This window comes from Carcharhinus amblyrhynchos, chromosome 5 (assembly GCF_965287045.1).
Source record: "Carcharhinus amblyrhynchos chromosome 5, sCarAmb.v2.hapA, whole genome shotgun sequence".
Classification (NCBI taxonomy): Eukaryota; Metazoa; Chordata; class Chondrichthyes; order Carcharhiniformes; family Carcharhinidae; genus Carcharhinus; species Carcharhinus amblyrhynchos.
The window spans coordinates 94950299-95219592 of NC_137328.1; the positions used below are offsets into that span (position 1 = coordinate 94950299).

The 269294-nt window shown below is 40.1% G+C and overlaps 6 protein-coding genes across 15 annotated transcripts; 2 read left to right on the forward strand and 4 right to left on the reverse strand.

Moving 5' to 3' along the window:
- Window positions 1–12812: 12812 nt before the first annotated feature.
- fam151b (family with sequence similarity 151 member B) lies at window positions 12813–29494 on the reverse strand. Of its 3 annotated transcripts, XM_080189209.1 has the most exons (7): window positions 29412–29430; window positions 28588–28693; window positions 23210–23335; window positions 21085–21250; window positions 19571–19788; window positions 15226–15361; window positions 12813–14869 (listed from the first exon to the last, which is right to left on the reverse strand). In XM_080189209.1, the coding sequence occupies exons 3-7, from the start codon at window positions 23226–23228 to the stop codon at window positions 14704–14706; spliced, it is 705 nt and encodes a 234-aa protein (XP_080045335.1). In that variant the 5' UTR covers window positions 23229–23335; window positions 28588–28693; window positions 29412–29430; the 3' UTR covers window positions 12813–14703. The 3 variants fall into 3 exon arrangements, with proteins under 3 accessions (XP_080045335.1, XP_080045333.1, XP_080045334.1); XM_080189207.1 differs by lacking the exon at window positions 28588–28693 and having other exon boundaries at window positions 29412–29494; XM_080189208.1 differs by lacking the exon at window positions 29412–29430 and having other exon boundaries at window positions 28588–29241.
- Window positions 29495–35078: 5584 nt separating this feature from the next.
- On the reverse strand, window positions 35079–110675 carry LOC145343190 (zinc finger FYVE domain-containing protein 16-like). Of its 4 annotated transcripts, none has more exons than XM_080189212.1 (18): window positions 110624–110675; window positions 106179–106287; window positions 102888–105178; window positions 94190–94289; window positions 81592–81774; window positions 68563–68729; window positions 68095–68344; window positions 64863–64979; window positions 61418–61573; window positions 60396–60620; window positions 54537–54619; window positions 50608–50712; window positions 47856–48006; window positions 47682–47762; window positions 45802–45964; window positions 43358–43463; window positions 41732–41908; window positions 35079–37425 (listed from the first exon to the last, which is right to left on the reverse strand). In XM_080189212.1, exons 2-18 carry the CDS (start codon window positions 106246–106248, stop codon window positions 37264–37266), a joined length of 4587 nt encoding a protein of 1528 aa, XP_080045338.1. In that variant the 5' UTR covers window positions 106249–106287; window positions 110624–110675; the 3' UTR covers window positions 35079–37263. The 4 variants fall into 4 exon arrangements, with proteins under 4 accessions (XP_080045338.1, XP_080045337.1, XP_080045336.1 ...); XM_080189211.1 differs by having other exon boundaries at window positions 64863–64982; XM_080189210.1 differs by having other exon boundaries at window positions 64863–64988.
- Window positions 110676–118044: 7369 nt separating this feature from the next.
- ccdc125 (coiled-coil domain containing 125) lies at window positions 118045–153327 on the reverse strand. 5 transcript variants are annotated; one of them, XM_080189217.1, is made up of 12 exons: window positions 152826–153327; window positions 147767–148126; window positions 144258–144316; window positions 141403–141489; window positions 138729–138806; window positions 134866–134951; window positions 133712–133794; window positions 131221–131336; window positions 130242–130349; window positions 126171–126345; window positions 125345–125481; window positions 118045–120749 (listed from the first exon to the last, which is right to left on the reverse strand). In XM_080189217.1, the coding sequence occupies exons 2-12, from the start codon at window positions 148074–148076 to the stop codon at window positions 120495–120497; spliced, it is 1494 nt and encodes a 497-aa protein (XP_080045343.1). In that variant the 5' UTR covers window positions 148077–148126; window positions 152826–153327; the 3' UTR covers window positions 118045–120494. The 5 variants fall into 5 exon arrangements, with proteins under 5 accessions (XP_080045343.1, XP_080045341.1, XP_080045340.1 ...); XM_080189215.1 differs by having other exon boundaries at window positions 147767–148108; window positions 152822–153327; XM_080189214.1 differs by having other exon boundaries at window positions 152822–153327.
- Window positions 153328–154272: 945 nt separating this feature from the next.
- Window positions 154273–168172, reverse strand: ak6 (adenylate kinase 6). The gene is made up of 5 exons (XM_080189220.1): window positions 168113–168172; window positions 161597–161689; window positions 160692–160750; window positions 157317–157462; window positions 154273–155083 (listed from the first exon to the last, which is right to left on the reverse strand). Exons 1-5 carry the CDS (start codon window positions 168141–168143, stop codon window positions 154894–154896), a joined length of 519 nt encoding a protein of 172 aa, XP_080045346.1. The 5' UTR covers window positions 168144–168172; the 3' UTR covers window positions 154273–154893.
- Window positions 168173–168407: 235 nt separating this feature from the next.
- rad17 (RAD17 checkpoint clamp loader component) lies at window positions 168408–212997 on the forward strand. The gene is made up of 17 exons (XM_080189221.1): window positions 168408–168661; window positions 173497–173611; window positions 176931–177212; window positions 179009–179089; window positions 184449–184611; window positions 186076–186212; window positions 186590–186642; window positions 188934–189059; window positions 192202–192271; window positions 195497–195608; window positions 197222–197416; window positions 202429–202514; window positions 202798–202944; window positions 206904–207050; window positions 207498–207618; window positions 209102–209159; window positions 211878–212997. The coding sequence occupies exons 2-17, from the start codon at window positions 173567–173569 to the stop codon at window positions 212131–212133; spliced, it is 2079 nt and encodes a 692-aa protein (XP_080045347.1). The 5' UTR covers window positions 168408–168661; window positions 173497–173566; the 3' UTR covers window positions 212134–212997.
- A 10477-nt stretch (window positions 212998–223474) lies between these two features.
- On the forward strand, window positions 223475–256996 carry marveld2b (MARVEL domain containing 2b). The gene is made up of 7 exons (XM_080189222.1): window positions 223475–223602; window positions 230802–232028; window positions 233849–233884; window positions 241068–241222; window positions 248774–248945; window positions 251510–251560; window positions 256366–256996. Exons 2-7 carry the CDS (start codon window positions 230817–230819, stop codon window positions 256480–256482), a joined length of 1743 nt encoding a protein of 580 aa, XP_080045348.1. The 5' UTR covers window positions 223475–223602; window positions 230802–230816; the 3' UTR covers window positions 256483–256996.
- Window positions 256997–269294: the final 12298 nt, after the last annotated feature.

The following is a 269294-nucleotide window of genomic DNA, read 5'->3' on the forward strand; positions in this document are numbered from 1 at the left end:
GAATGTGGGGCCCCAAGCCTGTGCTTATTCTCAAAGTGCAACTTTACATGAGATGTGCTCCTAATTATGCCATCATTCCTTCAAAGGGATTGATAAAGGGGAAAATAGAGTATGAAAGTAAGCCAGTGGGGAACATAAAAGCTGACTGTAAAAGTTTCTATAGGTATGTGAAAAGAAAAAGATTGACAAAAACAAATGTAGGCCCCTTACAGTAAGAAATGGGAAGATTCATATTGGGGAACAAAGAAATTTGCCTGGGTTGGGTGGCATGCCTTATGAGGATAGGTTGAGGGAGCTTGGTCTTTTCTCCTTGGAGAGAAGAATGATGGGAGGTGACCTGATAGAGGTGTATAAGATGTTGAGAGGTATTGATCGGGTGGATTCTCAGAGGCTTTTTCCCAGGGCTGAAATCGTTGCTACGAGAAGACACAGGTTTAAGGTGATGGGGAGTAGGTACAGAGGACATGTCAGGGGTAAGTTTTTCACTCAGAGGGTGGTGAGTGAGTGGAATCGGCTGCCATCAGTGGTGGTGGAGGCAAATTCGATACGGTCTTTTAAGAGATTGCTGGATGAGTACATGGGACTTAATAGGATGGAGCGTTATAGGTAAGCCTAGTAGGTAGCAATATGATCGGCGCAACTTGTGGGCCAAAGGGGCTGTTTGTGCTGTAGATTTTCTATGTTCTATGTATAGTATACAATTTATCACATTTCTCCCTCTCTTTAACTCTGAGGAAAAGTCATCCTGACTTAAAATGTTAACAGTCTTTCTCTCTCCACAGGTGCTGCCAGACTGCTGAGTTTTTCAAGCATTTCATGCTTTTACTACAGCCAAGTGGTTTGATCATTCTACCTTTGATATCCAGATTCCTTGCAAAGTACAACACTGAACAAGAACTATGTCAAAAGACAAATAATGCAAACTTTAGATAACAGCGAAGAAGATAACTCATTTTCATGTGATCTAGTTTCAATCACTTTATTACTATAAACAGTGACCAAATAATATGTCCCAGATCCTTAAGACATGAATGAGTGAACTTACCATGCCATCAACTTGTAAATTTAGCAAAAGCTTTCCTGTTCAGCAGAACTGAAATTTGTTTTCACACGTCATGCACTGATCCCACAAACAGCTCAAGACTTTGCAACACATTGGTAGTGTGAATTCACATCCCCACAGCCACCTCTGCATTTTGATGTCTTATTAAGGACGTTGGGTGTGTTCCCTGAGGCAAGAGGCCCATTTATTAGAGCAAGAAGGAAATGCCTACACAGAATAAGTTTAGACCCTGCTTACAGGCTTTTCAAACTTGCGGTTCATTGGGCCAGTGACAGGAAAAAACAAAGGTCCTTTAGGTTGTCACCTCCAACTTCTGCTGGCTTTCGGACTCACCAGGGGACCACTCCAGGGAAAATACCATCTGCAACTGAAAGTGGCCCACAATTGTGGCCCTATTTCCCTGCCCTGTTCTGTGGTGGGCTGCCAATTCCCATGGCAGCCTATCCTGAGCAAGTCAATCACAGGTAAGACAGTGTCAATGAATTATCCCAACAGGTAAGAAAGGTGTAGAGATGGAGAGATTTTGACAGTGAATTCCAGAGCTAAGGAGTTTGGCAGTTAATAGAAATAAATGGGGTGTGAATAGTAGACTGTGATATCTAAGCACAGATTATCTGAAGATGAGGTTCAAATGAATTGCATCAACATACATTGCAGAAAGAATGTGATCCTCAATGCTGGTGTCATAAAAGACCAAATAATAACATCTTTGAGTTTTTAGCATAGTAGAAGTGGAGGATCATCAAGTAGAATTAGATATTCAGCCAGATGGGTAAAGAACTGCAGAGATTTAGGCAAGGAATAATATAACAAGACCACAAGAGATAAGAGAGATAGGCCATTCAGTCCTTCAAGCCTGCTCCACCATTTAATAAGATTGTGGCTGATCTAATACTCATCAAGTCCACTTTCCTGCCTCATCTCCGTAACCCTTAATTTCCCCAACTGATTAAAAACTTATCAATCTCAGCCTCTAAAATGTTCAAGGACTGGAAGGCAGGCATAATAATGCTAATATTGCTGCAAGGAGCAATTCAATATCAAGAACTATCTATGAACATTTCTATCACACTGCCAAGGTCATAGGATGGAATTGAAAGTCTTGCAGATGTATCCTGTAGCATCAATGCCTGAGGCAAAACATTCAATTGCATTGCAGCCCCTCTGCTGTGCCAGCCTCTGAAACAGTTAATTTTGGGCTCCGCTGGATAGATCAAAACCTACAATTTATAAACTAACCATGAACCAAAAGACATTGTCAATAAGTTAGATATTACATAATAGAAATCATAAGAAGACACAAAAGACCATTGCAAGCAGCATTATTTCTACAGTGACTCATATCTGTATGTATAACTGTCCTGTTAAAGGAAAATTATATAATTCCTGTGGGAAGGTCAATCAATTTTCACATTACTTTCACTTGTAAAGAAAAAATACGATGGGCACCAGAAAATTAAGGTGAAACCATAACCAGAGCATCAAAGAAAATGATGCTACTCAATCAGAAACATTACAGAAAATAGCTTAGAGCTGATGGACAAAGAAAAATTGTGTGTTTCAAGTAAAAGTGAAAACAAGGTAATAACAAACTGAATCAACTAAAGTTAAGATGGAATGTTACTCTGTACTTAAGTTGAGTGGGAGAGAACAAACAGATAAGTATATCAATTTGAGGTCAGTTTTGAGGAATGTGCCATTGGGGATAGAATAACGAAACACTTGAAAAAATATATGTAACCAGAAAGCTTTGTGAAAAGTGTGTCTGTGTAATTTAGTTTATTTTTTGAAGTCACTAATTAGATACAGAATACTGCAAGGGTCAGAATTCTCTCATTTTGAGACTAAGTGCAGTGGTGGGCAGCTCCAGCCGTGCTCGTCTCACTGACCAGAATGATGGAATTCCATGCCAGATTCCGTGCTTGGAACCTCATTCATTATGCCCAGCAAGTTCCCTTGCGAGTCATCTGGTCAGCTGGCAGCTGATTCATCTGCCTGTGATCAGCTGGCAGGTTTGAAGGTCCCAGCATCATATTTAATCACCGGTCCGGCACACACATATCACTCTCTCCAGCCACCTGTCTTTAACCAGACTGCACAGGATGTCAGCAACCCAGAGGAAAACAACTAGCAGCTGTCTTGCGCTGCTATCTTCTTCTTCATGCTGCCAGTTACCTCAGTGCTCAGCAGGGCACTGATCAGCATTATGTAGATATCACATGGATATTCCTCTTAAAGAGAAACTGCACTGAATAGTATTGATGGCATTTAAATGAAGGAAAATTGAACACCAGGATAAAGAGATTGTTCCATGCTGGTGCATGAGGTACTGATGGAGCTGGGCAGATGGAATCTCTATTGATTGCACATGACAAGGAGGTCCTTGAGGACCACATTGAGAAGGCAGTGGGAGCAGGAGGTCAGGGAGGTCAATACCAGCATCTGGATCAAAAGGCCAGGCAGCATGGCTACAAGACGTGACTTCACATGGGTGGTCAAGGTCACTGGAAACAACTTCCCACAGTGTCTCCAACCTACCACACAAACCTCTGACCCTGCTCAATGTACCACAGCATTGTTTGACAACATCACAATAGGTAAGAATTAAAAAAAAAACAAGAAAATTACATTTAAATCAGAGGCAGTTTCATCAAGTATTTTACAATCTTTGTTTTCATGGATTCAGCCCATTTAGTTTCCTAATGATGGTAAAATGTCACACTTAAAATCCAGTTCTATATGTAACCCATAACTCCTTACAGTACCAGTGAAATCTTCAGTATTAATCTATCATAAGTTATATTCAACTCTTGACCATCTTCTTGTCATAGATGTTTATTTCATTATTCCACATTGGCAAGCAATCGGAGAAATTCTCCTGTGATTGTTGAATCACTGGGGAGAATGAGAAAAATAGAGTAAATTAGCTTTAACCCCCATTTCACTGTTTGACTTGAATTTCTCTTTCCCTCCCTTCTGGCAACAAGACTGCACATTCCTTTCCTGCTTGCTAAATATCTTTTCCCAAGACATCTAGCCTGTATAATTTTTGCTGATAGCTATATATAGTTCTTAATATTGGAAATAATAATATTGGAAATAATTTCTCAATTTGCACATGACACCAAATTGAAGGGTGTAGTTCATACAAAGGGCAATAAATACAATAAATGCAATAAATACAGGAAGACATTAATAAACTGGCAGCTTGGGCATTTAATTGGGAAATATAAGGTACTGTATTTTGGTAGGAAGAATAAGGTGATCACATACTGTTTGGATAATATAAGTTTAAATGTGGCAGAGGAGCAAAGAAATTAAGGGGTAAGGGTACATAAATCATTGAAGGAGCAACAGAAATTAATGAGACCATGAAACAAAGCACTATTAATTTCTAGAGGGATAGAATTGAAAAGTGGGGACAGTGTTTTAAACTTGCATGGAATCTTGGTTAGACTACTCTTGGAGTACTGTGAAGAATTTTGGGCTTCATACTATAACCAGGATTTAGAGCACAGGAGAAGGTGCACAAAAGACTCACCAGAACTGAGAGGTAACATTGAAGAGGTTGGGTTTGGGACAATAATGACTTCAGATTTTGGCCAAATTTAACATAGTCCTTTGCTTCATTGATGTTCAATATAAGCAATTTTTTTTTGGTGGGCTAGCAATTACAGGTTAGACTATCCCTTAATATGTCTCACTTGACTGCATAAATTACCATTCAGTGTTCCTATAGGAACCAGATTGGGAGCAGTGTCCTGAATAAAATCATAAATAGGGTTATTGATAGATCTCTAGACCAGTAAGGGATTGGTTGAGGCGGGGGGACTTGTTGAAAATTATCTAAGCTAAAGACAAAAACATTTTGAGATTACAGTAATTCAACAGTCTCTAAGGTCATTTTTAATACAGTTAATCAATACATCTTCATTACTGCTTCGGAAGAAGGTTAATTTACAATTTTCATTTTGTAGCTTTCTGAAGATTTAAACTGGCAACTGATTAGCTCCACCATCCATGTCTTACACTGTTTCAAGTCCTGGGTTTTTTTGCCTCAATATCTTTCTTCAGTTCAAAAAAAAGGAAGCGTTTACAACCCAAGAGAATTAACTCTCATAAGAATCATACCCCTTGCCCTTCTTGCCTGATATCCTTTTCAATATACTATCTATAAATGTTACAACCAGCCTCAGGTGAGGTTTTCCAAAAGTTGTTGATTTGGGAGAAATCCCTCAATTTGTCACAATCTGGCTGGGTTACCCAAAAATTGCTACGAAGCCAAGTAAGAAGGGCTGACTGGATCAGTGTCTTTATTCAACCTGCCCTCTGCTGGCAGCAACAAAGGTTTGATCTAACAAGACTTCCTTTCCCTTGGATACCTTTACCAGACCCAATAGTTATTTTTAAAAAGGAACCAATTTAACCTGGCTTTCTTGAGTTAGAATAGAGTGAGTTTCAGGACTGCTAAAAAGATAAGGAGAAATGGAGTAACACAAGCATCCACATTCATATGGATTAGAAGAATTGAATCCAACAGTAAGTAAATATAAATAAAAAGCTACATAGAACAGTCCTTCAGTTGTGAATAGATGATGAGCATTGCAGCCATTATGAATTAATTCCTGTATAATTGACTTTTGCAGGTGAATAGTTGATTCTTTGATTCAGATGTGCTGTGTTTGAGAGAGAGATTTCAGTTCTTTTTTTCCAATTGCAACCCTTTTGCTGAGTAATTCCATAGTAAGGAAGAGTTTTAGATATTCCTGCAAAGGGTGTCTGTTTTTGCAGGGTTATTGTGTTAATTATTGGATCACACGTCTTCAGAGTGGAAAACATCCAGCTGTTTTTCTTTTCTTTTACACCATTCTTAAAGTTACAAAACTAATGTATAGAGTGGACCAGGCAGACCCAAATCCATTCCTTGTTTGCTCCTAAAACCAAAATTCAAATTTCAATTGAATTCAATTCAGAATCCCTAGAGGAGAGACAAACATGATCCAAGCTGACAAGCTAAGGCATTTCACCCCATCTTGGGTTTGATCTTAGCCCAAAGGCCAAATATTCAGATGCTTTTTCCACATGCACGCACGCATACTCACACATAAGCACGCACACAAGGACACACACACCAACAGCCAGCAGGTTTTTAATGTCCTCTTCTGTGTATTTCAAGAGGTGGAGATGCTGGCATTGGACTGTGCTACCAAAATAAATCTGTTGGACTTTAATCTGGTGTTGTGAGATTTCTTACTGTATTGCAAGAGAAGCAGAATGCACTCGTCTTGTCTAGACAAGAAACCCAGGGTCTTGGAGATGGGATGGCAATAATGTTCCTTTGCCCTCACCAGAGACGGTAATCAGTTTTTGGATGCTTTTAGAAGTGCCATGTTTGGAAACACAGGACAAAATTCCATCGTCACCTAGAGAAACACACTGTAGCCATTCCTATCAGTGTCTAACTGCAAGCTCTTGACTATTCCTAAAGTTAGTGTCAATTTTAAAATATAAAACCAGGTTTACAGAAAATGAGGTTGAAGTAACACACAACAGTTTCGACATTGTTATTACTTAACTTTCATTAATGGCAAGTACAACTCCAAGTTTGTCTCACCAAAATTGGTTTCCCAGTAATATCCTTAGACAGCACCTTCCAAACTGACAACTACTATCATCTAGAACAGTATTTTTCAAACTTTTTTTTCCCAGTGATCTACTTTTACCAAACCACCATTCCTCATGATCCACACTATGTTCACTTATTCCTTAATGTGACAGGTGAGCCCTCGTGGTCCTCACTTTTATTCATTTAAAATTGATATAATTGATCTTCCTCACTTATGAAGATAAATTGCATTTAGTTTTGTATATTTAAAATCAAGATATCGCATGGCAACATAATAATTCCACCTTGTATATTGCAAATTTTACTTACCAAAACTGTTTTACATCTCTGACACTGATATTGCTATCTGGTATTCTGTGGTTACTAGTCGAGAAATTAACAAGGTATTGATTTTGTCCAGTCAGACATTTCCAACTTGAACCTGAGATTTAACTGTGGACTCCAAAGAACCAAAAGGCTGCTTAATTGATCTAAGGATTTTACATCCTGTGGAGCAACCCACCTACCTAAACAGATTTACTGATGCGGTAGTGCTGTATCAACAAAGATGCAAGAATTCAACTTTAAAAAATACCATAAACATTATTCCTTGCAGAGCTGTTTGTCATCAGAAGGCAAGAAAAATTGTGGAATGAAAGATGATTTTTCCAATCTGTACTAACATTGATTGCTAAAATTTAGTCTATTAAACTTCAGGGAGTCCATTTCAGATCCATTTTCCAATTTATTCAGGCAATATTCCAGCACAAAGGAAATTGGTGCCAGTATTTTGCATAATCATCTCGTCAACATATACATTCAAACTAAATGTCCAAAATCAAACAATGCACTTATTTACTATGCATCAGCCATCCACAGAAAATTGACTGCAGTTTATATATGACAGACTTCTCATTTAAAATGCACCTTTGGAATGCAGAGCTCACCAGATCAATGTGCTGCTTTTAGGTGGAAACTTAAGAGGGTAGTCTCCAATTATCTTTATTTGTTACTACCCCATCAATAAACTTCCCTGGTAGCTGGGATATGTCACATTAATAACTACATTTTGCTGCATTTGTTTAAGTCACTGGTTAATGTGTCAATTAACCTTTCTTACAGCCATATTTTAATAAAATATCTCAATGGTTTTCCTATTTTTTAGACGTCATCTCATTTTGAAATTGATTCAGTGACAAAATATTTTTATGCACATGGGCACTACATGCATGGGTTCACCAGCATCTGGAAGTTCCCTTCCAAGTCACTCACCATCCTGACTTGAAAATGCATCGCCATTCCTTCACTCTCACTGGATCAAGATCTGGGAACTCTCTCCCTAACAACACCGTACCTATACCAGATGAACTACAGCAGTTCAAAAAGGCAACTCACCACCATCTTCTCAAGGACAATTAGGGATGGACAATAAATGGACAATTAGGGATGGACAATTAGGGATGGACAATAAATTAAATTTTCTTGCAATACTCTATTTTCTAATTTTTTTTCCTGTTTGTCACAACTGAGACATTAAGATAGCCAGTCTGCTCAATGCTACTCTTTATAAACAGGCATGACAAGATTTTTCTCAGTGTGGAATTATCTAGCTTCTGTTTCTAACCTTTCCTTAATGATATGTTTGAAATGAAGAGAGTACTACATAAGCAATTGTCTCAAATTTTAACTTCAATTTAAGTTGCCATGTTGCTTGATTCATTCTTTTATACTTAACCACAAGCATAGAACCATAGAATCCCTACAGTGCGGAGGTGGCCATTTGCCCCATTGACTCTGCACCAACTCTCCAAAACAGCATCTTCCCCAGGCTTACCCCATAATTCTGCATATTTACCATGGCTAATCCATCTAACCTACAAATCTTTGGACACACCATTTATCATGGCCAATCCACCTAGTCTGCATATCTTTGGGTCCTTCAGTTTCTTCATGTCCAAAGAAAACCCACGGAGACACGAGGAGAACACGAAAACCCCTGACAGTCAATCGCCCAAAGCCAGAATCGAACCTGAGTCCCAGATGCTGCGAGGCAGCAGTCTTAATTATTATGCCACCAAAATCTGCTGTTACAAGACAAACAATAATGCTTTTTATATATGAAGTGTGACTGGCATAATTGAGTAGAATGTCCAAACTAATAAAACACTAATTTCCGATTTACCACATCCTACCTTCCATCAAGATCCTTATGTGTCCTCTGCAGCAGAACTCATGTGGGAATGAGGTGAATCTATGAATGTTGTACATCAGTTGCTATTGTTAGAAATTATTGGTTGGTGAGTGAAGTTATGGTGAATTGAGTGGTGTTGCAGTTCAGTGATTCTGTGCTGGAAGATGCATTTACTGATCTTGACTGTTCACGTGAGGTCATTGAATTTCTTGTGGCACTGCACTTGGGACTATTCTAAAGGTATTGCAATGGCAATCTGTTGACACTGCCTTTAGCAATTTCTCTTTGAGGACCTCATGTCCCTTTGTGAACTGAGGACATCTCTCCTCCTGCACTGAGGCCGACAGTGAACCTTTGAGAACCTCAGAGGAAGCGTTTTGCCCACCATCAGTCACTCTTCTTACATTTCAGACTCTCTTTCCAGCCACTGCTGCAACTAGAACACATCGAGGTACAGGCTAGACTTAGGCAATGCAGGCTGGCTTTAATTTGTGTTAAATTTGCGTGAACAGCTACTGGAAATACAGTCTTCAATATTCTCTGAGATTGCAGTTGTGACTGTAAAAACAAGCAGATCTTCACCTCCTTAGTGAAAGAGACATATCTGTCTACTGTTTCTCACCGAGGCTAAGGCTAACAGCCTGGGCAGATATGGCCTCTGGCTGTTGAGATCTTCTCTCTTTCTCCTTCCTTCTCCAGTGTCTCTTTTTATACTCCTTGTCATGCTGTAGTCAAAGGGAGCAAGTGGATTGTACACAATCCTTCAAGGCAGGACCAGCCATTCCTTGCTGACTTTAACAACTTTAAATAATTGCACAAACCACCAAACACTGCTACAAATTCGGCAATAGCCAGTGGGAATTAATCAGCCACAAACTGGAGACAAACAGTGCTTCTGGGAAGGTCCTTGCTGCTGATGAATGCAAGTTCAGCTGCGCGTGTTGAGACGCAGCATTAGGTGGAGTTCAAGCTCTGAACTGGCAGTGTTGGTGTCAAATCACATTGAGATTAGTGTCACACTCTGCATACTTCCAGTGCCAACACCCTAACCATGATGGTGACAGGCGCAGTCCACAGCAATGGTTGTCATTTTGAAACTTGTAAAATTCAAAGAATAGGTAGAACAGGATCAAATTTTGCTGCCAAGGATTTCATCTCATGAACTACTGCCTACTCCACAAGGTGGTGTTGCAAGCAAGCAGTAAAGTAGCTTCAGATTAAAATGAGTCAAGACATTAGACTTCTGCAAAGCATCTTTGTATCTTTCTCACATTCTGTTGTCTAGTTGTATGACTGTTTCACACACAGTAAATTATGCAATGGCTTCAATAATGCAGCTAAGCTGGGAACAAATTTGCCACAATAATTAATTAATCCTAGAAAGGACCTCATTTGTATCACAGTCATCGGACGTTGTGCTTCTGAAATAGCTTCCAGCATTTTAGATGCTTTATGTAGATCTTCATCAATAACATGACCCAAATACTGGACTGAAATCTGGAAAAAGTCACTAATTAGAATATCACCCAGGTAACATCAGGCAATAGTTGAGTTTCAGTATCGACATTCATCTGTAAATATGAAAGATCAATCCTGCTGAGTGAAATTTCTTAGAATCCCTGGAGTGCAAGAACAAGCCATTCGGCCTGTCGTGTCTGCACTGACTCTCTGATGGAGCAGCATACCCACGCTCTATCCCCATAACACAACAAATTTACCCTGCTAATCCCCCTAATCTACACATCTTGGAACAAAGGGGCAATTTATCATGGTCAATCCATCTAACCTGTAGTTTTGGAATGTGGGAGGAAACCAGAGCACCCAGAGGAAACCCACGCATACGTGGGGAGAATGTGCAAACTGCACACAGCCACCCAAGGCTGGAATTGAACCCAGATCCAGGGTATGGTGACGCAGCAGTGCTAACTGCACTAGCAAGCTGCCCCAAAATTTCTGCCCATCTGAAAACCCAGCAAACAAATCTTTAATTAAAGTTTATAAGTTTAAGTGTATTTATTAGTGTAACAACTAGGCTTACATTAACACTGCAACGAAGTTACTGTGAAAATCCATTAGTCGCCACACCCTGATGCTTGTTTTTGGTGCACTGAATTAAGCCTTGCCAATGCACCTTACCATGATGTTTTTCAGATGGTGGGAGGAAACCAAAGCACCTGGAGGAAACCCGTACAGACACGGGTAGAATGTGCAGAGTCCGCAATGACAGTGACCCAAGCTGGGAATCAAACCCAGGTCCCTTGCAGTGAGGCAGCTGTATTAACCACTGTGCCACCCTCATACTGATCTGCACACAACACCAGATTATGGTTGTTTATTGAATATAAAAGTAGGGAGGTCTTGCTGCAGCTGTATAGGGCATTGGTGAGGCCGCAGCTGGAGTACTGTGTGCAGTTTTGGGCGCCGCACCTGCGCAAAGATATTTTGGGCTTGGAGGGAGTGCAGAGGAGGTTTACTAGGCTGATACCGGAGTTGAGGGGGTTGAGCTATGAGGAGAGGCTGAATAAACTGGGCTTGTACTCGTTAGAGTTTAGAGGAATGAGGGGAGATCTCATTGAGACGTATAAGATGATGAATGGGATGGACAGGATAGAGGTGGAGAGACTCTTCCCGCTCAAAAAAGACAGTAGGACTAGGGGGCACAGCCTCAAGATAAAAGGGGGGCGGTTTAGAACGGAGTTGAGGAGGAACTTCTTCACTCAAAGGGTGGTGAATCTCTGGAATTCTCTGCCCGTTGAAGTGGTGGAGGCTGCCTCGCTAAATATTTTTAAGACGCGGGTTGATGGGTTTTTGATAAGAGAGGGGATTAAGGGTTATGGGGAGAAAGCGGGAAAGTGGAACTGAGCAGTGACAGATCAGCCATGATCTTATTGAATGGCGGGGCAGGCTCGAAGGGCTAGATGGCCTACTCCTGCTCCTATTTCTTATGTTCTTATGTTTAATATCACTGCAAATAACTGAACAATCTTGTTTTACGACAGTTATGATGGAGATAGCCCAGTCACTTATTGTAACTAACTCTAACACATCTACATTAACGAGTTGTACCAATTCTTCAACCTTTGAACGAATTGTATATGGCACTGCTCTGGCTTTGAGACTTTAGTTGATGATTAGGCTTTATCTTGAACATCCTTCCTTGAGCAAAGTGTCTATTTGAATATGCTTTTGTATTTATCCAAAAGGTGCTGTAGTTTGTTTTGACATTGACCAATCGATTGGTAGCATTCCAGTTAAGCTTCATCTTCTCCAACCCCATGACCTTCCAAATAGAGCTGGGAAGTTACCACGGACCAGATGGAGATGCAACTCCTCTGTTTGTCCAGTCAACTCTACGTTGATCATGATATAACTTTTTAATGTACTAACTAACAACTTGAGACTGCTCAGAGATATATTTTTTTTTACCGTCTTCCCAGTACTCCTCTTTTTACCCCAGAGTCCACCAACTAGATGTATTTTTTTTCCAAATGGTCCCAGCCATAAGCAGAGCACCCCTCCTTTTCAAATATACCAGGTACTGCCTGGAATTTCACCCTTATCTGATTGATATAGCCCCACCTTTTAAAACCAGAGCATTCACCCTTTTTCAATTGCCTAGTGAGTCTCCCATTCTGCCACGACACACTACAACATGTGAAGATCCTTCAGCTTAAAAGGAGTCTACTCATTTTTTTTTCCTCCAGTAAGGAACGCTTTTTTTCCTTTTTCTAAATTGGTCTTCGTACACTGGCATTTCAATTTTTAATCCTTTTGTTGATTTTCCCCAGCCTAACATTCAAAGTGCAAGAATCCACAATGTTTTTTTCTCCCTCTTAGGATCTTTTCCTGATGAAAAAAATCTTAACCTCATCAACAATTTTCTTTTTTTAACGTCCCAACTATGTTAGGGGTGGTGGGTTTTTACACAAGGAAAAGATATTACCGCACCTAGATTCAAAATAACAACGAGGTTTATTGAAGGACCTGTTGTTATACAGAGTAGATATTGAAATTAAGTAGGAGCCTGTGAAACACCGCCAATGACAGCACCATCAAATCATATAACCAGCTCTTAAAGCAATCATGCAACCATTTATGACAAACTTATTGAATTAAAGTTGTAGTATTTTAAATAAAGTAATTAATTTTACTGATGCAATTGGCCACTTCTGCACTTCCAAGATAGATATTTAACATCAGCCTCCTTGGTCAGTGACAATTGTATCTAGTTTTAAAACTCATTTAACATGTTTATAGTTCCAATAAAAAATGAGGACTGGACAGAGGAGTAGATTCATGAGAAACTTGTTTCACTGCTGGGCATGGTGGAATGAAAAATGTTCTTTTGTGCAGCAAAGCTATATGAATTGATATAATCAATTGGATCAATGATCAGAAAATAAATTAGAACTAAAAGTAAAATCCATTTGTATTTCATATCTAACTCCAAAGCAGCTTCTATCTGACATCTGTATAACTTTGATATTAAGCACTTCAATCTCCTCAGACCAATTTGTTCTTATCTGTAGGATTATATAGGATATGTGGCACAAAAACAGCCATTCAGCTCAGTCACTCCATGCCAGTGTTTATGCTCTACTTGAGTTTCCTCTCATCTTTCCTTATCTAATCTACCATCATAACTCTATTTCCTTCTCACTCTTACACTTGTCAACTTAAATGCACCTACACTATCTGCTTCAATCACTCTGTGGTAGCAAGTTCCATTTTCTTAGCACTCTAGGTAAAGAGGTTTCTTCTGAATTCGCTGATGAATTTCTTGATTATCTTATACTGATGGCCTTTCGTTCCCTTCTAGACTTTTGTGTTTTTGAATCTGTTGCCAACTGAGTGTAGGAGAACATCCACTATCCACCACCTTAAACTTTCACTCATTGCACCTTTGGTGAACAGTGGGAGAATTATGTACCATCTACAAGACACGTCGCAGCAACTCACCAACCTAGCTTTGACAACACCTTCTAAACTTGTGACCTCTTTCAACTAGAAGGACATGGGCAACTAGATATCTGAGAACACACCATCTGCAGATTCCTCTTCAAGTCACACACCATTCTGACTTGTAATTATGTCACCATTCCTTCACTGGTGCTGGGTCAAAAAACGTGGAACTCCTTTCCTAAAAGCACTGTGGGTGTACCTAAGCCACATGGACTGCAGAAGGTGGGTCATTACCTACTTCTCAAAGGAAGCAAGTGATGGACAACAAATACTTACCTGGTCACATCCAAGAACTAATAAGAAGATAACTTATTCTAAGGTTTTGCAATTATTGCTAAAAATAGGGCAAGTGAGATCAAAGTTCACAGAATCCTACACTGCTGAAGGCGGCTATTCGGCCGATCGAGTCTGCACCAACCACAATCCCACCGAAGCTGTATCCCCATAATCCCATGCATACCCTAGCTAGTCCCCCTGACACTAAGGGGCAATTTTGCATGGCTAATCCACCTAATTGGACTGTGGGAGGAAACCAGAGCATCTGGAGGAAATGCATGCAGACACGAGGAGAATGTGCAAACTCCACACAGTCAGTGACCCAAGCCAGGAATCAAACCTCGTCCCTGGTGGTATGAGGCAGCAATGCTGACTGCTGTGCCACCTGTTCCTGAGCTTCCAATAATAATGGAAAAAAATCTAGTCTTTTATTGAAGCAATACACAAATCAATTAATCCAGTTTTGGAGCTACTATTCACCTGCTAGGTTTCAAAAGGGTCCAATGAGTGCAGCAACATCAAAATACAGTCCACTGATGTGTGGTGACATTTGGAAGTCACTGCTATGTTAAAAGTGCCATATAAATTAAGGCTGTTATAAAAATATTATCTCTGGTCTGTGACTTTCATGTTTACTGCCTGCCTTAATTCACTGTTTTGAGGTTCAAAGAGATCAAAGTAGATTCTTGACTTGTCAAAGTTCTCCCTGACATACAGCATATCTTCCACAGTGTGCAAATCTTCCTTTGCCGTCCATACAGTCAGACTGTACCTGTATTAAAACAAGATTACTCAATTAGGATAGACTGACAATATAGGCTGTCAATAAAACACATCAAAACAAAAAGATATAGAACAGATTTGATACTAAGTTGCTTAGTTCAAAATGTACTCATCCAGAATCTGCAATATGTGGATGCAATTATCTTTTAACACCATTTCATATCATGTTCTGTCTCTATCACCTCCTTATGGGTTAGAATCAACGTTCTGTTCTTTATCTCCTTTTTCCTATCATTTTCGTGAACAGATTTAGAAGTTAACTATGTAAATAAAACAAAAGAAAAAATGCTTGAAATCTGCATTCAGAGACATTTAGAATTTAATTGAGCTGAAGAATTATTTTACCTTTCTGATTGTTGCAGCAACCAATGCAGCTGTGGCCAGGATGGACGAACTAGTGCTGCTCTAACTGGGAATGTTACTGGCTGGGAAAGCGTCTGACAAATTTGCTCCATCTCCTTCACCATCTCCCAGGTGTAGCCTGTTTGCAAAGGTATGTCCAATTTTAAAGATTTTCTTCTTTGGTTTTAAATTATGTTTACACTTTCAACAAAATGATTTGGAAAAAGTAGCAAAATTAGAGTTTTGAGAAAAACTCAAAAAGGCAAAAGTAGTGGGGTTTTGGTGCTCCTTAGCAGAGAAGAATGTCACATTGTAAATATGGTCTCATACGAATAGTTGGCGGGAGGTGTAACTATAGCATAATGGTTTACAATGAGAGTTTTCATTATAAATGTACAGACAGGAATTCAGAAACATAAAATTTAACTGTGAGTGTGCACAGTGCAGCACATTTAACACAGGTGGATCAATCGTCAGTTTTTTATGGTTTTGCTATTAACTGAGGTTAGGATGCACCAAGAGACTTAAGACAGATAGCTGGATTTGTGGATGGATTTACACATTTATTTCTGAATGGCATTTGAATAATCATGTAATAACGATTAACACATTTATTTACTCAAAACTCGAGAGGACAGTACTGAAGATCTGCCAATTGTGCACAGGTTATGGCAATGTTTAACAGACAGTAATTCCCCCCAAATATTAATCTTCCAACCACCTCCAACATAGCAATCCTCTTGGAAGTCTGGGTTCCTGTAACTCTCGCCTCTAGAGCATCCCCACTTCTTTTGCGCTTCCATTGGCATTAATCACATGCCTTCAGTTGTCCAGGACTAAGCTCTGGATTCACAAGTAAACAAGAGTAGGCGATAGGGCCAATTGAGCCTGCTCTTCCATTCAATACGATCAATGTTGGTTTTGGGCTTCAACTTGACTTTGCTACCAATGCCCTTTGTCCCTTAATACCCTTAGACACCAAAATCTGTCTATGTCAGCCTTAACTTATTCAAAGAAGGAGCAGCTAAAACCCTCAGGGCTCAAGAATTCCAATTGTTCACAACCCTTAGGTCTAGTAATTTCTCATTTCAGTCCTAAATGATTGAATCCTTATGCTGAGACTGTGCCCCCATGTTTCAGATTCCTGGACCAATGAAAACACACTTTCAATGTTTACCCTATTCAGTCCCTTCACGGTCTAGCATGTTCCAATTAGATCGCCTCTCATTCTTATACACTCCTGAGAATATAAGTCTGATTAACTATGTCTTTTACCACAGTAAAACTCCCTTCATCCAAAGGATCATGTTAGTGAGCCTATGCTGTACCATCTTCAATGCAAGGACAGCCTTTCTTGACAATGGAGGCCAAGACTGCACACAGCATTCCTTTTCTAAACTTTGCTATCGCTCTCTGTCTTCCTTTAGATGCCTTCTGCAAGTCTGTAGGGACTTACCAAAGATACGTAGACAGCACCATCCAAACCCACGACTATGAACATCTAGGAGAACAAGAGCGGGAGACTCATGGAAACATAACCACCTAAAGTTCCATTCCAAGCTGCTCACTATCCTGACCTGGAAATAGATCGCCATTCCTTCACTGTTGCTAGATCCAATGTCTCCTCCTTTGGTGTGGTGTAAACGTTTGGGCAATTTCTCCACCATCCCCACCAACTCCAGCCTCCAGCATGTCACTATCAAACACATCTTCCTCTATCAGCATTCCACAGGGACTGCTCCTTCCGTGACACTGTAGTCCACTCCTCCCTCACTGTCCAGGTCCTCATCCCTTTCCCATGCAACTGCAGAAGAAGCAACAGCTGCCTCTTTAGCTCCTCCCTCCTCAATGTCCAAGACCCTAAACACTCCTTCCTGGTGAAGCAACATTACACTTCCTTCAATTTGGTCTAACACATTCGCTGCTTCCAATGAGGTCTCCTCTAAGTTGGGAGATTAAACAGATTGGATGACCACTTTGCAGAAAACCTTTGCTCATTCCATAAGCATGTCCCCAACCTTCCTGTCATTTGCCATTTCAACTCACTATTTTGCTCTATATCCACATGTTCACCCTCAGCCCGCTGCAATATTCCAGTGGAAGCCCAACACAAACTGGAGCAGCAGCAACTTATTTTCTGAGTAGGCAATTTCCTGGACTTAACATCTTTAAGCATCATTTGACACTGAATGACATTACCATCACTGAATTTCCCACTATCTACATCGTGGGGATTACCATTGATCAGGAAGTGAACAGGATTAGCCATCTAAATACTGTGGCTACAAGGATGCGTCAGAGGGTAGGAATCCTGTGGTGAATAACTCACCTCTGGTTGCACCCTCACCCCCCTGGATGCAGATGCAGGGACTAAATGAGGCTGCATAGACAGCACCATCCAAACCCACGACCACTATTGTCTCAAAGGACAGACGCATGAAAACATAACCACCTGGAAGATCCCCTCTAAGCTGCTCATCATCCTCACTTGGAAGTAAATCACCGTTCCCTCACTATTGCTAGGTCAAAATTCTGGAATTTCCTCTCTAACAGTGCTGTGGGTGTCCCTGCACTACATGAACTGCACCAGTTCAAGAAGGCAGCTCACCAACGCCTTCTCAAGGGCAATTAGGAATGGGCAATAAATGGGCCTAGCCAGAGGTACCCACGTCCCATGAATGAATTAAAAAAGATTATCACCGCATTGGACTAAGTACAGATCAAAAAATATGTAGCATGGATGACACAATAACTGTGGAAGACTATAATCTTCTTATGGACTGGACAAGTCAAATTGGAAAATGTAGCTTGGAAGACTAGTATGTCAGATACATTCAGGACACAGTGGTGAACAACTGCTGAATTGGAAGCGATGTGATTAAATTGAAACAAGGAAAGGAGTATAAATGTGGAAGATGGGGAATTGACAAAGTTTATTTGGAAAATCAAAATACAGAAAATGATAAACACCAAGGTCAAATAATGGCCCATATTGAGATAATGAGAAAGTTGCTGAGGTAAATGGCATATACGTTTAAATACAACAGGGATAAAGGGTCACAAATTAGAAGTATGATAAACACATCAATAAATGACCTCAGCATTTGCTGTTGTGTATAGGTGCAGACTGAGGCAGTCAAATAGCATAAGTATAGATCATGTATACTTTTAAAGTTAGAGTGCTCTTCAGATATTAGAAGACCATTTGCATGGATGGTGATCAATGATGATCCATGAAGATTATAAATCTGATCAACTTGAACAAGATTTTGTAAAGTTGTATTAACATAAAATAAACAGATTTCCAGTAATTTGCTATAATTTAGGTTGTATTAATTGCTTGCCATTAAATGCAATATTGAAGAACAGTTGTCATACGTTAGTCAATGTATGTTAGAATTTGTTTAAACCCACTAGGCCTGAATCATCTGGAGATTTTGTTGCCAGATTGACAATACTTTTGTTACAAGCATAACCAAAGATAATCTGCTAACATCAGATTATGTTAGCAAGGATTATGGGAACTGGGTTATCAAATGCCTTTTGGGTGATGGGATAGATGGTTAACAGTGACCTCAAAATTTATGCATGAATACTTATGATAAAAAAAATTACATTTCAACCAAACTAAATATGGAAAATCAGGTCTCCCTGTATCTGAGAAACTATGGAACTTAACTCAACGAATTTATATCACTAGCCATTACTTCCTGATTCATCAAGTCTTTGTTCCTATTCCTTCTGTAATCAATAATATCCTGTATCAATAGTACAGTTAGCATGTATGACTAACAGCTCATTAAGATTTAGTAATGTAATAAAAGAATGAGTATTTTAGACAGTGATAACTATATCCAAATAACAATCTGAAGCTAAAGAGTCTGGTATTTGACCGTTATTGAAATGAAAACAACAAACAATATGATATCATATTCAAAGTATCTTTCAATGAACTAATTTCTCAAACGCTAGCTGCATATTGCATTCATGGTGCACCCTGTTAGAATATAACCAATGATAACATTGGATCTGTTAGTGTGACTAATAACAAGCTGCAAGGGTCAGCTGACCCAGTAAACTATGTAACCAATGACAAAATGTGGTGGTCAGCTGACTCAGTATAAATATAAAATTGAGAAGAGCTTGGAATAGCCCACAGTGAGACCTCATGTGTTGGAGTAGTTAAATTTCTTTAGTAAACTTTCTCTTTGATTTATAAGTTGGAGTAAGTCTTTTATTTCATTGCCTACAACACTGGATCAACATTCACACCCATATATAACCATATGAATTCCACATACTTGGCCAATAATTATGCTAATTATTTTTATAAATGTACTATCCTTACCATTATTTCTTTGGTCATCCAATATTTCGGTTGTCCATCCCAGAGACAGTGTTACATCTGTTAAATATGAAGTCACTGTGCGTAAAAAGTCATTTGCAAGTGTTGTAGTACTGCTTTCATTTGGTCCAGGAAGAATATCTGCATTGATCCAAACTGGTCGTGTGAGAAGATCCTTCATTGATACCAACATTTTCATTGCGGGTTCCACAGCCAATATACTGCCAATGACAAAGAACATAATTTTACTACCAAGTAGTTTAATCTCTCAGTAATGTCACAAACTCACTCAAAAGATGCAGCTGATGGTTCTTTCTACAAGATAAAATGGAGGAAAACGCACTTCCTGCCACAGCAAAAGGAATCAAATAACTATAAATCTGGAGAAATGAAGAACGATACTTCAAATGATCTCAGGACCTATTCATATTACATTATTTTATTTGTTCATGTGACATTGGTGTCACCGGCAAAGCCAACACCTACTGCTATCCCTAATTGCCTTTGAGAAGGCGTTGGTGAGTGGTAAGTACAATAACAATGCTATTAAAGGAGAATGTTCTAGGATTTTGACCCAGTGAAGGGATGGAGATATATTTTCAAGTCAGGATGATGTGTGACTAGGAAAGAAACTTGGAGTTGGTTGTGTGCAGGTTATAGGTTAGGAAAACATGTCAAAGGAACTTGGGTGAATTGCTGCAGCACACCTTGTGGATGATGCCCAATATAATGGCGCGGTCTGGGAGGAGGGACTGAATGTTTAAGGCAGTGGATGGAAAACCAATTAAACGGGTTCCTTTATCTTGAATGGTGTAGGCTTCCCCAGCATTGTTGGATTTGCAGTGCAGTAGAAAGGTTTTAAGAGTCAGGAAGTGAGTTACTTGCCACAGGATTCCCAGTCTCTGACTTGTCTTGTAGGCATATGGCTTATCAAGCTGTTTCCAGTCAATGATGATTTCTAGGATTTTGATGGTGGTAATGCCATTTAACATCAAGTGGAAATTGTTAGATTCGCTCTCATAGGAGATTATCATAAACTGCTACAAATGTTACTTGTTGTTTATCAGATCGAGCCTGAATGTTTTCCAGGTCTTGCTGCATGCGGGCACAGTCCACCTTCCCAAAGGACAGCATCATTAATAGACAAGGCCACTGGATATCAGTTGATCATTTTTGAGAAACTCAGTTACACTATAGAATAAGGTCCTGTTTTAAAAAATAAGATGGCTATCAACAGCCACATTGGGCAAATGTCCAAAACTGCACTGCTTCCTTTTCAGTTATTGCTAAATTTGCTATCCTAAATAGAAAATAGGATTTAAAAATTAAGTTTTTAGAACTCATTTACACAAATAATGTTATCTGATGACAAAACAAGTGTTTTCAATATAAATGCAGCTCAGTATCATCTTGAGTAAATACAGCCTCCAGCTGCCTTCTGCTACATTGGATGGAAGAGGGTTTGTTGTCAAAAATCAGTGATCTCTAAAATTAATAAAGTGATTTCATGGTTGTACCTTTTGAAATCCAGCTTGATCCCTTTGTCAGATTGCAGTACCTCATTCAACCAATTATGCAATGTGTTGTCACTATCAGTTTCAGGTGGATGGGCCATGATTGGTTCTCCTCTATGTGACCCCTGGCTCCCAAAAAGGACATCTGCTTCAATCATATGCGCATCACCTGCGTGTTCATTTCAAAATAATGCATTATTTAATAGTGGATGCCCAGTACAAACCTAATTTATACATTTAAGTTACAGTCAGCCACAGAGACCACTGCAGCAATCTAGGATTCTAATGCTACAAGGAAGCCTTCCAACGTCTTCCATTTTTCTGTTTGAAGTAGAGAATCCAAGCGGTTTATTTCCAATACCAGGTATGCCAGCAATGGTGTGAGATTTGCTTGAAAAACTTGTAAGATGTTAAATCTGTGAGAATTGATCATGAGTGGAATTTCCAGATCTGACTTCTGTCTATATCTCTGACGTTTCTTTTTAAAAATCAACATCATATCGACTACACAGTATTACAAAAGCAAAGTATTGCAGATGCTAGAAATCAGAAATAAAAACAGAATCTTTTGAAAATATTCAGGTTAGGCAGTATCAGAGAAATACAGAGCTAATACTGTAGGCTGAAAAGGTCATCAACCTGAAATCTTAACGTTGTTTCTTTCCTCACAAATGTTTTGTTTTTATTTTAAGCTACAGTATCGGTGGATGGATTCTGAAGTTCCTTTAGCAATTCAAGGTACTATAGTGGATATTAAGAGCCACAGGGACACTTTGTAAAAATAGAATTTATGAAACAAATGCAGGTTAAGATTATAACCATCTAAACAAAATAGTATAAACAATCATTCAGTTATATTTAAAAACAAATTGCAAGATAATTTGTAGGTACAACATAAATTTCCACTTAAAAGTTTTCAAAAATTATATTGTAGGCCTTAAAAACATTGAGGTATTCAGAAAATCTCGATGTGTTCTCATTTATAACACTTGTATTTCTGAACATGCATCAAACAAATATCTCAAATAATACTGAGAAATTCAATATTTTTATTTTGCTTTCTACAAGCAAGGCATTATAGAAGAACATTAATGTTGTAGTAAATATATCTGAATGTAAACAAACATACAAAATTAGGCCCCTCGAGCCTGCTGCACCATTCAATAAGATCATGGCTGATCTACTTGTAACTTCAACTCCACATTGCTGCCTATCCCTGATAACCTGTCACCCCCTTTAATCAAGAATCAATCTAGCTCTGCCTTAAAAATGTTCAAAGATTCTGCTTTCACTGCCTTTTGAGTTCCAAAGACTCTCAACCCTCCGACAGAAAAAAGTTCTCACTAGTCTTAAATGAGTGACCCTTATTTTTAAAAAAGTGACTCTAGTTCTAGATTCTCCCACAAGAGGAAACATCCTCTTCACATCCACCCTGTGTCAATACCTCTTAGGATCTTAAAGGTTTTGATCAAGTTGCTTCTTATATTTATTCTTCTGAACTGGACTGGATACAAATCCAACTTTTACTTGTAAAACAACCTGCCCATTCCTGGTATTAGTCTCGTTATCCTTCTTTAAATTGTTTCTCACATATTTGCATCTTTCCTTAAATAAGGAGACCATTACAGTACATAATACTCCAGATGTGGTCTCACCAATGCTCTGTACAACAGAAGCATAATCTCCCTACTTTTGTAATCAATTCCCATCACAATAAGCCATAACATTCTATTAGCTTTCCTAATTACTTGCTGTACCTTTATACCAGCCTTTTGTTATTCATGCACTGGAACAACCACATCCTTCTGCACTCCAGAGTTCAATATGAGTCTTAAGGTTTGACTTTTCATCCCAATTGAAGTTAAATTTTTATTCATCCATCTACACCTTGCCCTTCACCCATTCACAGGGGTTGCCATAGCAGTTAACAATCTCAATCGTCAAGCCACCAAGAAGATCAATGAGCATTTCTGGACACGTCATCCCCTTGGTAAAAGGGTGCTGGAACTAATATTGCCTTGCTTAGATTAGTGTAGCGAGGAATTCACAGAGAACTGGACATTTTCTTCCATGGCAAAAGAACAATGGTATACATCAAAATAGCTTTTCCTCTCTGATATTATCATACCCTTCAATGCTTCTTCCATTTGTGCTTTTCTGTTGGCGGCATGATACCAGATGATTTCCACTGCATCTTTTGAATGGATTCTTCTCTGTTTAAAGAAGTACTCCACTGCATTTTCACCACCACCATCTAACAAACAAAATAGTTTCACTTTAGCATATGATGAAGTAATTTGGAAGAAAATAACACTGGCATTTTTTTTCATGTCCTTATGTCATGAATGCTGAACTATAAGATAGTAATATGAATTTTAAAACATACATTTAAACAAAAAATAAAACAAATAGTTCTAAAAAGGGAGGTGGTGAATTTCTGGTAAACACCTTCACTTGGAGAAATGCCCAAATGGCTTTGGGTTGCCATGGTTGAGAAGGGATAGAAAATCAAATAAAAATCCATTAAGGTGGCGAGCTGCAGTTTTCAAAGACCTTTTTGAGAAGGTCACACTCAGAACAAAAGCTACCACTATAGAGCAGAAAGGATTGCTTGTTTTTGTTTAAAAAGAAAGGAAAAAGAACAGATGGGGCTCCTGAAGATTTAGGAAATGGGGCTACAGTTAGAAACTAAAGGCTTGTAATTGTATAGTCCCTTCAACGGCTACAGGACATCCTAAAAGGTGTTACAGTCAATGAAATATTTTTAAAGTGTAGTTACTATTGTGGTGGCCAATTTGTGCACAGCAAGGTCTCACAAATGACAATATGATAATGAACACAATCAGTTTTTGTGACAAAGGTCATCCAGACTCAAAACGTTAGCTCTGTTCTCTCTCCACAGATACTGTCAGACTTGCTGAGATTTTCCAACATCTTCTATTTTTAGATCAGTTTTCGAAACGTTGATTGAAAGAACTTTCAAAACAGTGCCGGGAAAACTTATGTTTATCTGATGGTGATTCAAATGAAAGGTCATGACCTGAAACGTTAATTCTTTTTCTTTCTCCACTGATTTGACTAGCATTTTCTGAATCTATTTTACTGTAGATGGGAACTTGGTTTAATTTTCGATTCCAACTTGTGACACTAATAAACTTTAAACTGAGCTACAGCCGTACACAAGAATGGGCACAAATACAGGTGATGGGCCCCTTCTGTGGTGGAATCTCTTGAGAAATACAGGGAAAATAAACAGTGCTTTAAAATTTCTACACTGATTAAGCTCCAAAATAGTTTTAGGTTGACCTACAGCAGGGACGTAAGGATGCTGGTACAGTAATTAGTTAGTAAATCCCAATATATTTATTTTTGTTAAATGATGAGAACTCAAGTATTTGAAATGGTCACAAAGGCCTGTGAAACCTGAGCAACTCACACCTGGAACCTCTAACGGTCCAACTGACAGTGACCCTACTATTTACATACTCCAATGCACTAGTGCAATCTTCAGACACCTAAGGGACAGAGTGTTTGAAGCCTGAGACCTTAACTCCTGCACCATACTTAAGGTCGACAGAGCAACCGTGGCTCCCGCCCTCCTTTAAGCTCACAAAACAAGGTGTATTGCTGAAGCACAACTTAAGCGCAAGCTGCGCAAGTCCAAAGCCACCAGCGCAACAACTACAGTGTCTACACAGGTCTGTCCAATACGTGCCAGGACATTCCGTGCCTGAATTGGCCTGATCAGTCATCTTCGGACACACTGCAACCAGCCTCAAAATGACTAATGGTGTCGAGGGTCGAAGTCCTCATCGATGACGATGGATGAACAACAACAAATGCATCAGAAACATGGACAATGTACAGCAGACACCACAAATCCCTGGAAAGGTATCACCAACATTGTCTCCGCAAATTCCTGGAAATCCATGACAGAATAGGTCTACCAACATGAGCACCCTCTCTCAGGCCGATATCCCCAGCATCGAGGCACTGATCACGCTCGACTAGCTGCGATGTGTGGGCCACATTGTCCACATGTCCAACACAAGACTCACAAAACAAGTGCTCTACTCCACAATAGCAAGTGATCACTAGGACAGAGGGAACGCTGCAAGGACACTCTAAAAATTTCCCTCAATAAACACAACATTCCCATCGACACATGGGAATCACTTGCCTTAGACCATAAGACTTGGGAACAGAATTAGGCCCATTAAGTCTGCTCTGCCATTCAATCATGGTTGATATTTTTCTCGTCTCCATTCTCATAACCCTTGATTAAGAACCTATCTTAAAGACACTCAATGACTTGGTCTCCACAGCCTTCTGTGGCAAAGAATCCCACAGATTCAACACACTTTAGCTGAAGAAATTCCTCCTCATCTCTGTTTTAAAAGATCATCCCTTTAGTCTGAGGTTATGCCCTGTGGTTCTAGCTTTTCTACTAATGGAAAAATCCTCTCCATGTCTATTCTATCCAAGCCTTGCAGTATCCTGTAAGTTTCAACAAGATCCCCCTCATCCTTCTAAACTCCAATGAGTACAGACCCAGAGTGCTCAGCCATTCTGCTTAACGCAAGCTCTTAATTCCAGGGATCATTCTTCTGAACCTCCTCTGGATCCTTCCCAAGGGCAGCACATCCTTCCTCAGATACGGGGCACAAAACTGCTCACATGACTCCAAATGGGGTCTGACAAGAGCCTTATACAGCCTCTGTAGCTCAGCCTTCAACACCATTTTTCCCACAAAACTCATCTCCAAACTCCGTGGCCTAGACCTTGGCAAGTCCCTCTGCAACTGGATCTTGAACTTTTTAACTCACAGATCACAAACAGTAAGGATGGACAACACCACCACAATCCTCCACAATCATCCTCAACACCAGTACCCCAAAAGACTGTGTTCTCAGCCCCCTTCTATACTCCTTGTACGCCTATGACCGTGTGGCCAAATTCTCCCCCAATTTGATTTTCAAGTTTGCTGACAACACCACCGTAGTGGGTCGGATCTCAAACAATGACAAGATAGAGTACAAGAATGAAATAGAGAATCTGGCAAATTGGTGCAGTGACAATAATCTCTGCCTCAATGTTAACAAAACAAAGGAGATCATCATCAACTTCAGGAGGCGTAGAGAACATGCCCCTGTCTACATCAACGAGGTCAAAGAAGAAAGGGTTGAGAGCTTCAAATTTTTAGGTGTCCAGATCACCAACAATCTGTCCTGATCCCCTCAAGTCAACACTGTAGTTAAGGAAGCCTACCAATGCTGCTACTTTCTCAGAAGACTAAGGAAATTTGGTATGTCAGCGACAACTCTCATCAACTTTTACAGATGCACCATAGAAAGCATTCTTTCTGGTTGTGTCACAGCTTGGTATGGCTCCTGCTCTGCCCAAGACTGCAAGGAACTACAAAAGGTTGTGAATGTCACCCAAACCAACATGCGAACCAGCCTCCCATCTATTGGCTCTGCCTACACTTCCCGCTAATTCGGCAAAGCAGCCAGTGTAATAAGGACCCTACGCACCCCGGATATTCTCTCTTCCACCTTCCTTTGTCAGGAAAAAGATACAAAAGTCTGAGGTTACATACCAATCAACTCAAAAACAGCTTCTTCCCTGCTGCTGTCAGATGTGTGAATGGACTTATCTTGCAATCAGTTGATCTTTCTCTACACCTTAGCTATGACTGTAACACTATATGCTGCACACTCTCGTTTCCTTTTCTATGAATGGTATGTTTTGTCTGTATACCGCACAAGAAAAAATACTTTTCACTGTATGTTAATACAATAATAAACCAAATCAAATCAGAAGTACACCCCTGCTTAAAAGCAAATTACTGCGGATGCTGGAATCTGAAATCAAAAGAGAAAATGCTGGAAAATCTCAGCAAGTCTGGCAGTAAGGAGAAAAAAGAGCTGGCGTTTTGAGTCGAGATGACCCTTTGTCAAAGCACATACGTCCCTGGTCTTGTATTCTAGTCCTCTCGCCTCTCAACATGAATGCTAACATTGCATTTGCCTTTCTAACTGCCGATTGAACCTGCATGTTAACCTTAAGAGAATCTTGAACAATGACTCCAAGTCCCTTTGTGCCTCTGATTTCCAAAGCATTTCCCCATTTAGAAAATAGTCTATGCCTCATTCCTCCTTCCAAAGTGCATAATCTCACACTTTTCCACCTCATTTAACCTGTCCAAGTCCTTCTGCAGCCCCTCTGCTTCCTCAATGCTACCTGTCCCTGTACATACTTTTGTATCATCTGCAAACTTAGCAACAGTGCCTTCAATTCCTCTTCCAATTGTTAATGTCTATTGTGAAAAGTTGTCATCCCAGCACTGACCCCTGAGGCACACCACTTGCCATCCTGAAAAAGAACCCTTTATCCCCACTCTCTGACTCTGCCAGTCAGCCAATCCGCTATCCATGTCTGGATCTTACATAAGAACATAAGAAATAGGAGCAGGAGTAGGCCATCCAGCCCTTCGAGCCTGCCCCGCCATTCAATAAGATCATGGCTGATCTGTCGCTGCTCAGTTCCACTTTCCCGCCCTCTCCCCATAACCCTTAATCCCCTCTCCTATCAAAAACCCATCAATCCGCGTCTTAAAAATATTTAGCGAGGCAGCCTCCACCACTTCAACGGGCAGAGAATTCCAGAAATTCACCACCCTTTGAGTGAAGAAGTTCCTCCTCAACTCCGTTCTAAACCGTCCCCCTTTTATCTTGAGGCTGTGCCCCCTAGTCCTATTGTCTTTTTTGAGCGGGAAGAGTCTTTCCACCTCTATCCTATCCATCCCATTCATCATCTTATACGTCTCAATGAGATCTCCTCTCATTCTTCTAAACTCTAACGAGTACAAGCCCAGTTTATTCAGCCTCTCCTCATAGCTCAACCCCCTCAACTCCGGTATCAGCCTAGTAAACCTCCTCTGCACTCCCTCCAAGGCCAAAATATCTTTGCGCAAAATATCTTACCCTTAATACCATAGGCTCTGAACCTATTTAACAGTGTCCTACGTGGCATCTTATCAAAGGCTTTCTGGAAATCTAAATCACATCTACTGGTTCTCCTTTATCTAACTTCCTATTACCACAAAGAACTCTAACAGATTTGTCATACATGACTTCCCCTTGAAGAAGCTGTGCTGACTCAGTCCTATTTTATCATGCGCTTCCAGGTACTCCACGGTCTCATCTTTAATAAAGGACTCTAAAACCTTGCCAATGACCGAAGGCTGGTTAACCAGCCTATAATTTCTCATCTGCTGCCTCTCTCCGTTCTTAAACAGTGGTGTTACCTTAGCTACTTTCCAGTCCTCAGGGACACTCCCTGCCTCCAGTGATTCCTGAAGAATCGCCACCAATGCCTCTACAATTTCCTCAGCTATCTCCTTTAGAACCCTGGGGTGTAATCCATCCAGTCCAGGTGATTTATCCACCTTCAGGCCTTTCAGTTTCCCCAGAACTTTTTCCTTATGATGGCCACTACACTCACCTGTGGCCCCTTATTCTCCTGTAGCTTTGGCATCCCGCTGGTATCTTCCACCGTGAAGACTGATGCAAAGTAACTATTCGGTTCCTCTGCCATTTGTTTCCTATTCCTCAGGCACAAAAATGGGAGAAGAAGCATCCGCGAAGGCGTCAATTACCTTGAACATCACCAGGTGGAGTACACAGAGGCTAAGCGGAAAGAGGTGCAAAATCCAGAGTGACCCACCCATCCATTTCTCTTCAAACACCATCTGCTAAACCCAAGGCAGAGTCTGTGGCTCCAGAATCGGACTACTCAATCACCACTGAACCCACTCCCTAGAGTGGAAGCAAGTCATCCTCGAACCTGAGGGATTGCCAAGGAAGAGGTATTTACATAATATTCTCCCTCCCCAAAGGCCACTGAACAGAGTTCTAGCCACAGTAAGAAGTCTTACAACACCAGGTTAAAAATTCCAACAGGTTAATTTGGCAACAAACACTACTGGCTTTCAGCGTGCAGCTCCTTCATCAGGTAAGTAGATCTCCCACTCACTGTCCACAAACCTGAAGAAGGCACAGCGTTTCTGAAAGCTTGTGGGTTTACTATCAAATAAACTGGTTGAACTTTAATCTGGTGTTGTGAGACTTTTTTTTAACTGTGGTTACCCCAGTCCAACGCCGGCATTTCCACGACTACCACGGAGTGCTAGCCAACAGGCCTCCTGAACGTCAATTTTAAAGGCTGGACTTCCGCTGTTAGTTTGAAAATATGAACAAACTTTTTAAAAAGCATCAATACACAGAAGCATCAGCTTCAACTGTGGGAAGGCATTGGCCACCAATTACCTCCTTTCAGGTCCGCCATTAGGAACCGCTCACTGCGTGCGCAGCTCAAGGCGAGGAGTAGAACTGCCGGCGACCGGTTTTATCCATTGCACGCGCAACCCATACCCGGTAGGCCGGCTGCCGGCAATGAGCTATGCGTGCGCAGCTTAGGCCGGCTGCCGGCACTGCGCACCCTGGCAGGCTGGCTGTCGGCTGCGCGCGCCGCTTAGGCCGAGGCGGAGCAGGCATTTTCGTTCCCTGAAACAAAAGCGAAATAGTGCGAATGCTGGAAACACTTAGCAACTTTGGTAGAGAAAGAAACAGACGACGACGACATGATTTTGGGCATGAAATAGTAACCCAGTTTCTCTCATTATCATTCGACCCTCTGAATTCTTACAGAATTTTCCTTCTCGCTTCTCAGTAACTGATTGGGCAGGAGGCTGAGATTGGTTAATGAGGGAGACACACTTTGATTTTATTATTGTCACATGTATTAACATATAGTGAAAAGTATTGTTTCTTGCACACTATACAGACAAAACATACTATTCGTAGAGAAGGAAACAGGAGAGTGCCAAACGTGGTGTTACCATCACAGTTAGGGTGTAGAGAACGATCAACCTAATGTGAAGTAGGCCCATTCAAAAGTCTGACCGCAGCAGGAAAGAAGTTATTCTGGAGTCAGTTGCTATGACCTCAGACTTTTTGTCTCTTTGTCGGGGCAGTAGGAAGCATGGATAGAGTCAACGCATGGGAGGCTGGTTGTGCATGATGAATTGGGCTACATTCACAACCATTTGTAGTTCCTTGTGGTGTTGGGCAGAGCAGGAGCCAAATCAAACTGTGATACAACCAGAAAAAATTGCTTTCTATGGTGCATCTCAAAGTTGGTGAGAATTGTAAATGACATGCCAGATTTCCTTAATCTTCAAAGGAAAGAGAGGTATTGCTGGGTTTTCTTAACTGCATAATGGGGACCAGGACAGGTTGTTGATCTGGACACCTAAAAACTTGAACTCTCAACCCTTTGATGCAGACAAGGGCACGTTCACAGAATCACTGAAACCCTACTGTACATAAAGAGGCCATTCGGCCCATCGAGTCTGCACCAACCACAATCTCACCCAGGCCCTATCCCCATATCCCTACTTACCCACTAATCCCTCTAATTTATGCATCTCAGGACATTAAGTGCAATCTTTAGCATGGCCAGTCAACCTAACCTGCACATCTTTAGATGTTCTCCTTTAGGCTTCCTCAATTCGATGACAATTGCCTTTGTTTTGTTGACATTGAGGGAGAGATTATTATTGCCATACCAGTTCACCAGATTCTCTACCTCATGCCTGTACTCCATTTCAGCATTGTTTGAAATCCGACCCAGTACAGTGGTGTCATCAGCAAACTTGAAAATCAAATTGGAGAGGAATTTGGCCACAGAATCATGGGTGTATAAAGAGTATAGTAGGGGGCTGAGAACGCAGCCTTCTGGGCTTGAGGATGATTTGGAGGAGCTATTGTTGCCTAATCTTACTGATTGTGGGTGTAAGTTAGGAAGTTCAGGATCCAGTTGCAGAGGGAGGTGCCAAGGTGCAGGCCATGGAGTTTGGAGATGGGTTTTGTGGGAATAATGGTGTTGAAGGCTGAGTTGTAGGCAATAAATAGGAGCCTGACATAGGAGTCTGGAGTCCGTGTTATCTAGGTGTTCCAGGGTTGAATGCAAAGCCAGCAGGATGGCATCTGCTGTGGACCTGTTGCGGCAATAGGCAAACTGTAGTGGATCCAGGTAGTCCAGGAGGCTGAAATTGATTCATGCCATGACTATCCTTTCGAAGTACTTCATAATGATGGGTGTCAGAGCCACCAGCTGAGTCATTAAGGCATGCTGCTTGGTTTTTCTTAAGTAGTGGGATGACGGTCGACTCCTTGAAGCAGACAGCGACCTCAGATTCTTGTAAAGAAAGGTTGAAAATATCTGCGAATACACCCGCCAGCTGATCCACGCAGAATCTGAATGCTTGTCTCGATACCCCACTTGCTTTCAGTGGGTTGACCTTCGAGAAAGCTGCTCTGACATCTGCAATGGTGACCCCAGATTTATTCATCCAGGGCTTCCAGGATGGAGGACATGCTCTCGCTGACCTCTTACTCAAAATGGGCATAGAATGCATAGAGCTCATCAGGGAGGGATGCGTTGGTGGTGGTGATTTTATATGCCTTCATCTTGTAGTGTTATATCTTGCAGACCTTGCCAGTCAGCAGGGGTTGGTGTGACTAGCCTGGGGCTGTAGCATGGTCCGGTACTGTCTCTGGCATCTTTGATGGATCTCCTTAAATCATATCTGGCTTTCTTGTATCAGTCAGTGTCACCTGACTTGAACTCCTCAGACCTGGACTTCAGCAAGCAGTGGCGATCCCTGTTCATCCATGGTTTCCAGTTGGGGAACACATGGATTTGCTTCTTTGGCAGTCTTCTACACACTTACCGAAGAAGTCAGTTACTGAAGTGGCATACACGTTCAGGCTGGTCGCAGAGTTTTTAAAGACTGACCAGTCCACTGATTTCAAGCAGTCCCATAGGAGATTATACAATTCCTCAGACCAATACGGCATGATTTTCTTTGATGGATCCTCCTGCTTCAGTTTTTGCTTGTAAGCCGGGAGCAGGAGCACAGCCTCGTGATCTGATTTGCCAAAGTGTGGGTGGGTGATAGAGTGATAGCCATGTTTGATATTTGTGTAACAGTGGTCTAGGATGTTTGGGCCTCTGGTGGAACAAGAGACATTTTGGTGGTAACTTGGTAGTACGCTCTCAAGCTTGGCCTAATTGAAGTCCCTGGCCACGACGAACAAAGCCTCAGGATGTTTTGTCTCAAGGCTATTCATAGTAGTATATATTTTGTCCAGCGCATTCCTTGCGTCTGCATGGGTTGGAATGTAAACTACCATCAGGATAACGGAGGTAAATTCCCAAAGGTAGTAGGGGGCGGCAATTTAGCGTCAGATTTTCTAGGTCTGGGAAGCAGAAAGTTGCCAATGTTGCTACATCTAGGCACCACGAGGTGTTGATTAGGAAGTAGACCCCACCTTCCCTAGTCTTACCTGAGACTGCTGTGCAGTCCATTCAATTGAGAGGCCCTCTGGTTGTAGGGCACTGTCCAGTGAAGCACAAGTGAGCCACATCTCCGTGAATCAGAGTCCCTCAGTTCTCTTTGGAAAGTGAGTCTGGCTCTAAGTTCGTCTAGCTTGTTTTCCAGAGATTGGACATTTGCAAGCAGTAAGCTGGGGAGGGGGGCCTTGGGACCGCGTTGCTTCACTCTCACCTGCAGGCCTGCACGCTTTCTGGAATGTCTGTTTCTTTTCGAGCCTGGGAGACGGTGAGAGTGGTTTGTGGTGTAAAGGGTTTGGTTGTGTCCAATGAGGTTCTTCGCTCTGGTCGGTGTATGGATGGAGAATTTGTTGCCTTGCTTGCAGTCGGTAAATGGGTCTGCGTGGTTGGGCATTCCAGGTTGCTGTCAGGCTGCGATTTGACTTCGCCGGTCATTGGATATCCAGATCACGCTCCGAAGTGTACGGGTCAAAGGCAGGTAAGTGGATGATGTCCCTGGGGTCATGGTCCCAGATAAGTCCATGTATCGAAGTCCACTGCCAGTTTGAATGGAGACTCCCATTTTGCTGGGTTTAATATTAAATCACTTTTCACTGACGTGTATAGAAATCACACTTATACAAATTGCCAGCTTTGATTCAAACACAATATGTTTGAAACAATAGGTAATTATGGGAATATTGGTAGATCACTACATTGATTAGTTTAACAGGGGAGAGAGAGAAGGTATGAAGGGGGCAAGAAAGTGTGGCAAGGGGAAAAGTAAGAAAGGAAAAAAGTTTATTTATTAGTGTCACAAGTATCGACCTTCTTCCGTCGGGAAAAAGATACGGAAGTCTGAGGTCACGTACCAACCGAGTCCAGAACAGCTTCTTCTCTGCTGCCAGATTTTTGAATGGACCTACCTCGCATTAAATTGATCTTTCTCTACACCCTAGCATGACTGTAATTCTCCACTGTCTCCTTTTATACCCTACGTACAGTATGCTTTGTCTGTATAGCACACAATGTATCTGAGGTGGAGATGCCAGCATTGGACTGGGGTGGGCACAGTAAGAAGTCTCATAACACCAGGTTAAAATTCAGCAGGTTTATTTGGAATCATGCACTTTCGAAGCGCTGCTGTGAGTGATAAATCAAAGTAGGCTTACGTTAACAATGAAATGAAGTCACCGTGAAAATCCCCTAGTGGCCACACACCAGCTCTGTTCAGGTATACTGAGGGAGGATTTAGTATGGCCAATGCACCTATCCAGAACATCTTTCAGACTGTGGGAAGAAATCTGAGTATTCAGAGGAAACCCACACAGAAATGAGGAGAATGTACAGCTTCTGTAAAGATAGTGACCCAAGCCTGGAATTGATCCTTGGCACTGAGGCTGCACTGAACAACTCCAAAGGGGGAGAGCATACAAAAGGGGTGAGGGAAGGGGAAAGAGCAAAAACGTGAAAGGGGATAGCAGATAAGAGGGAAGTGAGTGGAAAGGGTGGACACTAAATGCTGGCCTTGCCAGTAAAGCACACATCCACTGAAGCAATAACTACTGAGTAGCTCCATCCAAAAAGGGAGGTTTTTTCCCCTCATTATAAAATGTCTTTAGAAACAGTTTATTTCAAAATGCGTAATACTGGACAAAATTGCAATGTAATTTTATTTTTCAGATGTTAAAATTAACATTTCAGCATTTTTATTTGCATATTATTTTCTATTGCACAAGATGTTGAATAAACATAACTAGAAATACCTTTTGTAGTTTATCTAATTGGTTTTTGGATCATGATTCTTCTTATGAAATGGCAGTTTGCCAATTACTTACGTATCCTTTGCCTTTCATTTATTTATGCATTAGAGGCAAGGTGGCAATGGATTTCTTTGCAGCACATGTACTTCACAATCTCTGGTGGCAAGAGAATCAATCTCAAATTTTTTTTCAAATTGGACGTCGTCTGATTATTTATGCAGAGAGTAAAATGACTAGAAAAAGTTCAAATTAATCTCCAAAAAGACTAAATCCACTAGCACCAATGTATGTAAAACATGTTCCAGTAGAATTCCCTCTAGTCATGTCCATTTAAAAAAAATACTTAGTGAACAGAACACTGAAAAATTATTCAAATATCTTGAAAAGGCTTTGAAAACTGATATTAGCTGACCTACAGGTAAAACTTGGATAGCACATACATATAATTGAGTTTCAATAAGTTATAATGGATTGATTATGATCGTTGCACCTGCAGCAAATGGGCAATTCTGATGTGAATTGATTTTTGATGCTTAATTAAAGCTCTTACAATGGTGCAATATTTCAATTAAAAAAGAACACACTCATTTAACCTCATTTTATGGCTCTTGCAAATCATAATACACAAACCATACCTGTAGTTGACTTATTTACAGATGTTCAAAACATATCGGGCCTATTCTAGAACATAAAATGAATATACACAAAACTAATAATACATTGGAATTTAAGATTGAATCTGATCTCTAAACAGGGTAGTCACGTCTTCAGGATTTCCCTTTATTCTGCTTATTCTCATCCGTTTGAATACTGTAAAAGCTGGCAACAACTGAATTAGATTGCCTTAATTTTCTAGTGATTTATTTTTGATCATAAATATACATGGGTACATATAAATAAAAATATGCAGGAAATTAATGATCATCGTTTTACAAAATGCAGATTGACATTTTAAATTGAGCATTCAGGGCATTCAAATCTGATTTTGTTTATGCCAATAAAATGTTACCTGATACATCCATTATGTGGAGCACATTTTATTACTTTAACCTTTCAAGCACACAGCATTGAACAGGTTTGAATGGCGAGTGCAGACACATCTTTCCCTGTGCACTGGCAGTAAAAAGAAAAACATTATATTTGCAAAGACAAGGATTAGTGATGCTACCGACGTTTAACTGAATACAAAACCTACAATAAGAAATTAGGCAAATATACATTTTAACACTTTTCAGAGACGCAAAGGAATACAGTCCACAAGTCCTATGGCAGGGAAATTGCACATTTCTTATCTGAGCTAAATATCACTTACAGGATACAGCGACTGTACCTAACAGCCTATGTATTGCCTGTGTTTTCTTTAAATTAGCTGTTCATATATCTCAAAATGTGAAGCTACTTTAACATCCCATAAATGTTCCCAAATTGATATTCTACTTGAAACTAGAATTTTTATCCCCGTTTTATAAAATGAATAAAAAAGTACGAAAGATAAGTATGCTTGAAATATCTTTTCAATTGATCCAAGCATTCGTGAAAATTTAAGCTGCAGTCATAAAACCGAGTGTTACTACATATTCAGACAGTGTAAATCTTTCATAAACAAATCTATGAAAATTTCCATTTGTTATAAAAAAGTTAATCAGTATACATAAAGGTCATTATCATCAATTCTTTCTGCAGGTTCATATCCTCACACAGGAATATCAAATGCATGAAATATGCCAAAGCATAATGTGATTTGACTCAGAAATCCTGTTATGACTCAGTGGTTAGATCATATGTCAAGTGGGATATCTAAATATCTTAAAATAATACTGGTTAGGAGATTACTTTTTTTTATACGCAAAGTTACCAGAGGGGTCAATATTATTTTATATCATTTCACTGGGTTGAACGAGGCGACAACTCTCATATTTCTCAGATTACCGTTAACAACTTGCCCTCATGCATTGCTTTATTCTCTCCATAATAAATGGTGCCAACTATAGCAGAATTCAGGCACGTCACACAAATGAAGTGCACTGCCTAAAGGGCTTCTTAAACTCTAACATTTCCAACCATCACAGGATATTGTGCAAAAATGTATATGTGCCGTGCTCCTTACTTTTCTACCAAATTTAATTTAGCAGTTCCGAAACATCTTTCGATCACTAACTCTCTTGAGAGATAGCTCCAAAATTCTGACACTTTCATAAATATCACTTACAAATTAAACTGCTGTGCAAGTCTTTCAGAGGCAAGGGGGGTGGGGTGGTGGGGTGGTGGTGGGAACGTGCTTCCCTTCCTCTCTTGTCATCCGTCTTTAGACAGGTAGCATTTAGGAACACGTTTCTAAGATACAGAATCGATGCATAATAATGACTCAAATTCCATTTGTTGCCAAACTGTTTCCAGCTCATTATATGCTATCTCACTCAGTTACATTGAGAAATTTTGAATTAAATTTTTTTTTAAGATACGGTAAGTACTGCTATTCCAGTTTATCTTTCAACTTATCACTCAGCCTATTTCCGACATTCAACTGGAACATAGTTGTACAAAAATGGACAGATACTGGCAATTTGATTTAACATACAAATAAATTAGTGCCAGTATGTTTTTGTGGAATTAGAAAAAGTGAATTGCTTTACTTTGGTGTTCTCAAAATCCAATCCAGCCATTCACCCACGCTGCGATACTACAAATAATATCCACTATGGGACACCAAATTCTGGAGATCCACTAACATTGAGCAAGCAGATTTCATGTCAAGACTCTGAGTGAGGATACAAATGGGTTCCAAATGGAAACTCAACCATTTTGTCAAAGAATGAAGCCTAACCTCAGAAAAGATACTGATGTGCTTGTTAGCACAGCACCTGTGAAAAAAGATTATCTCATAATATGGATCATTATATCTTTTAGTGAAGTCACTGAAGTAAAGATTTTGGGAAAGCTTTTTTTTGATACTTTTTTCCAGGAACAAAGGAAACTTCTACGCTGAAGAGATCCATCAATTTTTTATATCCCTTCGTCCTCAGACAAGGCTTTCCAAAATGAAGAAGAATAATTCAATCTCTAGAGGACCACTGCTAGCGTAAGAGCTCCCATTGTGGATTACTGGGATTAACGCACTATCCAGGTCATTCATGTAGTGTTGTGGAAGAAGTTGGCCCCCTGATCCTGCTTGATATTCAACCTGTAAAGCACAGATAAATACAAGAGCATCAAATCCCTAAAATCTGAAGAAACTCGAAGGATTACTTTTAAATTGGCTTCACTGATTAACTAAATCGTGAGCAACCAAGAAAATCAGTTTAATAAAATGTAAGAGGTTGGAATTTCCACCCTCTAAACCTCAGCTCAGCCAAACCTGCCTCAGCCTGTATCCGAACTTGTTTTAAGTCTTGTTCACTTATCACCCATGTTCATTAATGTGCATTGGCATCCAGCCCAGCAAAAATTAAAATTTAAAACTTTCATCTGTGTTCAAATCCCTCCCATTGTCTCCTTCCTCCCGATTCCTGTTTTTTTTCAGCCCTCCAATCCTAGGAGATGCTGTACTTCTCCAATTCTTGTTTCTTGCACATTCCTACTTTCTAACTACACTGATATTAGTGGCTGTGCTTTCAGCTGTACAGCCGGTGAGATTCTTAATTCCCTCTCCAAACCTCAATTATACTTTTAAGACTATCCTTAAAACCTATCATTCTGGCCAAGCCTTTGGTCAGCTATTCTACTGTTTCCTTACTTGGTTTGGTGTCAAATTTTGTTTGAAAATGCCTCTGTGAAGTGCCTTGGGTGGCTGAGCATGTCAAGGGCATTATATTAACGCAAGTTGTTCTCATTGTTAAAGATGTTGAACCGTGGCAGATGACATTGAAGTATAAAGCAAAAAAGGGAAACTAAAATAATTTAAGCAGTCCATGAAAGATGTTGAACAGAAACTAAGAATGACATTTGGACAGATATATAGATCCAAAGAAACATGAGGAAGTTTACTTAATCTATACAGTGCTACTTTTGTATCAAACTTAAATGTAACATCTAATCACTCAAGGAAAAATGAAGAAATATTGACAGAGTCCTCAAGTTTAAATATATAGTTCATCCAATCATAGAATCCCTACAGTACAGAGGGAGGTCATTTGGTCCATCGAGCCTGCACCGACCACAATCCCACCCAGGTCCTATTTCCGCAGCCCCAAGCATTTACCCTGCTAATCCCCTCACAATAGGATCAATTTATCATGGCCAATCAACCTAACCTGTACCATCTTTGGACTGGAGGAGGAAACCGGAGCACCCGAAGGAAACCCATGGAGACACAGGAAGAATGTACAAACTCCACACAGACAGTGACCCAAGGCCAGAATTGAACCTGGGACCCTGACGTGTGAGGCAGCAGTGTTAACCACTTTGGCACCATGCCACCCTATTTAAAAACTTAAAACAAGTTTGGATATAGGCAACGGTTTTGGCTGAGTGAAGTTTAGAGCGTTGAAGTTCCAACCACTTAGATTCTATTAAACTGATTTTCTTGGTTGCTCGCGATTTAACTGGTTTGTATTGAACTCCTAAAGCTGACGTAATAGCCCAAGTGAATGTTCTACAAATAGCTAGCCCTATAAAGACTGAAGTAATAAGACCTTGTCATTATTCAAGATGTAATTATGACCCTACAGCTCCAGAAGGCAGAAATTTATATGAGATTAAATCCAAATATTAAAAGGGTTAAGTCTCCAGAGACGAGGCCTGGGCAATTTTCCACAATGTCAAGTAAATGCTAGCATAGTTAGGGATCTTTCAGGAAACTAGCCTCGGCACTTCATCTGGGATGTTGTTATCAGGGCTGTGTTCCATGCACTCAGGCTTTTCCCCTATGCAACAAGGATTGAACTGGATTGACAGCTGTGGTGATGGGAAACCAGAAGATGATGAGAAAGATCGTCCACTTCTACCTCAAAATGAAAATATGACAGGTGTTTTTGCATTTACCTTCAACGTATTATAACTCATCACAAGAAACCATTTGTCTCAGTGCCATGAGAATCAACTAAACTTGTCAAAGAGACCACAAATCTCATGCCCGTGCACTACTTCCTTCACATAATCAATCCATTGGTACTAAAAGTTAATCTGTGTTTTCTCTCCCCAAAATGGATCAAGAGCAAAAAAATTGTAATAAAACTAGACCATTTAGCCCATTAAATCTGTTCATACATTCATTAAGATCACAGATGGTGTTACCTAACTCCATGCACCCACCTTAGCCATATATCCCTCAATACTGCCAGCTAACAAAAATCTATCAAAATAATAAAAGCAAAATGCTGCGGATACTGGAATCTGAAACAAAAACAGAAAATGCTGGGAAATTTCAGCATCTGCAAATAGAGCCAACATTTCGTGTCTTGATGACCTTTCATCAGAGCTGAGAGCAAAGAGAATCAGCAGAGATTAATACTATGGACGGGGGGGTGCGTTGCTGCTAAAAATGCTCATAACGTGATCAGAATGCATGAATGGCAGATCAGAGGTACAAATGGTTAAGGGACTGCCTGAGGAATGTGGCAGTTGTCTTGAGGATGGGGGTAGCGGGAAGGGAGCAAGAAGGACAGCTAGAACGAAGAAGTGGAAAAATGGAAGTGAGAAAGGAAGATAAGATGAAACGAAAATAAAATAAATGGAAATGGGTGACAGTGGAGGAGAGAGTTCAGTTCAGTAGGCTGTAAAAGTGCCTAGTCGGAAGATCTCCTCCAGTTTGCGCTGGGGTTTGCTAGAACACTGCAAAAGGCCAAGGACAAACATGTGGACAGGAGAGCAGGGTGGTGTCTTAAAGTGGTAAGCAATAGGAAGGTCTGGGTGTTGCTTGCAGATAGACCAAAGGTGCTCCACAAAGCAGTCACCCAGTCTGCATTTGGTCTCTCTGACATAGAGTAGACCCGCATTGGGAGCAGTGAATAGACCAGATCAAAGGAGATACATGTGAAACACTGCTTCACCTGAAAGGAATGTTTAGGACCAGGGTCGGTGAGTAGGGAGGAGGTCAAGGGGCAGGTGTTACCCCTTCTATGATTGCATGGGAAGGCGCTGTGGGCAGGGGGGAGGTATTGGGCATAACGGAGCAGTGGATCAGGGTGTCTCGGAGAGAATGGTCCCTGAGGACTGCTGACAGCGGGGGAAGTGAGGGGAAAATGTGTTGAGTAGTGGCATCATGTTGGAGTTGACAAAAATGGCAGAGGATGATCCTTTGAATGCAGAGACTGGTGGGGTGAAAAGTGAGGACTAGGTGGACCCTATCCTGATTCTGGGAGGGTGGCGTGGAGAGAGCAGTGACCCAGAGGGGTGGATTGGATGCAGATGAGAATCCTGTCAACCACATTAGGTGGAAAACCACAGCTGAGGAAGGAGGAAGACATATTTTGGAAACTGGCATCATCAGAATAGACACGTGGAGGCGAAGGAATTGAGAGAATGTGACTGTCCTTACAGGACAGGAGAGCAGGTAGTCAAGGTAGTTTGATTAGGACTGGAGTAGGGAATGGTCCACATAACCCATAAACAGACAGGCATAACTGGGACCCATGCACATGCCCACAGTCACACTTTTTATTTGGAGGAAGTGAGACGAGTTAAAGGAGAAATTGTTGAGTGAGAGAACCAGTTCAGCCACACGGAGGAGTGGTGGTGGTGGTGGATGGGGATTGTTCTGACTTCTGTTTGAGGAAGAATCAAAGAGCTCTGAGGTCATCCTTGTGGGGAATGGAGGTGTGGAGGCAGTGGTTTGGGCCAGGGACCTGGAAGTCATTGATGTGGCTCAGGGCACATCAGTCTCAGTTTTAACATTAGCAATTGATCCTGTGTTAATTCCTACTTATGGAAGAGTTCCACAAGTCTACCACCCTTTGAAATGTTCCCTAACTTCAATCTTAAAAGGTCTGGCTCTAATTTTCAGCCTATGCCACAGAGTTTTAGACTCCCCAACCACAGGAATAGTTACCCCCAAGCTGCTCTGTTTCCATTAATATCTTGAAGACTTCAATCAAAGCATCCATTAATCTTTTAAATTCCAGGAAATACGGCCTCAGTTTGTTTAATCACCTCTTGTAGCTTAAGTCTCGGAGTCCGGTCAGTATTCCCTGTAAACTGTACCACTGTGCAGCAATCAGAAATTCCCCATGCAGGGTGTATTGCATTTTGGTCCCTATAAGTTAATGTGCTTGCATTTTGGTCCAAGTATGATTGTAGTAAATATAAACGATACACCCTTCAAGGCCAAATATGGTCACATGGACAATTTTCGTAAGCTGATAGATTTTCCAACTTTGTTGTGCGTTCTTGTTTCTGACCCAAGCCTACTTGATCAAAGAACAGCGCCAGCCCCACCACTACTGTGTGACCAAGTTGTGCCATTAATGAGTACACCATCAGGAAACCCAATAATGTGGATGAAGAAAATGGAAGTACTTGTTAAAAATAGTTATGCGTTTTGTCATTTTTACCTTATCAGTTTCAAAAGAGACCCTGAGACTCAGCTTGTTTATTCCAATTTCTTTCAATGCTTTTAGGTGAGGGCACAGGGCAGCACAGCAAGCATTGGTGATCTCCTCAGTTAGTTCACTCTGTACAGCTGAAACTGTAGGACTAAGAGGATCATGATTTCTTTTCAAATAGAATACCTAGAATAATAAATGCATTTTTAAGTTAATGAGTTTCATTACTATTTGAATCAAAACAGACTGTATATTTTCCAAAAGTGACATCTCCAATTTCATAAAACATACTAGAATATTTGTCATTCTTTCAGTTACAGTACCATGCTGACTGAGACACAATCAGCGTGGATACTTGCAGCCCAACAGATTTGAGTGTAATCTAAAACCTGAAGGTTAAGCAGCAGTGAGAATGATACCAACTAACTGCAACACACACAGATAGTCTTGCAGAATAGGAACATAGGAGCAGGAGTAGCTGTTCAAGCCTGCTCCACTAAGATTCGCAGAATAGGAACGTTAGAGCAGGAGTAGACCATCTGGCCCTTCAAGCTTGTTCCACTAAGCCTAGCAGAATAGGAACATTGGAGCAGGGTAGGCCATCTGGCCCTTCAAGCCTGCTCCACAATCCACAAGATCATGGCTGATCTGGTTGTGGTCTCAGTTTCACTTTCCTGTCTACCCTCTCATTATACTTGACAAAAATCTGTCAAACTCTGCTTTGAATGAATTCAATGACCCAGTCTCTAATATTTTGAGGGAAGAGAATTCCACACACTAACAACCCATTGGGAGAAACCATTTCACGCTCTGGTATCTGAGTCAGAATGTGTGGGTTCAAATTCCACTTTGAGGACTCAAGCACAAAATTCACAGCTGACATTCCAGTGAGGGAGTGCATTATCAGAGGCTGCAGAATGTTAGGCTTTGGTGAGTACGCATATACATACATAGCGAGTTGGAAAGGAGAAAGCAAGGGAGACAGAGTGGAACGGAAGAACAAAGAGACAGAAGCACAAATAGAGACAAAGACAGAGTGGGAAAGGAGACAGAGAGCTGAATTTCAGAAGTGCTGTTGGTGAGATAATGAAGCTGTGTTACTCAGGCTTTGTTTGTGCGATTTTGTGTCATTCAATTTCAATGTATGGTGCATTTCTGTTATAGTTAGTGATATATTTTATTTTGAAAGTTATTCGAGCTAGGAATGCACATTGCTGTGTACATACAGTACAGTACTTCAACTTACTTTTCCGGACAAGAAATGTCCGAAGGAACCCAATTCTGGTTTTCCTGCCAGAACCCATGAGTCACTTTTCAAAAACACACAACTAATTGTGCAGTGTAAATACAAAAGGCACTACATAAACATTTAAGATTAGCAATGACCATGCAAACTATTCTTGGTTGAGAAAAGCATGCACATGGCATGATTGCTATGTTGAAGATAATTTGAGACAATACAAACACAACCCAGCTACTTTTCTTAGGGAAAAGGTGAACTTCCCCTTGAAGCACTGTCCTGGGCAATTATTAATTTGATAAAAGTACTGAATGTGGAAGAGTTAGAAAGTACACATTGTTCCATTGAGCAATCTGAGGTTTTAGTAATATAGTTCTAAATAAATAGCCACTTACCTCTGTACACTTTACAACAATGCCAGCCGTTTGAACTACATTTTCCTGCAGGATTTTGATGCTAGGAATGCCTTCCATGGACCGCCCGTCAACAGGACTTAAAACACTGAAAGCAGAGTTTTAAGAAAACATTAAAGTGTGCAGTAATCTTGAAAACAATTATGTACTCCCAAGATTCATTGTGCAAGGGTGAATTAATAGATCCAGTGAAAGGAGGAATAGATCTAATACCCCTGCATTAGAGTAAAATTCCATGCCAGTCAAATGCTTATACCTCAAGGTCTTATCATCAGCAGAACTTGCGGCAAGGTTGTGAACTTGTTAGAAAAACACGCAGTTCCTAGCTAGAAGATTACAAACAAGATTTTGGGACAATGTTTAATAATAAACCTACATAGTCAAGGTTGGAATGACTAAGTGGATATGAAGTCTGTATCTATAGCTTGGAACTGAGAGCTGTATTAGAATGCTCCAGTGAGGGCTGTTAGAGCTGAGAGAGCTGTATCAAAAGGAGAATGCTATCTTCAGAGGTTTCTCTGGGGTAGTTTCCTCTGTGATTAAATCATAAATAAATTATTGTAACCTGTCCCTGGGTTTCCTATCCTTTGTTGGAAGACCACCACAACAACAGCAGAGGAAGAAAACATTGAAAACAACTCAAATTTCTATGCAGTACTCAACAGGATATTGTTATCACCAAATAATCTGATTGTCGTGTAACTGAATCATCAAGGGAATCTCCAAATGGAGATCACTGTCACAATGTACATCGAGATGAAGTTACTAAAGTCTAATTTCTTGATTTGCCTTGTGGACAGTTAGTTACACGGCATGATTTGTAAATTTCTCAACTGTGTCATAGAATGGTGTCATGAGCAAGACAAAAACAAAAACAGCAGTGAAGCTCCACCTGATCTTTTTCCAATTCCCCTTGCAGGTATCAATCTAATCGAAAACCAAAATCTTACTCTTCCAATTCTTAGAATTGGCAATAAAGATTGAAGTCTGATTTTGATTAAACTCTAAGTTAAAAGTTATTCCTAGAAAATCATAAGAACATAAGAAATAGGAGCAGGAGTAGGCCATCTAGCCCTTTGAGCCTGCCCCGCCATTCAATAAGAGCATGGCTGATCTTAAGTGAATCAGTTCCACTTTTCCCCCTTTCTCCCCATAACCCTTAATTCCCTTGTCTATCAGAAATCTATCTACCCGTGACTTAAATATATTTAATGAGGTAGCCTCCACCACTTCAACGGGCAGAGAATTCCAGAGATTCACCACCCTTTGAGTGAAGAAGTTCCTCCTCAACTCTGTTCTAAACTGCCCTCCCCCCTTATTTTGAGGCTGTGCCCTCTAGTTCTGCTATCCTTTCAAAGTGGGGAGAATCTCTCTACCTCTACCCTATCTAGCCCCTTCATTATCTTATATGTCTCTATAAGATTCCCCCTCAGCCTTCTAAACTCTAACAAGTACAAACCCAGCCTATTCAATCTCTCTTCATGAGCTAACCCCCTCATCTCCAGTATCAGCCTGGTGAACCTTCTCTGTACTCCCTCCAAGGCCAATATATCTTTTCGCAAATACGGGGACCAAAACTGCACACAGGACTCCAATTGCAGCCTCACCAGTGCCCTGTACAGTTGCAGCAATTTCTCCCTGCTTTCATATTCTATCCCTCTCGCGATAAAGGCCAACATTCCATTCGCCTTCTTGATCACCTGCAGACTGGATTTTTGCGATTCGTGCACAAGGACCCCCAGATCCCTCTGCACAGTAGCATGCTGCAGCTTTTCACCCTTTAAATAATAATCCCCCCTACTATTATTTCTACAAAAGTGGATAACCTCACATTTGCTAACGTTATACTCCATCTGCCAGGTCCTCACCCACTCACTCAGCCTATCCAGATCTCTCTGCAGACTTTCCGTGCCTTCCACGCAATTTGCTTTTCCAATCATCTTTGTGTCATCAGCAAATTTTGTTACCCTACACTCAGCCCTCTTCTCCAGATCGTCTATGTAAGTGGTAAACAGTTGAGGCCCCAGCACTGATCCATGTGGCACTCCAGTTGTCACCAACTGCCAACCAGAAAAGCACCCATTGATTCCAACTCTCCGCTTCCTGTTAGATAACCAATCCTCAATCCACGCTAACACCTTACCCCCAACTCCGTGCACCCTAACCTTCTGCAGCAACCTTTTGTGAGGCACCTTATCCAATGCCTTCTGGAAATCTAAAAACACCACATCTACCGGTTCCCCTCTGTCTACTGCACTAGTCACATCCTCATAGAAATCCAATAAATTCGTTAAACACGACTTCCCCTCAGATTACAAAATGCTTCATGGATTCTTACTGTCAAAAGTTGCTTTGACATTTTACAGGAAGACTATTTTGCAAATGAGTAAGACCATAAATAGGTTAGCATTGTTCAAAAATCATACCCTTTATTTACAGGTTCATCACCATCCACCCACTGAATATTTACAAATTCTCTTCTGTCATCTGGATCCAATTTTCCACAAATGATTTGAAAGTCTCTCTTTTCCCGTAGAGCTCGCCTTAAACCCTCCATTGTTTCTGGAGTAATTTGTACCATAAGTCCATCTGCAATCAGAATTAATCTCATTAAAGGAACAAGGGAAAAATAATTTCTGGTCTATAGAAGCAGGAATCAGACTCTCAGGTTTGGCTGAAGGCTACAGAAGAATTTTTAAAACAAATTTCCTTTTTCTAATGCCATAACTTTATTTGGGGTTGAAAGTTCACACAAAAAGAGAAAGATGTGATTGGCACATGGACATTCAAAGAACAACATGATTTTTTCCAGGAGTTGCCTGTATAGAGTAGAAAATTAAACTAAACAGGAGTCTGTGACACACTCCAATGGCATCACCATCAAATCATGTGACTAGCTCTTAAGGTAATCATGCAACCACTTAAATATATAACAAAGCCTGTCGACAATACAAGGGAGGAAAAGCAGGAGTAGAGCCACCATGAGAAACAATGACGGTATAATTCCTAACAGAATCAAATATAAGGTGCAGGCCATTCGGGTCGTCGGCTTGCTCCACAAAATCCGGTGTTTGGATCTGTCATCATAAGGCAGACGGTCTCATCCTTATTAGAATGCAGCACCTGTGTTCATATTTGGTCCAGACGTTGGGACTTTACAGAACACTGACTCCATAGGGTAGGCACAATGCAGTCTAAAGACGCCAACAGATTTAGTCCTGCCCAAGGAAGTCTGTCGGGGAGGGTGGGGCAGAGGGAAAAGGTGGTGCCAGAACCAAAATAACGTAAATTGTTCAAAAACAAATGTGATGTAAATAGTTGGGATTAGTTAAAAATTAATAAGTAGATAGAATATTGCAGGGAAAAGGGGGTGGTGTAAAGGGTTAATAGAACAGAAATGCTAATGAATAGTGTAGACAATGTTGCAACTATAACATCAGCGGGCTTGTGCTCAAGTCTCTGTACAGCAAACAGGCAATTCAGAAGAGATATGCCTGCTCAGTAGCCCACTTTGTACATAACATACGTGGTGTAAATGCCCAAGTCTGGCTACAGTTTCTCTTTGTATGACTCTAAACATGGAACATTCCTCAAATACGGTAGCAGTGGTGGTGGCGGCGGCATGAATTAAAGCAACTATAGGTGCCATACGACAAATACATACAGTCCACAATTGCAATGATTCATGGGCAAACTGACATCTCTCAAGTGTCAGCTACATCCTTACCCAAGAAGGGTAGTGACACACAGAGTTTGCTGTTGCAAGAAGTACCAAGCAGCCTCAGGTCTCCTTACCAAACACAGCAGCTCAGTCAGTTCATTCCTGTACTTCACTGGCCAGCCGCTGACCATATCATTAGCACTCAGAGGCTTGTTAAAACGTCTGCAGAATTGGATTCCACGTTGGAGGCCTTCATGGAGGCCCACTAGGCATTGCTAAGTTTTTCACTGCTATAAGGCAGTTACAACTACAGCTCTCATAAATCAATGCCAGTCGCTGAATCACTTCTTACTACTCCATGATCTCTAGCTAGTCCTTGCCAACAGCATCTCGGGACAGACAATCACTTCAGTCAGGCTATCCCAACTATACAAATTCATCCCACCCATTATACACAGTCCTCTACAAGGCCCACTCATCCTGCAGGGTCAAATGGAGTAGCCCCAAAGTTAAAAAGCAATTGGACGTAAAAATTAAACATATGAAGGCCACAAGGTGCAACTGTCTGAATAATACTTCAATTGGACTTAACTTACAATCTGAACGACAGACTCTAGCTTTGTATTTAACTATTTGTTTTCTTACCTTCCACTATACTGGATTTAGCAAGAAAGCCCGAGGTAGATTTCAGAGCTCCATTAAACACCACAAAAGAGGCTCCTGTAACTATAGCACATTGGAAAACATAAATTACTTAACACTGAGCTTCATAGTATTTCCCAGTTTCCGCCAAAACTGGAAGACCAAAATGCAAATTACCTTTCCTGGACTTCCCAGCAATTGTGTTTGCCTGAGTTTGATAATTGTTATCATCATTCTGTATGCAGACCAGGTGAGAGTCAGCATCCAAACTAAAACACGTTCCCATGGTAATCACATGTTCATTAGATGAAGATACTACCTTCATGACCTGAGAAACAGGAATGGCAAAATTCTTGGTTGGTATAAATCATCACCAGTTTTAAAACAATACAGAATGGATGCAAAGCCAAGATATCCAATTGTACAATGGCTTATAGAGAAAAGAAATTCAAGAAAATAAAGCACGCAGAGAAATTGAACAGAATGAAGTTATGAAAATATTACTAGTCATGTAAATGTGAAGAGTTTAAATGGGATATTCATGTGTCTTAGAGAATTTGAACATAGGCCAAGACTATGCACATTAAACATTAAATCTGGAAATATTGGAATATATGTATAGGAACTTTAAACATATGAAACAAACACCAAAGCTCTGAGTAGTCAGGCAGAAGTGACTGAATGCTTTCCTGGAAAAATGGATATTAGAAGGGATTTTAATAGCTTAAAGGTAAGCATGTACATGCCCAGGTAGAGAGTAGAAAGGAAACTGTCATAGTTGAGTATATAGTCAACATGTCTGAAGTTGAAATTTTTGACATCAGATAGACAGCATTGCACAGGAGGCCAGAGTTAGCACACCATACAGGATACAAAGCTGGAGGAGTTTGGACAAGGATTTTCAATTTGGTTAATAGGAAATTGGTGTTGGAAGCGAGGTATTCGAAATAGGATTGTCAACAGGACAAATTCAGGTGATAGAATTTGAAGGATTGTTAATTATGGAAGAAAGTTGGGTTCTAGCCAGGAAAAATATTGAATGTCTTTAATTGAAAACTGATTCAACATTGTTGAGTTGAGCAGGCTGGATAAATGGTTATAAACAGGGGTGTGCTGACTATAGTAGCATGTGGTTTTACGACAGGGAAAAGCAATTTCTTATTCTTCACGATGATTTTACAGTAGTAGGATAACTTAGCTGTGTAATGCTGGAGCTAAATCTTAGTGAATGGCACTGAATGTGTCATTCATCTGTTGCATTGTGGCTAGTGCCTTGTGTAATGATGAGCCAGAGGAGAAGGAAAGAGTTTGGAGCTGCTGGGGTGAAAGAAGAAACAGAAGCACAGGACAAAAGTTTCTTTTCCAAAGGACATAGACTGAGGATATGTGGGATTAAGAACACACAAATGACAGATGAATGGTAATGAGACAAGTAAATGGTCAGAGTCAGCCACAGCGATGGAGGGAGGTAGTGAGGCAGTGAGGCTAAAAGTAATGGAAAGATTAAGAAAATGGTTGCAGACGAGGGATTTTATTAAATTACTGTGGAATTAGGAACGTTGCGTAAAAATGTGCATGGAGGGATTGAAGAGGAGAGATGTGCAAATGCAGAAAAGCAGCCATAAAAAATGAAGGACTTAGGTAAGATTTAGTGACAAGCATTTCATCCCTGCCAATTCAGTTTGCTGGGGCTGATAGACAAAAAGATCAATTTTGGAAATTGAAGCAAATGAGGTTACAACTCAAAGTACTAGTGATAGATATTACAACTCTAGCAGAGGACATGAACAAATTTATTCTGTAAGCAAGGCTTAATTGTGGGATGGGGATGATAATAGGAGGCTGGGAAGGACATAATGTACAAAGATAGGATGGTGGTTGAGTGAGTAGCTGCCAAACCAAACATGTGAATGGATAAATCAGAAATAAACAAAATTCCATGAGCAGGTAGCAGAAGCTTAACTAGTGATATTGTCCGAGTTCGAGCTTGTTAAGCGGTGGTACAGTCTGATGCTTTTGAATCTATGCCTACCTCATCTATGAATTCAGATTGGTATATTTATCATAGATTTGTGCCTACTTGGTAATCAGATAAGGAAGTCTGAAAGTTGGTGTAATAGGTGTCATTTGTGGGGACTGGACTATAATGTTGTCAGCCTGGCTGATAATGCTTAGTTAAAACTAATTTCTGTGATTTTAAAATAGTTAGACAAAAAAAAAAGAATTATATCCAAAAAAGGCGCACATCAGTTCATAGCATCCAGAAAAGGTTTCAAACTTAGAAAATACATTGAGCTTCGCTCTAAGTGGAAAAAATTTTAAAATTCAGACAACAGGAGATGGGAAGTGGATTTAGATACAATAGTTATCACTATAGATCATCTCCCTAAATGATCACTGTCAAAATGGTAATCTGATAATGGACAAGTGATTGTCATTCTAAGGGGAAGTCTTTTGCAACTATCCATTTCTAATAGCAATAATTAAAAAAGCATCAAGTAGGAATAACTTCTTCAAAAGCGCATACAGAAAGCACAACGAAAGAAGAGAGATGCATCAAAACCCAGTTACATAAATTTGCACATTTCAGAAACAACTCAAGTGCGCCTTTCTTTTTGGGAGGCATTTGGAACAAATTGCTTAGCCAGCCACCTTTGAGAGCAGTACTCAACAAAATATATATTGTACTGCTTGGCTTGATTTTTAACTTTTGAAAGTTGTTCTATTCAATGCTGTGTTGTGAGGTTTTAAAAACCTGGCAGTAATCAGATTATCTCACAATTTCAACATTCATGACCTTGCCAAGAAAGTTTAAATCTTTTGTTCTGCTTATGATATTAAATACTCAGTGATGGATACAAAGAAAGTAATTCAAAAAATAAGCTTTTCTTCCTACAAGAAATGGTTCAGTTTAATTCTTACTACTAACCTCATTGTACCTTCTCTTCGGTATTTTAATAGAGCTTTTCCCCATCTCCACAAGTAGTATTAATCCCTCAATTGTGGGCAGAGTATATTGGTAATTTCGAAGATCCTGCAAAGAAGAGTGAAAAACGTGAGCACAAATGGCAAACAAAGAAGCACTTATAGAAGTATTTTTGGCCATAAGTACTTAAAATCAGCACAAAACTTTCTTGAAAAATATGTAGAAAATATAAGCAAGAGTAGACTACTTGGCCCTTTGAACCATTCAATATTATGGCTGATCATCAAATTCATCATCTGATCCACCTTCTCCCATATCCCTTTAACCCCAAAGGCTATATCTAATTCCTTCTTGACATCAGACAATGTTTTGGCCTCAACTACTTTCTGTGATCGTGAATTTCACAGATTCACCACTCCCTGGGTGAAGAAATTTCTCCTCATCACAGTCCTAAAAGGTTTACCCCATCCTCAAACTATGACCCCTAGTTCTGGCCTTCCCCACCATCCGGAACATTCTTTCTGAAACTATCCTGTCTAATGCTGTTAGAATTTTAAGTTTCTATGAGATCCCCTCTCACTCTTCTAAACTGGAATGAATAGAATCCTAACCAACTTAGTGCCCTCTCATAGACCTGCCACCCCAGGAATCAGTTTGGTAAACCTTTGCTGTACTCCCTCTAAAGCAAGGACATCCTTCCTCAGTTAAGGACACCAAAATTGCACACAATACTCCAGGTGTGGTCTCACCAATACACTATGCAATTGCAGAAGCACATCCCTATCCCTGTACTTAAATCCTCTTGCTATGAAGGCCAACACATCATTTGCCTTCTTTACTGCCTGCTGTACCTGCAGGCTTACTTTCAGCGACTGATCACAAGGACACCAAGGTCTCATTGAGAATCCACCTCTCTCAATTTACACCCCTTCATAATAATCTGCCTTCCTATTTTTGCCACAGAAATGGATAATCTCACATTTATCTGCATTTTATTGCGCCTGCTATGCATATGCCCACTCACTCAGCCTGTCCAAATTGCTTTATCAGTAACGTGGCTATGATTCGGGACGAGTGAATGTTGCAAGTTAAAACTCTTACAACAATTTGTATAATTGAATTTGATTTGGCCAGCAAAAGGAAAATAACTACAACTGCTCACTAACCCAAACTGTTCACTGAATATATTCCAAGGAAGTTTGCTTGTCCAGCAACTCTGGGACTATAATGTAATGTGGGACCAATGCCCAAGTTAGCAAGTTACTCAATTGTGAGGAAAATACTAAATTGGTAGAAAACCAATAACAAACTAGGATAACAGATGGGTCAGATCTGATGACCTTGGTAAATCCTCGTAATTAGCAAACTGCCTCAGACTAATCAAGCAACATTCCAACAGTCATACTCTCAGAATCATGCCTATCACTCAACATGACAGATTTGTCAGGTTTATCTTATCACAGCAGCCAATACAGTTGGATGGGAGTTGCCCTAAAATTTCTGAACATTGACTCTGAAGTTGTGCTTCAGGTCAAATCAAAAATAAAACCTCATCAAAATTCTTCATAATTTTGAACACCTGTATAAGCACCCTGTTAAGCTGTTTTAATAACTTGATAACTGAAGCCTCCCAGAACTTTTAGCATCTTAGTAATCTTTTCATTTGTAACTTAACCAATAGCTATCCGTCCAATCTTGCACCACGTTCTCCTGTAATTGCTTAGAAACTTAAAATAATCACACTCCTAAGCTGTGTTATATTAATAGCACAAATGTCCACATAACCATGTCTGAAGTGACACAAAAGCATGTCTGATCTTTCTTGGGGTGGGGGTGCATCATTACAGTAGAGTCTCAATGAGCCACTGAAACTTTGTGATAACCAAGAAGGCCCTATTTTCATATGGATGCATTTCTATGTAACCCAAAATACGTGCAACTGTAATCTATGTCAGGGCAGCACAGTGATTAGCATTGCTGCCTCACAGCGCTAGGGGCTCAGGTTCAATTCCCAGCTTGGATCACTGTGTGTGGAGTTTGCACATTTTCCCCACGTGGGTTTCCTCCTACACTCAAAAGATGTATGGACTAGGTGGATTGACCATGCTTAACTGCTGTTTAGTGTCCCGTGATGAGTAGGTTAGAGGGGTTAGCGGGATAAATATGTATGGTTGTGGGGACAGAGCCTGAGCAGGATTGTTGTCAGTGCAGATTCGATGGGCCAAGTGGCCTCCTTCTGCACTATAGGATTTCTGTGATTCTTTCTATTTCTATGTCAAAAAAGCACATTCATGTGTCAAATGAAAGCACATTAAAATAGTGTGTGAATGGCTTCATTCTATTTGTTCACACCTTACAATGGCTTGACTTTGTAAAAACCTTGGGCTTAACACTGTAAAATGTCAGGAATTAGCACCAGCTTAGCATATTGTCTTCAGATGTGCATGATACAATCCATCATATCAACACAGTCAAACACGTTTCAGCATTTTCATGTTGCAATGCATCTCCATGGCTTTTGCAGCATTGGGTCGGGAAACACATAAGCAAGCTAGTGGGCATTCATCAGACTCGTCTCTCAGTTGAAGAGCACGCTGCGTTTCTGATTGCATCATCTATCAGTTCCATTTTGAAGCAGACAACGTCATCCACTGCCACATAAGTTTTCATGGTTGCCTCTGCTGGAATTGCCATACCAACGTCCAGCAGGTGAGCAAAAAGTGCTTCAACGGATTTCTTGGCCTTTCTCAACATCTTGTGCAGTCGTAACACGTTTAATCAAGCATTGTGAAAGCAGTTGGCAATAGTAGTTTCTGTTACCATCTTCCATGCCTTTTTCATCATGAACACAATCTTTACAACAATTGGATTTTACTCCTGCTTCTTACTGATGGCCTTGAATCTACATTAGTCCAAAATGTTTGCCTTGTGTTTAATAACAGTGAAGAAACTCAATGGTAGAATCTCCCAAATCTTTCACAATGTCTAGTTTCTATTTCATGCCATAGTTTTCCATGTGCCGTAGCAACTTCACCTTCTCTCTGATCAACAGCACTTTTAACTCTCTCAGTTCAGCCAAACTTGATGGCTTTGCATGTCCTTTCACAGGGAAATCCTGATGTCAAATAATGGCTTGCTCAGCACTCCATGGTTTTGAGCTTGTTTGGTTGAACTCTGCTCGGATTAGTCAGTAGTCATATAGCAAGTTTAGATACATTTGGCTAATCAAGATTTACCCATGCGAATTTCAGTTTATCATAGGTATTTTTCTATGGGATTTGCCATTCTGTTGGCAGGTATGGTTGATGGCTTTGACATAACCAGAATCATTCGAATTCAACTCAGAGGTTTCACTATATTTAGATCCTTTCAGTCTGAAAAACCTCCAATCAACACAACTGTTTGCTTTCTGTCCATTAAAGTTACCACTTTTCCCAAATACCTTAATATCAGTAGAAATCCTTACTTCCAGCTTCTTATGCAAATCCATATGCAACATCCACTTAATTTCCTTTATCAATATACTGTTATTGCCTCAAATATCACAATTAAACCTATCAGACATTACTTAGCTTTCACAGTTGCACCTTGGCTGTCCTTAATTAAGTCATGTTTCCAAACATGTTTCATTACTGTTCAAACAAGTTATGTTTCATTACTGTTCTACAATCTATTGGAACTCTGCAAAAATTAACACTTTTTGTTTCACATCTACTAACAGAACACTCCTAAAGGCAAATATTCAAATTCAATAACATCCTGCAGTCTCGAATGCATCCATCCATCTGTGTTGAGTTTACACAACTTTGCATTCTTGCTTGCAAGTATCAGAAGCAAGAGTGAGCCTACTATTTTTTGAACACATATGCAATAGAGAACAGGAGGACGTAGAGAGAAAATACAGAAAATAGAATATTAACCAAAACACTCACTGCTAGCAAATTCATGATGGTATGACCCGTTTCTCCAAAGAGTGCTTTACGGAAGCGAACACTCATTAAAGGACAAGGATAAACTGCAAACAAAAGTATTTATCAATTAACAACTCTGATGGTTAGAAATTGATAATATTGAATTGTTGCCACAGTAGTAGAAATAGAAAACATTGGAAGAACTCAGCAGGTCTGGCAGGGTCAGTGGACAGAGAAATAGAGTTAATATTCAAATCAATATGACTTCTTCAGAGCATTTCTTCAAACAACAGAAGCCTCATCAGTGTTATAATGCAACACACTTAAGACACACATCATGAGCGACATAAGATAGAATTATGACACATGACTTAAGTGATTTAAAAAGTAACCAGCTTAAAATGGAAGACATTTTGTTGTCTCAAAATTTGTCTAATCTATTAGGATATGTATATGCTGCACATATTCTATTACAAAATACTGCAAAAACAGTGTTATGAAGGTCATGTTAAAATACCCACCATTGCATTTTGAGTCTGTGAAACTCTTCTCCAGAAAGTAGTGGAGGCATGGTCATTGAATATTTTAAGGCAGAGATAGAAAGATTCTTGACTAACAAGGGGACCCAAAGGGTAAATGAGAAAATGGCAGTGAGACCACAATCAAATCAGCCGTGATCTTACTGAATGGAGGAACAGGTTTGGAGACCGAATGGCCTCCTCCTGTTCCTATACTGTATGTTTATATCCTTAGTGACATACGTTAAAATGGGAATTGTATGCAATGCCTGTAGTTGGCAATGTTAATATCATTACTGAGCTGTTGACAGTTCCTTGTAACACCACAAATAGATCAGTATTTTCCACCAGTTAACTGAAATTCATGTCCAAAAGGAGATTTCAAATAAAACTAAAATATTAATGACTCTGCAATTAACATTATGTAATTTATTTTTGGAATTATCTGTTGGATTTCTTAATTCCTTTATTGAAAATTTTGCTTGAAGATCTCAGCCTGACAAAAAAGCCTGGCTTGAATCTAATACTTTCTCCCAGGATTGGGTGTAGGGATTTGGATTGTATAGGCTCTTTATTTTCCTGAATGAAAACACTAATAGTCAATTGATCAGACACTAAATTTCAAAAGCCTATTCTGTAAATCAGTAACTGCTGAGAAAAAAATGTTTTGTGCATTCTGTGAAAGAGACAGGATGATAGGTACAGAGTAGACGGAGTCATAGATGTCTTTCTTCCTCCAAGTTTGATTTTGTTTTAATGACTGAAGGAAATGAACACGGAGTAAGTCGAGGGTATGAGGTACTGCTGCTAATGAAACAATGCCAAATTCACATCTTACGCATAAAATTTCGCAACAGTCACTATAAATGACACAGCACTTGTTAGCTTCTTTCCTACCAATCAATCATGGTGTGTGGGCTTTGTACGATAATATACCGTGGATATCGTTGTTTCACAAAAACAGAAAACTACAAATCCTACGATATACCTAACTCTCACACACACTATACATTAAAAACATCCAATGTAGATAGAAATTGCACTTGCAGCACTCAAGTGATATTTCCTATTCAGACTGAAGCAGAGCTGAGCATTAGGTTTCAAGTGATCACTTTCATGAGTAGACAGTTTTCGTGCAAATTTAACTTCTGCATGCGTAATTTTATGCAGATACACATTCAACTGAATCAGAAATACAAGATGACACATGAAAGTACTGAAAAAATTAAATGTAAGTGTTATGGAACATTTTAAGTCATTGTTTTTCTGTGGAATCTGTCATAACCAATCCAGCAAATCAGTTCTCTAATTGACCAATTAAGAAAGAATCACACAAAGAACATATTATTTCATAGGACTCATGTCACAGTGGAGACTAAACTTTACTCTCCTGGTGAGAAACATGGGAAAGTACAGTTCTGGAAAAGACTGCAATAATTCTGGTTCAGCGGAAAAACTAATATGTCCCCAAATACACATATCTATCTCTACACCTCCAGGGGCAGCCCACTCCACACATACACCATCTCCTTCAATTAAATTTAAGTGTCTGTATCAGAGCAGTTTGGATGGGCTGAACCAATCCACTTCTGTTCTTCCATCATTCTCAAGTTTGTGGCCATTATGAATATGTTACTGGGTTCAATTGATTTATTCTCTTCAGAGTTTTCCCTTCTTAAAAATAAATGATCTTCAACTTCCTGAGATTGCTGATGGCTTCAACAGCTATTTTTGCACTATTGTCAAAGTCAAAATATCTTTGGACATCCAAATTGAGTACAGCAATCCGAGGTTGTGATTGTAATTACGCAAGGATATTTTGGCCTTGGAGGGAGTGCAGAGGAGGTTTACTAGGCTGATACCGGAGTTGAGGGGGTTGAGCTATGAGGAGAGGCTGAATAAACTAGGCTTGTACTCGTTAGAGTTTAGAAGAATGAGGGGAGATCTCATTGAGACGTATAAGATGATGAATGGGATGGATAGGATAGGGGTGGAGAGGCTCTTCCAGCTCAGAAAGGACAGTAGGACTAGGGGGCACAGCCTCAAGATAAAGGGGGGGCGGTTTAGAACGGAGTTGAGGAGGAACTTCTTCACTCAAAGGGTGGTGAATCTCTGGAATTCTCTGCCCGTTAAAGTGGTGGAGGCTGCCTCGCTAAATATTTTTAAGACGCGGGTTGATGGGTTTTTGATAAGTGAGGGGATTAAGGGTTATGGGGAGAGGGCGGGAATGTGGAACTGAGACACGACAGATCAGCCATGATCTTACTGAATGGCGGGGCAGGCTCAAAGGGCTGGATGGCCTACTCCGGCTCCTATTTCTTATGTTCTTATGTTCTTAATTCCCAAGATTTGTACTGAATGCCTTCAGCTCAAATTTGGTTAGCTTTCATAATCGCAGATATCAGCCAGCTGTTCACCAATAACTCCAAAATCATTTTTTGCTGCATTCTTTATTCTTCTGCACCTACAGCCACTTTTGCTATGTTTGCAAAAAAATCCCTTTTCCCTACTCTAGATACAAGTATAATATCTAAATCCTATTGTCTGTGGTTTACCTATTCCTTCAGTTCTTTTTGCAAAAGGAACCATAATCATTAAGATGCAAGTTCTTGCTGTTTGAACGCCTGCCCCAAATTTGATAGAATCTACAAATTTGATCAACTTTGGTCCTGTCCCTTGGTCCCAATCAGATCTATACAATCCACAGAATCCTGGCACAGATATTTCTGGTAACTCGGAAGAAAATACTTGTCACGTCAAAGTAGTTATATTCATAATCATGCTTTGCTTTCTCTGGCTTAGCCAATATCAATGCACCGCAGAATATTTCATTCTATTTCAGCACCTTTCTCCCTTGTTGACTTACTTCTTGCATGTCATATTAAAAGCTGAAATCTTCCTAAATTGCAGACATGAAATTTGTTTCCCAAAAGGTCCATTGGTTCCTCCAAGTAAACTTGTTAGACAAGACTTCATTCCCAGTCCATAACAACTCCCCCTTACAACTATAGCTTGGTTTGGTTCCTGTTCTGCCCAAGACCACAAAGAACTACAAAAGGCTGTGAACGTAGCCCAATCCATCAAGCAAACCAGCCTCTAATCCACTGTCTATGCTTCCCGCTGCCTCAAAGCAGCCAGCATAGTTAAGGACCCCATGCATCCCAGTCACACGCTTCCACCTTCTTCCTTCAGGAAAAAGATACAAAAGTCTGAGGTCACGTACCAACTGACTCAAGACTAGCTTCTTCCCTGCTGCTGTTAGACTTGTGAATGGACTTATGTTGCGTTAAGTAGATCTTCTCTACACCTTCGCTATGACTGTAACACCACATTCTGCACTCTCCCATTTCCTTCTCTACGACGCTATACTTTGTCTGTAATGCGCGCAAGAAACAATACTTTTCATTGTATGTTAATACATGTGACAATAATAAATCAAATCAAACCCTTTTTCCAGGATGCTTCACATACTTCACCTACTGTTGATTTCACTGGACTATATATCCCTGGATTATCCAATGCCCCTTCTAAAATATTAATAGAAACATAGAAAAACTACAGCACAATACAGGCCCTTCGGTCCACAAAGTTGTACCGAACATGTCCCTACCTTAGAGATTACTAGGCTTACCTATAACCCTCTATCTTACTAAGTTCCATGTACTTATCTAAAAGTCTCTTAAAAGACCTTATTGAATCCGCCTCCACCACCATTGCCAGTAGCCCATTCCACTCACCCACCAGTCTCTGAGTGAAAAACTTACCCCTGACATTTCCTCTGTACCTACTCCCCAGGACCTTAAACCTGTGTCCTCTTGTGGCAATCATTTCAGCCCTGGGAAAAGGCCTTCTGACTATTCACTCGATCAAAACTCTCAGCAACTTATATACCTCTATCAGGTCACCCCTCATCCTTCGTCTCTTCAAGAAGAAAAGGCCGAGCTCCTTCAACCTATCCTCATAAGGCATGCTCCCCAATCCAGGCAACATCCTTGTAAATCTCCTCTGCACCCTTTCTATGGCTTCCACATCCTTCCTGTAATGAGGCGACCAGAACTGAGCACAGTACTCCAAGTGGAGTCTGACCAGGGTCCTGTATAGCTGCAGCATTATCTCTCAACTCCTAAACTTAATTCCTCCATTGATGAAGGCCAGTACACCATACACATTCTTAACCACAGCTTCAACCTGCACAGCTGCTTTGAGCATCTTATGAACTCGGACCCCAAGATCCTTCTGATCTTCCACACTGCCAACAGTCCTACCATTATTATATTCTGCCATCCTATTTGACCTGCCAAAACGAACCACTTCACACTTATCTGGGTTGAACTCCATCTGCCACTTCTCTGCCCAGTCTTGCATCCTATCAACGTCTCGCTGCAACTTCTGACATCCCTCCACACTATCCAAAACACCTCCAACCTTTGTGTCATCAGCAGAAAATTAGCTCAGTTTCTGGATTAATAGTCTAGCAATAATACCATTAGGCCAAAGCCTCCCCTAATGTTTCTATGTACAGCTGAAGGCATGAAGTACAAATGTTAGGAATTAGAATGTATATAATCACAACCTAGGATTGCTGTACTCAATTTGGATATCCAAAGAAATTTTGACTTTGACAATAGTGCAAAAATAGCTGTTGAAGCCATCAGTGATCTCAGGAAGTTGAAGATAATTTGTTTTTGAGAAGGGAAGACTCTTAAGGGAATAAATCAATTGAACCCAGTAATGTATTCATAATGGTCACAAACTTGAGAATGATGGAAGAACAGAAGTGGATTGGTTCAGCCCATCCAAACTGCTCCAATACAGACACTTAAATTTAACTATTTGAAGGAGATGGTGTATGTGTGGAGTGAGCTGCCCCAGGAGTTGTAGAGATAGGTATATGTATTTGGGGGCACATTAGTTTTTCCGCTGAACCAGAATTATTGCAGTCTTTTCCAGATCTGTACTTTGCCATGTTTCATTAATGTTCTATTATCTGCAATACAACATATGGGCATTATTCCAATTTTCAATGATTTTTCAAAATTTAAAGGAAAACCTGTGTTTGATTTTGCTAGCCTTTTTTTAAAACTAACCTTCTGTGAAATCCATCCATAACTGCAATTTAATTATCTTCATTACATCAGTTGGTCTCACTTTGCTATGTGTTCATTTCAACAATCTAAAATTCAATACCAGATCTGCTTCACCTGAGTTATAAGTAGAGGTGAATACACAAATTGAATATGTAGTCAATCTATGGTCAAAAGGGACAATGCACTACTGTCATTAACCATTGCATCAAATTCCAGGCATGTACATAAATATCAGGATTAGTTCACAAGTTATTTCCAAACCAGTAAAAACTCACCATTATATTCTGCACCCAACCTTAGCATGAGTCGTATTGGAAAGACCTTTGCCCAAGGTACTTCTAGTTTCTGAATGAGGATTCCAAATAAAAATGGACTACTTGGAAGCAGTACATCTGCTAGTGACTGGACAGTGGGTACAATGAATAGAAATCCACCATGATCTTTACTCCCCAGAAAATTTTCAGTGAAGGAAATATTTCCTAAGTTTCCAATGGTTTTTCCTGTTTGACCAAAAGGGAATAATTAGCAAGTTTTGGTTTAAAAGGCTTAAAAGTAAGCAATATTTACGACTTATACTTCTACTGTACCTGTAATGTAATAAAATATCTCACAGCAGCATTAAGAGAAGTATTATACTGAGTCACGAGAGATATTTAAGTCAGATGACTAAACATTTGGTCAGAGATAGATTTTGAGGATCTTACAGGAGGAAACAGAGGTACAGGGGCTGGCAAATGTAGGAGGGAATCTACATTTCGACACCTACAATGTGCCCCTATATTTGAGTGTAAATTATTAATATAAGCCACTTTATTGTTGGCGATGAAGATGGAGCAGACGGTGAAAAGTGGCTTAGAATGGAGAACTGACTGGGAATTATCATTGCATTCTGGGATGATGTTGGACTCGTGAGCAATTTTAGCATGGGTGGCTAAACCTTTCAGCTCTACATCCCTTGGACTTAGAAAGCAGGGATGAGGGTTAAAATCAAGAGAATAAATAGGATGAGGGAAAAGACAGAATTTGGGAAAACACATTTCTTTAGAAGATTTTAACTTGAAACTGGGATTGCAGCAGTTTATTTCTTTAAAACGCAACTTTCATATGCCCTGAACTAAGTTACTTTCACATTAACTTCACAACTTTGTTTGTTACAGAAGCTCCGTAATAAATATATTTTTCAAATTAAGTTGGCTATAAATATCACTTACAAAATCCAATAATCAAGTAAATAATGGTATATTATTGCAGGAATTTGTACATTGATTATTTATATAATGGGGCATTATAGTCATACCTTTAGTTGCATCCTGGTAAAGTGTAATAAAAATGTTAAAGATGTCTTTGGGAATTGTATTTTCATCAGGCAAACACACTAAAAGAATGACAACTTCTGCCTGGCCCACACCATGTAATCCATTGGAAACAAAGCACCAGCATTTATTTGCAGCATCTAGGAATCAGAGATAACAAAGAAAAATGCAAATTTCTGTGAAAACTGAGTCCATTAATCATGTTGGAATACACTTCTGACAAACCGATATAAACACATTGTTAAGTGTTAGAAACATTGTCAGCTAAAGAAAGATGTCAGAAAGAAGCACTGGGAGAAAACTGAGACGAGGCAAGCTTGTCAGAATAGCAGGAAGCAACTAGAGGTCAGTACCAGTATTGTTGCTAGTCGCGTCCTTAGACTGTGGGAGGAAACCAAAGAACCCAGACAAAACCCACACAGACATGGGGAGAACATGCAAACTCCACACAGACAGCTGAAATTGAACATGGGTCCCTTGTGCTGTGATGCAGCAGTGCTAACCACTGTGACACCATGCTAGACCATGAAAGACTGAAGTGAAGTAATGCAACATGGTCACAGTGGAAGCGATGTTTGAATTTGATTAGGGCCCTTACAAAATGAAAACCTCATTGGGGAGTTCAGAATTTTAGGCAAACTAGACATAGATTGGAGTAGCTAAACATTCAAAGAGAAAGTAAAGTGGTTGAAAATGGGGTGATTATTTGAACAGATCAGAAAAAGTCAAGAACCATTTTATTGAGCAGCAGGTGATGATTGTGATTTTGAAAATGCTGGACAGTATTAGAGAGAACCTTTTTTTAAAAAAAACAGCATGGGAGCCAGTAGCGAAGTTTGGTAGTCAGTAGTTTAATATGAATGGGACCAAATGAGCAGGTGGCAGCTTCTGTACACCAAATTAATTCAAAAACACCAGGAAGAGAATGGAGACAGAGAGACATAGTTTCAAGGAGAACCTAAAAGAGAGGCAGCAGAAGCAGCTGAATAGATGATCATAATCACAGCAAAGAAGCAGCTCACAGTCCCTGCACTAGTTGTTGGAGGCAAGAGTGGCAGGGATATGAGAGAGGACCTTTATGAGGCAGTTAGTAGTGCAGAAAAGTTCATTGTGGATCTCCAGGAGTAATGAATGGTTTGGCAGAGGAGGGGGAAGGGTTGATAGCACTTATGACCCAGCCAATTAGTTAACGGATATTTAGTTGTGCTGCATGTACCCTTACATTTGTACCCTCACACCTGATGGCCAAACAAGGGATGGCAGTCAGCAAAGATTCTGCAGGGCCAAGAGCACAGATGACGTGAATGTGTGAATGAGCAAATTGATGGCCACAGATATATTGTGGTAAATAGAGAGACAAAGGTTAAAAAGGTGGTAATTTGGCTGTGCAGTTATAAAGAAATGGTCAGAGATAATTTTGTCAGTAACCATCTGCTATCACGTGGCAAGACTGAGGGTGGCCACGATAATGGATAAGAAAGATTATATGGAGGTGTAAGTTTAGAGAATGTTGGGGGACAGTCAATTCAGATGAGAGATTTGCTCAGATGGAGGATTAACACCACTCAGACTGGTTGGGCCAAATGTCCCATTTCCTATTAGAAGTTCTAAATATTTCTATAGGAACTGAAACTGAAGTCAGTAGATGAGAAATCGCTCCCTGTTGAGTGAAGGAAGAAAAGTGGGAAAGTATCTTAGGAGAAAGTTGAATTGGAGCTTGGCAAAGTCAGGGGTGGGGGGGCGCGAAGAGATAATCCAAGGTGTGACTTGGTGATACTGACTAACCACTACCAAAGTACTTTGGTCAGGGTAGGTAATTCTGCCTAGAACATATAGCAGTAAGTGACTGGGCGCTGCTACCAGTAAGCAAAGTTTCAGTCAAAACTTTGGTTGTCAATACAATCACCCACACTAAAGTTATGGATAATCTGCCCATGAATAAATAGACATTCTGCAGGGAAGTTCAAGAAACGGTGAGGATTGCTTAATATTAAAGCTCATTATAGTAGAGGTGGACTTGGTAAGGATACCATGAAAGGGGCTGGGAAGTGTAACCCCAGCAAGTAAAATAGGCAACATTTGGGGTTCAAAAGGAGACAGTTGCAGGTGCCTTGACAGGCCCTTCAGAAAATGACAAGGGAAGCAAAGGGTAGAAGTAGTTTAATACGAATGGGATCAAATGAGCAAGTGGTGACTTCTGTATACCAAGTGAATTCAAATGCACAGGAAGAGATAGGAGATGAGGAGACAGTTTCAAGGAGAACCTAAAAGGGAGGCAGCAGAAGCAGCTGAATAGATGACCATAATCTTAGCAAAGAAGCAGCCCAGAGTCCCTGCACTACTTGTTGGAGGCAATAGTGGCAGGGACAGGAAAGAGAGGAGCATTATGAGGCAGTTAGTAGTGCAGAAAAGTTCATTGTGAATCTCAAGGAGTAATGAATGGTTTGGCAGAGGGCAGGAGAGAGGAGCTCCAGCCTAAGCTAGTAGCCAAAGAGTAGAAATGCCAGTGATATAAACAGATGTGAGTTGATTAACTGGACAAGTATAATATTGTGCTATTATACACAAGGAAGGAGTTCATTAAACTTTTGTACCAAAGCAAATTTCTACAGTACTGGACATATTATTGTACTCCTTGAATGAGTTAATCACCTAATGCGTGATGTAGTTTAATGGCAGGGATGCGAAATTCTCTACTGATCTCTGTGTAAACTAATTACTAGATTAGTTGAGACCAAATGTATATTACAGAATCAGATAAAGGATTTTGATCAACGGATTCACACTGTTGATTAACGACAGGAGGAATGTTCTGAGAGATACAATCAGGAGTGACGTAAACTAATTTCATTAGCTCAACAGCAGAACTGTTTGTTTGCAAGGTAAAAATTCATCTCTCTAAATGATTTATAGACCAAAACATATTTATACTAGCTTATCATTTAGCTTATAATATTGATCAGGTATAGCTTTGCTAAATATATTCCATTTGTTTGGAACTGTCTTAGCTCAGTCATGTCACGGCAGATGTGCCAGTGGTAATACACACTTGAGATTGTGGGATTTAAAAAAAGAACTTTTGAAAACCCACCAAGAAGCACACAAGATATATTTGGTCCAGCCTGTGTGTCCCAGATTGATATAAACAAACATACAGTACCTATCAAATAATGTTTACAGAGGGTTTTTTGGTGATAAGTGTCACAAAATGGGGTATCAAGCTTAAACTTTAAAATAAGTATTGTAATATTCAAATGCAAGTAACATGATCATGGACTGAGGTAGAGAATAGAGCAACAAAGCACTGAGAATAAGAAATGAAAAACTGCACAAGCAAGACCTGAGAGAGCAAGCTGAAAATAGAAGCTACAGCCTCAGATCCAAATGACTACCTAGCATACAACTTTATGAAATGGAGAGTGTACTTACAGTTCACAAGTTTCACATTTACTAGGAGGTTGGCATTTAACACAAAAGTCAAGGGATTCGGTCCACCATCCTCTAGCAACAACATGGCTTGGTCCTGAGTTGGATGCTCGTCCACCACTACTGGACCTCCAATTAAGGAGAAAGTTAATTAAATAACATAAGTGAATAAAGATGACACTTGTCCATTTGATCACATCCTTCTAGAATACTAACTCTAAGATTTTCCCACTTACAGTTTTAACATCCACCAAAAAAAACTTTGCTTTTATATCTCAAAGAATCAAATTAACATTGAAATAACAGTCAAGTATTTCAGTTTAGATTGTGCTTCAAGTTCCAGGTTTGGGGATTGACCTCAACTTCACACTCAGAATTGAGCATTCTATCAATGGAGCCAAGCAGACATACAAGTGATAGCTTTACCACACAGAAACCACCAATTTAGCTCAATATTTACAATATGTTTAATTAACAAGTAAAATTACAATTGTAGTCTGACAGTCTGAAGAGTTTTACACAAATTGCACATATACATGAACAAAGGAATTAGGAGTAGGAGGCCATTTGGCCTCATTAGCCTTCTCCATCAATCAAAATCACAGCTGATACAATTGCAGCTTCATTTGGACTTTCCAGCCCCCATAACCTTTGATCCCTTGTTCCATAAGAATCTTTCTATCTGAGCCTTAAAAATTTTCAAAGATCCTGCCTCCACCACTCTTTGGGGATGAGAACTCCATTGGCTCTCAACTTCAAGAGTAAAAAATTTTCACCTCTGTCTTAACGGCATGTTGGCACAGTGGTTAGCACTGCTGCCTCAGCGCCAGGGAGCCGGGTTCGATTCCCAGCTTGGATCACTGTCTGTGTGGGCTTTGCACATTTGCCCTGCGTCCGCATGTGTTTCCTCCAGGTGCTCCAGTTTTCTCCCTTGGTCCAAAGATGTGCAAGTTAGGTGGATTGGCCATGCCAAATTGCCCCTTAGTATCAGGGGAACCAGCTAGGTTAAATGCATGGGATTATGGGGATATGGCCTGGGTGCGATTGTGGTCAGTGCAGACTCGATAAGTCGAATGCTCTGCACTGCAGAGTTCTAGATTCTACGAACTGAGACCCCCCCTTATTTTTAAACTTCGTCCCTTAGTTCTGGTGTCTCCCACAAAGGGAAACATCCTTTCAGAATCCACTCTGTCAAGCCCCCTGAGGACCTTCTATGTTTCAATAAGATTGCTTCTCGTTCTTCTAAACTTCAGCGGTTACAAGTTCAGCTTGTCTAACCTTTACACTAAAGATAACCCCCTCATCCCAGGAAACAGTCAAATAAACCTCTGAACTTGAGACCAAAACTGTTCTCCCCAAAACCCTGTACAATTGTAGCAAAATTTCCTATTTTAATATTCCAATTCCCATGCAATAAACAATAACATTATATTTGCCTTCCTAAGGATTTATTGTATCTGCATACTAACTTGGTGATTCATGCACCAGGACACCCAGATTCCACTGTACCTTAAGAGTCCTGCAATGTCTCTCTATTTGAATAAAATGTTGCTTTTCTGTTCCTCCTGCCAAAGCAGATACTCCATCTAACAATATTTTGCCCACTCTCAACCTATCTATATCCCTTTGCTAACGCCTGATGCCTTCTTCACAACTTACTTTCCTATCTATCTTTGCTTCAACTTAATTTAGTAACGACTCATTTGGCCCCTTCATCCAAATCATTGATACAAACAGTAAATAGTTGAAGCCCCAGCAGTGATTTCTGCGGTACTCCATTTGTTACATCTTGCCAATCCAAAGATGACCCATTTATGCCTACAATGCTTCCTTGTCAGCTAACTAATCTTTTCATGCTAAAATGCCACCAGCTACAGCATGAGTTATTTTGTGTAGTAACCTTTGATGTAGCATTCTCTCAAATGCATTCCAGAAATCTAAATACCGCACATACACAGGTTCTATTTACCCACATTACTCATTACTTCCACGAAAAAACCTCAATAAGTTAGTCAAACACAATTTTCCTTTCACAAAACCATGTTGCCTGGTTGCTTTGAGATTTTCTAACTGCCCAGACGTAACCTTCTTAATAATAGATTCCAGTATTTTCCTGATGACAGATGTTAAGCTAAGGGGCCTGTGATTTCCTGTCTTCTGTCTCCCTCCTTTCTTGAATAGAGCAATTACTTTTTCCAATGTGATGGGACCTTTCCAGAACGTAAGGAATTTTGAAAAATCAAAACCAATGTATCTAATATCTTAGTTACCACTTTTTTAAGACCGTAGCAAGAAGTCCATTGAAACCTGGGGACTTGTCAGCTTTTCATTCTAATAATTTTCTTAGTTCTCTTTCCATGATGTTTTTAATTGTTTTAAAGTTCCTCCCTTTCACCTCTTGACTCAATTATTTACGGGATAAGAGTTGCATCCTCTACAGTGAAGAGGGATGCCAAATATCTATTCAGCTGCCATTTTCTTCTTTTCCATTTTTAATTCCGACCATTCTATGGAGGGTCAACGTCCACTTGAGTTACTCTTCTCCTTTTTGAATACCTGCAGGAACGTTTGTAATCTAACTTTATATTTCTCCCTCAATATTATTTTCGTCATTATTTGGGTTTTTTTTAAACATCCTGTTCAATCTTTTGATCTGCTACTAATCTTAATGGAAGTGGATGATTTTTCTTTCCATTTGATACTATCTTTAATTTCTTAAGTTAGCCACAGGTGGTGCATTCTTCTTTCTCACTGAATATCAAAACTAAGGGTATTTCTAAAAATATCAATGGTTGAAACCGTGAAGCCCAGGTCACATCCTAATTGGTTGTTACTTATTGCTTTACTCAGATAATTCCACAAATCAGGTAGACTCATTTAAACGTGAAATTTGCAACAAATGTAAGGAAGTATCATTTTGATTCTAGAGTTTTTTTTATGGTAAGTTAAGACTTGATGAAAGGCCAATCAATAAGTTTAACTGGCCAATTATTTCATCAGTTTGTCTGAACTTACTGTACATATTGCTACAACTATCAACTACATATCAATGATTGATCCTTCAAAGCAATTCAATATAGGCAAAGCACATTAAGACTTTTAAGAACCATGATATAGCAAGTTTTTTTCTAATTTCTACTTATATTACAAACATAATACAATCTTCTTTATGCTTTTACCTTTTAAATGTGCACAAAAAGCTTTATTGAAAATATTATATATCATTATCAAATACCTTCTTGTTCTCCTATTGCTACAATAATGGGAGGTAGACCATGCTCGTCATCTGGAATGAGGCTGATGACTTTTGCAACAGACTTGCCAACATTAGCCAGCGCTCTATAGTCTGCTCGACAAGTAATGTCAGACTTGACATCTTGAAGACTTGTTAAAATTGTCTTTGTTAGAGCTGAGTCAGTCCTCAAAGCATCAACTTGACTTGTAACATCAGAATGGATTTTATCTCCTGTGCTACAAGACGAAGGCTGCAAATTGGGGAAAAAGAGGACCTCTAAAGCTTAAAGTAATTGCAAACTTTTGTAAACATTTTTAAATTCTTTTAAGTGTTATATAAATGCTGTTTGTTTATCTCAATAAAAGGGTGCAAGACATATAACTAGCCACTGTTTTAGGCTAAGAAATTTCTAACACTAACAATTGGATTTGCTGTTTTAAAAGGAATTAATTTGGCATTCACTCATACCATTTTTGGTTCCTGTGAGGGAGGAGTCATCTGGCATACTTCATCTGGTGCTCTTTTGCCTACTCCAACTATTGAACTTCCTGTCATTGTTGTTGTGTCTGCCACTTCTCCATTTGGCAGGATACCATCTGCAAACCAGACCCTTTTCTGCTCTCTGGAACAGATGCCTGTGGAGAAAAAAAACCTGATAAAATTAATACATTTATCACTAAGAGCTACAAACATTTTAGGACTACAGCATCAATTCTATTTTCTTTAGATCACAACTTAAAACTGATGCAAATTTTCATAGAAGCAATGTGCTGATGCCAGCATTAAAGAATAGCAATCCAAATATAGCATAAAGAGTGATAAAAATGCTTCATGCTCAACATTAAACTGAGGAATGATTCACATAGACATTCTGATACAAATTGGTTCAACAGTCAATGGATCAAAACATAAATAAATATAATTTATGCATACATGGATATTTCACTAGCATAAGCTTTTGTATGCAGCCAATTAAGATATTATAGTTTGTGTTTCAGAATTGGTTAGATCACACTTGAAGTACCGTGCAGAATTTTGGACACAATTTTATAAAGACCACAGAGAAAAATTACATTTTCATTCACAGAATAACTTAAAAGATTTCCTGAATAGTCTTTTGGGTGAAGGCCAACATGAAGTACTAAGATCGCAGAACAGAAGGTTTGATTCCCAATCTATACTGCTAGGTGACTTCAGCTAGACAGTGTTATAATTCAGGTCAGAAATTCCAAAGTGTTTTATGGAACCCACCTGGATCATAAGTTTTGCACTTTGAATTTGGTGAGGATAAGCATGATATGTTTCACCTCAGCTTTGATTGAAATGATCCACTAGGGAGCTTTTCTCTAATAAAGCTGATTTAAGAATATAGTTAACATATATGGAAAGAAAATTACCAATAACTTTTATCAATTACAAACAAAAAACTAACCATAAAATGTATAACCCTTAACAAATATATCTAAGAACAGTCAAGGTGCCTTTGCCTGATCCTTATTTGGTGACCTTCAGGCCAATATCACAGGACGACGCAAAGAGACTCCACTGTGGATCACTGGCCTTTATTGTAAGGGTGCTGATTAGAGGATTGATACAACTGAAGTGTATCTTCAGTTGTATCAATCCTCTAATCAGATCCCATCCGGAGTATAACATACAGTTATGCGTACCGAAGCTCAAAAATTACATTGGCCTAGGAAGGGGAACAAAGATCATCAAAATAATACTATGACCTAAAGAGTTAAGTTAGGGGGCTAGTGGCATAAACAGTCCGTATTCCCTTCAGTTAGTTATGAGGTGTAACGGGATGGAAGAGAAAATACTTCACTTTTACTTTACCAAATTAGATAAACCAAATCTAACTAAAATAACTGATACAATTAAAAATTAACTGATCAGATAAATAAGGTCTGATACATATTGAACAGCAGGTGACGTGCTGTAATGGCAGCACATGGAAGTCTGAAGAGAAATGTGATCCTGGCCAGCCAAATCTATATTAATGGTGTGTGTTCCCAAAAGAATGGTACGGCTAAAGCAGAACAACATTTGGGATAAGCAGCAACAAAAACAATCAGGGAGGGAAAATTTCTCAGCTCAGAAAAAAAAGTAGAATCAATTTGAAAAGATTTCTCATCCCAATGAGATAAGAAATAGCAAGGGGCAGGAAATAGGTGGGTGGGAATTTGTTAACCCTGCCCAGCCCAAGCAACAGTTGCCGTATAGGGTAGGGTGTAAATCAGTAAATTAGAAATGCAATAACAAGAATAATCATCATCCTGGGGTTCCTTAATCTTAATTTTGACTGGGCAAACCGAATTGCAGTAACGAGGAACAAAGATAGTTTTCTAGATTAGTAGGTCAAGCAACCAACTAGGAAACAGGCTATTTTTGAAGCTAGTATTGTGCAATGAGAGGGTTAATCATTAACCTTGGAGTATAGGAGACAAGATTTGGAAGGTCGCAAATGTAACACTTCTATTTAAGGAAGCATTAGATAAGGCATCACAAGAGGTTATTACATTAAAATTAGGAGTCATGGGATTGGGGTCAATTTTAGGATGGATTGAGCATTGGTTATTGGATAGAAAACAGTAGGAATAAACAGAACTTTTGCATTATGCAATGCAAGGATCAGTTCATGGGCCTGAGCTTTTTACAATCTATGTTAATGACCTAGAGAAGTGAGACTAAATTCAACATATCCAAGGATACTGATGATATCAAGTCAGGTGGGAAAGTAAGCAATGAAGAAGACGCTAAGAGGCTGCTCAGGTATATGAACAGGCTGAACTACTGGGCAAGAACATGGAAGATGGAAAATCATGTTGCAATTTGGTAGGAAAAATAAGAAGAACATTTTGAATGGCAAAAATCAGGAATGTTTACATTCAGAACAATCTGGGTGTCCTTACATTTTATTCACAGAAAGTTAACATGCAGATGAGGCAAGTAATTTGGTGAGGCAAGTAATTAGGTAGGCAACTGTTAGGTTAGCTTTTGGTATCTAGGGATTGGAGTACAAGAGGAAAAAGAGGTCTTGCAACAAATTTTATAAAACACTGCAACGCCACATTTCTGTACTTGATTGCAGTTTTCATCCCCTTATCCAGGAAGGACATACTTATCCTGGCAGGAACACAAGATTTGCTAAACTGGATCCAGGATAAGGGGGATTGCCTTACAGAGAGGGATCGAATAGGCTAGACCAAGGTCTCTTGCAGTTTAGAAGAATGAAGTAAGCAAATTGAAACACAAGTTTCTGAAGGAGCTCAACAGGGTGGACACTGAGATAAAGTCTATCTTGTGAGATAAAGCCTGAGACAAAGCCTTGTAAGCCTTACTTGTGACTAATAAATAAAACTTTTTTTATGGTGGCAGGTGGGAGACTACACGTATAGAGTCTCCCACCCTCCAACCTCCTCTAACCTAAAAAGCTTTGGTGTGAGAGCAGGTAAGCATTTTTCTTTCTTTTCTCTTTCACTTCTTAGTATGGGAAGTTAGCAGGGATGGCAGTGCAGACAGTGCAATGTTCCTCCTGTGGGATGTTTGAGGTGAGAGACACCACTAGTGTCCCAGCTGAGTACACCTGCAGGAAGTGCACCCAATTCCAGCTCCTTGAAGTCCATGTTAGGGAACTGGAGCTGGAACTGGGTGAACTCAGGATCATTCAGAAGGCAGAGACAGTTATGGAAAAAAGCTACAGGGAGGTAGTTACTCCGAGAAATGAGGATACTTGGGTGACTGTTAGAAGGGGTAAGAAGCAGTCAGTGCAGCAATCCCCTGTGGCCTCTTCTCTGTTTAACAAGTATACCATTTTGGATACAGTGTGGTGGTGGTGTTTGGTGGGGGGGGGAACCTCACCAGGGTAAGCCATGGGGTACAGGTTTCTGGCACAGAGTTTGCCCCTGTTGCGCAGAAGGGAAGGGGGAGAGGAGTAAAGCATTAGTCATTGGGAACTCCATAGTTAGGGGGACAGATAGGAGATTCTGTGGGAACAAGAGAGAATCGCAGTTGGTGTGTTGCCTCCCAGGTGCCAGGATCCGTGATGTCTCGCATCATATTTTCAGGATCCTTAAGGAGGAGGGGGACCAGCCCCAAGTCATGGTCCACTTAGGCACCAAAGACATAGGTAGGAAAAGGGATGGGGATGTAAGGTAGAAATTCAGGGAGTTAGAGCCGGAACAAACAGAGTTATTATCTCTGGTTTGTTACCCATGCCAAGTGCCAGTGAGGAGAGGAATAGGGAATGAGAGCAGTTGAACATGTGGTACAGGGATGGTGCAGAAGGGAGGGATTCTGATACCTGGATAATTGGGGGTCATTCTGGGGTAGGTGGTATGGTCTACACCTGAATCAGAGGGGTACCAATATCTTGGGGTGGGGTTGGGGAGGGGGAGAGAATTTACTACAAGCCTAGTTTATTCAGCCTCTCCTCACGGCTCAACCCCCTCAACTCCGGAATCATCCTAGTAAACCTCCTCTGCGCTCCCTCCAAGGCCAAAATATCCTTGCGTAAGTGCGGCGACCAAAACTGCACACAGTCCTCCAGCTGTGGCCTCACCAGTGCCCTATACAGCCGCAGCAAGACCTCCCTACTTTTATATTCAATCCCCCCTCGCTATGAAGGCCAGCAGCCCATTTGCCTTCCTGATCACCTGCAGGCTGGGTTTTTGCGACTCATGCACAAGGACCCTGAGGTCCCTCTGCACCGTCGCATGCTGCAGTTTTTTGCCACGTAAGTAATAGTCCTTCCTACCATTATTCCTAACAAAGTGGACAACCTCACATTTGCCAACATTAAATTCCATTTGCCATTTCCTGGCCCATTCACCCAGCCTATCTAGATCCTTCTGCAGACTCTCCACACCCTCTGCACAATTTGCCGTTCCACCAATCTTGGTGTCATCAGCAAATTTCGACACCATACACTCGGTTCCCTCCTCCAGATCATCTATATAAATGGTGAATAGCTGAGGTCCCAGCACCGACCCCTGGGGCACTCCACTAGTCACCAACCGCCAATCCGAATAGCACCCACTGACCCCTACTCTCTGCCTCCTATTTGACAGCCAATCCCCTATCCACGCTAACACCCTACCCCCAACTCCATGCCCCCTGACCTTCTGTAATAACCTCTTGTGAGGCACCTTGTCAAACGCCTTCTGAAAATCAAGAAACACCACATCCACCGGCTCTCCTCTATCCACCGCCCTAGACACATCCTCATAGAACTCCAATAAATTCATCAGACACAACTTCCCCTTAACGAAACCGTGCCGCGTCTGCTCTACCAAACAATTCTCCTCAAGATGCCTCGCTATTTTCTCCTTGATCACAGATTCTAACATTTTTCCTACAACAGACGTTAAACTAACCGTCCTATAATTCCCCGCGTTTTGCCTGCCACCGTTCTTAAACAACGGCGTAACATTAGCCATTTTCCAATCTTCTGGCACTTCCCCGGAATCCAGGATCAAGGAAAACCCTAAAGCTTTCTATCAGTATGTCAAGAATAAAAGAATGACTAGGGTAAGATTAAGGCCAGTCAAGGACAGTCGTGGGAAGTAGTGTGTGGAGTCCAAAGAGATAGGAGATGTGCTAAATGAATATTTTTCATCAGTATTCAGACAGGAAGAAGACAATGTTGTTGAGGAGAATACTGAGGTACAGGCTACCAGACTAGACTGGATTAAGGTTCATAAAGAGGTGGCGTTATCTATTTTCATACTTTTCAGAATTGTTCAGTCCCCTGGGTTGGATGGGATATATCCTAGAATTCTCTGGGAGGCTAGGGAGGAGATTGCAGTGCCTTTGGCTTTGATCTTTATGTTGTCATTATCTACAGGAATAATGCCAGAAGACTGGAGGATAGCAAATGTTGTACCCTTGTTCAAGAAGGGGAGTAGAGACAACCCCAGTAATTATAGACCAGTGGGCCTTACTTCTGTTGCAGGCAAAGTTTTGGAAAGGATTATAAAAAGATAGGATTTATAATCATCTAGAAAGAATAATTTGCTTAGCGATAGTCAACATGGTTTTGTGAAGGGCAGGTAGTGCTTCATAAACCTTATTGAGTTCTTTGAGAAGGTGACCAAAGAGGTGAATGAGGGTAAAGCAGTTGGTATGGTGTACATGGATTTCAGTAAAGCATTTGGTAAGATTCCCCATGGTAAACTATTGCAGAAGATATGGAGGCATGGGATTGAGGGTGATTTAGCGGTTTGGATCAGAAATTGGCTAGCTGCAAGTAGACAGAGGTTGGTGGTTGACAGGAAATGTTCATCCTGGAGTTCAGTTACTAGTGGTGTAAGGCAAGGATCTGTTTTGGGGTCGCTGCTGTTTGTCATTTTTATTAATGACCTGGATGAGGGCATAGAAGGATGGGTTAGTAAATTTGCGGATGACACTAAAGTCAGTGGAGTTGTGGACAGTGCGAAAGGATGTTGCAGGTTACAGAAGGTCATAGATAAGCTGCAGAGCTGTGCTGAGAGGTGGCAAATGGAGTTTAATGCAGAAAAGTGTGAAGTGATTCACTTTGGAAGGAGTAACCGGAATACAGAGTACAGAGCTAATGGTAAGATACTTGGTATGTGATGAGCAGAGAGATCTCGGTGTCCACGTATATAGATCCCGGAAAGTTGACACCCAGGTTGACAGGGTTGTTAAGGCGGCATATGGTGTGTTAGCTTTTATTGGCAGAGGGATTGAGTTTCGGAGCCATGAGGTCATGTTGCAGCTGTACAAAGCTCTGATGCAGTCGCACTTGGAGTACTGCGTACAGTTCTGGTCGCCGCATTATAGGAAGGATGTGGAAGCATTGGAAAGGGTGCCCTGCCTACAACAGCAGTGGATTTGCCAATATTAGGGGCATTTAAAAGGTCTTTGGATAAACATCTGGATGATATTGGAATAGCGTAGGTTAGATGAGCTTTAGATTGGTTTCACAGGTCAGCGCAACATCAAGGGGCGAAGGGCCTGTACTGCGCTGTAATGTTGTATGGGTTCAATAAGTATCATAATTTATTCTGATGATTCCTAAGTCTAACATTCACAATGTTGTGTAGATAGAAAGATTTATCTGCAAAGGCCTAGAGGATGCTCCTGCAGCCATATTGCTGCATGAGTTAGCAAAAATCAATTGAATAAAAGTTGAAATGTTCTTTTTGAATCAAAACCCCACATATCTCCACATACAATTAATCCTAAGTGTGGTGAATGCTGATGAGCAGAAAAATCAATGCTAATACTTCAGTACAGAATGGAGGAAGGGCTGCCAACTTTCAGATGAACTAAGGCCTCAACTGCCCTTTTAGGTAAGCATAAAAGATTATATAGCACCATTTTGAAGAGGAGCAATGGAGTTATCCCTTGTTATTTGGCCAATATTTAGCCCTCAAATCAAAGCACAGAAACACATTAATACTTATCATTATCATATTGTTGCTTGCTAGGTCCTGCAGGCCTCAATTGCCTGCTGCATCCCCTACATTAAAACAGTGGCAACATTTGAAAAGTTCTTTAGGGTCCTCAAGTCATAAAAGATTTCATGTAGAAAGCTTTCTCTATGGAGTATCAATCACTGGCACTACATAGATAAGTACAGAACCCAATTTGTGTATAGGAAGATTCCACAGCTAATGATTTTTTGTGGTGGTTGTTGCACAGAAGGATACTGGTTGGGATATCAAATGAACTGCTTGCGCCAGTGCTGCAGGATTTTGCAAGTCCACTTCAACAAACAGTTCAGAACATGGTTAGTTTCTTCTAAATGATGGGTGCCTGATAAAGAATTGCTGAGGAACGACAGCATTATGAACATAGACTGTGTATTCAGGAATGGTTTTTACATCAATTCAAGCTACATGCGTCACTGAAGGATAGCAAATGTTTTCATGTTGCAGCTGTACAAAACTCTGGTGCAGCCGCACTTGGAGTATTGTGTACAGTTCTGGTCACCGCATTATAAGAAAGATGTGGAAGCATTGGAAAGGGTGCGGAGGAGATTTATCAAGATGTTGTCTGGTATGGTGGGAAGGAAGGTCTTATGAGGAAAGGCTGAGGGACTTGAGGTTGTTTTCGTTAGAGGGAAGGTTGAGAGGTGACTTAATTGAGGCATACAAGATGATCAGAGGATTAGATAGGGTGGACAGTGAGAGCCTTTTTCCTCGGATGGTGATGGCTAACACGAGGGGACATAGCTTTAAATTGAGGGGTGATATATATAGGACGGATGTCAGAGGTAGGTTCTTTACTCAGAGGGTAGTAAGGGCGTGGAATGCCCTGCCTGCAGCAGTGGATTCGCCAACTTTAAGGTCATTCAAATGGTCATTGGATAGGCACATGGATAATATTGGAATAGTTTAGGTTAGAGGGTCATTAGATTGGTTCCACTAACCAGCGCAACATTGAGGGCCAAAGGGCCTGTACTGCACTGTAATGTTCTACGTTCTATGAAAATCATTTAACAAAAGCATCAACAAAGTCAAGGGGATTAATACAGGAAGTGCAAAGACAAAAATCACAACTTCACTTTTCACAGCCATGTTTAAGGAATGTCACAAACAGATGAAATTCAAGAATGTCAATCAGATTCTGCTGAAGATTGTCATTTGTCCTTAAGGAAAGTAATTCATTTCTTGCTCAATGTTAGTCTGTTTTGAAATGACACTCTGCACTCAGAAGGATGAACAATTTAACTTTAAAAGCTAAAACGTTGAAGTTCCGTGGTTAATATTTTACATTAAATTCAAATTCGAATGCTGGAAGTCATTAATGAACCCTAGTATCAGGACTGTGGTTTCTTGAAAATACTGTTGTACACTTCCAAATAAAGCTTGTAACCATGTTTTTTTTCTTACAAGGCCTTATAAACTAGTGCTTTTATGATTTGCAAGAAATTAAATTACAATATTGAATGCACAAGATCATTTCTAAATACATTTAACAGCTATCAATTTGAAGAGAATGTTGTAATTTAATGTAACTTAAATATTCCCTGAACATTTTTTTTGGGTAAAAGCCAAATACTAAGCAAAAAGTTCATTTGAATTTGGCTGGTCGTGTGTCCAATGGTTTCTGTATGAACATTTATATTTACATTTGTTGTGCAATAACTTTAGAAATGCAGTCCTGAAACTATGAGCATCTGACTTTATAGTTCTATTTATGCAACTGTAAGGATAGCTTTGTTTAAAATACCACATTGAAGATTTTGAATACTTTCATGTCCTGAACAAAACAACAAGTTCAATGGCCCCACTACTGCTGTCCTGCGCTGGATCACTGCCTGACCATTAGGTACCAATGTAAAATTATATGTTATATTGCAGCTACTATAGGTTAAAAATATCAAAATATCATGCGTTGCCATTTTTGAAGTTCTACAATGTTTGTTACTGGGAAGTTTGTTGTGCCTGGTTTTCACATTTCAAGTAGAGAATTACAATACTCTACAAAAAACTAAAAGAGACACTTGTCCTGATGCAATTAGTAAACTGTATCTTTAGACAAAAATTAATGCCATGATAGAAATTCAATAATAATCATTTGCAAAAAGTCAATTTGATCACTAATATCCTTCAGGAAAAGAAACCCACTCCACAACCCAGTCTGGTCCACATTATCCTCAGCAGGTAACTAAGGATAGTCAATACATGGACTATACCTGGTGTTGCCAAATCCAGGATAACAAAAAAAATTCAATGAACAAAGAATCCTAAATCCTCCCAAAGACACCACCATGCTTACTTAACAATAACCAACATTTTAATTGTTTAAGCACCTGACTATACTCAACTCTGCTGTGCATAAGGTGCAAATTATTGGCTAAAATGGACAAGTGAGGAAACATCTTATGGCTCCTTCTTAGAATTAAACTTCACATTTTATTTGTTTTGTGAGACCGTGCTATTAAATTCAGCTGTGGCATAACACACTTTTCATCGCTCCTTAAAAGAACCATGCCATTGCTGGGAAATCAGCTTCAATTCCATCTTTGACATTGGTGCAATTTCATGTTTTTGTATCTGAGACAAACATGTAGCAAGATCATCTGATAGAAATGGCCTCATAGCCCTAATTAATGTGCAATGAATGCAACTGTGTAATCTGATATTTTACAAAAATTCAATGGGAATATGCAATTTGTTGAAGACTAATGAACCTGACGTGCTTGCCTGTTGGATCAGACTTAACTGTTCCTCCACAGTTGAGCAGTCTACCAACACTCACTGTGTAAACAGTTAACAGTACGTTATACTGGAAGACTGCTGGTGGCAGTTAGACCATAAAACTAACAAGTGCTCATATGGAATCAACATAGAAACATGGTTAAAAATTAGAAAAGATAACTGAGCACAGTGCATCAGCTCAGTGGAAGTCAAATTTAAAAAATTTTTAGAACAATTTTACATTTCTATTAAGAGATGTAACTATTCTTTCACGTTAATCTGGATACTGGAAACCAGGCACTATTGAGCACAGACACAGATCCATTAAGCATGCATCAATCAGTCTTACTTTACCTGAAGAGGAAGCAGTATATTGGAGTTTGTGACTTCACCTGCCCAGCTGTACTGCTCTCCAAGGCTGTCTCCTCCTTTAAGGTTGTCCTTTAAAACCTACCTTTTTTACTAAGCTTTTAGCCTTCTGTCCTAATATGTTGTTCAATTAAAAATTCTGCTTGATAACAGTCCTGTGAAGCACCTTAGGACAGACATTTAACTACATCAAAATATGTTATATATAATGAAAGTTGTTCTTCCTCCTTGGCATATTTGGGGAAAGATTGCTCAACTCACGAAACACAATATAAAGTTATGCCAAGCCAATTTTTCCAAAGGTCAATTCAGCCAAAGCACTTGAGTACAAAATTTGATTTTATGATTGTTGCACTCCACCTACTGGAAATTTAACCTGACCAGATGTCAAAGAACTCCCTGAATGTGGTTCAAGGGATGAAGCTGTACAAATCATTAAGCCACAAGCTTGATGCCCTGTCCTCACTAAGTCAGCTGGAAGCAGCATCGGCAGCTTTAAATCCACTGCTATACCTCAGGTTAGCGAGCACAGTATGTTAGCACTGCTGTCTCAGCGCCAGGGACCTGGGTTCAATTCCAGCATGTGTCACCATCCATGCAGTCTGCACGTTCTCCCGTGTCTGTGGGGGTTTCCTCCGGATACTCTGGTTTTCTCCCACTGTCCGAAAGACATGCCAGTTACGTGCGTTGCAGTTAAATTCTCCCTCTGTGTACCCAAACAGGTGCCAGATTGTGGCGACTAGAGGATTTTCACGGTAACATTGTTGCAGTGTTAATGCAAGCCTACTTGTGACACTAATAAATAAGCTTTAATCTTTTAAAAGTGAAACATAGAAAGTAAAGTCATAGGAGTGAAGGGGACATTGAAAACAATGTCAACCAGAGTTCATGCATTAATGCTATCTAATCAACACCGCAGTGCTTGCCTGTTGAGATCAGGCAAGAACCAGGTCAGGCTTGGCTACAGTTCCATTCGAGCTGTATCTTCTTCAGTCGATCATGGGATGTGGGCTCGGCCGGCATTTAGTGCCCATCCTTTATTGTTCAAGGTGGTGGTGGTGACCTGCCTTCTTGAATACCTGTAGTCCATGTGACGTAGATACACGCACAGAGCTGTTAGGGAGGCAGTTCCAAGTTTTTGACCCAGCCACATAAATTCAACTCACTGCATAAACAGTTAACTGCACATTGTAGTGGGAAGACTACTGTCATTAATTGGACCATAAAGTTGATATGTACTCTCATAGAGCCAAAAAGAAAGTACCTTTAGATGCTGAGCAAAGGGAGGTGCATGGGAGGGGGTGCTTTGTGGGAAGAACACAGGTAAAAATGACAAAACAGGTCATCACAATAATTAAGGCACTGGTCTTTTTTCAAAACCTGTCATTCAGTTTCAAAGCCAGCCCATGTAGATGATATCAAATGGCCTGGTGGCCACTGGGAGCCTATTTAACATTATATTAATCATTTAGATCACATTATTCAGTTTTTAATGCCTGTAGGCTTACAGTACAAAACTATCAGGAATTGACATTTTCACTTAGAAAAACAGAATCGTTGATGTAACAAATTTGAGCAAAAAGCTGGTGCAATGGAGGAACTTCCAGAAGCAATACCTGGCTGGCAATAGCACAATGTAGCTGACCATACTCTCTGGTCAGGTGACAATAGAGGAAGTTAAGATTATTAAAGGTGTTTCATTGGTGAGTAGCCCTCACCTTGCAGAACATCAAGAAATTTTAAAAATTCATCAGGTCACGGTGAGAAACTCAAAAGTGAATCAAAATCGAATAATATCGGAAACAGCATTTTAGGGGATGCATTTACTCCCCCTTGTGTTCACTGATGCTGAACTGGATTTAAGATAACTCAATAATATTTATAAATCTTTCCTTGCTGAAACTCAGGTGCATAAATTTTCAAGCAACTTAATGTTTAAAGCTAGCCCAACTGTGTAATAAAAGGAACGAGGAAATGCAATTCAAATCTGAAGTCACAAAATCTTAATTTTTCTTTCTTTCATGTTTCTTTCAGTTACTGGTTGTAACAGGCTTGCATTAAATTAGAGACAATAAGTAAATGGAGTCTATTAGGCAAAGAGAAAATTCAGAGAGGAAATGGCTAATTTTCAATTATTTTTCATGGAAAGCCAAAAAAGCCTTCTAGCAATTCTACGAGTAACCAAGCCAAGACTGGAATTCAATTTGTGGGAGATAATGGTAGGGAATAGAGACGTGTGGATAAATTATTTGTGGTATAATGCTTTATGACATCAACTAGATGCAACTCTATCCATGAAAAAAATATACTGATGATGCAGTATGGATTTTAATGAATGAGTGCCGAATTATTTATCCCTTCATTAAATTTTTACAACTGGAAGCTGCAATAGATAAGCATGCTGTCTTTATACCACCAGTTGAAGTTCAGCCTAGGTCAACATGATGAAGTTTTTTCCTCTTTGTTGATTTCAATGATTCCCCACTTGTGGTAAATTGAATTGTCTCAACCTATAACCTAGTTAAAATAGGCAATGGTCAGCATAATTTGCCAATCATATCAAGGACAGAGGGCATGGTTGGTGCACGACAAGAACAAATTCATATTGGTACAGTAAAGGAATTCTCTTGAAATTGGAGGAATATTCCTGGATCAGTGATTTGCTTACTTGGAATCTGGCCATAGTTGCCCTGACCTGGGAGTTCTTCAAGTTGACATTGACTGATGAAAGTGGGAAGGGAGAAGAAAACAAAAGTGTTCTATTCTTAAGTAGTAGCATAATATTTGAAATGAAGATCCCACTCCCAAAAAAATAAAGTTTCGGCAATTAATGGCTGTACAAAGGTAATCTCAACAGCATACTGAAATAAAAATCAAACATAAAATTTTCACAGTATCTGTTTCTACTAGACAAATAAAATGAAATCTAATAAAACTAAAACAAATTAACAAATACCTGTGCTTTCGTTTCTTGGGTGTTTTAGTACCGAGACTGGTACCATGACAGTGGGGGGAGGGGAGTTGAGAGTGCCAGATGCCTGAGCTTGCTGCAGAGGTGGAACTGTGGAACAATATTCTGATGGGATATTAGGGTTAGGGCTTGGACCAGTTGGACTCATCATTGTCTTAAATGCTTGAGCTGCAAAAAACCAAATAACATGCACTGGTTTATGAACAGTTGAGCTGAAATTACCCAACTCTTCCCAAAATCACTGTGCAAAATGCTCCTAGCAATTGTTCACAGTAATGCATCAAATCACTACCTTAGTTGAAGTTCAACTCATTCAATGTCTTGCATTCTGAACTGGTTTCAAATGAAAAATGGTGCATCCCTTTTAGGTTCCCCATAAATTGGTATCAGATTTACTTTTCTTCCACCCAGTCAAAATGAAAAAGCAATATTTTAATCATGGGGTTAAAAGAACTTACTAAATATCTACATCTTACACCGCAAGTTGTAGAATTTATAATCCAGCAGTTTAGCACCCAATTAACATATTTAGATTGTAACAGTTAGATTATTCTGAATTTTTTTTTACAATTTTATAACCTATCAGAGCGTTCACCATGCTAACAAAGTGCATGAACTTGTAACTAGTTTTTCTGGTCAGATGTATCTCAATTTGTTTCATAATGTTTTCTCATCAGCACCAATAGAAATTGGAAAGCAAAACCTACTTACCAAGAGAAGGACTGAGTATATGCTCCACATTTTCCTCCCTAGCTCTTTTCTTGCAGAGCAAAGGAAAATTATGATCATTTACACACATAACTCGTTGTTGAATTCATACTCTTCCTTTCCTTCTGATTTTTTCTACTCATGATTCTCAATGCTCTCCAGTTCCAAGGGAACTAGAAGCTATTCACTGACAGGATGCTCAACTTGGGAAGCATTGCAGTAATCAGTTATCACCGCCAGTACCTACTTTGCTAGGTTCTGGAAAAGGTGATATGAGCTCAAAACATTAACCCTGCCCATCACCAAAGAAGCTGTTTTACTAATTATGTTCCACTGGTTATAATCCACTTTGCATGAGTCATTAAATATATCATAAATGGAATGACGATGAATTGTTTCTGCTGCCTCACGTTAATGGGCAATAAGTATCAACATCACAATTGCCCATTCTGAGATTCTATATTGCATTCCTCGCACGCTTGGATGGACTCAACTGAAAAAGCTGCAGTTTTATGCTTCAAACATTTACTGGTGCTCCCACTCTTCTGCAACAACTATCAGCATTTCTAAGCTAAATGCTCTATCCTTGTTAACAGGGACAGTGACTTCAATAATATGCATTCAAAATAAAAACTAAATTATAACCAGTTAAAGGGAGCATTACAACTGAGGTGTGGATTTAAAAGTACTCATCAGCTAACTCATTAGAAATTTGATTTCCACATTAACCCTTTAAAAAGATTTATTAGGACTTCTAAGTAGACTAAATAAATTTCACAAAATTAAATGGTCCAGTGTTGAGTCATGATCTGATGCAAATCTTCTGTGAAAAAAGGCCTCCTAAGAAAAAACATGCCAACCTTCACTTTAGGAAGCAGTTTATGAGTAACTCAAGCAAACCTATTGAAGTTAATCATATATTGCACAATTCGTAAAGAACTGGGTTGGGCAGTGATTAAACATCAACATTTCATGAAATGCTTTTCGAACTGGTGAAATTAAAGCCTCCACCAATCTAATTTTTTTTGTTAAGAGTGCGTAGGCGATTTATTTATATACACAGCTGCGCATACATGGTTCCTTAAAGGGGTCAAATCAGTGCCTAGCCAGCATGGAGTTAATCAGGATTTAAGAGGGGACATGGGATCTTCACAGTCAACAGTAAGACCAATGTGAAATGAGTTTGAGCACAACCAAGTCAACCATTTAGGCACAAAATTTCTTCAAATTCAACATTAATTCTCAGGCACTCATTCCGGCCTCAGCATGTTTGAATATGGAAAGCATCACATTTGTGGTCAAGGTTGGAGCAGAGTAAAGCGAAATTTGTTCTGCATCCTATCGTGCCATGCAATCTAGGAGCACATGATAACAACACTGGAGTTCCCTGCACCAACATTTATCTCCAAAGTGACCACAAATATTCCACATTTAGCAGCTTTAACAGAGGCGCTGTAATTGAGCACAGGACTATCCTGCAACAGCGTCACTTCTTCTGCCGCCTGCGAAGCACAAAAGTATAGGTTCAAGTGACAAGCAGATGCACTTCTGAAGGCAGAAGAAATTGAGATGCGTGTGGAGCTGATATTATTTCTTTACCAAGAAACAAGCTTCAGGATGCTTCATACGTGTGCACTTTCAAGGCAACATGACCTTCACGGCCAAGAGTAAAACCAATATGTAATGAGAAAAAGCAGTGCCAATTAAACTACCCGCGCACTAATTCAACACTAATTCTCAGTCACTCATTCCGACTTTTGTATGTTTGGATATGGAAGTTTCAAACTTGCACCCAAGCTTGTTGGGCCATCACTTCTACAGCGACAAATTTCTTGTGACTGCAAATTAGCAGCAGGAAAATTAACTGCTAGGAAATTAGCTGCGCTGGGACGAAAAATAAATTACTACTTTCGCATCCAAATTTTGGAAAGGAGAGATGGGAAGAAAAGACAAAAGGATTATCTTTTCCACTTTCAATTCAGCAACGAATGCAATTTTTGAACCAAATCTCTAAAACGTGGAAAGACAGTATAGTATGAAATGCTTCTCTTACAGAGCTGAAGAAAATTCCTTCTGTAACATTGAAAACTGCAGAACCAGGTGTTGCTTCAGTCAAAAGACATCCCACTTGTACAACAGAATATTGCAATGCAAAGAAGAGCATGCATTTACCTGCTTTGTATTGGCATCCAGAAAAAAACAATACAGCTGAAAATCTAATAGCCTAAGATACATCTTGTATCTGGATGGTAACTTGGAAATCACTAATTTGAATATTTCACAAATGAGCCGAAATCCCATTCTCTCATCTCAATCTGGTCACAACATATGGAAATATTTCGCCATTGCTTTGCTGTTGCTGAATCCAAATCCTGGAAGTTCCTCCCTAACAGCATTGTGGGTCAACCTACAGCACATAGATTAGTGTTGAGAAGGCAGTTCACCACCATTACCTTCTCAAGGCCAACAAGGGATGGGCAATAAATGGTGGCCAGCCAGCGATGCCCACGTCCCACAGTTGAATTTTTAAAAATATTGTCGGAAAAATTAAGATTCCATCCCAATAAGCTCATTACAAATGATTTCTGCTGTGAAACTCTGATTCACAAAAATCTTATGTTTCATAACATAAATTTTAATTTCAGGAATAAAATTTGTAGGCTGGAAGGCAAATTCCACTTTAACCTAAGTGCAAATCTGATCGAGAAACTGACTGATTAACAACTCTAATGTGAAGACAAGATCCAGCAAGGTTTAGATTTAATTCACCTGTGTTTGTCTTACAAGGTTAAGGGTGATGATGGAAAAAAAACAAACAATAGATGTCCCATTTGTGGACCTTGATTGGAGCAAAGCAACTATTATCTCCTTAAAATCCTAAAAACTAGCAATTCTGGGAAAGTGGGTTGTACAACTCGATTACATATATATATTATTCAAATAGATTCCAGAATCAAAAAGAGTTGTTTTCAAGGTAAAACAATTGAGTTGCATTTAATGTTTGGACTATTTCAAGGCATGTGATAGAATAGAATCACAGAATCCCTACAGTGGAGAAAAGAGGCCATTAAGCCCATCAAGTCTGCACCAAAAACAATCCTACCCAGGCCCTATCCCCATAACCCCACATATTTACCCTGCTAACCCCTGTAACCTACACATAGATATTATAGAGCCCTACAGTGCAGAAAGAGGCCCTTTGGCCCATCGAATCTGCACTGACCACAATCCCACCCAGGCCCTACCCCAATATCCCTACATATTTTACCTGCTAATCCCTCTAACCTAAGCATCTCAGGACACTAAGGGACAATTTTAGCATGGCCAATCAACCTAACCTGCACATCTTTGGACTGTGGGAGGAAACCACACAGACACGGGGAGAACGTGTAACTCCACACAGACAGTGACCCAAGCCAGGAATCCAACCCGGGTCCCTGGCACTGTGAGGCAACAATGCTAATCACTATGTCACCACACCACCCAGATCATGTCACCATAGAGGTGGTGATTTAGAGTGGAACCTTGTTTAGAAGGTTCTTTTGTTTTATTTATTTGTGTGCTGACAGAAGCAAGCAGTTAACTTGGGAAAAGACAGGCAATTGCAGCTCTGTTTTGGTGCAGACTGCATCTCACCAGACTGAGATGGTAGTCAGTTAGGCCTGCACTTCAAGCAGAGAAATATTAACTTCATCATATATTGTCTGAAATGTTTGGATTTTGAAAGAAAAGCAGCTGGGAGATTGGCTCTGGCTTGCAGTTAGTGGATGAAATCTAAGTGGCCCTCACAGAACCTTTTGGCAGAAAACAGTTTTTGGAGTTACTTTGGAAAGTTCTGTAAAGGCAGTTGACCCCCATAAAATCTTACCTTGACCCCCTTGAAATCTTACCTGGAACACAAGAGAAATCAAAGTGAGGGCAGATTGCTGGCTCAACCCAAGGAAAACTGAATGAACCCACAAGATTTCACAAGATAATTCTTGGAAAAAGTAAAAAGTAGAAACAAGTACATAAGCATAATTAGTTACGAACTGCAGTGTTAAGTTCATTGTGCTTGCTTGTTTAATTTTTATATTGTTTGCTTTTATTTAAATGAACATGAAACCTTGTGATGTTGTTCGAGTAAGTTAATTACTGGGTGTTCAGGTTTCTCTTTAGAGTCCCTTATGGGATTGAAACACTTCAAAGGTATTCATTCTATTTTAAGGAAAGGTTAGGGGAAAAAAAGGCATTTTTCTCTTCTGGTGCATAGAATATTGTGAAATTCAGCTAAAATTTTTTAAAAAAGAAAATTAAAAACAATGCTATTTCAAGAATCAAATCATTTAAATGATTAACATCTCCCCACCCACCCAATTTTCTCTCGATTCCCTTTAACTCCTGAAGCAAGCAACATTTGCTAAAGGATGGTAAATATAGTAAGTAGTCTCACAACATCAGGTTAAAGTCCCAACAGGTTTATTCGGTAGCACAAGCTTTCAGAGCGTTGCCCCTTCATCCAGAGAGGAGGAGTTTGGTTCACAAACAGGGGATCTAGAGACATAAACTCAATTACAAGATAATGTTTGGAATACAAGAACCTCTCTCCACTCACATTATCGGCACCTGTAAAGACTTGATTACCTGTTAAGACTTGCATTCCAACCATTATCTTGTAATTGAGTTTATGTTTCTATATGCCTGTTTGTGAAACAAACTCTTCACTCACCAGATGAAGGGGTAACGCTCTGAAAGCTCATGCTACTGAATAAACCTTTTGGGACTTTAACCTGGTGTTGTGAGATTGCACTGTGCCTACCCCAGTCCAATGCCGATAACTCCACATCATGGTAAATATAGATCTTAAAGGAAGCATTCCTCAGAGTAGTTAAGAGTGGTAAGCATCACAGTTGAACTTAAAATGTAAAATTATAAGTATTTTTGATTCTTTAGTTCCTACACTTTCCTAGGGAATTTACTTGAGGCTTTGAACGTACTGATATGAGTTGACTCATATGTGATATCAGTACTGATATGAGTACTGATATCACTGCCTACAGACCCATATTTATAAACAGAGCTACTATACAACAATCAGAAGGAGGCCTACCTGATCTTTCTCTTCCCTAATTCAAACGTGTTGAAACCAACTGCAGAACTTCCATCACCACTCAAGCAGAAGTCAGGTGCCAGCATAGACCAGATAAAATTCAAGGAGAATTTCTGATCTGTAGAACTCCAGTACAACAGTGCAACAACCCATAGGCAATTTAAAAGTAACATTGTACTCTTAGTCTGTAGTTATGTTGCCTCCTGTTCTAATCTGCATGATTTAATGCCGGCAGTTGGTCTCAGTTGCATGTTGAGTTTGCATACTGTTATTACTATATTATGTGATAATTGGGGTTACAGGAGATTGAAAAATTTCATGCCACTTTTGTTATACAAGTATTTTGGCATTGCTATCAAACTTATGCAGTGCAAACTGTATAATCGCATTTGAATTGGGAATGGTGGTGGGCAACTTCCTACAAGGCTAGGGGTAAGTTTAAAATTATGGAAATTAATTATTTTAAACAATGAGTGAGGACTAATTGAATGTAAAGCAACTTATTTTTGGACTTTGTTGTGACAATTTAGAAAGATCTGTTGCGAATATTTTTGTTGTAAGCTTCCATTGTTATTTATTCTCCATCACAAGACATTATGATCGCAAGACATCATGATCATGAGTTAAATGAACTAACACTTTATTGTGATCAGAGTTATTCAGCTATTCCCAAGACATGTAGAAAACCAAAGATACTTCACGTAATTAAAATGAGGATATATAACATGGTGCAGTGTTATACCAATGTAGACTTTAGCTAGTTATAGAACATGGAGACATTCTCATATGGAACAATGTGCATGAATTCAGAAAAATCACATAAAACTAATCCACACAGGAAATTTGATCCCTGAAAAAATTAACATAAACCTCAAAATTGATATATCACAGATGAAGCTGGATCAGATAACCTGAATTTAGAAATATGCAAATATACAGACAAAATGCTGAAATTTTATCCAAAACATTTCAGTGACTGAATTGAAAAATCAGTGTTAAAACTTACAAGTTGGGCAATTGTACCCTGGTAAGAACACAGCCCATTCCAAGGTACAGTAAATTGAGCTAATTGACATGTAATTTAATTTTTTTTGTTTAAAAGTAGTAACAAATTGTACTTTGCATGTTTGAAACACTTCTGGACCAATAGCAGTGTTTATGCAGTTAACAGTTCTGGTTGTTTCTACAAAATGAAACCGTGATCCAGTAAACCACCATTGCAAATTCTGGCTTCAGATAAAAAGCCAACTGTCTCAACTAAGAAATTATCCTCTAATAGCTCAGCAGGTCCCAGTTTTGATTGGGAGTCTGAAAAATTTGCCACTCTGGACAGCAGAGATTTTTCAACTTTCAGTTCTGAGAAGGTACATCCAAATCGTTTCCTCTTTCCTCTTTACAGAAGCTGATGGACCTATTGTGTATTTCTATTATTTTGTAGTTGTTTCAGCATCTTCAACATAGGTATCATGAGTAAGGAAGGAGATAGTCGCTGAGAGCTCCCATTGACTTTCCTGATTGAGCAGCATCTGTGCTGATATCAGGCAAGGTCAATGTTAGATTGTACAATGCTGACCCCCACATGGTTAAACAGCCTCTCCTCACTTAATCAAGGATCAAACATAACCTCTGGAATAGGGTTCCGGAGTACGCGGTATCATACCTAACAATGATTAAATCCTTCAGAAAAGAAAGATGGAAGATAAAGTTGGCATCAAAAATGTTCTGCATTTCAAATTACATCTGTCATGATAAACAACTAGTGCAACAACAAATTGGACTGTAGGCCGAGCATAATATCCTCAAGAGACAATGCTGCAATAACAAACTCAATTTTCATCACCTCTCACAGAAATTGTCAAATCATTGATGACACGATGGCCCAAATTTCATGGTCAGTGGTACCAAAGGGAGAGAGAGAGAGAGAGAGAGCTAACATGCATCCCTTGACTTCAATAACATTACCATCACTGAATCTCCCACTATCAGCAGGCTGGAGATTATCATGGACCAGAAACTGAACCAGCCAAATAAATAGTGGCTATAGGAGTAGTCATGTTGTGGAGATGCCGGCGTTGGACTGGGGTAAACACAGTAAGAAGTCTCAACACCAGGTAAAAGTCCAACCAATTTATCTGATAGTAAACTCACAAGCTTTCGGGGTTTGCTCCTTCATCAGATGAATGGAGAGTTCTGGCCTCAGACAGAGCATATAATATAATTATATTATTTTATATGCTCTCCATATATACTCCATTCCCTCCATTCACCTGACGAAGGGGCAAACCCCAAAAGCTTGTGAGTTTATCAAATAAATTGGTTGGATTTTAACCTGGTGTTGTGAGACTTCTTGCTTTAGGAGTAGGTCAGAGGTTAGGAATTCTGCAGTGAGTCACTCACCTTCTGGACTGCAGTGGTTCAAGGCAGAGCTCACCATCAACAGCTCAGGGAGAATTAGGGATGGGCAATGAATACTGGCCTAGCCCATGAATAGATCAAAAAAATCACCACTGGCCTTGAAAAAATTGTCCACAAAGGCCTAGCTATGTCTGACATGGATTTTCCTTTACCCAATGTTAGCTTAAATCTGGTATAAAATCAGGGGTATCTCCAGGCATTCAGCAATGCTAAAGCGATCAAACAGGGTAAGCTGATCACAATGAGGTATTCTCCCTGCCAGCAAGCCAGAATATTTAAAGCACTGACAATCATTCATAAGAACATAAGAACATAAGAAATAGGAGCAGAAGTAGGCCATCTGGCCCTTCGAGCCTGCCCCGCCATTCAATAAGATCATGGCTGATCTGTCGTGGCTCAGTTCCACTTTCCCGCCCTCTCCCCATAACCCTTAATCCCTTCTCTTATCAAAAACCCATCAACCCGCTTCTTAAAAATATTTAGCGAGGCAGCCTCCACCACTTCAACGGGCAGAGAATTCCAGAGATTCACCACCCTTTGAGTGAAGAAGTTCCTCCTCAACTCCGTTCTGAACCGCCCCCCCTTTATCTTGAGGCTGTGCCCCCTAGTCCTACTGTCTTTTTTGAGCGGGAAGAGTCTTTCCACACTTTGTCTGATTTTACAAAGCAAAATAAGGCAAGAGTAAAAATATAACTGGACAAATTCTTGTTGAATTCAGTTATTTCTAATTGCTTGCAGTCAGCAGGGATTTTAAAAGTACACTCTAAGAACAGCACTGACAGCAATTTCTAAATTTCCACATCTCCCTGCACACAAGAAATTGAAGCAAAGAGAAGACCACACAGCTTTCAAGTCTTTTCCACCAACCAATACTTAGCTGAACTGATCTTGGTCTCAAATCACCTTTCCTGCCTGTTCCCCATAATAAGAACATAAGAAATAGGAGCAGGAGTAGGCCATCTAGCCCTTTGAGCCTGCCCCACCATTCAATAAGATCATGGCTGATCTGAAGTGGATCAGTTCCACTTTCCCGCTTTCTCTCCATAACCCTTAATTCCCTTGTCTGTCAAAAACCTATCTACCCGTGACAAATATATTTAGCGAGGTAGCCTCCACCACTTCAACGGGCAGAGAATTCCAGAGATTCACCACCCTTTGAGAGAAGAAGTTCCTCAACTCCGATCTAAACTGCACCCCCCCCCATCTTGAGGCTGTGCCCTCTAGTCCTGCTGTCCTTTCTGAGCGGGAAGAATCTCTCTACCTCTACCCTATCCATCCCTTTCATTATCTCATACGTCTCTATAAGATCCCCCCTCATCCTTCTAAACTCCAACGAATACAGACCCGATCTCTTTAGTCTCTCTTCGTAGTCCAACCCCCTCATCTCCGGTATCAGTCTCGTGAACCTCCTCTGCACTCCCTCCAAGGCCAAAATATCCTTGCGCAAGTGCGGCGACCAAAACTGCACACAGTACTCCAGCTGCGGCCTCACCAGTGCCCTGTACAATTGCAGCAAGACCTCCCTGCTTTTATATTCTATCCCCCTCGCTATAAAGGCCAGCATTCCATTCGCCTTCTTAATCACCTGCTGCACATGCAGACTGGGTTTTTGCGATTCATGCACAAGGACGCCCAGGTCCCTCAGCACCGTAGCATGCTGCAGCTTTTCGCCCTTTAAATAGTAATCCCTCCTACTATTATTTCTGCCAAAGTGGATAACCTCACACTTGCTAACACTGTACTCCATCTGCCAGGTCCTCACCCACTCGCTCAGCCTATCCAGATCCCTCTGCAGACTTTCCACACCCTCCGCACAATTTGCTTTTCCACTCATCTTTGTGTCATCTTCAACTCCTCTATGGCTCAATAACCCAAATATCTTAAACCTGAATATATTCAATGACTCAACCTCCACAACACTCTGGGATGGGGAATTCCAAAAGTTAACAACCCTCAGAAGAAATTCCTCATCATCTTGCCTTAAACGGTGGCCCCTTATTCTGGAATTGTACTCCTACCACAAAAGGGAAACCAACCTCAGCATGTACTTTGCTAAGCCCCATCAGGTTGCTTACGTTTCAAGATCATCGATATCTCATTCTTCTAAACTCAAGTATAAGCCCAACCTGCTCAGCCTCTTCTCATGAGACAATCCTTCACCTTCTGAAATTCTGAACATGTGCAGCAAGTGATAAAAATGGAAAGAGCAATGGAATAATTGAATCAAACAACACAAAACAAATTAGGCCATATCATGCCTGTGCCACTTCTGTGGAAGAGCTACCCAATAGGTCCCAAATCTTCTGCTCATTCCCTGTGGCTCTACAATTTATTATTGTTCAAATATTTAAACAGTACAAGTTGGGCGTTTGCGGTAAGTGGTGCTTTTCATAACCGTTCGATTAAAATCGAACCAAAGTGACCACTCAGCTTTAGCAAGACAACATTCCAACATGCTGCCTGACGTTGGCCGTTCACATCAGATTAACTTGCGCTATATGCAAATGTATTTGAATCGAAACCTGCAACACAAAACGGCAATTTCCATCCAGCCGACCAAGTGCACCCAAAGCGGAAGACAATGCAGAAGAAACCACAATATTGCACTATCACAGTACCGTGCTCTCGAATTTGTATTTTACAACAAAATCATTTTACATAAACATCGGAAGCTTGAAAAAAAATACAGAAGTGAAAACTAAAGCCAGAATAAACATCTGTTGCGGATTTATTTGCGCTGACCACATGTCCTGCTTTTTAACCACAATACAGATAAACACAAGACAATGCAATCTCCACTACTTTCAGCAGTACTGCATTAATTTTTAGTGATAGCTTGTTCAGCACTGTTGGCCGGTATACTTGCATGGGGCATCACCCCATTATCAAATTCCTAATCGACAGCAATTGGGTGGTGATCTTGCCTAACTTTCGTCTCCTGTCTCCAGAAACAGGCTAAAACAATTTCCAACAATCATTCTATTCAAAAGTAATTAATAGCGTATGAAAAGTAAAAAATCACAAGTCCACTTGTAGAAACCCACTGACTTCACATCTCAATAATACCTTATATTTGTGCATTCCATTAAAATTCAAGTTCACCATTTACTTCACAAGTGAAGTAAAAAAGGAGATCCTGTTTTTTGCAGAGTTAAACATATTAGGCTCATAACATTAAAAAACACATTAGACAGTGATTAGATTTGAAATGTTAACTCTGTTTCTGTCCATAGATGCAGCCAGAATTTTCTTTTATGCAAACTTCAACATGCTATATTTGTCACTCTACCAAGTGAGATTTTTGTAGTTTTTTTTAAATTGAAATCCTTCTAATTGGTGCTATGCCAGCCCTAGTGCTAGCTGAACAACTCAGAACCTAATGTCCTAACACGTCGTATTTTATGTTAATTGGCTCCCCTTTTCTCCCTTCCTAAAAGCTATGAAAGGATCAATAGTCAGGTATCTGTTACTACTACACTGCTCAATTTTTGATTCTTTGTGAATAAGCCTTATAAAGTTAGTGCTAGCACCCTATTTGATTAAGAGATTTGTTGGTTTATCCTCATCTCCTGAGGTTCATTCATGATATTTTAAGAAGCAGTCATAGGACCAAGAACGTTATCATAAAGATACCCATCTACTCTAGCTGAGATCAAATCACTTGGCATAAATCAGGAGTTGAATTTTGAACACGATACATATTGTCTTTATTAACTCAAATCAGGGATGTCAAAATAATTTATACTTCACAAGAAACACAAGTCAATCATAAGTACAAGGTCTGATAACCAGGTTATTCTAGAAATCAGTAGTATACTAACTTTTGTGTACGTACAGTGGGATTAAAACAAGTAGCTAGTTTTCCTTCTTTTTGGTCAGTGCAAACACAATGGGCTGAATGTCCCCTTTCTGTACTAACATTTCTATGGTTCTAGACACCAAGTGGTGGTTCCAAGCTGCAGAGGAAACTAAGCACCCAATATAGAAGTCAATAGAAGAAAAACATACGTAAGAGCGCAAGGGGGCATATATCATATATGTCAAAATCCTACCAATGCCAGGCTTGTGACTAACGCAGGAACACCAGAAATAAAAGTGCCATTCAAATCAAGGACAGAGACTGTGAATCAGTTAGTTAATAATCTCCTGATGCTGTTCCCACAGGTTTCTTTTTGAACAAATCTACAGCTGGAATGAGGAAGAGGGCTTTGAAAATGTTTTGTTGCTCTGTCTTTCAAAGTGATTTCCCTGTAGAAGGAAGGAGCTCATCCAACAAAATAAAGGCATATTTCTAACTAATGGATAACTTTGTTTAGAGTTGTGAAAAGACATTATAAGAAGGCCAAGTTTAGAGTCACTTAAATATCTTACCTTTCTGTATGCTGCTATAGCAGATAACACAAACTCGAGCTTCTTTATTTTCCAAATACTGCAGCTTACATTTTTGATTACAACAGGCAGCACAGAACACCTAGAAAAGTGACTGTATTAGTGCCATTGGTAAAACAAATAACACAATAAAAACAAAGAATCACACTCATTTGGCATTTTTAAAACAAAGTTAGTATGTATGGTGGACTCCAAAACAGAAAACTCCATTATTACATTAAAAGTCAATATTCAACTTCAAGTTATGATAGAAAGTGCGCAAAAGGAAATGTGTGAAGATGAGAGCATAGGACTACAGAGAAGATATTTCGGCCATTCATGTCTTCTCCACCATTTGCTAAAATCAGCCCTGTGGTCTTTTCCTGCTCCTTGAGACTGAGCAATCCCTCCACAATTCTACTGGGGTGCCTCCGTGGTATATACATGTACACGGCTGAAGAACAGTAGGTCGCCATTTTAAGAGGGGCACAAGGTGAAATCTGTTCTCTCAGAGGGGTGTTAGTCATTAGAATTCTCTTCCTCAAAGCAATGGAGGTTGGGTCACTGAATTTATTCAAAGAGAAGTTAAGTTAAACAGATTTTTGATAAAAAGGGAGTCAGGCATTATGGATGGCAGACTAGAAAGTGGAGCTGAAAACAAAATAGATTTCAATGAAAACTTTTACAGTTTCACAATCTATCACTGGTTGTGAGAGATAGTGAAAGCTATTTCACCAGATATGGGGGCCTATGTGGAGGCAGCAGGATCAGAGCTAGCAGGAGAGAAGGTCCAGGACTATATGCAGATCTGATATATTCAGCATGTAAAATGCAGCTTACAGATGCAGATGTGACAGGGCAAGACAGCTGGGCAACAAATTTTTCACACAGCTGTTATTTCTTTTCTCCAAGTTAAAGCAGAGGGTTAAACAAGGAAATGCAATTGAGCAAAAATCAATTGATCGATACATTAGGGCAGCACAGTGGCATAGTACTTCGCACTGCTGCCTCACAACACAATGACCTAGGGTTGGGTCACTGTCTGTGTGGAGTTTGCACCTTCTCCCTGTGTCTGCATGGGTTTCCTCTAGGTGCTCTGGTTTCCTCCCATAGTCCAAAGATGTGCAGGTTAGGTTGATTGGCCATGATAAATTGCCCTTTAGTGTCAGGGGGATTAGGAGGGTAAATATGTGGGGTTACATGGATAGGAGCTGGGTGGGATTGTTGTCAGTGCAGACTTGATAGGTCAAATGACCTTTTCTGCATGTAGATTCTATGATTAGTTCTACTCTTCTCTCCACAAATGCTGCCAGACCTGCATATTTCCAGCACTTTGTTTTTAATCTCAGAAATATAATTACTAGCCTAATAATGAGGCAAGACTGGGCATCTCAGTCTCATCGAACACACATCCACTCACTATACCGACTTGGAAATATTTTGCTGTTCCTCACTGCCGCTGGCTTAAAATCCTGGAAAACCCCTCTCAAACAGCACTGTGGTTATACCTACGCCATATGGATTGCAGTGGTTCAAGGTGGCAACTTCAAGGGCAATGAATGCTGGCCTAGCCAATGAATCCTATAACCCCTGAATGTACTTTTAGAAACAGGAAAACTCCAGAATGTTTCTTGGGTTCTGGATAACTACACGTGAAGGAAGATTGTCAGCTGGAGCATCTTGAGCTTCCAACTTTAGAACTTGAGCAACAGCTGACATCACCGCAGTCTATTTGTGGGGCAGACAGCCAAATGGATTCTAGGTCACTCTGCAGTTTGAGTGTGTGAAGGTAGAGACTGGATTACTGCCTGACAAGAAAAGAGGACCTGATCAGTATTCAAATGTGAATATTGGTGCAGGTAATTGTTCTTCTGGGGTTAATGTTGATTTATTAGTCACAAGTAGACTTACATTCACACTGCAATGAAGTTACCACACTCCAGCACCTGTTTGGGTACACTGAGGGAGAATTTAGCACAGCCAATTCACCTAACCTGGTGAGCAGCCAGAAACAAATCCACTACATTATGGGTGGCTCAGCTATACACAGGCAAGGCGAGGAGGAAAGGAAGGATATTGATAAGAACAAAGGGACAAGAGCAGGCCATACAGCCCATCAATTCATTTTGATCATGGCCGATTATCTATTGCAATGCCACTTTCCCCTGCACTGTCTCCACAACCCTTGATGTAATTTTCTCCAGAAACCATTTCTGTCTTAAACATGCTCCATAATTGAGCTTCTACATTCGTCTGGAGTAAAGAATTCCAAAGATTCACCAACTCCAAGTGAAGAAATTCCTCATTTCAATCTTACGTAGTCTGAAATTATTATCCTGAAATGATGTCCCTCTGGCTTTGGACTCACCAGCCAGGGAAACATCTTATCTACATTCAGCCTGTCATTCCTCCTGCAAGAATTTTGTAAGTTTCAATGAGGTCATCCCTCATTCTTTGAAACCACAAACCTAGACTTCTCAATCTCCCCTCACAAGACCATAAAAGCATAGAAATGTTACAGTACAGAAGGCAGTTGTTTGGCCCATCTTGTGCATGCCAACCCAAAGACACCCTGTTCTAACCCCATCTTCTTGCACATGGCCTATTGCCTTGAGTTTATAGCATTTGAGATGTAGATCAAGGTACTTTTTTAAAAAAAAGTTTAGGGTCTCTGACTCCAACACCAACTCAAGCAGCAAATTCCAGGCACCCACCACCCTCTGCATAAAAATGCTTTTCCTCATGTCCCCTCTGGTCCTTCTGCCACTTAGTTTGACCCCTGGTTTTTGAACTCGCTGCCAAGAGAAACAGGCTCCTCCTGTCTACTCTCTCCCTATCCCTCACAATTTGTATATCACAATCATAAGAACATAAGAAATAGGAGCAGGAGTAGGCCATCTGGCCCTTCGAGCCTGCCCCGCCATTCAATAAGATCATGGCTGATCTGTCGTGGCTCAGTTCCACTTTCCCGCCCTCTCCCCATAACCCTTAATCCCCTCTCTTATCAAGAACCCATCAACCCGCTTCTTAAAAATATTTAGCGAGGCAGCCTCCACCACTTCAACGGGCAGAGAATTCCAGAGATTCACCACCCTTTGAGTGAAGAAGTTCCTCCTCAACTCCGTTCTAAACCGCCCCCCCTTTATCTTGAGGCTGTGCCCCCTAGTCCTACTGTCTTTTTTGAGCGGGAAGAGTCTCTCCACCTCTATCCTATCCATCCCATTCATCATCTTATACGTCTCAATGAGATCTCCCCTCATTCTTCTAAACTCTAACAAGTACAAGCCTAGTTTATTCAGCCTCTCCTCATAGCTCAACCCCCTCAACTCCGGTATCAGCCTAATAAACCTCCTCTGCACTCCCTCCAAGGCCAAAATATCCTTGCGCAGGTGCGGCGCCCAAAACTGCACACAGTACTCCAGCTGCGGCCTCACCAATGCCCTATACAGCTGCAGCAAGACCTCCCTACTTTTATATTCAATCCCCCTCGCGATGAAGGCCAGCATCCCATTCGCCTTCCTGACCACCTGCTGCACCTGCAGGCTGGGTTTTTGCGACTCATGCACAAGGACCCCGAGGTCCCTCTGCACCGTCGCCTGCTGCAGTTTTTCGCCACGTAAGTAATAGTCCTTCCTACCATTCTTCCTACCAAAGTGGACCACCTCACACTTGCCAACATTAAATTCCATTTGCCATTTCCTGGCCCATTCGCCCAGCCTATCTAGATCCTTCTGCAGACTCTCCACACCCTCCGCACAATTTGCCTTTCCCCCAATCTTGGTGTCATCAGCAAATTTCGACACCCTACACTCGGTTCCCTCCTCCAGATCATCTATATAAATGTCATGTCACTCAACCCTCTCTGTTCCAAAGAAAACAACCCCAACCTCTCCTCATAGCTACAATTCTCCAGCCCTGGCTACATTCCAGCACCTTTGAAGGGTCATCTAGACTTGAAACATTGCTCTATTCTCTCTCAACAGATGCTGTCAGACCTGAGATTTCCCAACATTTTCTGTTTTTAACATGCCAAGATCTCTCACTTCATCTACCCGTCTTAGTATTTTCCTGTTTATTGTGTATTCTTTCGTGCTGTTTGACCTCATTAAATGCATCACCCCATTTATTAATCTGGTCCATTGCATTCTTTCTTAGATAAGGGGACCAAAAACTCTGTGTAATATTCCAAAGAGATCTCACCAAAGCGCTATATACAGGAGTAGGGGTTCAATAGCGAGGAAATAGACAGGTTTATGCAACCTCAGACATGACTCTTGGATGCTAGTTTGCCTTCCTGGTGTCAGAATCAAGGATGTTACTGAATGGTTGAAGCACATCTTGAGGGAGGAAGGTGAGCAACCAGAGGTCACGGCCCATTTTGGCCCTTTACCCTAAATCTGTGCCCCTAGTCACTGATCCTCCACTAAGGGGAAAGGTTTATTTTTGTCTACTCTAGATATGCCCCTCAATTTTATACATATGTCCCTCCTCAGTCTTCTCTGCTCCAAGGAAATCAGCCCAGTCAATCCAATCTCTCTTCATGGCTAAAACTCTCCAGCCAAGGCAACATCCTGGCAAATCTCTGTTGCACTCTGTCCAATGCTATATCATCCCTTTTATTTTCCAGAATATTCCTGGATTCCACATCTGCATACACCACTGTAGCTGTGGCCTACCCAACATTTGTACAGATCCAACATAAATTCCCTCCTCTGAAACTTGATGCTCAGCTAATAAAGGCAAGTATACCAAATACTTTCTTAACCACTTTATCCGTCCTGCTACCTCAAGGGACCAATGTTCATGAACACCAAGATACCTCCAGTCCTTGGTACTTCCCAGAGTCCTGCCGTTCACCATGAATTCCCTTGCCTTGTTTGTCTTCCCCAAGTATATCATCTCACACTTATCTAGATTGAATTCCATTTGTCACATGATCAGCCCAGCTGACCAGCCTGCCAATATAGTCCAGTAATCTAACGCTACCCTTCTATTTACACTCCACCAATTTTCATATCATCCAAAAAATTACTGATCAACCTTCCTACATTCAAGTCTAAATCATTTATAAAACCATAAACAACAAAGGCCCTAACACAGATTTTTGCAGGACCCATTGGACACAGTCCACCTGACAGAAAAACACCCTTTAAACATCACCCTCTGGTCCCTGCTTCTTAGCTAATTCTGGATTCAATTTGCCAAATTTCCTTAGATGCTAAATACTCTTACCTTCGCTATCAGTCTTTCATGTAGGACCTTGCTGAAGTCCCAAGTAGACTATGTCACAAGCATTGTTCTCATCTACACACCTGGTCACTTCTTTGAAAAATTCAATCAAGTTGGTCAGACACGACCTTCCCCCTTAATAAAACCACGCTAACCGTTTTTGATTAAATCACTGCCTCTCCTAATGCAGATTCATTTGTTTCTCAGAATTGCTTCCAATAGTTTCCTTCCCAATGAGGTTAGACTGACTGGTCTCTTCCTCCATTCTTGAATAACGGTATCACATTGGCCACAGGAGAGGGGGCCCAGCTCTGGCCACAGGACAGGTGCCGAAGGACTCAAGGACAGCTAGAGAGGAGTTTAAAATTATTGCTTGCACCCCTATTTCCTCTCTTGCCTCACTCAACTGGGATACGGTTTGTCTGGTCCTGGAGATTCATCTACTTTTAAGCCTGCCAGACCACTCAGAATCTCCCCTCTTTCTATGTTAATTTATTTAATTGTATCAGAGTCCTTCTCTCTGATTTTTATACCCACGTTGTCTCCCTCATAATGAATATTTTCAGTGTTCACAATAGAACCCTACCTATGTCCTCTGGCTTCACACACAAGTTACTACTGTGGTCCTTATTTGGCCCTATTTTTTCCCTAGTTATCATTTCACCCTTAATGTACTTCTGAAACAACTTAGGATTTTCTTTATTCCACCTGTCAGTAACCTTTCATATCCCCTTTTTGCTCTCCTAATTTCCTTTTTAAGTTCTGCCTTGCACATTTTATACTCGAGGGGTCTGCTACTGTGAGCCCTCGGCGTCTGCCACAAGCCTCCCCTATTCTCTTTATCCAATATTCAATTAACTTGGTTTAATTTGAGGTAATAACAAGGATGGTTGATGAGGGTAGCTTGGTCAATGCAGTCTACATTTATTTTAGCAAGGTTTTTACAACATTGACAAAATAGCAACTCACTTTTGACAGCACCTACTAAACCTGCGACCTCTATCACCTAAAAGGACAAAAGCAGTTGATGCATGGGAACACCACCACTTGCAATTTCCACTCCAATCCCCACATCATCTTGACTTGGAACTTTTTTGGTGTTCCTTCACTGCCATTGGTTCAAAATCCTAGAACATCCTCCCTAACAGCATTGTGGGTGTATCTAAATCACATGGACTGCAGTGGTTCAATAAGGCAGCTCACCATCACCTCAAGGGCAATTAGGGATGGCTAATAAATGCTGGCCTAGCTTGTGACACCCACATCCTATGAAATAATTTTTGAAAGGTTCCACATAGCAGAGGATTTAAAGGCAAGTAGAATCCAAAATCAGCTGAGTAGCTAGGAGCAAAAGATAGTGATCAGCAAGTGTTTATGCGACTAAAAGCAGTTTTCCTTGAGGATCTGCAGTGCTCAAAGTGGCTGTTTTCTATAGGGTCCTGCAAGGCTCAGTGCTGTATCCTTTTCTCTCTGGTATATGTATCACTGATTAGATTTAAATATAGAAGGCATGATTAAAAAGTTTGCAGGTGATTGAAAAATTGGCCATGTAGTTATTAGCAAGGAACAAATCTGTAGACTGCAGGAAGAAAGCAATGGATTTGGCAAGTGGATAGAAAAGGGGCAAAAGGAATTCATTCAGGAGAGGCATGTGATAATACACTTAGGGAGAGTAAGAGACAACTGAATGCACAATAAATGATAGGATATTGAAATGTTAAGAAAAACAGAGACTTGGAATACTTGTCTACAGACCTCTGAAAGCAGGACAGATAGATAAGATGATTCGAATAGCCTAAGAAATACTTTCCTTTGTCGTGATAAAAAATATAAGAACAGAGAGGTTATGCTGCAGTTGCATAAAACCCTCGTTAGACCACAACTAGAAAATGATCGGATCACATTGCAGGGAGGAAGTTATTAAACTAGAGGGGGCACATGAGATTTGCAAGGATATTCCAAGAATGGAGAATTTCAGCCATAAGAATGAATAGGTTGGCGTTGGCTTCTTTGGGCAGGGGAGTCAAAGAGGAGATTTAATTGACATTCATAAAATCTGAGGGGCCTTCATAAAGTGGATAGGAAAGATCTATTTCCATTAACAGAGGGTGAATAATCAGGGGCACAATTTAAAGTAATTCACAGAAGGACTAGAGACGAGTTGTGTAAATTCTTTTCATCTACAGGACAGTGGAGTTCTGGGTCCAAATGCCTGGAAAAGGGTGGTAGAGACAGAAATCTTCATTGCAAAGGTACAAAATATTTGGATATGCAAAGCCCTGTAACCTATAGGGCTACAAACCAAGAGCAGGAAAGTAGCATTAGGCTGCTTAGATCATTTTTGGTTGACATGACCATAATGGACCAAGTCTCCTTCAATGCTATAAAACGTTTAAAAGATTCCAAGAAAGAAGTGAACACAAATCAAATCTCATGAAACTCAAAACGTACTATCATATGGATTGGCAAGACAAACAATTTTCAGGTGAAAACAAAACAACTAGTTGAGAACCATTTTAAATGAACAGGGGGAGAGCAGGAGAATTATTATTACCTAAGAAACAGACCTTATGCCTGTTCTCCCATTCAATATAATCAAGGCCAATATTCTGCCTTAACTCCACTTTCTCGTCGGCTCCCCATATCCCTTGATTCCTTAAGATGCCATAAATCCATCAATCACCATAACAGCGTAAGAAATAAGAATAAGCCATTCAGCTCTTTTCAGCCTGTTCAGCCATTTAATAAGATCTCAGCCTGGAATATGCCCGTTCCAAATATTCGTAACTATGAGTGAAGCAATTTCTCTATTTTAGTCCTAAATGATCACCCCATATCTCCAGATACTGTGCCACATGAGTTTATCCAGCAGGAGGACACAGCCTCGATTTCTTCCCCCTTTTCAGAATCTTATACATTTCAATAACTTCACTTCATTCTTCTAAACTCCGCAGGCTATGAATTGAGCCTATCACTGGACATCCCCCTCATCCCAGGAACCAATCTAGAGTCACTTCATTAACACCTCCAAAGCAATCTTTCCTTAGCTGTAAAGAACAAAACTGCACAGAGTATCCAAGAGTGACATCAATATCACCCTAAACAACTGTAGTAAGCATTCCTTATTCTTGTAATCCAATCCCTTTGCAATAAAAGGCTTACACATGCCACTTGCCTTCAAATTCAATGCTGCACCTGCATGCCAAGTCCCTCTGAAAATCAGCATTTAGAAATTTCACACCTTTTAAATAACATTCTGCTGTTCTATTACTTACTACCAAAGTCTCTCACTTCTCCACTTATACGCCATCTGTCACCTTGCTGCCAGCTCACTTAACCTGTATCTTTCTGCAGCCACCATCTTCCTCACAGCTTACATTCCATCTTAGCATATCAACAAACTTGGATACATTAACTCTTGAAAAAAAGAAAAAAAATCTTGCTATTGCATAAGTTGACACAGAAAACTTACTTTTCCACATGCTCTGCAGTGATGTCTCCTTTTTGTGAAAGTGAATCTAGCTTGGCATTTTGCACAGTTTGGTGCTTCAGAATCTGGTATCCATTGTGGCTGGCTTTGTCCAGGTATTGCCACTTCTTTGATAAACTGTTCAGCGACATCAACACCTTCATCTGCAATTCCTTCATAATCATGTGTAATCGAATCATATGATGGTCCAAATACTTGTGTCCCATCTTCTGTACAAATGCCATAATTCGAAATGGATGGGCTTTGGACTGTTTCAGAAACAGCACCTTTTGATTCGACATACACTGTACACTGATCCAAACCATCAGTTGCATCCTTAGGATTATCAATAACTGAATCATTTAGATTTCTATTTGGTTGAATTCCAACTTGAGAATTGAGTTTGGGTCTCGCACCTCCAAAATTAATTTGATTATTAACTGTAGAGTTGGCTATATGATCAGGGTCAGTGAGGGACAATGACTGACCATCTTTGGTTCTGCCTAGTTTCTGAGTTATCCCAAACAGCACTTCACTTACAGCAGGGTTGACTGAACCATTTTCCATTAGGGATGGAGCGCTCCCAGTATTTAATGTCAGCCTTCCTTTTTCATGCTCAGCTGATTTGGGGGTTTCTTCTTCCCAAGGACCACAACTTATACCAATAGCTACATCATCTTCAGGAAAATTTACAGAACTATCTGTTTTAAGCGAATTAGTTTGGCTAGTAGTGGGCCCCAAAAAGCTTGGCACTGAATGACCTACCATTGAATCTTTTAAGCAATTTGGATCACTTTGTTCCATTAAGAAGGCATCAAGCTCAGAGTCACTAACTAACATATCATTTATATCAAATCCATCTTGATCAATGTCATTAACAAAAGAGAACTCTGCTGTAAATTCTTTGTAAGTCAATCCTGCTTCCACGTCACTTACATTATTCAATACCTCTTCAAGTGGTTTAGCTACTGTTTCTGCATGAGCACCTGAAGATAGCAAAGTACTTTCATGTTGCATCCACTCATTATTTGGATGTGTTTCATCCTTTCCCTCAGACTTCTCTCCATCTTCAAAACATATGGGTTCCTCAGAAGAGCTATCACCATTATACTCCAAATTCTGACTGGTATCATCCACAAAAGGGAGATCTTGATCACATAGTTTGGAGCTCAGTTTAACAGAGTCTTTAATCACACACATGGACAAGTCACAGTCTAACGTTTCATTATAATTTTTTGGAGATTGGCTGACCTGTGAATCCTGCTCTGGGTCCACTGAGTTTATGACGGAGTCTGCTCCAGGAAGTGGAATCAGCAAAGAATCAGCAGATTTAGTAGAGTTATTCATATGACCTGTCTTATTTGCATTTTTTGTTAATGCAGCATTACACGTATATCTTACTTTTAAAAATTCCTTTTCAACCTCTAAACCTGTTTCAGCATCCTCTGACTCACAGGATGTAACAGTGGCTACATTGTTCAAATTTACATTAACAGGCAAACTGTCAGGATGCTCTAGCCTTTTGTTGGTGCAATCATGGCATCCAGTGGTGTTGCCAGAACTGATTTCTTTGGTTTGTTTTGAAACAAATGAAAACTCTTCACTTTGTTCAGACTGAGGCAATTGTTCAACATGTGCTTCTTCCTTTTCAGGCTCATTATCTTTGAACTCATCTAGACTTTTGTGCTCTATTGGATATTCCTGGTTCCTTATTTCTGCATCAAAGTGTCCTGGATGCTGTGACTCAGGGCCTGTGCTATTTTGAAAGGATATATTCAACTCCAATAGGCTTGTAATTCCTAGACTCTCTCCCCCTGGACATACCAATTCTCCAACAGGAATTAATGGAGAAGGCTGGGTAAAATCTATCAGCAGGGAGCCACTGGCCTGGTTCTCACTGGGTTCAATTTCAGCTTCATTATCAACCTCAGGGACATTTGTTTCATGGGTCACACTTTCAGTGTCACTAATTAAGTCACAGATAGGTCCACTCCCTCTGTTATGATTCAACTGCTCAGAATCACCAGATGCTCTGCTATCGACAGTAGACAACAGGTCCAATTCTGTTAGAGTTTTTTGCGATTGTGACAACGTTGAAGTTTCTCTAGGATCAGCAATGCAGGACAATGAATCTGATTCGAGCTGACTATCAGATGCATCAAATGAGAACGTGTTGAGTGTAGTCTGTGAAGTGGATGCAGGCAAATCTGTTAAATATTTGGAGTTTGATTGAAGAGATGGATAGTCTGAAGAGATGGGCTCTCCTAAAGCTGTCTTGCAAAAATCATTTTCATCTTTAAAACAAATCAGGACAAATCCCAAAATTAAAATTCCAAAATTAACAATCAGGAAATTTTCAAAACACGTGAAAGAGTGTACCAAAAATGAACAGCTTAATCGCCTAGGAAAAGAAATCATCATTAATAAATGCACCTACCAAATGCTAAAGAAGTTTTTAAACATGAGTTTAACTTTTAAATAAAAGGTACTACAGAATACATAAATTAAGTGAAATGAATTGTGTAGTTAAGGACATGGTCGTGCATACTCGGACAAATCTAACGTAGTGCTGCTCAACAACCAGTATCAGGACTGGATGGGTGCTGTGTGGTGGCAAGGGGAAGAATTGCACAGTGCTTTGAAAAGACACATCTCATTAAGAAAGATGCTGGGTTGAGGTCAAACACTTCCTTACAAAGGGGTTCGGAGAAATGAGCATTAGGAAAATAGAAGCATCCAATTTCAGCCTTCATAGACGGTCATCATTTTCACACACTTTTCAGCCATTATCCACAGGGCAGAAGATTCCTGTTTAACTACAGGAAAGCTCAGGCACATCAGGTTGAGTCCAGTAAAGAATAATGGAACGGAAGCAGAAACTTGATGACTAATAGAATCCAAAATTAAATGAGATCAAGCAATGATAAGCTTTATGCTGCACAAGGTCTATGCAGTACCTGGTCTGGGCGAATTTAACCATACCCACAAACAACATCACAAATTTCATCCTTTAGCACAAACAATCTTAAAATTTGCAGGCAATATCACAGAGGAAAAACTTCCAAATTGTTGCACAACAGTTTGGTCATCCCACCCAAGTTCTTAACCTCTGCAACATTACTGCAAGGAATCATCAAAATAAATGCCAAGCAGTAACACTGAGGAAAACGGAAAAATTCAAAGTCACATTCTCAGAACTTTTCTCAAAGCATCAGGTTAGTTTAGGGCCCCAAAACAGTGTGCACACTCAATAAGAGGGGAAAATAAATGTCTGAAAAGAAAAATACAACCAACCTGGATTTTGCTCAAATTCATCAAGTAATTTGTCCAAGTCACAAACTGCTGACTTAAAGTAGCTGTCCATTCTGGGTACTTATAATTCAAGTATTAAGCCTTTGTGCTCCTGTAAGAATGAACAGAGTAGCATTTTTGATAAAGGATTGTTCTTTTCTTGGTCATGGTTAAGTTTTTAAGTAATTAAATGTTGCATTTCATACATGACAACAGTAAACACTTGAAAAATATTTCATTGGCTGTAAACCGTTTTGGGACACCTGTGGTTGTTATACGTTCTGTATAAATGCAAGTCTTTGCTTTTGTTTCCTCTGCTTTACCATCATACACAGGTCATATTAACAGGCCTACATAAGTATGCAAGTGAAAAGGTAACTCAAAAGTAATAGACTTTTTAAAAAACTGGAAAAAGAATCAGGACAACATGTAATTTTTGTACATTTGTCACATCCACAATTTCACAAAATTAAAAGCCGACCAAAAAGTAGGAAAAAGGACAATAGAAATGCTTAACCAAACGCCCCACCAATAACAAAGGGTCATCAGACTCGAAACATTAGCTTTGTTCTCTCTCCACAGATGCTGTCAGACCTGCTGAGATTTTACAGCATTTTCTGTTTTTGCCCCGTCGCTGATCTGTGCTGATTATTCAAATGAATTTTGTTACTGACAAGATTAATCAGAATTTACCTGAAAAAATTCAAAATGAAGCAAAAAAGTGGGACTTTAAAAACATTAGTGAAATAATCCAAAACCTGATAAACAAGTAAAATTATTTAAAAACTGCCACTGCTGGACAGTAGGGAAGGGTAAATCAAGGATGAACAATTTATAAACCTACAAACTATAAAACAAGCAAATAATAAACGGAAGAAACTTTAAATTACATTGTTAATATTTGGAAAATGGAGAAAAAATGTCCATTTTCTCAAAGGCTGAAACATGAAACGAACAAAACCAATAGCCTACATAAAAATTCTCTCTCTAGGGAGAGATTAGGGCCTCTTAAGGATCAATAAGGTCACCTATGTCCGGATCCACAAGAGATGGATGCGATCCTAAATGAATATTTCTCATCAGTATTCACTATTGAGAAAAGCATGGATGGAACTTGGGGAAATAAATAGTGATGTCTTGAGGTGCGTACATATTGCAGAAAATGTGGTGCTGGAAGTCTTAAAGTGCATCAAGGTAAATAATTCCCCAGGACCTGAAGGAACATGGGAGGACATTATGAGAGGCTAGGGAGGAAATTGCAGGTCCCCTAGCAGAGATATTTGAATCATTGATAGTCACAAGTGAGGAGCCCTAAGATTGGATGTGGCAAACATTTGTTTAAAAAGGGCTGCAGGGAAAAGCCTAGGAACTACAGGCCGGTGAGCCTCACTCCATTTGTGGGTAAGTTGTTAGAAGGTATTTTGAGAGACAGGATCGACAGGCATTTAAAGATGCAAGGACTGATTAGGGACAATCAGCTTGGCTTTGTCAATGGAAAAATCATGTCTCACAAATTTTTTGAAGGGGTAACCAAGAAGGTAGATGAGGACAATGCAGTTGATGTTGTCTACATGGACTTTATCAAGGCCTTTGATAACGAACCGCATGGTAGGCTGTTGCATAAGGTTAAATCTCATGGGATCCAGGGTGAGGTAGCTAAATGGATACAAAATTGGCTTGATGACAGAAGTCAGAGGATGGTTGTAGGTGGTTGTTTTTCCAAACCAGCCCCATGACCAGCAGTGTGCTTCAGGAATCAATGCTCAGTGCACTGTTACTTGTCATTTAAATTAATGATTTGGATGAGAGTATAGGAGACATGGTTAGTAAGTTTGCAGATGATACTAAGATTGGTGGCATAATGGACAGTGAAGGTGGTAAACTGGAATTGCAACGGGATCTTGATCAATTGGGCCAGTGGGCTGACGAATGGCACATGGAGTTTAATTTAGATAAATGCGAGGTGATGCATTTTGGTAGAACAAACAAGGGCAGGACTTACTCAGCTAAAGGTAAGGCTTGGGGAAGTATTTTCTTTCCCAACCAAATAAACAAAATCAAATTAATTTAGGGACAACTCAAGAGGAGCAACTGCTTAAAAGGAAGGGAACTGCCTAAAACAAAAGACAAAACAGAAAGGAAACTTAAAACATTAAATTAAAATGTGATTAAACGGGTCAATAATACACCCCAGTCCCTCTGGTGCCCAACAGGCATTGAAGGCATCAACTGTGCCCTTGGACAGGTATAGAACAAAGAGATCTAGGGGCACATGTTCATAGTTCCTTGAAAGTAGAGTCACAAGTGGACAGAGTGGTGGTGAAGGCATTCAGCATGCTTGGTTTAATTGGTCAGAACATTGAATACAGGAGTTGGGATGTTTTGTTGAAGTTGTACAAGGCATTGTTAAGGCCACAATTGGAATACTATGTACAGTTCTGGTCACCCTATTATAGGAAGGATATCATTAAACTAGAAAGAGTACAGAAAGAAAATTAGGATGCTACTAGGACTTAGTAGTCTGAGTTATAAGGACAGGCTGATAGACTGGGACTTTTTCCTCTGGAGTGTAGGAGGCTGAGGGGTGATCTTACAGAGGTCCATAAAATAATGAGGGGCATAGATCAACTAGATAATCAATACCTTTTCCCAGAGGTAGGGAAGTTTAAAACTGAAGGGCATAGGTTTAATGTGAGATACACAAAAGGGTCCAGAGGGACAATTTTTCACACAGAGGGTGCTGAGTGTCTGGAACAAGCTGCCAGAGGTAGTAGGAGAGGCGAGTACAATTTTGGCTTTTAAAAAGCATTTAGATAGTTACACAAGTCAAATGGGTATTGAGGGATATGGGCCAAATGCGGGCAATTGGTTCTAGCTTAAAAAAGAGCAGCATAGACACATTGGGCCAAAGGGCCTGTTTCCATGCTGTAAACCTCCATGACGCTAAGCAGAAGTAGGCCATTCAGCCCTTTGCAACTGCTCCACCATTCATTTTGAACATGGCTAATCAGTGAATTCAATATCCTGATCCCACCTTCCCCTCCATATCTCTTGATCCCTTGAGCCCCTAGAGCTATATTTAATTTCTTCTCAAAATGAGACTATATTTTGGTCTCAACTACTTTCTGTGGTAGTGAATTCCACACATTCACCATCCTCTGATGCTGGAAAATGGGATTAGGATATATGTTTGATGCCTGGCACATACAGAGACTCTTATTGTGTTGTAGAACTCTTGACTATACAAGGCAAACTATTGTGTTTTGACCTGGAATAACATTCATTTTGCAGTCATTTAGGGCCCCTATTTCTACTGGGTAAACCTATCAGCGGACACACTCGTGATCCGATGCAATTACTGCCTTTGTTTCTCCCAAGGCTCTAAATAGGAAAAGAAGATAGGAGAAATACTAGGACACTGAATACTGAAATTTATGGACTCTCTCATTCTCCATTTCAAACTGATCCCCACAGCGACATAAGAGTTATATTGCAGTGCTTCTAGATACAATTCAAGATGTTCATGCAAAACAAAAGTCAGAAAATAGTTACACTGTGGGGTAGTGTTTACAGTTTAAGGAAACATGAATAACAATACTGAACAGAAACTTGCTGCAGGGCAGAAAATAAAACATAAAGTTTATTGGTCACAAGTAAGGCTTACATTAACACTACAATGAAGTTATTGAGAAATTCCCCTAGTCGCTACAGACCAGCGTTCAGATCAAAGTACCTAACCAGCACGTCTTTCAGAATGTGGGAGGTAACTGGAGCACCCGGAGGAAACCCACACAGGCACGGGAAGAACATGCAACCTCCACACAGTCAGTGACCCAAGCCAGGAATCAAACCCACATCCCTGGCTCTGTGAAGCACCCGAGCACAAATCTCCACCCTAACTCCAATGTAAATTGATAACAGTTAAATATCTCAAAAGTACACCTCCAATAAACCGAGTTAGAACCCTGCCAAACCCACCAACTGTGATAAAGCACCAACCCCCCTTTCAACAGGGATCAAAATTAAAGCAGAGACGATGTAGGAGACAAAAGGCCAGGTTTTCTCTCCTTCACTACCCCTGCGGGCCCCTGTGTGGAGTTCAGGAAAAGCAGGATGAGCTACACCCAACTGCACCTATAACCAGGAGAATGAGGAGGAGGAGGGAGAGGAGGAGGAAAAAGAGGGAGGGGGGCAGCTGTTGGGGGGGGGAGTGGGAAGGTCAGAGAGAATGGATCCGCCTGCCGGCCTGCCCCGGGAGGACGGTGGTCGGGGGGGCCACTTCTATCCGGGGTTGCGCCAAGGAAAGGCCGGAGAGCCCACTTAATCCCCTGCCTCCCGAAGCAGAGACGGTAAACCGGAGCCCGGTTAAGTTCGCTGCCGTTACCACGCTTGGCTCCGGCAGGGCGAGACCTGAGGACGGGACCGACCGACCGACCACACTCACTCACCATGTCCGAGCTTCAGCTCCTTCCAACCGCGGCGAAACACCCCGCCCCCAACGAGCTCGGCACAGTGCGCGTGCGCAGCAGCAGCACCAGCTGACCTCTCCTGCTGAGGTCAGGGGTAACCATGGAAACCGGGCGTGGCCACAGCCCCAGTCAGGCTCAGCCCAAACTCCCCACTGCCCTGCTGAGCTCAAGCCCAGCTGTGGGGATGTCGGTGTTGGACTGGGGTAAACACAGGCGGCCTTCATGATACACGACAGCGCACAGTCGCTGAACAGAGTCTGATAGCCAAGTTCTGCATACATGAGGACGGCCTCAACTGGGAAATGCGTTCATGTCTCACTATTTGTAACCCTCACGACTCGCCTGGGCGTGCAACATCTCACTTACTGTCCTGTCTGGAAACGATACACACCTCTTTAACCTATGCTTAATGCTACCTCCACTCACACTGTGCTATTTGTCCTGACGGTTTGCTCCTCTACGGCAGCTACATTTGTGACCAGGTGTCTCTGGAGAGGGACCATGCAATGTCAATGGATGCAGTTGACGCCTTCTGTGCACACAAGCCAAGCACCAGCTCTTCCTCCTAAAGCTGGGGTTGCTAAAAGAGGAGGCACCTCAAGGGTTAACACAGTAACCTGGTGTTGTGAGACTTCATAAAGTCCAATAGGTTTATTTGGTAGCAAAAGCCATTAGCTTTCAGAGCGCTGCTCATTATCTACAGAATAATGATCGGAACGCAATTATTTACAGCTAATCAAACATACAGACGTGAGTGGAGAGAGCATTAAGCACAGGTTGAAGAGATATGCATCATCTCCAGACAGGACAGTTAGTGAGATTTTGCAAGTCCAGGCAAGTAATGGGGGTTATAGATAGTGTGACAAGTATTCTCCAAGATGGCATTCATAACACACGACAACGCAGAGTTGCTGAGCAGAGACTGATACCCAAGTTCCGCACATATGAGGATGGCCTCAACCGGGATCTTAAATTCACATCACACTATCTGTCGTGGGGACCCCACTTCTTGCCTTCAAACAATTGCACAACCTCAGACCATTCTCCTTCAGGAGAACAGAGACCATGACACCACAATCCTGCCACAGCAACCTCTGCAAGACATACTGGATCATCGACACAGATGCCATCATCTCACATGAGAACACCATCCATCAGGTACACGGTACATACCCTTGCAACTCGGCCAACGTTGTCTACCCTATACACTGCAGAAAAGGATGTCCCGAGGCATGGTACATTAGGGAGAACATGCAGACAGTACGACAACGGATGAACACCGCTCGACAATCAGCAGACAAAAGTGTTCTCTTCCTGTTGGGGAACACTTCAGCGGTTATGGGCATTCAGCCTCTGATCTCCAGGTAAGCGTTCTCTAAGGTGGCCTTCACAACACATGACAGCGCAAAGACACTGAGCAGAGACTGATAGCCAAGATCCGCACGCACGAGGACAGCCTCAACTGGGATCTTGAGTTCATGTCACACTATCTGTAACCCCCACGACTTGCCTGGACTTGCAAAATCTCACTAACTTTCCTGTCTGCAGACAATACACATCTCTTTAACCTGTACTTAACCCACCACTCACATTATCTATTACCTTTAAGACTTTTATTATCTGTAAAAACTCACATTCCAATCACTATTTTGTAAATTGAGTTTGTGTCTTTATATGCCCTGTTTGTGAATAGAACTCCCACTCACCCGACGAAGGGGCAACGCTCCAAAAGCTAGTGACTTTAGCTACCAAATAAACCTGTTGGACTTTAACCTGGTGTTGTGAGACTTCTTACTATGTTTACCCAGTTCAATGCCAGCATCTCCACATCATAACTCAAGGGTTAAACAGGCCATAGTGAAACTTGGGTGGTACAATGGTTAGCACTGCCTCAGTGGCAGGGGCCCAGATTCAATTCCCAGTTTGGATACTGTGTGGAGTTTGCACATTCTGTCTGTGTCTGTGCGGGTTTCCTCCCACACTCAAAGATGTGCTGGTTAGGTGCATTGGCCATGCTAAATTCTTCCTCAATGTACCCAAACAGGCGCCAGACTGTGGCATCTAAGAGATTTTCACAGTAACTTCATTGCAGTGTTAATGTACGGCTACTTATGACACTAATAAATTCACTTAAACACCTTATAAAAGCAAAATACTGCAGCAGCTGGGAATCTGAAGTAGAAACAGAAAATGTTGGATAAATGCAATGTCTGGCAACATCTGTAGATGCAGTGTGAAGAAAAACAAATGATCCCCATCTACAGAATCTTCTTGCTGCTGGCAGTGGGGTTCAGGGCTGCTACCCTCATATACCATTCCCTGTGCAAACAGATTCAGATGGAAGGTTGCCAACATCCCAGAATTGGCCTGGAATTTCCAGCAATTGAAGCCAAGTTCACTGCTGCGAGCAACGCTAGAGATAAACCATAGAAATGTGTTACTTGCATTTTCTTGGAACAGATGTTCATCCGTTATTCACAAAAAAAATTAGAACTGGGAAACACGGTTGTTTAACTGAGGTAAGAATTGGGGAATGAAGTGCCTTTTTCACTTTCCAATTGAAACTGAAATTGGGAGTTGATGGTACATAGGCAGAGGATGGATGTGGCACCAACCAAAGATGAGAATGTGAGCACAAAATAGTTTGTCATTTCATGAAACCTCCATGAATGTATTCAACCAGCGTTGGTAACCCAACAATAAATCACGTCCAATTCAGGTCATTTATATACAGTACATCAAATAGGATAGTGATCTTAGTACTGATCTTTGCAGAAGCAGCACTACATACCACAAGGAACTACAAAAGGTCGTGAACATAGCCCAATCCATCACACAAACTAGCCTCCCATTCATTGACTCTGTCTGCACTTCCCGCTGCCTCAGCAAAGCAACCAGCATAATTAAGGACCTCACACATCCCAGACATTCTCTCTTCCACCTTCTTCCATCGGGATAAAGAAATAAAAGTCTGAGCTCACATACCAACCAACTCCAGAACAGCTTCTTCCCTGCTGCTGTCAGACTTTTGAATGGACTTATCTTGCATTAAGTGATCTTTCTTTACACCTTAGCTATGACTGTGACACTACATTCTGCACTCTTTCATCTTCTCTATGAATGGTATGCTTTGTATAGCATGCAAGAAACAATATTTTTCACTATGTTAATACATTTGACAATAATAAATCAAATCAAATATACCTAATGTGAATGATTGTTCAATTTGATTCTCTGTATTCTGCTCCTTGGCCGATTTCCTCTTTAATCCCGTAGGACTGGATTTTACACAATAAGCCTTATTACATGATAAAAGCACATTACTGCGGATGCTGGAATCTGAAACCAAAAGAGAAAGTGCTGGAAAATCTCAGCAGGTCTGGCAGCATCAGTAAGGAGAGAAAAAAGAAAAAAGTTGAGTCCAGGTGACCCTTTGTCAAAGCTCTCACGAAGGGTCATCTGGACTCGAGATGTCATCTCTTTTTTCTCTCCTCACTGATGCTACCAGACCTGCTGAGATTTTACAGTACTTTCTCTTTTGGTTTCAGATTCCAGCGCCTGCAGGAATTTACTTTTATCCACTGTTTAACTCACTGCCATCTCTCTTCCAGGAATGCTTAGCCTGAAGAAGTACTGCTCTTCTCTCTGACAGGATTTTCATTTGTCTCTCCCCCACCCCACCTCCCCTTCCCCTGCCCTGCCTCACCTCAATCCATCATCACTGCTTTCCATTTCTCTGTGTGTTGGATAGCTTTGACAAAGGGTCATCTGGACTCAAAACATCAGCTCTTTTTTCTGTCCTTACAGATGCTGTCATGATGTGGAGATGCCAGTGTTGGACTGTTGTAAACACAGCAAGAACTCTCACAACACCAGGTTAAAGTCCAACCAGCTGGACTTTAACCTGGTGTTGAGAGACTTCTTACTGTGCTTACAGATGCTCAGTAAAAAGTTTGACAACACGAGATTTTAGTCCAACCGATTTATTTGATAATAGACTCACAAGCTTTCGAGGTTTCCCTCTTCGTCAGGTGAATGGAGAGTTCTGGCCTCAGACAGAGCATATAAAGCACAGACAGTTTAGAGATTACTGATTAGAATGCGAATTACAGATGCTGCCAAGACCTGCTGAGATTTTCCAGCATTTTCACTTTTGGTTAAGTCATTAACCAAACATGACCCATTATCAATTGCTTCTTAAAAGTCCATGTATGTGTCACGTACGTTATTCATTAACTGTCTCTTATTTTATTGATAAGTCCTATCAGATTTGTCAGACATGATTTGCATCAAACAAATTTACATTACTTTACATATATTAACTGATGTTATTTCAAGTGACCATTAATTTTACCTAGATTTTCTCTCGCAGTTTCCTCACCATTAACAAACTTATAGTGACTTGACTTAGCTCCTTTGGGAAATATGTATCTTCAAAATCCAGCTCAAGGTTTATTATACTATTTTGGGGTGAACCAATTACCAAGGTTGATTATATAACACTGACATTCAGACCAGCAAAAAATCAGGTGATTAACACATTGGCTAACCTTCAATAACAGAACAGGAATGTCAAACTCCATATTCCTTAAACAGGAGTAAATAGCTTCAACGAACACTTTACTCATCTGTTTGTTGCAATTTTTTCCACTCAAAGGCACTGGCTCCTTATGGTAAAATTTAGGTCATTTTTGCAGTGTCATTCTTGCACACTTGCACCATCTTATGGCAATTATGTATCAATGTTTCAAAACAATTTTAAACATTTAGCCTGTCATTGTATCTCAATGATGGATTCTTGCAATAAATAAAAACTGAAAGTGACTCTTAAATGAAGAGTCATTTGGACTCAAAACATCAATTCTGTTTCTCTCAGCCCAGGTGGCGCAAGACCTACTGTGTTTTTCCAGGATTTTTGGTTTTTATTCCATATTTCCAGCATCTGCAGTATTTTGCTTATTTATGGATTCTTGGGATATTTCTCAGGTGATGGTGAAGGCATTGCTTGAGCTGCTGCAGCATGCTTGCATAGACAAGAGAAAAAGCCTTGCATATAGCAGAATGAATACCTTCTATAACTTGACAGTCCTGAGGTACTTCACTGAGTAGAAGGGGATCAGCAACTTAGCCTTTGCAGTACGGTCAGAGAACACCAAAAGATTGATCAAAAACAGCCCAGTTCAGAAATTTTCAAAAGGGGTAGGAGATGGAGGTAAAAGGAGGTTTGATGGGCAGTTCCAGGAAGTAGGGCAATTTTGCTTAAAGCTAGTCGCCAAAGAAGAAATGGAGATGGTAGCTGGAGGGGCATGCATATTCAGGAAATCAGCCAGATGACTGGAGATCAAAAGAATAAGATTGTAGAGGTAGGATGGAGAAAGTCCATCTAAGAATTTATAGGCAAGAACAATTACTTTAAATTCAAAGCATTAGGTAATGGAGTATCAGTACACGTTAGTAAGGCAAGGTCACGGATGAGTCTGACTTCATGTGAAAACAGATGCAAGTGATAATTTGAACAATTTGGAATTTATGGAGGTGGATGTTAAGTGGCTGGAATTAGGGAGTAAAAACAGGTGAGGGTAATATGAAGGTTGACAAAGTTGCAGAACTGGAATTAGCAGTGAAATAAAAAACACAAATACAGAACTGCTAGAAGCAAGGTGACGAAAAAACTTTTCTTTAACTTAAACTTCTGCCTCTGACAGCAGAATTTGTTGAACATCACAAACCATCTAAATTTCAAGACGCACAGGTAACATTTTCACAAAAAACTAGCTAGAATACAAGATCCCTTTTGTGGTAATTTACAAATTCAAGTTTTATCATATTCAAAGAAAAGTACATGATGTGGAGATGTTGACATTGAACTGGGGTGGGCACAGTAAGAAGTCTCACAATACCAGGTTAAAGTCCAACAGCTTTATTTGGTAGCATGAGCTTTTGGAGCACTGCTACTTCATCAGGTGAGTGTTTTTTAAAGAAAAGTACAGCACAGGAACAGGCTCTTCAACCAAGGAAACCAGTGCCAATCACGATGCCCTAACTAAACTTAAAAAAAAACCCTGCCCTTTGTTGATCCATATTCCTCTACTCCTTCCCTATTCATGTACCCATTCAGATGCCTCTTAAATGTTACTGATGTGCCTGCTTCCACTTCTCTGGCAGCAAGTTCCAGGCACCCACCACTGTGTGAAAAACTTTCCCACCCATCTCCCTGAAACCTTTTCCCTCACCTTGAACCTGTGTCCCCTTGTAACTGACACTTCCACCATGGGAAAAAGGCCTTTGACTATCTACCCCATCTATGCCTCATAATTTTGTAGACCTCTATCAGGTCTCCCCTCAGCCTCCATCTTTCCAGAGAAAATAATCATAGTTTATTCAACCTCTCCTCATAGCCAATGCCTTCGAGACCAGGCAACATCCTGGTGAACCTTCTTTGCACTCTCGCCAAAGCTTCCACTTCCTAAGAAATCTTGAGGAAAGGAATTAAAAAGAATCTAAAAAACATGTTTGTTCAGGTTTGTTCCGTGTGTTTAATCCGTCACTTCAAAATGTGTTTGCATTGTTAATGTAGGAGAAAGGTCTTTGAGGCAGTAGAACACAGAACAGCGCAGTACAGGCCCTTCGACCCTCGATGTTGCGCCGACCAGTGGAACCAATCTAATGACCCTCTAACCTAAACTATTCCAATGTTACCCTTATGCCTATCCACTAACCATTTGAACGCCCTTAAAGTTGGCAAGTCCACAACTGCTGCAGGCAGGGAATTCCGTGCCCTTACTACCCTCTGAGTAAAGAACCTACCTCTGACATCTGTCCTATAATTACCACCCCTTAATTTGAAGCTATGTCCCCTCGTGTTAGCCGTCACCATCTGAGGAAAAAGGCTCTCACTATCCACCCTATCTAACCCTCTGATCATCTTGATGCCTCAATTAGATCACCTCTCAACCTCCTTCTTTCTAAAGAAAACAACCTCAAGTCCCTCAAGCCTTTCCTCATAAGACCTTCCCACCATATCAGGCAAGATCGTGGTAAACCTCCTCTGCACCCTTTCCAATGCCTCCACATCCTTCTTATAATGCGGCGACCAGAACTGTACGCAATACTCCAAGTGCGGCCACACCAGAGTTTTGTACTCTGTGGACAACCCAGTGGGCTATCTATAGTTACAAGCTGATTACAATTAGGCTGCATATGAAATAGAAGAAAATTACAGCACAGAAACAGGCCCTTCGGCCCTCCAAGTCTGCACTGATCATGCTGCCTGACTGAAGTAAAACTCCCCACCCTTCTGGGGCCCATATCCCTCCATTCCCATTCTATTCATCTATTTGTCAAGATGCCCCTTAAAAGTCACTATCATAACTGTTTCACTACCTCCCCTGGCATCCAGGCATCCACCACTGTCTGTGTAAAAAGCTTGTCTCGTACATCTCCTTCAAACCTTGCCCCTTGCACCTTAAACCAATGTCCCCCAGCAATTGACTCTCCTATTGTAGGAAAATGCTTCTGACTATCCGCTGTCCACGGTCCTCATAATCTTGTAGACTTCTATCAGGTCGCCCCTCAACCTCCAACATTCCAGTAAGAATAAACCAAGTTTCTCCAAACTCTCCTCATATCTAATGCCCTCCATACCAGGCAACATCCTGGTAAATCTTTTCTGTACCCTCTCCAAAGCCTCCACATCCTTCTGGTAGTGTGGCAACCAGAATTGAACACTATATTCCAAGTGTGGCCTAACTAAGATTCTATAAAGCTGCAACATGACTTGCCAATTTTTAAACTCAATGTCCTGACCGATGAAGGCAAGCATGCCATATGCCTTCTTGACTACCTTCTCCATCTGCATTGCCACTTTCAGTGACTTGTGTACCTGTACATTCAGTCCTCTCTGCCTATCATACTCTTAAGGGTTCTGCCATTTACTGTACATTTCCTATCTGTATTCGACCTTCCAAAATGCATTACCTCACATTTGTCCAGATTAAACTCCATCTGCCATCTCTCTGCCCAAGTCTCCAATTGATCTATATCCTGCTGTATCCTCTGATGGTCCTCATTGCTATCTGCAAGTCCACCAACCTTTGTGTTGTCTGCAAACTTACTAATCAAACCAGTTTCTCCAAACATTTTCCTCCAAATCATTTATATGTACGACAAACACAAAGGTCCCAGCACTGATCCCTGAAGAACGTAATTTGTCATAGTCCTCCATTCAAAAATGCGCTCTTCCACTGCTACCCTCTGTTTTCTATGACCGAGCCAGTTCTTTATCCACCTTACTAGCTCACCTCTAATCCCATGCGGCTTCACCACCTGCACCAATTTGCCATCTTTTTAATTGATCGTTTAGTTGTAATAAACTTTAATACATTGAGAGTTCTCACTTTAAACTTAATTTTTCTATTTCTTACCTGTTACCAAGAAGTCTCAAACATTTCCGAATGAGGAAATGACAGGAAGTATTACAAAATGCAAAATGTGATGAGGAAAATTAAATTAGACTAGGTCTGATGCCACACCTACTATCTATTCTCCAGCAGATTTGTAATTTGATGTTATTTTATTTGATGGGGGGGTGAGGAAACGCATAGCTAAAATATACAATTCTATCAGTGAAAAGTAAGAGAGATTGGCAATAGAAAGTTTCATTTCATATTATGCTGTATTTTCCCAAATCAGCAAATTAGGTAATCTATTCATATAAACTGCAGTTTTAAAAAAATATATTTGCTAATTACTGTCATTATTATAACATTATTCTCCCATGATTTGCAACTTCTATGACACAAGTACAATTTATCAAATTGCATCTAGGCAAGGCTTGACACTACCAACTTTCTTTTCCTAAAGTTCTATCTGTACCATTTTCTCAAATCAAATTCCTTGTTGCAGTTATATGACACAAGGTAATTTCAGATAAGGTTAAAATGGACAAGATGATCCCAAAGTTTAATTTGAAGCTAAACTTAAAGTGTATCTTTCACTCAATATTAGCAAAAACTGATCATTTATTTGATTGTTGTTTGGGGGACCTCAGTAAGTATACCAGCGTTTACTTAAATAACACTCAACAAATAATTCATTGACATGAAGCCCGATAGCTCATATACAGTACAAATGATTTATTTTGTGTGATGGAAGATTTTCTGATACCAATTCTAAATTTGTTTCTCACCTGCATCTTTCACTTGCAATTTAATCTGAAATAATTTTCCAGATTTACCTTTTATAATGCTACAAAAAAGAAAATCTCTCAGGAGACTTTCTTTCAAGGCTGAACAGCCCAATTTTTTTTCATAACCTGCAAGATTAGGATTATCTGTACGGCAATTCCCTGCACTGTTTCTCTTGTGTCTTGACGACCAGAACGGAACATTACTCAAGGTGTGCTCTGGCTAGACCGTTGTCAGTCTGATAATTTAGTTTAACTTGTAATCCTCATTCATGTTATAAATTAAATAATGTCATTTAACAGTCAAGAAAGATAAGTGCTAAATTATATCCATTAACATTAAATGCTGTAATATGTTTAGATTTGGTAAGTCAGTCACATACTCATTTTCTAAGGCAAACTAAACCATGTAAACAAATTGGATGATCAACATTTCAGTAAAAGGGAAATGAATGACTTAAGCAGTCCATTTTTAAAAGAATACTTACAAATTAATTTAAACAATAGATATAACATAACGTTCCCTTTGAAAGGTTGCCCTTTTGACACTTTATGAACAGAAGTCATTCAAAGTCAAGTTTCTGTTTGCTGCAGTGAGATTCATCATCTTGTCCCACTAAACTTCTTGCCACAAAAATCAGTGTTTTTATAAACTCTCATGAATTCTCAACTGTCCACAAAGTAACCTGCTGGGGAAGAGTTTGCCCTCAAAATAGTTCTGCGTTCACTTTGATTTTTATCAAATGGTGAACAAGATATATTTTTTAATTTGTGCCATCTTTTTTGACAATGATCAGATTCAGATCTTTCAATAGTTGGAGTGTCCATCCTGGAGAGATTTCGTTCTTGTTCCTCAACACTTCGGGCCAACATGTAGCTAACCTTCCGCTGATGTGCCAGAGCTTCCTCTTTATCATTTAACTGTCATTGAAAGAAATAAACAGATTTAGACTCTTAATCAATTATTAAAACCTTAATAAGTGACTAAATATCTGATGAATACTTCAAGCTGGTCAAATAATCACTTAGAGCAACACATTTCATAAGACAATGATGAACAAGACAGATCATTAAGCCCGCCCCAGTTTATCCATCTTGAAAGACCCTAAAGTTGATTATCTAAAACCAGGATTTTCCTTTCCATTTATAGCATCCAGGAGTCCATTTTATGTGTTAGTTGTATCTCTCTCATCGGAGTTAAGCTGAGAATTTAAGCCTTCCTAGGGAGCCTCAGCACAATATAGGCTGACACTTCAATGTAAGACCAAAGGGCACAAGTTTTGTAGCCCTTTTCCATCAGAGAGATCTTTTAGACTCGGATCATCCACGAGTATTCTTTGTCTTCCTTGTGACTTAATGACCAGACGTTGGCAGAATGCTTGAAGTGTAATTAGGCTAAAACATTGTCTAGTGTGATGACTCACGCTACCTTGTATTCTACAGCTTTAAATATATAGTGCTATACTTTAGGAAGGATGCAAGGGTCCATGAGACAGCGCAAAGGAGATTTATCAGAATCGTTCCAGGGATGAGGAAATTACAAGGTTAGATTGGAGAGGGTTCACTCGACTGATAAGGAAGTTCACTTGACTGAGATCTATGATGAGAGGAGTTATCTTACAAGGAAAGGTTGGAGAGGCTGGGCCTGTACCCATTGAGTTTAGATGATCAAGACGTGATCATATTAAAACATACAAAGATCCTGAGGGAAATGCTCTGAATTTGAATGACCGTTCTGAGTTGAAGTATTGGCTCTATTCTCCCTCCACAGATGCTATCAGACCTGCTGAGATTTTCCAGCATTTTGTTTTGTTTCAGATTCCAATATCCATACTATTTTGCTTTTATCTCAAGATCTTGAGGGGACTTGACTGGATGGATGCTGAATGGGAGAGACTAGAAGTAAAGGACACAATTTAAAAATAATGAATCTCCCATTTAAAGTAGATGAGAAGAAATTTTTCTCTGAGGATCATGAAACTTTGGAACCCTTTTCCCCAGAGCAGTAGAGGAAGATTCTAAGAATGTCTTTTAATGCAGAGGTAGGTAGACTTCTGACTAATAAAGAAGTCAAAATTATTGGGGGTAGGCAGAATGTGGAATTGAAGTCATAATCTGATCAGCCATGATCTTACTGAATGGCAGAGCAGACCAATGGCCTGCAGCTAATTTTATGTTTGTATGTAGGTGGGGTTGTTTTCCTTGGAGTAAAGGAAATCAAGGGGAGATTGTTAAAGGTGTACAAGATTATGAAATATCCAGACAAGATAGATAATGGTAACAATTTTTTCCTGTCTAATAGTACAAGGACTAGAGACATGGATTTAAGGTTTTGGGCAAGAGATGCAAGAAGATGTTAGGTAGAACTTTTTTTAATGCAGCTAGTGGTAATGTTCTGGAATTCATTGTGTATGTGGGTGGTGGAACCAGACATGATCAATGATTTCAAAAGGAAACTGGACGGACACAAAGGAAATAAACTTACAGAACTATAGGGATAGAGTAGAGAAATGAGACTGACTGAATTGCACCATAACGGGCCAGCAGACACTGGATGGGCTGAATAACCTATGTGCAGCAAATGACTTGGATTTAATTCATTTTTGTCACATGTATTGAGATACAGTGAAAAATGGTTTCTTGCATGCTATATAGACAAAACAATGTTCACAGGGGAGACGGAAAGAATAGGGTGCAGAATCTAGGCTGAAGAGAAAGATCAACTTAATATATGATAGATTATTAAAAAATCTGATGACAGCAAGGAAGAAGCTGATCTTGAATCAGTTGATAAGTGCTCTCAGGCTTTTGAATTTTTTCCTGATGAAAGACAGTATGTCTGGGGTGCGTGTGGTCATTAATTATGTTGACTGCTTTTTCAAGGTAGCATGAAGCACAGACGGAGTCAATGGATGAGAGGCTGGTTTGCATGATGGACTGGGCTACATTCATGATCCTTTGTAGTTTCTTGCGGTCTTGGTCAGAGCTGCAGCCATACCAAGCTGTGATACATCCAAAAAGGATGCTTTCTATGGTGGATATGTAAACATTTGAGAGTTGCAGTGGGCATGCCAAATTTCTTTAGCTTTCTGAAAAAGTAGAGGCGTTGGTGGGCTTTCTTAACTACCGTATCAGCATACAGAGACCAGAACAGGTTGTAATTGATTGGAAATCTAGAAACTTGAAGTCCTTGACCATTTCTAGTTCATCATTGTTGATGTAGACAGGGGTATGTCCTCCATTATGTTTCCTGAAGTTGATAACTAGCTCCCTCATTTTGTTGACATTGAGGAAGAGCTTGCCGTCATCACAACAGTTTACCAGATTCTCTATCTCTTTACTACGTCTCGTCATTGTTTGAGATCTGACCCACTACGGTAGTGTCATCAGCAAACTTGAAAATGGAGCTGGACTGGAATTTGGCCAAGGAGTCATAAGCATATAAGGAATATAGTGACATGAGTGATTTTGCTGAATACTGCTTTGCATTGACTGGACATTGATTTCAAATCTACTAACACTCCTGGATTTTTTCATCCTAAGGATAAGATCCTGGCATGGATAGAGGATTGTTGACTGGCAGAAGGCAGAGACTGGGGATAAAGAGGTCTTTTTCAGGATGACAGCTGGTGACTAGAGGTGTGTCTCAGGGATCAATGCTGGGACCACAACTTTTCACAATATAGGTTAACGATTTGGAAGAAGGAACTGAAGGTACTGTTATTAACTTTGCAGATGATACAAAGGTATGTAGAGGGACAGGTAATATTGAGGAAGCAGAGGGGTTGCAGAAGGACTTGGACAGGTTAGGAGAGTGGGCAGAGAAGAGGCAGATGGAATACAATGTGGAAAAGTGTGAGGTTATGCACTTTGGAGGAGGAATGGAAGCATATTTTCTAAATGGGAAAATGCTTAGGAAATCAGAAACATCAAGGGACTTGGGAGTCCTTGTTCAGGATTCTCTTAAGGTTAACGGGCAGGATCAGTCAGCAGTTAGGAAGGCAAATTCAATGTTAGCATTCATGTCAAGGGGGTTAGAATACAAGAACAGGGATGTACTTCTGAGGCTGTATATAGCTCCTGTCAGACCCCATTTGAAGTATTCAGTTTTGGGCCCCATATCCAAGAAAGGATGTGCTGGCCTTGGAAAGGATCAGAGAAGGTTCGCAAAAATGACCCTTAGAATTAAGAGCTTGTCATATGAGGAATGGTTGAGGACTCTGGGTCTGTATTCATTGGAGATTAGAAGGATTGGGGGGCAGGGGGGGAATCTTATTGAAACTTACAGGATAGTGTGAGGCCTGGATAGAGTGTACGTGGAGAGAATTTTTCCACTACTGGCAAAAACTAGAACCAGAGGACACAACCTCAGGCTAAAGGGAAGGTCCTTTAAAACAGAAATGAAGAGAAATTTCTTCTGCCAGAGAGTGGTGAATCTGTGGAACTCTTTGCTGCAGAAGGCTGTGGAGGCCAAGTCATTGAGTGTCTTTAATAAATAGGTTCTTGATTAATAAGGGGATCAGGGGCTATGGGGAAAAGGCAGATGAATGGGGATGAGAAAAATATCAGCCATGACTGAACAGCAGAGCAGACTCGATGGGCCGAGTGGCCTAATTATGCTCCTATATAATATGGCCTTTGTTACATTAACCACATTCTCATTGGATGTACTTTTTAAATAGCATCTGCCATTTTTCTGACCACTTTATTGCTGTTCAGATGATTTCAGAGTAGCAATGAGCTTCATGTTATTGTGCAATGTCATAATAAATTACCAAAGCCAAGGAAAGATTTCATTGCAACCAAGTCCCCACTTCTAAACAAAACATATAAAAGGACCATGACAAAAAAATTTGCTTTACACCAACTTTCCACATGCTACAAATCAGCTAATTCTAATAACAGTTTTTAATTAAGAAAAATAACCTGGATTTTCTAATAGCATTTTTTAAAAATAATACTGTTCCATCTTGTTTTGAGAGTGAAAAGTCTGACAACACCAGGTTTTAGTCCAACCTATTTATTTGATAATATACTCACAAGCTTTCGGGGTTAGCCCCTTCGTCAGGTGAACCTGACGAAGGGGCTAACCCCAAAAGCTTGTGAGTATATTATCAAATAAATAGGTTGGACTAAAACCTGGTGTTGTCAGACTTTTCACTCTGTTTACGCCAGTCCAACGCCAGCATACCCACATCATGACTACCATCTTGTTTTGCCAGGGAAAGGTGACTATAATTCTGAAACAATAGTTTCAACAATTACTTAATTCTTAGGAAAGAGCACTGAAGAAAGAAAACAGCACCTGATATTTTGTACTGCTTTCTTTTTACTTGCACCATCTGTGTAGACTATTTTAGTAATAATCATATATTCCTTTTAAATATTGTTTGAACAGAATATACCATTTCACAAGCACTAATTGGGCACATGAAAGTTTGATCCAAGATTCTACTGAATCCACCCTCCCCACAAACTTAGGCATTATGTGGTAATATATTAAAAGCATCACCAACCAAGTCTATAAGTATCTTTAGCACTTCCTGCGGATCCTCTAGGAACTCCAGTTTCTTGTCGTCTATTGAAGAATTGATCAGGCCCTTCAACTTTTGTCCAAGTGTTGCATGCATCACTTTTGTTTTGTTAACAGGATCTGAAATGATGTGCAAAATAAAGAAAATTATTACACATTCAACAAAGATCAGGAATTCATGTCAAATCAGTATAGTATTGGGAACACACTGATCTATGCAGTGGTGGGCAACCTGCACGTGGCACTTCTTGGTTCTGAATGTGGCCCATGAGACATTTTGACTGTTGCCCACCCACAAAATTCCACGTTCCGCTCATTTCCGTCCGCATGGATATTTTTCCCCTACCAGAATGACTGAAGTGATGCTCTTGTAAAGCAAGGGAAAGCGACGTGAGGTGAACACTGATTTCACACAACATTGACTGAGATAGCCTATATGCTCCCTCTATGTCCAAAGTGTAAATATTTAGTTTGTTTATACCATTTGAAGTTGATGCTAGTTCTATTAATACATAATGATTAAGCATTTTCTATAAATTACAAAATATGCGGCATGTACTAAACATATTTAATCTTATTCATGGGGTCATGGTTAGTGAACAAGCCTAATTTCAATCTTGCACCTCACTGAGATGAATGAGAGCCACTCATGCGGCCCACTCACCAGCATAGGTTGCCCATCACTGATCTAGTGGACTGATCAACAAGTTCAGTTTAAACCTATTTATGACTGAACTCTTCAAATGCATTTATATATAACGTGACTCAGTTAACATATAAAATTAACAGGTCATACGCCAAAATTTTACCTTCTTTTGTTCGTTTCCAAACAAGTCCTTTCTTGGTATCTTTTCTATGCAGTTTTTCTGCTTCAGTAATTCGGAGAGCTTGATCATTTGTCCTTTTTAATTGGTGTTCAAAAGCAATTCTAAATGCATCAACCATTACGTATGCCTCTTCCTCCCGCTTTCTCTGAAGATCAAACTAATGATTCAAGATTACACACAGAAAACAATAACTTAATTGATAAGTTCTGAAATTACACTTGTGTCTTGTTACAGAAGTCATGACAAGAAAACAATAAGAACAGTAGGTGTTTAGAAATAGTATTTGCTTTGCAACTTTCCTACAAGCAAGGTAAGCAGAAAACCTTGGATGTAAATCACACACAAACCTCAAGGTAGCACTTTGAAGCATCACATTGAGCCTGAGTTTCCAGATCATTAATTTGATAGGCATTCTGCATTCAAGTTGTGGAACTACGCTGGCCAGTTTCAAACATATCTGTCACCTTGCAGGTAGGACATCCAAGTGCAATGCCATGAAGCAGATTAACTGATCATACATACTTAATGAGCTAACATACAAGGGGCATTGAAAAGGGGCACGGGGGAGGCGATGGCCCAATGGTATTATCATTGGACTATTAATCCAGAAACTCAGCTAATGTTCTGGGGACCTGGGATCAAATCCCACCAAGCAGATGGTGGAATTTGAATTCAATAAGAAAAAGAAACACACTCAAGATGCTGAGCAACAGATTGAAACTTTTGTTCTGTCACAAATTCACCTCTTAGCTTTATCCTGGACATTGCTTAGAGACAGAAGGAAGCTTTACTGTTGATTGTGTGTAATGAATTATGAACAATTAAGTAAGAACATTTGGATACAAATGTTATAAGTGATACACTGAGTTGGGTCTTTGTAGTCATTGAACAAAGATAAGAAAGACAAATAGCTCCTTCTCAACAGTTTCCAAAGACTCAGTCTAAAGTTGATATTCTAGATTAATACCTGGCCCATCATGCTTCTAACAGGTTTATGAAACAGCTGTCCATTTAGTCCCACTCCCCTGCTCTTTCTCCATAGTGTAGAATATCTTTTTTTTCAAGATTTAATAAATTCCGTTTTAAAAGTTATTACTGGACTTCCACTGCCCTTTACAAGTCATGTATTGCACATGGTAACATCTCACTGCAGCGATTTTTCCTTACGCCATCTTTGATTCCTTAATTTGGAGTCCTCTGCCACTAAAAACAATTTTATTTACTCCGCTCAATCTTCTCCACTAAGAGGAGGAAACCTAGTTTCTGTAATTACTCTGCACAACAAAGACTTTCATCATTGATATCATTCTAATAAATTTCCTCCAAAGCCTCTCAAGCTCTGGTATCAGACTTCTAAAAAAATGACAGATGGTCCTGGTAAACTCTGATTTATATTTGTGATCTGCTCTTAAGCTATGCACAGTCATAATAATTACTTAAAGGCACACATCATCATATCCTAGTCGGGTCATTGTTCTATTAGGATCATTATTACTTATCTGCACAAAGCGTTGTAATTCTTTCAGCTGGCCTTGTGACAGCCATTAAGGTCATCCCTTCTGTCATTCATTTATTGATGAATTCATCATATAATGATGATAGAGAAGTTTGAAAGACATGCTTTGGGAGGTTCTCAGTATTGGAATCAAAGTACACATACAAGAGAAAATCCGAGACTCACATTCCTATAATTTCAAGATTCTTCAGTCAGCAAGTCAAAGATTTTCAACAGTTAAAGAGAAATTCAAATTCCTCTAACCTTTATGACATTATAAGATCTTGGGTAAAGACATACTGTTTCACATTTTTCATAAAAACTAAATCTAGTTTTTGTGATTTATTTATTATTATGGATTATTTTCCTTAGAGCAAGGAATATTTAGATGAGACATGACACAGAGATTCAAAATCATGAATGGATTGGTAGTGTTTAAGTTAAAGTTTATTTATTAGTCACAAGTAAGGCTTACATCGCAATGAAGTTACTGTGAAATTCCCCTATACATAAGGATAAACTATTTTGAGAGGCACAGGTCTAGCAACCAGGTGATTGGCAAAAGAACCAGAAGTGACATTGATCTGGAATGAATTGCCTGAAGAGGTGATGGAAGCAGATTCAATATGAACTTTCAGAACAGAATTGGATCATTACTTGAACAGAAAATATTTATAGAGTTTGGGGTGAAGATCAGAATTGAGATTAATTCGAAAGTTTCAAAAAGGAGCTCGCAAAGTATAATAGGCTAAATAGCCTCCTGATCTTCTATCTCTGCTGTATCATACTATGATGTACTGCAAAGTTTCAATGTATGCAATAAATGCACTGCACTGACCCAAATACAAATATCATCAATGTGGATAGAAATTATCAAAGAAGCAGATCTAAGGTGACTGGGTAGCAGTCATTTCATTAACATTATCACTTCTCATTTTAGGCACAGAAATTTTAGGAATTCAGCACAAATGCCATTATATCTGTCATCAGTACAGTCCAGCTGCTACTTCCTCTCAAACACGTTTGGCCTTCTATCTGTGCTGCACACTTTGCCAGCTAACACAACATTTATGAAGATGATCATTATCTCTTCTACAGTCCATTGATCATACGTCAACTCAGTATGATCAACAAAGGCCATTCAGTCTGTGCTGGCTGCACCAGCTCTCCATTTGAACAATTAACTTAGTGCCATTCTCCAGCCTTCTCCCCACAATCCTGCAAAATCTTCCTTTACAGGTAACAATCTAATTCCGTTTTGAATGCCCCGGTCGAACATGCCTCCACCACACTAATGCAGTACATTCCAGATGTTAACTGCTTGCTGCATGAAAATGTTTTTTCTCATGTCACTATTGTTTCTTATGTCAATTACTTTAAATCTGTGCCCTTTGTTCTTGATCCTTCCAACAATGGGAAGTTTCTCCCCATCTACTCAATCCAGATGTCTCTCAATGTTGAGCACCCCTGTCAAATATCGTCTCAACCGTCTATTCTCCAAGGACAACAGTCCCAACTTCCCCAATCTATTCTCATAAACGAAGTTCCTAAACCTTGAAACCATTCTCATTAATCTTTTCTGCACTCTCTCCTCTGCCTTCAAATCTTTCCCGAAGTGCAGCACCCAAAACTGAGTGCAATACTGCAACTGAGGCTGGAGTTCAACATAACCTCTTTCCTATTGTACTCCATGACCCTGCTAATAAAGCTTAGGATACTGTATGCTTTATTAACCACTTTCTCAACCTGTCCTGCCACCTTCAATAACTTATGCACACAAACACCCAGATCCCTGTGCTACTGCTCCCCCTTTAGAGTTGTATCCTTTACTTTATGTTGTCTCTCCCTGTTCTATCAAGAGGAATCATTTCACCACACTGAACTTCATCTGCCACTTGTACAGCCATTCCACCAACTTAACCATATCCTTTTGAAGTTCTTCACTATCCTCTTCACAGTTCAATAATACTGTCTCCAAACCGTAAGGTGATTTTTAAAAGTACTGTAATCATCATTCTAGCAAAATCCTCATGCCTTTTTAACCTCTTAAATTGGAATAAAAGGCTCAGTAAAATACTGAAGCCACATGATTTATTAACTGAACAGAGTTGTCCTAGCTCTTCCGTGTGTTCATTAGATACATGATTTACCAACCTTATACCAAATGAGAATATTAAGAGAATGAAATTCCTCAGAATTTGTGCCATTGTAACAATGTCAAAGATTTAGCAGAAATCCTATTTGTGCCCTTATTTGAAGTTTCAGCTTAAACTTTCTACGTTACAGTAGGGCAACAGTAAAAACACCAAGAAAATTCACTTAAGACAGATAATTTTTTGTTTCAAGTGGACCTTAGGCCTACATTAAGCTCTACAATAATGTTAAACCGTTCTGTTTTTTTTTTAAGGGCTCATACAGTCCAACATGTAAAGATAACTGCATTAAGAATCTCAAGCATCACAGTGGTAGAATAAACTCGTTTTAACTGATCAACAACTGATAGATTTATAATATCAAACTATTTTTTAACCTAATAACAAATTTCAAAAGTAATGAACCTCTTCCTCCAGCTGCAGCAGTTGTTTGCGGGTGGCAGCAGCCATTCTGGCACACGCACAGGGCTCTGCTCCGTTACCATTACAGTGACATGCTCCAAGCACTCCCAGCTGAAGGAAAACAACAGAAATCTGGATTATAATGGAGAGGTACAGTCAATTAAATACAATAATCAAATGTTTATCTAAAAATTCCAACTAACTTAGAAGTACAGTTCATAAGCTTCACTGATCTAGTGCAAGGCTCCAAATTGCAGAAGGTGAGCAGCTTGTTTAGTGACACAGAATCATTCCCCACATAGCTTGTAACAGAATTCATGCCAAAACAGAAGGAGCCACATTAGTATTGATCGATAGGGCAAGCCGCAGCTAGTAAAATAATTCTTGGAGCATCAATTCGACTCAGTTGGTTGCGTTCTCACCTGAGTCAAAAGGTTATGGGTTTAAGTCTCACTGCAGAATTTCAGCACGTAACTTAGGCTGACACTGTGGCGTGATGCATTGTAATAGGTGCTATTTTTCAGATGAAAGATTAAATCAAGGCTTCGTCTATCTTCCTGGACAGACACAAAAGATTCCATGGTACTAAGTGGAGGATAGGAGATGTTCCTGAAGTGAAAATTTGACAGGCTTACAGTGTTCGGTTTCTTTCCTCTTCTCCCGGCCTTTACCTCCCTCCCTTCTATTCCGTCTTCACCACGATTATCAGCTTGAGTGACCTGCCACACAATGTAGTCTGAAATCTCTGCCAATGTTGTACCCCTTTTGATCACTGTTTCAAGTGAATAATTTAGTCTTGACACTCGTTTCTGCATAGCATTCCCAAAAGTATGAATGCACCATCACACAACCACTGTTAAGAAAATAAATCTTTTTTTTCAATTTCATATGCACTGATCAACCTGGATAATTTTATAAATTAAATGTAGAATAAAAACAGAGGTCATACACAGGAAGTAAAGGGGTTTGCTGGGATTTTTACCTCCAACGTTGTAACCTCAGTGAAGTGTTTCTTGTTTACCGGCAACGTTCTTTGGAATGTGTGCTTATCTTTTGCATCTAGCATGGCCAGTAGTTCTGAACATTGTTGATTCAAAACTAAGAAAATAAATATAATGAGATATATGAAACAAATAGATGTGTTTAGTTAAAGGGTTGCAGTAAACATTTTAAAGCAACAAAAAGATGCCACAAAATCAACTTTCAATGTTTCCAAATCTGGTCACTTTGACATTGTTTTGAACAAGACTCAAATAACTTATAAAACATTTTGGTTATAAACCAAATATTTTAATGCATGCACAAATATTATGTTTGGATTTTGCAAGGAGTTACGCCAGTGGACTGGCTGACTGACCAGAAAGCTGACTTGTAATTATAAAGCTACTGTTTTCCATTTCTCGTAGTAAAAGTAGAAAAGTCAGAAGTTGGTATTCCAATTGCTAAATCTAATTGGGACAAAAAGCCATTGATTGGTTAAAGCAGAGGGTAAAATTACATCAGAATATTCTTCTGTTGAAATTCAAATCCAAACCTTCAGACAGACAAGTATGTTGGTGATGCAATTTAGCGTGTGCCAGTGCAAGACTTCTTTGTGAAGTGAGGCTATCATATCAGGGAAAAGGCATATTTAGGAAAGGGTAGACAGCTGATGGAATTTAAATTCAATTAATAAAAAAACGTCAGGTAAGTAGAGTTGAGGCCACAATCAAATCAGCCATGAATCATGGAGCAGGCTTGAAGGGTCAAATGTCCTGGCACTGACAGCCCTAGGCTAGAAACAAGAAAGATGATAATTCCATGTAATCAAAGAGTGTGCCAAAACTCAAGAATGTCATTACATGAATAATCATTTAGAAAATCTAACAGAAGTCATGGTCCATAAAGGAGTCACCACCTTGAAAGATAGAGTGTATAGGAGCATATAAATGGGAATAAGAAACTTTAAAAATATCAATACTACAGGACATGAAAGGTGGCAAATCTGATCTTTAGTCTGCTAGGTGAGTCAACTCACCCAAAAAGCTTGCTGCAATTGAGCTCAAGGCCGGGTTTAGGGAGGGAAAAACTGGCACAGGAACTCCAATTTGCTTTCCAATGTGTATTATGGGTATCTGGTGAGAATGCAAGCAAGAATCTGACTCTGACTGTAACATGAACACAGTCTGCCAAGACTCACCATCAAGGATTAAAAATGAGTAATGATCATAAGAACATAATAACATAAGAAACAGGAGCAGTAGGCCTTCTAGCTCCTCAAGCCTGCCCCGCCATTCAATAAGATCACGGCTGATCTGATTCCACTTATCAGCCTGCTCCCCATAACCCTTAATTCCCTTATTGATCAGAAATCTATCTACCTGTAACTCAAACACATTTAACGAGGCAGCCTCCACTGCTTCAATGGGCAGAGAATTCCAAAGATTCACTACCCTTTGAGAGAAGAAGTTCCTCCTCAACTCTGTTCTAAATTGGCTCCCCCTTATTTTGAGGCTGGGCCCTCTCGTTCTTGTTTCCTTTCTAAGTGGAAACGATCTCTCTGCTTCTACCCTGTCTAGCCCCTTCATTATCTTATATGTCTCTATAAGATCTCCCCTCAGCCTTCTAAACTCCAATGAGTACAGGCCCAGTCTACTCAATCTCTCCTCAAAAGCTAACCCCCTCATCTCCGGTATCAACCTGGTGAACCTTCTATGTACTCCCTCCAAAGTCAATATATCCTTTCGCAAATAAGTGGACCAAAATTGCACACAGTACTCTAGTTGCAGCCTCACCAGTACCTTGTACAATTGCAGCAAGATCTCCCTGCTTTTATATTCTATCCCCCTCGCGATAAAGGCCAACATTCCATTTGCTTTCTTGATCACCTGCTGCACCTGCAGACTGAGTTTTTGCGATTCATGCACAAGGATCCCCAGGTCCCTCTGCACAGTAGCATGTTGTAATTTTTCACCATTTAAATAACAGTCCATTTTATTATTATTCCTTCCAAAGTGGATAACTTCACACTTGCCAACATTATACTCCATCTGCCAGATCCTCACCCATTTGAGTGAGAGAAAAATACAATGGGTCCAAAAACGTTCCGGGGCAATTCATCATTGGATCAGCAATTAGTAGCTGGACCATCCAAACAACAAAAGTATGCGGGTTAATCAGTTGTTTATTAGCCTCAGCTGAATTGTGGTAGGATAACTACAATTGGTCTTGGTGATACAAGGTTAAATTGCAACCCTTGCTTGAAGCCTGTTGGTTTGAATATTGGAGGGTATAGGAACAGTCTTTGCTGTAATACACCCTTCAGTCAAATAGTCTGCCAGCATTCAACATCAAGACTCTCATATGATGAATGACCAAGGTACCCTCAGATTTTTAACATTTTCACCACTGGAACTGGCATCTGAATCTATCCCAGACTGATGCAATGGAGAGCTCCTTCACCTTGTCACAATACAATAAAGTACTGTACTCACCAGCATTTTCTGATTTGAGATCCCGAATCTCAGCATCTTTTGCCTCCAAAGTTTTTGTAAGTTCAGCATTTTCGACATACATCCTGTGAAGGAAAGGAAAATTGAAGATTTCCTTGTTCGTATGCAAGCACTTAAGGAAATAGAATTTCAAATAAAGACCTTTCAACAATCATGAATAGTTATTTGACAAATAGAAAAGTTAGTTCAACAAAAATTTAACTAGTGGCATGATATTGCAGTATCCACAAACATGACTCAACCAATGAAGTGTTGATTGATCTTTAATCTGTGGGGGAACAGGGGGCTGTACAGAACTATGGAAGATAACTGCAGCTAATTTGAGTATTCCCATTGAATATTACAGAGGGGACAAGAACGGCAAGAAATTAAGTGGAAAAGCCTTGAAAATTCAAATCAGAAAGGTTCAAAGTGATTGGGATTAGTAATTAACAAGAGACAAAGAAAAGTCTATTTGCCCAAGTCATAGGCCTTCCTCCTGTGAACACAAGAATTCGACTCAAAAACTGCCCATCACCATGATCACTGAGATCATTATACACTTGACATATCAACATAGATGTTTGATTTTTCTGACATCACAAACATATGCATACTGTTACTTTGCAGGAAAAGATAATGTGATGTACAGTAAATATATGCAAGATACCACTGGACAAGTGAAATTTGCAAGAGACTTTCTAACCACAGCAAATGCCCTAATGAATCAGAATTTATGCCAGAAGTTAATCAGTCAGCTGAATGAAAATTACATAAGCCTTGAGCGATTCTATCCCCGTCACCCCACACTGAGTATGAATTCATTCTGCAAGGGAGCAACAAGAACTTACATAGGAATGAGAAACCAAATGGGGAAACATACAAAAGGAAGAAAAACAAATAAATCAGGTGGGATTCGAGTGAACACAAGGACTGACAGGTCATAGCAGTCAAAAATTCAAGATCAAAACAAGTTGTCTTTAATATATCCCTCCCCTCTCCCCACCACCATCATACCATCCTTCACCCGTGACCTATTAAGGGAAATTTAAATTAACTGGCTTGATTACAGAATCTTCATGTTCGTCAAAGGAAGGTTTTATCATCTCAAAACATGGAGTTATCATGACAAATTGTTGCATTCTTAGTCTACTAACCGATCACATCTTGTAATCCAGAACTGTTCTAAATTCTTAAATTTATCCTGTTTCAAGTCATTTTCCCACTGTAATACATTTATCTCCTGTAAAAAGAGCAACAAACTGTTAAATATTTATTTACCAATGTCAAAGTAACATTGCACAAGGTTTTCTGAATCTCTGCATCCTCTTTCAATAATCCTGAGGGCAGCAGTTATGGACACATTGGAGGCACATAAGCATTGATAAGACATTGGAGAAAGATTAGGATTTTTTGAAAAATTCAGATTTCATAGCCAAAGCACAGTGAAAACTCTTCTGGCTAAGATCAGCTACCTTTGTTTAAGGAATTAATACTTGGATTTGTAGGGCTGGGTCAACTACAAGAGGGCACAGGTTTAAGATGAGAGGAAAGTTTTCACCCAGAGGGTGGTGGGTGCCTGGGACACAGTGCCACTGGAGGTGGTGGAAGCAGGTGCATTAGCAACATTCAAGGGGCATCTTCATAAGACACATGAACAATACCCTCAGGTTTTGAAAAACATGGATGCCTTAGTTATGACTTTTGTTAGGGATCAGACCAGAAAATCCAAGCAACATTATGAAGTTAACTAAGATTTAAATTTTTCTTTTGATTTTGGCATTCGGGTGAGCATAAGGTGTTTTGCTCCAAGTGTAATTCAACTGGCCCACAAAGAAGCTTTTATGAAAACAAACTTTATTTAAGAACACAGATGAAATATAACAAAACAAATTAATATAATCTTTACCAATTAAAATACTTAAATTTGACAAAGTAGAATTCTTAATAGCTATCCATCTCTATTGTTCTAATTTAGCAGTATCTCCACAAACATAAATCTCTTCTTAAGAAGCAGTTAGCACCAAAAGTAGATGTCATCAGCAAACTCAAAAATCGACACCACCATAGTGGGTCGGATCCCAAACAACGATGAGATAGAGTACAGGAATGAGAGAGAATCCGATGAACTGGTGCGGCGACAATAATCTCTCCCAACAAAACGAAGGAGATAGTCATCGACTTCAGGAAGCGTAGTGGAGGACATGCCCCTGCCTACGTCAATGGGTGTGAAGTAGAAATGGCTTCAAGTTTTTAGGTGTCCAATTCACCAACAATTTGTCCTGGTCCTCTTATGCCGACACTATAGTTAAGAAAGCCCATTAACACTTCTACTGTCTCAGAAGACGAAGGAAACTTGGCGGGTCTGCTATAACTCTCACCAATTTTTTTTACAGATGCCCCGTAGAAAGCATTCTTTCTGGTTGTATCACACCCCCGTTATGACTGCCTACACCCTAGCTATAACTGTAACATTACATTCTGCACTCTCTTGTTTCCCTCTCTATGAATGGTATGCTTTGTCTATATAGTACACAAGAAACAATGTTGTCATTAGATTTCCAGCCTTTTAGTACCTGTGAACTACAATCCAGACAGTTTTCTGACTCTCATACAGCAGAATCTCAGAGCAAGATCCACTGCCAAACAGCAGAATCTCATAGAAAGATACTTATTTCCTAGTAGATTCCAGTCTTCAACTTCTGAGAGGAAAAGAGAGGCAGTGTTCTTTAACAACTCCAAGCAGCATCTGATTTGAATATTCTGTGTAAGCCTAGCTTTATCCAGTTGCATGATTTGTTCCCTGTCAATCATCCTAATCAAGTTCCGATCTGCAATCCCCCAGGGGAATCACTAAAATCAGTAGAACTGCATTAGTTCAGATTAAAACAAATATTCTAACAATTAGGGGCGATTATGCTGCTGCAATATCCATAGAGGATTTTGATTGTAGACCCAACAGCACTGGTTAGAACAAACCATAAAAGAAACAATCCTGCACAAGATAAATGACTTAAATACATTTCTTAAAAATATTGTCACACTTTTCAGAATTCCACAAATTCTAGGACAGTCGCTATGGATTAGAAAAGTAGCAGATATCATTTCAGAAAGGAAAACAAGTGACTTCCAGCCAATTAGTCTCACATCAGAAGTAGGAAGATTGCTGGAATCTATTGTTAAATGGTAGCAGTGCGCTTAGAAAATCACTATGATTGAACAAAGTCAACCCGATTTTACGAAAATTACGCTTAACAAATCTGTTGGAGTTTTTTTTGAGGATATACCTAATATGATAGTCAAAAGGGAAACCAGTGAATGGAGTATATTGGATTTTCAGAAGGCATTCAATAAGGTGCCACAAAAGGCTGATGGGGTTAATGTAACATTTGGCCAATAGACTGAAGTTTGGTTAAAGGACATAAATGAAGAACAGAAATAAAAAGGTCATTTTGGATTGACAATTTGCAACTAGTAGAGTGCTGCAAAGATCAGCCTGGGCCTTAAATATTTATATTAATGACATGGAAAGAACAAAGAACAATACAGCACGGGGACAGGCTCTTTGGCGATTGTCAGTTTTTATTCTGCTGTTCACCTCCCGTTCATGTTACGTCCCCCTAAAGTCTATTTCTGTCCTCTTCACCATTCATAGTATGTCATCTGTAAACTTAAAATTGCTCCCTTTTTAACACAATCCAAAACATAAAGAGCAGTGATATGAGTACTGACCAGTGTGACCACTAAACACTTCCTTCCAGTCTGAGAAATACCCATTCAATACAATATTTAATCTGCACTTTTCATTCCTTTTAGCCAATTTTGTATCATGTAGCCACTCTCTTTTTGATTCAAAAGGCTTCAAGTCTATCATGTGGTGCTGCATCATATGTCTTTTTAAAATCCATATATAAATCAGCTCTACTATCCTCATCAACGCATTCCATTAAATCAAAGAATTTATTAATCAACTGAGATTTGCCTTTTAAAAAACCTGTACTTTCATTTACTAACTAATTTTACAAAATTCCAATTAATTTTGTCTTGGATTATTGTCTCTAAATGTTTCCATACCACTGAGATTAGGCTGACAGTTGCCAGATTTTTCCCACTCCCCTTTCTTAAAATAGGGATATAACAATTATTATCTGCTAGTCATCTGGCTATACTCCCATATCCAAGGACGACTGGAAGATTATGACCAGAGATTCCACAATTTCCACCCATATTTCCCTCAGCAAGCTAGATTTCATCTGGTGTGGACTGGGTGACTTTACGAACCATGCATTATTTTTGGTATCTTTGCTTTATTTTTATTCGGTCCAATTTCTCCAATACCTTTGTTTTTTATTGTGACATTGGCAACATCTTTTTCTTTTGCAAAGACAAATGCAATGTACTCATTTAGTACATCAGCCACGCCCTTGGCCTCCACAAAATTCTCTCCTTTTTGGTTAATTAATTGATTCTTTTCCTTGACTTTCCTTTTACTAAAGAGTATATTACACAAGGATAACATGCCACGGTTGTTCTGATGATGCTCTCCCAGATATCAAATCACAACAAAAGCAAAAAGTCCTGTGTAACTGAGAAAAGGAGGAAGATTCCACACAATTATCCAATGGAACAAAATATAAATGAAACTGAAACACGGTTTAAAGATAACATTCGGACCATCCTGATGGTCATAAGTCAACAATACAAACATCATCCTGCAAGATAATTGGAGAAAAGGTACACCAATCAAGACAGATTCATTAAAAGAGTAACGCATGTTGTGCACAAACTTATTAATGCAAAAAATTACAATTTGGAAAAGAATAGTTATAAACTTGATTTGAAAAAGGTAGAATCTCCAAACATATTTTATTTGTAATATAAATTATTTAATTTTAAACGATTTGTCCTTAGCTGGACTTCTTAAAGAAACATACTTTAAATTGAAATGAAAATGTTTCTACCATAACTAAGAAGAATTGGAAAATAAATAAACATTTGCACTTATCTACATGCGATTTACCTTCTCTAAAATCTTATTTCGTTCTCCTGTTTTTTGAAGTAATGTCTTTGTATGTGTAGTAGCTTTATCAAGCACAGCCTGTTAAATATAGAGTGACACAATCGTAAGTACTTTGGAACATATACAGGACATAATTCATTTTCCATATTTAGAAGAAAAGCACTTTGAAGAAAGCTGACAAATGAATAGTAGAAAACTTCAAATACTCTTACAGTATGGGCAAAAGAAATTTGTCCCTTTACTTGGATAAGTTTTAAGTAATTTGGTTCACTCAAAATAGTATTGGCCAGGTACGGCTCTGGCACATTAGGAAATTCTCTCAGTTTTCTGTGTTGCCAATGCTGATGTTCTTTGTCACAAGGGCAAAAACCTTTGTTTAAAAACCACTCTCAGAACGTGGGCATCACAGGCAAGGCCAGCATTTTATTACCCATCTTAACAAGCCATTTTTTTGAACCACTGAATGCAGTTTAGTAATAGAATGCTTGCTATACCATTTGACTAAGCAGTTAAGACTCAATCATGTTGGCTATGGGTCTAGAATCACATAGACCAGTCCAGTTAATAATAATAACAAATTGCATCCCCTAAACAGATTGAATTTTTACAAAAATCCAGTTATTTTGTGGTCACTATTACTGATATTAGCTTTTAATTACAAATGTATTTAGTTATTTGAATTCAAATTCCCCAGCTGCTGGTGGAATTTGAATGAACCTCAAAATCATTTGTCCAGGTGCATGGGATTACCAGCCCAATAACATAAATGCAATGTGACCACTATGGTCATTTTTTTTCCCCTGAATCTTAAATTACTTGCTCCATTACATTCACATCCTTTTATTCTTTTACGCATTTTCATGGCCTCATTCATATAATCTTTCTACATCATAGTTATTGCTTCCTTTCAGTTTTTCCAAAGCAAAAATCCAGTTCATTTTATACATTAACTCCTGACGGAGCAGTATAAATTGTCAGCTATTTTGAGAGGATAAGAAAACATGGTTGGCACCCTGCAAGAAATTTACAACTGTTGCTGGGTCAAAATCCTGGAATTCCCTATCAGCACGGTGGTGTACCTATATCTCAGGGACTGCAGCAGCTCAAGAACACAGCTCACCACCACCTTCTGAAGGGTAATGGAATACAAAAATAAGTAAGACTTGCCAAAACTTTACAGCACTAGTTTAACCACACCTGGAATATTCTGAACAGTTTTGGTCTCCTTACTAAAGGAAAGACATACGAGCATTGGAGGCAGGCCTGAGAAGGTTCACAAGGTTGATCCTAGGAATTTTTTATGAGGGGAAGTTGAGTCTGTACTCGTTGGAGTTTAAATGGGAGGTGACATTATTGAGATATCTAGGATTTGCAGGGAGCTTGACAAGGTAGATGCAGAGAGGCTGTTTCCCTTGTGGGAGAGTCGAGGGCCAGAGAGTACGGGAATCTCAGCGTACGGGAATATCTATTTAAGACAGAGATGAGGAGGAATTTCTTCTTTCAGAGGATAGTGGATCTATGGAATTCTTTACAGCAGAGGCTGTGGAGGCTAGGTAGTTAGATATGTTCAAAGATGAGATAGACATTTTTAATTAGTAAAGGAATCATGGGTTATGGGATATGGTGGAAGTGTAGTTGAGTATTATCATTTCAGACCCGTCATGATCTCAAATGGCAGAGCAGACTTGATGGGCCAAACAGCCTACTTCTGCTCCAATGTCTGATGGTGAGATTTAGTAGTCACATCTGGATGGATGGAACTTCAATCCTGGATCACCCTTCCTAACAGAACTCTATATGTACCTTCCCATATGGACTGCAGCTGTTCAAGGCAGCAGATCACCACCAGCTTCTCAAGGGCAATTAGGAATGGTCAATAAAAATGCTGACCTGGTAGGTGGCACCCATGTCCCAGGAAAGAACAAAAAAACTGACTGAAGTCCAACAAACTTGCTTCATTATTGCCCTTTAATATTCATTCTCCAAAAACCTGAAAAATATGGTCACTGTCTCTTGTCTACAGGATGCACAACCAACCTTACTTGAATAGCACACATTTCTCTGCCACTGAGAAGGGGGAAGAAATGTCATGGAGAAATCACCTCCAAGTCATGCACCGTATATAGTAATTTCTTTGTTGTTTAGTTAATATATGATTCATGGTCAGGAATTCAATTTCCTGTGCAAAGCAGTCAATAGTAGCTAAGGATAGTCACCAACGAAGCATCTATAATGGGCTTCAAAACAATAGCTATTCAATGGAACTGTCTTCCTAATTGCACTCTGGGTGCCACCACACCACATGAACTGCACACCAAGGCAGCAGCTCACCACCACCTTCTCACATGCAATTAGGGATGGCAATTAATGCTGGCCTTGCCAGCGATACCACATTCTGCAAAAGAATAAAAATTATAGAAATCTTAAACTTTTATTTTTCTATTCATAAATCTAGGAATCATATTTACTTTAACAGTTTCTAACAAAATCTAGCAACCAAACTATTTGTTTGAATGAAAGCTAAACTTTCACTAATGCTGAGTTATTAGTACGAATGTGGTAGGACTATAGTCACATCAGGTTTCCTCTTCCACTGCATGAGGCCCAGCTATTCAATGGCATTAAAACATCGGAGTCCAGTGTTTGTGATAAGTAACATGGACATGCAACTCACCATGCTCTGCAGTATTTTTAATGCTTCATATTTTCCCTCAAGTTGTTGTTGTGTTACTTCAAGCTCAGATCGTAGAAATTCTGCTTCCTGCACAATATAAAACGTAGAAATTAAACACAGTTACAGTTCTTGAAATAAGCAATAAAAATTGCATGAAAAATCAGTACCAAGAGTTGGAATGGTGCTTCATTAACTCTTCTTAGAATGTTCCATATTAATCAGTGCCATTTTTTTTATATGAGATATGGCCATCACTGGCGAGGCCAGCATTCTTACTACCCATTTATTGCCTAATTGCGTTTAAGAGTAAGGTGAGTGAGTGCTTTCTTGAACTGCTGCAGTCCATGCAGTTTAGGTACACCCACAGTGCTGTTAGGGAGGCAGTTCCAGGAATTTGATCCAGCAACAGTGAAGGAACGACAATTCCAAGTAAGGATGGTGTGAAGTTTGTCGGGGAACTCGCAGGCAGCAATGTTCCATGCATCCATTGCTCTGGCCTCCTCAGTGGTAGAGGCTGCAGGTTTGGGAGGTGCTGCTTTGAAACCATGGTAAATCTCTGCAGTGCATCTTGTAGATGGTGCACACTGCTGTCACTTTACATTAGTAGTGTAGTGAGTGAATATTAAAAGTGGTGGATGGCTGCCAATCAAGAAGGCTGCTTTGTCCTGGAAGGTGTCAAGCTTCTTCAGTGTTGTTGGAGCTGCACACACCCAAGCAAATGGAGATATTCCATCACACTATTGACCTGTGTCTTGTAGATGGTGGACAGGCTTTGTAGAGCTAGGTGGTGAGTTACTCATTGCAGAATTCCAAGCCTTTGACTTGGTCTTGTAGCCACTGTATTTATCTGGCTAGTCCAGCTCAGTTTCTGCTCAATGGTGACCCCCGGGATCTTGATAGTGCGGGATTCAGAGATGGTAATGCCATTGAAAGTGAGAGGGAGATGGTTGGATTCTATCTTGTTGGAGAAGGTCATTGCCTGTCACTTGTGTGGCGCAAATGACACTCAACACTTATCAGCCAACACCTTAATTTATCCAGGTTTTGCTCCACAGTCTGATTCAGAACTTGAGGGGTCTTGAAATGGTGCTGAACATTGTGCAACCATTAAAAAAAAAATCCCCACTTCTGACTTTATGATGGAGTAAAGGTCATTGATATAGCACCTAAACATGATTGGGTCTAGGACACTACGCTGAGAACTCCTGCAGTATATTCTGGAACTGAGGTGGTTGACCTCCAATAACCACATCTGTGCTCGGTACGACTCCAACGGTTTTCCCCCCACCAATTCCCATGAATTCTACTTTTGCTATGGTTCCTTGATGCTATACTTGGTCAAATGCTGCCTTGATGTCTATGGCAGTTACTCTCACCTCACCGCTTGAGTTCAGCTCTTCTGTCCATTTTTGGATTAAGACTGTAATGAGATCAGGAGCTGAGTGGTCCTGCAAAACCCGAACAAGGCATCAGTGAGCAGGAGGTAACTGATGAAGTGCTGCTTGATCACATTGCCAAATACCCCTTTCATCACTTTGCTGATGATCAGGAGTACAATGATGGGGTGTTAATTGGCTGGGTTAGAATTGTCCTACTCTTTGTTAACAGGACGTAGCAATTTTCCACATTCCCGGATAGATACCGGGTGCTTTCTGGGCACTGCAGGGGCTGGGGTGTGTTGTAGAACCTTAAGACATTAAATCAAAACGTGATTGTAAGTTTCCTTCCGACTTTGGTTTTTGTTCGGGCTGTCCCGCCTTCCTTTTTGGGGGGGCTGCTCCTTCTAATTTGTCCCGAAGTTAATTTGAGTTTGTTTACTTGTTGGGTATGCAAGAGAGCTACCAGTGTTGAAGGTGAATTGTAACAGCTTGACTAAGGGTGCCGTTAGCTCTGGAGCACTCGTCCTCACTGTTATTGCTGGAATGTTGTCAGGGCCCATAGCTTTTGCAGCATCCCATTCTTTCAACCATTTCTTGATATCACATGAAGTGAATCAAATTGGCTGAAGACTTATATCTATGATGCTGGGGACCTCTGAAGGACGTTGAGATAAATCATCCACTTGGCACTTCTGGCTGAAGATTATTGCAAATACTTCAGCCTTACCTTTTGCACTGAGGTGCTCCCCATCATTGAGGATGGAGATATTATGAAGCCTCCTTTTCCAGTGAATTGTTTAATTGTCTAATTGTCCTCCACCATAATAATTGAAGAAAATTTTATGCACCAATATTCACATTACAATAGAATATGCATTATATTATGATAGGATAGACATGTGAACTTATACTTTCAGAGAAATACAGAATCATTACTTTTGTGCAATGACTTTCATCAAAGTAACTTCATAACACACGATACATGTCACTGGAAAAAGTGTCATCTTTTCCAAATTTGACAGTTATAAAGCATTAACATGGTTTTCTCATGTGTTAAACCAAGAAATGAAAACTGTGTGAAGTAAATTGAGGGGGGTCATCTTCACCTCATTATGTGCTTAATTAAAAATACTCAGCTGGCCTCAGGGAAACTTTACAATTTAGATCAAGTTTTCATGAACTCAAGAAATCTCTAAGCAAGCACTTCACACACACACAGTTGATTTTTCCCTTCTTTTTATATTTTGTTTAAGTTGAGCAAAAAAAAGGAGCAAGTTACTTTTTTTTTTAAACTTGTTCAAAACATCCAATTTTTGGAAGCATTAGTTTCACGTAGTCTCTCATTGTCATTTTTTTTTACAAGTTTACCTTCATGCTTAATTTGCTACTTCTTGCGAGAGCCCAATGTTTTTTTTAAATGAAGAATTAATTTCAAAATACACAGTCAGTCAGTCATTCTTAACTAAACTACATTACCTCCACAGCTTCCTGAAGCCGGCATTTTAGCTCTTCATTTGACATTTCAACTTGTGAGCCTGCAGGAATAACATATGTTTTATAAATTTAACACATCGCAGTATTCAAAGTAAACAAACTTCAACTTCAGCTAAATATGCAATATTGACCTATTGTATGTCACTTTGCACCATCTAAAAACTGATGATTTAGGGATTTCTTTAATTTCTATTTCTAGATCTGCACAAATTGGCTGTTGCATTTCCTACATTAAAACATTCAGTCTGGAACTTTCTCAGATTATGAAAGATGCAATATGAATACAAGGTTGTTAATCCTTTTATTGTTTGTCAGGTGATTTCTCAAATCCATCAATAAAAGGAACAGTTGGTTTCACATGTTTCAATTGGTCTTTTGCAGTTCAACTATAAAGGACAATTCTCAAGAAATGTTTGTAAATTAGTTTGTATTGGAAAATAATTAAAGGAACACCTATCTTGAGAACAGATTCAATCATTGTACACACCACGCATAGCTAATTTGCACCTAATGTCCCAAGGCTCTCTACAGAAGCATTATAAAACAAGTTACGAAACTGAGTCAAAAAAGGAGATATTAGATCAGAGAGGTAGGTTTTTAAGGAGCACCTTGAGAGGAAAACTAGGTGGAGCTGTAAGGATCTTCTAGAGCTTTAAGGCAAAGGAACTGAAGGCAGAGTTATCAAAGGTCAGAATTCAAGGAATGCAGAGACAGGGAGGGGTGAGGCCATGGAGGGATTTGAAAACAAGGACTTTTAAAATCAAAGTGTTGCTTGACCAGGAGTCAATGTATGTCAGTGAAGGCAGAGGTGACAGTAAATGGGATTTGGTGCGAGTTAACATATGGGTGGAGTTTTAGATTACTTCAAGTTTATGGAGGTTAGAATTTGCAAAACTGACCAGATTTGCTTTGTCAAGTCTAGAGCTAATAAAGGCATGAACGAGGGCTTCAGCAACAGTCCATTGAGACAGAATGAAAGTGGGCAATGTTATAGAGGCAGAGTGATGGTGTGATATGAGACCAGAAGCCCATTTCAGGGTCAAATATGACACCCATGTTGTAAACAGGCCAATTTAATCTCAACAATTGACAGGAAAAAGGATGAGGAAGTGGCTAAGGAAGAAAATTTGATGCTGGGACCAAAAAAACAATGCTTTCAATCTTCCCAACACTTACGTGGAGGAAACGTCTGCTCATGCAGTATTAGATACCAGATAAGCGGCCCGATAACTTAAAAGCAGTGGAGGAGTCAAGAGAGGTGGCGATGAAGTGGAACTGGGTATCAAGGGACAGTACGAGGATGTGAATAGGAGGGGTTGGGGCTGGTTAGCTTAGTTAGCTAGCATGTGCTTCAAAATAACTTCAAAAATGCTGAGTTCAAACCTGCTCCTGACAAGTCAGACCTGGGGCCTGATTTCTAGCCCTGCCCGAAGTAAAAATCAGTGACCCTCAAATAATTCAGGATGCAAGCTGACGGAGATGAAAGGTGGCCTTCGATGCTTGGGGGACACAATAGGCATGTTGCAGGAGCAGGAACAGAAGTGATTCTCTGGTTCCCATTAGATAGATAACAATGAAATCTGGTGAGAGCAGTCCAAACTAGCTGGACCACAGAGGAGAGGCATTGGAACAGGCTGGTTTGTTCAACCATGTAAAATGCTGCAGATAGGCTGGCAAGATGCTCTTTAAGATACATTTCTTTGACTTAGCTTTTGGTTATCCGCCCTGATGTCTCCCTAACCTGGATTGGTATCAAATTGTTTGATAATGCCACTGCAAAATGACCTGGGATGCTGTGCAGTACTACGTTAAGTATTGTATAAAACTGTTATATCTCATTATTCATTACGTGAGTAATGTCTCATCATTCTAAACTATTTGTGGGACAGGAGGATGGCAAAAAGGAGAACTCTTTCTGCTGTTGTATTCAGCCTGTAATAAAAGGGTTTAAATACTAGGGAATCCAAAATACTAGAAGGGAAAACAAAAAGACCATATATGTACATCCTACATTTAACAGAGCTGTGAAATAATTTTTTGGGAAAACCCTGGGTACGTGAGATCAATCAAAATTGTGTTGAGCTTTTTAAGGATAAAGTCATGAGACCCAAGAGCTCTGCCCTTTTTTTTAAAACAGAAAATTACTTCTTTCTCACCATATCCTTCATAAGAACATAAGAAATAGGAGGAGTAGGCCATTTAGCCCTTCAAGCCTGCCCCGCCATTCAACAAGATCATGAGTGATCTGAAGTGGATCGGTTACACTTTCCCGCTTTCTCCCCATAATCCTTAATTCCCTTGTCTATCAGAAATCTATCTACCTGTGACTTAAATATATTCAGCAAGGTAGCCTCCACCACTTCAATGGGCAGAGAATTCCAGAGATTCACCACCCTTTGAGTGAAGAAATTCCTCCTCAACTCTGATCTAAACTGCACCCCCCCCCCACCTTATTTTGAGGCTGTGCCCTCTAGTTCTGCTATTCTTTCTAAGCGGGAAGAATCTCTCTACCTCTACCCTATCTAGCCCCTTCATTATCTTGTAAGTCGCTATAAGATCCCATCCCTCTTCAATCCCATCCCTCTCCACAAATCTAATTGGGAGTCAAGCCCACTTCAAATTTCTGCTTCAGTAGAGTTCCTTTATAACTTATCTCAAGTATTACTTGCCCCTAATTTTTCACCCAGTGCTATTCTGCACAGTTTACTTGAATGAACAGTAGGTACATGGGAGCACTACTACATGGAAATTCCCCCTCAAATCACTCACCATTCTGAGTTGGAACTGTATTGTCAATCCTTCACTGTCATTGGGTCAAAATCCTGGAACTCCCTCCCTAATAGCACTATGGCTGTACCTACACCACAGGGACTGCAGGGATTCAATAACTCACCACCACAATCTGAAGGACAACGAGGGATGAGAAATAAATGCTGGCCTCGCCAGCAATGCCCTTACTTCACAAACTAATTTTTAAAAACTTAAAGGACAAACTTTGATTTGTACTCTGTCCATTTGTTAACAAAAATTGCATTATTTACCATAGAAACATTTTTTTCTTATTTTATTATTTGCTTATTATTTTACTATTTTTGCTATTATTGCATTGTTACAAGGATTTATCCACTTTTAAACCTAGATTGTACAGGTATACATAAATGTGCTTTTCACCCCTTTATAGCTCACAGCTCATCCCTTAGGAACAGTAAATTTTACTCAATTTTTAGAACAAGTCATAACACTAAAAATGTTCAGGATGTCAAAACATTGCATTTAGGTTGAGGAGCACGAATAGTTACCAAGCCAGAGTTTTCAACCAAGCTAAGAATGAGGCTCAAAAAACATTATAATCACTACAACTGAAGTGCTATGCTTTCATTCAAAATGGATTACAGGTATTTAAAACTTGAAAAATTGAACAACTTATCAAACCTAATCTTCATAGTTATGCACATTACAAGCAGTCATAATCTTAAAAAAGTGAACTTTACCATTACTGAGCAACCACCTGCTAGTACTCATCCCATCAGAAGCTGTTCGTTTATGGAATGAATTATAGAGGCTGCTGTATTTTGTCCAATGGGAAAACGTAAACCCATTCTTTTCATCCACTTTTACACTCCGACTAGAAATAGAGTCATCAACATCTGCTCCTTGTCTTGATCTTGTGGTCTCAGCAACCGATCCACGTTTCTGTTCATAAATTCCGCCAGGTTTTCTGCAGAGGCCATCACCCAAATCTCCACTTGACATATCATCCTCCTCTTGCACGTGTACCTCAGTTCCATGTCTCTCAGACATGAGGAGCTGTGCTGGTCCAGCTGCCCAATTATCTGCAGAAAGAAAACTAGCTGATGGAGAAAACAAGCATATTTTAAAATAAAGCAAAAGATAAGTTATTTGGTATTATGTTGAGCTGACAAATCGTGTTTTAAAAGAAATTAACTCCAGAGTACTAGTTTTATCTTCTGAGGTATATTCTAATATCAGCTATTGCAGGTACTTGAAGTTTTAACAAATGGAATTGTAAAGAGATTTCATCTGCTCTCTATATTTCACTTACAAATCTTTCAACCCATTTAATTTTACAGGTTTAGGGTGGCTATGGAAAAGGACAACGAACAATTCAGAGTAAGAATAATTAACCGGAAGAAAGGAACTGCAGTGGAATATGCCTGTGTCCTCAGCCCCTTACTATACTCCTTATATACTTATGACCGTGTGGCGAAATTCCACTTTTGCATTCATAGTAACCATCATAAGAACATAAGAAATAGGAGCAGGAGTAGGCCATCTGGCCCTTTGAGCCTGCCCCGCCATTCAATAAGATCATGGCTGATCTGTCATGGCTCAGTTCCACATTCCCACCCTCTCCCCATAACCCTTAATCCCCTCTCTTATCAAAAACCCATCAACCTATAGATTTTTAGGGCAGAGCATTCAAGTTTCACTGCATCCCAATTTTTAACTTTGCTTCTATTTTCAGAGCAGAGATAGTGAAAAAAAACAGCCCTCATTACTGCACTACCCAACCATTTTGAGTTATCCCCTCACTCCTGAAGACACTGACTGTCTCCACGAAGGGAATTCCAACAGGTAGCAGTCCTACCTGCAGGTACCTCACCCAAATGATCATTATTATTGAAACTGACAGCGAACATGCTCTGTGACTATGACACATTTCAAAATGATGTTTGAACTTCCAGGCTTACCCAGTAAGCACAAGTCAACAAATCAGGCATTCCAGCTACAGGTAAGCCAACACATTTAAACATTGAAATTACTGCCAATATGGAATATCATTCTAACATATTTGATCACTGACATTTGCATCAGCAACAAGCTGATTTGGCCCATAGGAAAATCCAGACCTATTACATTTCAAATATGCCCTTTTGATCTACCATGCCCATGCACACAGGGAGTCAAGACCAAATACAACACTCAGGAAAAACAGGGTTATGGAATGGGGTAGGTAATTGGACTGAGGAAGGGGAGCAGGAAGAGAAGGGCAACCAAGTCAAGTTCCATCCATGCCCCAGCTTTCAGATTAATTGATTTAATGTGAACACCCAATAAAAGGAGGTGAACAAGTTAATTCCATAAAGACTAATACAAGACCACGAGGTTAATGGAAATAAACTATTGGAACTGTTTATTAATAATCGATCTTCTAGTAGTCAGCACAAGACTGGCTAAGCAAGCTCCACTCAGGGTGGTGATTGAATCTATTCTCTTAAAGGGGCATGCTACAACATGCATAACAGTGCTCTGCTGTTTTTGTTGAGTATCAACTCCATCTTTTACAGGGTGGATGTTTTCCCATTCAAAAGCCACCCATTTTCCTGTGATTACTTGTCAAGTTTGCCATTTATCTTGTCAGGGTTGGCAAACTGTATGATCTGTAAATTAGCACATCAAAATTTATTCCACTAAGGACAATCCAAGGAGAACAGCAATCTACCTAACACCAACTATAATGGGTTCTTATCGCATTGAAGACACCTGTCTGCTTTTGAAGAGTGTTTTATCAGCAATTAGTAGCTTCTCAGACAGGTTAGAACTGTTAATGTTGAATCCTATCACAATGACACACTTCAGCTGTACATCAGAACAGCTGTTACTAATTGGGGAGATGTACAGGCATTTTTCTTAAATACACACAAGGACTGGTTTCTGCCTGTGTCAGGGGAAGGAAAAGAAAGCCTGTGCTCTTTGGGTTTTGAGAATAAATCTATGCTAAGCAAAGACGAGCTTCAGATTCCTCCTTTACTTGGTGAATTATAACAAGATCAAGGACTTGTTCCACAATTATCACTCACTAAAAGAAGTGGATTATATTAAGTCTGCAACAGAACATCATCTGTCAACTACTGATAGCTGTGCAATGGGGGCTAGATGGGGCGATTTCACCATTAAAACCAAGGTGATGTTAAGGGGTTTTCACCCAGTATCATCTGCTAGGCATTAAAGCCCTGAAATAGACCCATTCAATAAAGTAATATAAAAAATCCTTGTGCTTATGCCTTTAACTAGGGAGTCTCTAATAATTCAATAAAGCCATTCTTATGCTATAATTTTACTTAATTAATTCTACTAATTCCCAATGTAATATTTTTCATCAGTCAACATCTTAATAAACCGTAAAACCTAATAACACCAAATAATAAAGCACAACCCAGGTGAGCTGTGAAATGGAGAAATATCTTTAATGAATATATTACTGATAGAAAATTCAACCAGCGTTAATAAAATGAAAACAACTCTTACTTCCTTAGAACTCAACTAAATTCCAAATTTGTTTGGTGTTACAAATTTGTTGAAACAATATCAGTGCTCTCCTAGCATCCAGGATTCAAAAGGATTGTCAACATCAGAGCCCATATTCAAGTTTCAATCATTTGGAAACAGAACATTCTGCATCTATAGCCCAATAAAGGCACGTTAACCTTCTTTTGCGTATGATGTAATACATTAGTAAAACTTGTTTACATGTGATCCATTGCTAACAGAAGACATCTAAACTTATGTAAAACTTAGAATTCAACAGACAAACAAAAAGAATGGCAGCCTTCAATTAGCAGCATCACAGGAACAGAAAAAAATCAAGTATTGTGAAAACCCTCCAAGGGGAAAGGCAATAAAATTAGTTGTGGTATTACAAATAGGAACAAAAAAAACACGATCTAAAGTACTCCATAAGCTTGAGATTGTTCAATTTACTGTCATGGTCTCACTCAAATCAAGTCCCATTCCCCATGTTTGTTGACCTACATTGACTCCCACTCAACGATGCCATGATTTGAAAACTCTCATCATTGTTTGCAAGTCCTTCCCTTCCTTTCAATGTAATTTTCTCTAGTCCCACAACCTTCTGAGATAACCGGTCTCTAAGCATCCTCTACTTAGCACTTAGCAATGTCTAGGCTCTAAGTTCTGGACTTAATAAGAACATAAGAAATAGGAGCAGGAGTAGGCCATCCAGCCCTTCGAGCCTGCCCCGCCATTCAATAAAATCATGGCTGATCTGTCGCTGCTCAGTTCCCTAAGTTTTTCCACCTTTCTTCCTGCCTTTAATTAATCCTTAAAAGCTACCTCTTTGACCAAGTTTTTGGCCATCTGCCCAAATGTTACCATATGCAGCTCACAGTCAAAACATTATGCTTTGTAACATTTCTGTGAAGCACTTGGAACATTAAAAGATGCCACTAAAGTTAATAGCATCATTGTAAAGGAGGGATACAAAAGATAAGCTCATTAAATCTTAGGCAGAAATGATTGTGATATAATTAACAAAATGGTCTATTTATTTCCATGAGTGAATAATCAATAGAAAAGCACAAAAACTTTTGAGAAAGTTTTTCAGATAGAAAGAAATTATAGAAGAAAGCTAATTTTCACACACTGGGGATAAAGTTTGAGTGAAAATAAATTTAAAAACATTTCTGAAGTAGAGCTTTCTCCACTTGTTAACTAAACTGCTTCACTTTTTTTTGCAATATCTAAAACAGTAACCACTGCAAAGTTGAGTTGTTTAATCTAGATTTCGAACAAGAAATGATTAGCATCTTGATGAATAAAGATGAACAAAGCCTTTAGTTCATCAAGGGGCAAAAGAATCATAGGTGATTTCAATGTTTTAAGAATCCAGTGGCAGACTGTAGAAAACTGAAAATGTGAATTACTGTAGAATAAAGAGCTGCACCTAGGCATGTTATAACTTAGCCTGGGCTTTCTGATCAGTCAATATTAGTTTAATGATCCTATCCCATTGGCAGTGCATAATCACACACATATTATAAAGCACAAAAGTTGTATTTTTTCCTGTCTTTAACATAGTAAACCAACTCAAATGCTACACAGGCACACAATCAGAAAAAAATGACACTCAAAGAAGTAGCTATTAGCACAGGAAAAAAAGGTTTGGTCAAAGAGGCAGAAGGGGCCGTGAGGAGAGATTTTGCAAGGTAATTTCAGAGTTTAGAATCAAGGCATTTGAAGGCACTGCTACCAAGTCAGGTTTGCACAGTAGGAATGTTGGATGAACATGAAGCTCTTGTCAGAGTTTTAGGGTTAGACAAGGTTACAGAGAGATACAAAGGAGCAAGAAGGCTATCACGAAATTTGGGCACCAAATCGAAAATTTTAAATTGGAGATTAACGTGGATCAACAGCCAGTCAACACTGACTAGATTGATTTCTCAGACATACATGTTAAATTTACATCCCACATTCCTAATAATCTGGTGAATTTACACCACTGATCTACAGGCAGTGAGTGGGGTTGTTTGGGTCAATCTCAATGTCAGATGCAGAAGCAGCAGCACACATCAGAAAACCTGCTCTACAACTCCCGAAAACTAGTGCCTTTTTTTACCAGGACAAGAAACCAAATGTCCATCTTCATAACAGCCTGCAGGCGGAAGGAAGCAGCATGTTGGTCCTGAATGGATGTTATAGTAATTATAGGGCGCCGCCCACCGAGCGGAGCCTCACTTAGAGACCGGCTCACACAGAAAGAAAGCCTCCCTTCAGCCCGCTCTTACCGACCCCGATCAGCCGATTCCCACTTGCCGGATCCGGGTGGAAACTTACTGCCTCTTTGCCCGGAAAACAAATGGCGGAAATCCAGACTCACGTGACCCGGCCTTGACGTCACCTCCCTCCAGGTAAGAGCTCAGCTCACAGAGCCTGAGCAAACTTGTGCAACTCCACCAGGTGCTGCAGTCACCACACCACTTGCAGTACACCCTGCAAACCAAAAATATTCATTTCCGCCCACAGGAAATGTGGAATCACATTGTTCCTGGAACAATTGAAAAAAAGCGAACCCTACGCCTTGCCTAAACTTCGAATTACTTGAGAAACTTCATCGGGCTGAACGGCAATCTTATACGGTAAGTTACAAACCAGAATTGGTTAATTTATAATTCGTCCAAACGTTCCTCTCAGTTGATTTAAAAACAGTTTGTGAAGCAGAAACTAAACAAAACAGCACTGTACCTGATCAGGGAGTCATGTCCGATACTTTTTTTAATTGGAGAAGTTTTATTAAAAACAGAGAAAGTAAGATGGATATGCCATGTGTTTTGAGTACTATTTTGATTTTAACTTTAAAAACAAACTATCAAGAGGACAACAATTAGTGTAGCTATAAATAAGTGAAATTAAAATGTATTCAGTTTAATTGAATCGTCACATCTCTTTTGGGCATATACCAAGTTGCATTTCACATTGGTGCAGATGTACGTAAGCTTTTCTGTCCAAATACATTCGTGTTAAATTACTGCTGCCTTTCTCCTTCCAGATGGGAGTGTGTGTGTATGTGTACCACTCCCATCAATCTACAACTCCCATTAATGCTACTTCACATTTGTCCATAAACTATTGCAATGGTGAGTGGGAAATCAGCACTGAAAGAAGTTAGTTTTGCCCCTCCTCCATATTATTCAGTGCTATATTGCAACTCATGCCATTAGTTTAAGGACTAATTTTTTTTTTAAATTACATTTCAATAGCACTTTATGATCTCAGGATGCCCCAAAGCATTCCACAACCAAATGAAGTAATTTTAAAGTTTAGTTACTGTCGTGAAGTTGAAAAACAGCAACAAAGCAAGCTCCCACAATCAACTAAATAATCTGTTTCAGTGTTGTTGATAGAAAGATAAATATTGGCTAGGAAACCAATGCACTGTTCTTCTTCAAAATAGTACATTGGCATCTTTTACACACATACAGAAAGCAAAGAGAACCTCAGTTTAATGTCTTATCTGATTAAAAAGTCACTTCTAACAGTACAGCATTGCTCTGGGGTTGTTGACCTACATTTTGCACTCAAGTCTCATGTGGGTCTTGAACTCTTCTGAGGTGAGTATGTTCTCAATCTAATCACAGCTGACACTATCATGTTCATTTAGCTAATGCAAGGAAATTCAAAATCATATGCAACCCTGGGCCTATAACGTAGCTAGGACTCAATTACCCATTCTAAATCATTCTTTCAAATAACTTTATTTACAACAGCCAACTGGTAGTATAGAACTTGAATATTGCCAAAAATGGAGAAATGTAGCCAAAGCTTTCAGTCTTGCACTCATCAGGACAAATGTAAGACTACCAGTTGCCATAGAGAAAACAACAAGAAGCTGTAAACCCACCCCCCTGCCCAAATGATATAAATTGTTGTAATAGTTTGAAATTTGGTATTCTTGCCTTTGTTTTGATGAATGCAAGACAAAAAGGTGCAGCAATACATCTCGCTTTGCAGCAATTTTACCCAAATTTTTCTCAAAATAAAATCTAATTCATTCGAACTATGTATTTTTTTAGACACTTATTCAATTTATAAATTAATACTTTCACACCCTTCAGCATATTCATACATTTAATGCAAGGGAAAATATTTACAACGAGCATCACTGAATTTTGTTTGTAAATATTTGGCAAATCTTTAAACAGCCTGAAAGTTGTGTGTTATTTACTGCTTAAAATGCCAGTGATATTTCACAAATATTACCAAGTCAGCTGAATGAAAATCAGCCAGCTCCTTAGATTACAGTTGGCATTTGTACATAAGTCTGTTTTCTTGGCACAAGCCCATCCATCATAGCCAACATTTAATTGTTATCTTTCATCCACTGTTCAATCCACTGTATAATTTGTTCCAAATTCCTTTCCAAGTCCTCGGGCGTGTTGCTGGGTAACTGATGCACAATCTCCTCTCGATATGACTCCATGGCTTCTTCATATATAGTCTGAAAAATCTCACACTGTATGTTGTCCTGAAGCTTCTTTCCAGTGTAACTCCTGAATAACGATGAAAATAAAATGTCAATTGTCATTTCAAAGTTTCTTCAGCACTGAAAGCAGTTAGCAACATCAAGGAAATGGGAAGAAAACCTGACACCTTTTCAAAAACCTATAGAATGGTGCATTTATTTTGGTTCAACAATGCAAGATAAAAGAACAGTTTGCACTAAGATCCATAATGAGTTATGTATCACAGAATGCCTATTAATTTTGTTCAAAAGTAAATACAAGAGTAACGTTGATCTTGCATTGGTAAAGATGAGACCAAATATTCTGGAGCATGTGGACTGAGAAGGGAAAGGTAAATCGCCAAGTTCAATTTTGAACTTGTAGTCATTCAAGCCTGGCAACTTTGTATGCAATTTATTTGTTCTTGACTGGGTCAGAGGGAAAGGAAGATCAGTAGAAATATTAATCTACTATATTAGGTGAATTTGAGTTGACCAAGGTGGAAGAGTATGACTGCTGAATGTGGAGATATAGAAGCTTGAACTATTCTGCCTTCCAAGCTTAAGTATAATTGTGAGTCAACCACAGCACATGGATTGTAGCGTTTCAAGAAGGCAGCTCACCACCACCTTCTCAAAAGCCAATTAGGAATGGGTAATAAATGCTGGCCATCCAGCAAAACCCATGTCCCATGAATAAATTAAAAAAATAGTTACTCCATTTCAGATTATTATGATCCCAGATTTGGTCTCCAGTTTGTACTGGATTAGCCAATTTCAGATAGAGGAGGAGAAGTGCTACAATTGACATCAATGTTCCTGGGACAGGAAAGGGAAACAGCAGGAGCAGCAGAACATCTTGCATTTATACAGCACCTTTAACACAGTAAAACATTCCATGGCACTTAAAGAATTTTAGTGAACAAAATTTAACAGATTCACAGAGATATTAGGATTGGTGATCTGAAGTTTAGACAAATGGTTAGGTTTTAAGGAACATCTTAAAAGGAAGAAAATTAAAAGAGAAAGGAGGTATAGAAAAGGAATTCCATATTTAGAGCCTGGCAGTTGAGAGCATAGCTGCCAAATAGCAGTGTGAAAATTGGATGCTCAAAAGTGCAGAACTGGGGGAGCGCATGTATTCAGGGGTTGTAGGGGAAGAGGACATTAAAAAGATTTGGAGGGGTTAGGCTATTAGAAGGATTTGAAACGTTAATGAGAATTTAAAATTGAGGAGTTACTTAAATGAGAGCCAGTGTAGGTCAGTGAGAATGGGGTGATGATCAACAAGTTTAGATAATCTCCAGTTCATGGGGGAATAGAATATGGGAACCAACTAAGAATGCACTGAAACTGTAAAGTTAAAGTATCAAAGATGGGGCGTAAAGTTTTAGCAGCAGATTGCCTGACTCAGGTTCTGTCTCAGGTTATGTTACAGGAGGTGGAAATCAGCAGTCCTGGAGATGGATGTGACCAGAAATTCTTCTTGGGGTCAAATATGGCAGCAATGTCGTCAGATAGAGGGATGGAGCCATTGACTAGGGAATGGTGTGTGGTAGGGCCTGAAAACACAGACTTCAGCCTTCCCAATATTTACATGGAGGAAATTTCTGTTCATCCAGAACTGGATATCAAGTCGTCAAACATTTGAGAGACTGTGGAGGGATGCAGAGGTGCAGCTAGAGTTGTCAGCATACATGTGGAAACTGATGATGGGTTTTCCGAGGATGTCTCCGTGAGGCAGCGTACAGATGAAAAATAGGAGGTGGTCCAGGATAGATCCTTTGGGAGTGGTATAAGGGAAGGAAGAGAAACGATTGCAAGTGATTCTTTGGCTACAATGAATAGAACCTGTTAAGAGCAGTTGCACCCAGCTGGATGAAAGGGGAGAGGTGATGGAGGAGGATGGTTCAATGAACTGAATATCAATGAAAAGGAGAGGGAGTGTGAGGGAGATCCCTTCTCTTGACTGCTATCCACAACATCTTCTACAAACCGTCTGAATGGAAATTGGGTTAAAAACAAGATTAGGTTTAACTGAAATTTACCATACAGTTCAAAAGGCCTGCCAACATTCAGAGCAAAAGCTCATAGTGTCACTCAAATGTGACCAGCCCCCTCTTTAAAAAAAAGAGTTGATTCAATTGCTGAGTCAGTAGGATGATTTTTTTGGAGGTGGGGGAGAAATGGACATAATGTATACAGCATAAATGTGCACTAAGAATATTTTGGGTGTACTGAATTTTAATTGAACAAAAACATCAAGACAAATATTTTGATACCTGTTTTCCAATCGGTCATATAAAATTGAATTATCCGTACGAAGAACAAACACAATATGGAACCAGCGCTCAGGAAAGAAGTCGCAGCCATGGTAATCAACAATTATCCCACCTTCACTCATCTTATCATCAAGTTCATCAACCACCTGCATAACAGATTGCTCTATTAGGAGTTAAATTTATGTGAACATACCATAATAGATATCATGCAAGCATGCACACACTGTCAAACATTTTTGTTCTGAAAATAAAAAATGCGCTCATCAGGACATTTGGAAGAACATCAAAAGGTAAAGGGAATAACAATTTATATTTCATGAGAAGAGAGTACTGATTGGTTAGCAAGTGAATTCCAGTTAATAGATTGGCAGTTAACTGTTACAGCCTGCCCACAGCTTCAACCCAAACCACCAACATTGGGCACTAGACTATAGGCCACCAACATGTGGGAAGAATGCAGAGGAAACAATATGCACGAAAATTGCAAAGTGGTGCAAAAATTATAGCGTGGTTATAATGGAGGACTTTATCTGAAATATAGACTGAGCTAGCAATAGCTTCTAGGTTCAGGAACATGTTCTGCAGCAATACATATCCAGTTTGTGAAAGGGTGCACTGTTAGACCTAGTTCTTGGAAATGAGGTGGACCAAGAAGATAAAGTATCAGTAGGAGAACATTTAGGAAACAGTGATCATTGTACTATCAGATTTAAATTGACTGTGGGGGAAAAAAACGAAGAACAATCCAGAACAAGAATAATTAACTGGGGAAATGCCAACTTCAATCGAGCAATCTCGACCGAACAAATTGGAATTAAAGACTGGCAGGAAAAATAGTAGCTGAACAATGGGCTACTTTCAAAGTAGTGATTTTTCAGACACAGTCATGTATATTCTCTCTAAAGGTAGGGAAAGCATATCCAGAGCTCCTTGGGTGAGAAAAGAAATAAAAAGTCTGCTGATGACATCATGTAGAAAATACAATTGAGAAGGCTCAGAAAAGAGGTGAAAAAGCAAATAGAAGCAGCATGAAGAGAACATACAAGATCAGCAGCTAACTGAAAAGGGAAATACAACATAGGGTGGGAGCATATCGTCTAGCCCCAGTACACAGGTCATACCATTAATTTAAAAGTTGAATTCACTCATCAAAATGGCCAACCATTTACTTTCTCCACTGCTACCCAGAATAAGAGACACTTTAACCAGGCTTATTTCAATAAAATTATAAAACAAAACTTATTTAGCAGACTACAAGAGCTGGTTAACACACACTTGTACTCAAAGAATAATTTCCATCAGTCCTTAGAAATTCCCCTAGCACATGTGCACACATACGGCACAAAGGACTTGTGTTCTGTCATTCCTGATAAGTGGCAATAGTTTCCCTCATCAGCCCACTGGCTTCCACATTCAAAGGATACCATTTCTACCAACTCCACCATGAAACACATCTTCCCCAATCAGCATTCTGCAGGGGCCACTCCTTCTGTAACACTTTGATCCACTCCTCCATCATCCCCAATCCCTCATCCCCTTACCATGTAATCACAGAAGATGCAACACCTCCCCCTTTACCTCCTTCCTCCTCACTGTCCAAAGCTCTAAACACTCCTTTCAGGTGAAGGAGCATTTAGTTTGCACATCCTTCAATTTGTTCTGCCATATTTGCAGTTCCCAATGTGGTCTCCTTTATACCGGGGAGACTAAACGCAGACTGGGTGATCACCTTTCTGAATACCTTTGGTTAGCCCCAATCCTCCTTTTGCTTGCCATTTCAACTCACCATCACAAATCAGAGAAACAACACATCATCTTCCAATTCAACACATTATAGCCTTCTGACTCAACACTGAGTTCAACAATGTTAGACTGTGAACTTTCTTCTCCATCCTGACATTTATTAATGCAAAAGAAATGTTGCCCCAAGCCCTCCATCCTCACAAGGACATCTATCACTTGTTCTCAAGTTTTGTTTTTATTGAGCACTGACCATTATAAACCTTCTGGTTTGTGTTGGGTTGCACTGGAACATTGCAGCAGGCCAAGGAAGGACATGAGAGCAAGATGGTTCCAGGACATAGGCAGGAAAACAGTTCTAAATTATTCATTTGGAGAGCTCGTGCTGATGATGGGCCGAATGGCCTCTTTCTGCACAGTAATAATTTTTATGTCTACTCCTGTTACTGTTGAGCAGTTTAAGCCTATAATTTAGAATTTAGAAGTATGAAAGAGATCTAATTGATGTATACAAGATGGTGAAGGGAATTAACACAGCAGACGTAGAGAGGATGTTTCCTCTTATAGAGCAATCTAGAACAAGAAGTCATGGTTTTAGGATAAGGGATGACAGATTTAAAACAGAGATGAGGAGAAATTACTTCTCCCAAAGGGTCGTGAATCAATGGAATTCATTACCCCAGGTTACCAGGACATTGAATAAATTTGAAGAGATAGACAGCTTTTTTATTAATAATGGGTTGAAGGCTTATGGCGAATAGACAGGAATGTGGAGTTCAGGCTGAGACAAAAGCAGCCATGACCATATTGAATAGCAGAGCAAGCTTGAGGGGCTGAATTGCCTAATTCTGCTCCTAGTTCTTACGGTTTGTGATATTTGGTAGAGGAAGACAAGAAAGAAAATTACAAAAACCAAGGGCAGGCCATTTAGCCATCCAGCCATAACATTCAGTCTGATCTGTGATCTAACCACATATTCCTGCTGTAGAAGTGTTTCCTAAATTCACTCCCAAAAGGCCTGGATCAAATATTTTAGCGATTTCCCAACCAGCAGAAATAGATTCCCTCTATATACCCTGCCACAGGAACATCGGCCCTTCAGTCTGCTTCATCATTCACTAAGATCATGGCTATCAGTTCTCTTTAATACCTTGAAACCTTCAAGTCGCCCCAAAATCTTTAAAATTCCAGGGAATACATCCCTAGTTTGTGTACTCTTACTCTCTTGGAATCCAATTCTCATTCTATCAAATCAATTCTGTGCTCCCTCAGAGGTCAGTATGTCTTTCCCAAGATGTGATGCTCAGAGCTGAAGCTAGAACTACAGGTGTGAGAGGCAGTCATGAAAATATGTTCAATATTAATGTGAGACTCACTGAAAAATATCAATTTTGGGACAGTGAAGTTTATTTCTCCCCATTCGAAGTATGTACAAGTAAGCTAAAATGATTGGAAATTTGTCCAACTGACTTGCTTTTTTTTTTCATTACTCTAAGCAGTTTGATCAGAATCCAAAACTTCAAGGAGGGTGTATAAAGTTTGCAGTAAGCATTAAACTAATTAATTGTTAACCAAAAAACAGACATGAAAAAATTAAGTTGCAATTCATTTTGCATTTTGTATTGCAAAACTCACCCGGTCTTCATCCAGAATGGGACACAAGTATTCTTCATCATAACCTTCATACAGATTACCTTTACAAGAAAATTAGAAATACGACAGTTTACTTTCTGAACAGCAACATCAACTCTGAGAGAAACTATGTAATAATTAATTACATCAATACACATCTTGCAAAGTAGTGCAAGTAAAACATACAACTGCTGAACATAATATAAAAATCATGGAAAAATGTTAATAATAACACTGAGCAATGGTTATTGCTTTTCGTTGTCTTGCTATCTAAAAGCAAAACGTCCATCCATTTACTTGAACACAATGTACTTGGATACGCCTTAGTTAAAGAAATCAAATCAGATAAACTGATAGAGAAGTGCAAGAATTGTGATCAAAACAGGGACAGTTATTTACAATATTGTTCAAAGCAAATATTTTTCATCACCTTCAGTAACATTCAGCACCTAGAATTGCAGATTTCTTGTCCTAACTCTTAAGTATTTTGAAAATATATAAATGTTTCACTTGTAGCAAGAATTAGGCCAAGAATAATTTGCCTGACTGCAGAAAATACTTTCTGTAACTCGTGAAAATTCAGTTCTGGGTTAACACCTTGCTTGAAGTCAAGAAGCTACTCAATTTATGATACGTCATTTTCCATGTCACAAGCCTCATTTGTGGACAGTCAAGATATTAAAAGGTAAAACAAAGACTATCAGTAAATATTGAGTAGTAATAATAATCCAATGCTCAAGAATTACCAATCTTTTTCAGGAACATATTGATTTTTAAAATTGCCTGCAATCAAATTTTTAGCAGCCAAGTTAAATTTGAATATAAACTGGTTAGATTAGATTATAACTCATCCCGTTCCAGCAATTTCCAGATTAACAATTTTAAATACACTTTTCATTCATGTTCACCTTCTTTTGCCAGTTCTCCCACATTAACGTATGTCAATCCAGTTCTTCCAGCTAACTCTTTACCAAGGGTAGTCTTCCCAACACCTGGAGTACCTGGCAGAATAGTAAATGTATTGTTAAAACAGCAACATGGTAGTTCAGCAATAGTCAGCATAATCTGGGTTAACTCTTAAGAAATGTGACTCTCAATATTTATGCAACTACGATGTTCACTTACATCTGTTGGACAAAACATTAGGTTACAAAACAAAGCCATTGAAGACAGTTATTTGCACTTATTTTATTTACATTTCATAACCCTCTATGTTTGATGTTCTTGTTCTCAGTCCTGACTCTCACGCCAGTTCTTCACCACCATTATACTCCCCCAAATCAAACAGGTGCAGACATCAGTGTGACCGATTACACAAACTGAATCAACGATTCAAAAACAGATCAGGCAGCACCACATCAAGTACTGTCGGACCTCAAACCTCAAGTTCATTCTGAAGAGCAAAAATAATCATGAGTTTTCTCCACTTGTTAGCATCGCCTTAAACTTCTTTCCCCTTCATAGCAATACGTATGAGGAACTCCCAAATTATTTTGTCCACTTGTTCAGCTGCCTTTGCTGCTTTGCCTCCATTCACTGACCCATCAAGTCAAACCTTCATCCTTTGTACCTTAGCCTCAAAAAAAAGCGTCTGTCAACTTTTAATCCTATGTCCTCTCCAATCTCAGCTTGCCCATGAGACAAAACCTCTGCTCCTTTGACGTCATTCCCAGTCAACTGCTGACCCACCCAAATTCCCTTATTGATCAATCATGGTTCCCTCTTAGGTACTCTCATCACACTTCTCCTTAAAAAAACCTCCATCCTCAGCTCCTCTGTCCTTGTAAACTATTTCCCCATCTCCACAATCATTTGCCTGTCCAAAGTCCTTCAAGGTGCTGCCACCTCTGAATCACATTTCTATTCTACCACAAGTTTGTCAAAATCAGGAATGCCATCTGCAGGGCACATTATTCCTTCTCATCCTTCTTCAAGTGCAGTTATTGATGCTGTCAACCAAACCATCCAGAATCATATTTGGTTTCACTCTTAACTATCAGATTGTAATCAGAGAATTGTCAGCAATGGCTTGTCTTTCCAACCCATTACCATGAAGTACAATGATTTACCTTTCTGTTCTTTCTCATCCACATACTGTTCTTAACAGTAGGGTGGCATGGTGGCACATTGGTTAGCACTGCTGCCTCACAGCACCAGGGACCTAGGTTCAATTCCAGCCTTGGGTGAGTGTCCATTTGCACATTTTCCATGTCTGCATGGGTTTCCTCCAGGTGCTCCGGTTTCCTCCCACAGTCCAAAAATGTGTGGGTAGGGCTGAATGGCCATGCTATATTGTTCCTTAATGTCAGGGAGATTAATAGGGTAAAATGGTGTCAGACATATTCACACATATGCTGACAATGTCTTGCTTGAACTCTTCACTGCATCTCTGACAGATTCTATTGCCTGTATTTTAAGGCTGCTTGCCCAACCTCCAACTCTAAATGCCACAATTCTTTCCAATTAACGGCAAAATCATTGTCTTCCACTACCACCACAAACTCAATAGCCAGGGAGAGGGATGGAATCAGTAGCTTAGGCCCAGTATCAGAGTGAACAAGTTTATTTGCAATTCCACATCCTACTCGACTGTAAGCTGATCTTCCTACACCATATCTTCTCTATCACTTCCATGGCATTGCCTGCCCCCACTTTAGTCCTTTTGCTGGCAGACTCCTCTGCTCTGCCCATAATGATATCTCGGCCTTTGTAATCCCCAAACTTGGATTTCCTTGCCAGCTTCCAATTTTCCACCATAGATAACACTTCAGAATTTGTCACCCTTTCCTATACTTTTGGTCCAACATCTATTTTCTTTGCAAGTCAGCTAAAGGGAGCAGATTTAAAACAAAAAGGAGAAAATACTTCACTCAAAGGGTCATGAATCTGTGAAACCCTCGACTCCAAAGTACAGTGGATGCCAGAACACACAACAAATTTAAGGAGATTGATAGGTTTTTAATTAGTAGCGGGATGAAGGGTTATGAGTAGGAGCCAGAAGGTGGACATGGGGCTGAGATGAAATCAGCCATGATTGTATTGAAGGTGGAGGAGGCTGGAGAGGCTGAGTTGCCTAATTCCTAGCTATTATGTTCATATGAAGCGCCTTGAAATAGTTTTCTAAAAAAAAGTCTTGAATTTACAAAGTGCCTTCCACAGCCACCAGACATCCCAAAATGCTCTACAGCCAATGAAATACTTGTTAAAGGGAACTCACTGCTGCAATGCAGGAAACCCGGCAGCAAATTTGCGCACAGCAAACTCTCCCAAATAAAAAAACCATGACGTTCTTCAAGTATTAATTGAGAGATAAATATTGGCATAAGCTTTTAAAGTTTATTTATTAGTGTCACAAGTAGGCTTACATTAACACTGCAATGAAGTTACTGTGAAAATCCCCTTGTCTCCACACTCTGCCTGTTCGGGTACACTGAGGAAGAATTTAGCATAGCCAACGCACCTAATCAGCACGTCTTTTGGACTATGGGTGGAAACACACAGAGATACAGGGAGAATGTGCACACTCCACACATAGAGACACAAGCCAGGAATCAAACCTGGGTTCCTGATGCTGTGAGGCAGCAGTGCTAACCACTGTTCCACCAAGCCGCCTCCTGACACCAGGATAATACACCGGCTCTTCTTTGATATAGTACCACAAAATCTTTTCTTTGATTTGATTTATTACTGTCACATGTACTAGCACACAGTGAAAAGTATTGTTTTTTGCATGGTATACAAATCACACTGTTCATAGAGAAGGAAATGACAGAGTGCAGAATGTAGTGTTAGTTATAGCTAGGGTGTAGAGGAAGGTCAACTTAATGCAAGGTAGGTCCATTCAAAACTATGATGGCAACCTTGGTTCAAAACTTCTTCCACAGGGGAGCACCCCAATAATGCCATACTCTTTCAGTACTGCACTAGGTGGCATAGTGGTTAGCACTGCTGCTTCACAGCACCAGGGACTCGGGTTTGATTCCAGTTTGGGTCACTGTCCATGTGGAGTTTGTACATTCTCCCTGTGACTGCGTGGGTTTTCTCTGATTTCCTCTCATAGTCTGCAAGACGAGATAGTTAGGTACATTGGCCATGCTAAATTCTCCCTCAGTGTATCCGAACAGCATCAAAGTGTGATGACTGGAGGATTTTCACAATAACTTCATTGCACTGTTAATGTAAGCCTACGTGTGACAGTAATAAATAAACTTTAAACCTTGATTTTGGAGCTGTATTTTGTGCTCAATTTCTGGAGTAAGACTTAAATCCAAAACCTTCTAACTCAGGTGAGAATCCTACCAATTGAATCATAACTGATATTTAAAATACACTAAAATTTCAAGTTGTTGCCTTGTGTAATTTCAGCAGACTCATAAGAACATAAGAAATAGGAGCAAGAGTAGGCCATCTGGCCCTTCGAGCCCGCCCCGCCATTCAATAAGATCATGGCTGATCTGTCGTGGCTCAGTTCCACATTCCCACCCTCTCCCCATAACCCCTAATCCCCTCTATTATCAAAAACCCATCAACCCGCTTCTTATAAATATTTAGCGAGGTAGCCTCCACCACTTCAACGAGCAGAGAATTCCAGAGATTCACCACCCTTTGAGTGAAGAAGTTCTTCCTCAACTCCGTTCTAAACCGCCCCCCCCTTTATTTTGAGGCTGTGCCCCCTAGTCCTACTGTCCTTTCTGAGCAGGAAGAGTCTCTCCACCTCTATCCTATCCATCCCATTCATCATCTTATACGTCTCAATGAGATCTCCCCTCATTCTTCTAAACTCTAACGAGTACAAGCCTAGTTTATTCAGCCTCTCCTCATAGCTCAACCCCCTCAACTCCGGCATCAGCCTAGTAAACCTCCTCTGCACTCCCTCCAAGGCCAAAATATCCTTGCGTAAGTACGGCGCCCAAAACTGCACACAGTACTCCAGCTGCGGCCTCACCAATGCCCTATATAGCCTCAGCAAGACCTCCCTACTTTTATATTCAATCCCCCTTGCTATGAAGGCCAGCATCCCATTCGCCTTCCTGACCACCTGCTGCACCTGCAAGCTGGGTTTTTGCGACTCATGCACAAGGACCCCGAGGTCCCTCTGCACCGTCGCCTGCTGCAGTTTTTCTCCACGTAAGTAATAATCCTTCCTACCATTATTCCTACCAAAGTGAACCACCTCGCACTTGCCAACATTAAATTCCATTTGCCAGTTCCTGGCCCATTCACCCAGCCTATCTAGATCCTTCTGCAGACTCTCCACACCCTCCGCACAATTTGCCTTCCCACCAATCTTGGTGTCATCGGCACAAGGGGCTCAAGACTCAAGGGGCTGAATGGCTCCTCATTCATATGTTTGTGCACAAAGACAAATTGTGCAGTCTCCAAGAAATGACAGACAAATGGCTTCAACAGAGTCTGTTCAAGACACAAATGTCAACACACCAATGACATTAAATTTGGAGGGACAGTCAAGACAAGATAACAAAAAAAATTACAGTATGACATGTAACTCTCAAATTAGTTTCAACACAGGTAAGTGTGAGCTATTACATTTTGTGAAGAAAATGAGTCAAAAGATTACTTGAAAAATTACAATTGTAATAAAGCAGAGGAGCAAAAGCATCTGGGTGTACAAATACACAAATCACCAAAAGCTCCAATGCAGGCCAATAGATCATAACAAAAACAAATCAAACACAGGGGTTTAGTTCTGAAGGGATAGAATTTAGAATTGAACTGTTATGCTAAACTTGTCTCAAATCTTGATTATAAACCACATTTTTAGTAGTATGTACAGTTCTGGTCAACATATTTTAAACAAGATATGGAGATACTGCAGACATTGCTAAACAGATTTAAAAGTTTGAACTTCTAAGTTCTACTCATGAGGAAAGGTTGAACAGTCCGGGCCTCTTTCCCTTTGTTTGATAAAGGAAGGCTGAGTGGGTGACCTAATAGAGTCATAGAGGTTTACAGCATGTAAACAGTCCATGCCAACTTTTTTTTTAAAACCCCTAAGTTAATCCCAATTGCCCACATTTGGCCCATATCCCTCTATACTCACCGTACCCATGTAACTATCTAAATGCTTTTTAAAAGACAAAATTGTACCCACCTCTAGTACTACTTCTGGCAGCTTGTTCCAGACACTCACCACCCTCTGTGTGAAAAAATTGCCCCTCTGGACACTTTTGTATCTCTCCCCTCTCACATTAAATCTATGCCCTCTAGTTTGATACTCCCATATCTTTGGGAGTATCTAGCTGATCTATGCCCCTCAATTTCCATTAATACATTAATCATGCTTTTGGTATCAATATGGTTGCATGCACTTCTTGAGCTTATAAAGTTCTATCTTGAATAGAGGTGCACAGTTGCAGATGTGAGTTGAGGTGGTGCAGACCTGACCTCTCAGTAAGCTGCTCAGTAAAGGTTCACAATTCTTTAATTTGCACATTTTCCAGAATGGGGCTTGAAAGAACCAGATTCAATCACAAATCTCCAAAGGCAGTTCAACATTAATTTGTAAAGGAAATGATTTATTTTAGTTTTGGGACACAGACATTGCTGGCTAGACAGCATTTATTGCCCATCCCTAGTTGCCCTCAGGAAGGTGGTGGTGAGCTGCCTTCTTGAATTGCTGCAGTCCACATGCTGTCTATTAATTCACAATACCATTAGGGAAGGAATTCCAATAAGATCACCCCTTAGCCTCCTACGTGCCAGAAGAAAAAAAAAACAGTATAACCAGCCTCTCCTTATAACTCAATCCATCAAGTCCTGGTAGCATCCTAGTAAACCTTCTCTGCACTCTTTCTAGTTTAAGAATATCCTTTCTTGAATAGGGTGACCAGAATTGCACACAGTATTCTAAGTGTGGCCATACCAATATCTTGTACAACTTTAACAAGACGTCCCAACTCCTGTATTCAACATTCTGACCAATGAAACCAAGCATGCTGAATGCCTTCTTCACCACTGTCCGCCTGTGACTCCACTTCCAAGGAGCTATGAACATGTACACCTAGATCTCTTTGTTCTGTAACTCTCCCCAACGCCCTACCATTAACTGAGTAAGTCCTGCTCTGATTCAATCTATCAAAATGCATTTGTCTAAATTAAACCCCATCTGCCATTCGTCAGCCCACTGGGCCAATTGATCAAGATCCCGTTGCAATTGGAGATAACTTTTTTCACTGTCCACTGTGCCACCAATCTTAGTGTCATCTGCAAACTTACTAACCATGTCTTCTGTACTCTCATCCAAATCATTAATATAAATGACAAATAACGGTGGACCCAGCACTGATCCATGAGGTTCCCGATACCTCCTATTTACAATTCTAGTCCTGTGTTCCAATATCTCTGGTATGATCGAGTTTGTTGGTGGGGAGTTACATGCCTCACCGGGGAGTTCAGGCTCCTACCTGTCAGCAGAATATTCGGCCGCTTCTCCATCTTTCCCTTCGTCCGCGTGCCCAGGGGGTCCCGGGTCCTTCCTGAAGCCGCGGCCTTCCCCCATCGCGTCACGGCTCGTCCTTCCCGCACCACCCGAAAACGATCAAACGAAATTAATTACCGACGGATTGGACCCCGTCCGGCTTGTGATTGATCGGGACGGAAAAACGGCGACTCGTCAGCCCGTGGATCCAACACAGAGGCACCGCAGGCCACCCTGAGAGACAGCTAAGTGAGCCTGCGAGTGAGGGAGGCCCCCCCCCGCTGAGCTGTTGGTGTTTTTAAATCGGGGCAGCCCGCAGGGAGCTGCTGGTGGAAAGGTTCGGGGAGGTACCGGAGACTCCAGCTTCATAAACACACTCACTGCTCCTCTGTCATCTATAAACAACTCCCGTCTTCCCCCTCGGGAAAATAGCCGGGCTCCTGCCGCATGTCTGTCTGAGGATAACATCCAGCTGCCTCCCCGCCTTGGATTGTGAATGTGATCAATCCCCGCGCTGTCAGCTACTGAGAACCATGTAGGTAGAAATCCCCCTACCCATTCTCCACAAGTAGGATGTGGATCTCGTGATTGTCCTGCACGCTTCTGTTTCTAATTTTGCGTGGCATTTCTTTACATATTTGAAATGTACCCCCCCCCCCCCCACCCCGTACCATTGTTTGAGTTCTTGGGCTACTAAAATCCAAAATCCTGTCTCGGGATTTAACTCTCTGGATGTTCTTTCTGTTCACTTTTTTTCCCCCCCCACCTTTCGCCAGCTTCTGTTTTATCCACCAGACTTCTACCGGCTAAATCAAAATTCGCAACTCCCATCCCAGGCCCCCTTTTTACAGTTTTAAGGCCCTTCAGCTCATTTTCAAAATGCTCCAGCTGTCCGTCCCAGCCTACACATCCTGCTCCTTCAAATTGGATATTGTTATGCTGCTGAGCTATCTCGAATCAACAGTCAAACTCCTTTTTCAGTTCATGTGTGCATGCTGTTGGAGTTCTGTCTGTTTCTCCCTTCTTTCACTTTCTGTCAAGCTTTGCTAAAACTTGCCTGTTTGTTTTTCGTTCTCCGTTTTAATTATATTTGAATTCCTGATTGGCACTGTCTCACCCACCCACCAAATGCTGCTATATAGATAAATGTATGTGCATGATGTTATATTGTTATCATTTCTAAAGAGCAAGGAACCAATTGCCGTGTACATATACCTTCGGGTGCCACATTTATTGCTGCACTGCAGTCATGTGCGAAGTAATATGTCTATCTGTCAGTTTACCAGCTACCTGTAGAGCAGCAAAAAGAACTATCTAAGTGCCAGCAATTTGAGTATAAGGTGTATGTGTATATAGTGTGTGTGCATACTGCATGTATGATCCAGGGTTGAAAAATTTCTCTTTTTAGTGGAATTCCAACTTTCTGATTATGGAATCCTGCCCTTTGATTTTTTTTTTCTGAACACTTCCCCCTCCATTGTGTTTTGCTTCTAATGTATGTAATCAGAACAAATTGGCGTTGTCGAGATAAAAGTCTCTGATTTAGGACTTAATCATGTACAATTATCTTGCCGGCCTGGCAAGGTATCATTATCAGGGTTGTGATAACCCACCAATAGACACTAAGTTTGATATGAGCACTTATAAGAATCCTGTCTTTTGTAATGTTCAAAGTTATAAGAATTCTGTTATCTTCGGAGTAAAATATATATTCCAAAATAATTATCTTTTTAACCATGTAGAGGTGATAGAGGGGTGGAAATTGGAAGTAAAATTGATAAAAAAATTTCTCAGTCCCGATTTGAGAATATGAAGGGGCACCAAAACAAACGTTGATGTGCTGATGAGAGTTGTGAAGGGGACTTCGGGGTTGGGAGACTGAGGGTGGAAGACAGAGTTATCCAGATTCAAAATGTTAGTTCTGTTCTCACTCCATGGGTGCTGTCAGACCTGCTGAGATTTTCCAGCAGTTTCTCTTTCAGATTCCAGCATCCGCAGTAATTTCTTTTTGCCTTATTTGCTTTCTTGAAATTAAATATTTGAAGAATTCAAATCACTAAAAAAAGGGTAATTTGCAAAATATAAAAACATTGGTTTAAACTAATTTCAGTACAGTCCTTTATATGCAAAAATAAATTTTTAATTATTACCCTCTGCCAAATTGATGGATGAAAGCAAACTTGAGCTTTTTGATCATGGCTTATGATTTTCGTTCAGCATCATCTTTCTTCAATAAGATACGAGTCAAAAATAAATAATTCTAAGTCACATGATAATCACTTGTCTTACAGAATATTAGAAGTTATGTACAATATTGAGCAGAAAATAGTTTTATTTCAGGTAGTTATTAATTTAGTTGAGGGGATTGAGCTATGAGGAGAGGCTGAATAAACTAGGCTTGTACTCGTTAGAGTTTAGAAGAATGAGGGGAGATCTCATTGAGACGTATAAGATGATGAATGGGATGGATAGGATAGAGGTGAAGAGACTCTTCCCGCTCAAAAAAGACAGTAGGACTAGGGGGCACAGTCTCAAGATAAAGGGGAGGCGGTTTAGAACGGAGTTGAGGAGGAACTTCTTCACTCAAAGGGTGGTGAATCTCTGGAATTCTCTGCCCGTTGAAGTGGTGGAGGCTGCCTCGCTAAATATTTTTAAGAAGCGGGTTGATGGGTTCTTGATAAGAGAGGGGGTTAAGGGTTATGGGGAGAGGGCGGGAAAGTGGAACTGAGCCACAACAGATCAGCCATGATCTTATTGAATGGCGGGGCAGGCTCGAAGGGCTAGATGGCCTACTCCTGCTCCTATTTCTTATGTTCTTATGTTCTTAAGGACAGACAATATAAAGGAGTGATCTGCAATAATATGCTTTCTCCTGCTCTGTCATTCTTTTAATCCCTCGTGCTTGAAAATCATTCAGTTACTACAAATGGTCTAAAGTTTTTGTGGAGATGGGTAGAACTACATTTGGGTTTTTTTCTCCAAAGAAATTTCTAAAGGAATAAAATTGAGGTGTTAGTCCAGCCTTGATCTATGTAAAATGTATTGCCTTCTAACTGATTTTCTGTCTAGTTCGTAAGTGGCAATCTTTGTTTCTCCTTCCTGAAACTTAAGAAATGCTATAATATAATTTCATGAGCAACAACCACCCTGTTCTAAATAATCTATGCCAAATTATCTAATCTTGATAAGGGTACATACAATTATTGACTGCCCTATCTTTTGAATTAGAAAGGCATTGGGAGAATGAACTTTCTGTTTGCATACTTTATTTGTTGATTCAAGGGATGTGGGCTTCTCTGACTAGGCCTGCATTCATTGCCCATCCCTAATTGCTGTGAGTGTATTGTTCATGTGTCATCATGTCAGTCAATGTTCTTCATATGTAATCATGTGGTTATTAACCATCTATTTGTAGGAACGTTAATATGTTATCACATACACTTCTTTAATAAGTATCGATACTCAGTGATCAAGATCAGAAAATATGGCTTAATGTGCAGCCCCCCTGCCCTTCCCCAGATTAAGGATACTGAAGTCTGCAAGGGAGTGTCCTTGACCCAAACATCTTCAGCTGTTTTGTCAATGACCTTCATCTCATCATCATGTCAGGAGTGGGGATGTTTTCTGATGGTTGCACAGTATTCAGTACCATTCATGACTCCTTAAATACTCAAGCAGTCCATGATCAAATGCAGCAAGACCTGGACAATATCCAGGCTTGGGCTGACGAGTGGCAAGTAACATTTGACTGTCTTCAACAAGAGAGAATCTAGCCACCTCCCCTTGACATTCAAGACTTTACCATTGCTGAATCCCCTATCATCAACATCCTGGGTTGCCATTGGCCAGAAACTCAACTGGACTAGCCAATTAAATACTGTGGCTACCAGAACAGGTCAGATGCTCGGAATCCCATGGCAAGTAACTCACCACCTGACTTTCCATAGCCTGTCCATCAGCTACAAGGCACAAGTCAGGAGTGTGGTGGATCAGTGCAGCTCCAACAGCAGTCAAGAAGTTTGACACCATCCAGGACAAAGCAGTATGCTTGATTGACACCCTATCCACAAATATACATTCCCTGCATCACTGGCATAGTAGTGGCATTGTGTACCATCTACAAGATGCACTGCAAGAACTGACCAAGGATCCTTGGACAGCACCTTCCAAAATCACTACCATCTAGAAGGACAAGAGCAGCAGATACATGGAAGCACCATTACCTGGAAGTTCCTCTCCAAGTCACTCACCATTCTGACTTGGGTACATATCACTGTCACTGGGTCAAAATCCTGCAATTTCTTCCCTAACACCACTGCGGGTATACCTACCTGCAGCAGTTCCAGAAGGTTGCTCACCAGCATCTTCTCAGAGCATTTAGGCGTGGGCAACAAATGCTGGTCTAGCCAGTGATGCTCACACCCTGTAAATTAATTTTAAAAAAAAGTCAATTCCTCTAATTGGGATAAAATCGCTGGCCATACATCAGCAATTGAACTGGAGTCCTTGGTAGCCCACACCTATACAATGGAGTGGTGTTTCAAATGTGTGTGGTCTGTGATTGTTGAACAGATGATGTCCAAAAGTATACCCATTCTGAAGTTTGTTTTTTTCCCAGAGTTTCTGTAACAGTTCATTTGCATAGTACAAAATACAAAGTTTGCCATCAACTGGTGCAGTTGGGTAGCATTTTAAAACCGATTTCTTTTAAAAAGAATTAAATCCTCTTACATTTGAGTGATTGTATGAATAAAATTGTACTATGAAAAGGGATTTAATCAAACAAAATAAGCATTATAAATCTCGTTACTTATCCATCACCTTTGAATAGCATGATTTTAAATGACTGAAAATGGCTTATTAAAAAATATGCAGAACTATTATACTTTCTAACTGTTGGTTAGATTAGGGCATAATCGTAGTCAGTTCCTCAGTAAATTTGAAAATGAAGTTTTTCAAACATGCCTATTCATGTCCTTGTGTCCAAAAGATCCAGTTTAATGTTTGGAGCTGCTTCAACCTGCAAGAGAGTGAAATTTGAGGAAACTTCCACAGTGATAAATTCACAGAGGAAGACACTTCCATTGCCAGCACCTGCTTTCAGTACCAGTTTCTTAAAACTGATGCAAAAAATCACAAAAACTTGCATCATGCCCAAAATTCCATAATCCTTTGTCCCATTTATGCCAATTATTGAGAGGAAAAAACACAATCAAACAGAAACTGTAGGTCCATGAGCTCACCCATTGAGTTTTAGTGACGACTGAGCAAAACTATAGACTTGACAGGGTGTCAATTTACATTTTCTGTTAATACAGAGTACTTAGTAATTACTGAGTTTAAACTTGATATTTTCTTTCTTTTCTAAAGCTGAACTTGAGGAGTGACTTTATTGTTGAAGGTGCAGAACGTAGCCCGCTTATGACTATCAGCAAAGTTGATGATGTCAAAATCCTCTCTCGGCAGAAAGGTTGTTTCTGCTAAGGTAAATGTATTTTTTTACATTCGGTATATTGGAGTTATAATTCTTTTGCCTTGTTACAGTACCTGGGTTGAGAATACAGGCTGTTTCCTTGTGTACATTTTCTGTGGTCATGCAACTTGTTTTTTAAAATCAAGAATTCCCAGCAGCAATTATAGTTAATTATTTCACTTTCACAGGGCTACTTTTCTTTTTGATGCTCAGAAGACTACGTGTGACTATTCAAGACACTGATTTATCTAACTGGCTACCATATGTAGTGGTTGGGGTTGTAGAGGTATCAATGGATTTATGGGGAAGCTAAGCAAACACATGAAAGAGATCTGATAGAATTAGATGGAATAAGATGGGAAAAGGCTCGTATTTAACATTAACAACAGCACAGTTAGGTTGAATAGACTGTTTCTGTATTGTAAATTTTACTTTACTTTAATTAGGTCAGTAGGTTAATGTAGCATTTCGAGGGAAGTTTTAGAGAAGATGGATCACTATTGAGTTATTCTTAGCTAAGCCATCAGACAGTGCCTTAATAACTGAGTTAAAGAGGAGGTGTAGAAATTACCATTCTGTTTCTAATGCTGTTCAGTGACCTCTGCTGCAAAACTGGGTTACATCAGTGACATCAGTCAAATCAAAAACTAATTTAACAGAAGTGCTCCCTTCTGAAAGAGGCATAAACAAAGGAACCATCCAATTAAATCTCAAAACTGCGCTCACGACAAATTGTACATACCAGCTCAGTGCCTGTGACTCACTAAAGAATCCTTAATGGTACTGCTGGATACCACCTACTCCTTCTCTAGAAACACCAGGATGCAAATATTGCCATGAAAGAGAGGCAGATACTCTGAGCAAAACCCCCCATGACTTGGTCTCTGCAGGAATTGTTGATAACCAGGCCCAGGAGAAGACCAGCTAAACAGTTGCGCTACTTGCCTGGCATCCTCCAAAAGTAAGAAGTCTCAGAACACCAGGTTAAAGTCCAACAGGTTTATTTGGTAGCAAATGCCACTAGCTTTTGGGGCTCTTTCGTCAGGTGAGTGGGGAGTTCTGAACACAAACAGGGCGTACAAAGACACACATTCAGTTTACAGAATACTCATTAGAATGCGAGTCTTTTCAGCTAATCAAGTCTTAAAGGTGCAGACGATGTGAGTGGAGATAGCATTAAGCATGGGTTAAAGAGATGTGTATTGTCACCAGACAGGACAGTAAATGAGATGTTGCAAGCCCAGCCAAGTCATTGGGGTTTCAAATAGTGTGACATGAACCCAAGATCCTGGTTGAGGCCTCACGTGTTCTCATGTGAGATGATGGTGTCCGTGTCGATGATCCAGCAAGTCTTGCAGAGGTTGCTGTGGCAGGGTTGTGAGGTGTCGTGGTCACTGTTCTTCCGAAGGTTGGGTAGTTTGCTCCAGACAACGGTCTGTTTGAAATTGTGCGGTTGTTTGAAGGCAAGAAGTGGGAGAGTGGGGATGGCCTTGGCAAGATGTTCATCTTCATCAATGACATGAAGGCTCCAGAGAAGATGTCATAGCTTCTCTGCTCCGGGGAATTACTGAACAACGAAGGGTACTCTGTCCATCGTATCCTGCATTTGTCTTCTGAGGAGGTCGGTGCGGTTTTTCGCTGTGGCACGTCGGAACTGTTGATCAATGAGTCGAGCGCCATATGCTCTTATGAGGGCATTTTTCAGCGTCTGGAGGTGTCTGTTGTGATTTTCCTCATCTGAGCAGATCCTGTGTATACGGAGGGCTTGTCCATAGTGAATGGCTTCTTTAACGTGTTTACAGTGGAAGCTGGAGAAATGGAGCATCGTGAGATTATCTGTGAGCTTGCGATATAGTGAGGTGCTGAGGTGACTGTCCTTAATGGAGATGTGTGTGTCCAAGAATGTAACTGATTCCAGAGAGTAGTCCATTGTGAATCTGATAGTGGGATGGAACTTGTTGATGTCATCATATAGTTGTTTGTTCACCATGAGTCCAAAGAAAGAAAATGTCATCAGTGTATCTAACGTATAGCATCTGTTGAAGATGGTGCGGTGAAGAAGTCTTGTTCGAGCCTGTGCATGAAGATGTTGGCATATTGAGGTGCGAATTTGGTCCCCATGGCTGTCCCATGTGTCAGGATGAAGAACTGATTGTTGAAGTGACAGAAGACTGGACCGGAGCCGGAAATGGAGGTGCCCTTCAAATTATGGAATGCAGGCTGTGACCAGACTTGCAAATGAGAAATTTCAATTGTAGGAGATATACCAAGGTATCAAACCATTCCAGAACACCCTTTTTAAAAAAAATATTAGTAGCAGAAGAATTGGAGAGGGAGAGAAAAAGAAAGTTAATGGTCTCTGTGATATTTTTAAACATTGGACTGTATATTGTGAAATTCATGATTTGGGTTGGAATTTCTAATTTTAAAAGAATAATAATTTTTAATATTGTTCATGTTGAAATTTGTGATTTTAATGTTGATAAATGTTCGTCATTGCTTACTAAATAATTATTTTACAATGTTATTGTAGATTAGGGCTGTGCTGTTTAACACCATTACCATCCATAATTTATGTTCTTTGTTCAGACTAAGATGGTTTATTTTTCTGCACCTGGCCTTTCTGAAATAGAATAAACCTGGCATTTCTGTAACACTAATTTAAGAGATTTTAAACAAGTTGTGAAACTACAAACAATGTTGATGCTGCCTATTTTTGTGTCGCATTTATAGTTGCATTATCAGAATTTGAGTAAAACTAAACACTCCAGCTCATAAGTATCCTGCGATTTGAAATTTTAAGACCATGCTTACTCTATTTCACCATAAGTGAGAAGATTTACTTTTGAAACCAACTTGTATTTATGATTGCATCATAGGATAAAAATTAAATGATGCAAACACAACATAATTTTCAGTAACAAGCTTGCTTTTGAATACATAAAAATTCCTCAAGATTTCTGATAAAGGCATAGTAAATGATGTTTGAACTCTACCAGTTTGTCTGCCACAGAATCAGAGCAGGCGAGGGTCCGACAATAGAATTCTCCATTGATCTCGGGCAGGAATTTCCGGTCTCACCCAAGCAAGGCCTTAAAATTCTGCCCATTGTTTCCCACTTCTTGGCCATATTTCAATCAACATTTCATCCAAGCCAGATTATCTGGTTGTTACATTATTGCTTGTGGGAATTTGATATGTGTAAATTGCCTGCCACGCGTTGTGTTACACACTACGAAAGTACTTCATTGGTTGTAAAGCACTTTGGGATATCCTGAGGTCATGAAAGGCATTACAGTATATAAATGAGTCTTTTCCAAAATTGTTTTAGGTGACAAACTGGGTGAATCCGTCTTTTGATGGTCTCAGCAATTCTACCTTCCAATTGACTTCAGACAGACAACCATCTAGCAATTCAGGGTCAAGTAGTGGAGTTCAGAAAATTCTTTGGACAGAAAGAGACAGAACATTACAGTCCTCTATCTTAAACAGCACAAAGAACCGAAAAAGAACAAAAGTATCTGATGTGGAGCAGGTTTTTGATAGCTGCAGACAAAAATCAGCTTCAAATCCCAATGAACCCTGGGTGGATGAATATAGACCTCAGACACAGGTATGTACGTGATATATAAGAAACTCTGCAATCTGTTCCCTTGAAATTCCAAAATGTAGATTTTGAAAACCACTTCCTATGCTTTCTCTGAATTGCTGCTTTTTCTGCTACAACATAATAATGGCTTAGGACTGCAGTCTTTTTTCACTTCTTATTAAGATGAAGTTACAACTTTCAGTTCTGTTTTAGATATTCTTTTGGACAACTAGTCTATGTAGTAACACGAGACCCACTTTTTATATGAATTAGATAATGTGATTTGCACACATGCCCACCTCTCACTTGTCAAACTTTATTTAACAATACTTCTGTGAAGTACGTTGATTTATTTTACTATGTTAGAGGTGCTATATAATTAAAATTATCGATACCTGTGTGTGACGGATTCACACTTTAATTGAACAAGGCCAGATAAAAATAATTAAATTGATTTATTTTACAGTTAGCAAGTACAAGATAACAGTTTTAGCAAGCTTCATTTTAATACTACCGAAGTATAATCCTTGTAAATTGGAAAAATATGACGCTTGTTTATTGGCATACATTTTTAAGAAAGACATTCCTGTTTCTTTTCTTGGCCTAAGCTGGTTTTCTTCTTTTAAGAGATTAGCCCCTTTCTGTATTAATTGGCAGTCTTGTGGGAGCTGACATTGCCAACAGAGCTGCCAATTAAACTGGTTGACTCTTTCCTCTGGTGATAGTTTGGCCAGACTATTTCCAATTGTATGTCTTAAATGCAATAACAAATTCCCAGTTTTTTAAGAAAATTGTGTAACCAGCTTAGTGGCTGCCTGTTACCTTGAGTGAGCCTTTGTCCGAGCACATGTTTGTGATTTAACTTCAAAACAAAATACCACTTCAGTGTAAATCACATTAAAATCTTTTTTTGTAGAAAAATAGTTTACAAGTCCCATGTAAATTATTCTTTTCAAACTAGGTATAAATTACTCTCTTCCATATTAACCCCCACTTTTATCAACCATATAGTTCCTATTGGCAAATGATTTATTTTTGGAACCTTTAGTTCTTCTCACCAGTCAATGACTGGGAGGTATGTAACGCAGCCTGACAATATTGAGCTGCAAGACTTGAGGGAGCAAGAGACTGAAATTTAAAGGGGTGTCCTTTCACTCAAGAAACTCGAGATTAAAGCCGTTTGTCTTTTTTTTTGTTGATTTGTAAATGGGCTAGTTTTGCCCTTTTTTGTAGAAAGTTAGAATCAAACTATTATTCATATTGCCTTCCTTGACTTGTGTTAATTTTAAAAACAAAAAGTGAGTCTAAGTTTCAGAAGCATGCACCTCCAAGTTAGGAGTATTTAAAAAAAAAAGCAAACATCAGGCAAGATTAGAACAAAAGATACACAGAACAGGCTTCCAAATCAAGCTATACTTTGTAACTTTTCCCTGGAGTCGAGCAGGCTTCAGAATGTGGTGACAAGGGGATTTTCACTGTAACTTCATTGCAGTGTTCATGTAAACCCATTTGTGACACTAATATATAAACTTAACTCTGGATATTCAGTTCTAAAATTTTGAGGAGGGCAGAGGAATGATGCTAGCTGCATTGTTCATTTAGAAACCAACAGAGGCACAACAGGCCAAATGGCCGCCTTTTGTGCTGTAACAATTTCATAATTCTGTGATTACAAGCTAGCTTACAAAATGTCTTTGAGTGGCCTAATGCATAATTATTTATATTACTGAAGCTGCAGGTCCATTTTTGAATATATTTCAATACATTGCTATGATGATATTTCTCTTAATTGTGTTGTTTTCTGTTCTTTCCTGTTTCAGAGTGAACTTGCAGTTCACAAGAAGAAAATTGAAGAAGTTGAGAATTGGCTAAAAGCCCAAACAATAGAGACACATCCCCAGGTGAGTCAGTACACTGTTTTGTTTTAATTGTCTTGTGATTTTTTTTTTCCTTTTTTTTAAATTTAAATTCATCCCTGGAGTATAGTCAAAATATGAATATTGTTGTGATAGACTTCCACAAATTTAAACACTGGAGACTCAGGTACAGGTTTCAATCAATTTATTCTTAGAGCTGGCGGCCTCTGAAATAGCAGTCTTCAAGATTCTGATTATATTTATAGATTAAGTCATGCAGACTGTACATTGCTTGAATTCCAAACATCTTCACATGTCGGCTTACATTGAGATGTCTTTGCCCTAGTATGGGTGGGATCCAACAGCTAGCACCATCTGTTTTTCTCTTATTTCCTAATTTCTCTGACTTCACACTTGTCCTTTTAATGTCGTTATCTGTTCTGACTCAGTGCTGTCTTTACACTGACGAAGGCCTTACAGCAACACAGGGTTTGTTTTGGCAACTCCTCCTGTTGATGTGGGTCTTGGAGGCACACGTAATTCAATTGATGTGTAGTTTACTCTCCATGTGAGCATTTTAGTTTTCTGGGAATGTCGGCTATAACCCTTTCTGATGCGTATGTTAGCTATAATTCCTTGAATACATTTATTTTGTTTATTATCACCCAGCAATATAATTTCTCCAGAGAGCAAATGAGTCGACTGAGGCTAGTGATGAGAACCAGTGGACGTTTATGGAGTCAAATTGTGCTGCCAGAAAGCCAAATCAGACTATGACCAAAAGGCCCCCTCCTCTAGCTCCATCTTCAAATGTCAGCTTGGCTCAGTGGTAGCACAAGACATTGCGTCATCGGAAGTTAGAATTACTTAAAACACCAGTCCAGTGCTGATGGAGTGCTGCTGACATTATTTGAAGACTAGAGGAGTTCTCCTGCTGTATTAGCCAGTATTTATTTTAAAATCTGTACCTGAGTCTCCAGTGTTTAATTTGTGGAAGTCTATCACAACAATATTCATATTTTGACTATACTCCAGGGATGAATTTTAAAAAAATCATTGAAACACCACAAGAGAATTAAAACTACCAAAATATTTAAACTAGTTGGTTATCTGATTGCTGTGTATAGAAGCTTGCATTGTCCAAATTGGCTGCTATGCCTGTCTACAAAACACTGTAATTAATAGCTAATACGATATGAAATATTATATATTGATTCACCAAGGCTTTCAACCATATAAGTAGAGGCAGTCCTTCTCCAGCAGCTGTAGAGAAAATTGACTTCCCAGCGGAACTGCTCATTGTGATCTTTTTCCATGACAACATGCTGGGACAACATCTAGGATCCCTTCAAGATGTGCGATGGGATCAAACTGGACAGGTGGACAGCAAACTGGCAAATGGGATTCAACCCGAGGAAATGTGAGGTGTTGCATTTGGGGAGGTCAAACAAAGCAATGGTTTGCACATCAATATTAGGATGCTGATCTGTATCGAAGTAGTGAAAGACCTTGAAGTGAATGTCCACACGTCCCTGAAGGTGGCAGGATAGGTTGATGAGGTGGTTAAGGAGGCATGTGGAATCCTTTCACCTCTTCGCTGAAGCATAGAATATAAGAGCAGGGAGGTTATACTACAAATAGATAAAATGTTTAGTTAGCTCACAGTTTGAGTACTGTGCAGTTTTGCACCTCGTTACAGAGAGCATGCAATTGCATTAGAGGGGGTGCAGAGTGATTTACGAAGGTAGTGTTAGGGCTGAAATATTGCAGCGATAAAGAATGATTGGATAGGCTGAGATTGTTCTCCCTTAGAACAGAGGAGGCTGAGGGGAGATTTGATTGAAAGGTGCAAAATCATGAGGGACTTGGATACAGTGGATGGGAAGGGCCTGTTTATTTTAGCAGAGAGGTTAGAAACCACAGAGCATTAATTTAACATGATTGAAGGGGAGTTGAGGAAATAATTTTCATCCAGAAGGTTGTGGGATGTGGAACTTGCTGTCTGAAAGGGTAGTAGAGGCAGAAACTGTCAGTTAATTTAAAAGCTATCTGAAGTCTCGTTAACTGCAGGAACACAGGCCAAATGCTGGAAGGTAGGATTAGGGTGAGTGGGTCTTTTTTGTTGGCCAGTACAGGCAGTGTGCTGCAAACCTTTTTATGATTAAAACAGTGGGTTGTGTTCTGACACCAATACTCTCTGGCATATTCTGAGAATCCTACAGTGTAGAAGGAGGCCATTCAGTCCATCGAGTCTGCACCGACCACAATCCCACCCAGGCCCTACCCCTGTAACCCCATGCATTTACCCTAGTTGGTCCCCTGACACTAGGGTCAATTTAGCATGGCCAATCCACCTAGCCCACACATCTTTGGACTGTGGGAGGAAACCGGAGCACCTGCGGGAAATGCACACAGACAGGGGAGAATGTGCAAACTCCACACAGACAGTAACCCAAGCTGAGAATCGAACCTGGGTCCCTGGTGCTGCGAGGCAGAAGTGCCTCACTGTGCCACTCCTTCTCGTTGCTGCTGTCACATGTCTTCAGGTAGTCTACAGAGAATGTCAGCTTGCATACGAGAACTGTTGGAAACCTGTTCAGCCATGATCACCCAAGATCCATGAAAGGTGCACCAGGTCCTCAGAGTTGCTCTATACTGATGATGCCACACGAGCATTCCATTTTGAGGAACGCCTTCAGTGACAAATGCACAAACTCTTTCACATTTGGAAAGAGTTTGTTTGATCAACAGCATCAGAAAGACACATATCAAGTTTCAGGATGTTGTCATGCCACTATCTGTCAACATTGACTAAATGATGTTGGCACTTATTGATAGCTTTAAATATCTAGGCTTTACAAATGTGACCGATGCCCTTTCAAAAGTTCATGATTGAATTGCCTCAACCACACTCCAGGCAGTGTATTTCAGTTCCTAACCGCTTACTGCATGTAAAATATTTCTCTTTTGCCAGTCATCCTTTTGTTTTCAATGTTGTTTACATCTTGCCCCCTTCTGCCAATTGGAACAGTTATTTTCTGTCTCCTCTTATGTAGAGACATAATGATTCTGAACTTTTCTGGGGATGTGGGCTTAGCTGGCTGAGCCAGCATTTCTTGCTCATCTCTCATTGCACTTGAACTGAGTCAACTATATTGCCGTGGCTATGCAGTTGCACTTAGACCAGGCCAGGTTAGGGTCCCTAAAGGACATTAGTGAATCATATGGATTTTTACAACAATCAACAATGGTTTGTGGTCATTGTTAGACTTTTAATTCCAAATTTTTATTGAATTGACATTTCATTATTTATACCCAGATCCCCAGAGCATTACCCTGAGTTTCTGGATTACTAGTCCAGTGTCAGTACCACGACATCACTGCCTTCCCCATTCATATCACTGAAGTCCCTCATCCCTTGAAACAACCTTGTGAATCTTTAATGCGTGAGCTCCAAAGCCTTTGCATCCTCAAAGTGTGGTGCCTAGAATTGGACACAATCCTTCAGTTGAGGCTGGACTAATATTTTATATATTGTTCTGATCAGGTTAGTGGCCATTAATATTTTAAAAACCAACTTTCTATACATATCTATAAAAGCCTTGAAGAAAACAAGCAGTGTTAACTTAATACAATTTATTACTGCCCCCCCAAGAATTCTCTTAAGACACATGAATTTTAAAGTTATTTACATATGTAGGGACCACTCATAAGTATGTCAGGGACTTTGGGTTCAATTCTGGCCTTGAGTGACTGTGTTGAGTGTGCACATTCTTTCTGTATCTATGTGAGTTTCATCCAGGTGATCCAGTTTCCTCCCACGATCCAAAGATGTGCAGGTTAGGTTGATTGGCCATGCTTAGTTGCCCCTATGTGTCCCAAGATGTGTAGGTTGGGAGGATTATGTTGGGGTAAATATCTGGGGGTGGGGCCTGTGTAAAATGTTTTGTCGGAGAGTCGGTGCAGACTCTGGGCCAAACAGCCTCCTTCTGCACTGTAGGGATTATGAGGTCTCGGTCTCTTGTTCTGGTTACTTTCCAAAGCTTCCAAGCTAATTGGCTGATTACTTTCATTTACAGTAAGGCACTATAAGGCCTCTTGTAGGTTCTCCTGCTAGCTTCAGATTAGGCAATCTTCCAGCTTCTGTTCTCCACAAACTTCAAACTGAGATTAAACCTCACCTGTTTTACGTGCAGTCAGTGATGAAGTTATTTACAGCATGGGTCTTTCTGACTGACATTTATTTTGACTTTCTTTGTGAGCTGCAAGCCAGCTGAGGTTCAAACTGAAACTAAAAACTTCTCCCAGCAAACACATACATAGATAACCTGAACCTAAAAATCCTTCCTAAACTCCAGCCACCTCCATGACAATATACCCTGCTCTGAGCTATCCTCAAACCTACTTCTAACTTAATTATCTGTCATTTATAAATTCTGCAACTAAATAAGCCCACCTGATGTTTCATCGACTTCTCTTTTTTTATTCTAACTAAACTTGGTAACCTTGCGAACTGCCAGTTCTTTAGGTGTTCTGACAATCACTAAAGCCTAACATTTTAATAACCCTACTTTCGGAATAATAATGTTTCCATAGCAAAATGTTAACATAGCTATGAACATGAAACTATGAACTTGTATATTCACAATTGATTCATCATAATTTCCTTGCTTCTGCACTCTGTGCCCTTGCATATAGTCCTGTATGCCTTTTAAATTGCTTTCTCAATCTGCCCTGCTAGATTTGTATACACATTCCCCTTGGGTGTCTCTTGTTCCTGCATTCCCTTTGATTGCTGCAAATCACATTTACGTGTGCAATAAGCAAAAGGAATAAGCCATTTTTCCTTGTACGGTAATGCTTAATATCACTATCTGACTCTAATGTTACTTGCCCATTCCATTGTCAACCAGCTCCCATAATATTTTCATCATTTACTCCGTAATAGTGGTGTTTACAAAAGTGTACCATGTGAAAGTATATTTTTCCCTTTTCCACTTTGGTCAGTTTTGTCCCCTCTTTTTGTAAGGCACTGAGACCAATTGTAATTTCCTTTTTTTTAATTCATTTGTGGGACCATGTGACACTGGCTGGCCAGCATTTATTGCCCATTCCTAGCTGCCACCATCCTGGTTGAAACCAGCCAGCTCTGCACAGTCTTGGGACTTGCAGGACCAGCAAGTATTCGCTTCCTAACCAGTTGAGCTATTGGAGAGTTTATGAAAACAAATTGATCACAATTATTTCTGACTTTCTAAAGGAGAATCAACCCCTTGCTCTTGCAATGTAATGTGATATTTACTTGCTGCTCTATTTGGAGTTTGAAAGTTAATGGCAATAGCATTCTGTAAATTTCTCTAACATATAAATCCTAATTGAGCCAACATATGTTTTCATATCAAAGGGTAGTTCCATCTTATTACTAACGGGTGCTGCTGGTACCGGCAAAACTGCCACGATACAAGTTCTTGTGAAGGAGCTGGGAATTCAGCTGCTGGAATGGACAAACCCTTTATCAGAAAACAAATTTAAAAACCACGATGAATTTAAAGACTGCTTTAATCATGGTAAGAGCAGATTTTGGTAAATTTGTATATGTTGTTCAGAGAAACTGACCTAATTGTAGCATTGCTGTGCAAGTTCATGGAGTTAAGACCAAGAATTGAAACTGAAATGTTTCTTCGTTCTGTGTAACTTAGCTCTTCTAGCAACTGAGGGGAAACTTTTTTTTTAAACATATGAATCCTCAAAACAGTGCTGTTGTTAATCACACGCATGCAAGATTACATCATAAAATATATTCTAGTTTCATAGTTTTTTTTGTGCAAAGTGTAATGTATTGTAATTTTTTACCCATTTAGTTTATTTGATCATAAATGTATCCACTGACCCAAAAATATTCATGGCATTTGTGACAACAGATGTGAGCATGAGGAAGCTGAAAACTAGAAATGGAGGCAACATGCTAAGGAATTGTGAACAGTTTCAAGTTGTTGATTGATCTCCTAATGCGGTATATGGGAGTATAAAGGAAAGTCATGTTAAGGCTGTTAACAGATCATCCATGATCTTACCATGTGGCAAGCAGGCTTGAGGGGCTGAGTGGCCTAACCCTCTTGCTAGTTTGTAAGTTTAATTTTGCCCAATTATTGTTTTGAAAAAACAATCTGTTTTCTGACAATCTTCAGGCAGTTGATGTGACCTTGCCTGTAGTGAGATCAACTAATGTGTGGTGTGTTAAAGCAATGAGAGGTTACGGATCTCCATTATCACCACTTTTTTAAAAGAAGGATTGGCTAAGATTGTGGTGCCCACTCCCGAGGGGCAGAATGACAATGAATAACAATAGTAATTTAGAACTAATTTTGGTCCCAATCCCAATACCAGATAGTAATTGGGCAGAATCTTTAATAGTTTGTTTCTGTCTTCAGTAAAGTACTTCTAGTTTCTCACTTACCCTTATCTCAAGGTTTTTTTTTTAAAGTTTATTTATTAGTGACAAGGCTTATATTAAGAACGCGGTGAAATTACTGTCAAATTCCCCTTGTCGTCACACTCCAGCACGTTTGGGTCACTGCACCTAACCAACATGTCTTTCAGACTGTGGGAGGAAACCGGAGCATCCGGAGGAAACTCATCCAGGGAGAATGTGCAAACTCCTCACAGACAGTGACCCAGGCTGGGAATCAAACCCAGGTCCCTGGTGCTGCGAGGCAGCAGTGCCAGCCACTGTACTGCCCCATATCACCATATCTTTGTCAATAATGATGCTACTCATCAGGTAGAATGTGTTTCCTTCATCTTTTTGACTTTTTCAGTGCTGATCCTGCTCACCAAGCTAAAAGGATCCCTACAACTTACATACCATGAAGACTTTGATAATTTAGAAATTCAGTGCTTCCAAGCATAAAGTCTTGGATGGATAATGACACACATCCTTTATGTTAATAAGTATAAATTGTACTTATTGAATGGAATGTGAACTTCAGTCTTTGCCAATCTACATAAATGTATCCTTTGATTTACTTCAGAACCAAATTTTCAGATATATGCCAGCAAGTCACAGTCTATTCTATTTCAAGAATTTTTATTGCGAGCCAACAAATACAGAAAGCTCCAGATGCTAGGAGACAGACTACAGACAGACAAAAAACTGATTCTTGTGGAAGTGAGTATTTTTTTTTGAATTTCTTGTTTGTTGTTCACCCTTGAAGCAATGTACCTATTTGATGAAGGGGTGAGGTATTAATAATGTCATGAAATATTTTGTCAGAACCAGTAATATGTTTCTGAAATAGTGCATCTTTTATGCCACCACCTTTATTCATTCCTGTTTTTCAAATGTTGGCTTTTGAAATATGCACGTTCTGTGCTCAGTCAAAATATTAATTCTAGAGCAGGGACAGTCAGTTTTCTAATAAAAATATTGCTTATTCAATACCATTGAGGTTGTTTGAACTTTACACTGGATATCAGACTTTTCTGTTTACTTAGATGAAATTAAATATACTGTTTTATTAATCACTCTTATTTCTTTCTTAATAGGATATGCCTAATCAGTTTTATAGAGAACCTTCATGCATGCATGATATCTTGCGGTACGTGTTTCAAAAGTAATTATTGAGCACTGAAATGAATACTCACTTATCGAATAAACTGATCAATTTTCAACTTTCTAACCAACACTTCTAAAAGTACAAAGCAGTAGGTATATAATTGCCATTCAGACAGTTCTAAACATATAGAAATCAAAAACATGAGGGTCATTTTCTTATTGTGTGCTCCTGGCAAGGTGGTCAACAGGGACAGTGCTACAGTTTTCACTAGCCTCATTTCAATCTTTAATAGAACAAAATTGATTTCTACAGCAGTTTAGTTATCGTTGCTTTCATTGTTCAGCTCTTTCTCCAGCATTTGTCTTTTAGGCCTTTCCACAACCCATTTATCTCAGTTTCCTTTATTATTTCACATAATCTAGGTCTCAATGGTTGTTTTCCCTTGCTCACATGGTTCAGACTTGAAACATAACTGCATCTGGGGTGGCATTGTGGTTAGCACTGCTGCCTCAGCACCAGGACCCAGGTTCAATTACAGCCTTAGGTGACTATGTGGAGTTTGCACATTCTCCCCATGTCGTATGGGTTTCCTCCCACCGTCCAAAGATGTACAGTTGGGTAGATTGGCCATGCTAAATTGTCCCTTAGTGTCCCAAAATATCTAGGTTAGGGGGATTAGTCATGGTAAATATGTGGGTTTACAATATTAAAGTAAAGTAAAAATTTATTTATTAGACACCAGTAAGGCTTACATTAACACCAATGAAGTTACTATGAAATGCATCTGTTCGGGTCAGTGCACCTAACCAGGGATAGGGTGGGGGGTAGGGTCTGGATATGATACTCAAGGAGGACAACGTGATGGCACAGTAGCTACCACTGCTGCCTCAGCGCCAGGGACTCAGGTTCAATTCCAGCGTCGGGTGACTGTCTGTATTGGGCTTACATATTCTCCCTTTGTCTGCATGTTTGCTCCGGTTTTCTTTTGCTGTCCAAAGATGTGCAGGTGAACTGGATTGGCCATGCTAAGTTGCCCCTTACTGTCCCAAGATGTGTGGGTTAGGGGGATTAGCGAGCTAAATTGGGGTTAAGGGAAACAGGTCTAGGTGGGATTGCCCCTTAGTGTCAAGGGGATTAGTTTGGCCTACAAGGATAGGGCCTGGGTGAGATTGTTATTGGTGCAAACTTGATGGGCCAAGTGGACCCTTCTACGCCGTAGAGGTCTACATCCTTCTAACTTCTCCAGCTTTCAAAACTGTGTGACCTTCAAGACCTTGCCTGGTAGTATCCATATCTGTTGCAGGTACAATCTAACTTTGCTCTGCATGCAATAATTTACTCCCCTTCATGCACTGAACTCAGGGATGTGACAATTTGAACTAGGAAAACTGCTCTAACAAATCCCTTTTCCAGGAGTCAACAGATCATCATTTGCAGTGTGAAAAACAGTGTGGAGCCAAGTGTTGGCTCGAATTTAGCTGCAAGAACAAAACTATCCAACAATGGTGTGAGCAATGAGAATTAATTTATGTAATTGTTCAGTTGCACAACCTTTCCTTGCTCACAGATTAGCCTAATTTGGGGTTGTGAGGGGTCAAAATGACAAATTTGTGTTTTAGCTGAAATGCAAATGAGTTATGGGCATTGTCGGCAAGGCCAGCATTTGTTGCCCATCCCTAATTGTCCATGGGCCATTTCAGAGGGCAGTTGGGTCAACCATTTTTCTATGGGTCTGGAGTCACGCTTTAGCCAGAACAAGTAACAATGGCAGATCTCCTTCCCTAAAGGACATTAATGATCCAGATGGGATATTACAATAATTGAAGATAGACTTATAGTAACCATTACTGAGATGAGCTTTACATTCCAGATTTATTAAATAAATATCCCAGTGCATGAGCCTGTCTTTCTCAATTACTAGTCCAGCAACATTGCCCCTATAGCACTGTCTCCAAGATTGGGTACATGTTTGTGATGATCTTTGTTCTCGTTTCACTTGGAGCTATTTGGAACAATAAAAATTACACACAATTCAAAGACATAATCCAACCTCAAGTGCATTTCACAGCCTTAAAACTAATAGTCTTGTTTATATTTTGGGATTTGTGGATTGTTCTTTGATGTACATCCTCTTTGGCTATGGAATGATAAAACAGTATAACACAGGATGAGATTATTCAGCCCATCAAGTTTGTTTCCAATGTACTGGCACAATCTCCTATTCCAAGCATTTTAGATAATAAATATGTAACACTTATGTTGTGGAAGAAGAGTTTTAAAATGTTTTTTTTTCTTTTGAGTTCATGAAGCCAAATGATTTATGCTTTTTCTAGGCGGTTTAAGCAAACAGCAAGATGTCCACTTGTGTTCATCCTTTCTGATAGTGTGAGTGGAAACAGCAGCCACCGCTTACTCTTCCCTAAAGATATCCAGGAGGAATTGGGTATCTTTAATATCAGGCAAGTACTAATAAAGCTGCTAATGACACATTTGTTTAGGTGAAGTATATACACTTTTTATCTTTATACTTTTTAAAACAGTAGAAATAATAATACATTAAAATCAGCACGTTGTGATCTGAAGTTTAAAAAAAATTTAAATAATTTAAATCTCATTGTTCATAGAAATGATTGGCAAATTCTAATATGCTGATCAGCAACAGTAAGTTAATAGTTACAAAGTCCCATTTGTTACTATGAAAGGAAGCAATTTTCTCTCCTGCTTATCATCACTGCTGATTGGATAGTGTTTCACTTTTGATGGCAATCTTCCAAGAGTCTTTCCCACATCTCACTTCTTCATGTGTGGCCTTGACAATGGTGTCGGCAGGCTGACCAACTGTGAAAAGCATTGCAGCCAAGTCTGTCACCATATGAGCCGGAGTATGGCCCCTCAAGTCTACTCTGTCATCGTCGTCCAGTACCTCCCCGGAGCGGAGAAGCTACGACATCTTCTCCGGAGTCTTCAACATACCATTGATGAAGACGAACATCTCGCCAGGGCTATCCCCACACCCCCACTTCTTGCTTTCAGACAACCACACAACCTCGAACAGACCATTGTTCGCAGCAAACTACCCAGCCTTCAGGAGAACAGTGACCACAATACCACACAACCCTGCCACAGCAACCTCTGCAAGACATGCCGGATCATCAACATGGATACCATCATCACACGTGAGAATACCATCCACCAGGTACATGGTAAATACTCTTGCAACTCGGCCAACATTGTCTACCTGATACGTTGCAAGAAAGGATGTCCTGAAGCATGGTACGTTGGGGAGACCATGCAGACGCTACGACAACGGATGAATGAACATCGCTCGACAGTCACCAGGCAAGACTGTTCCCTTCCTGTTGGCGAACACTTCAGTGGTCACGGGCATTCAGCCTCTGACCTTCGGGTAAGCATTCTCCAAGGTGGCCTTCACAACACACGACAGCGCAGAGTCGCTGAACAGAGACTGATAGCCAAGTTCCGCACACATGAGGACGGTCTCAACAGGGATCTTGGGTTCATGTCGCACTATCTGTAACCCCCGTGACTTGCCTGGGTTTGCAAAACCTCACTTACTGTACTGTCTGGAGACAATACACATCTCTTTAACCTGTGATCAGTGCTCCTTCCACTCACATTATCAGCCACTTCAGGTCTTGAACAGCAGGTTAGTTGTAAGGATTCGCATTCTAATCAGTAATCTCTAAACTGTCTGTGCTTTATATGCTCTGTCTGAGGCCAGAACTCTCCATTCACCTGACGAAGGGGCTAACCCCGAAAGCTTGTGAGTATATTATCAAATAAATAGGCTGGACTAAAACCTGGTGTTGTCAGACTTTTTACTACATTCATTACAATCACAGCTGATCTTATGCCTCAATTCCCTGTACCATTCATTTTTTTTCCCCCAAGAGGAAAATATTTTTGAAAATTTTGGATAATTTCTTGAAGTGCTTCTCACTGTTCGCTTCCATTCTAGTTGAGGTCCCACTAATTAACAACCTGACAACTTGAAAACGCCCTGCCATCTGTTAACCAATCCTCTGTCCATGCTAATGTATTATCCCCTTCCCCCAACAGCTCTGTGAGCACTTGTCGTGCCTATTAACCTATTTTTGTGACACCTTACATATTCTAACTCTGCTTCATATATCACATTGGCCGCTTTCTCAAAAAAAACTAACTTTGCCAAACATGATTTCCCTTTCATAAAATCATATCATATTTTATTGGCAGTGGTTAGCGCTGTGCCTCACAGTACGCCAGGGACCCAGATTCGATTCCTTGGAGCTTGCACGTTCTCTGCATAGGATTCCCCCAGGTACTCTGGTTTCCTCCCACAGTCCGAAAGACTTGCTGTTTAGGTGCAGTGGCCATGTTAAATTCTCCCTCATGTACCCAAACAGGCAACGGAGTGTGGTGACTAGGGGATTTTCACAGTAATTTCATTGCAGTGTTAATGTAAGCCTACTTGTGACACTAATAAATAAATTTAACTACATGTGTTCATTCCTCATGATAGTTTCCCCTGTCTGTGCCTCTGAAGTACCAGTGTTTACATTAGCTACTCCTCTCTTTTATATACTTGGAAAAGCTTTTACGATCTGTTTTTAGTTTCCTGTGTTTGGTACTCAAATAATTTTTTTTCTCCTTTTTTCATGTCTCGTAGATTTCTAAAATTCTATCAATCTTGCTACTGTTCTTCCAAACATCATCAGCCTCTTATTTTAATCAAATAATCTCCTTTGTAAACCATGGATCAATCTTTCTCAATGAATTTCTGTTTTTTTTAATGGAAAGAATTCTGAATCATTTCTTTAAACACTTCCCACTGTTTATTTGATGCTATTTACTCAATCAACTGCAGCCAGCTTACCCCCTCCAATTTGACCGCCTTTTCATCCGATGTCAATTTATGCGCTTCAATAGTATTCAAGATCACAAGCAGCAAATTCCTGATTTTTTTTTTTCTGTCATCCCTCCCTCTCTCTCTCTCTCTCTCTCTTTCTCTTTCTGAGGTCAGTTCTGTCACCTTCGTTTGTTATTAATGACTATAATTAGTTTGTTTAGCCTTGACCAGGGATAGAACCCTGCAAACTGCTGATCTGCATGGTTCAGTCACACTTAATAAAAAGACATGAGGAGAGCCATCAAATGTCTTTTCGTTGAAGTAAACCTTGTTGCATACAGAAAGCTGACAAAATTGGCAAGTGGCATGGTGGCACAGTGGTTAGCACTACTGCCTCACAGTGCCAGAGACCCAGGTTTGATTCTGACCTCAGGTCACTGACTGTGTGGAGTTTGCATGTTCTCCCCGTGTCTGTGTGCGTTTCCTCTGGGTGCTCCAGTTTCCTTCCACACTCCAAAGCTGTGCAGGTAAGGTTGATTAGTCATGATAAATTGCCCCTCAGTGTCAGGGGGACTAGAAGGGTGAATATGGAGGGTTACAGCAGTAGGACTTGGATGGCATTGATATCAGTGCAGTTTTGATGAGCCAAATGGCCTCCTCCTGCACTGTGGATACTATGAAGATTTTCTGTTTAATTTCCACATTGCCATAATCTATTGAAGTAAACATATTCCTTTTATCTTGTCTGACAGTTTTAATCCTGTGGCTCCTACAAACATGTTGAAAGTTTTAAATAGGATAGCTTCTCAAGAGGCCAGTAAGGTAAGTGCTTTTTTAACTCAAAGAACTAAGTTTTTGAGTTTGCTCCCTTTTTTCTCTGAAAATAATTATTTTGGAATGTTTCTTTAAATGTGTGCAGTGCTCTAATTCTTATGAATTTTGGTGGCAAGTGTTGGCAGATATTTGACTGTGGGCAGCATTGGCATGCCAAACCATCCCCATAGAATTCAAAAAATGCCTTTTTACACCAAGTGTTACTGGATAGTTACTGAAAGCAGAGCCTTCTGCAGCTTGTTACAAAATAACTTGTAGAAGAAAGAAATCTTAATATTGGAAGTTGGCATGGTTTCTTACTTCCACACAGCATTTTGTCCACTTCATAGTCCACAATGTTTTCCCTAAACTTGGATTTCCAACCCCACCACCACCACCACCCCCCCTCCTCCCCCTCACCGAGCATCGCTGGCCAGCCAACATTTATTGCCCATCCCTAGTTGCCTGAGAGCAATTGAGAGTCAACCACATTGCTGTGGCTGTGGAGTCACATGTAGGCCAGACCAGGTAAAGATGGCCGATTTCCTTCCCTAAAGGACATTAATGAACCAGATGGGTTTTTCCAACAATTGACAATGGTTACATGGTCGTCAGTAGATTCAATAAATAACATCTGGAATTAAGAATCTACTGACGACCATGTAACCATTGTCAATTGTTGGAAAAACCCATCTGGTTCATTAATGTCCTTTAGGGAAGGAAATCGGCCATCTTTACCTGGTCTGGCCTACATGTGACTCCACAGCCACAGCAATGTGGTTGACTCTCAATTGCTCTCAGGCAACTAGGAATGGGCAATAAATTCCACCATCCTGTGGCAAGATTTGAACCCAGGTTCTCAAAGCATGAGTTTCTGGATTAATAGTCTAGTGATAATACCACTCAGCCATTGACCGCAATTCGTCCGCATGTAAAACTTAGCAAGATCACTGAATAGCGATTAAGGTTCCCTCAGTGGCATGAGTTAATGAATTCTGTTTGTGGCTTGAGCACTGAAATCATCTAACTGAGTGAAAAATGGTGATTGAACTTCATCTACCTGTATAGCTTTGTATCATCTGCATTTGCAGCATCTGCACTTGCTCACAACATCATTAGCAGAGAAAGTGTTCCAATGGAACTCCTAAATCTGGCACAGCTGGTTAGGAGCACAGTAAAAATTGTTGGATGTTGTGCCTGATTCCAAAATTAAATTTCATATCTTATGAGACACAGAACCTAAGGCTGTCAAGGGCTACTTCCCACCTGATCTCAATTTCCTAGCCAGTAGGGAGGGGTCCTGAACTGGGCAGGAAACCCAATGGGCTGGCCTGCTTAGACCTCAAATATGAGACATAGGGTGCCGGGAAAGGTGAAGGTTGGGGATCTCCCTCACTAGCTCCCTTTCCATAACAGCCCCCCCGCCCCCAACTATTACCAGCCAATCAACTTTTACCCCCTTTACGGGGTGATCCTTTCTCACCATCAGGGTCCCTAGTCCTGGACCTCCACCACCACAGCACCATCACACTTACCACCATCCTGGCTCTCAGACTGAGGATCTTGAGGCTGGCAGCTTTCTGAGATGGGACTCCCTGAGTCAGGAATGAATTCCAGCCTCTCAAGCCCATTCATGGTTTTATTTGATTTATAAGTGTCACATGTATTAGTATACAGTGAAAAGTATTATTTCTTGCGCACTATACAGACAAAGCATACCACATGTAGAGAAGGAAAAGAGGGGGTGCAAAATGTAATGTTGCAGTCATAGCTAGAGTGTTGAGAAAGATTAACTTAGTACGAGGGAGGCCCATTCAAAAGTCTGATGGTGGCTGGGAAGAAGCTGTTCCTGAGTCAGTCGGTATGTGACCTCGGACTTTTCTTCAGAATGTTCCTGAGAACATTAAATAGCTGCAGGGCACCTGGATACATTTCTCTACTGAACCTTTGGGTGGTGGGGCAGGAAACCTAGCTATCCACTTAAAAAAAAAAATTCTCAAGATACCACTCTTAAATATATCAATTAATATTTTTAAAGCAAAATTTTAGAATAAACTATTTTGAATGCTGCCTCTTTTTTGTGCAGGTTCATGAGATTTTGAATTCAGAAATGTGCAAATAGATTTGTGGTGTAACTCTGAGTGACAGGGCAGGTACAACTTTGCATCTATTTACTTATTGCACCCAAAGTGGAAACTAGCCCATCATGAATGGGTGGCACAATGGTTAGCACCGCTTTGATTGGACTGAACAGACTCTCTATCAATGTCAGTGGAAATAACTTCAGATGGTCACAGAAAATATCTGCTCAAGTTTTTCTTGTGTAATCATTCAGTATTGTAACATTTGACAAGTCAGACTCTATGCTTTTGAGGCATTTTGATTGAAAACACCTTCCTTTATACTTAATCTTTGTACAAAAATAATCTGAAAACAAATAATTTAGTTAGGTATGAGTAATAGTGAACTTTCAGTTTCTGAACCAAGTGACAAAGCAAGTTCAAATGCTCATAGAATTCTTGAAATGTATCTAGAGCAAAATTTATGCTGAGGGTTTACATTGACCTAATCAGGCCACACTTGGAAGTGCTAAATTCAGTCTGGGTACCATATCTTAGAACAAAGAAAATTACAGCCCTGGAACACAGCCTTCAGCCCTTTGAACCTGTACTGATCATGCTGCCTGATTGAACTAAAACCCCTATCCTCACGGGGACCATATCCCTCTATTCCCATCCTATTCATGTATTTGTCAAAATGCCCCTTAAATTACTATCGTATCCGCTTCCACTACCTCCCCCGGCAGCAAGTTCCAGGCACTCCCCACCACCAATGATATATTGGTGTAGGTACAGAGAAGAACAGATCCGATTCCAAATTTAACAGATTTACGCGCTGAGGAGAAAAATAGGACTAATCTATGAGCAATAAATCTATATCTCTGATCAAAACTTCTTTTGTGACTACCTGTATGAGTTTCACACAGGCTTCTTGTCAATATGTTGTTAGAATTACATTTTGCATATCCTTCTCAACTCTGCCTCAATAATCATTATCTTGAACTTGTGTTTGCAATGTCAATATATTTTACAAAATGGATATGTTGTGCTCAATTATATGTTGGTATGCAGCTAATGTTATATGATCCGCTCCACATATTGATGTCAACCAGCCCTTTTGTTTTTGCAAAAAATAGGAACAGTTAATTAGTTTGCTTTATACCCTGCTATATAGAACAATGGGAAGACTATTGTTCCAGACAGGACTGTATTGGAGATGCTCTGTAAGGGCAGCGCAGGAGATATAAGAACAGCAATAAACAGCCTCCAGTTTACTTCTGTGAAAGGTAATTTAGTTAAATTAATTTTGTGATAAGAATTACTGCTTCTTAACAATGCAGAATTAGTAAATTAATGCTTTAGTATTTGGGACAATGCTTTGCATTCATCATGGATTTTGGAAACCAGCATATTGTAAGCAGTGCTCCATGTCGTTACTGTGTGCCTAAACTGGACCAGATACTGGGCAAGATGACAGCTCAGTGACTATCACTGCTGTGCAGACACATGGATTTGGGCTGGTGTCTGTGGGAGTTTGCGCATTCTCCCCGTGCTTGCATGGTTTTCTCCGGGTCCTCCGGTTTCCTCCCACACCCCAAAGATGTGCTGTTAGGCTGATTGGCAGTAATAAATTGTCCCTAAATCAGTTTCCCTCAATCTGGATGGCCATAAAACATTAGACAAGGGTCGTGGGTGGAGAGGGGGACTGGTGGTGTTGAGATGGCGGTGCGAGCTCGTTGGGCTGAAGGGCCTGTTTCCCAGGCTGTTTTTTTTTGTTCTTTGTTCTTAATTAGGAGCTGGATTTTATGAATGCTGTGGTCCCTGCCTCCAACCTCGGGGTTACCATAATTGATAGGCCTATGATAGACAGGAGGAAGAACTTCCAATCCTTTGGGGACAGGAAGTTCTGCCTTGTGGTCTGCTGGACAATGAGGCCAGGGGGCAGGGGTAAGTGATGGGCAGATCACCCATTTGGTCTTCCCCCAGCTTGGGGGGCTGTACTATCCAGCCCAAAATAGATTGTAGTGAACCTAGATGTTTTAGTTGTGGAATTTTTTTTTAAATGAAATTGGCAATTTCCCATTGAAAGTTGAGAGCAAGTGTAGTCTTCAAGTGATGTGAAGCTGGCAAGGGATGGGACCAGGGTGCACAGATGTAGTTCAGCCTCTCTTTTAAAGTCATGCATTCTACTTTTGTTTTTAGTCAATATTTTATTTCCACCAAAACTTAAGGCATTTTGGTAAGTACAGGTAGAGTTGGTTGGAGCACAGGCACAGTGCAGGTTGAAGAACTAAAGTTGCAAAAATCAGGTGCTACAACAAATGTAGGCAAGGGTTGTAATTAGTAGATGACATGTTAACGTAGACAGTTTCCATTCTCCTGTGGCAGTGATGTGAATGGTACAATTTGTTTCAGCTTACCTGAGCTAGGAAGCATAAGAGTAAATCAGTTCTGCTTCTGATCTTCACAATCATACCTGCTACAAAGGTATCTAGGAATTGAATGAGCTGTGACTGTTTCCACAGTCAAATAGGCTGCCTATCTTCATATTTGAAGTTCGATGACTGCTTGAGTTCCTGTTAAGATGGAAAAGTAGAAAAATTGGAATGATTATAATGTAGCGTCGATTGTTATATGATTGTAACGTGACTCATTCCAGTCTTGAACTCGCTGTAAACTCCACCACTTCAAATTGTTTATATAAAACCTTAAACATGTTCCACATTTTAGGTTTAAGATACTTGTGTACAATAGACTTTAAAGTGATGATACCATTGTTTTAATTGGTTACATTCCATATAATGATTTCTTTAGATTTGTACTGCAGCATATTCCATAACTGCAGTATCTCTATGTATGTATGCGTGCACGTTAACAAGGCAATCTTCTGACAACTCAGGTTGCCCAGTGGAACAATATCAGACACAGAACCATAAAGGAAAACCTTTACTCAAAGTGGGCAAATCTTCAAGAGGAAAGCATAAAGAAAAATCTTCAAAGACAAATGAAAAGGGAGGAGACCTGACCACCATTGGAAGCAAGGACCAATCTCTTTTCCTGTTTCGAGCACTGGGAAAAATAATTTATTGTAAACGTAAGTTGAACAAATTTTATGACAGATCTGTTTGAATGGTTCAGTTTGCAGTATATTCATTATCTAGTTATGAAGTTTAGTCTACAAATCTTACAATATAGAATCCACAATCCCTGTGCATGTGGAGGCCATTCAGCCCATGGAGTTTGCACAGATTCTCTGAAAGAGTATCTTACCCAGGCCTATCCTCCAGCTGAAACCCCAAGCATTTACCATGGCTAATCAACCTAACCCACACATCTTTTGGACTGTGGGAAGAAACTGGAGCAACCAGAGGAAATCCATACCAACACTGTGCAAACTCCACACTGACAGGCACCCAAGGCCAGAATCAAAGCCTGGTACATGGCACTGAGAGGCACCAATGCTAACCATTGTTCCCCCCCCAACCACCACCACCCACTATGTTTGTGGATTTTCTGTGGTGTTGTTACCGGTAAAGATTTTTTTAAATGTAAGATTTGTGTAGTTATGCAGTTGTGCACAATGTATTCATTTCATTGAATTAGATTTGTATTCGCTTTCAGGATCCCACAGTTTAATTGAGCATGTCAAAAGAGAAAACGCTGGAAAATCTCAGCCAATCTGGCAGCATCTGTAAGGAGAGAAAATAGCTGCCGTTACAAGTCCAGATGATTCTTTGTCAAAGCTGGACAAAGTTCAAGTCCAGATGACCCTTTTCCAGCTTTTTCTCTTTTGGTTTCAGATTCCAGCATCTGCAGTAATTTGCTTATATTTAATCAGGCATATCCTGAGGTGAATTAATGACTAGTTGGTTTCTTCAAGAGTCAGTAAAGATTAACTGAAGTATTGTTTATATTTATAACTGTATGACGTGCGATGGACACAATATTTTATCTACCTGACATAAAATAGTATGATTAATTTGCACTGTGTGTCAGACTGAAATTACTATGTTATGTTTTGAAGAATTTTACGCAAGGAGCAGTCAGGTAACACAACATCTGCATTTATGAAATAAATTTCTCTTCTTTTGCAATAATAAAGAAAAGTTATTAATTTAGAACAGAAAACAATATGCCCCACTCCCCCAGACCCTCACCAACAATTATCCACAAGCAAATCTAGCTTCTGGTCCCAAGCTTCAATAGCAATTGACTCTGACTTTGAATAAAGTTAAAGTCCATCAGAGTTGATACCCTTAAAGAACACAACCTCACCTTGGTGTCAGAATAATGTACTATATTACTTCAGTGCAGCAATCAGGACTGACACTCTGGTGCATTACTAACAGAGTGCTACACTTTTGATGCTGTTTTTCCGATGAGGCATTAAACCAAGGTCCCTCTGCCTGGGCAGGTAGATATAAAAGATGCCATAGCATTATCTTAACAATGAACAGGGAAGTTATCTCCAGTGTCCCAGCTAATATTTAATCCCTCAATTAACACAATTAAAACAGATTATCTGGCCATTATCACATTGCCTTTTTTTATGGGAGTTTGAGTGAAAATTGATTGCTGTATTTCCTACATTACAACAGTGACTATACTGCAAAAGTACTTGGTTGTAAGGCACTTTGAGTCTCTGGTGGTCATGAAAAAGCTCGCTAAATGCAATTTTTTAAAAACTCAGTTTATTATTTCTAATGACCCTCAGTTTTTTTGATTTGCTAATTTGGATTCATGTGGTCTGGATCAGAACTTTTGATTTTAGATTGTTCAGCCTATTTTTTTTTACAAGCTAATAAGTCTGCTATATATTTTTAGCATTTTCTGTTTATCTCTACGTATTTCTGATACTTTGCGATGAGCTTATTGGTTTTGTGTTTAGACAGTATCATTTTCCATATGTCACCATTAGGGGGTGGTGTTTGATGAAAATATGAGATTATTTTCACATAACTCCTTCAAAAACAGCTTGCATTGAAAGAACAGCATCCAGAGTTGCTTCACAGAATTATAATTACAAATGGATGCTGAGGCAAATATCAGGCCAGATCATGAATAGTCCTTTAAGGAGGAGAGCCAGAGATTAATGAGAGGTTGAAGGATCAAAATCCACATCATGAAGCCCAGATGGAAGAAGGCACAGACATCAATAGTAGAGTGAGAGAATGAGGATGCACAAGAGGCCAGAATTCGTGGAGCAGAAAGTTCTGGCAAGGTTGTAACCTGTTAAAGGTGGTCATATCATATATTAAGCTGATCTTTCTCTTCACTCTAGCTGTACCTGCAGCGCTACATTCTGCACCCTATCCTTTCCCTCTCACCTATGTACTCCATGAATGGCATGTTTCACCTGTATAGCGTACAAGAAACTATACTTTCCACTACATGTGACAATAGTGAATCAAGTTGAAGGGGCAAGGCCATGAAGAAATTTGAATGCCAGAATGAGAGGTTTGAATTGGATACAAGGGACCAAGAGCCAATTGTAGGTTAGAAAACACAAAAAGTGATGAGTAAGTGTAACATGGTGCAAAATACGATATAGGCAGTAATGTCTTTCATGAGCTGAGTTTAGCATGAAAGATAAGAAGCTGACCAAGTGAGCATTGCAATAGTTGACCATAGAATTGACAAAATTACGTATGAGTTTCATTTGTAGACTGAAGGAAGGACGGAGGTGAATGATATGCAGATGGTCTTTTCTGGAGAAGATATGGGGTTTGCAACTCAGCTTGGGGAGAATGGGACAATTGTGAATAATGCAGGTTAGGCTGAGATAGTGAACAGGGATGGGGGACTAAATTTAACAAAGGCTGAGTTGTGATAGAGTTACCAATAAGGATGCAATTCTCCCAACCTTCCTGTGCCAAGTTTGGTGGTGGATGCACACCACTTGATGAATAAAAGAAGTTGGGGGGTGGTGGTGAGTGAGCAGGCAATATGAAAGGAGGCCTGTGCAAAAGGCAGGGAGTACAGAGAGGGCTGATGGCAGGCATAAGGACAAGGAGGTAGATGAAGAAGACAAACAATGGAAGGGAGTGAGAAGACTGAGGGAGGGAAGCTAGACCCCAACAAGCCTGCATGGAAAGCTCACAAACAAGAGGGTCAGACAAATAGCTGATTGTTTATGGAAGGAGATGGGTGTAGACTCGAGAGGCAGTGGAAAGAAGTCCAAATGGGGCATGATCACCTCTCAGGTGATGCGTTGGGAAAGTGGTTGAATCGTGGAATAGTCTTGTGGTTGCAATCCCTTCAGATTGCTGACATCCCGTACGGTCTGGTGAAGACAGCCGGACTGGAGAGAGCGAAAGGAATGTGTTCCACTGGAATTAAAAATGGTGCCAGGATCTTTGAATCTGATCAGCTGAGGGAAGGCGGACCAACCAGTTCCTGACCTGGTCAGAGGGGTTCACCGAGGTTCCAAGTGTGGAATCCCACCATTGTGGTCGGTGAAACAAGTGCTCCAGAGCCGCCCACCACCACAGAGTCTCAAGTTCAGAGAATTCTACCCAATGGTTTGAATTTTACTCTGGATAGAGAATGAAGTAAAATGGCACTGGCATTCTCTGAGTGAAGATTACAGGGAAATTATCTTCTGCAGAAAAATGCAGAAAAAACTTTTTCCCTTTGAATCATTGGGAACATTGATCTAATATGTGTAAACTATCAACTTGCTATTATAAAATTTGTCTAATAAAATAATTTTTTGTGATTTGTATATAATGTGTAGCATATTGATTTATAGTTTAATTATTTTGGCCTATAATTTACAGTGCATTTCATTAAAGACATAACACAATAAAACCTTTGCATTCTATAGCAGCTTTCATGGGGTAAAATATCCCAAGATGTTTCACAAGAGCGTAGATGTCACTTTTTCCCTTTCTTTTCATGAAATACTTCCCCATGTATCTCCTTTAAACTCTGCCGCCGCCGCCCCCCCCCCCCCATCCCTTGAACCTGTAACCCCTGGTAATTGACACTTCCACTCTTGGAAAAAGCCTCTGACTATCCACCCTGTCTATGCCTGTCATAATTTTGTAGACCTCTATCTGGTCTCCCCTCAGCCTCCGTCTTTCCAGAGAAAACAATCCAAGTTTATTCACCTTCTTCTCATAGTCAACATTACTTGAGACCAAGCAACATCCTGATGAATCTTCTTTGCACTCTCTCCAAAGCTTCCATGTCCTTCCATTTAGTGTGGCAACCAGAACTGCGTGCAATACTCCAAATGCAGTCTAACCAAGGTTTTATATAGCTGCAACATGATTTCCCAACTGTTGTGGTCAATGCCCTGGCTGATGAAGGCAGAATGCCATATGTCATCTTCATCACCTTCACCACTTCCATTGCCACTTTTAGGGAACTATGGCCTGCAAGTCCAGATCCCTCCATGTTAATGTTCCTAAGGGTTCTGCAATTACAGAATAATTCACATCTAAATTTGATCCTCCAAAATGCATCATCTCACATTTGTCCAGATTAAACTCCATCTGCCATTTCTGTGTCCAAGTCTGCAATCTACCTAAATCTTGCTGTGTCTTCTGACAATCCCTGGCATTATCAGCAACTCTGCCCATCTTTGTGTCATCCTCAAATTTCCTGAAAGCTAGAGTTTGGGGCAAAGACAACTGGAGGCAAGACTAACAATTGCAGAATGATGAAAACTAGGCATGTGTAAGAAGCTATAATTAGAAGAGTGTGGAAGTCCTGAAGGATTGTAGGGCAGAAAATATAGGGAAGGCAAGTCCATGGAAGGACTTGAAAACAGGTTACGAATGTTTAAATTGGGGCGTTGCTGGACCTGAAGCCAGTGTAGATCAGTGAGCACAGGGATTTTGGGTAAATTAATTTTGATGCAAGTTCAGATAGTGACGAGGGAACAAATGATGATAATCAGGTTACATTTAAAATAAATGAGGATGATTGACTGATTAAATGTACGTGTATTTAAAATCTCTGCACACATGAAGTTTCTGTGCACTGCTGCAACTTATCCAAATATTTGTGTTCAGAATCTCGAGTTTTGAAATTCCTATCCCAATGCAATGTGTGAATAAAAAGTGATCTATCCTAAATAATGGGAATTTTATTTTTAAGGCGAGCTGCCTAATGACTTGAATTTGAATCCATTACCAATCCATTTATCTGAACATGAGAGAGATCCACTTCTGGTCAACCCTGAGGTAAGAATAATCATGGGGGATGGAGGGGGTGGGTACATGGCACTGGGCACTAATATTCATGTGCATAGTGTTATTTTTGTATTTGTCAATTCAAATCTTCACCATTGTCAGTTTCAGGTGTAGGCATTTAGGACAAGATTCTGTCTACGACTGTTCACCTTACAGAAAACCTGTAAGGAAGGACATAGACTTAAGTGAGAATAAATTGGTAAAATGAGTAAAATAATAGGTTAATATTTCATCAGTGTTTTTAAGCATATTTTATATTTGATTTGCGATTCAGGAGGTGGTCGAAAATTCACACATGTCTGAGGAACTGTTCAATCTTTATCTTCACCAAAATTATCTTGATTTCTTCGATGACATTGAGGATATTGTCCGGGCTAGTGACTATTTAAGTGACGCAGACTTCTTAACAGTAGATTGGAATGTAAGTAACAAACTGATATATCAGTAATTCGCTTGAGTAGCAAATCATTGTGATATTTGAAATGTGAGGGAGAGAGTTGTGCCCCTGTGTTTGTGTGCTGAGATCCAGTGTATGTATTCATTTATTATCCATAACAAGAGAAATAAATTTTAAGATTCTAAAAGAATTTTGGCAAGATTTTTGTGACCTCTTTAGTTGCCTTTTTAATGTCAGTTACTGAGACAGGCTTAATGAATTACTTATTGACTTTGGGGAAATAGTATATCTCTGCTGGGTTTTTTTTTCAAAAATGTAGTTTTTTTAATACACTTTTTTTTGTTTTCAAAACTCACAGTATAATCTTCCAAAATTGTGCAATTAACTATTGAATCAGACACAAAAAGTTGTGTGAAACCCAGCTGCCTTCACAGCCACCTTTTTGTGCTGGTTAAATGGCACTCTGCAAATATTAGCGAACATCTCAGCTGGCTGCAGGGGCAGGGCCTAAACGCAGCGGCAATGGGCACCCCCATCTCAGAGTTAAATTTAAACCAGCCCCCTGCCCCAACTAATGGATATTGCACCTCCTACCCTGCCCATTGGACATTGTTCCTGTTGTCCTTCAGTGGGCCTATTCACTGCCCCACCCCCAATACCCCCTCAATGAAGGAGTGTTGTGCTCCTGGCACTGCCCAGGTGTGCCCCTCAATCCCCAGGCCTTCAGGCACCTCCAAACCCCCAGCATGGTCATCGCGACTCATTTTCATTTTTGAAGCCCATTAATTAGATTAAAATGTATTTAAATTTATGGAAATTAGGTTCAAGCTCTGTGGGCATGAAGCTGATTACATCACCAGCAGGGCTGGGGAAGATCTCAAAACAGATCTCATCAGCGCAAATCCTGTTTTTAGCCACTAGATCATGGCCCTAATGTTTAAATTAACTTTTTCAAATCATATTTCTCCCAAAAAATATTAACAAAAAATCCTAAAACATCACAAGAAACAACTTTGTTTCCCAATTGTTTACCAACTAGTGACACCTTAAGAAAGATATGAAGTCTTTGGAGAAAGTACAGAAGATCAGGCGCAGACACCATGGGCCAAGTGGCTTCTTTCTGTGCCATAAACTTTCTATGGTTCAAAGAAATTTGCAGGACAAGTTGCAGGAATGAGGGATTAGTTATGGAGATAGACTGGAAAAGTTGAGGTTGGTCTCCTTCGAACGGAAAAGATTAAAGGGGTGATTTGGTAAAAATGTTTAAAATCAATAATGTTTAGTTGGAGTAAATAAAGAAAAGTTTTTCCCAGTGGTTGAATGGTGTGTAACCAGAGGGTACAAATTCAAGCTGATTTGTAAAAAGAACGGAGGCAACGTGCAGCAAACTATTGGGATTGAGAGCAGCTAAGTCCCCTGGGCCTGATGGCGTGCATCCTAATGTATGAAAAGATGGGGATGGCACAGTAGCACAGTGGTTAGCACTGCTGCTTCAATTTCCAGCATGGATCACTCTGTGTGTGGAGTTTGCACATTTTCCTCATGTCTGCATGGGTTTCCTCCTAGCTGCTCCGGTTTCCTCCCACATTCTGAAAGATGTGCTGGTTAGATGCATTGACCTAAACAGGTGCCGGACTGTCGTGGCTAGGGGAATTTCACAGTAACTTCATTACAGTGTATAAGCTTTATTTGTGACTAATAAATAAAATTTAACTTTAAAACTTTAAGTGGCAGCAGAGATAGTGGATTCATTGATTATTTCAAAATTCCCTAGACACAGGAAAGGGTCCAATGGATTGAAAAAATGCTCATGTAACACACCCTTATTCAAAAAGGGACGGAGGCAAAATGTGGAAAATCACAGACCGGTTAGCTCAACATCTGTTGTTGGCAAAGCATTGGAATCAGTTATCAAGGAAACAATATCAGGACATTTGGAAAGTCAAAATACTATCCATCAGAGTCAGCATGGTTTTACGAAAGGCAAATCTTATTTGACTAATTTGCTCGAATTCTTTGAAGACATAACAAACAAAGTGGATAATGGGGATCATGTAGATGTTGTATACAAAAACAAAGAACAACCCAGCACGGGAAACAGGCCCTTCGGCCCAACGAGCCCGCACCGCCGCATCACCCTACACCTATTCTACCCTGCGTGTCTACGAATGGAACCCCTAACTTAGCCAGATTCAGGGGAGAATAGTGTCAATTTAGTAAACCAATCAGCCTAAGAGCACATCTTTGGGGTGTGGGAGGAAACCAGAGCGCCCGGAGGAAACCCACGCAACCACAGGGAGAATGCACAAACTCCCACAGACACGGGCCCAAATCCATGTATCTGCACAGCCAGCAGTGCTAGTCACCGAGCTGTTGCAGCGCCCGTCTACCAGTCCAGGATCAAGCACACACACCGACACGAAGTACTAGGCCACTCCCAGAACCTCCCAAGAGCAGCCCACGCACGACCCACCGTGTGCATGCCCCTCGTTTGACAACGAGGTGGACCTCCACCTGCGGAATAAAAATATCTGGACTTTTGGAAGGCGTTTGATAAGGTGCCGCACAAAAGGTTAATTCACAAGGTTAGTTCACGTGGGATTAGGAGTGATTTATTAGCTTGGATAGGCGACTGTCTTCTGTCCATCAGCCAAAGTCAGGATAAATGAGTTTCTTTCTGGATGGCAAGTAGTAACTAATGGGTGCTGCAGGGTTTGGTTCTTGGGCTCCAGCTATTTACAATCTATATTAATGACTTGGATATTGGAACAGTAGGCTCTTTTAACCAAATTTGCAAACGACACAAAAATAAGTGGGACACTAAGTTGAAATGAGGAAGTAAGAATTTTACAAATGGATGTAGATAGATTAGGAGAGTGGACCAAAATGTGGCAGATGGTATTTAACATGGATAAGTATGAGGTTGTGCATTTTGGTCAGAAAAATGGGAAGGCGACTTATTATCTAAATGGAGAGAGACTTCAGGTGCTCCAGCGTAGAGGGATCTGGGTGTCCTCGTTCATGAGTCACAGAAAAATAGCATGCAAGTACAGCAGATAAAGAAAGCTAATGGAATGTTGGCATTTATGGCTAAAAGAATAGAATATAAAGGTAAGGAAGTGTTGCTGCAACTATATAAGGCATTGGTGAGGCCGCACCTGGAGTATTATGCACAGTTTTGGTCCCCGTGTTTGAGGAAAGATGCTGTGACATTGGAGACAGCTCAGCTCAGATGAGGTTCACTAGATTGATTCCAGAGATGAGGGGTTTGTCGAATGAAGAGAGATTGAATAGTTTAGGCCTATACTCTCTGGAATTTATAAGAATGAGGGGAGATCAAAATGAAATTTTCAAGATAATAATAAAGGGTATGGATAGGTAGACATGGAGCGGATGCTTCTGCTGGTTGGGCATTCTAGGGCGAGAGGTCATAGTCTTAGGATAAGGGGTGGCAAACTTAAAATAGATGTGAGGAGAAACTACTTCTCCCAAAGGGTTGTGAGTCTGTGGAATTCACTATCCCAAAGTGCAGTGGATGCTGGGACAGTAAGTAAATTTAAGGAAGAGTTAAACAGATTTTTAATTGGTCATGGATTGAAGGGTTATGAGGGGCAGGGAGAGGCAGGAAAATGGGGATGAGAAGCATATCAGCCATGATCGAATGGCAGAGTGGACTCGATCTGCTGAATAGTCCAATTCTGTTCCTGAATCTTATGAGGAAAAGCTTTGTATACAACAGGTGATTTGAATCAGGAGTGCACACTTCACATTTAATACTGGTCTTCAAAAGGGGATTGGATAAATATTTGAAGAAAATTGCAGGGTTATGGGAGAAGTGTGTGGTGAACGGGATTGCTTTGCAAAAGAGCTGTAGTATTTCTACAAAATTCTAATTTGTGCATAAATGCTGACAGTAATGTTCATGTTTATCTTGCACTAAGTTTTTTAATAACCTTTCTGTACATTCTATACAACTTTCTTAGCATCGTTCGACTATGCAGAAATATAGTGCATCAGTGGCTGCACGAGGATTGATTCATGCCAACAAAGCCCGAGCTCGGGCTAATTGTAAAGGAGGAGCTGGTTTCAAACCTTTACACAAGCCACAGTGGCTGTCGATCAGTAAAAAGGTATGATTGGAATTTGTTTGGCTGACTAGTTCAGATACTGATCAGCTGGGATAATTCTTCCGGGGATAAGAATAGTGCATCCCTTGTGGGAGAATGATTGACTGTTTTACTGCCAATATAGGCTTGTTGTGTTCTGCTCTCAAGAGCAAGAAGCATCTTGTATCTCCAGCAAACATGAGGCAGAATATCTGCAATATTTATTAGTTTCCGTTCTGGAAGAACGGCAGTGTTTGTCTAGCTCTTGTATCTCGTGATTTATTTTTGCCCCTGTATCTTGTATTTTAATTTCCACTTGAACATTTTTTTTGTAATTGAGACTCAGCTGATGCAAATAATGCACCTGTTAAAACACCCTCCTTTGATCAATTCCTTGGTTTTGTTACTTTGCATTGTGTATTTCAAAACTATAATTGAAACTTAAAAGTGTCTGTTTTTCTCTTGTTTCAGTATAAAGAAAACTGTCTTGCAGCCAAAGGATTTTTTTCACATTTCTGTTTGGCCCCATTTTGCCTTCAGACCCAGCTACTGCCATACCTGGCTCTACTGACAAACCCTATGAGAAACCAAGGTAAGAAGTAGAATATTAACAGTCGTTGACATTCATTTTTAATAATATGTTTGAAAGTGGGTCAGAACCAACAAGATGTGTCAGTTGCTGCAGGTGCGTATTTAGGGAAAATTGTGCAATTATTATTTTTAATTACCACTTGCAATTTCCACAACAAAATTTTCAAATGCAGGATACAAGTGATGAATGATCAATACAATGATCAATACAAGTGATGATACAAGATGATGAATGGGATGGATAGGATAGAGGTGGAGAGACTCTTCCCGCTCAAAAAAGACAGTAGGACTAGGGGGCACAGCCTCAAGATAAAGGGGAGGCGGTTTAGAACGGAGTTGAGGAGGAACTTCTTCACTCAAAGGGTGGTGAATCTCTGGAATTCTCTGCCCGTTGAAGTGGTGGAGGCTGCCTCGCTAAATATTTTTAAGAAGCGGGTTGATGGGTTCTTGATAAGAGAGGGGATTAAGGGTTATGGGGAGAGGGCGGGAAAGTGGAACTGAGCCACAACAGATCAGCCATGATCTTATTGAATGGCGGGGCAGGCTCGAAGGGCTAGATGGCCTACTCCTGCTCCTATTTCTTATGTTCTTATGTTCTAAGTGTTTTTGATTTGTGTTGCTCAATGTTGGCTTGCATAGATTATACTTAATGTTCAAGTTGAAACTTGCATGCAGTTCAAAGCGTTGAAAATAAACTTAAGACAGGATAAGACAATATCTTGCAACTAATTTCCTTGTGTATTGATTTCATAGTTGCAGATTCTACATTCTTCCACCTCACCTCTAAAGCAATTTGGAATTGGTACACTCAACAGTATGCTGAGTGTCACAATATTGTATTATTAAATAGAAAATTAATTGTGGGTAATGGTTCAAGTGGTAACTACAGGATAACTACAATTTTGTATGGGCAGAAAAGTTCACTTTTTTCAACTTTCACTTATCAAAAAGACCCCTTTGCACATATGAATGTGTTAATCCTTTAGTTTCTCTCCTCTGTTTTGTTACTGTGTTTGACCTAATATAAAAGGTGTTTTATTGCATTTCCCCTAAAGCTGGTTATCCTTGAGACTTAAAACAATTCTTAGGCCCCTTTCCACCTGGGCAGTTCTGAACTTCATAATAGACTTGCAGATTCATAGCCCCCACTCTGCCCCAGCTTCTTACCAGGCCGGTATTAAAACAGCTTCATCAGCGAAGTTTCTTTTGGGGTTGTGCAGCGGGGTTCCCCAAATCACTGGCTAATGTAAATGAGCACCCTATGATCTAGCATAGTGGTTCTTCCCTGGGCCCATGTTGCTGTTATCCAGTTTCTACCTAACGTCTTGAGAAATTATAGCAGAAAGCTGGAGAAGTAAAAACAAATAGTAAATTGCAATAAGATTGAGGAAGCTTATTCCTCGTAAGAATGATTGACTGCAGTTTTATGAAGTTACGGTTTCATCTGTGCTACATTTACAAATTCTTTTCTGATCTATGTACAGCCCAGATTAATTTTATCCAAGATGTGGGAAGATTTCCTTTCAAGAGATATTCTACTAGGTATGTTCAAATTTCCATCTTAAGCTGTTGTTACCCTTTTTAATCATTCCGTGTATTCTATCTTGGGGAAAAAAAACTTTAAATTGCACTTCCTTGGCTACAATCCTTTATTTGTATATAAGAAATTAGCAATGAATAAAATTGCAATGAACGTCGTTTATTTGCTTAACCTGAATGGGTAAAAATATGGGTGGCCGTTGTGGCACAGTGGTTAGCACTGCTGCCTCACAGCGCCAGGGACCCAGGTTCAATTCCTAGCTTGGGTCACTGTCTGTGCAGAATCTGCATGCTCTCCCTGTGTCTGCGTGGATTTCCTCTGGGTGCTCTGCTTTCCTCCCAGAGTCCACAGACGTGCTGCTTAGGTGCATGGCCATGCTAAATTCTCCCTCAGTGTACCCAAACAGGTGCCAGAGTGTTGCAACTAGGGGATTTTCACAGAAACTTCACTGCAATGTTAATGTAAACCTACTTGTGACACTAATAAATAAAATTTAACTTTATTTAGCTTTGTTTTAATTTCTAGCAGTTGGAAAGTTGATTGAGGATTCTGGATTTTCGTTGGGCCTTTCTGGAACTCTGATTTCTTTCTACTTTCTGGTTTAAAATACATTTCAGTTTAATTTAAAATTACAATGCAGAAAGGTACTTTTGAAAAGGGAGTGTTTTACTACTCTTATCATTAAGCCTTTACACATTATTATGTGTATACTTTGGAACTGGAAATATTGTCAAGAATATTGTTTGTTCAGTGTTGTTGTGTTGCACAGAGGTATATAGCAACAATCAGAGTCATGAATTGAAATCTATTGCAAACAGTTTTCAAAGTTGTAAGTGGGATTTGTACAGTGTATATGTTTTGAAGTTAAATTCTTTGGGCAGTACGAATCAATTTGGCCTGATTTTCCTGCACAATCTTCAAAGTTCTTACTGATGTGTGTAACAGGATTGGCGCCTGAATAATGCAGGCTCTCCTGCCTGGTATCCACCAGTGGATGTCTACAGCTAGTATGGCAGGTTGCTCCACATACCAAAGGTGGCTAAAAAGTGAAGTCAGTAATGGAACCAATAACATTAGCAGGAGTCCTGTAATCTAGGTAGGAGTTCTGATCTGCACCCTTACTTGTAACAGTGCATTAATTTGAAGAATGCAGAGCCTTGTAGCTTTAAACCTAATCAAAGTTGACACTTCAGTTAGGAAATGTTGTGTTGTATGAGGGACTGTACTTTCAAAAGATATTCAAATCAAGATTTTGTCTGCTAGCTCAGATACATGGAAAAGATTCCATTGCATGATTTCAGAAACAGCAGATTAATTGTTCTGATACATTAATTATCAAAAACAAGGTGCATAAATTGTGTGCCACAATGACAACAATGAGACTTCAAAGTAATTAATTGGCTGTGAAGCACTTTGACCTTGAAGTATGTCCATTTATTGTTTCTTGCCAGTTTATTATGGTACACTTTTGTGATGCAATTGAATTTCTCTATTGGTTTTATTTCTGTATTGCACTTTTTCTAAAAAACCTTCATTTATAATAAAGAAGATCTCCAGCAACAGAAAATGCTAAAGGCTACGTTGCTTTGTCCTTTTAATTGATCTTAACAGTTAGAATTTTTAAAAGGCGAGCAGTAGTTGCTATCGATGTTTGTCTCAACAGCAATTTAAAATCTGATTTCAGTGTTTATTTAACGCAATTAGATACTCTGGAGTTTAAGTAAAACAGCTTCACTTCAGCAACAGGATAAGGCATTCTTAATACTCCAGTCCTGGTAAAACAATTTATCCTCTGATCTGTTCATCAACAGCACTGTAGGCAATCTGTTCATAATGTATTGAAATATACATGGAATTGCATTTTGTCCATCACACCCCAGATTTCATATCTTTTTAATAGATGCAAAGCAAGCCAGTAATTTAACGCTAGATCTATCTACCCTGGAACAATTGTTCCAGTTTCTTCACCAAGCAATATTTTAAACTCCATTTAGCCTAAAGATGTAGTACAGGATATGAAATAAGCTGTTTTGACATATTTTTACTTCTAAGTTCTGAAGAAGAATCTCGTTGGACTCAAAATGTTGACTCGGTTTTGCTCTCCACGTTCTGTTTTGATGTCGTTCCTAACCTGGAACCTTCCCAAACTACAATTGAACTCTGACCCAAATCTCTGCTTATCAGTAGTTAGACTTAAAAATCCACAGTTCTTCTGCCTTAGCAGCAGACTAATGTTCTAGGCATCTTATTGTGAAGAACACCACAGGACATTTGCTGTCAAGTTGAAGTTCAAAGGACATTATTAAATCAGACCCAAACTAAGTGTGAGATCAAGGGGTTGTATTATGGAGCTGGACTGTTTCACCCCAGAAAAACAGTGGAGTGTAAACATTTGAAACTGAAAGTTACACACACTTAAGACTGAGATCTTTGGTTTTATTCTGAACCTGATCAGTAATGGGATCAATGTCAATATACAATTACACTGGGTCAAATCATCCAGTTAAGCGTTGCAAGTTAATTTGTCTGCTGTGGTTCCCTGTGCTTCTGAACTTTATAATGGTAACAGGCGAGTCATGAGGAAATGCTTATTAACTTTACCTTTGCATTAGCAATGATTCATTGTAAATGTTGTGATGTCTTACACAATGTGTGCATCAATTTATTTGGTTACAACATTCATGAATGGCTGTCACTTAACAATTTTGGGGATTTTCCAGGTTAACATTGGAAACTTTAACAGATAAGGACCCAGGTACTCTGGAGTTAGATAATGAAGAGGAAGAATGTTCCCAGCCTCAGCTATTAACACAAGACCAGACAACAGTAACCTCAGAGACCCAGACAAGCTGTTCGATCAGCACTGCAAGCCTGCCCGGTGGAGGAGACCTACCAAGTAGCCAACCACAGCCAACCATAACCCAATCTTCTCTAGAAGAGGAGGAGTTGATAATAGAGGAATATGATAGCAACTAAAGTGGAAATATGGCCCAAGTTAGGAGTCTATGAACATTTATTTTTAGATTACTAGAAATCTGGTTACATAATGGACTCAAAACAGTTTTCATTATTGAGTTTTGCTGGAACCACAGTAACCAGGAGCAGTTTCTGAAATTCTGTATATGAAAATAATGTTTGCTTGAGCACATCCAGATCCATGGAACTGTTGGAAATTGTTCCATATCTCTATTGCTTAGCACACTAAGAACTACTGAGACTTTGCAGTTTCTCTGAAAACTTGCTGGAATCATTTACTTCAGTTATTGTACCAAAGGAATCTTTGTTATGCAAACTGTGTACAGAAATTGATTTTGGCCATATAGTTTTGCTAAATGTTCACATGTATGCAAATTATTTTCTCAATTTTGTCTTCATTGATGTCATACATAACATTTGGCCTTAATTTTACTGAGCCTGTTTACCAATGGTGCTCTATATTAAAAGTTTATAGAATATTTGTTTTTGAAAACATAAAGCCTAGAAGTGAAGATGAAGATACTGAAACAAAATATAAATACTATTTATATTTATACTTAATGTTTTTGGTATAAAGGCCATAAACTCATTGTACAGCAATCTGAGCCTAAAAACACTGAATTATTTATGCTGTAATATGATGTATACTTATTAGTTGTAGAATTCACTGTTAGAGGTTCGTGGTACATAGGGTTGCTCCATTTTATAATTGCATTAAACCTTTTATTGAACTCAGCAATATTTGGTTTACTGTTTTCACTTTTTTGCAATAAGAAAACTAATTGTTTCCCATATGGTTGATCACTTTTAATAGTCAAGTCTAATCTTTGTTTGTGCTTTTATAAAATAAAATTGTTAACAAATGCAATTGTCCTCCACCTTTTCTACACATTTTTATGGTCAACATTTCAGGAACAAATTTAGATCATTTTCTTATTGTGAGCCTTCATGTACTTGATATACCCTGTAAGGGGTACTGTCCCATGATAAAATAGAACTAATAAGTTGACTAACTAACTTGGACAGTCCATCTGCAACAAATGTAATAGAATAGGTCTTTCCAATGTTTTTGGAAATAATGGACCATGTTGTTCCAAGCAACTTACTAACTCAAATGAAGATCTATCATATCAATGGTATAATCAGTTGCTCTCCAGAGAACCACTGGCTTATAGTAAGAAGTGGGGTTGCAGAACTTGATCTTTTAAATATTCTGTATTTTCCACCAATATTTCCCCCTACCCCATACAGCCATTTAAAATCCCATTTCTATCCAAACTTTGAAAGCCCCTGGGTGGCATTCTCCTGAAAATATTCTAAGTATTGAATTTGCATAAGAACTTTTTTTTTCAGCGGAAGTTTCAAAATGAATCTCCCACATCAGTGCACTGTAGAGTGCCTGCATGTGAATCATGCTGAAAAGCTGTGGGCAGAGCCTATTCCCATGGAAGAGGCTGGCAGCATAGCGCTGAGCAGGCCAATCTCTCATAGCGGAGATCAACACAAGTGCAGTGGCCTCTGTCTGCTGGCTTCCTGATTGCCAGTCCAACCACCCCCAAGTCTGGTCTCCTGGACATGTCCAGCTCAGCCTCGATATTCACCCCGTCCTTCACCTCAAGCAGGTTGCCCTGATGGCCAGCCCCCCAGAAAGAATGCTTTCCATGGTGCATCTGTAAAAGTTGGTGCGAGTTGTAGAGGACATGCCAAATTTCCTTAGTCTTCTGAGTAAGTAGAGGTATTAGTGGGCTTTCTTAACTATAGCATTGGCATGGAGGGACCAGGACAGGTTGTTGGTGATCTGGACAGCTAAAAACTTGAAGCTTTCGACCACTTCCATTTCATCCCTGTTGATGTAGACAGGGCCATATCCTCCACTATACTTCCTGAAGTCAACGACGATCTCTTTTGTTGACATTGAGGAAGAAGTTAGTGTCATCACACCAGTTCACCAGATACTCTACTCTGTCTCATCATCGTTGGAGATCTGACCCATTACAGTGGTGTCATCAGCAAACTTGATAATCGAATTGGAGGCAAATTTGGCCACAAAGTCATAGGTATACAAAAAGTATAATAAGGGGCTGAGGACACAACCTTGTAAGGCACTTTTGTTGAGGATGATTGTAGAGGAGGTGTTGCCTATTCTTACTGATTGCGGTCTGTGGATTAGGAAGTCTAGGATCCAATCGCACAGGAAGGAGGTGAGCTCCAGGCCCCAGAGCTGAAGATGAGTTTTGTAGGCATAATGACGTTGAAAGCAGAGCAGTAGTTAATAAATAGGAGTCTGATATAGGTGTCTTTGTTATCCAGTGTTCCAGGGTTGAGTGCAGTGCCAGGGAGATGGCGTCCACTGGAGACCTGTTGCAGTGATAGGCAAAATGTAGTGGATCCAGATCACCTGCATCTGCTGGATGTATTTGGGAAGAATCTCAGCAACATATTCACCAACAGTAGATAGCTGGTTGTACTATGGTTCATTCCTTGGTTGGACTGTAGGTTGAGTCTCAAACAGATCCATCAAACCTAATCTGTGATGCTAAAACACTGGCCAAGAGCCAGGTTCTGGAAAGTTCCCTGGAATCCTGCTCAAGCCAGACCCACTACACTGAAATTGTAGTATTTTAAATATCTAGATGGGGAAGGAAGAATACAAATCAAACCAATAGAAAATCCATTCTGTAAATTATCCAGTAATATTAGCGGCCCACTTACTTTGAGGAAAATTATCAGATGCATTTTGTTAATCTATTTGACTCTTTATATCTAGTTTTGTAAAATTTCCAGTTCTTCAATGTTGTTTAATTGACTGATACACTCAAGGACTGAGCTGAGAATTTTCCAGTGCACTAGCTTGGGTGGGGAGGGGATGAGATATCAATACCTTAGTTGTTTTCGTGTTGCAAAATCAGAAACATGTTATTTTTCAGTATACTGATCTGGTCTGGATTCCAATCTGCAAGTCTGGGAGCAGTCATGAAAATTCCCAGATTTCCCTGCCAAGGTCATTGGTATCCACAAATCTGAAAGAAGATTAAGTTTGGATTAATGCTTCCAATTATTTCAAAATTATTCATGTTGGAAGTACAAATGAAAGGTGAGAAGAGGCTCTGATTCATATTATCCTCCCTGTGGTTAACTAGTCTCTCAATACTCATTCATTTTGGAATTTGGACAAGATAGAGGTGGAGCAGTTTCAGTGAATCATTATCCAGCAGAGCATTAGTGTCTGCAGAAGAGTCACTCAGCAAACTATGAATAACTTACACCTCTATGTTCTACATTCACAGTTTTATTTAACAAATGTTTTCCCCGACTTCTCCACACTCATTGATTAGATGAATGAATGCTGCATTTTGCTGAAGTCTCAACCCCCTAAGCTTGATTTCATTGTTCAGCAATTAAAGGAAACTAGTTTAAGTCCTCTATCAGATTCAGAGATATTTTAAGTTTGTAGCTCATTGTTTTAATATTTGAATTGTACCAAAATACTGAAAAGTGACAAATATTCCATTATTAGAAACCGAAGTAGGAGTGGATACTGAGAACTTTAGGCTGGTCAGTCGCAATGACTCATGAAGCCTGACTGGAAAGGAAAATCATGACTGTGGTTAACTGACACTTGTACCAGCCTGGGACGACAGAGCAGCAGGCCCAGTCCTGGGCCTGCCTTATAAAAGGCTCAGGTAATGAGTGCCAGCTGGGCAAGCACTGCATTTTACTAGGGGAACTTGTACTCATGAGCCTCACAGGAAGGTCAATTCGGTATTCTCCGTGGACCTCATGGGGGTTATCGCATCAGTCTAGAATTCATAGTATGTAAAGTCAAGATTAAATCAGTGGTCATTTAGAAAAGAACAGGCTATTTGGGTATAGTTAACGAAGTCTATACCCAAAAGTATATGGTATGGTATGGGTTTGGTATATAAATTTATAGAAGGCATTTGATAAGTGTGACAAGAACCATAGTGCAAAAAATAATTTGAATGGCATTAAAAGGAGGTATCAATTAGAATAGAAAGACTGGGAGCTGGTGTTTGAGTGTTTTTGAGACTAAAATCATGTAAAGCTATAGTTTTTTTAATGAAGGAAATTATTTGGCCCATATGCCCTTGCCAGCTCTTTGAAAAAGTTATCTGCTTACCTTTCCCCTTTTTCCATAGGTCTTTTCACGATTCTTCTTTCTCAGATATGTTTCTACCTTATTTTTTAAAGATACAGTGGATTTAGCTTCTACTACTGTTTAACAAATGATTCCAACGCACTAAACAACACTTACCAAAATCATAAATCTACCTTGTGTGACTGTGACCATAGTAAAACATTCCTCCTCAACTTTCCCAAACTGCAGCCTTTGACATGATTAACAACACCACCCTCCTCTTCTCATTCCTGTACTGTTAACATTGAAGCTACCCACGCACTCCCCCGTGAGGATGTATCCATGACCCCCTCCTATTTCTCATTTATAGCACAGTCAAGTTTTACATTTATAATAGCAAAACCAAACTACACCTCACCATCTGACCTTTTAACTCCACACTGCTTTTAATTTGTCACACTACTTGTTTAGCATCTAGTACTGTTTGACATTTAGGATTGGTTTGAATGTTCAGATATTTCTCCAATCAAATATTGGGAAAACCATAACCATTAACTTGGTCTCTGCCACAAACCCTATTGCCTTGTCATTGACTCTATACTCCTCCATAACCACCATCTGAGACTAAACCACATTACTGTTAACCTTGGTGTCCTGTTCAAACCTGAGGTGAGCTTTGAAACCTTTATTCTCTCCAGCACTGAGACTGCCTGTTTCCATTTCTAAAATGACTCTTATCTCCACCCCACCTTTGCTCATCTTTACTGAAACATTCATCTATGCAGGTAATTAAGAAGGCAAATGGAACTTTGTGCTTCATTGCTGGAGGATGGAGTTTAAAAACAGGGAGGTTATGTTGCATCTGTATAAGGTGAGGCCACACCTGGAATACTGTGTACAGTTTTGGACTCCTTACTTGAGAAAGGATGTACTGCACTGGAGGGGGTGCAGAGGAGATTCACTTGGTTGATTCCAGAGTTGAGAATTTGGCTTACAAAAAGGGATTGAGTAGACTGGGACTATACTCATTGGAATTTAGAAGAATGGGGGGGGGAATTTTATGGAAACATATAAAATTATGGAGGAAATAGATTAGAAGCAGGGAGATTGTTTCCACTGGTGGGTGGAACTAGAGCTGGGGGGCATAGCCTCAAAAAAGGGTGAGCAAATTTAGGACTGAGTTGAGGAGGAACTTCTTCACTCAAAGGATTGTGAATCTGTGGAATTCTCTGCCCAGTGAAGCAGTTGAGGCTACCTTGTTGAATGTTTTTAAGGTAAAGATAGATAGAATTTTGAACAGTAAAGGAATTAGGGTTATAGTGAGCGGGCAGGTAAGTGGTGCTAAGTCCACGAAAAGATCAGCCATGATTTTATCAAATGGCACAGCAGGCTCAAGGAGCCAGATGGCCTACTCCTAGTTCTTATGTTTTTATTATGTTCAAATGATTTAACTATTTATCCAGTAAGCAAATCCAAGGAGATATAGAACAGTTTTTCCTTGACTTAAAGAAAAAGCTAATTTATTAACTACTGAACCTGAGTAAAAATGATAAAATGCAATGTCACACAAAGGTATCAGAAATACGGGAAGTTAGAATCCAATAAAAGAAAGTTAAAAGAATATATTGTTATTTGTTCTTTGACTGTCCTTGAGGTGTAGTTATTTAAAATTTGCAGGCAATTTAGATTAGTTGGTTTCATGGATGGAGTCACATGTAGAAGATGGTGCACAATTGTTTTGCAAAAATATATTTCATTAGCAAAATATTTGAAGCAATATTACAAATATTTCAAAATGGCCATCAGAAAGGTGTTTCAGTACAGCAGTAATACCTGTAATATTCACTGTGTATATTCAGTGTAAGTTATACAGCCTGAGGGGTTCTATACAGTTACCCTCCCCTTGGTGCATTATGGCCACCTTGCCCCATTGCACCTCTGCGCCGGCTATCTCAAGCTTTAGTGCATCCCTCAGCATATGATCCTGGACTTTGGAATATGCAAGTCTACAAAACTTGGTGAGGGGCAATTCTTTGCACTGGAAGACCTTCAAATTTCGGGCAGATCAAAGAGCGTCTTTCAGTGAGTCAATGATTCTCCAGCAGCAGCTGATGTTTGTCTTGCTGTGTGTCCGTGGGAACAGCCCAGAGAGCTAAGTCTTGTATCACAGAACTGCTCAGAATAAACTTTGACAAAAACCATCATCTCTCTCAGGCCTTCATTACAAAGACACATTCCACAAGGAGGTGGAGAAGGGTCTTCTCCCCAACACAGTCACCTCGAGGATGACGTGTAGACAGGGTGAGACTCCAGGCATGTAAGAAGGATCTGAGAGGGAGGGACTTTCTCACCACCAGCCAAGCTAGGTCTTGGTACTTGTTTGTAAGTTCTGGCAATGAGGTGTTCTGCCAAATGACTTTGTCAGTTTGCTCAAGATGTTGCACATGTTGCAATACCATTGTGTATTTCCAAAGAGTTTTGGGTGGGTCTACCTGTGGCAGCAATCATTTCAATATCCAGCACTTATCTTGATGTCTCTTCCTTAGTGATGAGTTTCAATAGATCTCTGGATTTGTTTGTTTCCATGGAAAATGGCCTTGCATTTTTAAGTAGTTGCAAATTGTTTCAAATTGCAAAATTTTAATCCAGTTGAAAAATTATATTTTCAAAAATAAAGGGCCTTGTGACAATGGCATGTAAAATAAGAAACCTAAAAGTGGATACAACGTGGCCTAAGTTTAGCATGACCACTTTGGTTTTATAATCTATGCTTGGATTTTCTTTTCTGAACAGCTTTGCTCTTATATTTAAATATGGCTCCTCATGGAATGCCCAGGATCTTTGTTAGGACTCCTTTTGTTTTCCATCTATATCAGTTTGGTGCAAGGGGTAAATATTTAAGTGTGCTGATAAGATTAAATTCCCAGATATGGTAATGAATGAAAAAGAAAAAGGAATAAGGCAGAAAGACACAGACATAAATTATTGCAATAATCAAATAGTTAGCAGATGCAATTCAACACAGAGAGATGTGAAGTAGCACCTCTCAGGAAAAACAACATCAAAATAGAGTATATTAAATAGCCAGACTTATTACAAAAGTAAAGGCATAGAGAGATCAATTGGTGCTGATACAGTGGATGGAATTCTTAGTTTTTGAGACTAAGTGCGGTGGCTGGTGGCTCCCAAGTGTCTTTCCTGGCCAGGATGGCAGATCCCTAGCCAGATTCTGTGCTTGAAACTCATTAATTATGCAGAGGTAAGTTCCCGTCCGAGCCACCTGATGGGCCCGCAGCTGATTTGTCCACCCACTGTCAGCTGGCAGGTTCAAAGATCCTGATGCGATATTGAAACAGTAACACACTTCTATCACTCTCTCCAGCCCACTGTGCACAATATCAGCAACCCAGAGGAGAAAGGCTAGTGGCCTGAGGATGAAGTCTGTTCCTTGATTTAACTACCCTCTCTCTGAGCCCATCATCTGTGAGACACTTATGATCCACTTGGACCTTTACTGACCACACCTGAAGTCTTTGTGCATCCCCTTCCAATAAACAGTGTGGTATTCTTCTGACCCCCTTGTTTGTGAGCTCTTCATGCAGCCTTATGGGAGTCGGGCTTCCTTCCCCTCAGTCTACCCTGCCTTCTGTTATGTTGAATCATAGAATCTTACAGTGCAGAAGGCGGTCATTTGGCCCATTGGGTCTGCACCGACCACAATCCCACCCATACCCTATCCCCAAAGCCCCATGCATTTACCTTAACTAGCCTGACACTGAGGGGCAATTTAGCATAGCCAATCCACCTAACCCGCACATCTTTGGACTGTGGGAGGAAACCAGAGCACCTGGAAGAAACCCATGCAGATATAGAGAGAATGTGCAAACTCCACACAGACAATGACCCAAGCCAGGAATCGAACCTGGTTCCCTGGTGCTGTGAGGCAGCAGTTGTGCCATTGTGCCACCATGCCACCCTGGATGAAGATGTCTTCTTCATCCAACTCTTTCTGCTCTCCCTGCCATCATTAGTCTTCTCCCTTTCCCCATTCTTTGTAGAGCCCTCCTGCCATATTTACCACTCCCACCTCCTCCCCTGCTTTGTCAGGCCACCCTCCTCACCATGCCGGACCACCTTGCACATGCCACTCACATGCCACTTTTTAGCAACTGGATTTTAGGCCCACATAATTTCACACTGGTGTGATGCAAGATTGGAAGGGCTGTCGGGACGGACACTGGCAGGATACTGTCTAATGCCATTTTGGCTTCTAGCCCATACAATATACCTCACAGTAACTCTAATTCCTATGCCCAACATCTCCACTTACCTTTTTTAAAGGAATCACAGATCCCACCATTTACCAATACATCCCAAATCAAGTTTTAGTATTCTGCACCCAGTAGCTTGCTTGCAAGTTTCAAAATATCCCAATGAATTATTACTAATCAACATCCAATAACTCTTTCTCCACGTTTTCAAATTCCGCAAGAGCCCCAAATTTTGTTACAATCCTAGTTCGTGTTACTACTGGATGGGAAGATCCCAGAATGGAACCCTGGTTTGGTGCACGGTAATATTTTACTACTTTTCAGAAAATGTGGATGAACAGGGTCACTGGACTATCAGTGTAATAACCACTCTGCCATTCTAAAAGATGTTGCTATGGTTGCCCTCAGGTAACAGAACGATGCCAACCTTTTTGTGAGATGTGCAAAACATTATTCTAGTCCTACTGAGGACTCCTTCCTCGCCTCTTTTTCTATTACCCAAATCACTGCCATTTCCTGCTCTCATCCTGAAATGGAAAACATCATCAACTTTGCTTCAAATTACTACTTTTGCCTTATCTTGTCTTCACATGGTCCATCTCAGATCCTTTCTTCTCTGGGAACAGACTATCAGCCAATATTCACAATAAACCCACTGACTCCCAGGCCTACTTTGACTATGGGTTCACATCCCATTTCCTGTAAGCACACTATTCCATTCTCCTATTACCTTAATCTCCTTCATATTTATTTTGACAAAGCAATCCTCCATGTTAACACTTCTGGTTCGTCTTCCTTTTTCATTAACTGATTATTGCCCCCAACTCTCCCAGTCGAAAGAGGTACTTAGGCCCTTGACTGTGTGCAGTTATTTCATACATTTTTGCTCTCACCCCTTTACCTCCCTTCCAGAACTACGATAGGGTTCCCCTGATTCTCATGTTCTACTTTATCAGTTCAACAGATTGTTCTATTTCTACCATTTCTAGTGTGGTGCTACCATCAAAAACATCATCCCCTTTCAGCATTCTAACAGGGCTGTTCACTGCACTATACCCTGATTCACTCTCCAATTACCCCTACCCATTCATGCAAGCACAGAAGTCCTGCCTGCCCTTTTGCAACCTCCCTTCTAACTGTCCAAAGACCCAAACACAGTTAAATTTAGTATACTGAGTTGCCTGTTCACAAGGTATTCTACTCTATGTTGGGGAGACCAAATGCTGATTGGTAACTGCTTTGCAGAAAACTTTGATCAGTCCACAAGGTGACTCCAATCTTCCTGTTGTCATTTTAATTCCATTTTGATCCTTCCGTCCTTTGCCCGCTATGTTCCAATGAAACTCAATGCAAGTTTAAAGAATAGCACCTCATCTTTCAACTTACAGCCTTCTGGACTCAACATTCAGTTCAGATGATTTTAGATGATGCAAGGGAGTGCAATGTTATCAAGGATAGGTAGGAATGTGGGGTTGAAGTTATAATCAGATTAGCCATGATTTTATTGAATGGTGGAGCAGGATCAAGGGGCTGAGTGACCTAATCCTTTTATAAAGTTTATTTATTAGACACAAGTAATGCTTACATTAACACTGCAATGAAGTTACTGTGAAATTCCCCTTGTCAACACAGTCCGGCCCCTGTTGGGGTCAATGCACCTAACCAGCACGTCTTTCTGAATGTGGGAAGAAACCCACAGAGATACAGGGAGAACGTGCAAGCTCCACACAGATAGTGAGCCTAAGCCAGGAATCGAACCTGGGCCCCTGGCACTGTGAAACAGCAGTGCTAACCACTGTGCCACCGTGCCACTCCAAATTTATATGTTTGTATGTTCACATCATAACTTCTTTACCATTTTGTTTTGTACTTTTTTGCTAGTTTTCTTCTCTCTTGATTCTCTCTCATTTCCTTACTTTGTATTTGTATAACAGCAATTCAAGATCTTGCTGATCACATTTCTAACTTTAACAGTTTTGACAATTTGTCATTGACCTGAAACAGTAACTGTGTTACTCTGTTTAGAAAAAGGTGATCTCATTGAAATATACAAAATTCTTTCACGACTTGGTGGAGTAGATGCAGGAAGGATGTTTCCCCGGCAGGAGGATTTAGATGTGGAGATGCCGGCGTTGGACTGGGGTAAACACAGTAAGAAGAGTCACACCAGGTTAAAGTCCCACTCACCTCCCATGCTCCTGACAAAGGAGCAGCAAGTTCTCTGAAAGCTAGTGGCTTCTGCTACCAAATAAACCTGAAGGAGGATTTAGAACCATGGGACACAGAATTCTCAGAAAAAAGGATAAGCCATTTAAAACTGAGATGAGGGGTATTTCTTCACTTGGTAGACCTTTGGAATTTTCTCTCCCAGAGGGCTGTGGAGCCTCAATCATTGAATATGTTCATTCAGGACAGAGAACAATAGATTTCTAGCTGTCATAGGATATGGGGATACTACACAAAATAGTGTTGAGTTCAATCAGTAATGATTTAGTTGAATGGTGGAACAGGCTTGCTTGATCGAATGGCCTACTCCTTCCCTTTGCTTCCTTCCCACATCTGCGACCTTACCTGTTTAATATCAGATTTTTAGTTTGTACATCTAAATGTCTGGACAGTATGGTACTTAATTTTGCGGGGGAAATTTACCCGTGAGGTCTTCATCAGTTTGCAGACTTAAGAAACCAAGTCATTTAACAATGGCAGGACAATGGTCAAAGAAGCTGAGCTTCAGCAGGTGAAGGGACGGCAAATCGGCAGTGCGCATGCTCCCAGGTGGAGAGGTGGCGGCTGGGCAGTGCGCATGCTCCCAGGTGGAACGGCTCCGGCTGAGCACTGCGCATGCTTCCAGGTGGAGAGACTGCTGCTGGGCACTGCGCATGCTCCCAGGTGGAGGTGATACCTGGAGCGGTTTCGGTGTGACGTCATCCCCGGAGTGGGATGGGGAAGGTGAACGGGTCACGTGATCGGGAATGTCCGCCATTTTTCGGGGGTGGTGGGAGGGCTGGCGAGGGGTAAAGTTTTTTCTGTGGAGCTGACAGGTGGGTTGTAGTCAGCTTCACTAGCGGCTAATTCTTTTGTTTCGGTCAACTTGTAAGGGTGAGTATGGTTTGTTCTATAATTGTTAGCGGGTTTGTTAGTGAGTGTAACTTCTGATCGGGCTTGTGGCAGAGGGGGCCATCCATCCATCCAGGTTGGGAGTGGTGCTTCTCAGTGAGAACTGAGCCGCACCTTAACGGAGCTAGCTTTCCCATGGGGACAGTGAATTAATTAAATTCAGTTGTAATTGTATTTATTAGTTTATAACTTTAAAACTCCGATTGGAAGTTACGTGTATGGATATTTGTGTAAAATTAATGTCTGTTTCTCATTGGGACCATGTAGTAGAAATATCAGGAATAGATTTATTTAAACATATATTTAACGTTTTGTGTTCTTGTATTCATTTTTAAATTATGTAATTCATTTCATCATTTTGAATTTTGCAAAACAAAAATTAAACTGCATTACTAGTGTTTTTAAGTGCACCTGAAAACGCCACACGATTTATGGCACTAACTGAAATGTAATAAAGCACAATTTTCGATCACATTTGCTAGTGAGTGGTCGAACAGCTTTGCAGCTGTGGCTTCTATAAACAACGAAGTTCCCCTAATTTGTTTCTTTTTGACAATGGTAGAGATGGGAGGAGCCTTTACCAGAAAGGAAAAATGATGCTCATATGTTTAAAGCAAAATGCTTTGGAAGCTAGAAATCTGGAATAAATGAAAATGTTAGAAATAGTCAAATGGACTCCATTTGTGGAGGGAGAAATGGTTAATATTTATGGTTCATAACCTTTTGTCAAAACTGACAAAAGTTCAGAGATGTAAAAGGTTTTAAGCAAGTACAGGGATAAGGGGAGAAGCAGCAAGAACAAAATGTCAACAAATACCAAGACTGAAGAAACTAAATTTCCAGAAGGCGTTCAATAAGGTGCCTCACAAAAGGTTGCTGCAGAAGATTAAGATACACAGATTTGGGGGCAAACTATTGTCGTGGATTGAGGATTGGTGATCGAACAGGAAGCAGTGAGTTGGAATCAATGGGTGCTTTTCTGGTTGGCAGTTGGTGACTAGTGGCGTGCCGCCGCGATCGGTGCTGGGGCCTCAACTGTTTACCACGTACATAGACCATCTGGAGGAGGGGACCAAGTGTAGGGTAACAAAGTTTGCTGATGACACAAAGATGAGTGGGAAAGCGAATTGCATGGAGGACGCAGAAAGTCTGCAGAGAGATTTGGATAGGCTGAGTGAGTGGGTGAGGATCTGGCAGATGGAGTATAACGTTGGCAAGTGTGAGGTTATCCACTTTGGAAGGAATAGTAGTAGGATGGAATATTATTTAAATGGTGAAAAGTTGCTGCATGCTACTGTGCAGAGGGACCTGGGGGTCCTTGTGCACTAATAGCAAAAACTCAGTCTGCAGGTGCAGCAGGTGATCAAGAAGGCGAATGGAATGTTGGCTTTTATCGCAAGGAGGATAGAATATAAAAGCAGGGAGGCCTTGCTGCAACTGTGCAAGGTATTGGTGAGGCCGCAACTGGAGGACTGTATGCAGTTTTGGTCCCCTTATTTGCGAAAGGAATTCTCTGCCCATTGAAGTGGTGGAGGCTGCCTCGCTCAATATTTTTAAGACGCGGGTTGATAGGTTTTTGATAGGCAAGGGGATTAAGGGTTATGGGGAGAAGGCGGGAATGTGGAACTGAGCCACGACAGATCAGCCATGATCTTATTGAATGGTGGGGCAGGCTCGAAGGGCTAGGTGGCCTACTCCTGCTCCTATTTCTTATGTTCTTATGAAAGGATATATTGGCCTTGGAGGGAGTGCAGAGAAGGTTCGCCAGACTGATACCGCAGATGACGGAGTTAGCTTATGAGGAGAGATTGAATAGGCTGGGCCTTTACTCATTGGAGTTTAGACTGCTGAGGAGGGATCTTATAGAGACTTACAAGATAATGAAGGGGCTAGATAGGGTGGAGGCAGAGAGATTCTTTCCACTTAGAAAGGAAACCAGAATTAGAGGGCACAGCCTCAAAATAAAGGGCAGTCAGTTTAGAACAGAGTTGAGGAGGAACTTCTTCTCTCAGAGGGTGGTGAATCTCTGGAATTCTCTGCCCATTGAAGTGGCGGAGGCTACCTCGATGAATATGTTTAAGTTGCGGGTAGATAGATTTCTGATCCATAAGAGAATTAAGGGTTATGGGGGGCGGGCAGGTAAGTGGAACTGATCCACTTCAGATCAGCCATGATCTTATTGAATGGCGGGGCAGGCTCAAAGGGCTAGATGGCCTACCCCTGCTCCTATTTCTTATGTTAGACAATGTTGAGGTGACAGGGTAGATCTGAGCAACATACACATTTTACATTGTTCCAACACTTCTATGTAAGTGTGGGTGATAATCCCTTGAATTGGCGCCTTCCAAAAGGCATCAATTATTTTTTCAAGAGGATTTGTACTTAGGCAGGTAGGGGAGGTATCTTTGGAAATGTTCTGGTTACAATTGAATAGATGAATCAAGCAAAGGCAAGCCCTCTTACTGAATTCGTAATAGATGTAGGATAGTGTGATCAACCATCTCAAACATGGTGAAAATGGAAAATAAGTTTGACTAACTTTGTTGAATTTGTGAAAGAAGAGACAAGTAGCAGAACAGCTAGCAAGCTGACTGAAAAACAACAGAATAGGTGTAAGGTAGTTACTTCGCGAATGGGCCAGGAAATGGCAAATGGAATTTAATGTTGGCAAGTGTGAGGTGGTCCACTTTGGTAGGAAGAATGGTAGGAAGGACTATTACTTACGGGGCGAAAAACTGCAGCAGGCGACGGTGCAGAGGGACCTCGGGGTCCTTGTGCAGGAGTCGCAAAAACCCAGCTTGCAGGTGGTCAGGGAGGCGAATGGGATGCTGGCCTTCATAACGAGGGGGATTGAATATAAAAGTAGGGAGGTCTTGCTGCAGCTGTATAGGGCATTGGTGAGGCCGCAGCTGGAGTACTGTGTGCAGTTTTGGGCGCCGCACCTGCGCAAAGATATTTTGGCCTTGGAGGGAGTGCAGAGGAGGTTTACTAGGCTGATACCGGAGTTGAGGGGGTTGAGCTATGAGGAGAGGCTGAATAAACTGGGCTTGTACTCGTTAGAGTTTAGAAGAATGAGGGGAGATCTCATTGAGACGTTTAAGATGATGAATGGGATGGATAGGATAGAGGTGGAGAGACTCTTCCCGCTCAAAAAAGACAGTAGGACTAGGGGGCACAGCCTCAAGATAAAAGGGGGGCGGTTTAGAATGGAGTTGAGGAGGAACTTCTTCACTCAAAGGGTGGTGAATCTCTGGAATTCTCTGCCCGTTGAAGTGGTGGAGGCTGCCTCGCTAAATATTTTTAAGACGCGGGTTGATGGGTTTTTGATAAGAGAGGGGATTAAGGGTTATGGGGAGAAAGTGGGAAAGTGGAACTGAGCAGCGACAGATCAGCCATGATCTTATTGAATGGCGGGGCAGGTTTGAAGGGCTAGATGGCCTACTCCTGCTCCTATTTCTTATGTTCTTATGTTATGTTTGTTAAAGTGTTTTTCCACAAGGATTGGAGCTGGGACCATCTCACCATTTACAGTAACAAGTTTGACTTGGCTTTTGGGGGCTACAACTTCAAAATTTGGCATTACTTCCACCTGAGATTGGTGAACAGGGCATGGTGGTGATGCAGTTAATATGAAGGAGGACTGTGAACAAAAAAAAGGCATTAATAAATATGCAGAATGGGCATTTAATTGGTGAATGATCGTCAATGTAGGCAAAAGCAATGAAGGCCAAGAGCTCCTTGGAAAATAAGTCACTCAATAAGGTGGAAGAATGGAGAGAGTTGGGGCATTGCTACCAAGATCACTGAAAATAGTAAAGCTGGTAAATAAGATAATTTTGGAATAAAACTGAAGTGGGGTTCGTAGCTCAGAGATTTGAAAAACTGTAAAAAGATGTTAAACTTGTGTAAACATTGGTTTGACCCAACTTAGGAGTACCGTGAACCCTCTCCAAGAGGCACTGAAGTAGATGCAAAAAGATTTACCAAATACTACCATCGAGCCTATACCTGTCAGGAGAAATTGGAGGCTGGGGCTGTTTCTTTCGAACAGAGAAGACCAAGGATTGACTTAATAGAAATTTCCAAGATTATGAGAGAGATTGATAGGGTAGACATGGAGTGGATATTTCCATTGTAGGGCGGACCAGAGCTAGGGGCCATAAATATAAGATAGTCACAAGTAAATCCAATAGAGAATTCAAGAGAAATTTCTTTACCTAGCAAGTGGTTTGATCATGGAATTCAAATCACGGGAGTACTTGAGGCAAATTGTGTAGATGCAGAAAAGAATATGTTGGAGGGAGTGGGGTAGATTCATGTAAGTGTGACCATCATGGGTTGAATGAGTTGTCTCTGTGGTACAAATACTTTGTAAGATGGAAGTTGCATGCTTGTTTTTCCCTTCGAGGCAAAGATGACATGTTCATCATCTGGGGTATTTGATAGAATTCCTAATGAGTATGTAGGTCACTGCTAAGGCTGAACTGTGCCTGGAAGATTCTGCAGCAAATAGGACAGGACACCACAATTGGTTGGGTTTGGATGACTTGCTAGCTTGGGATTTCCTTCTTTCATTTTCTGTCTGCCTCATGTGTTTGCTTTCAAAGGAGGACATGCCATTTTACTTGGTTGTACCGGGTGCAATGGTCCTGGGTGAACTTCACCCAGGACTTGAAGTAGATGTCTAAATTCTTAAGTGAAGTTTCATTCGGAGTGTCCTTGTAGTGTTTCCTTTGACTGTCATGAAAGTGCACCCTAGATCCAAGCTCTTTGTAGAAAATTTGCTTTGGTAAATGAGCATCAGACATTCTGGCTACATGACCAGTCCAACTCATTTGTGACTCTCAACATGGTGTGGATGCTTGCATGCCAACTCAGGTGGGCACCTCAATGTCTGTTTGTATTTTGTCGTGCCATTTGATCATGAGAAGCTTCTAAAGGCAGCTGAAATAACAGGAGTTGAGCTTCTTGACGTGACATCTGTATTTAATTCAAGTCTTTCATGCAAGACTCGTTCAAGTCTTGAACTTCAAATTCAGTTTCAGAGTGAGAAACTGGAATCCTATAATAGCATTATGGAGTTAAACAAAGGAAATTACATTGGAGACTTTTGGCCTGAGTGGACTGAGCTGGAAGACAAAAGGCAAGGCAGTTGATGAACAGTGGCAGATATTCAAGGGAAAATTCAAGAGTCCATTATAAAGGAAGTAATAACAAGATACTTAGAAAGTCAAAATGCAACCCATCAGCATGGTTCACCTAATTTGCTTCAGTTCTTTGAAATTCTAATGAGCAAGGTGGATAATGGTAATATTGTAGATATAGTACACCTGGACTTCAGAGGCATTTGATAAGGCACCATACATGAGGTTTGTTCACATTGGATTGGGGGTAATTTATTAGCTTGGATCGAGGACTGGCTAACCAACAGAAAGCAGAGAGTTGGGATAAACGGGTCTGTCTTGGTTTGGGGGTGGGGTGAGGGGCTCCAAATATTTACAGTTTATGTTAATGACTTGGATGCAGGGATAGTAGGTACCATAGCATATGACAATAAAATAGGTGGGATAGTAAAATGAAATAAATTTTGTGAAAATGAAATAAATTTACAAATGGGTATGGATAGGTAAGTACATGAGCAAAATTTGGCAGAAGGAGTTTAATGTGGAGTAGTGTGAGGTTATCCATTTTGGTATGAAAAGTACAAAAGCAGAGTATTATCTAAATGGACAGAAATTTCAGAGTGCTTTGCTGCAGAGGGACCTGGGTATTCACATGCAGAAATTCAGTACGCAGGTACAGCATTTAATATGGAAGGCAAATGGAATCTTTGTGAAAGGAATAGAATATGAAAGTAGTGAAGTGCTGCTGCTACAAAGTATTAGTGAGACCGCATTTAGAATATTATGTACAGTTTTGGTCCCCTTATTTATATTGGAGGCCATTCAGAAGAGGTTCACTGGATTGATTCCCGAGATAAAGGGTTATGAGAAGAGATTGGACAGTTTAGGAGAATAAGAGAATACCTAATTAAGATGTAGATATGGGGAGCACAGTGGTTAACACTGCTGTTTCACAGTTCCAGGGACCTGGGTTCGATTCCCAGCTTGGATTACTGTCTGTGTGGAGTTTGCACATTTTCCTCGTGTCTGTGTGGGTTTCCTCTGGGTGCTCCGGTTTCTTCCCACAGTTCAAAGATGTGTGCGTTAGGTTGATTGGCCATGCTAAAATTGTCCCTTAGTGTCCTGAGATGCATAGGTTAGAAGGATTAAAGGGATGTTCTTATGTTCTTATGAGGGATTTGGGGTTAGGGCCAGGGTGGGATTGTGGTCAATGCAGACTCGGTGAGCCGAATAGCCTCTTTCTGTACTGTAGAGATTTTAAGATTCTATGATGATAAAAGGGGGATTGACAAAGAAAATGTGCAGACAAGAAGTTGTAGTTTTGGGATAAGGGTGGCAGATTTAAAACAGATGAGGAGAAATTACTTTTCTCAGAGTCGTGATCTGTCAAATTCACTACCCCAAAATGTGCTGAATGATGGGACTTTTGAATATATTTAAGGAAGAGGTGGGCAGATTCAGTTAAGCCTTGAGGGCTATGGTGATTGGGCAGGTAAGTGGAGTTGAGGCCATGAACACTTTGAATATTTCTTCTGCGTGTTGCAGAGTCAGCCAGACTATGTGAACTTTCAGTTTGATAGGCAGAGTTATTCCTCTTCGTTCCCAGATTGATGTTCGAAGTTCATTGAAGACTTCCGCTACTTGAAGCATGGTGGCAGTTTTGAAAAGGAGGCATTTGAAGTCCAAAAGGAGAGAAAGCCATTTGCCAGCTTTGTCATTTTTCAGTGTCTTTCTCCCTTTGGGTGAATTCAGTTTTGTTTGTGTATTTTCCACTTTCCTTTCATAATAGCAAGTTTAAAGTTTGCTGCGTGACAGTCGAAGGCACGGATTTGTAGCATGATAGAACCTCGTATGATTTTGATTTTGATCAGTTGGCAGGAGTGGAAGAAATTTCTAGGTTTTCAGCATTTGTTCTGTCATTAGAATGGGTTGTCAGTGAGTTATCAAAATCATTTTAAATGTATATTTGTGACTACTCTGATTTACCTACTAGGCTTTGTTTGTGCTGATACACATTGGAATATAAATTACAATTAATTTGTTATTTTTCAATTGCAGTGAGAAATAGTACCAATGTCTTCGGGAGCTTCTTCAGGTCAAAAGTCAAGGGGTTCTCATGATGCTCGTAAGAATCAAGAAAGAGCCTACCAATATGACGAGGTCCCTCGAGAAGGCCAGCATTTGCATCCAACTCCTGAGGAGAACTTTCTCCCTTTATCAGGTTCCAAATCTCTACAAGACTGTGACTTAGCTGTCAGTGCAGACCCACTGCCGCCGCCACCTCTGCCTCTACAGCCACCTGTGGGCCCTGAATTTTATTTGGCTGAAAGTGATGATCCAGTGACTGCTCTGGAGTTGAAACCAGTAAGACGTTTCATCCCAGATTCGGTGAAAAACTTGTTCAAAGGTAAAAGCAATGATCAACAGTGGAATATAGAGCCTTCTACCAATTACATTAGTGATGGAGTGGAGTGTTCACCACCTGCCTCACCTTCTCCTTCTTCTAAAGAGCAATCCAGAATAGATGAACAGAAATCAGCAGTTAGCTCTTACAGGGATGCTTATGGAGGCTCTGGAGGAAGCTATAACTCACGGAGAGAAACTGAAGCCATGCTTCCTCGAGACCCCTATGATTCGTTGGATCGTCAAACCCGCACAGCGCAGAGCTACAGTGAGAAGGTGCAGGTCTACCACATGAAGTACTCCTACATGAAGTCATGGGCTGGCTTACTAAGAATCTTGTGTGTAGTTGAGTTATTGGCTGGAGCAGCTGTATTTGCCTGTGTCTGTGCTTACATACATAAGGATAATGAATGGTACAATATGTTTGGTTATTCCCGTCCATATAGTCACGTTGCCAACAGTTTGCAAGGAGGATACTATTATGATGGACCAAAGACTCCTTTTGTCATTGTTGTTGCAGGCTTGGCATGGGTAGTCACCATTATTTTACTTGTACTGGGCATGTCCATGTACTATCGAACTATCTTACTTGATTCCAACTGGTGGCCATTGACTGAGTTTGCCATTAACATTGTCCTGTTTATTCTCTTCCTGGCTGCTGCTATAGTGTACTTAAATGATATGAACCGTGGTGGGCTTTGTTATTATCCTCTTTTCAATACTCCAATAAATTCAACATTTTGCCGTGTGGAAGGAGGACAAATTGCTGCAGTCATCTTCCTATTTGCAACCATGTTTCTGTATCTTATAAGTTCAATTGTGTGCCTAAAACTATGGAGGCATGAGGCAAAGAGGAGACATCAAGAATATGCAGAATATGAGGTAATGCACATTTTCTTAAAATTAAGCTTATGATTTAGTTATCCAACTGTTATTTTTTCATCTATGCCAAATGACTCCCGCCAGAGACCAACACATTGTTACAATGAAAAAAAGGGTGCTGGAACTTTCCATTGTGCACTGCCCAATTTGAATCACGTGCAAAAATGCCTTTTGGTTAAGCAAAGAATGAATGGGTATTGGAGTGTTTAATGGGTAGTCGCTGAATAAAAATTCCAGTTTTATTTGTGTGTTAACTGAAATCTTGCTGCCTGGCTTTGGAAATCTTCCAAGTCAACCGAGTTGTCATTGGAAGTTTGTCAAAGCTGATTTGGTTGTCACTACTTGGTACTTAATTTTTCTTTTACTTTTTCCTTCCCTGTGACCCACTACATACATAACCCTGTTCCTGCCCTGCATCGTGGCCTATATGCTTAAGTTATCAAAAATGGATTGAGAAAGAAATTGTAAACTTTGTAAACAGCGGAGAATTCAAATTCCAGAACCCAGGCAGAAGCACGTCTCTAAGAGAAGCTAGGTGCAGTTAGCTATATGTGAGATACAATGGGTAGATTTACTTTTCTTTTAGGAGTAATGTAATTTTGTTATGCCATAGAATGAATAAAATCTAATACAGGAGTCAGAAAGCAATATGCCACCAAGATGAGTGAAAACATTGACCTAATTGGGTTGTTTAGTGTTCTTAGTTTCATAGCTCTAAAAAAAATATATTTGTGTTCCTTATTTATGATTTTTGTATCCATCAAATAATTTGTCGGGTCATTCCCAATCATGAGTGAGTGAGTGATTTTTGTGTGCTACGCGATATCTATGTGTTTGGTCCTTTTTGTGCAGTGGCAAGCTCCAGGCATGCAATTACTTTATCATCATGCAGCTAACTGTTGTTAGATTTTCAATATCTTCTGTTAGCATCCTTATTGGTCAAGGAAATTAACATCATCGATTGAGGTGACATGGTCATAGAAGCATCTGTAGCATTGCAAAAACAAGGTGTGATGGACGATTCTGGGGGGCGGGGGCGGTGGTGGGATTGAAATCAACGAGAAAGAAAGTCTAAATTACAGGCATTGAAAGCTTGGCAACAATTTGGAATAGGGCTGTACAGTTGGGGCAAGCTCAACTTCAGATCATGTGGGAACAAGAAACACTGGATCCAATCTAGCTTGCTACAGCATTCTTGAGGTTGCCAATGATGTTACGGTGTATTATGCCAAATTGCAGTGTATTTAATAAAAATGCTGTATTGCTTGTTTCTTTACCTTTTTATAAAAAAGTTTCCAGCCATTCTTGCACACAAGAAATGGCTGGTTATTGCCCAGTAAAGGCCTGTCCTTTTTTTGAGGAAGGGAACCTGGGATGAGATTTTGAGGATTCCTGTAAAGTGGCATTCCCTTGATAGGCTCCATGAGTAAACGGGCAAGCTTGTTTATGCTCATAATTTATACCTAACATTGTGGTGTTGGAGGAGCTGCATGAGGTACCAGCAAGTCAACATCTTCAGAAAGGCTTGAGGGACAAGGTTTTGTCGGGGTAATTGTGATATATTTTTGCTCTGTCCCATTGTTGGCTCAGTGAAGGCCAAGAACTTGCCATGTGTGAAGTAACTGACCCAAAGTTGCATCTTACTAAAGAGATATTATTATGCATTTGTCAAAAAAATGGTTAATTCTACTCATTTGTCAAAATTACAAAGCAATACTGTATTATGCAGCTCAATGCATCTGGTATTATTCAAATATTAATGTTCAGATCTTTTAAAACTGTACTTCCTTTGACATTTTTCAATTATGTATCTTTCTTAGATGAGAAGTACAGAAGCTGGCACAACAAAGGAAATGGTAAGAATGCAATTTTACAGTTGAGACTTTTATTATGAATTGCTTTCCCTGTATTGATTTATTTTAGTCAATCATAGTCTGTGCTGAGTTCCATCGGGATTATTTGGTGTAATCTTTAAGGTGAAACGAACATTGCTGCAGCAGACTTCTTAAGGGAAGAACAAATTTAATTGTTGGAGAACTTTGTTTCTTTATTTTTATCGATTTTAAATTTATTTCTTGGACAGTCTTATGTCAAATTCTGATTAAATTATTTGAAGTTATTTGCAGTGTTCCTAACCAATGGAGAATGCACAAAGTTATCTCTTGGGTTAAGTTTGTAGAATCTTGCTAAATGTTGGTAACTCACCATGAACACTTGAGTTGAGATCACATTTAGTGTCTTGGTACAGTATCCATCAACTGCTCAGTTTTTCTTGAAAAAGATCAGCATTCGTAGAACTTGTTCTCAATTCATTCTGGGATTAGAAAATCATAAGTTAATATAAAAGTAAATTACTGCAAATGCTGAAATCTGAAACAAAGACAGAAAATGCTGGAAAGTCAGCATATCTGGCAGCATCTGTGGAGCAAGAATAGAGCTGACGTTTCTAGTCTGGATAGCCCTACAGTCCAGCACTTTCTATTTTTGAATCACACATTCATGTTTGGTATCTCTCTTCACCCATGACTTTTATGACTTATGCGTTTGTATACTTATGCATTTGTGGGACACTCTCTTCATGCAGAAGAGCAAAAGCTTAAGAGGCAGAATTCAGATTGTTGCCTCCAAGTAATTGTACCACTGAGCCTTGGGCATTTTATATGTCCTGAAGAAGCACTTCACAAATCCCATTTCCCAAGACTGAATATTTTACCGACGGAATAACCACACACAGTTTCAGAATGATCTCTAAAGATTAATAAATTGGAACCATATTTAGCCCTGAGTCAACATCCAATCACAAAACATGGCACACCATGATTAAAATAGCTAAGGTAACAGAAGTTAAGCCTTGTGCTTTCAGAGTTCCTTAGTCCATATAACCCTGTCTCAACCTGAGCAATTTGACCACTAGATGAGCACAGCATTCCAAACTGATGCACCCAAAAATTGTGCATTTCTTCCAGTAATGTAGTTTTCTATCAGTTTTAAGGGACAAGATCATTTCCTAGAATTAGGAGTAGTTGAACAGCCATAAGCAATTTAGCCCTTCAAGCTTGTTCCTTCATTCATGGCTAATATGTGACCTATCTTTGCTTCATATTTCTTAATATCTATTGGACAACAAAAATCTATCATCTCCAATTTAAAATTTGTCATTGACCTAGCGCCAACAGTTCCAAACTTCTCCTACCCCTTTGAATACGGAAGTGTTTTATAATTTAAAGGCTGACTTTAAATTTTGACTGTCCCTTAATTCTAGCCCCTCCAACCAGCACATATAGTTTCTTAATCTAGCCTACTAATTTCCTTTTATCTTAAACTTCAATCAAATCACCCCTTAACCTTCTAAATTCAATAGAATACAATCCCAGTTGAGTTTATATAGTCCTTACACACATATTAACCTTCAGGATCCAGCTATCATTCATTTTGTACTTCCAGTAAAGGACAATATATCCTTCCTTTCATGTGATGTCCAGAATGCTCTGTGTAGTTGAACCAGGGCTTTGAATATCTATAGCTTAAATTTTACATGTTGAATTCTGTGGCCTCTCCCACCCCCCACTCTAACCATCAGTCAATTAGCCTCTATCATCTAAGTCAACAAATACAGTAAATGGTTGCAACCCAACATATCTGTGGAATGTTGCTAATCATATCTTGCCAATTTGAATACCTACACATACCCCTTGTCATTCAACCAACTTCCTAACCAGATTAATAATTTGCCCTTATTTCAATTCTACTTCAGCTTAAATTATAGACAAAGGAGGCCATGTTGGTGCAATTATTAATTTGGACCTACCTTCTCTCTAATGTCATTTTGCTGCATTTCCTTGAATTTGTCCTTTTTTTGGGGGTTACAGAATGGCAATGCCTTGTTTTTATGGAATTAATTTAATATGGTAAAATGTCCCAGTATGTGTCACAGCATTTTAAAGCAAAAAAAACACTAAGCCACAAGGTAGATGGTCAAAAATGGAAGTGTGTATCTTAAAGGAAGAAAGAGAAGAAGTGGGGCATGGAGGTTCAAGGAGAAAATTCCAGAGCTTGGATCCAAGGCATCTGAAGGTATTGCCACCAGTGGTCGAGCAATTTAAAATCCAGAGTACTGAAGAGGCCAGAATTAAGAGTAGGAAAAGGTTTGAGCTGTTGAAGATAGGGAGGAGCAAGGTCAAGGTTTGATTTGAAAACTAAGTTGAGAATTTTTAAATCGAGGTTTTGCTTGACTGGCAGCCATATGGATTCGTGAACTTGAAAGTGACGGATAAATGGTACTGCTGTGAATTCAGGTGGATTTTGAATGAGCTCACATTTATTGAGGATATAATATGGAAGACCAGTCAGTGCTATGGATAGTCAAGTATAGCAGTAAGAAGGGCAAGAATGAATATTTCAGCAGCTGATAATCTGAGACTGAAGTAAAGTCAGGCAATGTTAGAGGTGGAAATATGTCATTGGCAAGTATAGGCAGTGAGAAGCTCATCTTGGGTAAACTGTCTTCGAACTGTCTGGCAAAACCACATCAATCTTTTGTCTGTTGCCTCCCTCCTCCTTCCCCATTTAAACATTCTCTTCACAGGCTTCTGCACTTGTAAATAACAGCCACATCTCCAATCTCCCTTTCCTCTCTGGTCTTTGTGTTATCACCCACTCTGTGCACATCCTTTCCATGTTTGAATCTCTGCAATATGGCTTCTGCCCATTGCCACTAAAGCAATGTCAACCATCACAAATAACATGCTGTGACTGGTATTTTATGCCTCTTCGACCATACCTCTCTTCCATTGACCAGCTCAGTCAGATAGGTATTGGTTGGTTCTGCTTTTACTTGATTCTAGCCTTTTAATTGCTTTGTCCTGGAGCCCTGAAGCACATTAGTTTGAGAGTTTTCAGATTTCAAAACTTGCATTGGCAGAAGAGCAATTGAAGATTGCTGTATCTCTGTCTATGTTTACTATGTTCTCTAGAAAAATGTGTCAGAAAAATGGAGACTACAGCTAAGCATTGCCAAGACTGTCAATTCAGCTGATCTACTCCACTCAAAGGCCAAGAGAGAGCTCCATGTCTAATCCTGTAGATGACCATTACCCAAAGCCAAAATATCTTGGCAGCATTCTTCACTGTACATTGATTTACAGGCAACACCTGCAGAACACCAGTGTTGAGGTCAAAATGAGAGTGAATCTCATATGGAAACTGCCGATATCATCTGGGACATGTGCCCCTTCACTCACCTGTATTTGATCATCAGATGTCTGCAGGGAAAGCATCCCCCTTGAGAACAGCACCAGCTGACAACTAACAAAGCACTCCCATTGACACTGGACATCAAATACCCTACACATTTGTCTAAAATCTCCTAGCCCCTACTGGAACACCACATGCTACAAAGTGATGACAGTCTAATTGCTAGATTGTGCACTTCCTGGCTGACTGCAAACATCACCCGCTGCAACCTGGTAATTAACCCGAGAGATAAAGTCACAGATTTGAGCCCTATCACAGAAAATTTCAATTGATTGAGAATAGGCCAGGGAAATGTGGCCACTTGCTTTGCAAATGGAACATTAGGAGCAGCTCAAATTGTGACTCTGACGATCCAACTCAGGTCACCGCCCATGTACTGTTGTCTCCATACCTTTCATTCACTCCTGACCCCACACTTGCAGTGAGTTTAGCTCTTGGGAACTTACTCCATTTTAGTTGTCTGTTTCTGATTTTATATCCATTGCATCATGAAAACTGAAATTGATTTTTTTTTATTATGCAAGTTATCAAGGGAATATAAATCAACGATGAGCTAAAGAAGTTTTGAGTTCCAGACGAGCAGTGATCTTTTAGTTTGTGTTGGTTATAGATCATGAAAATCACAGTTGAAACCAGTCTGTTCACATTTACCTCAAATTCTAAGTCAGACAGGCAGTTTAAGAACATGAGTTTACTATTGTATATCTCCAGGTTTATTTTCTTTTATTATCATTTTATCAGCTTTATTTTTCATGGGCATTTTTTAAATTTCCTAAACAGTAAATGAGGAATTTAACTACTTTCCCTCTCTGAATGGATAGCCGAAATAATTACACTCATTCCTTAAGTAAACAGTTCTCAATTTTTTTTACTAATGTTTGTTCTTGTATTTCGGGTCACTAAGTTTTATCAAGTTCTTATCAAATTACTACGTTTAATACAAAGCAAGCAAGACAACAGAGTGTATTTGAATAATGTTTTTGATTGCATTCTCCAAACCTAAAGCGAGAATTTGATTGTGTTGTGGTTTTCCAGTTACTGAGCCACAGTTGCAGAATTTTGGTCATTAGACCTTTCATTTGTCATGGAGTCTGAGGCAGCAGCAGTGTATGCTAGGTGCAGCAGTTCAAAACACAGTCTGAAGCTAGTATAGCGGTGTGAATCTGGAAATGAAAAGGGGAGATCTACACATCTATTATGGACAAGAAGAAGAATACCCAGTTGCTTTCAAAATTGTTAAATGATCCTGTGGGCAAATGAACTACATAGTTTGATGCTGAGCCATTCAGATCAGCAAGATCTGTTGTTTAGTTCTGGTCTATCTTGTTGACCGCTCTGAAATAGAGGAATTATCATAGATTATAGAATCCTATAGTGCAGGAAGAGGCCCTTGGGCCATTCGAGTCTGCACTGACCACAATCCCACCCCCATATCCCTACATATTTTACCTGCTAATCTCTCTAATCTACGCATCTCGGGACACCAAGGGGCAATTTTAGCATGGCCAATCAATCTAACCTGCACATCTTTGAATTGTTTGGGCAATGCCAATTTAATGATGTAAATAGAAAAAAGATGTTGACTGCTGATAAGGTTGGCAGCCAAAAAACAATGATTTGAGATAATTGATGAATAACAGAGGGACCATGAGTTTTTGTTTATGCAGAGAGTTATGCTGTGGAATACAATGCCTCAGAGCATGGTGAGAAGATGTTTAATAGCAACTTTCAATGGGAATTGGATAAATACTTGGAATAGGAAAGAAAATGCTATTATGGGCACAGCAGGTTAGTGGAACTAATTGGATAGTTTTCAAAAGGGAAGTATATGTACAGTGGGCTGAATGGCCTCCTTTGCCATATTACTGAATTATTTTTAAATCCTCAAGTAGCAGTTTTCAGGGCAGGTGAATAAGTGGAATCTTGATACCAAATTTGGTTTCTCATCTCCAGAATATCCTTTCTCTTAATGAGTGCAAATCTACAACCATTCATTACCCTGTGGTACCTTGCCCAAGTGACCATTTATTCATGTGAGAGTACAGAAAATGTATGTCAGCAAGCTGTTTTCCCCACACGTGTGCTTTCACCAAATGTAGCTGGATAGTGAAAAAACATGATGTGACTTTTTCTTTCCTATCTCCCCTACCCAATTATTATCTCAAGCTCTAATCTTATCCTTTGACTAATTTAACAAAAATCAAAATTATTAAACCCAGGACCTTTCTAGTCTGTGTGGCTCAGTTTAATAAGCTAACTTTTGACTCATGAGAAACAGTGGGTTTTGTGTGTGTTTCTTTGAATAGAATTTTGATGCAACATTACAACTTGAGCACAATTAATTGCTTTGATTATATGGAGGTCTTGAACTAGAACACCTCAAACCCAATAAATCCCAAGGGTAGATGATATTTATTCTGGTAAAATATGGAAGATTAGAGTTACTTAGTGAGATGTTGTTTATTACTGAGATTGCTGCATTGTAGTATCCAATATGTTAAAATTCAATTTGTGCAATGCCAGTTTTCAAAAATAGCTAAAAAAAAACTGGACACACTTCAACACCAAGTAAGAATAATGGATTTTGTTGAGGATGAGCTGACAGCAACTTTGTAAAAATCGTTGACATTGAGTTAGCAAAGGAAAATTGAACCCTGTCAAACCATCTTGATTTTTTTTGAGTCCAGATGGACTATGGGGAAAATTGTTATGTAACTACTAAAAGCAAAATACTGTAGGTAATGGAAATCTGAAGTAAACCAAGCTCGGCAGGTCTGTGCAGAAGGAAACACAGCTAGTGTTTTGAGTCCAAATCACCTTTCTGCAGAACTCTAGGTAGTAAGATCATATTGGTAATAGGGTTTTCGAATCTGCAAAGAGGAAAGAGTACACAAACTTGTAGAATAGAAACCCATTTTTCATCACCCTTTCGTTCTCTACCCTATATATTTTAGTACTGATGAAAATAGACAATTTGCTGAAGCTTTTTTTCAGCAGTACAGTATTCTGTACTACCAAACAACTATCTGTATATTGTTCAATGACTTTAAGGCAGATTTATTCCAGAGTATGTTTCCAACACCCTGTCACAGTGTTTACTATTTACATGCGAGCCTAAAGAGGAAATATCATCTAGGTTCTTGACATTGTAACTTAGCTTCTGTGAGTTCTCTAGGTTGGAGATCATGAGGTTGATTTTGTGCCCTTCCTGTTGTTCTACTTGAAATCAACTAACCTGGTGAACTAGAATTTAAATCCAAGACCTTCATGACAGGTAGAGTGTAAATCTGAACTTTGTAGCTCATTTACCAACTGGGTCAGCTGGGAAGAAAAACTTGGCAACTCTTGCATGCAAATTTGGTTCATGGCATAAAACATCAGCTGGTCAAAATCCAAAAGTGTATAGGTAAGATAAATGTGAATATGTTTAACATCACCGATTCTGCAGAGGGAATATATTGCAGCAGTGACTGTATTTCCCAAAATAACAATGATCAAATACTCAATGTTTCATTAACCATTAGCACCCTGAAACTGCCTGACATTCTAAACAAATGCAGGTCTTTGGTCTTATTTATGAGCAACTAAAAATACAGCTTGGACTTAATTACCTAAAATGAACTTCCAAAAGGAGCAGTGGGGTCTGATTTTTAACAATAGATTCAAGAGTTACCTGGCAGGAACTTTGATTGAAATGATCTTATAGGATCTGATATTTCTCAATCACCTTTTCCAGTACTTTATGTATCTAAAAAGTATGACTCAGGTTTTTGTTTTTAATTTTAGAGTGCATTGGGAGTTAGATCTATTGCTGCTGATACAAACCACAAAGAAAAACGATCCCAAGAATTGAGACCGGTTGAAGTGAAACCAACGGTATTAAGTGGGTACATTCCTGCAGGGCATATTCCGAAACCACTTGTTATGGCTGACTACATAGCGTGAGTATATGTTTACTAAGTTAAAAGTATTTGTCTGAACAAAGTTGGTAGGTGAGACTGCACAACGTATGTTATAAGTAAAATTCAAATAGGGGTTGGTTTTCTTTCACAGTTGCAAATTTTTAAGCATTTAGTTTTATTTGCATGGGATGTAAACATTAGTGGCTAAGCCAGCATTTATTGCCCATCCTTAATTCACTTGAAGGTAGTGGTGAGCTGTTTTCCTGAACCGCTACAATCCATACGTGTACGTACAACCACAGGGAAGTATTTCATGGATTCTTTTGACCCAGCAAAAGCGAAAGAATTATATTGTTCAATGTCAGGATGGTGTGTGGTTTGAAGGGGAACTTACAGGAGGTTCCTATGCATCTGCTACCCTTGTCCTTTTGAGCTGGTAGGGGTCGCAAGTTTAGAAGATGCTGTCAAAAAAGCCTTGATGAGTTGGTGCGGTGCATCCTGTGGATGATGTGCATTGCCACTGTGCAGTAGTGGAGGGAATGAATGTTCAGGTAGTGAATGGGGTGCCACTGCTTTGTCATGGATGGTGTTGAACCTCTTGAGTGTTTTGGATCTGCACATATGCAGGCAAATGGCAAGTGTTCCATTATATTGTTCTTGGTCGTGGACAGGCTTTGAGGAGTCAGAGCTGGTTACACATCTCAGAATTCTGAGCCTCTGACTTAATGTTTTAGCCACTGTATTTATATTGCTGGCTTGGTTTCAGGGTAATGATAAACCCCAGGATTCAACAATGGTAATGCCATTGAATGTCATGGGGAGATGGTTAGATTCTCCATTGGGAATTGTCCAGTACTTATGTGGTCCAAGTGTTACTTGCCATTTGTAGGTCCTGTTGCCCAGGTTTAGCTGCGTATCGACATGGACCGCTTCAATAATTGAGGAGTCACAAATGGTGTTGAATACTGTGCAATCAGCAACAAACACCTTCATTTTGGGTCTTATGGGGTCGGGGAGGGAGGAAGGAGTTGAAAATGGTTTGGCCTAGGCCATTACCTTGAGGAACTATTGTAACAGTGCTCTGGGACTTAGATAATTGACCTCCAATCATCATCCTTTGTGCTAGGTTATGACTCCAATCAGTGGAAAGTTTGACATGGGCTCCAGTTTTGGTTGGCTCTTTGATACCACATATGGTTAAGCACAGCCTTGCAATCAGCGAGAGTGACTGCCGTTGATCTCTTGAGTTCAGCTGTTTGCCCAACAAGGTAATCAGGTTAGGAGCTGAGTGGCACCTTTGAATCCAAACTGAGTATCAGTGAGCAGTTATTGCTGAATAAACATCCCTTGATAGCACTGTTGAAGACCCTTTTCCATCATTTTTCTGACGATCACATAAGGAAGCTGATGGGCCAGGACATAGATGGGCAGTTTTCTATATTGCCAAGTAGATGCCTGTGTTCTACATGTACTTGAAAAGGTTAGGGACATGACTAGAGTACAAGTCTCAATACTATTGCTGGAATGTTGTTGAGTCACACCAATGTTCCAGTCACCAGTGCCTTCAGCCATTCCTTGATATCATTGGTGCGATTGAATTGGCATGTGATGCTCAGGATCTCAGGATGAGGCTGAGTTGGGTAATCTGCTTCACTCTTCTTTAAAGCATGGTGAATCCCTAGACTTGATGGCAGTGGTAGAGTTGAGGATATGCTGAACCAAAAGGTTTCAGCTAGTCGTTGAGTACAGTTCTGCTGCTGGCCCACAGCACCTCATTGCTCAGTTTTGAGTGTCTATGTGCAGAATCTATCATGTTGAAAGGTAACCTCGATGTGAAAATGGGATTTTGTCTCCACAAGAATAATGCGGTGGTCACTCCAGTCAAATGTTTCATGGACAGTTTAATTTGCAACAGGTAGATTGGCGAGGAAGAAGTGAAGTAGGTTTTTCCCTCTTGGTTCCCTCATCATCTGTCATGGACTCAGTCGAATAACTATGTCCTTTGGGGCTTGATCAGCAGTCTTGTTATGGAGCTATGCTTGGTGGTTCACATGTGTTCTCTCCAGAGTACATATGTGCTGTTACCACTCTCAGTACTTCATCGAAGTAGATTTTGATATGGAATGCTCATTCATCAGCTGAACACGGGGGTGAGGAGCGGACTATAGGTGGTAATCTGCAGCAGCAGGAGTGTTCCCTGTCCATGTTTGACCTGGTGTCATGATCTGATATCTTGTATCTTTTTTATTCTTATGTCTCATCAACTAGTGAAGCATGCTTGAGGAGCCAAATGGCCTACGGCTCCTTGTTCTTGTGTATGTAGATTTCATAACAGTGTGTGATTAACGTTACACAGTTTGTTTCAAACATGCTAGATCGGTCAGATTAATGCAGTTATGTCAAAGAATTTCAGGAGAATGACAGAGCCCCATGTCAATATACCAACCGTGTTCAGTTCTGATTTTTTTTTCTTGCCTTCTCTTTTCTGTACCACAGATACTTTACCCAAAAGGTTAGTGGTTGGAACAAAGCAGAAGTGTACCATTTTTTATGTACCTGATGTGGAACTGCCATTTTTTGCTTAAGTTAGGAGAGATTTAAATTTTTGTACATTTACAAGTTCTCAGTCCTGTGCAGAGTTTGAGTGGTTGATGGATGCTGTAAGGATATATCACCTGTCATGCTCCTTTGTGTTGAATGACTTGCCATTAAGACTCGTGTAAGGGTGGCTGCTTTTCGTTCCATTTTGGATCTGTGAAATTTTTTTCTTACCATTTGTTTTTCTAATCATCTTTGAAGTGTCTTCTTGTGATTCACCTTCTTACCCTGAAAATAATTTCCCTTCTGTTATAATCCTTCAAGAATTTAAAGAACTCTCTGAAATTAATACTGTGAATGTTGTAGCATGTATATGCACATCACTACCGTAAGCTGCTGAAGGAACTCAAACAAGGCTCCTTTTGGAACTGCATCTAATTGTGTTTGTATGGTAACTTGTGCAATTAGTGGGCTAATAAGGGGACCAAAACTGTACATAATATTCTAAGTGCAGCCTCACTAATGCTTTGTATAATAGCAGCAACACTTCATTACTTTAATATTCTATTCCTTTCACAATAAATGTCAGTATTTCATTTACCTTCATTATTACCTGCTGCATCTGCATACTAATTTTGTGATTAATGCACAAGAACACCCAGATCCCTCTGCACAGAAGCGCTATGAAATCTCTCCCCATTTAAATAATTTGTGTTTATCCTACCAAAATGGATAACCTCGCACTTATCCATGTTAAACTCCATCTGCCAAATTTTGCTCTGTTCACTTAACATATCTATGTTCATTTGTAATTTCTTTTTCATTATCACAACTTACTATCCCATCTATTTTGGTGTCATCTGCAAGTTTGGCTATAGTACCTACTATCCCAACATCCATGTCATTAATATAGATTGTAAACAGTTGGGGCACGAGGACCGAACCACGCGACATCTCACTAAAATCTTATCAACCCAAGAAAGACTCATTTGTCCTAGCTCTCTGCTTTCTATTGATTAGCCAATCCTCTATCCATGCTAATAAATTACCCCTAATCCCATGTAAGCTAACTTTGTGTGTTAACCTTTTGAATGGAACCTTATCAAATGCCTTCTGGAAATCCAGATATACTACAGCTACAAGACCACGATTATCCACCTTTCTTGTCATATCTTCAAAGAGCTCAAGCATATTATTCAAACATGATTTACCCTTCATAAAACCATGCTGATTCTGATAGATTTCAATTTGACTTTCGGAATGTCCTGTTATTTAAAGTGAATTCTGACAATTTCCTAACAGATGTGTTAAACTAATTGGCCTATAGTTTCCTATATTTGCCTTTTTCCCTTTTTGAATAAGGGTATTATATTATCATTTTTCCAATCCACCAGAACCATTCTTGCAAAATTTCTGAATGCAGCATTATAGCCAGTGGGAGTACTATCTCCAATGCCATTTCCTTTAAGATCCTAGGATGTAGGCCTGCCTTCAATTCCAATAGTTTGCTTAGGACTTTTTCCCTCGTGACAACGATAGTTCTAAGTTCCTCCCTTTCAATAACATCTGCATTTTCTGTTACTATTGGGATAATACTCATGTCCTATGCCATGAAAACTCAGGCAAAATATTGATTGTGTTTCAGCCATTTCTGCATTACCCGCTAACTCTTCAGCCTCATCTTCCAAGGGACCAACATACACTTGAGCTACTCTCTTTCTCTTTATACTCATAGAGCTTTAGCTGTCTGTTTTTATATTTTGCACAAGGTTTCTTTAATAATTTGTCTTGCTGTTTTTATTTATTGTTTAGTGACCCTTTGATCTTTAAAAGCTTTCCATTGAAATATCAATGGATGGTTTAGATATAATCACCATTAGAGGCATTGTTACAAGGTGACCAGGGTTGGGAAGTCAATGTTCTAGAGTGTACACTTTTTTAAAAGGCAGTAGGACATACTTGCATTGAGGGCAGCACAGCAAAGGTTCACTGGATTGGTCCATGAGGTGACAGGGTTGTCCTATGATGAAAGGCTGAGTAAATTGGGACTTTGTTCTCTGGAGTTTAGAAGAATGAGGTGTCAATTACAAGGGAGCACAAGTTCAAGCTGTGAGGGGAGAAAGTTTAAGGGAAATGTGCGGGGGGAGTTTTTCATGCAGAGAGTGGTGGGTACCTGCAACATGCAGCCAGAGGAGGTGATGGAAGCAGGCAACATTTTAAGAAGCAGTTGGATGGGTATGTAAATAAGCAGGGAATAGAGGGATATGGACAAAGTAAGGGCAGTAGGTTTTTTAGCTTAGTCAGGGCATCATGATCGTACAGGTTTGGAGAGCCAAAACCTTTGTTCTTCGCAAGATAAGAACCTTCACTCAAAGGGTTATGAATCTTCGGAATTCCCAGCAGGTTACAGGTGTACCATTGAATATTTTTAAGGCTGAGATATGCACATTTCTAGTGTCTCAAGGGATATGGGCATCCAGTGGAAACGTGGACCCAAAGAAATGATACAGTATAGAAGGGAGCCATTTGGCCCATCTTGTCCAGTTTTTCTTTATGTCCCTTTTAATCCTTCTGTCGCTTGGCTTGAATCTATCAGCCCTGATTATTGAACTGTCTGCCATGGGAAGCAGATTCCTCCTGTGTGCTGTTATCCCTCAATTTTGTATACCTCAATTATGTCTCCCCTCAGCCTTTTCTGTTCTTCAATTATGTCTTCTTTCAGCCTTTTCTGTTCCAAGGAAAATAACCCCAACCTCTCCAATCTCCATTCACAGCTACAATTCTCCAGCCCTGGCAACTTTCTAGTGAAACTTCTTTGTGCTCTCTCCAGAATGATTATGCTCTTCCTGTAATGTGATGACTGGAACACTCTCAATACTACAGTTGTGGCCTCACCAGTGTCTTATATAATTCCAACACAATGTCCTTACTTTTATATTCTATACCTCTGCCAATGAAGGAGTGTGTTGATGGGGCTCTCGAGGTGGCAGGGTAACGTCAGAAATTTTGGAGACTCGTGAAGCTAATGTCTCAGTTTAAATGTGTAACCTTTCTTTTGACCAGCAGCCGCTAGGGAAACTGTCAATGGGTCAGGGCAGCTCCTGAGTTGAAACAGCTAGACCTCTCCAGTGAATTCCAATATATACAGTTCAGAACAGATCAATTTTAGATTTTCTTATCAATTACTCCTGCCTTTCATTAACCTTAAATCAATCATTTTGATATACGTAAATCAACAATAGTATCTGTCATATACTTTAGCCAATCACGTCTTGCCCTCTGGCACAATGGCATTTTATTAAAATCTGGACATATCTTCCCATTTTGGCTAACCCAGCTTCCTCTGTTGCCTAGTAATCTCAGAATCCACAAAGTTCAAAGTGAATGTTCCTACAAGTTCCCCTACAGGTTACTGCCAAACCAGATTAACACATGATTCCACATCTGGCCATGCATCCATCTTATCTGGACAATGAATAAACCCTGTTCATGAAGTTAGATTCAGTTTTCTGAATGTTCTTAACATTAAAAACTCTGCTGATAATGCTTGCATATCTCCAAAGTTTTATTATTCCCTTAGAATATGACTTTGTCCTCATGCCCTTTTACTGTGGTGATTTTCAGCAATCTGCCTTTGGTTAAAGTGAACAATGATTGTTAAAAATACATTAATATATTCAAAATATCAGCATATGTGTTTTAAAATCATTATCACTTATTTAAATCTCTGGCTGCATTTCATGTGTGTGTAAACTGCTTTCTTGTTAGCTTAAGTCTGATTTAAAGTCATCTAACTCAATGCTGGTAGTTCTCTAAGTGTCTTAACATCTAATGGTTGAAAAATCTTTAATCCATTAGCACTTTTTTCCCCTTAGAGAGGATTCCATATGCCTTCTTTACAACCTTATCTATCTGCACTGTCACCTTTAGGGACCTATGCACTTGTATGCCAAGATCACTTCATTTACCCCTTTCAGTATCTTCCTGTTTTATTGTGCGTTCCCTTTTAATGTTTGACCTCCATAAATGCAGTACCTTACACTTATCAGAGTTGAACTCCATCTGCCACTTTTCAGTCCACTAACCCATCTATTTCATTTTGAAGCTTATAGCTGTCCTCTTCACTGCCCACTGCAGGCCAATTTTTGTGTCGTCTGTAAATTTCCCAATTGTGCCCTCCCCATTCAAGTCAAAATCGTTAATATACAAAATAAACAGCAGGGTCCCAACAATCGAGCCCTATGGACCGCCACTGGAAAGAGTCTTCCATTGGCAAGTTACAGCTCAGACTCAGTCGTGATCGAATTGAATGGTTGCACTGTCTCGACGAACCGCTTAATTTTCTGCTCCTATTTCTTATGTTCTGCTCTTAATTGCAGAGAATAAGTTCAAAGCCCACCAATTTGAGAATTCAATTCTATTTTTAAAAACAAAGAAGAAAGTGAGGTGATGATTGTTGTAAAAAGGCCAACAGGTTTGTTAATGTTCCTTTTTAAGGAAGGTAATCAGTTTTCCTCACCTGGCCTGGCTGATGTGTGATTCCAGTCCTAATGTTATTGACTCTCGACTGCAGTTTGAAGTAGTCCAGCAAGGTATTCAGTCCTATCAAAACCATGAAAAGAAGTAGGCTGACCACTGCTTAAGGCCGCTAGGGTGGACCATGTATGTTGTCCTGGGCTGTCCCATGTCCTGAGAATTAAGAATACTTTAAAAAAGGATATATTTTTGATTCTTGGCCTGAGGTTAATTAGTGGTGGCATCCACTGGGGCACTACACTTCAGCTTGGGAGAATCTAGGATGAATTTAATCAATTTTTCTTTCCCATTCCACAACCATTGCCAAATGTCTCCTATTGGAAAGTGCAAATGTTTGTACATTTGATGGAACAGACTCATCTATTATTCTGCTGACATTTACAATCTAGATATGTGCCATAAGAACAGCAAAATTATCTGATGATGCATGGCTTCTGGTATCAGTTTTAAAAGGATGGGGTGAAGCATTGTAATGAGGTAATGGATTTTTTAAATAGTCAATCCTCTTTTTTTTAGTAAATATCCTTCTATTCGAACCCCTGAAGAACGTGAACGTTATAAAGCTGTATTTAACGACCAACATTCAGAGTACAAAGAGCTTCATGCAGAAGTGCAAATGGTTCTGAAAAAATTCAGTGAAATGGATGCCATGATGAGCAGGCTTCCTCAACATGCAGGAACCCAACAGGTTAGTACATTATGACTGGCGAAATCTAGCTAAAGTGTCCTCTGTTAATAACTTGTAAATATTTATTTAAGCTGAAGTGCACAATGTAAAACAAACAGCATAAGATCTAGGATCTTTGGTAGCTTCAAGTGCAGTTGGAAAAGCCATTCCTCCCGAGATGTAATGGCAACTTTACAAGGTGAATTTGGTTGAAATGTTGGCTGCTTCTAGAGGGCACCATTTACAAACTCGTTGCTGTTTATTGTGGATCTGGAGCAGAAAGATTTTGTGCAAAGACTGGTTTTCAGATAAAACATTAAATTGAATCCTGCTTTGCATGTTCACGTGAATGTAAAAGCTCCTATGACGTTATTAGGATGGGTATTAATTCCTCAAACTGGACCACCCAAACAAATCAGCAGATCACTTTTTTAATACCGTTTTTGAGATTTTTGCACTAATCAAATTACCTGCCAAGTGATTGCATTTCCAACATAATTCTCTGACTGATGAAACATCCCAAGAATGTAACAAGTACTGTAAAAATGGCCTTTCAAGATCAGCAAGAGATGTATTAACACGATATCATTAAGTCTAAAGCTGTTATGTAATTGCACGTGTATCCAGCAGAGGGACTATATTTCTGCAGGTAATGCTGGAATAAACTTCTGGATGGGTATGTAAAGGATGAATAATAGAAGAATAAATGAATAGTTACATAAAAGGCAGTGCACAGTGCTCATCTATAAAGAAACTCCCAAGAACGTGCACGGAAGTACCAACATAGGTGGAGATCCCCACAAGACTTCAGAAGTATAAACTATTTTGCTTGCAGGTGGCTTTAATTAGTTCAGTCTTCATTGCAGCATCTCCTTTGGTGCTTTTAAACAGCTGTTGATGGAAGGAGTGAAGAAAGGAGACACTTCGCTGTGTTTCAAAACTTTGTTGGTGTAACACGAATGCTATATCTGTTTAACTCCTACCATCAATGTTATCATTTTATGATGCACTTTGTTTTATATTCTTTGAATGTGGGCAGGTCCAGCATTTATTACCTATCTTTAATTGTCCTTGAGAAGGTGATGGCAAGCCACTGGAGAGCTTGTTCTGTAGATACACCCACAGTGCTGTTAGGGAGCGAGTTCTAGGATTTTGATCCAGTGGCAGTGAAAGAACAACGATATAGTTCCAAGTCAGGGTGATATAACTTGGAGAGAAACTTTCAGTTATTTTTGTACGTGGTAGGACTTGGAAGGTATTGGCGAAGTAACTTGCAAATTTATTCTAACATGTAGATTATATGGTTCCCCATATAATCCAGTACATAAAAATATTGTCCTGTGTGGTATGGAAGTGATCTCTGCAGAGTTCCTTGATTCCAGCCAAGATAGTAATGGAATGTAATAGCCTTTATCCATGGGTAACAGAAGGGAAAATGAACTGCTCCTGTTCCAAATTCCTATCTGACTGTTCAATGAAGATATAATTTGGATTTATTTCAAATTCGTAGACCAACTCATGAAGACTGTACTTGGGTGAGATTAGTATTCCCAGAAAAAATGGGGAGGGAAAAGCGAAGCATTTAATGCAACTAAGTAAAATAAAGTAAAAACTCTTTTCCTTTTTGCACAAACCCCAGAATTTAGTGTAATGAAAACAATTTGACTCATTCCCTGCAATAAACCAGCAACCTTTGTGAAGGGCATGTGTGAACTTGACTGTGAAAATTGGTTCTCGAGGCCATTTAAAACTTCAAGATTGTGTTTATTATAGTATTTATGTCCCAACTTGTCCATTGGCAATGTTAGAGTTTATGCATCAAGAGTTAGATTCTTAAAAAAGATCAGATTAAAACTGAAAAGTGCTTTGGGGCATAAAAACTTTGTTAACCAAATGTTGCAAAATCTCCTAAGCAACAGTATCAAATCTGGTGTTTGTCATTTCCATGTGTATCATGGAAACTATAACTTCAAGCACAAGATTGGTCACCCAGAAAAATGCCTGTCTTTCGGTGAGAACGAGAACAGCATATTTTCCCTATCCTGAAGGCGTTGAGTTCTCAGTTAGGTATCACAGTCGCCAGGAACATCCTAGTCTCTTGCCCAAAAAGCCATTGTGTGTGCATGAACTTGGTGATGACAGCATGAGCAAGCTATTTGATGTAGAGGTCTTTGCAGCCAAGTCAAACCAGGATTCCAATTTGTTTTCTTCCCCCCACTCTTTAACTCCAAGTGTTAAAGCTAATTATACACACTGGGCCACCCATTTAGCACATGCCTACAATTGAGCTTGCGATGATTTTGGTTTGTTTCGCCATCAAGAATCCGAAAATTTAATTTTAAAATAATGTTGCCTCCGATATCCCATTCTCCAACTGAAAAAGGATACCTGTAGAACTTCAGGTCAGCCAATACAGGAGCTTTCAGAGTACCTTGGCATGACTTGCCTTTCACCCTCTATGACAACCTTTAAAAGCTTCAACAAGGGGGACAAATACCTGAGCTTCATTATATATTGCAGTTCAAATGACCAGCCACCTTTTTAAATATGATCTAACTATGCATTCTTGTGATTTCTAAATTTAGGAGTATGACAGAATCACAAAAGTTTTCCATGAGTATCAGAAAAAGAAAAATGTAAGTACAAAATAATAGCATTATTACAAGAAACTCCAATCCGTTTTGAAACTGATGGATTGATAAAAACTTGATGTCATGATGAGAAATGTGAATTGGTGGTGGTGGATGGAAGACCTATATTTTGTAGTTGGAATGATTAATGTCCTGGATGATTTCACTAAATGATGACTTGAGAATGTCAATAAATTTCTGTTGCAAGGAATTTCTATCGAAGGGAAATAAATACATGCTGCCAGTTCAGTGCCATCATTTAGATTTCTTCTAAAGATGTTAGAATTTGAAGACTAGCATGTCTGCCATGAGCTCAGTGCCACCTGCATCAGTTACTCTGTTTCAGCAGTCATCAAAACATTCACAAGCCACAGAATTATGTCTTCCTGCAACAGTTCCTTGCTGGAATAGAGATCATTTCTTGTAATGAGGTGCTGGAGGTCTTAAAATGCATAAAGGTAGATAAATCCCTGGGACCCAATTAAGTGTATCCCAAGACATTGTGCGAAGCTAGGTAAGAAATTGCACGGCTCCTAGCAGAGATGTTTGTATCATCGACAGCCACAGATGAGGTCCTTTAACGAGTTTAGGATGGAAGCTGGAGAAGTGGAACATCGTGAGGTTATCCGTGGGCTTGCAGTACAGTGAAGCACTGAGGTAACTGCCCTTGATGGAAATGCCATATGTCCAAGAACGCAACCAGTTCTGGAGAATAGTCCATTGTGAGTCTGATAGTGGGATGGAACTTGTTGATGTCATCATGTAGTTGTTTCAATGATTCTTTGCCGCACGGCCAAAAGAAGAAAATGTCATAGATGTATCTAATGCATAGCGTTGATTGAAGATCCTGTGCGTGAAGAGGTCTTTTTGAATTTGTGCGTGAAGATGTTGGCATAATGAGGTGTGAATTTGGTCCCCAAGGCTGTTCTGTGTTTGGGTGAAGAATTGTTGAAGGTGAGAACATCGTGGTCCAGGATGAAGCGGATGAGTTGTAGAATTGCATTTGGAGATTGGCAGTTGTCGGTGTTGAGTTCTGAGGCAGTTGTAGCAATGCCGTTGTACTGGGGGATGCTGGTATGAAGTGCCGAGATGTCCATTGTGATGTGGAGTGTTCCTGGTTCAATTGCTCCATGGGTGCTGAGTTCTGTAAGAAGTCACAACAGAAGCTAGGGGTCCCCTGCACGATGGATTTCAGAATGCTCTTGACATAGCCAGAGGGGTTCCCACACAGGGTCCCATTGCCTGATACAATGGGATGGCTAGGTGTGTTGGCCTTGTGTATCTTCAGATGGCAGTAGAGATCTCCAACGCAGGGATACTTGGGATGAGAGCACAGAGGGTGCTCTGAAGGTCCAGATCAAAGGTTTTGATTGGTCTGTTGAGTTGACAGTTGTTTCTTTGGTCAGATCTGCAGACAACTGCCTGTAGTGTTCCTGGTTATTCAATTGTCAGTACACTTCTTTGCAGTAATCCGTTCTGTTTAGTATGATGATGGCTCCTGCTTTGCTGGTTTAATGATTAGTCTTGAGAACGTGGATGGCGTTGTGTTGTGTTTGGGTGACATTCGGAGCTGTCTTGAGTGCAGCTGATGAACCTGGCATTGAGACATCTCCTGATGGCTTGAGCGCACATGTCGAGTCAAGGGCAGTGGCCTTTAGAGGGGTCTAGTTTGATTCTTTCCTCTTCGATTGCTGCACCACGGATCTCTGTCGGCCTTTCCAGTTCATTGATTGTCTCCTGGCCTCTTGGGTTTTGTGGAAGAACTCCTGGAGCCTCATTTGCCTGATGAATTCCTCTGTGTCCATCATGAGACTGGGGCCCATTTTGGTGGTAGCGCAGAAATTGAGCCCTCGACTGAGAACTTTTTCACAGACGGTGGTGTGTATGCGGAATGAGCTGCTGGAGGAGGTGGTAGAGATGGGTACAATTACAACATTTAAAAGACATTTGGACAGGAATGTGGATAGGAAAGGTTTAGAGCATATAGGCCAAATGCAGACAAATAGGACTATTCATTTTAGAAAACCTGGTTGACAGGTTAGGTCAAAGAGCTTATTTCGGCGCTGTATAGAACCATAGAAAATTACAGCTCAGAAACAGGCCTTTTGGCCCTTCTTGTCTGTGCTGAACCATTTTTTTGCCTAATCCCACTGACCTGCACTTGGACCATATCCCTCCACACCCCTCTCATCCATGAACCTGTCCAAGTTTTTCTTAAATGTTAAAAGTGACCCCGCATTTACCACTTTATCCGGCAGCTCACTCCCACCACTCTCTGCATGAAGACGCCCCTGTAATATTCCCTTTAAACTTTTCTCCTTTCACCCTTAACCCATGTCCTCTGGTTTTTCTTCTCCTCTAGCCTCAGTGGAAAAAGCCTGCTTGTATTCACTCTATCTATACCCATCAAAATCTTATACACCTCTATCAAATCTCCTCTCATTCTTCTACGCTTCAGGGAATAAAGTCCTAACCTATTTAATCTCTCTCTGTAACTCAGCTTCTCAAGTCCCGGCAACATTCTTGTGAACCTTCTCTGCACTCTTTCAACCTTATTTACATCCTTCCTAGGTGACCAAAACTGTACACAATACTCTAAATTTGGCCTCACCAATGCCTCAGACGTAAGACTCCAACTTTTATACTCCATACTCTGATTTATAAAGGCTAATGTCCCAAAAGCACTCTTTACGACTCTGCCCACCTGTGACGCCACTTTTAGGGAATTCTGTACTTGTATTCCCAGATCCCTTTGTTCAACTGCAGTCTTCAGAGTCCTACCATTTACCTTGTACGTTCTACTTTGGTTTGTCCTTCCAAAGTGCAATACTTCATACTTGTCTGCGTTAAATTCCATTTGTCATTTTTCTAGTTGGTCCAAATCCCTCTGCAAGCTTTGAAAACATTCCTCACTCTCCACTACACCTCTGATCTTTGTATCATCAGCAAATTTGCTGATCCAATTTACCACATTATCATCCAGATCATTGATATAGATGACAAACAACAATGGACCCAACACTGATCTCTGCAGCACACCACTCGTCACAGGCCTCCACTCAGAAGCAATCCTTCACAACCACTCTCTGGCTTCTTCCATTGAGCCAGTGTCTAATCCAATTTACAACCTCCTCATGTATACCTAGCGACTGAACCTTCCTAACTAACCTCCCATGAGGGACCTTATCAAAAGCCTTGCTGAAATCCAGGTAGACAACATCCACCACCTTCCCTTCATCCACTTTCCTGGTAACCTCCTCGAAAAACTCTAATAGATTGGTCAAACATGACCTACCACGCACAAAGCCATGTTGACTCTGCCTAATAAGTCCCTGTCTATCCAAATATTTGTAGATCCTATCCCTTATCACACCTTCCAATAACTCGCCCACCACCGACATCAAACTTACTGGCCTATAATTTCTTTTGGAACCTTTTTTAAACAACGGAACAACATGAGGCACCCTCCAATCATCCGGCACCACCTCCATGAATACTGGCATTTTAAATATGCCTGCCAGGGCCCCTGCAAGTTCAACACTAGCTTCTCTCAAGGTCCATGTCCGGTGCTGGGGATTTATCCACTCTGATTTGCCTCAAGACAGCCAGCTCCTCCTCCCCTGTGATCTGTAAACGTTCCATGACCTCCCTACCTGTTTGCCCTATTTCCATAGACTCCATGTCCGTTTCCTCAGTAAATACGGATGCAAAAAACCCATTTAGTATCTCCCCTATCTCTTTTGGTTCCATACACAGTCTACCACTCTGGTCTTCAAGAGACGAATTTTATCCCTCACTATCCTTTTGCTTCTTACATACCTATAGAAGCTCTTTGGATTTTCCTTCACTCTGTCTGCCAAAGCAACCTCATGTCTTCTTTTAGCCCTCCTGATTTCCCTCAAGTAGCTTCTTGCACTTTTTATACTCCTCAAGCATCTGATCTGTTTCTTGCTGCCTGTACATTACATACAACTCTCTCTTCTTCTTAATCAGTGTTACAGTCTCCCTTGAGAACCAAGGTTCCTTATTCCTATTTACTTTGCCTTTAATTCTGACAGGAACATACAAACTCTGCACTCTCAAAAGTTCGCCTTTGAAGGCCTCCCACTTTGCATTTACATCCTTACCAGAGAACAGCCTGTGCCAATTCACACTTCCCAGATCCCTTCTAATTTTATCAAATTTGGCCTTTTTCCAGTTCAGAACTTCAACTCGAGGACCAGATCTATCCTTATCCATGATCAGGTTGAAACTAATGGCAGTATGATCACTGGATCCAAAGTGTTCCCTCACACTCATGTCCATCACCTGCCCTAACTCATTTCCCAATAGGAGATCCAATATCGCATCCTCCCTGGTCAATCTCAATATACATTGGGATTGTATATCTCAATGACTCAGTTGAAATACTAGCTAGTACAAGCATGGGCAATGTGGCCTAGATTTTTTTGTGTAGTTACAATTCTAAGCTTATAGAAGGTGGAAAACTAGACTGGCATCCAAGGGAACTCTTATTCTGCTAATGGCTAGAACCTTACCACAGAGCTTGTAGCTGAAGAAATGAGCTCCAGTAGAAAATGGGTCTATTTCAAACATAATGCTTATGTAAACATAGTAAGCTTTCCATCTTTCTCTTTTGAAATAGTAATTCATAATTGTTGAGTGAGTTTCAAGAAAACTAAATTTATAATGTGCTGTCAAGTGAACTTTGCATGTTTGATAACTTGAGTTTTTAAATTTAATATTTTCAAAGATTGTTAAGGCATCAACATTGGATTATCTAATGATTCGTTATGTTTTCATTTGTGCAGGACCCCACTTTCCTGGAGAAAAAAGAACGTTGTGAATATTTGAAAAACAAACTCTCTCATATCAAACAAAGAATTCAAGAATATGACAAAGTCATGAACTGGAATGATAATTATTAAAGAACTTAAAAGTTTAGCAAAAACTTTAAATTACAGCAGGTTTTCTTCGTGACTATTTGACAAAAACTCTATTGTGCTTTTCATAAGTCCACCAATTCTTCCATTTGAACCTTTCTTCAGGACAAATAGGACTAAGTGGATCAAGGAATCAAAATACATTTAAATTACACTGCGAACTTGAAATTTGAATTAGCCTTTGTATGTATATAGAATATGTTCCAGATAGTCAACATTTGTGCATAACCTTTTAATATTTATAATGGGTACCAGTTAGAGATTTTTAAACATCTGACTAACTATGATGCATTAGATGTTTCATTATTATTATGTCTTCTATTCACGGTGCTAAGCCAGAATCCTGTATGAATTTGTTGAGCCCTTTATAAATGACTGGGGTTGGTCAAACTGAGTGTATTAAATGCTACAACTAAACCTGTTTTTAAAAAGCTTGTAAGTCTATATAATTGGTGCATAACTAATAAGCAGAAAGGAAGAAATTAGTTTTTTTGCAGATCTCCACACACACACACACCCCCCCCCCACACACACACACACACACACACACACACACACACACACACCCCCCCCCCCCCCCCCCCCCAACTTTCGAACCTTGGATCCTTCTGAAAACTTGGTATTTAAGATGCATTAAAATGTAACTTATTTTTGAAAAAAATGTACATAAGATGTAGTGTTACACTAATAGTTAAATACCAGGTTCCAATGAGTCTATTTTGTATATCTGCTTTTGTACTCTGATCCGATATTACCAACTATCAGCCTTAAATAGTCAAGCCATGGAAGTATTGTAGAGAAGGAGTCATGAGGTTGATCCTTCGAATCAAAGAATTTCGTATTGAGTCGAGATTTAAACATTTTAGCCTTGAAAAGAGACCAAAAGAAGTGACCTTGTAGATGTATACAGGATATTGAATGGCATACTGAAGGCTAATTTAGACAAGGTGAGAGACTAGAAAACAGTTAATAAGATGAAACTGCTGAAGGGAAAATTGAGTACAGATGTGAGGTTGCCCTTCAAGCAAAGACTCATTAATGCCCTGGAATGAACATTGTGGACTGGTGAAACAAAAATCCTTGGACTTGTTAAAAACTTACAAGAAGGGATGGATGGACTTCCCTCATTTGTAGCTAGTGACTATTTTTAAATGATTTTTGTACTTCAAGTAATTTTCATTTTCAACTTCTCCAAGCAACTTGTCGAGCACTTGTGTACTTGAGAGAACTTATTTGCCTAAGTTTTGAAACTTTAATTCTCATTGTCTTGAGCCATTTTTTTTCAGTATTGATGAAGTTAAATGGATTTTTGTATTGTTTCAGTCATGCTTTACTGTATGCAAGCTTTTAATTTTTTTCTATCTAATTTGAAAAGATGCATCTGAACTTGTCTGGTGCCTTTTCAACACAATGTGCCTTCTAATGCATTGAAAACATTTTATTGCTATCCATGCCAAAGTAACTAGTTAATGAAAATGTAGATTTACACTAAACTTTAAAACTGTGTAGGAATTCTACTGTGACTGGAGTATTTTTTAACAAGTTGTGTGCAGCATTGTAAATAAATGTTGAAAGTTTTATCTTCTGGTTAATAGTTATCATTTTCTTATATGCATATTGATCTAGTGTAGACCACCCTAATTATTTCAGTAATGGTATCTGTTATGGTGTGCAAGTGAAAGATTAACTTTTTTTCCTCATAGTTCTGCTTTGCACCAGAGCCAAGTAGAATTGATTATGGAATAACATTTGTACAATCTGTCGTGCTGCACGACCTAGTCATTATTATCCCACCGTAAAACCTCAGGTTTTCATTATGGACTTTTTCCTATTATATCTTATCAAAACACCCAGTATGCATGTGGCTGTGGTTTGACTCCTTCATTCCTGGCATCGTCCCATCTTCCTTGTTCCATATTTCTCTCTCCAAAACAGCACTCTACAGTCAAATAGAAGTTTTCTCATGGTGACTTCCAAAGTGCTTCTCTTCCCACATCACCCTCTGCGCAAGGATTTCTGCTTCACTGGTCCTTGGTGATTTCAGAGTTCATCTCACCTGCTTTCTCTCCTCTGTTTTTGACCCTCCAATCCTCCCCAAATCTTTCCCTCCATGTAAGCTCCCTATTCCATTTTCACAGTTAAACCCTTAACCATCTCATTGGTCTTGCTAGTGCCATCATGTCAATTGCAGATGAGGCCATCTCTAATCTCTTCCTTACATTACTCTCCATCCACATTCTATGCCCAACCCTACCACTGCCCTGGAAGTAAATAATCCCACCACTTTACTTACAGCTGCATTTTCAAAATTCTAGCTGTCTCAGCTTTGGCCTTCCATTTACCATATTCCCCCTCATTTTATGTCTTAGCCCCAATCAATCCCTGGGCATTTTCCCCTGGTATAATCCTTGTCTCCACGCCCTTAAGTCCAATAGAATACAGACTTGAAGATGTGACAACACTAGTTTAGCCAAACAATCATATCAGGATGGGTCATGTGAAACACTAACAAGTCCTGCACTCTTCTGCTCAGACTGCTAACTATCCTGGGATCATCATGGAATGCAAGGATAACCTCCAGCCTTTTTCTCTACTTCCCAGTCCTTTGCTTCCAAAAGTAAATGCAAGGAATTCATGGGTTTTTATCACTAAGATTTGTCTCTAGGGCATTCCTCTCTCCCACTACCCACTGGGCTAAATTCCCTTAAGCTTCTCCCCACCTTAGCGCTAGCACATTTATCTATTTTCCCTCCTAGTTTCTTAATACCCTCTCTGAGCCTAACTTTTGTTTGAAACCCGTCTCCTCCCGCCTCCACCCATTCTCATCAAGCTGCTGCCACCCAATCTTTACTTCTGGTCAACATATTGGCTGATGATGATTCTTTTCAGATGCTGTCCCCATTTTAAATCTGCCATCCTTGTCCTTCTCAAAAAAACCAACGCTTGATTCCTCATCTGTTTGTATGTCTATCCACATAGGTTTTAAGGTCCTCAACCACCTCACTTGGCAATGCACTTCAGGTCACCACCATTGTGTGTGTGTGTGTGTAAAAAAACAAACTGCCCACACATTTCAACTGAACCTCCCCCCCCCCCCCCCACCCCCTGCCTACCCCCTCCCTTTACATTGAACTTGTGCCTCCTTGTAATTGTAATTTGTCTTGGAAAAAAGCTTCCAACTCTTCACCTTCACCTTATCTGTACCCCTCAATTTTTTAAACTTCTATCAGGTTGCACCTCAGATTCCATCTTTCCATGGAGAACAATCCCAATTTATTCAATCTCTCCTCATAGCTAATACCCTCCATGCCAGGCAACATCCTGGAAAAACCTTTACTGTACTCCCTCCAAAGCCTCCACATCCTTTTGGGATGTTAACCGGTTAACATCCCACTTCTAGTAGTGTCCCAGACTGCAGAATGAAAATGATATTTTTTTGCCAATTTGACTATCTGTCAAAAGACTTTATGTGGGATTTTTCCAGCTGCACTCGCCCTAAGGCCATAAACTCCTGACTGAGGTTTAAGGCTGTGGGTCGCAGACAGTGAGCCGTATTTCCTTGCGTTTTTCTTCCGCTGTGATTTCACTTGCTACAAAGAAATAATGTAACCTTTTGATATATTGCCCCTAGTTTTCCATTTCTGGGCCGAACGCCTCAATCTTTCCAGTTTAAAGGCTTGCTTTTTTTGTAGTTTCGGCAGTCACTCTAGCTATACACTCTGATCTCCTGACGATTAATGAAAGCTTTTCCTCATCGTTGGCGTAATAACTTCAAAGAAAGACTCGTTACGGCTTCAAGTTGTGAAGAAGGGTTTATTATCAACAATATTTTATATGTGTATAAGCAATGGTCTACAGAACTACAACATACATCTACTTGGCTCCAAGTGAAGTGCCTCACTGACCCGGGACATGCGCCTCGCACCTGATTGGCTTGGCTTCCTGCGCTGCCTTTCCATAGGGTCCAGCTGCTAATGTGACCATCGGGGATCACTGCCTTAAAGGAGTCACGCTATCTCAGCATGTAGTACTTCTAAAAACATTTACCCGTCGTTTCCTTCATTTTCCTTTATCAATCTATTGTCATTGACAAAATTTATGCATTTCCTTTCATTGCCTTTGTGGAAAAGTTGTATTTTCTTATCCTTAGAGCGTGTACATCCCAATTAAATAGTTCAGTAGCAGGCTTTTGTGAGTTTACCCAAAATTATGCAATGTTTCACTTATTCGTCCTACACACGCACACACACACATATGCATGCATAAAGACTGGATACAGATGAATTTAATATGCTGTTACAGTATGCAAGAAAATGGGATCAGCATGCCTTTTGTGGTAGTTATCAGTGCAGGCTGAATGGGCTGAAGAGCCTTTTCTGCACTGTGTGACTGTATAATTATCTCAGTCTCTTTTTTGGCAGGTCTGTGATTGCTTAGATGAAATTGGTATGTTAATTGAAGTGACAGTTTTGTAAAGTGAAGGATTATCTGGAGACTATGGGTTCTTTTGTACTGTAAAAAGTCTGACAACACCAGGTTTTAGTCCAACCTATTTATTTGATAATATACTCACAAGCTTTCGGGGTTAGCCCCTTCGTCAGGTGAATGGAGAGTTCTGGCCTCAGACAGAGCATATAAAGCACAGACAGTTTAGAGATTACTGATTAGAATGCGAATCCTTACACCTAACCTGCTGTTCAAGACCTGAAGTGGCTGATAATGTGAGTGGAAGGAGCACTGATCGCAGTTTAAAGAGATGTGTATTGTCTCCAGACAGTACAGTAAGTGAGGTTTTGCAAACCCAGGCAAGTCACGGGGGTTACAGATAGTGCGACATGAACCCAAGATCCCTGTTGAGACCGTCCTCATGTGTGCGGAACTTGGCTATCAGTCTCTGCTCAGCGACTCTGCGCTGTCGTGTGTCGTGAAGGCCGCCTTGGAGAATGCTTACCCGAAGGTCAGAGGCTGAATGCCCGTGACCACTGAAGTGTTCGCCAACAGGAAGGGAACAGTCTTGCCTGGTGACTGTCGAGCGATGTTCATTCATCCGTTGATGTAGCGTCTGCATGGTCTCCCCAACGTACCATGCTTCGGGACATCCTTTCTTGCAACATATCAGGTAGACAATGTTGGCCGAGTTGCAAGAGTATTTACCATGTACCTGGTGGATGGTATTCTCACGTGTGATGATGGTATCCATGTCGATGATCCGGCATGTCTTGCAGAGGTTGCTGTGGCAGGGTTGTGTGGTATTGTGGTCACTGTTCTCCTGAAGGCTGGGTAGTTTGCTGCGAACAATGGTCTGTTTGAGGTTGTGTGGTTGTCTGAAAGCAAGAAGTGGGGGTGTGGGGATAGCCCTGGCGAGATGTTCGTCTTCATCAATGATATGTTGAAGACTCCGGAGAAGATGTCGTAGCTTCTCCGCTCCGGGGAAGTACTGGACGACGAAGGGTACTCTGTCCACTGTGTCCCGTGTTTGCCTTCTGAGGAGATCAGTGCGGTTTTTCGCTGTGGCGCATCGGAACTGCCGATCTATGAGTCGAGCACCATATCCTGTTCTTATGAGGGCATCTTTCAGGGTCTGGAGGTGTCTGTCACGATCCTCCTCATCTGAGCAAATCCTGTGTATACGGAGGGCTTGTCCATAGGGAATGGCTTCTTTAACATGTTTAGGGTGGAAACTGGAGAAGTGGAGCATTGTGAGATTGTCTGTAGGCTTGCGGTACAGTGAGGTGCTGAGGTGACTGTCGTTAATGGAGATGCGTGTGTCCAAGAATGCAACTGATTCTGGGGAATAGTCCATGGTGAGTCTGATGGTGGGGTGGAATTTGTTGATATCATCATATAGTTGATATCATCATATAGAGGCATTCAGCCTCTGACCTTTGGGTAAGCATTCTCCAAGGCGGCCTTCACGACGCACGACAGCGCAGAGTCGCTGAACAGAGACTGATAGCCAAGTTCCGCACACATGAGGACGGTCTCAACAGGGATCTTGGGTTCATGTCGCACTATCTGTAACCCCTGTGACTTGCCTGGGTTTGCAAAACCTCACTTACTGTACTGTCTGGAGACAATACACATCTCTTTAAACTGTGATCAGTGCTCCTTCCACTCACATTATCAGCCACTTCAGGTCTTGAACAGCAGGTTAGGTGTAAGGATTCGCATTCTAATCAGTAATCTCTAAACTGTCTGTGCTTTATATGCTCTGTCTGAGGCCAGAACTCTCCATTCACCTGACGAAGGGACTAACCCCGAAAGCTTGTGAGTATATTATCAAATAAATAGGTTGGACTAAAACCTGGTGTTGTCAGACTTTTTACTGTGTTTACGCCAGTCCAACGCCGGCATACCCACATCATGACTTCTTTTGTACTCACATGTTTTGGATGTTGATTCTCAGGTAAATTGTAACTGGAATAGGTTGGGGGAGTCCTTTTCGCTCTGTTTGAAATTCCCGCTTTCAAGGTATTTTCGGTTAATTACCTCGGCTGCTTGGTGGCTTGCAGCTAGTTTGATTATGTTTTGAATTCACTGTCTGCAAGGAGCTTATTGCTGGGGTTTTAAACTCAAACAACAAAATGATTCTCTTATCTTGTGAATTCTACGATTCAAAGTTCTTTTTCCAAACCATGGTGGTGGTTATAATGAGTACACATCATGCATGTTTGAGACAGTCAGGGTCTTCAATTTGACAATAGCTTTTTGGACTAGATTCAGGAAAAAGTATTGATTCAAATCAGCCTGCATTGTTCCTTTTGCTTTCTCTTTTTATCATAGAGTCCTTACAGTATAGAAGGAGGCCATTTGACCCATTGGGTCTGTACCAACCACAATCCCACTGAGGACCTATTCCCATAACCCCACGCATTTATCCTACTAACCCCCCTGACAATAGGGTCAATTTAACATGGCTAATCAACCTAACCCACACCTTTGGACTGTGGGGAGGAAACTGGAGCACCCGGAAGAAACCCACACAGACACGGGTGGGAAAATGTGCAAACTCCACACAGACAGTGATCAAGACCCGAATTGAACCCAAATCCCTGGTGCTGTGAGGCAGCAGTGCCACCCTTGAGACAGGAGCATTTGTTTCAATCCACAAATGTAGTCAGGTGACCCCTGAGTGGCTTTTTTTTGCAGCCTTTTGTCATTTTTGAAATATGAAAATTAGTTTGAAATTCAGAATATATTAGGCATGACGCTATCAAATTTATAAGTGAATATTGACCTAGTTTCTGACCCTGACCATATACTGACCACATACTGACCCTGACAACTGCTCAAGATTCTGCATAAAGCAATTTGTCTGCCTTTTTGCTTTAAAAAAACCCCTATGTAATTTTGTTTCTAGACCCCCTCGGCTACTGTGAGTATGTTTCTGCACACCCAGTCTCAACTTTTCATTTTCTTCTGTGAAGTATTCTCATCGTTTAACGCCTTGATGAAGACTATTTTTGTTTGTATTCTGTTGTCACTCTTATATGGCTATCACACCTCATCAGCTGCATTGCTTTGTTTCCTAGACTTGTCATTAAATTTAAGACAGATGAGGCAGATGCTGCTTTGCTTTTGGACTAATACTTTAGTCCTTCTATATCTTATCATTGGGTACCAACATTTATCCAACACTTTCTTATTCAGTCTCATAAATATAAATACATCATTGGCACTACCACAGTAAAATCTTACAGCTGCCCTGACTAATACTTTCCAATTCAATCCACTACATTCACCCAATTCTCTTATCTGACCCTACAAATCATAAGTAGTTCCTAGGAAGACTCAACGGATAGTGACCTTGATTGGGAAATCTAGTTGAAATTGTACCTTTAGTAGTCTGGGAATATTAAACTCAAATATCCTGGCTGAGAGCAACTAACCAAGTTCAGTCCAAATACTAAACTTGAGAGCTTTTTGATCAATCAAGTATTAAGCTTTTCTGTTTCATTCACCCACAAAGGCACTATAGTTTTCTGATCCCTGCCACTATTTCAGATTCTAGAGTTTTGCCTCCAATACTTTAACCAGAAGTCTACCTTGCATTGAAAAGCTTCCAGTCATTTAACTTTAAAGTTGTCTTTTAATAATTTCAATCTGTGTCTCATTTGTCCTACAGTCCTATTTAAAATACTCACTACACACTTCTAGAAGGTCAATTCTGGGTCACCTTCTAGGATTGGAAAGCCCAATCTTCCGTAGTCCTTCCTCCACTCAGTGCACACCCTGATCTGAAGGATTGCTCTAAAAGTTCTTCCCTTGGCCAGCAGGATTAAGGAAAACCCCAAGACTTTTAATACATATATAAAGAGCAAGAGGATAGCCAGGGAGAGGGTTGGCCCACTCAAGGACAAGGGGGGGAATCTATGTGTGGAGCCAGAGGAAATGGGTGAGGTATTAAGTGAGTACTTTGCGTCAGTATTCACCAAAGAAAGGGACTTGGTGGGTGATGAGTCTTAGAAAGGATGTGTAGATAGTTTGATAGTCCACATAATAGTTAGTTTGAGTCATATTGAGATCAAAAAGGAGGTGGTACATAGAACATAGAACACTACAGCACAAACAGGCCCTTCGGCCCACGAGTTGCGCCAATCACATCAACTCCTATCTATAACCCCCAATCCCATAAAACCCCATATACTCATCCAGAAGTCTTTTAAAAGACCCCAGCGAGTTCGCCTCCACCACCACTGACGGCAGCCGATTCCATTCACTTACCACCCTCTGAGTGAAAAACTTACCCCTAACATCACTTCTGTACTTTCCTCCCCGCACCTTAAACCTGTGTCCTCTCGTAGCGACCATTTCAACCCGGGGAAATAGCCTCTGAGAACCCACCCTATCTATTCCTCTCAACATTTTATAAACCTCTATCAGGTCGCCTCTCAACCTACGTCTCTCCAGGGAAAAGAGACCCAGTTCCCTCAACCTAACTTCATAAGGCATGCCTCCCAGTCCAGGCAACATCCTTGTAAATCTCCTCTGTACCCTTTCAATAGCTTCTACGTCTTTCCTATAGTGAGGCGACCAGAACTGCGCACAGTACTCCAAATGAGGCCTGACAAGGGTCTTATAAAGTTGCAGCATTACCTCCCGACTCCTAAGCTCAATCCCTCGATTTATGAAGGCCAGTACACCATTGGTATTGGGTTCTTGTGGTATTGGGGTTCTTGAGAAACATTAAGGTAGACAAGTCCCCAGGGCCTAATGGGATATACCCCAGAATACTGAGAAAGGCAAGGGAGAAAATTGCTGGGGCCTCAAGAGAAACCTTTGTATCCTCACTAGATACAGGGGAGGTCCCAGAGGATTGGAGAATAGCCAATGTTGGTCCTTTGTTTAAGAAGGGTAGCAAGAATAATCCAGGTAATTACTAGCTGGTGAGCTTTACATCAGTGGTAGGGAAATTATTGGAGAGGATTCTTCGAGACAGGATTTATTCCCACTTGGAAATAAGTGGATGTATTAGTGAGAGGCAACATGGTTTTGTGAAGGGGAGGTCGTGTCTCGCGAACTTGATCGAGTTTTTTGAGGAAGTGACGAAGATGAGGGTAGGGCAGTGGATGTTATCTACATGGACTTCAGTAAGGCCTTTGACAAGGACCCTCATGGCAGACTAGTGCAGAAGGTGAAGTCACATGGCAAGGTGGATACAAAACTGGCTCGGTCAAAGAAGACAGAGGATAGCAGTGGAAGAACATAAGAACATAAGAAATAGGAGCAGGAGTAGGCCATCTAGCCCCTCGAGCCTGCCCCGCCATTCAATAAGATCATGGCTGATCTGTCGTGGCTCAGTTCCACATTCCCACCCTCTCCCCATAACCCTTAATCCCCTTGCCTATCAAAAACCTATCAACCCGCGTCTTAAAAATATTGAGCGAGGCAGCCTCCACCACTTCAACAGGCAGAGAATTCCAGAGATCCACCACCCTTTGAGTGAAGAAGTTCCTCCTCAACTCTGTTCTAAACCGCCCCCCCTTTATCCTGAGGCTGTGCCCTCTAGTCCTACTGTCCTTTCTGAGCGGGAAGGCTGCATTTCTGAATGGAAGGCTGTGACAAATGATGTTCCTCAGGGATCAGGGCTGGGACCTTTGCTATTTGTAATATAGACAAATGATTTGGAGGAATGATTTGGTTTGATGAGTAAGTTTGCAGACAACACAAAGACTTGTGGATTTGCAGATAGCGATGAGGACCATCAGAGGATACAGCAGGATATAGATCGGTTGGAGACTTGAGTGGAGAGATGGCAGATGGAGTTTAATCCGGACAAATGTGGGGTAATGCATTTTGGAAGATCTAATACAGATAGGACATTGACAGTAAATGGCAGTGATAGGCAAAAGGATCTGGGTGTACAGGTACACAGGTCACAAAGTGGCAATGCAGATGGAGAAGGTAGTCAAGAAGGCATACGACATGCTTGCCTTCATTGGCTGGGGTGTTAAGTTTAAAAATTAGCAAGTCATGTTGCAGCTTTAAAGAAACTTAGTCAGGCCGCACTTGGAATATAGTGTTCAATTCTGGTCACCACACTACCAGAAGGATGTGGAGGCTTTGGAGAGGGTACAGAAAAGATTTACTAGATGTTGCCTGGTATGGAGGGCATTAGCTATGAGGAGAGGTTGGAGAAACTTGGTTTGTTCTCACTGGAAAGACAGAGGTTGAGGAACGACCTGATAGAAGTCTACAAGATTATGAGAGGCATGGACAGAATGGATAGTCAGAAACTTTTTCCCAGGGCGGAAGAGTCAATTACTAGGGAGCATAGGTTTAAGGTGCAAGGGGCAAGGTTTAAAGGAGATACACGAGGCAGATTTTTTACACAGAGAGTAGTGGGTGCCTTGAACTTGTTGCCGGGGGAGGTAGTGGAAGTGGATATGTTAGTGACTTCTAAGGGGCATCTTGATAAATGCATGATTAGGATTGGAATAGAGGGATATGGTCCCTCTCCCTCCCGGTCTCTGCCCTGATTGTCTGAACCACCTGGCAAAGGTATTTTCCCATTTAACTTTTTGAGAGTAATTATGAATGTTAAACTGGCAGAAACTTTCGAAGATAATGATTTAAATCGCTTTGTCGGATGGTTCCCAGCCTAGTGCAGTTGTCCAGGGAAAGTTCTGGACAATTTCTGGGAAAATCCTTATGCAGAAACTCCCTAGAAGGACGCCCCAGTGCATCATTGGGGTGCAAATCCAGGAGACAAGGAAGGTATGGGCTATTGCCCAAAAATTGATCAAACACTGTAAAAGAAATAAATTGCGACCCATTTTTGTCAGATTCAAACATTCTTGCATCTCTTGTTTCAGAGTTTCAGACTGACCAACACACACACACACCAAGACCTGTCCCCTCCTTGGTTACTTACCCTAAAGAAAGATGTGGTTGCTGTCAGGATAATATAGCAGCTGATGGACTATAGTCTGTCAAATGAAGCAAGAATGGATCTGAGATCAAGGAAACATTTCAAAATGCTTCACATAGGCAACATCAATAAGAAAACAGAAATGGAATTTCATGTTTAAATCATGAGCAAAAGTGCTAAAATCTGAAATAACAGATCTGCTTTTCTTTTGTGAGTAATTAATGAATTTTTGGTGGTTTTGGCTGAGGGCAGAATGTTGATCAGGACACATCAAGGTCAGAACACATTCTTTGAATAGTGAATTTAAACAACCACTTAGTTTAATGTACCAGTAATATCCGGCTTCCAAACCCTAGCTAGTTTATGATTCCACCACAAACAATACATTTGGTTCCTCAATACAGTGCTTGTAAAATCTGAATGTAAAACTGGTTTTAAATTCCTATAGTTGGCTGGTCTATTGATCCCATAGCCAGCCAAGGCACCAATCAAAGGGTTAAGACATTGGAAATAAAACAACTTGTTTTGTTTTCTTCAAGTGGCCTGCTGCTTATTTCCAGCATTTTCTGTTTTTAATCTCTTGAGGAGCAGCAATATAATTTGCACAGAAGAAAGTCACAAAGGAAGTACTCCGAATTGTGGGTTACAAATATGTAGAGTGATTATTCATTTTTAATTTTCAGGTGAGATTGTAGGAGTTGGGATCCGCCCTTGGACAAGAAGGTCTTTTGTTCAGTTTGCTATCCAGAGTAGCACAACCAGTTTGGCAACAGTTCTATACTTTAGGGGTAAGTACTGAAAATCTAAACTAAACCAGACAAATACATCAGGCACTTCAACAACTGAAAAGATCGGTTTATAGTTTGGGTATGAGAAAACTTTTGTCAAAACTAGCACAAACCTCTGTAGAAAGAGGATTTCTTTAAAGTTGTAAAAGAGAATAAAGGAAGTAAAGAATTGGGGGCAGGAAATGAGAAAAGTTTATTTTGTCAGTGAAAAAGACCAAAGAGCAGTACAGCACAAGAACAGGCTCTTCAGCCCTCCAAGCCTGCTACGATCACAATTTAGACCAATAGACTATTTAGACCAATCACTTGTATCTTTCTATTCCCTGTTTTTATTCATACGTCTATCCAGACCTTAAATTCACTAATGTATCTGCCTCAACCATTTCACTTGGCAGTGCATTCCAGACCACCACCTTCTTTTTAAACTTCCCCTGCACATCCCCACTGAAACTTTCTCCCCTTATCTTGAACTTGTGCTCCCTTCTAATTGTCATTTCTGCTCTGGAAAAAAATTCCAACTGTTATAAGAACATAAGAACATAAGAAATAGGAGCAGGAGTAGGCCATCTAGCCCTTCGAGCCTGCCCCGCCATTCAATAAGATCATGGCTGATCTGTCGTGGCTCAGTTCCACATTCT

Bases quoted from the DNA above. Each gene is read 5' to 3' on its own strand.
- fam151b (XM_080189207.1), bottom strand. The intron at 19,789-21,084 runs GTACAACCATGA...TGTCATTGGCAG, and splicing joins ATCAAGCTGGATTTCAAAAG to TATATTGGCTGTGGAACCCG. The intron at 14,870-15,225 runs GTAAAATAATTC...GTTTTAATACAG, and splicing joins TTGCTGCAACAATCAGAAAG to GTACAGTCTGACTGTATGGA.
- LOC145343190 (XM_080189210.1), bottom strand. From the start codon at position 106,248: ATGGACAGCTACTTTAAGTCAGCAGTTTGTGACTTGGACAAATTACTT. The intron at 64,989-68,094 runs GTATTTGATAAT...CCTTAATTGGAG, and splicing joins AGCAATAGGAGAACAAGAAG to GTCCAGTAGTGGTGGACGAG. The intron at 47,763-47,855 runs GTAATTTGCATT...AATGTGCTATAG, and splicing joins TGCTGGGAAGTCCAGGAAAG to TTACAGGAGCCTCTTTTGTG.
- ccdc125 (XM_080189217.1), bottom strand. From the start codon at position 148,076: ATGTCTGAGAGACATGGAACTGAGGTACACGTGCAAGAGGAGGATGAT. The intron at 141,490-144,257 runs GTAATGTAGTTT...TATATTGTGCAG, and splicing joins GGCTTCAGGAAGCTGTGGAG to GAAGCAGAATTTCTACGATC. The intron at 134,952-138,728 runs GTAAATCGCATG...CTCTTTTTACAG, and splicing joins GAAATAAGATTTTAGAGAAG to GAGATAAATGTATTACAGTG.
- ak6 (XM_080189220.1), bottom strand. From the start codon at position 168,143: ATGGAGAAGCGGCCGAATATTCTGCTGACAG. The intron at 160,751-161,596 runs GTGAACATGAAT...TTTCTTGTAAAG, and splicing joins GGGAGAACTGGCAAAAGAAG to GTAATCTGTATGAAGGTTAT. The intron at 155,084-157,316 runs GTATCAAAATAT...ATCGTTATTCAG, and splicing joins TATGACCGATTGGAAAACAG to GAGTTACACTGGAAAGAAGC.
- rad17 (XM_080189221.1), top strand. From the start codon at position 173,567: ATGATGTCAAAATCCTCTCTCGGCAGAAAGGTTGTTTCTGCTAAG. The intron at 192,272-195,496 runs GTAAGTGCTTTT...CCTGCTATATAG, and splicing joins CTTCTCAAGAGGCCAGTAAG to AACAATGGGAAGACTATTGT. The intron at 202,515-202,797 runs GTAAGAATAATC...TTTGCGATTCAG, and splicing joins CACTTCTGGTCAACCCTGAG to GAGGTGGTCGAAAATTCACA.
- marveld2b (XM_080189222.1), top strand. From the start codon at position 230,817: ATGTCTTCGGGAGCTTCTTCAGGTCAAAAGTCAAGGGGTTCTCATGAT. The intron at 232,029-233,848 runs GTAATGCACATT...TATCTTTCTTAG, and splicing joins AAGAATATGCAGAATATGAG to ATGAGAAGTACAGAAGCTGG. The intron at 233,885-241,067 runs GTAAGAATGCAA...TTTTAATTTTAG, and splicing joins CTGGCACAACAAAGGAAATG to AGTGCATTGGGAGTTAGATC.